At 47.2% G+C, this 285,785-nt stretch overlaps 5 protein-coding genes and 1 non-coding gene across 11 annotated transcripts in view; 2 read left to right on the top strand and 4 right to left on the bottom strand.

Moving 5' to 3' along the window:
• The window catches only part of NDE1 (nudE neurodevelopment protein 1), a 24,657-nt gene extending 7,177 nt beyond the window's left edge, over positions 1–17,480 (top strand). For 2 of the 3 annotated variants that reach the window (XM_035132127.2, XM_060282547.1), the window contains exons 2-9: positions 797–907; positions 1,581–1,734; positions 5,374–5,522; positions 6,545–6,681; positions 9,427–9,603; positions 12,219–12,310; positions 12,946–13,073; positions 16,738–17,480. In XM_035132127.2, coding sequence (XP_034988018.2) covers positions 822–907; positions 1,581–1,734; positions 5,374–5,522; positions 6,545–6,681; positions 9,427–9,603; positions 12,219–12,310; positions 12,946–13,073; positions 16,738–16,780 — 966 coding nt within the window. In that variant the 5' untranslated portion in view covers positions 797–821 and the 3' untranslated portion in view covers positions 16,781–17,480. Of the gene's footprint in view, positions 1–796; positions 908–1,580; positions 1,735–5,373; positions 5,523–6,544; positions 6,682–9,426; positions 9,604–12,218; positions 12,311–12,945; positions 13,074–16,472 lie in introns of all 3 variants that reach the window. The other variant, XM_060282548.1, reaches the window with a different exon arrangement.
• Positions 17,481–18,188: 708 nt separating this feature from the next.
• MYH11 (myosin heavy chain 11) lies at positions 18,189–100,849 on the bottom strand. 3 transcript variants are annotated; one of them, XM_035132126.2, is made up of 42 exons: positions 100,762–100,849; positions 95,010–95,371; positions 89,714–89,870; positions 80,076–80,103; positions 73,175–73,277; positions 71,904–71,924; positions 68,611–68,703; positions 67,475–67,538; positions 62,518–62,616; positions 61,343–61,486; positions 57,804–57,899; positions 56,817–56,935; positions 56,496–56,648; positions 54,488–54,661; positions 53,184–53,357; positions 51,562–51,676; positions 51,247–51,440; positions 49,798–49,919; positions 48,325–48,394; positions 47,665–47,825; positions 47,144–47,252; positions 46,780–46,911; positions 43,137–43,343; positions 41,362–41,499; positions 40,208–40,503; positions 38,754–38,966; positions 37,541–37,685; positions 35,748–35,954; positions 34,199–34,303; positions 33,954–34,106; positions 33,183–33,431; positions 32,393–32,605; positions 31,928–32,140; positions 30,808–30,969; positions 29,691–29,819; positions 28,396–28,484; positions 27,742–27,865; positions 25,292–25,500; positions 24,334–24,442; positions 23,338–23,510; positions 21,830–21,862; positions 18,719–18,937 (listed from the first exon to the last, which is right to left on the bottom strand). In XM_035132126.2, the coding sequence occupies exons 2-41, from the start codon at positions 95,352–95,354 to the stop codon at positions 21,838–21,840; spliced, it is 5,832 nt and encodes a 1,943-aa protein (XP_034988017.1). In that variant the 5' UTR covers positions 95,355–95,371; positions 100,762–100,849; the 3' UTR covers positions 18,719–18,937; positions 21,830–21,837. The 3 variants fall into 3 exon arrangements, with proteins under 3 accessions (XP_034988015.1, XP_034988016.1, XP_034988017.1); XM_035132124.2 differs by lacking the exon at positions 21,830–21,862 and having other exon boundaries at positions 18,189–18,937; XM_035132125.2 differs by lacking the exons at positions 21,830–21,862; positions 71,904–71,924 and having other exon boundaries at positions 18,189–18,937.
• Positions 100,850–109,586: 8,737 nt separating this feature from the next.
• On the bottom strand, positions 109,587–109,660 carry TRNAI-GAU (transfer RNA isoleucine (anticodon GAU)). Its single transcript has one exon. It is a non-coding gene; the product is annotated as a tRNA-Ile (tRNA).
• A 9,835-nt stretch (positions 109,661–119,495) lies between these two features.
• Positions 119,496–123,845, bottom strand: CEP20 (centrosomal protein 20). The gene is made up of 5 exons (XM_035132130.2): positions 123,797–123,845; positions 123,104–123,301; positions 122,703–122,787; positions 122,119–122,239; positions 119,496–120,914 (listed from the first exon to the last, which is right to left on the bottom strand). Exons 1-5 carry the CDS (start codon positions 123,822–123,824, stop codon positions 120,888–120,890), a joined length of 459 nt encoding a protein of 152 aa, XP_034988021.1. The 5' UTR covers positions 123,825–123,845; the 3' UTR covers positions 119,496–120,887.
• A 19,256-nt stretch (positions 123,846–143,101) lies between these two features.
• LOC118092540 (multidrug resistance-associated protein 1) lies at positions 143,102–217,413 on the top strand. Its single transcript, XM_035130680.2, has 31 exons — positions 143,102–143,246; positions 161,989–162,165; positions 162,608–162,733; positions 163,811–163,948; positions 165,211–165,336; positions 170,847–170,908; positions 172,323–172,454; positions 173,723–173,950; positions 176,926–177,103; positions 178,307–178,468; positions 179,556–179,648; positions 180,564–180,767; positions 184,637–184,783; positions 185,952–186,039; positions 186,719–186,791; positions 187,152–187,278; positions 188,285–188,461; positions 188,821–188,988; positions 189,514–189,691; positions 194,768–194,852; positions 196,671–196,809; positions 200,114–200,321; positions 202,717–203,027; positions 205,311–205,510; positions 207,120–207,246; positions 208,811–208,912; positions 210,477–210,623; positions 211,792–211,950; positions 213,335–213,501; positions 214,711–214,905; positions 216,102–217,413. Exons 1-31 carry the CDS (start codon positions 143,193–143,195, stop codon positions 216,208–216,210), a joined length of 4,587 nt encoding a protein of 1,528 aa, XP_034986571.2. The 5' UTR covers positions 143,102–143,192; the 3' UTR covers positions 216,211–217,413.
• A 2,516-nt stretch (positions 217,414–219,929) lies between these two features.
• On the bottom strand, positions 219,930–259,509 carry LITAF (lipopolysaccharide induced TNF factor). Of its 2 annotated transcripts, none has more exons than XM_035131771.2 (4): positions 259,376–259,509; positions 225,887–226,080; positions 224,150–224,306; positions 219,930–221,208 (listed from the first exon to the last, which is right to left on the bottom strand). In XM_035131771.2, exons 2-4 carry the CDS (start codon positions 226,074–226,076, stop codon positions 221,100–221,102), a joined length of 456 nt encoding a protein of 151 aa, XP_034987662.1. In that variant the 5' UTR covers positions 226,077–226,080; positions 259,376–259,509; the 3' UTR covers positions 219,930–221,099. The 2 variants fall into 2 exon arrangements, with proteins under 2 accessions (XP_034987662.1, XP_034987661.1); XM_035131770.2 differs by lacking the exon at positions 259,376–259,509 and adding an exon at positions 241,074–241,225.
• Between the last annotated feature and the right edge of the window lie 26,276 nt (positions 259,510–285,785).

The following is a 285,785-nucleotide window of genomic DNA, read 5'->3' as shown; positions in this document are numbered from 1 at the left end:
TTCTTGCCTTTTTATGCTGCGATCCTCAGGATATAAATTTAGTAAATAAAATAAACACATAGATAAGGTTAAATGGCCAAAAATGAATTTAGGTTTTTTTTAATATGCTTTTTAAAATTAGTTTTCTTACTTAACAAACACATACAAGAAATTAACAAAAACAGCAGAAGAAAACATAACATGCATCCATAAATCCCTAAGTTGAATGGCCAAAAATGAATTTAGCTTAGTGGCTTTTTTCCACTCTGAAGTTTATTTGGAAATAACATATACAGGGGCAGCTCAGTCGGTAAAGCATGAGACTCTTAATCTCAGGATCATGGGTTCAAGCCCCACATTGGGCGAAAGATTCCTGTATTGCATTGGGGTTGGACTAGATGACCCTCGGGGCTCCCTCCCAATGCTACTAGTCTGTGATTTTATAGCAACAGAGGAAGCTGCTTTATATAGAGATCAGCTCACTGGGGTTTCAGACTGAAGTCTCTCCCAGCCCAACTTTGAGATGCCAGGGATTTGAACCTGGGGCCTTGGGCATGCAAGGCAGATTCTCTGCCCCTGAGCTACGGACCTCCCCTAAGAAGTCTCATTCAGTTCAGTAGGTCTTGCTCCTTTTGGGATTGCTGCTCCTTTTGGGATTGCTGTTATCTAAATAAATAAAAGGCCAGCATTCTTCGTTTATGCCGGCAACTGGACATTGCATGAAGATTCAGTCGGCTATAGAAAAGTCTTTCGGTGGGGGGAAATTCTCATTCCTGTCTTCTACCCCTGCACCCACCCCACCCCACCCCCTTTGTAGGAAACGATGCTAGAGTGACTCTACAATGAACGACGCTGAAAGGAAACAGTTTGGCTCAGTGGAAGAAGAAAGGAACTACTGGAAGGAGCTGGCTGTGAAATACAAGCAGTGGTAAAACATTCAGATGTCCTTCTGTGATATGGGCAGGGTGGGGGACTTTGCAGGCCTGAAATGCTCACTTCTGTGCCATTGCTGAGATTGTAAGCCCCTCAGGGCAGGGACCAGTTTCATTATTATCACCCGATTCCCTAACCATAGCCGCTTAGGCCCTGTCTGCATTATACCTTTATTATACTGCTTTAAGCAATCATGGCTTCCCGCATAGAATTCTGGGAACTGTAGTTTGCTCAGGGTGCAAAGAATTGCTAGGAGAATCCCTCTTTCTCCTCAAAGTGCTACAGTTCCCAGAGTGGTTAGCAATCAATCCCTCTTTTCCAGGCCAATGGCTGGAACCAAACTGAACTTTGGCCTACCTGTACGCCAGGAACCCAGAGGGGAAGTGAAGAACCCATTAAATTTGAAATTAGAAAGTTCTATGGCTGTGGAGATGTGTTTTGAATGCAGTGTGAGGAGCTCTCCTCGAACTCTCCAGAGCCAAGCAAGATTCGCGGCGGTTATGGGTGGGGACCACCGGCACCCGGAAAGCATTTTGCGAAACACAGCTGGGCTCCTCGATTTCGCCGGTTGCGGAATCCATCTTCTCTCGGGGCGCGGAATCTGGTTGCGGAATTTGTAACGGCCAGGAGGGCGCTGACTCTGAGCCTGGCTTTGTCCCCCCCTCCAGCGCGGAGAACGCCCAGGAGGAGCTTCGCGAGTTTCAGGAAGGGAGCCGCGAGTATGAGGCGGAGCTCGAGGCGCAGCTGCAGCAGGTGGAGTCGCGGAACAAAGACCTCCTCTCGGAGAACAGCAGGCTGAGGATGGAGATCGAGTCGGTCAAGGTGAGGCATCGGAGCCTCCAGGCCGAGCAGCAGTATACCCCTGCGTACCGGTTTTCTGGTCGGCAGAAACAACGAGGGGTGGGTGGGTGGGTGTAGATTGCTGCCTTCCTGTGGATGTCCGGGTGGCATCAGATTTTGTTTTCTAGTGGGAAGCATGATGCTGGTCTAGCCAGACCTTCAGTCTGAGCATGTTGCTGATAATGCCAAGGTTGCAGGTTCGATCCCTACACGGGGCAGCTGCATATTCCTGTATTGTGGGGGGTGATGATCCACAGGGTCCCTTTCAACGCTAGAAGTCCATGAGTGTATGACCCTGCAGAGCACTTCTTTCTGTTATTCTTTCAGGGGGAAGAAATTGGGCAATGCCCAGTTTGGTAAGGTAAAGGTAAAGGGACCCCTGACCGTTAGGTCCAGTCGCGGAAGACTCTGGGGTTGTGGCGCTCATCTCGCTTTACTGGCTGAGGGAGCCGGCGTACGGCTTCCGGGTCATGTGGCCAGCATGACTAAACCGCTTCTGTAACAGATTGAGGTTGAATCCTTACAAGACTGAAGTACTGTTTTGGGGGGACAGGGGGCAGGCAGGTGTGGATGACTCCCTGGTCCTGAATGGGGTAACTGTGCCCCTGAGGGACCAGGTGCGCAGCCTGGGAGTCATTTTGGACTCACAACTGTCCATGGAGGCGCAGGTTAATTCTGTGTCCAGGGCGGCTGTCTACCAGCTCCATCTGGTACGCAGGCTGAGACCCTACCTGCCCGCAGACTGTGTCACCAGAGTAGTGCATGCTCTGGTTATCTCCCGCTTGGACTACTGCAATGTGCTCTACATGGGGCTACCTTTGAAGGTGACCCGGAAACTGCAATTAATCCAGAATGCGGCAGCCAGACTGGGGACTGGGAGTGGCCGCCGAGACCATATAACACTGGTCCTGAAAGATCTCTATTGGCTCCCAGTACATTTCCGAGCAAAATTCCAAGTGTTGGTGCTGACCTTTAAAGCTCTAAACGGCCTCAGCCCAGTATACCTGAAGGAGCATCTCCACCCCCATTGTTCTGCCCGGACACTGAGGTCCAGCTCAAAGGGCCTTCTGGCGGTCCCCTCGCTGCGAGAAGCAAAGCTACAGGGAACCAGGCAGAGGGCCTTCTTGGTAGTGGCACCCGCCCTGTGGAATGCCCTCCCATCAGAGGTCAGAGAGATAAACAACTACCTGACATTTAGAAAATACCTAACGGCAGCCCTGTTTAGGGAAGTTTTTAGTCTGTGGTATTTTAATGTATTTTGTTTGATGTGTGTTGGAAGCCGCCCAGAGTGGCGGGGGAGACCCGGCCAGATGGGCGGGGTATAAATAATAAATTATTATTATTTAATAAAGAGGGGGGGGGGACAGATCTTTCCTTCAAGATCTGTCTGCAAGCTTCCCAAAGACACTTGTGCTTTTCACTGCGGCTCACGCTATCGTGAACAAGAGCCTGCTTTGGCACGTGTGAAATAGCTTGCATGGGACCTCTGGATGTGCATACGCACATGAATGCTGAAGGAAGAAGTGCAGGGAAGTGGGGAGATGCCTTTACAGAGGGATGCTTTCGTAGAGGTCTGCCGGGGGTTGGACTGGATTACCTTTGGGGGTCCCTTCCTGCTCTAGCAATCTGGTTGGCTGCTTTTGATAATGGGGTTCGTGGGCTGTTGTTAACCTTTCAGACTGGTCCAGGAGAACCCCGAGACATTTCTTGCAGGCAGGCCAGTAGGCAGCTACAAACCATCGCTGTGAGGAATGGAACTTCCTTGTCCAGTGGCAGTCTACCACCTGAGCGCCAGTTTCCAGAGGACAAACAGTGGGATGGGGGCAGAAGGGGTTCTGCTGTCTTCCAGCCCTGTTTGTGGAGTTCCCATTGGAGACCTTCTTAGGAGAGAGATAATATGGGCGAGAATAGTGAATGCAGATTATTTTTTAGAGGGGCTGAGCTCTGTGTGGGATTCAGAGTGTGGGTTCGGTCCAGCCAGGTCCCTGACCCTCCTGCTTTGCGGCTGGCAGTCCGACCTGCTATAAAAAGAGACAGGCAGTATGGCGTAGTGGTTAGAGTGTTGGACTAGGACCCAGGAGAGACCAGGGTTCAAGTTCTCTCTTAGCCGTGGGCCATTCACTGCCTCTCAGCCTGACCTTCCTCGCAGGGTTGCTCTTTGGGTAAATCCTGCACACCCCCTTGAGCTCCTTGGAGAAAAACAGTGGGGCAGGAACGCAATAAATAAACGAAAGCCCAGGGTGGGGGAATGGATGTGGTTTATCCCCGCCTTGCCCCAAGGCCTTTTGGCAGAAATGCTTTTCCGCGGGAGGCAAAACTCTCCTGACAGTTGGCTCATTCATCCATCCGAGGCAAAGAACAGCATCATCGCCCAGGAAGGGAAAGGACAGAGGGGCTATTGATGCTCCGACCAGCTGGTGGCCGGTTCCAGCTGGGTGGCAGAGCAGGCCAGGTGCCGGGTGCGAATGCCGAGGTCAAGGGTCGGCCTTCTCCAGCAACGGGCTCCGAGGATGCGAGCCAGAATGTGGGTAGCCACCCGAGAGGCTGCCAGGCCACCCAAGTGTGTGTGCTTCTCAGGGCCGACCGCAGAGTTTGTGACCTCGTAAGAATAGCAGCAAGAGGAGTGTGGGGCAAAGCAGCCTTTTTTTCCTGCCGAATTCCTCTTGTAGGGACTCGCTGTTGGGCAGGGCTAAGCCAACCCTCCAAAAACTGCATCAGTGGGGCCCAAAACAGAGATCCTTCCCTACTTTGTTTTTCTCTCTGTTTCTGTGAGGCTGAGGGTTTGGGGGTTTTTTTGACTTGGAAGAGACTGTAAATTCCTTTTTGGCGATCAAATTAATTTGCCCATTGCTCCTTACCTTACATAGAATCATAGAGTTGGAAGAGACCACAAGGGCCATCCAGTCCAACCCCCTGCCAAGCAGGAAACACCATCAAAGCATTCTTGACATATGCCTGTCAAGCCTCTGCTTAAAGACCTCCAAAGAAGGAGACTCCACCACACTCCTTGGTAGCAAATTCCACTGCCGAACAGCTCTTACTGTCAGGAAGTTCTTCCTAATGTTTAGGTGGAATCTTCTTTCTTGTAGTTTGAATCCATTGCTCCGTGTCCGCTTCTCTGGAGCAGCAGAAAACAACCTTTCTCCCTCCTCTATATGACATCCTTTCATATATTACTAACAGTTTGAATCCATTGCTCCGTGTCTGCTTCTCTGGAGCATTTCGTACTGGTATTGCAAAACCGAGGTGCCGCTGTATGCAGGGATTTTATGATACGTAAAATGAACCATGGAACGAGAAGAAGGGAAGTCACTGATGTATAAAGGAGTACTTTAATCTTCCATTGCTCTCAGCAGCTCCAGGGGTTGCTGCGATTCTTTTCAGAACGCCCTTCCCTCTGCATTTCCCTGCAGAGGACTTTCTGGGAGCTGGCGCTGGAGGCCAGGTTCCCACAGTGCGCGGGATGCTCTTTCTTACATTTGCTCAAGCTAAGCAGGGTCCGGCGTGGTTTCCGATTGGAAGGGTGACCCGCGCGTTGAGATTCCTGCATCGCAGGGGGGTTGGGCTAGATGATCCCTCGGCTCCCTCCCAACTGTGCCAATTCTGTGATTCTGCAATTAGGAAAAGATCACGACCCAGCACTCCGAAGGCTACCAGCAGATCTCCACCCTGGAGGAAGAGCTCGCCCAGACCAGGGCTGTCAAAGAACAGCTGCAGAAGTACATCCGGGAGCTGGAGCAAGCTAATGACGACCTGGAGAGAGCCAAGAGGTACTAACCCAAAGGGGGGGGTCCCTTTGTGGTGGGTGGAGAAGCCCAGCCCCCCAGGGTTTGGACTGGTGTGGGGCTAGGGATCCTATGGGGGCCGGATGCGAGGTGGTTCAAAGTGAAAGCTGGCGTTCTTAAAAGTTGCAAAGGAGAGGAGGAAGAAGGCTGGCAAAATGCCCCACAAGTGGGAGATGTGGGACAGATTCTGGATCTGAAAAAAGAACTCCTCAAGGGAGAACCAGAGGGGACTCTTGCACACCCAGTGAGAGAGGGAGTGCAAGGAAATCTCTGGGAAAATGGGAAGGAAGAAGGAGGGTGTTGGGAAGTAGCAAGAAAAGTGTGGAAACAGCAGAGTGGGTCTAAAAAAGGCTGGCGGAAGTCTTCCGAAAGGGTGGGAGTGGGATAAAAAGATTAACCATGTGATTTTAGGCTGGATTGATTGAAAAAGTCCGACACTGGTATGAAATATGGAATTTGCTGAGATAGCTGGGAAATCTGGGCCCAGGGGATGGGGGGATGAATGAAGTATTAAATTGGAGTTCATTGCTGGTAAAATTTTAAGCTAAGGGGAGATATAATCAATAGAATATAGGTATATAAAAATTGAGTTTATAGATAAATTGAATGGTGATAATTAGAGAGGAAATTTTAATTAAAAAATAATTTGTATATTGTGAAAACTGCTTTACGATCAATTGAAATAGGGAATCAATGAGGGGGGAGCCGGGGAAGTCTATAATGTTATGAAGATGATATAAGATTATTAGATTTTTTTTCTTTCTTTTTTCTGTTGCCATTTTTGCTATTTTTGCTTTTTTTCCCTGTGCTCTTTTTTTCTTTTTTCTATTAGTATTTTGTACTTCTAATGTATTGTTTTTCATATGTGTAAAATGAATAAAGATGACTTAAAAAAAAACAAAGTGCAAGCTGGCGGCTTGCCAGATTGGAATTTGAACCCGAGTCTACTCAGCCTGTTACGTTGTCAAGTTTGCCCATTCCAGCGCAGTCTTTCTCCTCCTCTGCAGAGCCACAATCATGTCCCTGGAAGACTTTGAGCAGCGCATGAACCAGGCCATTGAACGCAACGCCTTCCTGGAGAGCGAGCTGGACGAGAAGGAAAACCTCTTGGAGTCAGTGCAGCGACTGAAAGATGAAGCTAGAGGTTAGGAAAGGGACGAGTGGTCTTTCGCCTCCTCTCCTTTCTTTATTATTTTATTTTTTTAAAAATTATTTATTTTTTCAGATTGAAATTTTACAATCACAAGGTGGTGGTGTGGGTTAAACCACAGAGTCTAGGGCAGCGACCCCCAACCTAAGGCCCGGGGGCCGGATGCGGCCCAATCGTCTTCTAAATCCGGGCCGTGGACGGTCCTGGAATCAGCATGTTTTTACATGAGTAGAATGTTTAGAATGCATCTCTGGGTTATTTGTGGGGCCTGCCTGGTGTTTTTACATGAGTAGAATGTGTCCTTTTTATTTAAAATGTGTCTCTGGGTTATTTGTGGGGCATAGGAATTCATTCATATATTTTTTTCAAAATATAGTCTGCCCCCCCCACAAGCTCTGAGGGGCAGTGGACCGGCCCACTGCTGAAAAAGTTTGCTGACCCCTGGTCTAGGGCTTGCTGATCAGACTCTTGCTGTCCGACTCTGGGGTTGCGGCGCTCATCTCGCTCTATAGGCCGAGGGAGCCGGCGTTTGTCCGCAGACAGCTTCCAGGTCATGTGGCCAGCATGACAAAGCCGCTTCTGGGGAACCAGAGCAGCGCACGGAAACGCCGTTTACCTTCCCGCCGGAGCAGTCCCTATTTATCTACTTGCACTTTGATGTGCTTTCGAACTGCTAGGTTGGCAGGAGCTGGGACCGAGCAACGGGAGCTCACCCCATTGCAGGGATTCGAACCACCGACCTTCTGATCAGCAAGCCCTACACTCTGTGGTTTAACCCACAGCGCCACCTGGGTCCCTTTCCGCCATTACAAGACAGAAAAGGGAAGATGCGTCTCCCCTCACTCGCCTTCAGGTACAACCATCAGATTTGTGATTTAGTGGCGTCTCCCTTTTTAAATTAAATTTACACCAATTTACACATATACATTAAACACAAGCATCACACATTCAAATTACAGTGGTGCCTCGCTTAACGAATGCCCTGCTTAACGAAATTTCCGCTTAACGAAAGGATTTTTCGAGCGGAGCTTGCCTCACTAGACGAATGCGTTTTATGAAAAATTTGTCTAGCGAATCGCGGTTTCCCATAGGAATGCATTGAAATTCAATTAATGCGTTCCTATGGGCAACAAAAAATTCAAAAAAAATTCAATGCATTCCTATGGGATTCGCTAGACGAATTTTTCGCTATAAGAAAAGACCCGTGGAGCGAATTAATTTCGTCTAGCGAGGCACCACTGTAATTTCATACATATATTCGAACTTAATACTACAACCCATAACTGCATCCCATTTTACCCCCCTCTCCCTGTCACTCCCTCCCACCCATGGATGATCTCTCTCAATTTCTTAATTCTTCTCATTGTTGTGTTATTTCCCTTTATCAATTCATCCTCTTATTCCATTATTCATTTCTTATTTATCCCTACGCGCTTCACATAAATCAATTCCAGAACCATGTTTTTTTCATGTATTCCTTCACTCCCAATCTTTTATTATACTCTGGTTTGAATTACCTCTGATAATTGCCGTCATTTTTGCCATTTCTAAGAATTCGCAGAGCTTTTTTTTGCCAGAAAGCTATCAGTGGAATTCTATCACCTTTCCAATTTTTTTGCAATCAATATTCTGGCCGCTGCTGTCGCATATAGGAATACATTTCTTTTATCTTTGGGAATGTCTCGGGATAACAGACCTACCAAAAAGGCCACTGGCTTTTTATTAAACGAGATCTTAAATAATTTTTTTCAATTCTTCATATACCTCATTCCAAAATTGTTTTATCGGTTTTACATCCCCACCAAGTGTGATGAAAGGTTCCTACTTCCTTCTTGCATCTCCAGCATAATTTAGATCAGGTGTCAGCAACATTTTTTCAGCCTTGGGCTGGTCCACTGTCCCTCAGACCATGTGGTGGGCCGGACTATATTTTGGAGAGAGAAAATGAACCAATTCCTATGCCCCACAAATAACCCAGAGATGCATTTTAAATAAAAGCACATTGATTCCTGGACCATCCGCGGGCCGGATTGAGAAGGCGATTGGGCCGCATCTGGCCCACGGGCCTTAGGTTGCCTACCCTGATTTAGATTGATTTTTGTATATCTTAGCCAGTTTTTCTGGGGTTATATACCAGCGATAGAACGTTTTCAGCATATTCTCCTTTATTCATCTAAAGGTAAAGGGACCCCTGACCATTAGGTCCAGTTGTGACCGACTCTGGGGTTGCGGCGCTCATCTCGCATTATGGGCCGAGGGAGCCGACATACAACTTCCAGGTCATGTGGCCAGCATGACAAAGCCGCTTCTGGCAAACCAGAGCAGCACATGGAAACGCCGTTTACCTTAGCGCTGTAGCGGTTTCTATTTATCTACTTGCATTTTGACGTGCTTTCGAACTGCTAGGTTGGCAGGAGCTGGGACCGAGCAACGGGAGCTCACCCTGTCACAGGGATTCGAACCGCCGACCTTCTGATCAGCAAGCCCTAGGCTCAGTGGTTTAACCCACAGCGCCATTCGTCTTAACAAGCCGTAAAATTCCATTCAACCTTCCACAACCTTTCCCAGCTTTCTAATTGAACTGAATGTCCAAAATATCTTGCCCGTTTTATCATTACTTCCTTTGTTGTTTCATCTTTTGGTTCCCACTGTCCCTTTTTAAACTTAACTGTGCCGAACGAATGGAAAGGGAACAGCGGCTATCGCTGTCCTTCATGCCCCTCTCCCCTTCCTGTCCAGATTTACGCCAAGAGCTGGCTGTGCAGCAGAAGGAGAAACCTCGGGCTGCCGTAGAAGATTCGCTGGAAGTAGATCGGATGGACACAGCTGTCCAGGCCACTTCCTCTGTGCCTTCAACCCCTGTAAGCTATCGGGGCCTTAGCACTGGACTGAGCACCCCAGGAACACCCAGAAGAGGTATGTTTTTATTTATTCATTCATTTTATTAAAATTATATACCCAGTTTTAAGCATAGCTGCCAAGTCTCCCGTTTCCCCCGGGAAAACCCCTTTTTTCTTACCTTTTCCCGGTGGTCACCCGTATCACTTAGTCTCCCGTTTTTCTCCATTATTTTCTCCTGCCGGTGGCCATTTTTTTTCTTTCCGATTTGCCCGCCAGCTTCAAAAGTCGCATCTGCGCATGTCCGGAAGTGCATAGACGTGACTTACGGTGTTGGCGGTGGCCATTTTGGTGCCCATAGATGGGCGAAGCGACACCGGAAGTTGCGTTGGCACACTTCCTGACATGCGTACAAGCGACTTTTGAAGCCGGCGGCGGCCATTTTGGGTGCCCATAGAAGGGCAAAGCAACACCGGAAGTTACATCGACGCAACTTCTAGTGTAAAATGGCTGCCGGTCCCGGATTCTGCAGTCCGGAACTTGGAAGGTAAGGTTTTAAGACGTAATTCCCCTTTTAGCCATCGGTTCTTCTAATATCAGGGCCGAATTGTGCAACAGCTCCCCCTTGTGGGCAGTTGAAGAAGCAGCCGCGCACAGTGCGCTTCAGTATACTTTAATGTCGCCCAATTAACTCCTCAAGTCGTACCATGGACGTCGAACGGAATCCATTCCGGAAGTCCGTTCGACTTCCAAAACGTTCGGAAACCAAAGCGCGGCTTCCGATTGGCTGCGGGAAGCTCCTGCAGCCAACCGGAACCCGCGCCGGACATTCGGCTTCCGGAAATTGTTCAGAAACCGGAACGCTCACTTCTGGGTTTCGATTGTTTGGGAGCCCAAGGAGTTTGAGATCCAAGGTACGACTGTAATAAGACTGGGAATTAGGTCAGGGTGTAAACGCTTGCTGAAAAGGCACTGCAGGTTGGGGAGTGGAAAGGAAGCAAGATTTCACCTGGATCCGTTCCTTCAGCGCCTTCTAAGCCACGGATAAGGATGCTGTGGCCCTCCAGATTCTGCTGGAGGCCCAATGGTGCTTTAACATCTTCTGAAAAGAGGATTCTGGGTGTGTTAGCGGTCAGCAAGAGGAGAATGGCTTCTGAACCTTCTTGCACTTGAAAACCTATACCTGTACACCCTTGTGCAAATTAACTGAAACAAACAATGTATTTTATTGTACAAAACTCACATATATGTATATTACAGGTAGGTAGCCGTGTTGGTCTGAGTCGAAGCAAAATAAAAAAATTCCTTCAGTAGCACCTTAAAGACCAACTAAGTTTTTATTTTGGTATGAGCTTTCGTGTGCATGCACACTTCTTCAGATACACTTGAAACAGAAGGGCCAGACCCTTATGTATATACAGAGGGTGGGTGGTGGGTGGGTGGGAATGGGTGATGGGCTGATAGGAGTGGTAAACCTGTTGATGGCTGTTAACGACTGCTGATGACTGCAATTGGTCCTGCGGGGGGAAAGCAAGGGCTGAGGCGCTAAAGAAAGCTTGATCATGCATAATGAGATAAGAATCCTATGTCTTTGTTCATCCCAGGTGGTTCCATGGTTTTAAGCTTGGTAATGAGTTCCAATTCAGCAACTTCTCTTTCCTGTCTGTTTCTGAAATTTTTCTGTAATAAAACAGCTGCTTTGAGATCTTGTATAGAATGTCCTGGGAGATTGAAGTGTTCTCCTACTGGTTTCTCTGTCTTGTGGTTCCTGATGTCAGATTTATGTCCATTTATCCTTTGGCGTAGGGTTTGGCCTGTTTGTCCAATATAGGGAGCTGAAGGGCACTGTTGGCATTTGATGGCATACACAATGTTAGAAGATGGGTAGGTAGGAGAACACTTCAATCTCCCAGGACATTCCCACCCACCCACCACCCACCCTCTGTATATACATAAGGGTCTGGCCCTTCTGTTTCAAGTGTATCTGAAGACGTGTGCATGCACACGAAAGCTCATACCAAAATAAAAACTTAGTTGGTCTTTAAGGTGCTACTGAAGGAATTTTTTTATATATGTATATTAGTAACGGATATGACCTCCGCTATTTTTAAGCAGCATTTGAACACGGTTTGGCATGGAGTCTACTAGTTTCGAACAGCCACTGTTGGTTTTTGGATCCCTGCGCCAGCGGCTGAACGAGCTTCTCCATAGTTGTACAGTCTACAGCACAGAGGCGACTTTTGCATATAGCCCACAAATTCTCAATGGGATTTACGTCTGGGGAATTCCCTGGCCAATCAAGTACCTGAATTTGCTGCTCTGTCCTGAATTTCTTCACCACTTTCGATGTGTGACAGGGGGCTAGGTCCTGCTGCAATATCCCAGTACCGTCAGGATAGCTCTTTTCCAGCTCTGGAATAACTCTCTTTCGTAGAACCTCAATATATTGTGGCGAGCGCATCATTCCTTCTGTTGGCTGCAGGCTTCCGACACCATAACGATCAACTGACTTTTCGTGTTTGTTTTGAGTACAGGATTACGAGTAAGATAGAAAACATGCTTCATTTCAATTAATTTGCACAAGGGTGTAGCATTGAGGGCTAGTCACTTGCTGAGTAACTTACGTTCCAAGGGTGCGGAGTTTCTGCCTGCTGCTATTTGTACTGTGTGAATAAAGATATCCTCTCCTAAAGGTCTTGAGGACAGCTACAGTGCAACTCCGCTTACACCAGCGGCCCGAATATCTGTGCTAAACATTGTGGGAGATCTCCTTCGGAAAGTTGGGGTGAGTAGATGGGCCCTGTTTGCCCTGGCCCCGTGTGGAATACAGGGCCAAGTGAAAGTTGCAGGACGAAGGACATGCTAAGAAATCAACTCGGCCCTTCCAAGATCACTATATATCTATTTTTGGCAATTATATCCCATCTTTTATGCCCTCCAGGGAGCTCAAGGTAGCACACTTCTTTTTCTTCCTTCCCTCTACAGCCCTGGTCAGCAACTAGATTTGAATCAACAGCTTTTTTTGCCTTTTTTAAAAATAAGAATGTTGCTGGGACAGCCACGGGTCTGTTTTGTGGGGCGAAAGCTGGCAGATTCCCTCCCCCCAGGTGTGAGTTGCCAATGTACTCTCCTTCCATGTACCTCCACCCCAAAACCCCAGTGTGTTCAGATAGCTCAGTCCAGGGTCAAGGGTTCGAGTCCCACTTTGGGCAAAAGATTCCTTCATTGTCAGGGGTTGGACTAGATGATGCTCAGGGTCCCTTCCAACTCTGTGAAAACTGATTTGCTCATGAGCCATTCAGACCTGTAACCCTGTTTCCCCACCTGACCTGGTCCATGCCAGATAACGGATATGCTCCCTGTCGTCCCCCTTCTTTCATTGGGCTTCCGAACTGAAACTAACTTTGCATTTCCTTCTAGGCCCTGGAATCTAAGCTGGCTTCATGTCAGAACTTGGTGTTCGACCGGGCTCCATACCGAAGCCCCGCACCACCCCAGGTCCACATGGTACATGATAGGCGGCTGAGTGGCCCCTACGGCCCCCCAGGGTGAGTGTTTGCTTTCATGTCTTCGGAGAGTCTCAAGTCAGGGCTTGACCGGGGGGGGGGCAGGTTCGAGAGAGATGCTCAACGTGATTTGTCCGGTTGTGGCGTCAAGGAAACGGCCGAGAGCTCGATGAGCTGGGAGGGGAAGACCTTGGAAGGTTCAAGACAGGCAGAAGGAAGTCGTCCGTGCAGCGTGGAGTTAAGCTGCGGAACTCCCTGCCGCAATGGCCACCAACCTAGATGGCTTGAGAAGAGGATTAGACAGAAGGCTGTCAGTTACTACTGGGCACAGAGACTCTGTTGCTGGAGGCAGCAGTAGTCCTGAATATCAGTTGCTAGAAGCCACAGGAGCAGGAGAGAGCTCTTGTGTTCAAATCCTGCTTGCCTGTATCCCACAAGCGTCTGGCTGGCCGCTGTGAGAGCAGCATGTCGGGACTAGATGGGTGGGATCCAGCAGGCTCTTTTTAAGTTCCTAGGGTTTAGCAGAGCATCTGTGGGTTCACGAGTGGAGGCTGGCACCCATTAGGGACCAGTAAAGTGGCAGGCAGGGATGCCTTGGTCTCCCAGTTCTCCCAGTACATGGCAACCACACTGGTGCTCACGCAGGGGAGAGAGAAAAAGGAAGACTCTGTTTTCAGCCAGTTTGCACACAGGCTATCTAAAGCCCTTTTAAATGTGTTGTGCATAGCTGCCAAGTTCTCCCTTTTTTAAGGGAAATTCCCTTATGCTGAATAGGCCTCCTCATGAGAAAAGGGAAAACTTGGCAGCTATGGTGTTGTGGAAGGGAAAATTAATTGGGTTGGTTTTATTTTCATTCTGTCTTTTGTATATTCTCATTTTATGTTGTGAACTGCCCTGCGATTTACGAGTATAGGGCAGTATACAAAATATAATAATAATAATAATAATAATAATAATAATAATAATAATAATATGCTGTGGAAGTCCCAAGTATGGTAGCTGGTGAGATTAATCTGCACCTTGCCGTGGCACCTTATTCCTAGATTTACCTCTACAGAGGGGCACGGGCCATCTGGTGTTTGAGCTTTAGCCAGCAATAGTTTAGCATTTTAACTTGCTTTCGGTTGAGCTGCGGTTTACAGCTGCAGCCCCCTCGGCTCAGGTGGGGAGGCGAATATACCATGCAGAGGATTCTGGGACTGTTTGCCTTTCCTTCTCCGCAGCTGGAATTTGGAAGTGGTAAACCAAAAAACTTGCTTGCTTGCCTTTGCATAAGGACCCAGGTGGCGCTGTGGGTTAAACCACTGAGCCTAGAGCTTGCTGATCAGAAGGTCGGCGGTTCAAATCCCTGTGATGGGGTGAGCCCCCGTTGCTTGGTCCTAGCTCCTGCCAACCTAGCAGTTCGAAAGCACATCAAAATGCAAGTAGATAAATAGGAACCGCTAGAGCAGGAAGGCAAACGGCGTTTCCATGTGCTGCTCTGGTTTGCCAGAAGCGGCTTTGTCATGCTGGCCACATGACCTGGAAGCTATACGCCGGCTCCCTCGGCCAATAATGCGAGATGAGTGCGCAACCCCAGAGTCGGTCACGACTGGACCTAATGGTCAGGGGTCCCTTTACCTTTACCTTTAAACCAAAAAGCTTTAAACTTGCTTGCTTGCCTTTGCATAATTTTCACTCTTTCCAGCACAAGCTTTGGGCCTGGATCTGTCCAGCAGAGGGTGTTGCAGGCACCGTCCGGGTGATGCAGGCTGAGAGTTGCTTATTTTGCTCGCTTGCTCGTTATGTCAGCAGAAGAGAAGGCAGTGTTATGTAAACTGGGCTGGGCCCGTTTTTAAACGTTTTTAGCGCATTATATAACCGAAATTGCCCAAGCTTCCTCTCCAGTTCATCTGAAATCTCCCAGCACATCTATCTGCCTGAATACTTTAATTTAGGCAAGGGGGTCGGGTGGCACCTGTGGGTGCAACGCCGCCTTTGAGGTCTTCCTCTGGTACCCATAACACATTTGGGGCACCTGCCCCTTTGGCCACGGGGTGGCAAGGCTGTGAGGACCCCTCTTCTCCCTTGGAAAGGACATAGAGCCAAAGGAGGAAGTTAGAAGAGGGACGCTCTTTCCCACTTCCTTTTTCAGCTCTTATGTCCTTGTCGAGATAGTTTGCTTCCCCTGGATTCAACTTTCCCCAGATTCCTTGGGGAAGCCGAGTGTGCGCACGCATGTTTTTCTCTCTTTCTGATTCTTGGGGAGAGAGGAAAGTGATCCGAGACAGCCCACAGCACTCACTCAAAAATCCAAATGCGCCCATGGACCTTGGTGGTGACCCCTGACCTGGGCAATTCCAACATTTAATATTAGCTAATTGGAGCCTCCATGTTGGGGTGCAGTCTACCAGCAAAAGAGCAAACCTGTTGGGACACAGCAGAGGTGGGACTCTTTCATTCAGGTTCTGGCTGGTGGTGGTTGGAAATGGGATGCTAGATTAGATGAGACCTCCGATGAAGCTGAGCCTCTCCTAGGCTCTGTTCCCCTCCAAATATTTGGTGGGCAGCACTTCCCACCATCGCTGACCACTGGCCATGCAGGCTGCCGTTTCTGGGAGTTGGAAGTCCAAAATATCTGGAGGTCCACGGGTTGGGAAGAGTTGCTGGGCTGCTTTAGTACTGTGTGTGTTTGTGAAGCAAGCCACTAGAAGCATGGCTAAAACCCATTCCTGCTTAATGAGTCACTATTGCCATCAAAACAATGAGATACAGTGGAAACTGGAGTTCTTGGGAAAGTCCAGAAATAAACGATAAATTGCAAGAACTCAGGCCAAAAGAAGATGGATTTCAAAAAAGTCTTCACAAGGTTTTATTGATGTGAAGCGGAGTTTAAATGGGAATCAATCCCAATGTTGAAGGCACATAAAGATAAATTCCAGTAAAAATCAGGACAAGGCCCTGTTTCGACTATTCTTCGTCAGCTGGAATATTAAGAAAGTTAAAATAAATCTTAGGATAATTCCCCTTGTAATGAAAATTCATTCAACTCTCTAAACATAAAGTTTTCTCATATATAAAGGACAGAGACTATATTTAAATGAACATAACTGGTATATCTGTGAGTGACTGACCTTACATCAAACTTACATTCTGTTTTCTAAATAAGGGGTTAAATTGCTTATAATGTACAAAGAAAGCTTGTCTGTGCTTTAAATAATAAATCCTCTTAAAAAAATAATAATCCTTATTTCAGGAATACATGTAATTTGGCCTGAGTTCTTTCTATCAAAACAATGAGGACTAGCAGCTTGGCTGTTGAAACCTAGTATTTCCTCCTACCCTTCACAAATTCTGGTGCTCCCTTACTGTGTTTTCCCTGGCTGCCGTAAGTCATAACCTCTCTTGCGTTTCCATGCTTAACGCCTTTTCCTTCCCTCCACCCCACCTCTGTTTCAACAGGATGGTTAAGAGGCTGGGTTTAGGGACGCGGCCAGCAACTCTCGCAAGGCCAATAGGCCTTCCTCCGCAAGGAGTGTTTCAGATGCTTCTCTGAGGAGCCACCAGCCCAGAGTGCCCTAATCCTGCAGGGTGGAATCCTTGGTTTCTTTTCCTTGTGTTTAATGGGGATACTAACACTCGCTTTTGGCCACTGACTTGAAATAGAAAGTGACTTGTAGAAACACAGGTGTGCCCAGAGACCATTAACTGCATCTTGTTCCACCAGACTGGGGCTCGTCCCCACCCCACAAGCCTGGCGGTTTCTGTGATGCAGTAGATCCATAGATCCACACACAGAAGACTTCCCTGGAGGATCCATCCTTGGAGGCCCTGGCTGGGACGAATGACACCAGGAACTGTAATTCCCAGAACGTTGGATGGAGCCGCGTCCCATTGCACCGATGGAAAGATGAACTGAACTTCTTCAATCTAGCACATCATGCCGTGTCTTCTGCTAAAAGATGATGGATGGCATCCGTGTCGCATCAGAGCCAATCTTCCACCGGAACGCAGCGTTGCTGGGCTGTAAATCTTAATAACAAAATCCAGCTGGTGAAGGAAAACGGCTGCTTAGGAGGAGATTTCTGAAGGGGGGCAAGATGTTTCCATCCCTTTTTGTCTGCCCTTACTTGCTCCTGGCGTAATGTGAGGCTGTACTTAGCTGGGAGAGCCCCACCAGGAATCATTTTCCTTGACTAGAGGATTTTAAATTTGGTTTGACAGCTGAGCCATCTCAGCTCGTCAAATGCCTTTTGTTAAGTGCTTTCTGCAATTGGAGCAAAGTCACACCACCTCTTACTTTGCCAGTGGTGGTTGGGGGACGATGGTATTTTTTAAAACACACACCCACACACAGCCCTTAAAGCCAGCTGCACGTTTGGAAGAGGAAATAAGAGGTGGAGAACGTGCTTAAGAATTTGAAATCTGATACATTGATGTTGCATTGTTGCATAAAGTTTTGAAATTCAAGGTCTCAATTGTGTTTGTAAAGAAGCAGTGTTTGCATTGTGCATTGCATGGAATCCGGGGGGGGGGGGGGGGCGACGTTGTTGGGTTACAATTTCCTATTAGTCTTTGATCCAGTAACTGAACTTGTCGACAGATGTGCAACTCACATCTTTTCAGGAGCCTTGGGATTTGGGGCTATGGAGAGAAATCTCAGATCCCACCCTTGAAATATGCAATATCGTTGACTCCAGAAATTTAAACATGTTGGAAAGTCCTTTGGGTGATGGGAACTGGCTGTATGAGGAGGGTGGCGTTTTATGCCATTGGAGAGGTGAAAATTTAACAATTTATTGTTCCTTTTCATTTTGCCCCCCTGTGTGTTCCCAGCCCTCCCCTGCTATAATGGCATTCCACCACCAGTTAGATCCTCTTAAATCTTTTGGAAACTGTTATTTTTGTTCTTTTGAAGGAGATTGAGTACACATTTTACAGTTTAGTGTTCAGTAGGCAACATTGCGCTGTCAGAAGCACCAGTCAGAATTGGACTCCATATTGGGAGCACGCTTGCCCCTTGGGGTTTCCTGTGACTGTTTTAAAAACAGAGCAAGTCTCTAGTCCTCTTTGCAGGCAGGCTAAAGTCTCCTGCCTGAAGCTGGGAAACTCTGTATAAACCTAGTACACCTTTCCCTTTGCTCAGATCAGGCCGGCAAAACTCAAGAGCAGCCCCAGTGATTTTATAAACCTTTATTAGTGTGTATTTAAGCACAAAATTCATCTAGAACAATAACAGTTGGTTTAGTACTCTTCATTCCCCCCCCCCAAAAAAAGTGATGAAGAAAGGCACTTTGATCTTGTGAACTGGGTGGAGGGAGTTGGAAGGGGGGGGGGGAGTGCACAATCTGAGTGGGGAAAATAGTACCTGAAACTTTACGAAGGAAGTTCATAAAGGGAAGGGCAGCGAGATTAGGGAAGAGGCCAGAAGCCCAATAGATTTTGTCTTGCTGTTGGTCTGTAATAAAGAGGGGGGGCGTTTTTGGTCACCCCACCCTGTTGCATTAGTCCCTCGGTGAAGTACATTCGCTCTGGAATGATGCCCGGCAGCGGGCAAAAAAACAGCAATTCTGCAACAGCTAGGAGGGTTGGTGTATACATTGGAGTAAAAGGCAGCTGTGCTCTCATCAAGGCCTCGAGGGAGGTGTCAATATGTCTTTGGGATCAAGAAAGCAGCATACAGTGCTACAATTACCCCTCTTTTATACCCCCCCTTTTTTTGGTGCAGAGTTAAAATCAGCAAGCGTGTCTTTTAAAACAAATTTTAAAAAATTCATTATTATTCACTGGCTTTTGTTCCGTTGAAATCCCCATCCCGGGCATCCGCTTCATCCTCCGACCCTTCGGCATTTTCGATCACACGCCGGCCGCCGCCGCCACCCCCAGATCGGCGCGAGGGGCCAAAGGAGGACGGCTCGTTTCCACGCCTGCGGTTAAAGGAATACGAAATAAGAAGGGAGGAAGAAATGGGAACCCGGCAGCTCGTTGAACTTTTCCACCACCCCTGGCCCTCAGAAGCAGGGAAAGGTTGAAGGTATAAGCCAGGGGTTGCCAACATAGTGGCTGTGTGCGAACAACATGTCTGCAAGGAAGCCCTCCCTCGCCCCCCCCTGCTTTATTGATGTTTGAAAGCGGCAGTCTGTGATGGTGTGTCCCCCCCCCCCCGCGGTTTGCAAATGCACCCCAAAAGGTTGGCAACCCCTGCTTTTAGCAGGCTATAGTTAGCAAGGCAGCTCTACCGACTAGGTAGGTCTGCTCCCGTGGCGGGGTGTGTGGATGGTTAGTTGGTTGGCTGCAAAGAGGATTAAAAAGCATCATTCTTGGATTAGGTGTGGGACTACGTGCTCATCTTTTATTCTGACATAGAGGGGTGGGCTGGAGCTACAAGTGATGCAGGTAAAGAACGTTATAAAAGACCATGAGGTCTAGCAACCTTCTGCCTGGAGTGATGATGCCAGATGAATAAGCGAAGCTGAGAACGGGGTGGGGGTGGGGTGGGGCTGAAGGCAAGACTATACCTTCGCTTTCTGATGGCAGACCACCTCCTCTGACTCCAGAGGCTCGTCTAACCCAGGCATCCCCAAACTGCGGCCCTCCAGGTGTTTTGGCTTACAAATTCCCATGATCCCTAGCTAACAGGACCAGTGGTCAGGGATGATGGGAATTGTAGTCCAAAACATCTGGAGGGCCGAAGTTTGGGGGTGCCTGGTCTAACCTTTCTCAGCTTCAAAACAAAGCTGCCCCCAACAGTGGTTGGACGGCCATTTGTCATGAGTGCTTTAGTTAAGATTCCTGCATTGCAGGGGCTTGGAAAGGACCCCCCCTTTCAATTCTGCCATCTTGCAGCAGACAGTTCCATAAATTCATTACGTGTTATGTGAATCTACCGCAAGCCAGTTTAATTTAGCTGACCCACACTGTTCTAGCATTGCTCTTTTATCTGCTTTCTCCTAGATATTCCTCATTCTTTAAAACTGAGTCACCCCTTTGTCAACCTCTCCCCACTGCAAAACAAAAACCACAACCCTACAGAACTCCAAATATTACATAGCCTGTTCTTAGGTTGGGGCAAGTTTTCCAATGCCCTGGTCATTTTGGTTACATTTTGCCCCAGCCCTGCAAGATATACAGGAAGGGCGGCATGGGTGTGAATGAATGGTTATGTCCACACCCCTGTGCCTATCGGGAAGAGGACGGGGACCAGAATCTGTGTAGCAACAGCCCAGCAAAGCACAATTTGTTTCCTTGCAAAAAGAGAACCTCTGCAAATATTACAGAATGCAAGCGGAGCAGCCGCTTGGGGCAAGTGGTTTTCCCGGGCTGTCCGTCAATGACTGGCATCAGAAGGCGCTCAGCACACCTGAGCAAGTTCCAATATTGAGCAATTGAGCGGATCAATACTGCTAAGACGGTCCCTAGCTGTGGGTTGGGGGTGTGCATATCCCTAGCTCAGTGCTTCGCCGTTTTCTGTGCAGAAAGGGTGCAGGTGACACAAAACTCAGCGGCGAGTTTCTGGCCTTGAAGGCGGGACAGTGCATTTTGTTTTGGTGCCAAGCGAATGCACACACGGTGGTCAGTTAACTGTACTGCACCCCCGAATTCTCGGGCAACCAAATTCCTACAGAAAAGCAGCCCAGAGGCAGGATACTCTGGCATCGTGATACAGGTGAAACTCAGAAAATTAGACTTATCGTTGAAAAGTGCATTTATTTCAGTAATGCAACTTAAAAAGTGAAACCAATATATGAGATAGATGCATGACATGCAAAGCAAGATATGTCAAGCCATTATTTGTTGTAATTGTAATTATTTGCCGTTAGGCAGGTCAATTATAGAGGGACACGGGTGGCTCTGTGGGGTAAACCACAGAGCCTAGGGCTTGCCGATCAGAAGGTCGGCGGTTCGAATCCCCGCGACGGGGTGAGCTCCCGTTGCTCGGTCCCAGCTCCTGCCAACCTAGCAGTTTGAAAGCACGTCAAAGTGCAAGTAGATAAATAGGTACTGCTCCAAGCAGGAAGGTAAACGGTGTTTCCGTGTGCTGCTCTGGTTCGCCAGAAGCGGCTTTGTCATGCTGGCCACATGACCTGGAAGCTGTACGCCGGCTCCCTTGGCCAATAACGCGAGATGAGCGCCGCAACCCCAGAGTCGGTCACGACTGGACCAAATGGTCAGGGGTCCCTTTACCTTTACCTTTAGGTCAATTATAAATGGAATGTAATTAATGAAATGTAATAGCGATGCTTATTTTTGTTTATTTTTGTATTATTGTAACTATTTGTTTTATTACTGTGGAATTTCCGAAAGAAAGCATTTGTAAAAATTAAAAATGTAATAAAAAATAATAAGTTGCATTACTGAAATATATGCACTTTTCAACAATGTTCTAATTTTCCGAGTTTCACCTGTACATGACTATTGCCTGGAATGCAGTGCGCCATTCTGCTCACACCCGGCAGACGGCTGGTGCATGCGGTTTTGCAAAGGCAGCGAGGATTAAACGTGATTGTCAGAGAGGAGAAAGTAGGGAAGGAAGGCTATGCCAAACTCTAGCATTTTGTGAAACGGAGCACAGATCTGCAGATGTTAACGAAAGGAGGGAGGCAGGCAGGCAACAAAGCAAAAATCTGTAATATTTGTCTCTTTTGCTACAAGACATTGACATCTAGATATCCAAGCCTTCAGAGTTTGCAGAAATCTCACATGGGTTTTATTCAGGACAAAAAGAAAAGAGGGTGGGGGACTGGGATTTGATTTGGTTTGGTTTGATTTTTTTTTTTTTTACAAAACACAAGGGGACTGCAAAGATGAAGGCATGGTACCTGCTCAGTCACTGCGAAGGTTCTGGGTTCCCTCTGAAAGAGAGATAAGGCATCTCAAGCAGTTAGCTGAAGGAGACACTCAACATCTGTTTGCAGGAAGGGTTACTTTCAAGTCATTTATTGGTTTTGGTTTTTTTAAAAAAATCACACTGTTTATGCTCTGCCGGAACTGCAGTCGGGAGCCTCTGGTCCACAGGCCGAGACAGGTGCAAAGGAGCAAGCAGGGGTCTTAAAAGGCACTCCCAGTTTGTCCTTGGAAAGTGGGGTTTCTATACGGGGCCATTTAAATGGGAATTTGCTCCTGTGTGGAGCTAATCCCTGCTGATATTGAGCCCAGCTGATCGGTGCTAACCTCTGAGCCCCGCTCAGAGCAGCCGAGATCTTCCTTTGCACCAAGGCCTAAGCTCAAGCGAGGCTACTATGGAGAAGAAGTTCACCTGGAGTCAAGGGGATTGGCAGGGGCTGGTCCCGCAGCCACATTAAAGTGACTTGCTGGGAGAGCTTAAGGGTCTAGCCTGCTGCCTGGAAAAGGTTTCTCCATCCCAGTGCTAGAGGGTAAACCTTTCTCTGTGTGTGTTTGTGTGCTGCTCTTTTAATTGCAGGAGGGGGGAAGGATCTACCCATTTTGGTTCTCCCACTTTCTCATTTTTCTCCGATCTTAAACTCGGTGCTGCACATTTTGCAGCAATTTCCATTAAAAAAAACAACCCTCGTGAAAACTCATCAGCGTTCAAGCGCAAATTTCTCCTAAGAAACGCATTTTAAATATGAAATTTTGACAAGTTTAATATAATACATTTCCCCTGATATCTTCCGTTTTTACGCACGCTTCCCCCTAATAGATGCATTTGGGGTAAATGTTGCATTGCAAAAATTGGGATACGTGCAAATTTTGAAGGCTAGCTGTGTTTCGGTTTGCATGCTGCTTCAGAAAATGCGGACTGGGTAGATTCAGCTTTGAATGTACATAGAATCGGATTTCTCCTCGCTAAATGCAAGAGAAAACAGGCAGCGGAGAGGAAGAAGGTAGCTGGGGCCCTAGGACGCTGCCTTCTACCGAATCAGACGACTGGTTTGCAGAGGCTCACCAAGCTCACAGGTTTATGTTTTTCGCAGCCTTGGCTGAAGATGCTCAGGACTGAACCTATGACTTTTTGTGTGCAAAACAGGCCTGACCCTTGAGCTATGGCCCTTCATAAATGACCCCCATCCCCTCCCACAGCCAGGGCAGAGAGGAGCCGCAGGCTGTGACAGCGATGGCATCCTAACTGAGCCTTACAGACCAGCTCTCTCATACGTGCCAAGCTCCATCTGTGGGCAGGGAACAGAACACACAAATGAGAGTTGGTGAACTCTTAAGTGGGCGATTCCACTTCATACACCAGAGTCGACACCCATCAGAGAGGAAGGACCTTTTTCGGGCAGAGGGCCACGTTCCCACATGGGCAACCTTTTGCTCTATGGCTCTACCGCAAACGGGAGGAGGTTGTGGCGGAGAGAGCACTCACCTGAGTTTGCTCTTCAAGGCGGTCACCTCCCGCCCCATGGCCTCGTTGCTCTCGGTGGCTTCGTCCAGCTCCCGCTGCAGCTTCCTGCGGTTTGCATTGATGCGCTGGGACTCCTCCTCTGCCTCCTCCAGCTGCCTTTTCAGCTGCTTGACGCGAGAGCTGGCCTTGTCGGCCTAAAGGAAGACGGAAAGGCAAGGAGCCCAGAGTTGGTGGCGCCCCCAGCCAGCCTTTTGGCTGCTCAAGCTTTCCTGTGTACCTGAAGCCCTATTTACCTGAAGAAGCATCTCCACCCCTATCGGGAGTGTGAGGTTACAGGGAACCAGGCAGAGGGCCTTCTTGGTGGTGGCGCCCGCCTTGTGGAATGCCCTCCCGTCAGATGTCAAACAGATAAACAACTATATGACTTTCAGAAGACATCTGAAAGCAGCCTTGTATCAGGAAGTTTTTAAGGGTTGGTCTTTTACCGTGTTTTTTTATATTCTGCTGGAAGCTGCCCAAAGTGGCTGGGGCCACACAGTCAGATGGGTAGGGTACAAATAATAACATTATCATCATCACCATATTTACTGTAATGTAATGTGCACCTTTTTTGGGACAAATTACGTCATGAAAATTAGGGCGCATTTACACTCGCCAGAAAATACTGTTTTTTGGTTTCAGGGTTTAGAAAATTGAGATGCGCTTGGATTAATATAAAAGATGCAGGAGGGAAAGGTTAATTTATAAGGACCCACAAAGGGGAGGAGGGAAGTTCAGGAGATTCCTTGGAATCTTGTTTTTATAGTGGTTGTTGGATAATTGATTGTAAAATTTTAAAGCCTGAAAAACTAAATTTTCAAAATAAATAAATAAATTGAGATGTGCATGATGGCGCATTAGATCCGCAAAAATGTGGTATTGTTCCCTTTCAACTTTCCAGCAAATCCTTCAAACCAAGCCCTCTTCCCACACTGCCTTCTAGTTTGGCTTCTCAGCTAGCCCATGCCATCAACACACCTGGTCTTTGTACTGTTCTGCTTGCTTCCTTTCATCCTCAACCTGCAGCAGGACTTCCTTGAGCTTCTTGTCTTTCTGGCGGAGGGTCTTTGCTGCTGTTTGCTTTTCTCTGTGGAGCAACGGAATTGAACGGGAAGGTTAAAGGTACTAGTCCCCATGGAGGAAAGTTGTGGCTGGGAAGAGGGGAACTGAGCAGGATTCAAGGGCAGAAAATGCAGTTCTCTGTTAAAATCTTTTCAGCTTCCCTAAGGGATGAAATTGCTTTGGATTTCAGCTTGGACTGCGGAATATCGGTAACTGATTCTGCAAATGAGCCCTCCCAATGATGTCTAAAAGGAAAGGGGGAAAGGCACACCACAATTTGCACTCCTGCAGGAATATTTTTTAAAAATAAAAATAATAATAAATGGTGAAAAAAACCCACAAAGTTTGTTTATGTATATGTGCACACACATATATGGTAATGCACAAAGAATTTCTTTTTTAACCTTTTCGGATATATTTATAAAATCGTTCAAAAGTATTTCCCAGAAGTTCGTGTTGTTTAAAAGCACGCTGCTTATATTTGCATAGAACTGTTTCTTTTCAATTTCATGCAGACATTCACAAGCACACCTCCTGAGCAATAACAGATTATGACATATTTACGTCCAATTCCAGCACGCACCGCTCCTTTCAGCAACTTCCTGCTGGGAACTTTTGTCCCTCTACAATGGGGAAGGGGGAGCTTAGTTGTACCTAAGACTACAACTCCCCTCGTCCTGGACTATTGGGCCAAGCTGGCTGGGGCTGATGGGAGTTGGAGTCCAACGAACCTCAACTGCTTGTGTCCAAATCAAAATCCTCAGCCCGGAAACCTGTATTCTCCAGTATGTGGCTGAGCCTATTACTTTTGAGCATACGCTCTAGGGCGGGATTTGGGACGCAGAAGCATGTGGATACCCCCAGCTGCCAGTACCTGGATTCCTGTTCCAGCTGTTCTTCCAGCTGCCCAATCTTGGCTTCCAGGGCTGTGATCGTGGCCTTGAACTTGGATTTGACGGCTCCCTCCATCTCCTGCAGTTTGGACTTCAGCTCCTTGTTCTGCCTCTCCAGCTGCTGCCGGGCGCTTTCGTTCTTCTGCGCTGCGGTGCGCTCGGAGGTCAGCTCGTTGTTCAGCTGTTCTGACTGGAACCAATCGAAGGGACAGATCAATCAAAGTGGGGCGGGGAAAACAAGTCCGATTAGGGATGGCCAAGCCTGTCCTGTTCAGTTGCTCTCTGGCCCCGTCTGCACTAAACATTTGAAGCAGTATCACGCCACTTTAAGCAGCCATCAAAGAACCCTGGGAACTGTAGTTTGTTAAGGGTGCTGAGAGCCACTAGGAGACGCTCCCAGAGCTACAGTTCCCAAACTTCCCAGGGAAAAGTTACAGGTAGGTAGCCGTGTTGGTCTGAGTCAAAGCAAAAATAAAAAAATTCTTTCAGTAGCACCTTAAAGACCAACAAAGTTTTTATTTTGGTATGAGCTTTCGTGTGCATGCACACTTCCTCAGATACTCTTGAAACAGAAGTCAGACCCTTATGTATATACAGGGGGGTGGTGGGAATGGGTGATGGGCTGATGGGAGTGGTAAACCTGTAGATGGCTGTTAACGACTGCTGATGACTGCAATTGGTCCTGCGGGGGAAAAGCAAGGGCTGAGGCGCTAAAGAAAGCTTGATCATGCATAATGAGATAAGAATCCAATGTCTTTGTTCATCCCAGGTGGCTCCATGGTTTTAAGCTTGGTAATGAGTTCCAATTCAGCAACTTCTCTTTCCAGTCTGTTCCTGAAATTTTTCTGTAATAAAACAGCTGCTTTGAGATCTTGTATAGAATGTTCTGGGAGATTGAAGTGTTCTCCTACTGGTTTCTCTGTCTTGTTGTTCCTGATGTCAGATTTATGTCCATTTATCCTTTGGCGTAGGGTCTGAGAACCGTAACTCTGTGATGAGAATAAAGGGGACTCCTAACAACTCTCGGCACCCTTCAAAAAACTACATCTCCCAGGATTCTTAGAGGGGAAACCATGGCTGCTTTAAAGTAGTATGATTCAGCTTTAAATGTATAGTGCAGGTGAGAACTCGGTTTCCCATTTTCCCAATCTTTTGCTCCATTTCCAAAATCAGATTGCTTTCTCTTTTTTTCATAAGAGGCCGCATGAAATTTCTTAGCAATCTTTGCGTGCATTTCTCCAAACACACCTGCTTTTGCAAGCAAGGGAGCAAAACTGCATGCGTTTGGATAAGTGCACACACCAAAAGGCTTACAAATCTTCAGGGGGCCTCCCTTATATCATTAACCCCAGCTAGTGCGTGTACAGGCATCCCCTGGGAGATCACTGTGGGTTCGGTTCCAGACCGCTGCAATAAAGCAAACAATGCAATAAACCGAGTAACATAATTCTTTTGCTTTCCCTGTGCATAATCAAAGTTTGCGCTATACTAAAGCCTGTTAACCCAGGCCCCCCTTGGCTGCAGGGGCAGGAGGGGGGGGGAACCCAACTCCAACACAGCCCGCTCCGCTTCTGTGGCCAGAAGCAGGATGGCAGTGGAGGGCTACTTTCCCCTGGAAGTGGCCATGCTGCCTGCAGCTGCACCCATGTCCTCACAAGGAGCAGTATCTGTGGGGTGCAATAAAGCCAAGCGGAATAAAACAGGGTATGCCTGTATTGGATTTGAACTAGGTTTTATCTACATCGGGGGTCAGCAAACTTTTTCAGCAGGGGGCTGTTCCACTGTCCCTCGGACCTTGTGGGGGGCCGGACGATATTTTGAAAAGGGGAAAACAAATGAACGAATTCCCATGCCCCACAAATAACCCAGAGGTGCATTTTAAATAAAAGCACACATTCTACTCATGTAAAAACATGCTGATTCCCGGACCATCTGCAGGTCAGATTTAGAAGGCAGTTGGGCCGGATCCGGCCCCTGGGCCTTAGTTTGCCTATCCATGATCTACATAATCATTTTAACTGTCTATATGTTTGCAATATTCATATGTATGTTTTTTATTGAGATGTGAAATCACTTTTGAGAGGCTTCACAGGAAGCGGTTCACAAATTAATATATAATCTATAGACATTTGTTTTAAGACTTTTTTGGGTACTTTTTTTCACCGATCCGCACATATTTGTGCATGCTTTCCTATGGGCTTTATTATAGTGTGCATGCTTTTGGTTTGAGAAACGCATTGCAAAAAATTGGGGAGAAGCGTGGATTTTGAAGGATAGCTGCATTTTGGTTTAGGAAGTTGCTGAGTGGGGAATCTCTTCTATTTGTCATTTGAAGGAGCTGCGAATAGCAAGCGAAATTATTGCTAGTTTTTGCTTTACTTTTTTTGCAACTCCCATCCTCCTTACAGAAATCAAGGTGCCTGCAACGTACCTGCTGGACAGCCTTGCGGAAGCGGTCGCTCATAGCTTCCATGTTGCTCTGCTCCTCTTCCAGCTCCTCCTCCAGCTGGGAGATCCTTGCTTCAAGGCGCCGCTTATCATCCTGGAGGCTGGTCCTACAATCATACCGTGTCAAGGGCTGGTCAGAATCGGACGCCAGAGACAGCTCTGACTCCGAAGATAGGGGAATGCAGACACAGACAGAGCAGCCTCTAACAGAGGAAGAATTGGAGAATTTGCCCCCCTTCCTTCAACGTTCCCAGCAGCCGATTCAGAGGCAGGCAGCACAGTTGGGGGAAGAGTTGGACAGCTTTGAGATAGTAGCTAGGCAACCAGGAGGGAGGGAGCGTTTGGGAGACTCTTCATTCGAGAGCGGCAGGGAATTCCTTCCCTCCCCTCGAACTGAAAGGGTTAAGGAACAACGGAAGCACAGGGGAGGGAGAGCTGGTCATTGGTGCACTTCTTGCTGCGGAAGGGGAAGGGATTCAGAGTGAACAACTGATATCCTGATGGAGGGTGGCCCAATGCTGGAGAGGGTACTGTGTAAGGCACCTGTTTATACTTCTTGTTTGGACAAAATGGCAGCAGTGAGTGGAATTAGGCACGCAGTTCTAGTAGCCTCCGAATCCCGGCTGGGAACTCTTACCTCCCAGAAGCAGAACTTGCCAGCTCTTCAGCCAGATCGTCCTTCTCCTGCTCAGCTTGTTTCCGTGCCCGTTCCGCAGCTGCCAAATCCTGCCAAAGGAGGCAAAATTGAGCCCCTCACTCGACAAAGCAAACATGGCTACTCCAGATCCAAGGCTGGGTGGAAGTTAGATCTACTCATATACCTCTGGGAGATTTGCAGTAGATCGGCAAGAGTTTCCAACTTGCAAATAGCAACTAGCAATAGCAAGAACTAAAATAAGTTCTACCCATCTTAGATTAAAGGGTAAAGGGACCCCTGACCATTAGGTCCAGTCGCGGACGACTCTGGGGTTGCAGCACTCATCTCGCTTTATTGGTTGAGGGAGCCGGCGTACAGCTTCCGGGTCATGTGGCCAGCAAGACTAAGCCGCTTCTGGCGAACCAGAGCGGCACACAGAAATGCCATTTACTTTCCCACCGGAGTGGTACCTATTTATCTACTTGCGCTTTGACGTGTTTTCAAACTGCTAGGTTGGCAGGAGCTGGGACCGAGCAACAGGAGCTCACCACGTCGCGGGGATTCAAACCGCCGACCTTCTGATCAGCAAGCCCTAGGCTCTGTGGTTTAGACCACAGAGCCACCCGTGTCCCTTCCATCTCAGATTAGGTTGCTGAAAGAACACTTGGCGGGGGACAGAAACCAGGAGTGGCTTTTTATCTTGGTACAGGTCACAAATTCCCTGGCTGAACAAGTGCTCCCCTGTTCCTTAGAGCAGGAGAGGTCACACGTGTAACAATCATAGCTGCCAAGTTATCCCTTTTTTAAAGGGATTTTCCCTTATGCTGAATAGGCTTCCTCGTGAGAAAAGGGAAAACCTGGCAGCTATGGTAACAATTGGTTGACCTCATAATTTGGGTTTGTTTTTTTTAATGTGGTGAACTCTGGCTGAACGCATGAAACACAGTTCCTTGAGCCGCATCGAATGTTCTCTGCCCACTAGCTCAAGGGCCCGTCTACTAGTGGATGGCAGTGCTTAAACGTGTGCAACAAAGAGATCCAGCGCAACAGTTGTGTTAGTGGAAGTCTGCTGGTTCCTGTTGTGCAATTTGTTGCACAACCTTTCGGTAAGGCACTTGTGTTTTCCCTTGTGCAACAACCTTCCGCAAGTGCAAGGTTAAAGGGCCTTTAACTTAGCAGCGCTACACTGGATACACCCCATGTTTTGAGAGTATACCCTTAACTGTAGCCCTCGGGCAGACGCTGAGCTACGCCGTCCCCCGAGGGCTAGCCGGGATCCAGATTCTCCAATTTACCTCTTGAACCTGCATCAGCTCAGCCTCCAGATTTTTGGCTTTCTTCTCGTTTTCTCGGGCTGTTGCAAAGACTTCTTCCCGGGCAGCCCGGGCATCGTCCAGTTCACGCTGGAAGTCCTTCATCTGAGCCTGGGTGAGAAGAGACACTGAGTTAGGATGGAGCCTCATCTGCATTCAGGTTCAAATCTTTCTCCGCATCGCCCTCCACCTGATGGGATGTTTCAAGGGTCAAAGAAGAGTGTCTGAAGTTTAAGAAAAAGGTGACGAGGGCGTGGGAGGTGGGGCATGATAATGGTTTATAAAGGGATGTGCGGTGTTAATAGGGATCACACCGATCTATCCAGTTCCCTCAATTTCTGCAGAAATGTGCAATTTTTTAAAAAGTCCTCATGAGAATTCAGCATTTTGGATACGATTTCTTTTAAAATATGCATTTGTGTGCTATTTCCCCTCCAGATCTACACATTTTTTTGCAAAGGGGTCTAATATAACACTTTTTTAGCACAGTCGTACCTCGGATCCTGAACGCCTTGACTCTTGAACAAATCAGCTCCCAAACGGTTGAAACCCAGAAGTGAGTGTTCCGGTTTTTGAATGGTTTTTGGAAGCTGAGCGTCCGGCGTGGCTTCTGATTGCTACCAGAAGCCGCGCTTTGGTTTCCAAACGTTTTGGAAGTCAAACGGACTTCCGGAACGGATTCCGTTCGACTTCCAAGGAACGACTGTGTATTATTTCTACTAATATGTGCATTTTGATGCACACTTCATCCTAGCACATGCATTTGTGGCACACATTAATTACTTGGCTGAAGAACTGCATTGCAAAAATTTTTTGGTGAAATGAGAATTTCAAAGGGTGGCTGTGTTTCAGTCCATGCATCATTTCAGAAAGCAAGAATTAGACAGGCTCGATTTTAAAGGCGAACCGAACTGAATTTCTCCCCCATCTCACTAGGTTTGGAGGGCCCTTGGGCAAGACACCCTCCAGCCGCCCGCCCCCCCCCACCTCAGAGAATCTCTCCCTCCTCACTCCAGTGGATCTAGGAGGCTCTTGTCCTTTGGGCCCCTGGAAGATGCCCAACCCTCCTGGGTGAAGAAAGCAAGTGGGGTGCCCTGACCTGGAGCTTCCGCAGCTGCTTGATGGCTTCGTCCCGGGACTTGTTGGCAAAGTCCAGCTGGCCCTCCGTGTCCTTGATGTCCACCTCCAGTTTTTTCTTGGCGGCGGCGGCCAAGCCCCGTTGCTTGCGCTCGTCTTCCAGTTCCACTTCCATCTCGTGGAGCTAAGTAGCAGCAGGGAAGCAATTGGGAAAGTTTCAGACGTGCGCAGCGGGTTGGGCTAGATGACCCTCGGGGTCCCTTCCAACTCTGCAGTTCTACGATTCTGTGAAAGGCATTGCTCGGTGACTCGCGGCTAAATGTGTGGAAGGCTCGCAGCGCTTCCTCAAACGGTAAACACGCTGGGGGGGGGGGGGAAGCAGGGCAGTCTTTGACAAGGTCCTATTCTTTGACTACTTTTGGGGAATATCTATTTATTTAAGAGCTGGACAAGGGACAGGCGGTTGTGAGCGATTCGGTTTCCCCAAAAGGCCTTTGGGTTGGAGTTGCTGTCCAGCTAAGTTTGTTCGTTCATTCTTTCAAAGCATTTATAACATGCTCTTTTGCTGGAAAAGCTCAAAAACAGTTTACAGATCAAGAGAAAATAACATGGTACTTGCCCTCAGGTTTACATCCGAAAAAGGAGATGGCACAAAAGGAAACAAGTATGGGGAGGGAAGAGGAAACAAGCACAGACAGGGCCCAAATATCTTAATATTTAAGTGGCTTTTATAATGCTGAGCTTGGATGAAAACCATTTTTTTTAAAAAGCAGTTCACAGGAGCTGCAAAACTGCAGCCACCTGTTCGTTTTGCTGGTTAAATCCATGCCGCAAAACTATGTTGTCCTCCTCTGTCCACAAACACTTCCATATTGAGTTCTGCTCAATAGCTATCAGAAGCCATTCGTGTTCGGATATCTTCCTGCCATCAACTGGAGGAGGTGTGCTTAGGTATTGGATAGCCCAACGCCGAGATTCTATGCTGGTCTTCCTCAAGCTGGTGCCCTCCAGCTCTGGTCCAAAACAGCTGGAGGGGACCAGGTTGGGGGAAGGCTGTTCTAGAACACCCCTGGCCCTGTGGGGGAAAGTCTCCTTACTCTCTGCGGCTACGAGAAGATAGGAGGTAAAATGGAAGCTCATACCTGCTTCTGCAGCTGCCTCCTCTTCTCTTCGTTCTGCTCATCCCTGGCTTGCAGGTCTCTTTCGAACTGTCCTTTCAGTGCCTGCATGTTCACCTCCAGCCTCAGCTTTGCGTCCTCCGTCGCCTGGAGCTCGTCTTCCAGCTCCTCCAACTGGGTCTTCATCTCTTCCACCTGCTGCTCCAAGGCCCGTTTGGATTTCTCCAGGTCATGGACCTGTTCGGAGCGGGAGACAAAAAGGCAGCCCGAGTGACGAGAGAGGATCGAAGGGGGGGGGGGGAAATCACCAGCGTTGAATTAATAAATAAGGCAAAAGCAAAACCTGGAAATGCGATTGCTGGGCTCACTTGGAAAGTAAAGTCACTGCAATCTGATAATCAACTGGCAAATATACCGTACGCACGTGTGTTTTTACAAGATGCATGTAAACGTTTCAGGCAGATCAGGAGACCCTTCGAGGGAACTTACGTTCTTGCCGACGTCATCTTTGGAGCTCACGAGATCTTCCATCTCTGCTTTCAACAGCTTGTTGGTTCGCTCAAGTTCATCCTTTGCTTCCAGGGCCTCCTCCAGAGCCCGGGAGAGAGACAGAGCCTTCGTCTCCTTCTCCCGAGCTTCAGCCTCTGCGCGGTCTCTTTCTTCGGCATATTTGGAAGAGATGGTCTTCTCCTCTGCTAGCATCTGCCAATGAACAAGATGCTGGTGAGCTTTGGGTCTCAGCAAGAAGGCCATTGCTTCGAATCAGTGGCAAGAGGGGTTTCCAACAGCAAAACAGCTCAGAGAAGCTGACTGCTTAAGGGGTAATATAAAGAAGGAAATCATCATCAAAGCCCAAGCTGCACTGGACAGGAAGCAATAAAGGAAAGCTGCAAGGAGGAAGCATTTAATTAACATTGCAGAGGGGGGGGGGATTTCCTAAACAGGACATACTTGTTAAGTGAATAACATGGAAGGGTTTGTTGTCTTGGGAACAGGCATTGCTGGCTAAGATAGCACTATAGTAAGTGCTGTGCAAAACCTCAGTAAGCAATAAAGGAAACAAAAGCTGCGAGGAGGAAGCATTTAATTAACATTGCAGGGGTCCCTTTCCTAAACAGGACCCGTTTGTGAGTGAACAATATGGGAGGGATTTTGCCGTGGAGAAGGTTATTGCTGGATAAGGGGCACTCCAATGGCAACCCAATCCTTTTAATGTTTTGGTCACGCTTGGCACAGTAGACAACGTAGAAAGAGAGCATGCAGGGAACTGGACTCTTGCCTGGTCGAACTTCTTCTGCTTCTTCTCCAAGTTGGAGACCATCTGGCGCTGGTTGTCCAAGTCGACCACCAGGTCATCCAGCTCCTGCTGAAGCCGGTTCTTCGTTTTTTCCAGTTTGTCGTAGGAAGCTGCTTTCTCCTCGAACTGCTGCGTCAGGCCTTCGATTTCCTTCTGCAGCTTCTTCTTCCCTTCCTCCATGCCCTCGATGGTGCTGACGTACTCCTGGAGCTTCCGCTTGGAGTCGGAGAGCTGCAGTTTGGGGTTCAGAGAAAGGTAAGCCCTTGTGACACCCAGCGCCCCAACCAACGCAGGTGCAAGCACCTTCCCCATGAAGGTGCGTAATCAGCTGATCCAACAGTATTGTGGGAATGTAGAGATGGGTCCATGTACCCATCCAGCTCCCTCCTAGTGGCCCTTTGTTTGGGGTTTCTAACAAAGATGGGGAAGCTGTGGCTCTCCAGAAGTTGTTGGACTACAATTCCCATCATCCCTGATCACCATTATCCCTGAGAGCATGATAAAAGTCATGGATCCTGGGAGTTGTCATCAGGGGCGTACCTAGAGGTTAGGCAGTGGGCAACGTGAATGTGAGCCCAACCTTGCCTTGGGTTTTCTGGGCAGTGAGCCACAATATTTCAGTCTGGAAAATGGGAATTTTAAACAGCCTGCCTCACAGCGGGTGTGCATGGTAAGAAACCAAAGGGGTTCTGCTTTGCTTTTTAACACCCAAAGTGGATAAATTCAGTCGCAGTTATCAGTGATTGTCAGAACCTGCACGGTCAACGTTGAAATGTGCCTCTCCAGGTTCTGCTTCGCTTCCATCTCTTCCTCCAGCTGGTCCTGGATGCTGTTCTTTTCGTCCTCCATCTGGCGAAGCTTTGTAGACAAGTTGAGCTTCTGGCGGGTTTCCTCCTGGAGCAGCTCCTGGGGGGCGGCAAGAAAGCAGAAGCTTTTGCTGGTGAGTCTTCCCCAAGAACCTCCCTGAAAGTCTCAGTTCAGCGTGCGGTGGTACTTACCTGAGTGTCCTGCAGCTGAGATCCCAGAGTCGCCACATCCTTCGTCAGCTTGATGGTCTTGCCCTCTGCTTCATTCAGCAGCCCCGTCACGTTCTCAACCTCCACCTGGAAGGGAGAGGAAGAGCAAAACAAAGCAGCGCTTGGATTAGCATAATCCGCAGTCTTCTCACAGGAAATTAATAATAATAATAATCTCTCTCTCTCTCTCTCTCTCTCTCTATATATATATATATATATAAATGTATGCATTGCGCGCACAGAGGTCGCAGCCTTTCTCCGTAACCGCTGAACCGAATTGCATCAAATTAGGGCAAAGCGTGCCTTGCCCACCAGGGAGGGATCTGGTGTAAAAATTATTTCAAAAAACCACACCTTTCACACCTAAAATAATGATTAAACGCAAAAAAATGTGGCGCGCAAATTAGACACCACCAGCTGACGCTCTGAAGACTTCAGCAGCATCCAATAGAAAGGCAGATCGCGCTCTGTCACCAGCAGAATCTCTGAAGGGCGGCACCAAATAATGACATCATCAACCGAGCAACTGAAACCACCAAGGCGGCCATTACCAGACAACCCACAGGCCAAGGAATGGAGACACAGGGCGGAGGCCTCGGCTCGCATTTAAATACTAGCCCAAGCCAAAGCCGACAGACTAGGCATCGCCTCCCGGCGGCTGCATTAATAGACGCCTGGCAGCATTAGGCAGTCATTCATCATTTCCCCTAACACGCATTTCGGGGCACGGCAAGGGGTTTTTGCTTTTTAAATTAGCGGGTGTTGTGACACATGCAAGGCTCTGGTGGCCATTTTAAGTCCTCGGATATTTGCAGTGGCCAATCCCCCCCCCCCCCGGCCGATTTAAATGACAACCCCAAATAGAGAAATAAAACATCGCAAACAGCACAATAAAAAAAAACCCAACACCACATCCTACATTCAAAACACCTACTCCAAAATTAGAAAATCCAAATAACAAAATAAATAACAAAAAAACCCACCACAAAACCCACAACGCCCAAATCATACAATACCCACCCAAATAAATGACAACCCCAAAAACAAAATTAAACAATAATAACTTCTGCTTCTCATGTTCTTATTTTTTTAAAAAATTAATCTAAATATATAAAAATGTTCACGATGTGTGCGCAGGGGCCAATGTATGGAGATATAGGGGGGTGGGGCCAACACTCCCCAGGGACAACAGAGGGCTCAGACAAAAGTGCATGCTGGGAAATAGAACCCAGAACCTAACAGTTCCTTCCCCAAGGGTGGGGGCCAAGGTATGGAGATACGGGGGAGGAGCCAACACTCCCTGGGGACAACGGAGGGAAGGGTATCCTACCGAAACACAGGGATGAGCCGAGGGGGTGGAGGGAGGAGGGGCGGGATACGTCATGGATCGGGACAGGGTGGGGGGAATCACAGGGGTGACACAGGGCGTTGCCAGGCCAGCTAGTAATAATAATAAATTTGCTAGGCTCCTGCATCCTTTTTTATTTTTTAAAAAAACTGCAGAAATGAAAAAGGGTCACTGCATCGTTACCTGCAGCTTGTGGACTTTTTCGTTCAGCTCTGTCCGGACGCGCTCCCCGTCTGTAAACTTGGACTGCAGCTCCTGCAGCTGAACTTCCAGCTTCTTCTTCTTGTTCTCCACCTCCTGCTTGGCCTGGTTGAGCAACCGGACCTCGCTGCTCAGGTCGGCATTGTCCTTCTCCAGAGTCTGCTTGGTCTTGTCCAGGTTGGCTTTGGCCTGAAAGCACAGAGGACATTCGGCATTTACGTACGCAAGAAGGGACCCAGAGTTGACAAGTCTTCCAGCAGTGTGGCGGCCATTGTTCTCTTGTATACGTCAATTTCACCACCACTTGATCACACTTCTTTAATCTGAACTTTGACACACTGGGTCAGTGCGCCAGGAGTCTTGCAGGGGTCCCTTCAAACGCTACAATTCTATGATTCTATGATTTTTATTAATGTTTTGAAGACCCGCCCTATTCTTGTGACCAGGATTTGTTTTAAATACAGTCGTATCTTGGTTCTGGAAGGCATTGTGGCTCAAACGTTTTGGCTCCCAAACACCACAAACCCGGAAGTAAGTGTTCTGGTTTGCAAACGTTTTCTGGAAGCCGAATGTCTGACGTGGCTTCCGCAGCTTCTGCTTGAGTGCAGGAAGCTCCTGCAGCCAATCGGAAGCCACGCCTTGGTTTTCGAACGTTTTCAGAAGTCGAACAGACTTCCAGAATGGATACCGTTCAAGAACCAAGGTACGACTGTATTGTGTTTTAAATTGTTCAAACCTTCCTGGGGATTATATGGTGCAGAAAGGGTATGGAATACTATATCAGCATCAGCTTTTTATTATTTTTTACTATTTGACATCCAATATCATTAACTCTCACACCTGAGACAAAAATGTGCAGGGTAAGGTAAACTAAAGCATGCATAGATTATGTTGTTATCAAACCTGTGACCAGAAACGCTTAGGATTTATGTCTGCCTATTCGTTCTGCCTGTCCTGAATTTTGCAACATCCAGGCCACTTCTGCATTTAAAACACTACGCCCAGAATGCCTAGATTGTTGCGGGTGCTGAGAGTTGTTAGGAGACACACGCCCACACCCTTCACAGAACTACAATTCCCAGAGTTCCATGGGAAGAAGGGTTGATTGCTAAACCACTCTGGTATAAAGGGTGCTTTGACAGAGAGAAATTGCTGGGGGGTGGTGTGGGATGGGGAAGGGGGTGAGACGTCACTGGAAAAAGGACCGTTACCTGCCTGCTACACCTCGGCACTCCTGGTGGCAGTGGGAGCCGCGGGGAGGTGGGGGATGGAAGGGGTGGACAGAAGGAGCAAAGGAGGAATATAATTGAAAAAGATTGAAATATGATTTCTTTAAAGTGATATTGGGGTTGAATATGATAGAGGAAAAATTGCTAAAGAAGGAGGGGGAAATGAAAATCAGTAGGGGGGGAGGGGAAGTCCAGACGACAATGTTTAGTAAAAAGGATATGAGAATATAGCTTTTATTATTATTGTTGTTTTATAGGTATGTGTTTTTTTGTTTTTGTTTTTTTCTTGTTGTTTTTTTTTCCTTTTTTTGTATGTCTGTTTTAGTTGTTGCTTATTGTGTGTCTATCACAAAATGAATAAAAATTATTTTGGGGAAAAAATAAAAGGGTGCTTTGAAATGCACAACATGAGTGTGGCCTCCATTGCATTGGGTGGCCCCGAATTCGTAGGAGTCCCAGCAGTTCGCAAATTCTGGCTCTGAAAGGGCACAGCCGCCCCCCAAAGCAATGCCCTGGCATTTGTTTATTCGCCCGCTGGCTTGTTACCCGTTTGAATTGTTCCAGCTGTTCCGTGAGCTCTTCCACAGCCTGCGTGTGCTTCTGCCTCATCTCCTGGACCTGAGCCTCGTGGGTGCGGGTCTCCTCATCCAGAGCTCTCTTCAAGATGGTGACCTCCTGCTCACGCTTTGCTCTGAAAACAACAGCACAGGCGTGGTTTTTTTTGGGGGGGGGGTCCTTGTGTTCGTCTTTTGCCATCCCAAACCACATTATTTGGGGATACAGCCAGCTCTGCCGTCGCCACCAGGCTGGGAGGGTTGCAAATGCACTCCAGGAAATTTAAAGAGGATTTGAAGTGCTCTTGCGCCCTACTGCAAGAAGAACCATACGCGGCCCTCAAGTCCTTTCTATGTGGCCCTCGGAACCTCCCCCTGGCTACACACGTCGCTGGCCTCACTTTGCACCTAGAATGGTGAGTCATTTCGGACTCACAGCTGTCCATGGAGGTCAATTCTGTATCCCGGGCAGCTGTCTACCAGCTCCATCTGGTACGCAGGCTGAGACCCTGCCTGCCTGCAGACTGCCTCACCAGAGTAGTGCATGCTCTGGTTATCTCCAGCTTGGACTGTTGCAACACGCTCTACGTGGGGCTACTTTTGAAGGTGACCCGGAAACTACAACTAATCCAGAAAGTGGCAGCTAGACTGGTGATTGGGAGTGGCCGCCGTCGAGACCATATAACAACTGGTCCTGAGAGACCTACATTGGCTCCCAGTACGTTTCCGAGCACAATATACAAAGTGTTGGTGCTGACCTTTAAAGCCCTAAACAGCCTTGGCCCTGTATACCTGAAGGAGCATCTCCACCCCCATCGTTCAGCCCGGACACCGAGGTCCACCTCCGAGGGCGTTCTGGCGGTCCCCTCCCTGTGAGAAGTGAGGTTCCAGGGAACCAGGCAGAGGGCCTTCTCGGTGGTGGCGCCCTTCCATCAGATGTCAAGGAAATAAACAACTACCTGACTTTTAGAAGACACCTGAAGGCAGCCCTGTTTGATATTTTTTTGTGTTTTTAATATTCTGTTGGGAGCCGCCCAGAGTGGCTGGAGAAACCCGCCAGATGGGCGGAGTATAGATAATATATGATTATGATTAGCTGGCAGAAGGCAGACTGAACTTGGCGGGACAGCACCCCAGTTGCCCTGTCATGCACCAGCCTCCCCCACATGGATGGTGTCCACTTTCCGCTCCTCTCCCGCCCGAACCTGAGCTCCTGCTGGGTGGCAGTGCTGTCCAGGGTGTCTTCCAGCTCTGTCTTGAGAGCCTCCAGCTCCTCGCCCAAGTCCCGCTTCTGCTTCTCAGCTTTGTTCCTTGCGGCTCGCTCGGAATCCAGGTCCTCCTGGAGGTCGGAGATGTGCCCTTCCAGCTCGCGGATTTTCTTCAGGGCGTTGTTTTTCTGGCCCGTTTCGTCTTCAAGCCTGGGAGGATAGGATTTTTAGAAGACTTTTTCAAAACAAAAAAATTAAAGGAACCAACTTACTTAGCGGTAGATATAGTTTGTCATTAAGGCACAGATTGCTCAATCCGGTCACTACAAACTCCCCCCTCCCCATGTGTCTCCCAGAACCAAAAGAGGCATGAAAAGGGCAGAGAAGAGGTTGGCAATGTGCAGGCCCAGTCTCCAATTGCTGGGGGGGGGGGTTTGAGCGTGGAGGGGAGGGAACAGGTAGCTGTGGGGAGGCAGGGACTTTCAGTCTCGGCAACTGACTAATGGGGTAAGACCTACCAGAGATGAGTTGCTGTGCTCATTAGGCCCGACACTCCTGTACAGAACATGTTTTTGCTAATACAGTGGCACCTTGGTTCTCAAATGCCTTGGTACTCAAACAACTTGGAACCCAAACACTGCAAAACTGGAAGTAAGTGTTCCAGTTTGCGAACTTTTTTCGGAAGCTGAATGTGCTCCATTTTGAGTGTTATGCATCCGATTTGAGTGTTACGCTGTAGTATGTCTGTTTTTGTTATTTATTTTGCGTTTTGGTTTTTGCGGCTCTTTTTGTTTTGTTTTTTGTGACTGTGTGGAACCCAGTTCAGCTACTGATTGAATGAATGTGTGACTGCAGTACATTGTTTATTGTTTTCATTTTATGGATCAATGGTCTCGTTAGATAGTAAAATTCATGTTAAATTGCTGTTTTAGGGGTTGTTTTCAAAAGTCTGGAACGGATGAATCCATTTTGCATTACTTTGTATGGGAAAGCGCGGCTTGGTTTTGGAACGCTTTGGTTTTGGAAGGGATTTCCGGAAGGGACTTCCGGAAGGAATTAAGTTTGAGAACCAAGGTACCACTGTAAAGAGTTAACTCCAACTTGCACGGTGTGGTTTACTGTTGGCTTGCTCCTGACAATGTGGCCTTCGGGAAGAATAAAAGATTTCCCACCCCAGGTTTAACCACAGACACCAGTGGTCTATCTTGGGACTTTCTAGGTACAAAGGAGATGCTCCGCTACCCCTGTGCTATTGCAGGAGTGTGAATCACACTCCTGGGGGCTCATTTTGGCTTTCCCCAGGAGGGCAACAGAAGCATGCAGTGGTTTCCGCAGATAGGATAGTGTGTCCCACCAGCAACACTGCCAACCCTTTAGCAAATCCTTTGTCATGCAACCACAGTCCGAAATTACCAGCCATCAGCTGGGGTGCCTCAGGGACTTGTCCCCACCTGGCCAGGGCTGCCTGGAGCTCCTCTTCCTTTTTGGCCAGCTGCAACTTCAGCTCTGCAATCTGGGCTTGGAGGTCGGCAATCTGCTCGTGGAGGTCGCTCGAGTCGCCCTCCAGCTTCCTTTTCATCTTCTCCAGTTCTTGCCGGCACTTCTCTTCTTTCTTCAGGCGGACTTCCAGTTCCGAGATCATGGACTCGTGCTTGTTCTTCAGCTTGGTCAGGTTCTTGGCTTTCTCCTCCTCTTCTGCAAGGTTGGTGGTCAAGTCGCTTATCCTCTCCTCGAGAAGTTTCCTTTCCTATGGAGAAGAAGAGAGGGAGGCACACAAAAAAACCAACAATCTGGAATTGCATTTAGTTTGCATGAACTTACTAAGGAAAAAAAAACTGGCTTTGCTAAATGTGCCGCATATAATACTCGTTCTGCATTTGTGAGACACTGTGGAACTCGTTGCCTATTAACATCAGGTAGCCACTTCTGCTGTATTCTTTCAGCACCTGCTTGAAACCATTTTGTTTAGGCAAGTCTATCCAGACATGGATGCCTCTATCCAGCCATTAGTCCTTTATTTAAGATATTGCCTTCATCGCAAGATCCCAGGGTGGGTTGCAGCCAGAGATATCGCACAATATTAAAAACCCCATTTCAGTCAAACTAAATAACATTGTGTCAGACAGCAGGGGTGCGCTCACAGAAACGACACGCAAATCTTAATCGTCAAAGGCCAAAGAGGAGCTTCTTCAGCAAAGGGAGGGAACTATGGGCGGTATTCAACGAATCTGTACTTCTGGCTGTGCGACAGAACATCACCGCCTTCTCCTCCCCTAAATCTTCTCTCAAAGGTTGTGGGGGGGGGAACCGTCTACAAATTTAGGAGGTGCACAGTGAGGGGAAGTACTGCTGGGGGCAGCCCAGAGTGCTTGCACTTCTTTGTATTGAAGGTGTCTGGCGAGCCTCTGCGGGGAGGGAGTTCCACATTTTGGGAGCTGCCACAGAGAATGCCCTCTCCCAGTCTGCCAGCCCCCATGTTTCTGTGCCTGGCAGAACCACCAAGAGGGCACCCTCGGGTGCTGAGAGGGGTTGCTTAGGATTTCCCTGACTGCTACCTTTGCACTGGCTCTGAAGAACAGGGCATGGTTTGCTCAGCAGCACGGACCTTTGTGAGTTTGTTGTTCTGATCGTCCATCACCAAGATGTCGTCTTCCATCTTTTTGATCTTGGCCTCCGCAGTTACTTTCTCCAGCTGCAGCTTCTGTCTGGCGGCTTCCTCTTCTTCCAGCTGATCCTCTAGTTCCTTTTGGGGGGTTCATGGGAGGTGGAAGGTTAAAAAAAAGGGGGGATGTGAAGTTTATTTATTCATTTGCTTCTTCAGATATTTTAAGCACCATCTGTTATGCAAGCATTTGAACTGTATAGCAATTGGGGCTGGATTAAGACCTTTGCATTGAAAATAGTATGGTGCCCCCCTCAATGTGTAATCCTCTCTCTCTCTCTCTCTCTCTCTCTATATATATATATATATATGGTGAGTCTTTTAAAAGAGGCCCCGTGGAACATGTGTACTCTGTATCCACAGGGCCTCTTTTAAAGGACTCACCGTGTGTGTGTGTGTGTTCAAAATGACACAAAACCTACGTGTAGGCTGAAATTAAAAGTAGCTTCTTTCTAGATTCCCTAGATGACTACAGTGGTGCCTTGCAAGACGAATTTAATTCGTTCTGTGAGTCAATTCGTTTTGCGAAAAATTTGTCTTGCGAATCCCATAGGAATGCATTGAATTTTTTTTAAAAAAAATGGCCCATAGGAACGCATTAATTGAATTTCAATGCATTTCTATGGGAAACCGCAATTCGCTAGACAAATTTTTCACAAAATGAATTCGTCTTGCGAGGCAACCTCCGATTGCAAAACCCATTTGTCTAGCGAAAAATTCGTCTAGCAGGGCATTTGTCTAGCGAGGTACCACTGTACTTTGATGGGTTGGGTTTTTATTTGAAATATCAAAGTCTTTTTATAATTTTTTTTTTTCGTTTGTCCCTGCTTTACTAGAGCTTAGTCTGCCTGTTGGGTCATCCAGTGCTGAAAGTACTATCATAAACTCCAACACACACACACAATATATATACAAACAGAATTAGAATCCAGCCCAGTTAGTAGTTGTCCAATCAAGGACTTGGCACAGCGTTGAGGGGAAAGCAAGCTTCTAGCCCTCATTGGTGTGAAAATAAATTTGTAAGTGTACCTTCACTGTATGCAGAAGGGACTCTCTCAGAGCCACCCTCCCACTCAGTGGGTAGAGAGCATGAGACTCTTAATCTCAAGGTTGTGGCTTTCAGCCCCACTTTGGGCAAAAAGACTCCTGCGTCAGAGGGGGTTGGACTAGGTGACCCTCGTGTTCCCTTCCAATGCTACAATTCATCCATTCTGAGTTTCTACATCTCTCCCTTCCTTGCCTCTCAGCAGCCCACTCTTCCTCTCCATTCTCCAGCCAAGCCCATTTCTTTGGAGCAATGCTTTTAAGTCTCCCTCTGATCTCCCAGCATAAGAACCCAGTGGCGGTGTAATGGTTAAGAGTGCCAGACTAGGATCTGGGAGAGACCAGGGTTCAAATCCCTGCTCAATCCGGTCACTACAAACTCACCCCTCCCCACATGTCTCCCAGAACCAGAAGAGGCGTGAAAAGGGCAGAGGTTGGCAATGAGCAGGCCCAGTCTCCAATTGCATGGGGGGGGGGAACGTGGAGAGGAGGGGACTTAGGTAGCTGTGGAGAGGCTGCCTCTCAACCTAACCTTCCTCACAGGGTTGTTGTGGGGGATTAAATAAGAAGAGGAGGTCCATGTATACCAACTCTTGAGCTCCTTGGAAAGGGGAAAAGGTGTGATATAAATAAATATATAAATGATGATGATAATAAATTTAAAGCTCGGGTACCAGCATTTGCTGCTGCATCTTCTTCTTCTCGGCCTGCAGCTGCTGCCCGCGTTCTTCCTCCTCCTCGATCCTGGCCTCCATCTCATGGAGAATCTCCTCCAGCTCCTGCTTCTTGGCAGCCAGCCGGATACGCATCTCCTCTGCTTCTGCGTAGAGCTCCGTCTCGGCTTGGAGCTGCTCCTGAAGTTGGTTCTTTTCTTCAGACAGCTGGCAAAGGACAACAGCAAATGTTAAAATTCGGGGAAAGTGGTTTTACTTACCCGAGGGCAAACTCGTTTGATCCCAAACTGGCAGTCATGCACCCAGCGCTGCTCAGGAATTCGAAGGGGAAGAAAAATTATGGGGAGTTTTGAAATAAGTGGTTAAAATCAGAGCAGTTTTTAAAGCCTCAGGCCACTATCGTGCTTCAAAATGGCTATCCAGGAATAGCCAAAAATGGTTCCTTGATCTCAGAAACCATCACAAACAATTGGGCTGAAATCAGGGCAGGTGTGAAAGGTTCAATTCATCGTCTTGATTAGAACATCTGCTTGAATTTGCCTGTCCTGGAGTAGCACTAGTTCTGGGCACCACAATTTAAGAAGGATATTGATAAGCTGGAATGGGTGCAGAGGAGGGAGGCCAAGAAAATCAAAGATCTGCAAACCAAGCTTTATGATGGACAGCCTAGGAAGTCGGGTTTGTTTAGCGTGGATAAGAGGAGACAGAGCAGGTATGTCAGCCATCTTCAAATATCTAAAGGGCTGTCACAAGGAAGATGGAGCAAGCTTGTTTTCTCCTGCTCTGGAGGGTAGGATCAGAACCAGCGACTTCCAGTTACAAGAAAGGAGATTCTGACTAAATATCTGGAACAGGCATCCCCAAACTTCGGCCCTCCAGATGTTTTGGACTACAATTCCCACTTTCCCGACCACTGGTCCTGTTAGCTCAGGATCATGGAAGTTGTAGGCCAAAACATCTGGAGGGCCTCAGTTTGGGGATGCCTGATCTGGAAGAACTTTATGATGGTAGGGGCTGTTTGACAGTGGCATTGTCTCCCTCGGGAGGTGGTGGGCTCTCCTTCCCTGGAGGCTTTTAATTTTTTTTTTTTAAATACATTTTATTCCAATTTTCCAAATTCAACAAATTAACAAAACCAATCTTTTATACAAAATCTTATATTCACAACTTTTACCTTGCTCCGCCGAGCTATGACTTCCCCCCCTCCCTTCATGCGGGTTTCTTATTAATTCCTTTTTTTTGCAGTTCCTTTTTTAACATATTGGTCAATTCGTAAAGTTTATTTTAATCCTGCGAGAGTTTTTAATGATCTACAGTTTTTCTCCATATAGTCCACATATTTACTCCAGTCCTTTTGAAACCTTGTCTCCCCCTGGTCACGAATCTTGCATGTCAATCTAGCAAGTTCAGCATAGTCCATCATTTTTATCTGCCACTCCACAATTGTAGGTAATTCCTGTAATTTCCATTTTTGGGCTAACAAAGTCCTAGCCGCGGTTGTTGCATACATAAACAGTGTTTGATCTTCTTTTCTAATCTCTCCTCCTATTATTCCTAACAAAAATGCTTCTGGTTTTTTTGGAAAGGTATATCTAAACATCTTTTTCAATTCATTATATAAACTTTCCCAAAATCTTTTAACTTTTTCGCATGTCCACCACATATGATAAAATTCACCATCTTTCTCTTTACATTTCCAGCAACTTTTATCACTCATTCTATACATTTTAGCTAACTTAACTGGAGTTAAATACCATCTGTACATCATCTTATATACATTTTCTTTCAAGGCAGTACATGCTGTAAATCTTAAAGTTTGATTCCATAGTTTCAACCACGCATCATATTCAATATTATGCCCCAAATCTTTTGCCCATTTAATCATCACTTCTTTTGTCAACTCATCTTTTGTATACCACTCCAACAACAGATCATACATCTTTGCCAAAAGCTTTGTTTTGCCTTCTAGCACTTCTATTTGAAATTTGGATCTTTTATCCTCAAAACCTATTTTTCTATCTTCTTTAAGCACATCATTTATTTGATGGTATTCTATCCATCCTGTTAACACTCCTTTAATGTCCTCAAAAGGTTTTAAACTCCATCCTTTTTCAGTTTTCGTCAAGATTTCCTCATACGTGGCCCGCCTCTTTTCCATATTTACTTTCTTAACTGTTAATATCTCTGCTGGTGAGACCCACCAGGGTGTTTTAGTCTCTAACAGCCTTTTATTTCTTTCCCACACCTCGTACAGAGATCTTCTTATCACATGATTCGTAAACCCGGTATGTGATTTCTTTTTATCATAACATAAATATGCATGCCATCCAAATCTATTGTTAAAACCTTCCAAATCTAACAAGTCCGTATTCTCTAGAGTTATCCATTCTTTTATCCAACAGATACAGGACGCTTCATAATAAAGCCTCAAGTCTGGCAGGGCGAATCCACCTCTTTCTTTCTTATCTACCAAAATCTTATGTTTTATTCTAGGTTTTCTCCCCTGCCAGACAAATCTTGATAAAATCTTTTGCCACTCTTGGAATTGCCTCGTACCTTTAACCACAGGTATAGTTTGAAATAGGAATAACATCTTAGGTAATACATTCATCTTTATTGTTGCAATTCTTCCTAAGAATGACATTTTCATATTAGTCCATCTTTCCAGGTCTTTCTTTATTTCCTTCCATACTTGTTCGTAATTATCACTGTAAAGATTAATATTCTTTGCTGTCATCCATATTCCCAAATATTTTACCTTTTTAGCCACGTCGAGTCCATGTTTTAACTGTAATTCCTGTTTTTCTTCTTTCGTCATATTCATTGCCATAACCTTGGTTTTTTGTCTATTTAATTTGAATCCTGCCAATTGACCAAATTTCTCCATTACTTCTATAGCTTCTGCAACACTTTCCTTTGGATTTTCCAATGTTAAAACTAAATCATCTGCGAAGGCTTTCACTTTAAATTGCTTTGCACCTACCTTAATACCTCTAATTGTAGATAGGTCTCTTAATCTGATCAATAATATTTCCAGGACCATGATGAACAATAACGGTGATAAAGGGCAACCCTGTCTAGTTCTCCCTGGAGGCTTTTAAGCAGAGGTTGGATGGATGCTTTGGCTGAGATTCCTGCATTGTAGGGGGTTGGACTAGATGACACTCGGGGTCCCTGCCAACACTATTATTATGCGAGCACCTTGTTGGTATGTTAGCCATCTTCCAATATATATGCACACTAATCTTCTAGCTTAACACAGCAAGAAGAGTGAGACATCGTAGTTCTAATCTACTATTTATTTACACACTATGTACAGACAAAAGCATAATGGCATCCGTTCTCCCCAGCTCCAAGAGAACAAACAGAACAAGTGAAAGTGAAAGTACATTAGGTAAAGGTAAAGGTACCCCTGACCATTAGGTCCAGTCGCAGACGACTCTGGGGTTGCGGCGCTCATCTCGTTCTATAGGCCGAGGGAGCCGGCGTTTGTCCGCAGACAGCTTCCGGGTCATGTGGCCAACATGACTAAGCCCTTTTTGGCAAACCAGAGCAGCGCACGGAAATGCTGTTTACCTTCCTGCCGGAGCAGTACCTGTTTATCTACTTGCACTTTGACGTTCAAGGCACCCTGCAAACTCACCTGGCTGTGCTTTTGTTCCAGTTCTTTCAATTCACTCTCGGCCTTGATCTGCCTTTCCTTCACCGACTTGAGCTCTTCATCTTTCGCCTGCATCTCTTCCTCTTGGCGGGTGACCTGTAGCAGCGGCTTCACCTGAAAGCCGAGAATTTCTATGGTTACTTCAGGAAACACCCTGCCTGACCCCTCCACACACACACCCAAAAAGGAACATAGCCTGCCTTTCCTAGCCTCCCCCACAGGGAACCTTTCAAGGAGAGCAGGCTGGGAGCTATAGTTCCCCAGAGAGCAGCCTTTTGGAGGAAGGCTGTTCTAGGGCACCTGGCCAGGGCAGCCCCAGGAAGGGGCAGCTGAGGAAGGCACCTACTTTGGTGAAGAGTCTCCACCACTGCCAGTTTCTCAGCTTCAGGTAGGCAGCGCAATTCCTTTGGATGACCTTCATAGCGGTTAACTGCTGCTGCCTCTTGGCAAAGGCCCTGATCAGAAAGAGAAATATACAGTCAAACCTCAGTTTTCGAACTCATCCATTGACATACATAGTCTGCCCTGGAGCAGCAGCTGAAGTGGGAGGAGCCTGGTAGTTTTGCAGACTCTCCCTTCTGACAATGCTGTGCTCCATGCAGACTGGCTTGCTTGCATAATAAGAATAATAATAATTTATTATTTATACCCTAGCCACTCTGGATGGCTTCCAACAGAAGAAGAAAAACAGCATGAGCTGTTCAAAAGCTCTCTGTCCTTTTGGCAGGCCCATTACACAGGGGATCTGGTCCAGCAAAATCACACCACTTGTAGGAGTGACCATGCTTGATGCTTCTGATTCCGCACCTCCCACCCATCTTAAGCTCCCCCCCTTTTTGGGGGGTGCTCATTGGGAAACAACCGTACTTTCTTGCCAGGTAGCCTCGGGATTGAGCCTGGAAAGTAATGATGACGTCTGTGATCTTCAGGTCCCTCTCCTCCTCCAAATGAGCCAAGACGCCCGTTCTGAAGAAGATCTTGCTCTGCCCGATCCTGTACAGGTTGGGGTCAAGTTCCAAGGCTTTGATCTATAGGGGTGGGAGGAGACACCAACTTGTAGTGTTCGATAAAAACCAGATACAGTATACGCTAACCCTCCGTGTAAGCTTTGTGCAAGCGAATTGGGACAAATGCTCAATAAACGGATCATCTGGTGGAGCCTGCAGTGTGTGTGTGTTTTAAATGGCATGTATTTATTTCTACAGCATTAGAGCAAAACTGTATAAATGAATTCTGGAATACGGGGTGTATTTAAAAGATACATCCCAAAACACAGAGTTGGTCTGGAGTAATTTCGTTGTTCCCGCAAGGGGACAATGACAATAAAGATATCTTATGAGTGGAGAAAATAAAACATCTTAAGGGAAACCCTGGAAAGCAGAGAAAAAGAAGGAAGAAAACTAAGGAGAAGAGGTGAAAAGAAGTCTGGTCATGTTGGAATGTGGAAGAGGAAAGTAACAGAAAACAAGAGTCAGGCAAACAGTGCAAAGAGGGACATATAGCAAAGGGTGAAAAGGCTTTGCTCACCATAAGTATACATGCTTGCTTTCCATCCATAAATCCTTTCGGAATGGCATTTGCAGCAAGAATTTCATAGCTATGGGCAAAGCATATTGAAAATAGCATTGAATTCTGCAACATCTGAATATAGGCGTGATCCAAATCATATCAATCCTTGGGTAAGTAACACGTGCCATCGAATAAAATGTATAGTCTCTCTCACTTCTGAGTTACAATTTATCCATGAATCTATTAATGTCCATATTTTGATATTTATTTATTTATTTATCTATTGGCACATTTTTTGGGAAGAATACCTACTAATTGACTTCTTCCATCAGTTTGTGATTTATCAAAGTTGGGTTTTGCAACTCCATTCATATATCCAGCCAATATAAGAGGAATACAGATTAAGTAAAAAGTTAATCAAAGTATATTAGACAAAAATGGGTAAATTGGGGGGAAAGCATACTAAAATGCTGATGAAAAATCTAATAAAATAAAAAAAGTAAAAACGTGGAGAACTGAAGACTGGGAAAAGGAGAAATTGAGGGAAACAAAAACTGATGGATTTGCCTGTTACTATTTAAACCCTTCGATAACAATCCTGAGCTCCGATCCACGGAGCAAACTGATAGCAACAGTGCTCTTGCACAATTCCCATTCCTTTCAAAAGAGATGATCTTGGTGAATTGGAGCCAGTTTCATTTCGAGACTGTTCATACTCCTGTAGCTTTGCAATGCTACAGGAAGCCTAGCTATTTGCTCCTGCTCAGGACCATTTAATTGCTCATCTTCTAACATTGTGTATGCCATCAAATGCCAACAGTGCCCTTCAGCTCTCTATATTGGACAAACAGGCCAAACCCTACGCCAAAGGATAAATGGACATAAATCTGACATCAGGAACCACAAGACAGAGAAACCAGTAGGAGAACACTTCAGTCTCCCATGACATTCTATACAAGATCTCAAAGCAGCTGTTTTATTACAGAAAATTTTCAGGAACAGACTGGAAAGAGAAGTTGCTGAATTGGAACTCATTACCAAGCTTAAAACCATGGAGCCACCTGGGATGAACAATGACATAGGATTCTTATCTCATTATGCATGATCAAGCTTTCTTTAGCGCCTCAGCCCTTGCTTTTTCCCCGCAGGACCAATTGCAGTCATCAGCAGTCGTTAACAGCCATCTACAGGTTTACCACTCCCGTCAGCCCATCACCCATTCCCACCCCCCACCCTCTGTATATACATAAGGGTCTGGCCCTTCTGTTTCTAGTGTATCTGAAGAAGTGTGCATGCACACGAAAGCTCATACCAAAATAAAAACTTAGTTGGTCTTTAAGGTGCTACTGAAGGATTTTTTTTATTTTGCTCCTGCTCATGTTCAAGTCATGCAGCCCAGTCACTGAGATTCCTAGACCCAGGTCTGATTTGGGGGAGTCTTGCACAACACCCCCCCAAAAAAATCCTTATCACTCCTTGCAAGCCTCTTACCGCTGGCGGAATTCCTGGAAGACAATTCTGTTAGGGAAACCCTGGCGACAGATTCGGATCCCTTCCAAAACACCGTTGCACCTCAGTTGCTCCAGGACCAAGTGAGCATCTAGCTTCCCGGACTGTAAAACAGGGAGACGTTCTTTTATAATTCTATCACCCAACGTAGGAAAGGGGGTAGGAGGGGTTTGCAAAATGCCCGTTTTTACACTTCTGCAATATATAAGTGAATAAGCTTCAAAACCAGAGCAGAGAATTCTGTCTAGAGGCTTCTCTACACTAAAAACTAGTGGTTCTGAAGGAGCAATTCTGTGAACCATAGTTTGGTAAAATGATGGGATTCCTCCATTAAAGATTCTCAACTTCACATACACAGTGGAAACTAGTCCATTAGGGCAGGGGTGGGGAATGTCTGGCCACAAGGCTGTTCTCCCTAAACCGCACACTTGTTCCACACCTGGCATCATATGTGGCATCGAGTGCATGAGCTCCTGGCTGTTCCTTTCTAGGGCAAGGCATGCTTGCTGATGGGCAAGCATTGCTTTGTTCAAATAGCAACAATTGGTTTCCAACTGAAACTGCTGTGGAAGAGTTACTCCCCAGGGCTCTCCCCAGACAAGTTTCCTGACTCCAAAGGCCACATCCTCTCACTGGCCCTAATCTGTAGCCTCCCTTCAAGTGGGAAAACCCAGCCAGATGGACGGAGTATTATTATTATTACCATATTATTATTATTATTATTATTATTATTATTATTATTATTAGGCTTCAAGTTTCATTTTTATTTTGGCGGATTACATGGCTGATTTCTATTTGCTGTCTTTTCCATTTTGATAACCGTTTGGTTTGATATGATTGTTGTGGTTTGAGTTTCTTCAAATTGCTCTGGGAGCTTTTCTGAAGCATAAACAAATACAGTGTTACTGTTTTCGAATGTCTCCGTTGACAAACATTTCGGTTTTTGAATGCCGTAAGCCCGGAAGTAAATTCTTCGGTTTCTGTCATACCTCCGAAGTCGAACATGTCACGCGGCTTCTGCTGAGTGCAAGATCCTGAGGCCCAGCTGTTGGCTATTACGTTTTCGGTTTTCAAATGTTTCAGAACTCCAATGGTCTTCCGATACGGATTACAATGGTACCTTGGTTCTCGAACTTAATCTGTTCCAGGAGTCTGTCCGACTCCCAAAACCGTTCGAAAACCAAGGCACGGCTTCCGATTGGCTGCAGGGGCTTCCTGCACTCAAGCGGAAGCCATGTCGGACGTTCGGCTTCCGAGAAACGTTTGTAAAGCGGAACACTCACTTCTGGGTTTGTGGTGTTCAGGAGCTGATTTGTTCGGGAACCAAGCCGTTCGAGTACCAAGGTACCACTGTACGTTCGAAAACCCAGGTACCACTGTGCTTGGAAAAGGAGTGGATGTGCTCACTCTCGGTGCCAGCAGAGTACTGACCCTTTTTTCGTGATTCGGGATGATGCATCGGACAAAGTTGGGACTCGTGTTCCTTAGGGTGGTCATGAGCTTCGTCAGCTGCTCCTTGTACAGCTGCCCAACTGTTCGGAACATGCCCTTCTTCGTCTTGGAAGCGCTCGGGAGGGAGCTCTCCGTCATCTTGGCCATCTGGTCCAGCCCCACGATGCGGTCCACTGAAACACAGCCAAGACTATAAAGTCAGCCTTTAGGGGAAGCCTTTAGGGGCAGAGCAGCTGCTTGGCATGGAGAAGGGCCTACGCTCAATGGACGGCGTCACATGCTTCATGTCCTTACCATCTTTCCAGAGATCTGCCACAAACTTCTCGGAGGACTGGTTTAGTAAGGACGTCACGTTGTCATTCAAGGGATCCATGTTCTTGGTCAGCCAGGCGGTGGCATTGTAGTTAACCTTCCAGGAACAACAAAAACCAAGTATGTGTGAGTCACTGCAAGTTGTCACTTGGCAACTTCCAGCAGGGGCAGATCTGGGTAATATGGCACCCTGACTGGACCTAATGGTCAGGGGAACCTTTACCTTTACAAGGCAAAAATGTGATGCTTCCCCCAGCCCTCCCTCTATGAGTCTACCACAGAGGTTGGCAACCTAAGGTGCATGGGCTGGAAGCGGCCTATGAGGGTCACTTAACCAGCCCATGAGCCACCCCCGAACTGAGCCGCCCACTCGGCGAATCCCCGCGCGCTGTGCTAAACCAACGCAGCGTGGTGTAGGGACTCTCTTCCGTGGCGCTGGAAATCACTTCTGCACATGCCCAGACGCCGGAAATTGCTTCTGCGCAGGCACGATTTTTGGCATCTGGGCATGTGCAGAAGCAATTTCCGGAGCCGTGGACATGTGCAGACGTGATTTCCGGCGTTGCACTGCGCCGGTTCAACCCACGGAGGATCTCCGCGGGAGTGATCCGGCCCATGCCCAGTAAGCCTTGCCAACCCCTGGTCTACCCCCTCTCTGCCACTGTTGCCAACTGCTGATGCTCCTCTGCCCCATCACTGCTACCATACAGTAATTGAGCAAGGAGGCAGCAGGAGCTGACTCTTCCGCCTTCTCACCTCTGCCGTTATTTGCTTGCTCATTACCCTCCAGGCCAGAGCAAGAGGTAGGTGAATAAGCAAGTTGCAACAGTGAAGGGGAAGAGCAGGTGTAGGGGAATCGTGGGGGGGGGGCACAGCAATGACCTGCCCGTGCCAACCCTATGCACTGTCCCCGAGTGCTTCAGCCTGCAGGCAGGGAGAGGGTAGCATGTGTAGGGCTGCCGTATGTCTGTGTTTTCCCTGACACATCCGGGAAACGCTTAGCAAAATGAAGTCCAGGCGGATTTTTGCCGAATTAGCAAAATGTCCGGGGAAACCCAGATGTATGGCAAGTAGGGCTATTTTTTACAAAAACAAAAGCAAAGGAAAGCAACTCTAAGCATGTGCACTATTAAGAAATTGTCACAAAAGATGATTTGATATGTAAATTAAGCGAATTAGCAAGGTTAACAGCAGCCATAAGACTTCAGACAAATCAAAAATTAAGATCAGAATGGCAATGTTTCGAGGAATATATGGGAAAACACTGCTCTAAAAGGAATGTGTTGATATGCATGGATTAAGTATGTAAAGTATAAATGAGAACAATAATTTGAAAGGGTTATAAGAGATGCATTATCCAAAAAAATGCAATGACAATATTCAAATTTGAACCAAAGGAAGTCGAGTAGTTGTGGAGGGAAGCCACGGGGGTATGTAGGGTTTGTGTTTGTAGTATAGGGGGTATATGTATTTTTTCTTTTTGGATCAGTATAGATTAGTTTATTTAATTTTCATTTTTGTATCCTTTATTAAGATTAAATAAAAAAATATTTAAAAAGAAAGAAAGAAATTGTCTATTCGGATGCCCCTGTCCTGCTCCTTACCTTTCCTGCGTAATGAATGATAGAGAACTCTGTTTTGTCCTTGAGTTGCTTCTGCTTTTGGAACTTGGGGTGGTTGCCTTGTTCGTTACCCAGTTTCTCCACAAAGGAGGTGTCCGTAGCCTTGGGGAACCAGCACTCCTCATCCAGCAAGGCCAGGACGCCAGGGGGGTTATTCTGAAATGGAGAAGAACAGAACGCAATCAGATCACCTCTCGGAAGAGACCTTTCCAACCTACTGGGTTTTGACTGCTGGAATTTACTGTCGTGCTGGTGTCCATTTGGTAAAGAGCTGGGAAGAAAATGGTGTTCATTTGTTTAGAGGAGGAGTGGGGAGTCTTGGGGGGGGGAGGGAGAGAGATGATTGTCTCCTCAAGCCCTAGCAGGTCAAATTTGACAGGTGGGCAGGGTGGCCATCTATCATTAATGATATCAGGTGATGCTGTGCTTCGAAGCCCCGATTGTTGAGACCTCAAAGTGCAACACAGGGCTGTTTGAAAGCCCTTTTGCACAGTCCTGCACTGCTCTTTGAACCTCCTAAACCAGCTGGTTTTAGGATGGTTAAAGAGCAGCATGGGGTTGTTTGCAAAAGGGCTTTCAAACGGGCCCACAGTGGGCCTAGAAACTCCAGTTTTAGAGGTTCAAAGAGCAGCACAGGGCTGTTAAAAAGTCCTTTTGCAAACAGCCCTGTGCTGCTCTTTAAACTCGTGTTCTGTTAATTCATGGCCACAGAGATAAAAATTAATGTAGGAAATTAAGAGCAGCCCTCGTGGGTCAGGCGAAAGGCCCATCTAGTCCAACATTCTGTTCTCATCCCTGCCAAACAAATGACTCTGGAAAATTTGCCATAACTGATTAAAATTAGCCTCTGGTTGCCAAATGCTTCCATTGATCAATTGATGGATTATACCTGGGGTAGCCAATCCTCTGTGATACAATGCTAAGGTGTCAGTGTGGTGTAGTGGTTAGAGGGGTGGAATAGTGCCTGGAGAGCAGCACTATTCCTTAGCCCAAGCTACCTCAAAGGGCTGTTGTGAGGACAAAATGGGGAGAGGGGAAGAACCTTGTATCCCACCTTAAGCACCTTGAAGGAAACTATATACATTTTGTGTGTGTGTGTTAAAAATAAGAAATCAGAATTTAATACTGAGAAATTTAGCAAGTCACACTTGATGCAATAGTTTAAATTTAATGAATTGCTTAATTTAATTTAGACCTGACCAGAAGCCTGACCAGACTTTAAGAAATTCTGAAGGTGGTTGTAATGGGTGACTGGCCAACCAGATGTTTAGACAAAGCAATCTTACTGGTCTTTCGATCAGCTCAATGCAGGGCTGCAGGTCCAGTCCAAAATCAATGAAGTTCCACTCGATGCCCTCCCTCTGGTACTCTTCTTGCTCAAGGATGAACATTGTGTGGTTGAAGAGCTGCTGGAGCTTTTCGTTGGTGTAATTGATGCACAGCTGCTCAAAAGAATTGACCTGCGGGAAGCAGGGGGGTGAGAGAGAGAAAGCAGGGGTGAAGCAGCGGCCATATATAGGGTTAATCTCCTTAAATCAAGGTAAGATTTAATTGGGGCTTTAAGGTTTAAAAAAATTTAAAGGTTGATTTTTTTAACCTTAATAAGAGGGACCCGGGTGGCGCTGTGGGTTAAACCACTGAGCCTATGGCTTGCCGATCAGAAGGTTGGCGGTTCGAATCCCCGAGATGGGGTGAGCTCCCGTTGCTCAGTCCCTGCTCCTGCCAACCTAGCAGTTTGAAAGCACGTCAAAGTACAAGTAGATAAATAGGTACCGCTACAGCGGGAAGGTAAACGGCAGGGCCGTCTTAAGCGCCGCTGGTGCCGTGGAGCGACAGATCCCTCCGGCGCCCCCCCTGCCCCGTTTCCCAGCGTGGCTGCCATAGGCGCGGCGGGCGGGCAGGCACAGCATGGTTGCCATGGGCGCAGCTGCGCGTCAGACCGGCGGACCGGCCGGCCAGCGGGTGGGCGCAGCTCGCGGCGCCCTCCTGGCGGGCCAGCGCCATGGTGCCCTGCGCCACCGGGGGTCTACCTACAAGTTCATAAAGTTTATAAAACCAACAAGCTTATAAACCTACAAACGGTATGGAAGGGACCAGCCCTATCATTAGGCGGAGTGAGGTGCGTGCCTCAGGGTTGCTGGGGGACGGCAGTGAAGTGTTGGAGGGCAGAGCGGTGTGTGTCGAACGGTCTGCCTGCCCCCTCTGAGTGAAGCCCACCACCACCACCACCTACTCCAGAGGATGATGCCCCATTGGACCAGCATCGAACAAGATTCAACTCCAGTACAGTTGGCTTCTGTACAGGGAACTGGGGACAATCCACCATGCCCTTCACCTCAGGCAGCAAAATGCCTTGGACCACGGACAGGACCGGATTTAGGTTTGATGAGACCCTAAGCAACTGAAGGTAACGGGGCCCTCTATATGTCCAGCTGTCCTTTTTTAGTCGATTGTAATATGTCGTATATTTCATGTTATTTTTTATTTCATTTGTTTTTTATTGTATTGTTTTTGTTTTGTATGATTTGTTATTTATTTATTTATTTATGTATATATGTTTGTATGCGAAATTAATAAAGATTTATTAAACAAAAAAACAAAAAAACACTGTCACTGTATGTCGGTTTTATTTTACCGCATTTTTCGCTCCATAAGACACACTTTTTCCCTCGTAAAAAGTAAGGAGAAATGTCTGTGTGGCTTATGGAGCGAATGCGTGGTCCCTGGAGCCGAATTGCCCAGGGGCGAAAGGCAGATCGTGCTTTTATATATATATAAAAAAAAGAGCTAAAGGCTAATAAGAGGGAAAGGGGAAGCAGCTCAGCAGCTGATTGCAAGAGATCTGGGAGGGAGATAAGGGAAGCTAGCTCCCTTCCACCCCGCCCCCTTGCCCAGGCCTCCATTGTTGAATGTTCTGCAGAGGGAGGCTGTTTGTTTCCCCAGCAACATGTGACTGGCTGATTGGATTATCAGAAGCTGCAGAACTGTGAGTTGAACAGGATTTTTTCCCTTTGCAAAGTAAACTCAACAACTTTGAGCTGATCCTTTAAAAAACAGGGCTTTCCCCCTTTCCTCCTCAGAAAACTAAGTGCGTCTTATGATCGAGTGCGTCTTATGGGGCGAAAAATACAGCATTTGTTTTTTACCTTATATTTGGGAAACGTATACCCAGTTGTTTTTTCCCTTTAAATTTTTTTGGGGCCCCCAAGAGAGTGAGGCCTAAGCTATAGCTTGTTTAGCTTATATGTAAGGTCAGCTGCTCCAGTTACCTTGGGCTGAATAATGGGGGCATACCTCAAAAATCTCAAACCCAGCAATGTCGAGGATTCCCAGGAAGGATGCTCCTTGTCTCTTGGTCTTGTCCAGCGCTTTGTTCACCCGGCTCAGAATCCAAAGGAAGAGGCGTTCATACGTTGCTTTGGCTAAGGCCTCTATTGCAAAATCAGCCTGTTGAAAAAGTTAAACGGGAGCAAGACCAAAATCAACGAAGGAACCACAGCCAGCTTTTATTGCATGGCAATCATTGGTGTCTGGGGGAAATTCCCATTGTCTGGTTGTCGAATCTTTTGAAGACCATGACCAGAACTGAGGAAACAAGGGAAAGAAGGCCATTACCTGTTCCTTGGTCTGAGCTTTCTGAACAACATCTCGGCCAACCTTGATTCTTGGGGTGAGTATTGCCCGGGTGAAATCTGTCACATTAATACCCATAAGGTGGCACACTTTTTGTGCAGCTGGAATAGAAGAGATTTGAAATGTCGTTTTATACTAGGGATCATGGAGAAATTCAATTTTGGTTGCATTTCAACCTAATTTGCAGTTTTCGAACCAACATGGGGATGAAAAAATGAGTATCCTTCAAAATCCACTGTCCCCTGAATTTTGGAATGCAGTCCCTCCAACCAACATGTACAAAAAAATGAAGATATTGGTGAAAACAACATACCAAGATGCATTATATTTGGAAAACCTGTTTGTGAAAATGTGTAGGTCGGTCAAAAGTCCATACAAAAATGTGTTTATTAGGGAAAGTTCTCACCCAAATGCTGGTGAATTTTCAGGAGGGTCCCTTAAAAACAGAACCCCACACCAAAACCGCTGCAGAAATGTGGAGAAAGGAATTTAAGACTGGGGGAGAAGTGGGAAATGTGGAGAAACCAAAACTGACTAATTTGTGCACCATTTCATAGAGCATCTTCCCCCCTGTTTGAGTCGCAAGTAAGAGATGTCAGAAGCTCCATCAGAAAGGCAGAGTTTCATTTTCCATGAGCAGCTACTGCTGAATATTGATATATAAGTTTCTGCTGTTGGATATTGTATATTGATATACAATATTCTGCTGTTGGATAATGGCCATGTGTGCATGACTGCTAGTAAGCCAGGCATCCCCAACCTTCGGCCCTCCAGATGTTTTGGCCTACAACTCCCATGATTCCTAGCTAACAGGACCAGTGGTCAGGGATGATGGGAATTGTAGTCCAAAACATCTGGAGGGCCGAAGGTTGGGGATGCCTGTAGTAAGCTATACATGGTCCATTTCTGCAGTGGGGGGAACTCACAAAGAGGGCAGAAATCTGAATCCTGCACCGTTCTCTGTCATACCTGTGTTGTCTGGCATTGAAGCTTGGTCTGTGTTCCTCTCTTTCTTGAAGACGATATTACCAAGCTGGAGAACGGATGAGACAACTCTCAGCATCGCTGTGCGGGTGTAAAGGAGAGATCTTTAAGAAGCTTGAACATACATACAGATTCATACTCCGCTCAGTCAACAAGGGGGCTCAGAAAAGAGTTTTAGCCCCACCACAGTCTGATGGAAAGGTCCGTTTTACATTTTGTACCCAGGATGAATCCCTAAGCTTCCAAGTCCCAAAGATGAGGGAGAGCCAATTTGGTACATCTCTCATACTCAGAAGTCCAGGTTACAACCCTATGGCCTGTTAAATGCTGTGCATTATGTTTTTATTATTATACTGCGTAGATGATGTTCATAGTGTTGTACACCACCCTGGGATCTTTGGATAAAGGGTGGTGTATAAACTGAATAAATAATAATAATACTAATAATATGTTTACACGTAAAATTAGTTTATGTTAGGGTTGCTACATTTCAAAAAGTAAAAACCAAAAGTTGTTGAACTTTTTTTAGACAACCCCCAAATTTGTTGAGCTTACCCAGAGTTTTCCCCGCCCACAATTTATTTCTGAGTTGTTTACTCTTGCATCTTTTATCTCAAGACCGGTTACACACACTTTAAAGTCTGTCTGGAGGATACCGCAGGCAGCAGTAAAATTTCTGGGCCAGTAGGTGTCACCAGACTGAAAAACTACAGACACCCTCTTCCCTTAGACACCAAATGCAGTCAGAGACCCTTAAAGAAAAGAGGAGCATTTGGAAAACAACCACGGCAAACAATTCATCTGACTGATGTGTCCTCTTCTTCCAGTCATGAAACATTTCCAACACAGCTGCCACTTCTCTTTATTTACAAAAATAAAAAAATAAATCCCAATCCGAAACTTCCATGTCCCGATCTCCTTGCAGCTCTCTGCTTGGACGTCAGTGCTAGGAGGACCCCTAAATCCTAGCTTTAAATGGTCATCTGTCTGGTTCTTCCTGGCTGAAGTTCAAATCCCTTCTGCTGAGTTTGTGCAGAGTCCTGTCACAGGAATGCTTTAAAAGTTTATCTTTCCCTCGCTGCATCTCAAACATTCAGAGCCCAGGTTTCCAGCTACTGCTCTGTGCTGAAAAAGTTACCAACGGCATTGAATCTGCAGAAACACTGCCTTTAAAAAACAACAATTCTAATTCATTCTTGATGGTGATCGTACATGATCCAGGTAGGGCTGGGAGAGGTCCCAAACCTGGCAGAGCTGCTGCCAGTCTGTGTAGACAGTACCAAGTTAGATAGATCAACAATCCGACATGTTCTGTGGCAGCGTCCTAAGTTCAAAAAACTCATTCATTCGGCACAAGTTACCGGCCAGAGCTGTGCAAATGATCAGCGGTAGACGAGAAATCAATGGCAATCGAATTTGTTTCTCGTTTGCAATCTAAAGCGCAGATGCAGATCATAAGTTTCTGATGTGACTGAGTGGTAATGAAAACAGTTTCTGAGTTCTAGACATTTGAAGCTGCCTTATAACAGGTCAGGGCATCAGTTCATCTAGCGCAGGGATAGGGAATGGGGTAGTTGTCTAGACCAGTGTTTCCCAACCTTGGGTCTTCAGCTGTTTTCAGACTACAATTCCCATCATCCCTGACCTCTGGTCTTGCTAGCTAGGGATGATGGGAGTTGTAGTGCAAAAACAGTTGGAGACCCATGGTTGGGAAACACTGGTCTAGACCAGTGGCGTAGCATGGGGGAGAAGGGGCGGTTGCCCAGGGCACAAAATTTCAATGCCCGGTGCTGCCTCAATACAGCTGCGTGCTCCATTGAAAATGGCTTCTCCATGCAAACCAGGAAATGACCTCTCCAGACAACGGAACAACTCTTACTTTCTTACTTCTGTGGCTGCGATCTCTTGGGTGATGCAGGCGCCATTAAGCAGTTGAATGCACATGCGTACTCTGTCCGTTTCCCTCCCACATGGCCCCGGGTGCTGGCAACCCATGCTATGACACTGCTCCAGATATTGTTGACCTTCAGCTCCCATCAACCCCAGCCAGTGTCGTTGATGGACAGGGATGATGGGAGTTGGTGCCTGATAACATCTTGAGAGCCACGTACTTCCCATCCCTGATCTAACCTAGAATTTTCTGTGCCAGATATAGCCAACCTGGTGCCCTCCCAATGGTAATGGACCACAAGTCCTATCCCCGCCCCCTCCCGGCCTTTGGTCATGCTCGCGGGAGCTGTAGTTCAACAATGTTTAAGCAGAGGCTTGACAGCCATATGTCAAGAATGCTTTGATGGTGTTTCCTGCTTGGCAGGGGGTTGGACTGGATGGCCCTCGTGGTCTCTTCCAACTCTATGATTCTATGAATGTCTGAAAGGCACTATGTCCTTGGTCCTCAACCTTCAACTGATATGAGCTGGGTTGTGACAGCGGCACTATCACCAAGCGAATAGATGGTAACATATAGAGAAGCTGATTTCCAAATCTGGGTTAAAGCTGGGTCCCATATCTGAAAAGGACGAAGACTGGTCTAGGCTGACTAGTAGCACCGCTTCAGGAGAAGTCTTTAAAATCACTACAGTACTTAAAACTTTTTCAGCTTTTGCAAGGAGCATGTTTATGCTCACACAACATCTATGCCCTTTTCCCTTCCTTATAAATAGCTGATAATCAGGAAGAAGAAACCCAGAGGCCCCGTAGAATCTAGTTGCAGACCCAGCCCAGCTATGGGTTGGTGGTTCCTCCCCACCCCAGTGTAGGCCTCCATTAACAAAATAATCTCCCATATTGCACACACCATGCAATACCCCACTACCCACAAACCATCCAACATTTCACAGGTGAAAACAAGGACATGGTCATAATAGAGAAGGCAGTAAATTGCAAGCATAATTCTGGTGAACAAAAATCCCCCCAACAGTTATTACAGGCATCCCCAAACTGCGGCCCTCCAGATGTTTTGGCCTACAACTCCCATGATCCCTAGCTAAGAGGACCAGTGGTCAGGGATGGTGGGAATTGTAGTCCAAAACATCTGGAGGGCCGAAGTTTGGGGATGCCTGAGTTACTAGAACTGTTGCTAAAAGAAACACTCTCAGGCGTTGAAGAAGTGCGGAGGAAGCTTGAGAAAGTAAAAATAAATACTACAAACCTAACGTTGGAAATTCACAATCCTTTCTCTTCAATTTTGCTTCAAGGTATCTGAAACTAATCTTACATCAAAGCTAATTTAAGCCTGGAAGCTCAATGCATATAACTGGACCACTCTCAATACCAGCTTTGCTAGAAGACGCTTTTCAAATACCTTCATGCAAAACCTGGATCCAAATGCCACTATTCCTATGAAATACAAGACCAAAAAAAAAAGGAGATGCAGTTCACCAGACTAAATCAGGATAGTTTTAAACATCCATCAGCACTCACTTAAATCCTGCACTGGGTGACAGATTGTTGTTGTTTTCGGGATACAGAAAGAAAAGAAAAGAAATGGATAAAGCACATTTGCTTTTTGCGTTTTCCCTTACCAACTTGCTCTTCCTCATTGAAGCCCATAATACCCATAGCTTCCAGGGTCTCCTGGAACATCTCATCGTCTTGCTGAGAGGGAATGGGCACGTAGCCATTAGACAGGAAAGTGTAGTTGTTGAAGCCTTCGAGCAGCAGGTCATCTAGAGAGTGAACAGTAGCAGAATTGAGACGAGCCAGTGCTATAAAAGAAAACTGCAGGTTTTTATACCTCTTATAACAAATTATGTGTGCTTTAATGTAATTTATGTCCTCCTTGTCCTACTGCAAGTGGCTTTGTGTGGGTTATAACCTCAAAAGACAGCCCATGAAGTAGATTCAGAAAGGAAGGGCTGTAGCCAACTTAGTCCTGCTCAGAGCCATTGAAATGAGTGAACTGAACATGGTCCCTTCGGCCCTATATATGCTCCTGTAACGTTTACCCTGGGTGGCAGGTGGCGCCGTGGGTTAAACCACTAAGCCTAGGGCTTGCTGATCAGGTCGGCGGTTTGAATCCCCGCAACGGGGTGAGCTCCCACAACAGAGTGAGCTCCCGTTGCTCGGTCCCAGCTCCTGCCAACCTAGCAGTTCGAAAGCACGAAGTGCAATTAGATAAATAGGTATCGCTCCGGCGGGAAGGTAAACAGCGTTTCCGTGCACTGCTCTGGTTTGCCAGAAGCAGCTTAGTCATGCTGGCCACATGACCCGGAAGCTGTATGCCGGCTCCCTCTGCCAGTAAAGCGAGATGAGCACCACAACCGCAGTGTCGTCCGCGACTAGACCTAATGGTCAGGGGTCCCTTTACCTTTAACATTCACCCTGTAGCCCAACCTATCCCAACCAGGTAGCCCCCACCCCAAAGCCCGCCCTGCCCCCATTATGCCCTTGCCCTGCCCCCTTTCCCGGCCACTTCTGGGTTGCCGTGATGCGCGTATGTGCAGTTTCACGTCAATTGGATGTGCGTTAATCAGTCGTTGCCTGCACTAAGTCAGAACCAATCTTCCACCCAGCTCAGTATTTTCTGCACTGACTGGCAGAGGCTCCCCAGGGGTTCAGGCAGGGAATTTCCCCCCGTCTTGCTTATGGATGCCACTGGGAAGTTCTGCATGGAAAGGAGAAGTTCTACCACCAAACTACAGCCCCTGCCTTGCTCCCCGACGGTTCAAAACAGAAGCTGTCACTGCCAGGGCCTTACTCTTCATATGTTCCGTGGCTCCAGCAAGCAGATAATAAAATATGTGGAAGGTCCTTTCATCTCGGGCTTGCCGGATAGCCCGGGACTTTTCCAACAAATCTGTCGGCAAATGTTAAGAAAGAAAGAAAGAAAGCGAAACTTTGGGTGCTTTTAAATATTGGCTCTGATGTTTTCACTACTTACCGTAGTATCTCTTGCATAGGTTCTAAATGATTTTAATGATTGGCTCTGATGTTTTCACTACTTACCGTAGTATCTCTTGCATAGGTTCTAAATGATTTTAATTGTGCACAATTGCTTTGTTATTGTTGTTGTTGTCATCAGATATCCACCTTAAGTGCTAATTTAATACAGTGGTAACCTTGGTTCTCAAACTTAATCCGTTCCGGAAGTCCGTTCCAAAACCAAAGCATTCCAAAACCATGGCGCGCTTTCCCATAGAAAGTAATGCAAAATGGACTAATCTGTTCCAGAATTTTGAAAACAACCCTTAAAACAGCAATTTAACATGAATTTTACTATCAGTGACCCATAAAATGAAAGCAATAAACAATGTACTGCAGTCACACAATCAATCAATCAGTAGCTGCTGAACTGGGTACCCCACAGTCACATAAACAAAACAAAAGAGCCGCAAAAATAAAAACGCAAAATAAATAAATAAAAACAGACAGACCTCAGCGTAACACTCAAACCGGAAGTGTGGCACTCAAAATGGAGCATGTTCGGCTTCCGAAAAAAAGTTCGCAAACCGGAACACTTACTTCTGGGTTTGCAGTGTTCGGGTTCCAAGTTATTTGAGTACCAAGGCATTTGAGGAACCAAGGTACCACTGTAGTGGAAAGCTGGGATATAAGTTACTGTTATGTACTAAGTTGTTTTAATAAAGAGCACCATGGTAGGTTAGCTGCATCTGGCCTCCTCTCCCCCCAACTGTCAACTGGGGGCAGCCATTCCATCAGACCATCTCAGTGGGAGAGATAGGAAGCAGAAGACTCACTCCATCACTTTCCCCAAAAAAGCCAATCTCCACCTGGCACCTCCCAGTCCCTGAACCGTGACAGCTGTGTCATTATAAGAACAACTGCTTTAAGAATTGCTGCCTGAGTTTGATTTCTCCACCTCCTATTTCCTCCCCGACCCTTTTCCTTGTGTGTCATGTTTATTTAGACCAGGGTTTCCCCAAACTTGGGTCTCCAGCTGTTTGGGGACTACAACTCCCATCATCCCTGGGCAGCAGGACCAGTGGTCAGGGATGATGGGAACTGTAGTCCAAAAACAGTTGGGGACCCAAGTTTGGGAAACCCTGGTCTAGACTGTGGGCAAGGACTGTATTAATGGGTTGTATGTGGGAGCTCTATAAATGCTCTATCTATATATATAAAAATGTAGGCATTGCGTGCGCAGAGGTCACAGCCTTTCTCCGTAACTGCTGAACTGTAATGTAACAAATTTGGCCACAATGTTCCATGCTCATCAGTGAGGGATCTGGCATAATTTTTTTCCCCAAAAAGCAAACCTTTCATACCTAAAATAATGATTGAACACACAAAAATGTGGCGCCCAAATTAGACATCATCAGCAGAAGCTCTGAAGACTCCAGCAGCATCCAATAGAAAGGCAGATTGCCCACTGCTGCCTCCAAAGCCGCGCCACCAGATGACATCACAAAATTCCACAGTAACCAACCGAAAACAGGCCTTTTGCAGCAACAAGGCACAACCAACTGAAAACAGGCCTTTTGCAGCAACAAAGCCCAACATTGCCAAGTGGAGGTAGGGGCCTGCCTGGGGGGGATGTGGGGCCAAATAGAGGGCAGGGATAGGTAATGGGTCAGAACAGGGGGGGGGGAGACATAGGGATGAAACCTGCCCTCTCCACAGTATCTCGCCTCGACTTTGCAGACTAGGCTGAGTGGATTTAGGGGCCTGCCTGGGTGGGGGATGGGGGCCCCGAATAGGCCGCAGCATAGAATCAACTGAAAATGGGCCTTTTACAGGGCCATGCCTTTGGGTAGAATAAATGTTATTTCACATAACACATGTGGGTAAGAGAGTCAGGGTTGGAATAGGGCAAAATTTTACAGAACACACACATTGGGGGAATGATTGTGTGCAAAATGAATGGGTCACAGGGATAACCGGGGGGGGGAGGAAGAGGGGGCATAATAGGTCATGGATCAGGACAAAGTTGGGGGATTCACAGGGATGAGGGGGGAATCACAGGGATAAGCCGGGGGGGGGGTGAGGGGAAGAGTGGGGGAATCACAAGGATGATCGGCACTGGGTAGGGGAAATCACACAAATAACCCATAGCAACGTGTGGCAGAGCCAGCTAGTAATATAAATTATAGCAGCATCTTTCAGAATCTAAGCCAGAGAGAGAGATTTCCCATTCGTGCCAACTTGAATTTATTTTAACTGAATGTCCCAGGGGCTGAACACAGGACCATCCATATGGGAAGAGGGAGCCTTTCCCCTGTGACATTACCCCTCCTCTTCCGAACACATATCCTGCATGGATTGAGCAAGACCACTTTCTGGGAACTTTACCAAAGCCATATCCCTCATCAACTCTGCTCCACACCCTCCTGAAACACTTTTGCCTTGCAGGGTTGTGCCTCTTTCTTGCCAGGATCGTGGACGGAGAGGGTGGGGGTGAGCTTATCTGGTTTTTACATGGCTGGCGTCTCATCCACTGACCTCCTACATTTGTCTCTGGACATGCCCAGCACCCATAAGTTTCCCTGTGACAGAATGCAGCCCTCAGGTTCCCTGGTCTATGGCAACATCTTGTAGCAATGAGTTCCGCAGGTGAGATGTTGGTCCCGCTTCTGGCTTTTTGCTTCGCTTCAGTTGCTAATGAAGTTAATGAGTTTCTCCCTGATGTTCCTCCTTTTCTTCCCTCTTCCCCCTGCAGATATTTAAGCCTTCTTGTATAAGGGAGATGCTCCTTTCCTGCGCCTTCTCCAGCTCTACAGAGGTTTCGGCTTTGCCAACGACTTCACTCATTTGCTTTCGATATTTACGCAGAGGATGACTACGGGGATCAATCTGCTCATTTGTTTGTTTCTCTGTCTAAACAAAGCCCTTTTGCACAAACACCGCCCCAAGGGAAAAAGCTGCTGGCAGCCACTCCTGCACGAAAAGCAAATTCTTACTGGAAATGTTGACATTTCAGCTTGGTGACTGGGAGCAACCGTCGAGACCACATAACGCAGGTCCTGAAAGACCTACATTGGCTCCCAGTACATTTCCAAGCCAATTCAAAGCCCTAAACGGCCTCGGCCCAGTATACCTGAAGGAGCGCCTCCACCTCCATCGCTCTGCCCGGACACTTAGGTCCAGTGCCGAGGGCCTTCTGGCGGTTCCCTCACTGCGAGAAGCAAAGCTACAGGGAACCAGGCAGAGGGCCTTCTCGGTGGTGACGCCCGCCCTGTGAAACGCCCTCCCATCAGTTGTCAAAGAGAAAAACATCTGCCAGACAACTATCTGACGTTTAGATGACATCTGAAGGCAGCCCTGTTTAGGGAAGTTTTTTTTTTAATGACTGATGTTTTAATATATTTTTAATCTCCTGTTGGAAGCTGGGGGAACCCAGCCAGATGGGTGAGGTATAAGGAATAAATATTTTTATTATTATTCGGTTTGAAAGGTTGGGACATCCTGCAAAACGCAGGCTGGCGCTGCTGCGCTCCAGGGCCTCCCGAAACAGGAACATTGAAAGTCCCTGCGAGGCAGAGGTCGGAAACCTTTTACGGCCTGAGGGCCACATCGCATCATGAGGAATGTTCCAGGGGGCGCATGTCGGTGGCGGGCATGGCCAGAGGCAAATGTGGATGTGACCCTTACCTTTTTGTACTGTAGTCTCTGTGGGATGTAACACTACTGCAGCAGTCAAATACAACATTTCTTGTTTGCCCAGAGTGGACACACGGGGATATTACTCCAGCCAGGAGGACTTCCTGTCACACCTGGTCTGGAGCATCCTCCCCCTCCGTGTGACCAGGTAGATGGGCGTGACCCTGGGAGACCCCATAAAAGGGCTGATCATGCAGCCATCTTCCTTTCTCTCTTGAGACTCTCTTGATTCCATTCCTACTCTTGATGTTTTTTGCTGTCTGCTGGCTCTCAGCCAGCAGCACATGGACTTATCCCTTACACGGCGCCTCCTCCCTCCCTCCTCCTGGCTTCTCCCCGCCCTGCCTAGAGGAGGAAGGGGGGTGGGCTTTGTTGGTGCCAGCAGCAGCAGCGCTCAAGCGGCCGCCATTTTAAGCAGCCCCTCTCTGGAGCCCTTTCGCACGCCACTCATTGTCCCTCCGCCGCCGCCAGCCCCTGCCACTCGCAAGATACAGGTAAGCAGCCATCGGGGCTCGTGGTGCTCTTGCATCATTCCCCCCCCCCCAAAAAATATAGTCCAGCCCCCCACAAGGTCTGAGGGACAGTGGATGGGCCCCCTGCTGAAAAAGTTTGCTAACTCCTGTCCTAGCCTATTCTCTCCTGTGGCTTAGTGCCCCCACTCTGGGTGGCCAGAAGGAACTACTGCTATTGCTGCTCTCCCCACTCCTCTGGAAGCAGCTGACCTGAGGAACCATGCTGGGTCCAACACCTGGGCCTATAAATCTGCTGCTTCTGCAGTGCCTCCTTCTTCCTGATCTTGGGATGAGGAAGAAATTAGGTGTTTCAATTCACACTTTAATGAGAACCTAGCTAATTCTCGCTCTGCCCAAAGCTACGCACAAACCCAAGCAGCAGCCATTCAAGATCTGCACCACGAACAAACGAAGGCAGCAAAGCTTCCGAGAACAGCCCAAAACAGAGACACCCACATCAGCCTCCTGCCTCCTCTCGCCACGCGGCCTTGGAACCGTTCGCCTTTCTCAGGCCCAACTCTGAGCTCCGAGTACTACTTTCTCGTACTGCTCCAAGTTCCATCCCACGTGCCAAAAAAAGGATACAGGTTTCTATGTTTGCTCCCACGATGTAGCCAGTTACGTCAAAGTTGATGCGGATGAATTTGCCCTGTCGGTGATAAGAGAAGACAGCTTTTGATACTTTGCTAGCACATCGTGAGAATTACAGGCTTCCCCAGTCTAACTTAACCAGAATGGAATTGGGAAGGGGTTAGTTGGAAGGGATTCTGCGCAAAGTTGGATCCAGTGGAACTGAGCCTCGAAAAGAGCATAGAGCTGAAAGAGGAAGCGGGAAAAAGCGTCACTCTCCCGACTTCCTCCTCCAGCTCTATGTACTTCCCAGGCGAGAAATGGGAAACTCTCACCACCTCGTGACCAAGAGGGTAGTGAAGGGGGCCCACTGGTTTCGTGGGTACCAAAGGAAGACCTTAAGGGGGAGCATTGCACTGAGGGGGGGGGCACACTGGGAACCCCTCCCGTGGCTGATGAGAATTGTGGTTGCAGTTGTTTTCTGAATTCAAGCAGGGATCTCCTGCTCCAATTCTGCCTATTTTCCAGAGGCTGTCCCAGATTTACAGAAGCCATCCCGATTTCTGAATTGAGACAGGAATGTCCAGCTTTTCCTGAAAGGTAAAGGGACTCCTGAAAATTAGGTCCAGTCGTGACCGACTCTGGGGTTGCAGTGCTCATCTCGCGTTATTGGCCGTACAGCTTCCAGGTCATGTGGCCAGCATGACAAAGCCGCTTCTGGTGAACCAGAACAGCACATGGAAATGCCGTTTACCTTCCCGCTTGGAGCGGTACCTATTTATCTACTTGCACTTTGACGTGCTTTCAAACTGCTAGGTTGGCAGGAGCTGAGATTGAGCAACGGGAGCTCACCCCGTTGCAGGGATTCGAACCGCCAACCTTCTGATCAGCAAGCCCTAGGCTCTGTGGTTTAACCCACAGCGTCACCTGCGTCCCTCCCTTAGGACATCCCTCTTTTCATTGGATGGTATGTGACAATGGGTATTCTTTAAAAATGCATGGTGCCATTAAGATCCAGCCACCTTTTAGCTTAATTCCCCAGAGGCAAATGAATGCACTGGGCCCAGAAAATCCTGTTGGCACCCCATAGCTCATAATAAGGTCCCACCGTATTATACATTTAAAGCAGTATTATACCACTTTCAACTTACGAATCGGGAAGAGTTGTCATTTTTCACGGTTTTGGCATTCCCAAAAGCTTCGAGGATGGGGTTTGCCTGCAGCAGCTGTTTTTCCAGCTCACCCTAAAACGGATTCAAACGCCATTATCCCCAGGAAGCGGACAAGTCTCTCTGCCGTAAACAGTCACACGCAAGATGCATACAGAGGCTTCGGCCAAGGCAGGTCCAGCCTTGATTCCCTCCCCTGCAGATAAATAATCTCTGTGTTTTTTTAAAAAAATGTATGTATATTGTAATGCACGCTGGGCAGGGCTTTCTTTTGCTATGGGCACCGCAATCTGGATTCTACTACAATGCACACAGCGTAAGAGGGTGGGAACCGCAGCACTGGGTATTTTAAACCAGTCTAGCCCTCCACACATTGCTGAACCGAAACAATGGGCCAATGCTGCCAAAACGTGCAGAGTTCCAATGTGATACAACACAGGTAGAACACGAAGGCACAGAAATAACCAAAGTCTTACTGTATTAATAGGAAATAAGGTAAACGCAAAGTACAGGCGATACACGGTGGATCAGCAACAACGCGACAGACAGGTTGCTGGCGTTTAAGACCTGTTTCGCCCAATATTGGGCTTCTTCAGTGGTATCTTCTTTAGTGAAAGTACAGTTTCTTATTTAGGCTTAGGCCACAGTGTTTTCTTGTTAATTTTGCAAATTCAACATATTGTATTCTTTATATTCTTAGTTAGAATATAATATAACATTCTCCTCTAACTAAGAATATAAAGAATACAATATGTTGAATTTGCAAAATTAACAAGAAAACACTGTGGCCTAAGCCTAAATAAGAAACTGTACTTTCACTAAAGAAGATACCACTGAAGAAGCCCAATATTGGGCGAAACAGGTCTTAAACGCCAGCAACCTGTCTGTCGCGTTGTTGCTGATCCACCGTGTATCGCCTGTACTTTGCGTTTACCTTATTTCCTATTAATACAGTAAGACTTTGGTTATTTCTGTGCCTTCGTGTTCTGCCTGTGTTGTATCACATTGGAACTCCCCACATTGCTGGCTATTGAGGCTGATGGGAGTTGGGAGTCCAAGAACATTTGGGGCCCCACAAGTGTCCCATCACCCGTGCTTTGCACATTCCAGTCTACATGCATTTTTAGAGATTATCTCTGCAAGGGATGGAAATGAGAAGCCTGAAGCGGCCCACTGTAAATGTTGAGCTCTCTGTTTCTTCCTGCCGCTTGTTTAGCCCGGTGCTGTCCATCGACCGTCCTTTGGACGGACAAGGCAGCCGGTTGCAGCAAATGAAATCATTTCTTCGGATGGCCGCAACAGAGGGCAACGCATCTCTTTTCACTGTGCGTCCACTGCTCCATCAAAGGCTGGTGGTGATTTTTATGGAACTACCTGCTAAGAACTCCTCCCTCCCCCCCTCAAACCCCGGACCTAGAGCGTTGAAGCGTTTACTCAGCAAGGGGAAAACGCTGCAAATTAGGCAAGGGAAAGAAATGCCCAAAAAATAAAGAATAAAAATCTGTAAGGTAATGCAGCACAAAGCAGATTACGCCACATCTATTAATCATGTTAAATGCAGGGCTTTTTGAAAAGGTTGAATATGACAATGCATTATTTTGAGGTTTTTTCATATCCAGATTCCCCACCCCACCCTGTGCAAATGCATGCATGCAGTTACACACGGATGATGATGATGAACACACACACACACACACACAAGCAAGCTATGCAATGCATCTAGGCAGACACTAACTAATTAAGCACATTTCAAAAGCAATGACAACAGGCCAGTAAACGGATTTAGGTCAAAGAAAGAGGAAGGTGGAATATCGGAGACGAATATCTTTCCACAAGAGGAATCCTTTGCTTTGGGCTTCTAAACGGTCTCCTCCACTGATCACCTGTGATGATTATGAATCAGCTCCAGGTGACTAGATAGCAAAAAAACTTCTGTGAACTGTAAGAGAACGGTTTCCTTTTTTCCTTTCAAGCTGTCAATATGGGAGAATAACTACGTTTCATTTCTTCATCACTAAGCCAGTTGTTTGGGGAGGAGTGGACAGAGGGACTAGCAACATCTGTAGACTTAGCTGCCAAGCTATGCTGTGCGTAACAGCTGTTCAATTGGCACTTCGCTTCTGGAGTTTTATTCAAGTCATTCTCTGCCAAGAGCTGAAGGAATACTGGATCCTTTTTGAAACCAGAACTGAACTTTCAAAATTACTGATGGACAAGGAGCCCTACACGTAAGATTTCCATTGTCCTTTGGGGGGGGGTGCTTTGTGGAAGCATCAATCAACATATCTACAAAAAAAAAAGGGGAGAAAAGGCCTCTGAAACCTTGGAACTAGAGCTGTGTCCACACCATACATTTAAAGCACGCACACGCCCCCCAAAAAGAATTCAGGGAACTGTAGTTTGCTGATGGTGCAAAGAGCTTCCATTGCCAGAACCCTTAAGAGACTCCCATTCTCAGGGTTCTTTTGCAGGAGAGGGAATGCGCTTCAAATGCGCCTTAAATGTATGGTTTGTACGCAAGCTATAGATCTCTGCCATGTCTCACTCAGCTACCCTTTCCTGCATAACTGGTGCCTATCGCTGCTGCAAAACTGCCAAGTCTGTATTAAATAAATCCCCAAAGTTTAAAGCTTAATTCTTTTGCATGGCGATGGTTATAACCTGGCCACTCTGAAGGCATGCATAAGGAGGTTTGTTGCAGGTGTGTAGCACAGGGCAGGCAGCAAGCAATGTCAAAAAACAAGCAGCGTGCAAGAAGACCGGGATGATGTCAACCAGCTACACCACACTGTGATCCTTAGGGAGAGTAAGGCACTCTTTCAAAGGCGGTCCAGTTTGGAAGTGCATCACTGCTCGGGGCTACTTCCTCTCGAAACGCCACAAGTTTGCTCTTCCGAGATGCGTTGGAAAGAGGAAATTATTCCAGTGTGCGAAATGGAGCAGTGCTACTGGGAGAAGCAACTCTGGTGGCCTCAGTTCTCATGAAGACCGTGATCCCAAGCACACTTTTTCTGGGAGCAAGACATGCTGAAATCTGGACCGCTGACTCCGTCAGTGGTGCATTTGAGATTAGGGAATTGGGAGAACATACACAGGAACACTGGGTGCTATCGTTGCCCTGGGCCATGTGATAGTAGGGATCCAGTCACATCGAACCATTGGGTGATTTCTTCTAGAAGGTGGAGTGCAACAACACCATGCAGATCTACACTCTGTGCCTTTGTATATATATATATATACACACACACACACACCAAATAATCCAGGTTACTCACGTAAGCAAAAGATGGACCTTGCTGCAGTCAGATAACACGGCATAAAACAGTTGTCAGTATCATTCCCAAAGTACTTTTTTTTATTTTTTTTAAAAAAGGTGTTTCCACTTGAATTCACAATCCACGGCGGCAGATGCTTATATGTATGTATGCATGTATATTATACATGCAAATAGACACACAACACACCTAGGATCATATAATCATAGAGTTGGAAGAGACCACAAGGGCCATCCAGTCCAACCCCCTGCCAAGCAGGAAACACCATCAAAGCATTCCTGACAGATGGCTGTCAAGCCATCCTCAAGGAAAACCAAGGCAGAAGGACCAACCTGTGGATCTGCACTGGTAGGTTTAGATATGACCTAAATCCAAACAAATAAATGTTTTGCTTGGGGGGGGGGGGGAGAGAGAGGTGATGGGTTAGTCTTAAATTGAGTTCTCCACTTTCCCATATCAATCTGCCACTTTTAAGCCCTCATGAAAATTCATCAGAAAATGAGTGTGGATTTCTTCTAACAGGTGCATTTTAAAAAAACAAAAAAACCACTTCTGCCAAATACAATGTATGCTGGGATCTTACTGTCACTAATATAGGCATATATTGCACGTTTATAGAATGCATTGCTGCACACAGGAGTTGGCTAGAGAGCTGCACTGCAAAAATTTGGGGAAGTGCGGATTTCGGAAGGCGTCTGGTTCGCATCTTGTTTCGGAAAGTGAAGATTGGGCAGGTCCACGTTAAAATGCAAGCTGAATTGAATTTCTACCCCATCCCTAACTCCAACTCCCATCTCCCCTGACCATTGACCATATTGGCTGGGGGATGATGGGAGATGGAATCCTGCATCATCCGGAGAGCACACAGGTTCCCCCGCAGGCCTGAGGTAAGGAAAGGATCCAGCCCAGTCTCACCCATAGGCTTTAAAGATGGGGAGTGGACTTCTAGATTTGCCCAGCATCAGCAACTCCCCAGAGGAGGAGCCACATATGGAAAGCTATGCGCTCTTCTGCCTGTGTTTAAGGAGGGGATGTCAAACAAAGAGCCCTTTTCCCATAAACACACAGGGGTTGTGACATAACTGCGTCCTCTCAGTAATATGTCAGCAACTTGGCAACGAAAGGGATGGAGAAAACGGCCTGAGCTGCAAAGCGGCCGGCCTGGTCCAGGTACCATCGTTCGCTAAAGACTATCCCTGTGCTCCCCTAGGAGACATCTGCGTTGTTTTTTGTTTGTCGAGATAGAAGAGGGGGCTCCAGAAAATGCTTACCGTGATGCTGGTGTCCTTCTTGCCCTTGTGAGAGGAGGCCACGACAGCCAGGTACTGAATGACTTTCTTAGTGTTTTCCGTTTTGCCAGCACCAGATTCCCCTCTAAGGAGGAAAGGAGAAGAGAGGGGGAAGATAGCATTGCTTTTCTCTCCCACCACTTAGCAATCAGGGAAAGGGAAAAGGGAAAGGACCCCAGGGTGGTTAAGTCCAGTCAAAGGCGACTATGGGGTTGCGACGCTCATCTCACTTTCAGGCCGAGGGAGCTGGTGTTTGTCCACAGACAGCTTTCCGGGTCATGTGGCCAGCAGGACTAAACTGCTTCTGGTGCAATGGAACACTGTGACGGAAGCCAGAGCGCACGGAAACACCATTTACCTTCCCGCCACGGTGGTACCTATTTATCTACTCGCACTGGCGTGCTTTTGAACTGCTAGGTTGGCTGGAGCTGGGATAGAGCAACAGGAGCTCACCGCATCACAGCGATTCAAACCGCCGACCTTCTGATCGGCAAGCACAAGAGGCTCAGTGGTTTAGACCACAGCGCCACAAGCTGAGTGTTATTCTGCTTCCACTAGGGGAGAGGGAGGGAGGGAGGGACCCAGCCAAGACAAAGTCCATTCATTCTGACCTCTGTTGGCCTCCGGAGAAATACTAGATTAAACTTCCTACAATATACTCCACAAATTTGCACAGCAATGGACCTATTGCCTTTCTGCTCTGCCTCTGAGAACTCATGCGACACCATGCACACCAAACTGTGAGACCTAGCAACAAATCGTTCCAGGTCCCTTGCAACATGTGTGTGGGACCTCAGGCCCTTGTGCAGAAACTGCCTTCTTGACCATTGGACCCACTCTTGGTCTCGTTCGCTCACTCTGCCAGAGTCTGTCTTTGCATGCAGGGGAGGTCCCTAACTCATTGAGGGTTTGAGACCCATCGGCTACTCTCACCTGGTTCAGCCGGCCAGTCGAAGCCGTTTCCTGGGATTGTGGCTGCTGTCGCCCGCTGACAGCCTCTAGGAGCCACAGGTGAGAGCTGAGTGTTGCATTTCCCTCCACCTTTTGTCTAAGGAGCCCAAGCAACACTTTTGCTGCTCTCCATTTTATCCTCTCAACAACCCTGCGAGGTGGGCTAGACTGAGAGACAGCAGCTGCCCCAAAGTCACCCAGTGGACTTTGTGGCTAAGCAGGGATTTGAACTCCTTTTCTCCCAGGACCTAGTTTAGCACTCTAACCATTATTCCACATGGGCTTCCATACTGCTTGCCACTTATCCAATATTAAACTGAGAGGAGTCAGGAGTCCTAAGGGCTGGAGAGCTTTTTGCCTTGATTCCAAGTTCCTTCAGTCTTGAATGCACATCTTTAAAAAGAAATATTGGAGGAAGGATGTGGAAACAGCACAAAGAGATAGATGGCTATCGCAGGAGTGCATAAACAAGCCTTAAAACTTACTCATTTGTCTGGGATGTTGTCCAGGGGTTTGGGAATATCCATAGCTGGGTGTTTGGGCTTTAAACTTACAAATATTATTTCACATTATCTCCAACCTGGCCCTCAGTCCCTGTCTGGCCCTTGATTCTCTCCCTAGGGCTAGATACCCTTCACCGGCCCTGCTTTGCACCTTCCTTGAAGGTTTTTGCCTGACTGGAATGTGCCCTTGAACTCTGAAAATGTCTCTTGCTTGCCTGGACGGAGGACCGAGGGGCGGAGTGTATAGAAAGTAGCCAACTGTACAAAGGCAACATTTACATCTGTTGCTCTCCTTGCTCCTGCCTCTGACCCCGCCCACCATTGCCATGTGGCCCCCCAGAAACTTTCCCAGAAGGGGACGTGGCCCTCAGGCTGGAAAAAAGTTCCCCGTTCCTGTCGTAAAAGTAACTAAAAGCAGGGACAAGATGGTTGCATCCGAGATAACGGTCCCCAGTTAATTTGCCTCCTAAACACCCTCTTGTATTCCTGAAGTGAAGACAAAAACACATCAAGGAAGCAAGTCCTTGAGGTGTAGGGTGGCAGGGAGAGAATTGATGTATTATTATTATTATTATTATTATTATTATTATTATTATTAAGGAAGGACATTTGCAGAGGAGTTAAGAGTGGATCTGCCTGAGGTTCCTTTGATCTTGGAGCTGTTCCACCAACTTTGCTCTGCTCAGTTCCTTTTCCTAATTAGGAGGCGGCTCTTCTCAAACGCCAGCCCACAGATAAATGTCCATGCGACAGCCCCCCCCCCACGCACCCGAGAGGAGGAAGGCGGGAGGGTGCTTTGCGTTGGCACCATGCCTTAAGAAGACTAGACGCTGTTTCTTCCTAGGGTGGGAAGCCACGACCGTTCAAAGTGCTACGAGACTGCTTTAAGAGCAGTTTGTTAAGGGGGCTGAGAGTTCTCAGGAGACAACTTCACGGAGCTACAATTCCCAGAGCTCCCAAGGAAGGAGGGCTGACTGTTAAACCACTGTGGGAATTGTAGTTCTGTAGCAAACTACAGCCCCTAGTAGGAAAGCTGTGACTTCTAAATATAGGGTGAGTATGTTGCTTAACTAAAAGGGTGGCGCTGTGGTCTAAACCACTGAGCCTAGGGCTTGCCGGTCAGAAGGTTGGCAGTTTGAATCCCTGCAACGGGGTGAGCTCCCGTTGCTCAGTCCCAGCTCCTGCCAACCTAGCAGTTCGAAAGCACGTCAAGTGCAAGTAGATAAATAGGTACCGCTCCGGCGGACAGGTAAACAGCGTTTCCGTGTGCTGCTCTGGTTCGCCAGAAGCGGCTCAGTCATGCTGGCCACATGACCCGGAAGCTGTCTGCGGACAAACGCCGGCTCCCTCGGCCTATAGAGCGAGATGAGCGCACAACGCCCGAGTCATCCGCGACTGGACCTAATGGTCAGGGGTACCTTTACCTTTACCTGTGTTGCTTAACTGGTGCCTGGCTACAGCATACCCATTCCTCCCAGACAAGCTAAGGAAAATCCCCACAACACTAAACAGGTTCACACAGACCATGCTTAAAGCGTGGAAAGGAGAAGTAGGTAAACTATCCCCGACCCGATCCCCACTAATTCCCCTGGCACACCACCCACTATTCCACCACGCAGCACAAAACCTCCAGATAAAAAACCTGGCAAGCCAAAGGCTTATTATACCACTTAGCAGACTTCTACAAAAATAACAAAGCCATATCAACACAAAGAAATAGAAGACAAACTAGGGGGCACCACTACCAACTGGTGCCTGGCTGTCGCTGGTAATGAGGCCAGAAGGCCCATCGGTCAGATCCGGCAAGGCAATGCTCCTGTGTTCTTAAGGGAGGGGCGTGTGAGCTCTCTGTCCAAGCCCCTCTGAAGCTCTGCTGCAGGATAAACTCTGCCTAAGGACCCAGCCTCTTTCTTCAAATGGATTCTTTGGGCGGAATGATGAACCCTGATCTCGCACAGTTTCAAGTCTTCCTGCAGCTTCACATGGGGCCCGAGGCTGAAATATGTGCATGTTTTATTGGTAAAAATTAAGTGTTCTGGGAACGGCTCCAGACTAAACATGCCAGTTTGAAGACATTTGCGTAAAAGGCTTTCACATAAATCTACTTTACATCCTTGCTTTTGGGAAGACCAAAAGCATGCTTTTAAAAAAAACTAACAAACATTAACTTCACTTATTATACTTTAGCCATCCTTCCTCTTCCACTTAATTTCCTTTGCCCGAGGACAGGGATGGTTTGCCGGAGACCCTATTCCCCCCCACTCCCCAGTTTTGAAATCAGAAATCTGCTGGGCAGGCTGAACTGCCTACCCTGCCGCATCACAGCAAGGATCCCCTTGTTGGATCCCCCCCTGCAAGGGCCCATCTAATCCAGTATCCTGTTTCTTAAGGGGGGGGGTGGACAACAACTGGCTACTTCTAGCAAAACCAATAAGCCTGGCATGAGAGCATGCATTTTAATATTCTGCTGGAAGCCACTCAGAATGGCTGGGGGAACCCAGCCAGATGGGCAGGGTATAAATATATTATTATTATTATTATTATTATTATTATTATTATTATTATTATTATTGGCAGCCAAGCAACTGCTGCTCAGATATACACTGCCTTTAAACATGGAGGCTCCATAGTCAATCCTTTCTGCTGTGTCATGGGGGAGGGGGGTGTCTTGGCTGTCTGACCTCGCAGACTACGCAGTTTGGAAGGGCGTCAAATGTGGGCGCTTACAGACCGTTGCTATTTCCGAGTGACAGTTAGTCGCATAATGGCCTATTCAAATTGCATAATTATGGTTGATAAGCCAACATTTCCCACTCCCTCCCAACCCCTCCCCTGACTTTTTGCAGTAAGGAAAGTGATGCAGAAAATGCACTAGAAGGGGTCAGCAAACTTTTTCAGCAGGGGGCCGGTCCACTGTCCCTCAGACCTTGTGGGGAGCCGGACTATATTTTGAAAAATAATATGAACAAATTCCTATGCCCCACAAATAACCCAGAGATGGATTTTAAATAAAAGGACACATTTTACTCATATAAAAACACCAGGCAGGCCCCACAAATAACCCAGAGATGCATTTTAAATAAAAGGACACATTCTACTCATGTAAAAACATGCTGATTCCCGGACTGTCCGCGGGCCGGATTTAGAAGGCGATTGGGCCGCATCCGGCCCCCGGGCCTTAGTTTGGGGACCCCTACACTAGAATGTGTGGAATGAGGCTTACTTTGCACAGCGCCCTCCAGCCTCCCAGCAAACAAATCAAGGTGAATGCTTAGCAAACAGGTAATCTGGAAGAGGCTGGTATCTTAAAATCTCCATGCGGTTAGCCCCTCCTCCATCACCACCACCACTACCCAAGGGCTGCCAATAATATTTAAATATTGCATCATTAATGCTACAGTTCTGTGCCCAGACTTTGCATGAAAAAGATATCCGGTTTGATCCTCGGCATCTGCATTGAAAAGGGCAGGTAGAAGTTGATGCTACCGGAGAGCTGGGGAGATCTGCTGCCCATCAGTCAGCAGTACTGGACTCAACGGACAACTAGCCTGCTCTAAAGCAACTTCCTCCATTCCTAAGTAAATTAACCAAAGTGAGCCCAAAGTAGCCACTTGCTAGAGAGGTTGGCCACTGTCCCTCTGAGTGAGTCAGTACTCTGGCCTATCCAAAAGCACACCCAGACTCAGTGCTTCTTTTCGGGGGGTACGCAGGGGTACACATACCCCTAAACATTCTGTGAATCTTTGTACAGTGGTACCTCGGGTTAAGAACTTAATTCGTTCTGGAGGTCTGTTCTTAACCTGAAACTGTTCTTAACCTGAGATACCACTTTAGCTAATGGGGCCTCCTGCTGCCGCTGCTGCCGCCACGCAATTTCTGTTCTCATCCTGAAGCAAAGTTCTTAATCCGAGGTACTATTTCTGGGTTAGCGGAGTCTGTAACCTGAAGCGTCTGTAACCTGAAGCGTCTGTAACCCGAGGTACCACTGTACTTTTGTCCATTTACTGTATTTATTTTTCCCAATTTGCACTATAAAATGGTGATTTTATAGAGTACCTCTAAACATTTTTTTCTAGAAAGAAAGATAAAAGCACTGCCCAGACTGGAGACTCACAGAGAAAACGCTCCATTGAAACCGGATGTTTCCTTTAAAACAAAAACAAAAAAACAACCTACTACTACTACCGAATCTACTTTTAGCTGCAAGAGTGAGGAGGTGGAGGTGTCTCCCATTTTAGATCCCAAACATCAAAGCGCCTTGGAGTTTGGAGCAGCTGGCGCTGAAAATTTCTGGCAAGCTATACCTGGAGCTTGTGGTCAACTGCTTGGCAGCAAAGGGTTTGCTATCCAACATGTAATAAAATCTTTCCTGGCTCACTGATCATGCCCCAGACCACAGCGTCGCCCTGCACACCTCCCGTTTGCAGTCCATTAAAATGGAAGGTAAACACAGGGCATAGGTGAATCTGTCAATACTGGTTTCTCAATTTTTCAGTCTTAAATTCAGTTCTCCATGTTTCCACATCAGCTTGCATTTTTTTAAAAAAGGACCATGAAAATCCATCAGCGTCTTAGTGTGATTTTTCTCCTCATATCTATCCTATAGACATAAAAGCGTAATGCTGTCATCAGACAGCCTGCCCTGGAGGATGTGTAGTGCCGCACCACCGTCTTGGATTAGCAAGAAGTCAGAGCACAGCCCCCACTGGAGGATTTGTAACGCAGAGTGGTTAAACAGTCAATCCCTCTCCCCATGGAACTCTGGGAATTGTAGTTCAGTGATGGGGAATAGGGGCCTCCTGACCACCCTCAGCACCCTGAAAAAACTACAGCTCCCAAAACCCTTTGGGAGAAGCCACAGCTGCCTAAAGTAGCCTGATACTTTGAACATATAGTGCAAATACACACACCGGGCATATATTTCGATCATCCATCCAGGCAAGCAGGGGGCAATATCACAGTTCAATGACAAATTCCAGACAGGGGGAAAGTATTCAAGGATGGTAAGAAGGGCCTGGGAGAGGTTGTAGCCTGGGGAGCATCCTGACGGCGAGTCAGAGAAGACGAGGGGACAATGTTTGGTAACTGACCTGCAGTTCCCCGCCCGTTTCAGTGCCATCAGAGTGCCACACACATAGCAGCTATACAAAAAAGGAAGGAATTTTTCAAAAGCGGGGGCAGGGGGGATTAACAAGCTCCCACAAAATGGAGCTTAAAATGGGAAAGACAACAAGGGGAGGGGAGTTGGGTAGACAGACAGTCCAAGGCTGCCTTTAAAAACAATTTCGAACCTACAGGATTTTGTCCGGAACATGCTATTCAGTCTGAGAGCTACACATATGTCAACTGATAATATCAGTTCCACTCTCCGCAAGTGAAAATGTGAGCAGAAATAGAGAGGTGTGCATGATCAAACTGGTTCTACTTACGTGCAAAGAATGGACTGGTCTTCTCGATCTGTAGATAAAGAGAAAACCCGTATTAAGTTTGGGATATTCAAGAATATGGTGAGTTATTTGGGCTTGGTGTATATATGGTACCCACCATTTCATACAGAAACGAGATCTGAATCACAGTAATGCAGGAATCTTCAAAAGAGTTTATTAAACATATACTAGCAACTTCATACTGGGCATTGCTTAGGCATTCAAAGGAACTTCAAAAAAAAAGTGCATTTTTGAAAGGTTCAGCCCACCATCTTCATTCAAAATGGCATCCCACTGTATCCAAGCACAGGCCAAATCCTGCTCCTTGATCTCAAGAGCCATCACACCAAACTTGAGGGCAATGTCTTAAGAGGTGCCAAAATGCATAGCGAGCGAACACCTTTCCAAAATATACCGTTGGTTATTTATTACACAGAAGCAGGAAGAAAGCCATTTTGGCCAAACCATGCCCACGTGCCCTATATGCAACATCACATACAATGTGAGGTGTGGTGCAGGTAAAGAGACGCCTGGGCTAAAGGGATTTACAGGCACACCGATCAGCTGGTTTCTGGCACTTTAAAAAAATCTCTCTGCGCTGCGCTTTGTAAGCAACAATCAACTGAGTGGCCCTGCGGGGGCACCTGATGTCATTGTGGCATCTGGTGATTGGCATGTGGGCAGCCACGCCCACCTGTCCATCTTGGCCCAAGGGGGACGGATGGGAGAGATAAGGATTCTGATGCAATCCCCCACCCCTGTGCTAAGTGGAGAGGCCAGCAGCGGAACTAAAGCCTTCTGGCACTTATTGGGGCTGTTAGGACAAAAAGCAGGGAGGTCAACAGTAGGTGGCACCAGAGAGCCCATGACAAGCAGAGCAGTCTGATTCTAGTTCTGTTCCCATCCTCCTCTCTGCTGAGTTCTACAAGTGGTACTGAGACCAAAGAGGAGGAGGAGGAGGAAGAAGAAGCTGACAAGCAGGGACACTCCCTGGACCAGTTGGAAGTCAGGTGGCAGGCAAGAGGGAGCTTTTGGTGGGGCAGTGACACATTTGTCCTGATGGACCAACCACCACGGGCAAAGCCAGTGACGTAGCACTGAGTTTCTGCTTCTCATGACTTCTGAGCATCTGGACAAGTCTCTGTGTCACTTGCCAATCGTGTGCATCGAGGGATCAGCAGAAAACCGGAGGGGCCCCCAATGGACGCACAATACTTTTATTTTTATCACACTCCCTAGGTTAGCAACAATGGACATTTTTATTTTTGTCCTCCGGGACAACATTGAAGACAAAAGGTTAAAGATTCAAGTTGTTTCTATTTCAAAAATAGAAACGGACAAGTTCCCAATAGAACGGTGGTTCTTTAAACCGGGGTCCACAACGGATGTGATGTTTTTGGACAGTTCCCGGGGGCTGCCACAAAAAGCAAGAGGGAGGAAACTTAACGTAACAGCGATGTAGGCCAGACTGCAATCACTCTCTCCTTCTACACTCTGGGGCTGCATATACACCTTACATTTAAAGCACATTCTCCCCTGCCCCCAAGGATCCTGGGCACTGTAGTTTACCTCTCACACAATCCACAGCATCTTCATTTTTTAAAAAAACCTACAGTTCCCAGGATTCTTTGCAGGTGAGCGGGTGTGTTCTAAAAGTATACAGCTGGAATGCCAGGCACGGAACAGAGAGCAAAAAGGGAAGCGTTGTTTTGTAGCAGAAAGGTGTTTGCCGCATCTATCAACTGTCAAACCTCATAGGAGCATGGAGTACTACACACAGATCTGGTTATATATCTTCAGGACGCATCCGAAGCTCTGTATGCTTCTGGAAGGAAATCTCTGTGATCAAACTACAGTCGTACCTTGGTTTTCGAACAGCTTAGTTCTCAAACGTTTTGGCTCCCGAACGCCACAAACAAAGTGACTGCGAACTATTTTTGGAAGCCAAACATCTGACGGGGCTTCTGCGGCTTCCTATTGGCTGCAGGAAGCTCCTGCAGCCTATTCGAAGCCGCACTTTGGTTTCTGAATGTTTTAGAAGTCGAACGGACTTCCAGAACAGATTCCGTTCAACTTCCAAGGTATAAGTTTTTGCACACACTTGAATTTACCCCAGCTGACAGCCTTGGAGAGCGTCCTCATTAGACTTTTCCTCAGCTCCAGGCTCAAAGTTCTTCTCCCTCCTTTTAATCCTGCTAATCACCCCCGCTGACAAATTTAATTGGGTGCACTTAGCAGAGAATGAATTCCACTCGGGCTGAGATACGCCAGTGGTCAACGCTAGAAAGGAGAACAGCCCGGGAAATTAAACAGGGGCATGTCAAAAGTTCCGACAACACGGTTGGGGGATGGAGACAAAAGCCATGGCAGTCCCTTCTCCTCCACAGTCTTGTTCCCGGGTGCCCCCCCAAGTGTTTTATGCACCCCAGGATCCAGGATCTGCTTCCATCATGTGACATTCTTGGGTGGACATTTTTTTGGGGGGGGTGTGAGGTTTCCTGGGCTGGATCTCAGCCCGAAATGACTATCTATACAGCAGAGTAGACATTCAACGCAGCCTCTTTTTCCTCCCCAGGTGAAGGCTGGGCTAAATGGTACCGCTTTGAAAGCACAAGCTTTCCCCCAGCATCCCACGCTTCCTTCTTCGAAAACAACATCGTTCTTTTGGACCAACCCCCCCCTTCCTCCTCCTCCAGCCTCTGTTTGCGCCCCCGCTTCCCTCCCGGAGGACCAGCTTGCTCTGCTTAATCGCAGCCTTGAATCGGATGGTTTATCACAAGGAAGCGACTCTGAGCTGGCAGCTTGACCATAAAAGGAGAAAGCAACAGAATCGGGCATCCTGGCCTGCAGCTTCTTGACATTTTATTATGGGCTGGTCTCCCTGAAGAGTTTGTGCATGTTTCTTTCCAGCACAGTCGGGGAGAGGGAGAGGACGGCAGGAAGGAAGAAGACCTCTTACGGCTGCTGCCATTTGACTACCAACCAGGGGTAGATGAACCCGTCCATTTCGCTCCCTACCAGCCTATCCGATCTTAAGTTTGGTTCTCCACCTTTCCCCAGTTAGCAGCTTTTGCATTTTGTGAAAAGTCGTTACAGAAATTCATGAACATTCAGTCAAATTTATCCAAATGTACAGACGTTTGTAAGCAACTTTGTCTCGTATACAAATGCATGCAATTTTACCAGCCCCAATGCATTTTTTTGTACGTTACGTTCGCTAATATATGCATTTTTAGGCACACTGCGGGATGTGCACTTTTACACCCCCTACTTGGCCGGAGAGCCACATTAGAGCGTTCAGAAAAGTGTCCATTTCAAAGGATGGCTGTTTCTTGACTTCACATATTGTTTTGTGAAGTGCAATTAGGTCAGGTTCACCCTTAAATTGAATTTCTGACGCATCCCAACTTACCATGTCAACAGTGGGATGGAGAGGGAAGAAGGAAAGGGACAGGAGCACAAGGGAGTTTTCCAGGCTCTTTCTCTTTTCAGGTGGGATTCAATCACACAGCAGAATTTCAGGTTGCCCAATAAAAGCTGAGCAAAATTTCCACTTCCCCTCTCCACCCTCTCCCAAAAATCATTCCCCCCCCCCCCCCCCCGAAAAAGAAAGTGATGGGAAAATGCACTAGGAAGCAGGTGGTCACAACTGCATGGCACAATGTCATATAATTTTCCCGCAAACAAATCATATTGAATGCTCCACAGATAACCAAAGTTGCCTAATCTCCCAACAAACTCTGGGCAAATGAATCAGGATTAGCAAATGAGCACACCAGTCTGATATTTTTATGGGAGGGAATTGCATCTATAAATAAATACATCTGGAAGGTCATCTGAAATGGTCCTAAAAGCATCGGGCAGTTGCTGCGGAGGCGGGTTCAAGGGCATATCATAAATTTTGGGTTGGGCAAATGAAGCCTGTGTTCTTTTGAGCCTGTATCCACTTTAAAAAGGAAACTGATTTGTTGTGGTTTTGAAAGTGACAGGTAAAGGCATTGCAAAGCATGGCATGGACTAACGATTAACAGAAAGACATATAAACTCTGTGCAAGCAATTCAGGATGAATGTTTGTTGTTACATGGCCTCCCCGGAAAGAAATCTGAATGAATAAAGGCCATAGTCTAACCTCTGCGTAAGCTTTGTGCAGGCGAATCGGCATGAACCCTCAATAAACAATCTGCCTGGAGAAAGACAGCCTTATCCTCCTCTATAAATTTGTCTAATCCCCTCTTAAAGCCATTTGAATTGTTGGCATTCAAAACATTTTGTGAGAGCAAATCCCATAGTTTAACTACATACTGGGTGAAGACGTCTGTCCCAAGTCTCCCATCATTCCGCTCTCACTGGATGGTCCCACTGGATACTGGGATTACGAGAGAGGGAGTTTCTGGAGGTGGTTGGAGGATGGATGGAGACTAACAGATTGAGGTTGAATCCTGACAAGGCAGAAGTACGGTTCTTGGGGAACAGGGGACAGGCGGGTGTGGGGGACTCCCTGGTCCTGAATGGGATAACTGTGCCCCTGAAGGACCAGGTGTGCAGCCCGGGAGTCATTTTGGACTCACAGCTGTCCATGGAGGCGCAGGTCAATTCTGCAACCAGGGCAGCTGTCTACTAGCTCCATCTGGTGTGCAGGCTGAGACCCTACCTGCCCATGGACTGTCTCGCCAGAGTGGTGCATGCTCTGGTTATCTCCTGCTTGGATTACTGCAATGTGCTCTACATGGGGCTACCTTTGAAGGTGACCTGGAAATTGCAACTAATCCAGAATGTGGCAGGTAGACTGGTGACTGGGAGTGGACACTGAGACCATATAAAACTGGTCCGAAAATATCTACATTGGCTCCCAATACATTTCTGAGTACAATTCAAAGTGCTGGTGCTGACCTTTAAAACCCTAAACAGCCTCAGTCCAGTATACCTGAAGGAGTGTCTCCACCCCCATCGTTCAGCCCAGACACTGAGATCCAGCTCCAAGGGCCTTCTGGCGGTTCCCTCACCATGAGAACCGAGGTTACACGGAACCAGGCAGAGGGCCTTCTCGGTAGTGCTGCCCTCCCTTCAGATGTCAAGGTGATAAAGAACTATGCAACTTTTAGAAGACATCTGAAGGCAGCCCTGTATTGGGAGGTTTTCAACATGATGTTTTTATTATGTTGTAAGCTGCCCAGAGTGGCTGGGGAAACCCAACCAGATGGGTGGGATATAATTATCATCATCATCAATATCATTCCCCTTTCCCTGTCCCCTTTCTCCACACCTAAGATGATTTTAGGCACCTCTACCATGTCCATCCCCATTGCTCACTTCCTCCCCCCAACTAACCCCCGCCAAGTGATTTCCTCAGTGGCATAGCGGGGGGGGGGTCACAGACCACGCTACGCCACTTCTCCAGACCCCTGATCCTTTGGATCTAAGGATTTCCTGTATTCTACAGCATACTTTTCTGAGCAGAACTGTACCCAGTATTCCAAATGTGGTCACATCATATAGGTAAAAAGGTAAAGGACCCCTGGACGTTGAAGTCCAGTCAAAGGCGACTATGGGGTTGCAGCGCTCATCTTGCTTTCAGGCCGAGGGAGCCAGTGTTTGTCCACAGACAGCTTTCCAGGTTGTGGGCAGTATGACTAAACCGCTTCTGGCACAATGGAGCACCGTGACGGAAACCAGAGCACACAGAAACGCCATTTACCTCCCGCCGCAGCAGTACCTATTTATCTACTTGCACTGGCGTGCTTTTGAACTGCTAGGCTGGCAGGAGCTGGGACAGAGCAACAGGAGCTCACTCCGTCGGGGGGGGATTCGAACCGCCAACCTTCTGATTGGCAAGCCCAAGAGCAGGCATCCCCAAACTTCAGCCCTCCAGATGTTTTGGACTACAATTCCCATCTTCCCCGACCACTGGTCCTGTTAGCTAGGGATCATGGGAGTTGTAGGCCAAAATATCTAGAGGGCCGCAGTTTGGGGATGCCTGCCCAAGAGGCTCAGTGGTTTAGACCACAGCGCCACCTGCATCCCATCATATATTACATCCAGGGCAATAGTTCCCATTTGCCTGGATCCCTCCCTTCCTGCACTTCCATATTAAGAACATGCAGATATAGAAAGCTGCCTTATGCTTGGCCAGGCCATTGGTCAATTTAGCTCAGTACTGTTTACACTGACTGGCAGCAATGGCTACCCAGGGTTTCAGGCAATCCTAACTGGAGATGTTGGGGATTGAACCTGGGACATGCAAGGAAGATGATATTTTGTTAAGCTACACGCCTTCCCCAACTATTCTCCAGGGGCAAAGAGGCTGGGGCAAAGAGGCTGGGGCAAAGAGGCCAGGGGCAAAGACACAAACTCCAGAGACCACTTTAACCAGGAGGAAGTTGCATGTTTACTCACGGAGCAGCTACATTTGCTGCGTCTGAACTTTAAGCAATGTTTCTGAGCATCGTGCTGGAGACTCACACAGCTGTATATTTTAGCTGTTTAATTAGACTTCTGTGTTTTACACTCATTCGGATCCTTTAAAACCTTCCAGTTGTATATAGGAATTGTTAGTATATCTTGGCAGTAAGTCTATGTGAATGATAGCGGCCGAAACAAACAAAAAATTAAACGGAGTGAAAATTACAACCATAATTCAGACACTCAAAGGAGGGAGCTGGACAGAGGACGCAAAACAGCCCCAGTTCGGAAGCTCTAATGTGCTCAACCTGTTTGTCCGTTTTGAAGCGCCCGAATGCTGACAAATGATGAAACAATCCAGATGTAGGCAGGGGGAAAAGGGACAAAGCAGAGAGGGAAGGGGGGGAGGGGGGAGATGGATAGGCAGAAGCAAAACAGAGACTGCCCATTTTTTTGGCAAGCTTATTTCCTCTTGGCCAAATCAAGACCCATTCTATAGGAGCAAGTTTCCCAAACATCCAAAAGATGAAATGCATTTGCTATTGTGAAAGTTGCCTGCACTTGGAGGTGGGGTTGGGGGAGAAATTTGGTTTCGATTGCATTTTAACAAGAAACAGCCTAATTTGCACTTCTTGAACCAATACGTGAACTGAAACACAGCTCTCCTTTGACATTCACAATTCTCCAGCCAAACAATGTGGATTATATCATGGGTTAGTGAAGGTGACACAGAGATGCATTAGGGGAAATTCGCTGCAAACAAAACCCCAGTTAAAATTGTATGCAATGTCTTTATCGGGAGAAACTTGGGAGAAAACTCTGGCAATTTTTCATGAGGATGTTTTTGATTTCTAAAAACAAATTGTACGCTGCTGCAGAAATGTGGAGAACTAGATTTTAGGGCGGAGGGGGGGGTGGAAATGAGAGAAACTGAAATGAGCAACTTCATCCGTCCCCAGTTGGAGGGGGAATTACTTGCAGAAATATGTACATTAGTCAAAATGGCATAGGAGAAATTTGCCATTTTTCTAAACTGAAAAAGCCCCGTCTGCTGTAGCACAGGGGTAGGCAACCTAAGGCTGTGGGCCGGGTGCAGCCCAACAACTGTATAGCAAGTCTCACTGAAAGCCTTTCCAGCTAAAGGGCGGGGGTGTAAATGCAGTAAATAAATAAAATAACTTTTGCAATTCATCAGGGAGTCACATAAGGAGTAAACACATGCTTGGGAAGCTCAGCAGCAACCCGGGCGCCAGATGCAACAGTCCCGATGGCTCAAGTTCTGGACTTTGTCACCCCTTCAGCCCAGCACTGGCAGCTCTGACTGGCAGCAGCTGCCTTATATGTTGGGCAGGAATCTAGAAAGATGAAATTCACAAATGCACCAGAGGAGAGGCCGGCAAATGTGAGTATCCTGCAGACTTTTAGCCACTGGGAAAGGCCAGTTCAGTGGCAGAGCATCTGGCTTGCATGCGGAAGTTCACAGGTTCGGAACCCGACACCTCTGGTCTGAAACCCCAGATAATTGCTGCCAGTCAGAGTGGACAATATGGAGCTTGAATGGCCAATGGTCTTGACTCAGTATAAGGCAGCGTCTGATACTCCCATGTTCCCAGACGGCAGAGTGGCAGCCTCCACCAGTCCACAGGGAGCACCTCTCCATGTCCCTATTTGCCAAAACTATTTGCAACGCATTTGACCCTGCCCACACGCCTGGCCCAGATGGGCAAAGGGAGAGGAGCGTTCCCTTTTTGAGTCAGATTGTGGATGGCAGACAGTGCCAAAGGATTCTTAGGAATGTTTCTGCAAGCCCGCATAGCCCCCAAGTCATGAAGCAAAGACAGGAGCTAGGGCTGGCCCGTTACGATGCTCTGGGTGGAAAAGGCAAACCTCGGGAATTGGAACAAGGACTAGGAATAGACGGGTCTGGCAATTTCAGTTTCTCATTTTCCAGTCCTAAATTCAGTTCTTCACATTGCTATACCTGCTTCGTTTCTTTTAATAATAATAAAAAAACCCTCAGGAAAATTTTTCAGCATTCACATTTTCTCTAATATTCACATTTTTGCAAGCAATTTCTGCTAATATAGTGCATTTCCTGTGTTACTATCAATAATACACGCACTTTCCAAGAATACACACATTTTGCTCACTTTACCAGTACAGTCATAGCTTGGAAGTCAAACAGAATCCGTTCTGGAAGTCCATTTGACTTGCAAAACGTTTGAAAACAAAATTGTGGCTTCTGATTGGCTGCAGGAAGCTCCTGCAGCCAATCAGAAGCCCCGGAAGCCCCGCCGGAGTTCGGGTTCCAAAAGAACGTTTGCAAACCAGAACAATCACTTCCAGATTTGCAGCATTCGGGAGCCAAAAGGTCCGAGTTCCAGGGCGCTCGGGGTCCAAGGTACGACTGTATTGTTTACTCCAATTGGCAACAAGCTGAGAGAGATCCTTTCCAACTCTGCTACCTCCTGAGATTCCTTTCAATGTGATCATCATCAGAGGCCGTTCCCCATGTGCTACCTCCAAGGGAAGTCTGGAGGGTGGAAATTTGTGCATGGGCTTTTTGGTGGTGGCTCCCCATTTGTGGCTTGCTGTTCCCAGGGAAGCACACCATCATAGTCAGCTTTTAGGGATGAAACTAAGACATTTTTGTCTGTCCAGGCTTTTGCTCCTTACCTTGGGCCACACTGTAGTGTGATTCCTGGCCTGTTTTGTGGCAGTTATCTTTACCTGAGCGCAGGATTTGTCCTTGTTATTGTTGGACGAGCGCTTTCCAGGAATTTTGCTCTGCTGTATTTCCCCCGATGTATTTCGGGCTTCTTTTTTTATGACTGGCAAGCTGTTCCGTATTTCATGGGCTCGTAAGTCCCTTTGAGCCATCATCTTGCAGAAAGCGAGGAATAAATGCAAATAATCATGGAACCCGGGACCTTCTGAATGTAAGGCATGCTCCCTACCACTGTGCTAGGGGTCCTTCGGTGTAAGAGACTTTACACCACAGCCAGACCACTGCTCCATGTAGCCCAGTGCTGTCTGCTCTGACTGGCAACATCTCCCCTAGAGAGAAGGACCTCTGGCGGATGCCAAAAACCGAACCCAAGACCCTCACTGCAGCACCAAAGTGCTATATCGCCCATCACTTTCTGTGGCCTACTTTTGGCCAGAGAAAACCGACACAACATTTTCCACGTGATTTTTTGTGTGTGTGTGTGACGCTTAGAAGCAAGTTACCCAGCCTTACCTTGCATCATACTCCTGTAGGCTGTGTCGGCGATGGCATAAATATGTGGGGGCATCTCGTGACGTTTCTTCCCTTTGTACATATCGATAATCTTCTCTGAATAGATCGGCAGTTGCTTGTACGGGTTTACCACCACGCAGAAGAGACCTGAGTAAGTCTGTAAAGGGGGATAAACATTACCAGCAATGTGATGTGGGGTTTTGTTTTTTAGAAGCCCTCTACATTCCCTTAATAGTCCTTTCCTCCCCCCCCCCCAGCAGAGTTAAAGTTCTGTGAGGGGAGGTAAAGAATCGCTAGCAACATTCTCAACCAAATTACAGTACCCAGAATCCTTTGGGGGGAAGCCATGACAGTTCAGGGGATATGAAACTGGTCTAAGTTAAGAGTGTGTGGGGTCAACCAAAATGATCAAGAGGATGGAACAATGGCTCCCCTACAAACGAAGGTTGCAACATTGGGGACGTTTTAGTTTAGAGGGAAAGTGTGTAACATGACAGCAGACCCTCCAAGTGTCCCTATTTTCCAGGGACAGTCCTGGATTGACAGAAGCCGCCCCAGTTTCTGATTTGATCCCGGAATGTCCCGCTTTTCCTTAGGACAGGGGTGGCCACCTCCCAAGAGACTCTGATCTACTCACAGAGTTAAAAACTGGGAGTGATCTACCCCCTTTTGAGGGGTTCAGGTCAAAGCTGTTGAGTTTTTTTTAAGGAAAGGAAGCCCTGTTTTGGGGGGTTTAGGTCAAACTTGTTGAGCTTCTTTTAGGAGGGAGGGAGGCCCATTTTTGTTTAGGGCTTCAGGTCATAATTCAGCTTTTTTTAGGGAGGAGGAAAATTCTGGGTGAGCTTTCTTTAGGGGTGCCAGTGATCTAGCAGTGATCTACCACAGACATCCAGTGATCTACTGGTAGATCGCAATCTACCTGTTGGACGTGCCTGCCTTAGGACGTCCCTATTTTCATCGGAGAAATGTTGAAGAGTGTGGAGTTATGCAACCCCCGAGCCAAGGAGATAAGTAACTCTACAACCACCAAAGGCAGCCCTGTATAGGGAAGTCTCCTAATGCTTAATGCTTTATTGTGTTTTTATATACGTTGAAAGCCGCCCAGAGTGGCTGCAGTAATCCAGTCAGATGGGAGGGGAAGAAGGAAGAAGGAGAAGGAGAAGAGGAAGAGGAGGAGGAGGAGGAGGGGGGTGTCCCTATTTTCATCGGAGAAACGTTAGAGGAAACGTTATAGAAATTTATAAAATTATGCATGATGCAAAGAAAAGAAAATTTTCCTCCTCTCTCATAACACTACAACTCAGGGGCATCCAATAAAGCAGAATGTTGGAAGATTTGGGACAGACAAAAAGTGCTTTTTCACACACTGCATAGTTAAACGATGATGGGGTTGCCATATGTCCAGGAAAACCTGATCATGTCCTCTTTTGGGGAGGCAACATGCCCACTCAGGCAGATTTTTACATTTTAAATGACATGTCCGTTTTGGGGGGCTCAGGCTTGGCCTGCGCAGCCACACCTGGATCCACACGCCTTTTCCCACAGCTCAAGCTAGCAGCGGCTCGGGCTGTCCTATTTTTTGCTCTTCAAGATAGGGCAACCCTATTTATGGAACTCCCACCTGCAGGAGGCAACAAGGGCCACGAACCTGGCTGACTTTTAAAAAGGACTGGACAAATTCGTGGAGAATAAGCAATCGGTGGCTAGTAGCCAGGATGGCTAAACTCTGCCTCTGCCATCAGAGGTGTGATGCTTCTGAATAGCAGTTGTTGGAAACTGAAGGAGGGGAGACTTCCTCTTGTGTTCGGATCCTGCTTGTGGGTTTCTCATGGGCATCTGCTTGGCCACTGTGGGAACAGGATGCTGGACCAGATGGGCCATTGGCCTGATCCAGCAAACCTCTTCATGTGTGTGTATTTGATTGAGTTGACAATCGCATTGTCGCCCACTTCCTGCAGTTCAGTCAGCAAAGGACTCTTGCAGAAGGAGACTGAATAAACCTCTTTCATTTTTTTTCAAATCGCAGCAATTATGCACAGTGGCAAACAAGTTGATTCCTGCACCTGCAAGACATAGGGGTAGCCAAGCAGAGGCCCCTCCAAAGGTTCTTGGGCTCAAACTCCCAGCAGCCCCAGCCATCACGGTCAATGGTCAGGGATGGTGGGAACTGTAGCCTAACTATATCTAGAGGGCACAGGTTAGCCAACAATGCTTAAGAACAGGCATCCCCAAACTTCGGCCCTCCAGATGTTTTGGACTACAATTCCCATCATCCCTGACCACTGGTCCTGTTAGCTAGGGATCATGGGAGTTGTAGGCCAAAACATCTGGAGGGCCGCAGTTTGGGGGTGCCTGCTGAAGAAGATAACAAAGGCCTGCCCCGTTCGTCTCGACGGCCAACCGTTCAAGCAGAATGTGAGGGCTACAGTTCTCTTTTCCCATGGCTCCATTTAGGCTAGCCTTGCCCTCTGTGAATTTGTCTGATCCCCCGACTAAAAATGGGCTGCCGCCATCACTATTTCTTGTGGCAGTGAGTTCCATAGTTCAACTACATGAACCAGTGTCTGTCCTGAATTTCCTATCGTTCAGTTTTGTTGGAGGACCCCAGTGGGTTCCAGGGAGGGAGTTCTACCATGTCTTTCTCCCACAATAGAATTTTTATCATCGCACAGGTCAGGAATAACACAGGCCTGTGTCTCAACGTGGGACACTTAAGATCATTGCCAAGAGTAAGAGCATGGACACCGTTCTAGGATAACCACGCAGGTTTTTTATTGTGCACTACTTCACACATTTTTTTCAGGGGTGACCCTTCTCTCTCTCCCCCCCCCCATCTTCCTCCCTTCTCCCTCTCTTTTTCCCCAAGCATCTGTGCAAAATTTGGGCTGAAGGCACCTGGTCCATGCACCCACCGAGGGCATTACTGCAACAACTCCAATTCTCTCCACCACCACCCCAGTTTTCTAATCTCTTATTAAAGCTCCCAAGTATGTAATTATACAAAAACCATCCGAGGCTGACCTTTTAAATCAACTCACTATGTCCTTGAGCGCAGATTTGAAGCCTGGGGTTTCCCTTTCTTGACCATATTAGGAGACGGCCCAAACTTTTCACACAAACTAAACACTTTATATGGCATGAAAGCAAATGCAGAAATATCTGTTGGCAGCGCTGAGGACCAGAACAGCTCAGATGCCCTGGGCTGAACTGCATAGGTTCAATAAGTCCGTAGCAACTCATTCTTCAGGGCTCTGTTTTGGCACTGAAGGGGGGGGTTGCTTTTCTCTCTCTCCAGAGGATCAGAGCACATCCCCCCCCCACCAGGGTTGTCAGCTTACCCTGGGCTGCACAGCCTGTTTACAGAATCAATCCGGCCTGGGCAATTGTCACAGTTAAATCCACAATGGCAGGTGATGAGGGCTTTAGCTCGCGTTCCTTGCAAGCATCCAGAAATATCTTGCTGGCTGCTCCGACTACACTAGACAAACCTCTTGGTCCAATCCACAGGGGGTTGGACTAGATGATCCTCAGGTCCCTTCCAACTCTACAATTCTATGATGGTTGGATACTCCCATTCTGTGTGTATATAATAAGTTATTAGGCAGCATCTTAAAAAGCAGAGACATCACCTTGCCAACAAAGGTCCGTATAGTTAAAGCTATGGTTTTCCCAGTAGTGATGTATGGAAGTGAGAGCTGGACCATAAAGAAGGCTGATCGCTGAAGAATTGATGCTTTTGAATCATGGTCCCATGGACTGCAAGAAGATCATGGACTGCAAGAAGATCAAACCTATCCATTCTGAAGGAAATCAGCCCTGAGTGCTCACTGGAAGGACAGATCCTGAAGCTGAGGCTCCAATACTTTGGACACCTCATGAGAAGAGAAGACTCCCTGGAAAAGACCTTGATGTTGGGAAAGATGGAGGGCACTAGGAGAAGGGGACGACAGAGGACGAGATGGCTGGACAGTGTTCTCGAAGCTACAAACATGAGTCTGACCAAACTGCGAGAGGCAGTGGAAGACAGGAGTGCCTGGCGTGCTCTGGTCCATGGGGTCATGAAGAGTCGGACACAACTAAACGACTCAACAACAACAAATTGTTATTTTTATTGCACAGCCTCAGTCTGGCCTCAGGCACAGTTTTGGCACTGAAATGCCAAGCAGGTTGCCCTGCTTGGTGACCTTAACAGGGAGAGAGACAGGGTTGCACAGTGGCTTTTAACACCATTGAACATTGCAGGTTTTGAATGCTTTCAGTGTGGTGTGTGTGTGTGTGTGTGTGTGTGTGTGATTTTTACTGCTTTTCTGTTTGCCGTCCGGAGGATAGTTGCCAAGTTCTCCCTTTTTTAAAGGGAAATCCCCTTATGCTGAATAGGCTTCCTCGTGAGAAAAGGGAAAACTAGGCAGCTATGGTCCGGAGGAAGGGCATGATAGGTGTTTAATAAATAAATAAAACAAAACCCAGCAGCTCCCAGTCACCAACTGAAAGGCAAAAGCCTTTGGATGCAATTCAAGGTGCTCACTTTAGTATTTAGAGCCCTATACGACTCAGGCACCAAATATGTAAAATAGCACTCCCTTCCCTATAAGACCCTCTTGGTTGCTAATGCTGGTGGAGTGGTACTTCCACCGGCCTCCGAAGCTCAGAGTCGGGTGACCTGGGAAAAGTTAATTCTTTGTGGCAGCCCCTAAGATATGACAGCCATCTTCAAATATCTCAAGAGCCGTCACATGGAAGAGGGGGAAAGTTTTGTTTTCTCCTTCTCTGAAGGGTAGGACTCGAACCAATGACTTCAAGTTACGAGAAAGGAGGTTCCGACTCAACGTCAGGAAGAACGTTCTGACAGTAAGAACTGTCCGACAGTGGAACTATCTCCCTCAGGAGGTGGTGGGCTCTCCTTCCTTGGAGGACTTCAAGCAGGGGTTGGCTGGCCATCTGACATGGATGCTTTGGTTGAAATTCCTGCATTGCAGGGGGTTGGACTGAATGACCCTTGGGTTCCCGTCAAATTCTACGATTCTACGATTCTATTATTGTAAGTTGTGGAACTCCCTCCCCAGAGAGGGCCTCCTGGCACCTTCACTACACAGCTTCTGGCGACTGGGTGAAGACACACCTCTTTTTGACACTGGAGACCTGTATTTTGCGGACGCACCTTACCGTTACTATCTAAAGCTGCTTTAAACTGTTTTAGATACTGTGTTGTGGTGTTGTAACCCACCTCAGGGCGAAGGATAAATCGCCACCACGATGAGTGCGCATGCAACAGCCCACAGACCAACCTCAGACTTACGTAAATGAGGCCGGAGAAGTATCTCTCTCTGAGGTTGTGCAGGACGGAGGCTTCGTTGAGGCAGGTCAGCTCGGCCATGTCTTCCACCTTGGAGAACTTGGGGGGGTTCATCTTCTGGATGTCATCCTTGCTGCAAGTCACCTTCTTCCCGTTCTCCGCTAGCTCCACCAGCACCTCGTCCCCTTTCTCCTCCTTGATGCTCGCCGCCTCGAACCCATGCTTTTCCGAAGGGATCCACACAAGCTTTTTGGCCGACCAGTCCGCCTGGGCCACCGTGCTGTTGAGGACGTTCTTGTCCACAAAGAGGAACTTCTCGTCATCGCTCAGCTGGCCTTTCTGTGCCATTTTGACTTAATGGGCACCTGAGAGAAAGAGGTTTTTTAAAAAAGTTTTACAATTATTATTATTATTATTATTATTATTATTATTATTGAAGAATTTATATAGTGTCCCATATCTGGGGGTCTCAGGGCAGTTCACAGAATAAAATCAAGATATAAAACCACAAAACACATAATAAAAATAAAAACGACAACCCAATAGCCCCCCCCCCCAAAAAAAGAAAACCATCTTTTAAAAGGGCATAGGATGTAAATCGGATCAACCAAAGGCCTGGTTAAAAAGGAACGTTTTTGCCTGGCGCCTAAAGGTGTATAATGAAGGTGCCAGGCGAACTTCCACAGATGGGGAGCCACTACAGAGAAGGCCCGTTCTCGTGTTGCCACCCTCCGAACCTCTTGAGGAGGAGGCACACAAAGGAGGGCCTCAGAAGATGATCTCAAGGGCCGGGTAGGTTCATACGGGAAGAGGCGGTCCTTGAGGTATTGCGGTCCTGAACCGTTTAAGCGTTTATAGGTCAAAACCAGCACTTTGAATTGGGCCCGGAAACTAATTGGTAGCCAGTGCAGTCGGACCAGGATCGGTGTAATAGGCTCAAACTGTCTTGCTGTGGCAACAAAAAATAATTTTGCACAACTTAGTTCACCAACCTGCTGCACCCTCCAGGTGCTTATGACTACAACTCCCATTACTGTAGCTGGGATGGATCAATCAGCAGAGCATGAGTCTCTCAATCTCAGGGTCGTGGGTTTGAGCCCCGTGTTGGGCAAAAGATTCCTGCATTACAGTGGGGGTTGGTCTAGATGACCCTAATGGTCCCTTCCAATTCTATGATATTCTTCTTTTATGTTTATTAAGTGTTTGGAGAAAAAAACCTGATAAACTTGTCAGTCCATCGGGACTGAAAACAATCACAGTGAACTACGGAGGAGCATTAAGAAATTTAACACGGAAGAGCCTGCCTACTTCAATCCATCTCTCCAAAGGTTTCTCTGTATTTGTGAGTTTGGTGAACTCCCTGTCCAAGAGGAAAAGGTTGCCAAGAGGCAACAGAAGGATAATGGGTCGAATTTCTCTTTGGCGGCACGTAATTGAGAAGTCTGTTTTTTCTGCTAGTCCAACAGTTCAAACACCAGCATGCCCATCTTAAGTCTTTATGAGATACCTGCTTCTTTTTGAGATAGCAACACATTGTTGAGAGGGAGGGTGTCTTATGTGATGTGGCCTTCGCAGCCACGAGCGCCGCTTCAGTATATTTTGAAATTTATTTGCTTTATTAGTTAAATCTGCAGCCTGCGCTTGGGCTTTCCTCTTTTGAAAGTAGGACCTACACCACACAAACTGTCGCCGAATGAAGTGGGGGGGGGGTTTGGTGGCCGAAAGAGATCGCCCAACCTCCTTCCTTTTAAACTGACCGAGCTTCAAAGGCGAACCCAGATCCCCGTAACTAAACAAGTCAAGTCGTTTGCAAATGCTCCCTGTTTGCAAGAGGTCCACGTAGGCTACCATATATGGGCATGTTCTGCTCATTACCAGCCGATCGGCCAAAAAAGAGAAAAAGGAAAAAGGAAATCCAACGATAACAAGTTCAAAACAGATACCTTTTAGGGAATAACGAAGTCCTTTGCCATGTCGGACAGTTTAAAAAATGGTACCGTTCGTGTCTGAGACAGCGTGGCTACGGCAACAGCATCCGAGCCAGCTGATGAGTCTAATCAGACAAGTCGATATTTTGAGGAGGACAGGACCTGAGGGGGCCACCGCCAAGAAGACACTGGGAATTAACGCGCTTCTCAAAACCTCGACTTGCATGTTTGGTGCCGAGTTAGTGAAATAGAGGCATCTTTCGGACTGGTGGTTTTTGCCCTCTTCCCACAGTTTTTTGAGATCTGTCCTCCCTTGCAGGGTGGGTGTTGCTAGCCGCTTCAAGCAAGCAGCCATGGGTGGGGGGGTTGTGCTCCTGAGGCAAATTTGCATATGCTAAGGTATGCTAATTCGCCTCTGGGCAAATGAAGATGGCGGGCAGCTGGGGTCTCGCCAGCACGGGGCTTTGCAAATGCACCCAGCTGCCCTGTAAACAAAGTAATAAAAAAGAGAGAGAGCTTTTACAAAGGAGAGGGGAAAGAGAAGGAGAACAGCCATGGCCCTCTGAGGTACTCCTTGACAATGCTCCTGCGCTGAGGCGCTGTTTAATAAAGGGCCCATCGGCCATTATGCAAAGTATTTAAAGGAACATCCTAGCATTTAAATAGTTATGGTTTCTGCAGCCCAAAGGATCCTGGGAACTGTAGTTTGTTGTGGGTGCTGAGAGTTGATCGGAGGCCCCTGTTCCATACATATCCCAGGTTCAAATCCCACAGCGTTTTCACAATTAATCCCTCTTCGAGGGGAACTTCAAGGGGAACCTGGGGAGCTGTAGCACTGTGGGAGGAATAGGAATCTCCCGACAATTCTCAGCGCCCTTAACAAACTACAGCTCCCAGGTTCCTTTGTGGGAAGCCATGACGGTTAAAGTGGCTCCACAGAGCTTCAGGCGTTTAGTGTGGATGGGGCGGAGGATTACACAAAATGAATCTTTTTAGGTGTGCTTCAGGTGCTACACTTTTCAGGTGTTCAACCTAAAAAGAATTTAAGGAGAAACACACACCAGTTTGTTTCCAGGCCCAATCCAAGGTGCTCACATTAGCATTTAAAACCCCAAACAGCTCAGGCCCTGAATATTTGAAAGACATACCCTCCAACATTTCTCTGATGAAAATAGGGATGTCTCATTTCCTAATGATAATTTATACCCCGCACATCTTACTGGGTTGCCCCAAGCCACTCTGGGCAGCTTCCAACATATATAAAAGCATGAAACAATAATAATAATAATAATAATAATAATAATAATAACTTCCCTAAACAGGGCTGCCTTCAGACAACTCGGGGGTTGGATAACACCACACCCTCCAACATTTCTCCAATGAAAAGAGGGACTCCCTAAGGGAAAGCGGGACATTCTGGGATCAAATCAGAAACCAGGACAGCTTCTCTAAATCAGGGACGCCCCTGGAAAATAGGAATACTTGGAGGGTTCTGTCTGAAAGGCCAACTCCTTCCCTGCAGACCCTCTTGGGTATTAAGATTGGCAGATCTGGGTAGTTCAGGAGGGGTAGCAGTATCCAGCACCATTAGACAGCTTTCAACATAGTAAGCTGAAGATGAAACTCTGGCCTTTGGCACCTGAAATGTATATTTTTAGGGCCTAACCCCTAGTCCGATTGCAAATGGCTTTATCTGATTTTAATCTCGCATTTTCACATTGCTGTAACCTGATTGTGGAGGAGGAGGAGGACAATGACGATGGTGATAAGATAAGATAGGATAGATAGATACTTTATTGTCGTTGTACATAGTACAACGGAATTGAATGCCATCCCATAAAAACAAAACAAAAACAACAATTAGAGCCACACACACACACACACCCATCACAACTCCCTAAGATCATATTATTTAGTTACAGCATTTAAGATGGTTATAGCTCTTGGATAGAAACTGTTTTTTAATTGATTCGTTCTTGATTTAATTGTTCTGTATCTCTTGCCCGAAGGCAATGGTGCAAAAAGAGTATCTCCAGGGTGAGATGAATCCTGCAAAATATTATTTGCTTTTTTTAAGGCAGCGGGAACTGTATAGTTCTTCCAGGGATGGGAGAGGATGACCGATAATCTTTCGGGCTGTGGTTATGACCTTCTGGAGCAGTATTAAGGACCAGATTATTATCTCCACACCAAACAGAGCTAAGAGACCCTGAGAGACCAGGGTTCAAATCCCCGCTCAGCCATGAAGCTCCCGGGGTGACCAGTAACTGTGCCTCTCAGCCTGCCCTGCCTCACAGGGTTGTTGTGGGGGTTATATGAGGAGGGGGAGAACCACATAGGCCACCTTGAGTGCATCTTTGAGCAAAAGGAGGGCTATCAATGGAGTAAATATATAGCAAAGAATGGCTGCAGCTTCTTGTAAATGGGGAACTCGGCTGCAAGCCCCGCTGTGGCCATGTAACAGCATGTCGAGCACATAGAAGGCTTGTGAGCATCATCTGCTACGACCCCCAATGCTGTTGCTTTCCTTTACTGCCATCTACTGACTTTCCCCTTACAGTACTTTGATTTGAAGCTTTAAGACTTTCCTTTGCCTTATTTGTCCTTCTGAGGATGAAACAAAACAAACCAGTAACTAAATGTCACTATTAAAAAAAAAGGACGTCCTTGGAGCTGCCTCAGCTCCTTCTGGACAGATCTGACTTTTTAAAGAAAAAGAAAAAAACCCGATTTTTGCTTGACTATGATCACCTCTCCTGTAAGGTATGACAACGAAGGGGTGGGGGGGGGAGAGAAAGCCGATTCAGTTTACATTTAGAGGCAACCTTAACAAATGCACATTTTCCTAAACCAAATGCAGACAGAGGGACAGCCAGCCAACGATCAAAGCCCTCACGCTTCTGAGTTTTGCAGTGCAGTCTTCCAACCAAGTAGTGTTAGGATAAAGTATGCATATAATAGTGAATATTATGTCGGAAATGTGTATATTTGTCAACGCTGCACGCAAGAAATGGGTTTATTCTGAAAAATCAGCACTGAAAGGCTGAGGGTTTTTTTTTTTAAGGCTGTAAATTGTTGCAGAGGCACAGAGAACTGAATTTAGGGGGGAAATGAGAAACGAAGAAAACTGAAAATGGATAGATACTCTCATGCCTGCTGAGAGCCTTCCCCAACTTGTTGCCTGCCAGATTTTATTGGACTCCAACTCCCACCGGTCCCAGCCGTCATGTCCGATGGTTAAGGAGGCTGGGAGTTGTAGTCCAACAACCTCTGGAGAGCGACAGGTCAAGGAAAAGCTGGTATTTATGCCACAATCCAAGATCTCCAATTCATATGGGGAATTGAACCATCCGTGGGGACTCATTCATCACTGAAATAACTGGCAACAAATCTTTTCTCATGTCAGTAGCTTGTTAAAAGGCAATTTGCCAAGATGAAAAATGTCAAAATTCAGTTACCTGCCATGAATGATTTCTCAGCATATCTTTTCTTTTTAAGAAAGCTGCAGCTGAATCTCTGCTTCTTAAAGCCTCGTATAACTTAATTAACTCTGCAAAGGCTTTCATTCTTAACCTTGTTCCTATACATGAAAGGCACACTTTACACCCCTTGTAGGAAGCTCAGCACACTGGGAATCCCACCTGCCTGCTAAAGAAGGTTCTATATGCCAAGCAATGGCGGTTTCTACATCTGCCCCAAAGGAAACTTCCTAACTGCATTTTACAAAGACGAGCAATTAATTTCAGACTGATAGCAGAGCTCACTCTGAACTCACAGCAGCACTGGCTTAAGCAGGAGAATTCCTTTGCTGTCAAAAGAGTACTTACAGGGGTCCAATTGGGAAAGCAGAAAATGTCTTGGGAGAGTCCGGAATTGATGCTGCTAGCAGCTTGGGCAGACCAAGGCTGCTCTCCCTTTGCAACCTCCCTATATAGAGGTGGACTGGCTCCCATGGGGAGGGTCCCCAGAGACCGCCCCCTGCTGGAAAACCCTTGCACTACCTGGGGGGGCTAACAAATAAAGAAACTCTCTTGTACATTCTTAGGTTCAGTTTGAAGCTGTGGCTAAAACAGACCTCACTACCACCTCCCGATAAACTGGGGTTTCTGCCTTTTGTTCGTAATGGCTTGCGGGAGAAATTTGTGTGATATCTCAGAAATCATCAGACTCCTCTTTCACGCTCACTTTTTAATAAGCCATTTCCCAGAAATGGAGGGGCTTTACTTGGTCTGCAAAGCAGCAATGTGACCCTTCTTAACCCCTTCCTGATTTCTCATGTCTCTGGGTTTACAGCAAGAGAGAGAGAGAGAGAAGCATCAGTTAGGAAGGATTAAGAGTAAAAACTCCCAAATTTTCTCCCTTGCCATAAAAACAGTGTTATCTCTCATCGGTCTTTTGATGTCCGGCTCAAAACATCAGAGCAAAGTATGTTCATTTCCATGAGAAGGGTCTCTTCCTTGGAAGTGGGAGGGGGAGACGAAAGGTCCCTCTTCCCAAGCCAAGCCGAGCCCTGGAAGGAGAGGTCCCCCCACATCCCCCCACGTGTTTATGTAACATTTTGGAACCTTGGGCCGTTTTAAGCCCGGCCTGTCTCTGGGGAGCGAAAGGGTCGTTTTTTTCCCAGCTCCTGCCCCAACCAACTCTCCACAGAAGCGGCTGTTTTGCAGGGAATCCCAGCCTCCTGAGAAAGTACTGCACATAATTTATATATATAAATACCTCCCTCTGTCCTTAAATGGGAAAAGATAACTGTTAAATGGCTTGTGGCATTGGAGCGCGCGGGGGGGGGGGGAGCGAGCAGGGGGGAAAGAGGGAGGGAGGGAGGGAGGATGGAATGGGTGCCTCCGGTGTGGTGGAAAAAAAGAGGCAGGCAGTACCAGCTGGCAGAAAGTGAACGAAGGACAGAGGTGCCTGCAGCCAGCTTTGGGGAGGAATCTGGTCCTCATCAAGGCCGGCAGAAGTTTCAAAAACAAAACAAAATTCTATGCATTCAGACTTCCATACTCTCTCTCTCTCTCCCTCTCCCTCTCTCTCTCTCTCTCTCTGCATCTCCCTTGCCTAGGCCTGGGCTTCTCAGACATCCCAAAAAGGGAACGCGAGGATCCTGCAGGAATTCCCATCAACATACCGGATACGAAATGCCCCACATGCAGCAGCTGCAGCAGCCTAAATATGGAGCCCCATGTCAAAAGCAGAGGACCGATGGACCGGAGGGGAGGGGGGGCAGGCAAAGAGACGCAAAGAGTTTCGCAGGAACCAAAGGTGGAGGAGTTCTTGAGACGCAGCAACGCTTGCTAACTTAACACAGGAAGTTGCCGTGGACCACCAGGCCAGGGCTGCGTCTACACTGGGCAGAAGCGGTTCCTGAGTTTCACAGCAAAGGATCTTTCCAAAGTCCTACCTGTAGGCAATTCCTTGGTCCATCTGGGACAAGTCACTTGATCTACACTCACCTGGGCCCAAAGAAACATAACCATCACCCTTCTCCTCCCCATTTGACCCTGAACTTCTTCTCAATGTCACCACAGCGATCCTCATCCTTTATTTACACAGCAATGTTATCAATAAACGTCATGGCCCTATGCCTTTGCTTTTCTGTTAATGCCTTTGCAAAATGTTTGTTTTGAAACTCTTCACAAAAAGTATTTTCGAAAGAGTCCATCTAGCTCAGTACTGTTCACACGGACTGGCAGCAGCTCTCCAGGCAGAGAATCTTAGCCTCAGTTGGAGAGATCAGGGAACGAAGTTGGTACCTTTGGCATGCAGAACAGGGGCTCTGCCACTCCCTCCCAAAATAAAGGAATAAATAGGAATATAGGAAGAGCTATATTTCACCAAGTTGGAACATAGAATAATAGAGTTGTAGAGTTGGAAGGGACCCCGAGGGTCATCTAGTCCAACCCCCTGCAATGCAGGAATCACAACTAAAGAATCCATGGCAGATGGCCACCCAACCTCTGCTTAAAAACCGCCAAGGAAGGAGTCTACCACCTCCTGAGGGACTCTGTTCCACTGTCAAACGGATCTTAGTGCCAGAAAGATGTTTAGTCGGAACCTCCTTTCTTGTAACTTGAATCCATTGTTTTTTGGGTCCTACCCTGGTCCAGAGAGACCAGGGTTACGTAGACCTGGATTGGCAGCATGGTGCCTAGAGACACCACAAGGTGTTCCCAGGGCCCCTTCCCCTCTACACATACCCACGCTGAAATTAGGCATGGGATAAAAGCCTTCTATTGTCTCCAGCTCAAGGCTTTTCTCAAGCCTAACAGATGCAGAGGGGGGACTGGCCTTCCTGCAATTCTTGCCTTTCCCCTACACTTTCCAAGTAGATCATTCCCCCTCCCAACCTTAGGGATTTGAAAACTTAAACACTTTTTTCAAACTCAATAGCTGGCCAGGGATGGAGTGTGAGCATGTACATGAACGATGCCCAGAACACTCCCTTTGTTGGGTTTTCATGTGTGTTCACGGGCCCCACAAAAGGTTGAAGACCCCTAGTCCACCCTGACCCACTTCAACCCTCCGGGTTTTCAGACTGAGGTTTTCCCCTGGAGATGCCAGGGCTCTGGATCCAATGTTTTCTACTACTGAGCTATGGGCCATTGTGTTCCGTGGGGCTACCCTCAACGGTGGCTAATGGAAAGTCCTTCCCAAGGCCAGAGAGCTCTGCTGTCCTAGACTTCTCTTCCTAAAAGATGTCAGGTGTTTGGAGGTTGTGAGGGACAGGGGATATCGCGAAGTCCCTCCCCTCCTGAGTTCAAGCCCGTCCCCGAGCAAAGGGGAAAGCAGGGAGAGTTCCGATTCCAGTGGGGAAGCAGGAAGTCGTGTCCGAGGCTCAGGCAAGGTAGAGGAGCCAGGGTCCCAGGTGGGACAGGAAGGGGCAAGCAAGGGGGGAAGACCCATCCCCCCAACTCCAGAATTACGCAGGAAGAGGAGGGGCAAGAGGATGGGTCTGCCAAAGCTTTTATGTTGGAGAAAGACGCGCCAAAAGCCATTAGGAGGTTCTGAAACCGACTGACCACATCACTCCGTGTAAATAGCAATGACTTGAGCACTGTAAATACGCAGCACCAATAAAAGAATAAAATGCAGAGCTGCGTGGCGTCGTTACTCTGAAGTAGTCCACTCCGGCCACCGTGACAGCAACCTCCTAATCATTTTTGGGCTACTTTGGAGTTGCCGGGATGAGCGTGTCAGAGGCGGAGAAGTGGCGGCAGATCGCGGAGCAAGCCCAGCTAGAACTGCAGCAGCTGTCGCTGCAGGCGCAGGGAGAATTGAAGGCAGCTAAAGAGGAGACTAAGAAGGTCCAGGACGACCGGCTACAACTTGCGGAACAGGTGAGAGAGCTTCAGGAAAAAGAGCAGCAATTAAGGGCGGTGGCGGTAGACCTCCAAAACAAGCTGGATGCAGAGAAAAACAAGGCGGGAGGGGCACCCCAAGTCCAAGTGCTGCCAGGAAGGAGAGCTGGGACCCTAGTTAGCAAGTTCAATGGAGACCCGAAGGAATTTCAAGGCTTTGAGACTGAGATTGTGTATGCTCTTGAGCTGCACCACGATGAGTTCCCTGATGATGAGCACAGAGTAGCGTTTATTGTGGAGCACCTTACCGGGGCAGCCAGGGAGTGGCTAAGACCGTTAATTGCAACAAGGAATCCTTGCATGAAGAATGTCAAACTATTTCTAGAAGGTTTGAAAACGATGTATTCGTCCGATAGTCATATGGACCAGACTAAGGAGGAACTTCATAATTTACGCCAAGGAAATATGACAGTTCGCGCGTATTGGGCGAAATTCACCATGCTGGTGCACAGATTGGGGTGGGAACTGGGGTCCCCCCCAATGCAAGCGGCGTTCTACTTGGGGTTGCATGAGGAGGTGAAGGATGAGCTCTCGAGAGGTCCAAAGCCCAGTGATATGGATCAGCTGAGCAAAGCGGCTCTGGCGGTGGGGGTGAGACAGGAATCCCGGTGGAGCGACAAACAAGCAACGCGCGCAAAGCGGGCTTGGTTCCCACGGTCGCAGGAGAAACCACTCCCCCAACAACCCTTTCAAGCCACGCCTGGGGCCAGCCAGGACCAGGAACCCATGCAGATTGATAGCGCGCGCGCGCGGGCTTTTCAAACCCCAGCGGCGCCAAGACGCAAGGAGGGAAAGGGCGGGAATTGCTTTCTCTGCAACTCCCCCCAGCATCTCGTCAGAGACTGCCCACATCGCAGGGAGTGGCAAGGAAGGGCGGGGACGGTGGTGCCCTCCCCCACTGACGCAGCACCACAGCAGGGAAACGGGAAAGCCTGGCTGCAGGAGACAAGGGGCAGCAGCCAGGCACAGTCAGCAGACAACAGCCCCAGCCCACCCACCCGCACAGAGAGGAGCAGAGCCAGCCCACCCCTCCCAGAGCAGGAGTGGTTCTAGAAGTCACGCTAACGCTCCCAAATGGCTATCCCCTGACAGTCCTTGCCTTAATTGACAGTGGTGCCTCAGCGAACTTCTTCTCGAGAAACTTTGCAGAAGAGCACCAGATCCAGCTTCTGCAGCTGGATTTTCCCCTTCACGTGGCAACCATTGACGGCAGAGAGCTGCTGGGGGGGGCCATCACTCATCAAACCCCCCCCATGAGAATGACGGTGGGAAGGCACTCAGAGACACTGGCATTCAACGTCACCACCATCTCAGACCCCCCCATCGTCTTGGGCATGAGCTGGCTGGCGCGCCACGACCCCTCCATCAGTTGGCACCAGAGATGCATCACTTTTGGATCGGACTTTTGCCTGGAACATTGCATGCAGCACCAACCAGGGGAGGGGCCTCCGATAGCCACGGTGGCCACCATGCACGTCAAAGGGGGTGAGGCGATACCCAAGCCGTACTGGGACCTGCAGGAGGTCTTCAGCGAAGCGGAGTCCGACCACCTACCCCCACACAGGCCTTTTGACTGCCAGATCAACCTGGTGCCAGGGGCAACTATACCCCCAGCCAAGCTGTACGCCATGTCAGACCAGGAACTGGAGGATCTGCGCGCTTTCATCGACAAGAACCTCAAGCGGGGGTTCATCAGAGAAAGCAAGGCAGCAGGGGGCAGCCCGGTCTTCTGGGTGGACAAGAAAGACACGCAACAGCGCCGCCTGGTGGTGGATTTTAGACGGCTGAATTCGGTGACAGAGCCAGTGGCTTTCCCCATGCCCAGAGTGGATGATCTCCTGACAGCAGCACGCAGGGGCAAGATTTTCACCAAGCTAGACCTGAGGGGGGCGTACAACTTGATCAGGATCCGGGAAGGCGATGAATGGAAGACCACGATGTTCACGCCTCTGGGCTCTTTTGAATATCTGGTGATGCCCTTCGGGTTGCAAGGGGGCTCAGCCTGCTTCCAGGCCTTCATGCACCACGTCCTGGGGTCCCTCCTCTTCAAGAACTGCCTGGTCTTTCTGGATGACATCCTTATCTATTCCAATGACCCAGTGCAGCATGTGAAAGATGTCAGGGAAGTGTTACAGCGCCTGAAGGAGAACCACCTGTATGTGAAGCTGGAGAAGTGCAAGTTTCACACCAAGGAGGTGGACTTCCTGGGCTACAAGCTATCAGACAAGGGGCTGGCGATGGACAAGGACAAGGTGCAGGCCATCCTGGACTGGCACAGCCCCAGGACGCGCAAAGATGCCCAACGCCTACTAGGCTTCGCCAACTTCTACAGGAAGTTCATCAAGAACTTCTCTCGCGTTACGGCTCCCATCACTGACTGCCTGAGAGGCAGGCAGAAGTTCAGGTGGACACCAGAGGCGCAAGCAGCGTTCGAAAGCCTCAAGAGGGTGTTCGCCTCGGACCAGAACCTGTTCCACGTGGTCCAGGACGCGCCCCTACGCATTGAGACAGATGCTTCTGAGAAAGCTGTGGGCGCCATTTTGTTGCAACTGGACGCCAACAGGGAGTGGAGACCCTGTGCCTTCTTCTCCAGGAAGTTGACACAGCCCGAGCGCAACTACACCGTGTTTGACAAAGAACTTCTTGCGATCCACGCTGCGTTCAAACATTGGAGACACTTCCTGGTGGGCGCCAAGCACCCCATCCAGGTGTGCACAGACCACAAGAACCTGGAGTTCTGGAGAACTGCCAGGGTGCTCAACCAGCGGCAGATACGGTGGGCAGAGTTCTTCTCGAACTTCAACTTCTCCATACACTACATCCCGGGAGAGCAGAACGTCAGGGCGGATGCCCTCTCCCGCAAGCCAGAGTACATGGAGGAGGAGGAGCCACCAGCCCCAAGGCACATTTTCCCCCCGTCGGCATGGTCCTGCGGAGCAGCAGTGGTGAGCGAGGCAGAACTCACAGCACTGACGGCAGCGGATGACTTCGCCAACCGCATCTTCAGAGAACTGAGAGGGGGGAGGGAGCAGGCAAAAGACTTTGCAGAACGCAGAGGGCTGCTTTTCTACAAGGGGGCACTGTACCTGCCCACCACCCAGCTCAGACGTAAGGTCCTCAAACAGATGCACGACAACCCAACGGCGGGGCATTTTGGAAGGGACAAGACCACTCACCTAGTCATGAGACACTTCTGGTGGCCAGGGGTGAGGGAAGATGTTCGAGACTATGTACGGGGCTGTGACACCTGCCAGCGGGCAAAGGTGGTCAGAGCAGCGCCACCAGGGTTGCTGGAGCCCTTAGCCACGCCACACAGGCCGTGGGAAGTGCTGTCCATGGACTTCATCACAGATCTGCCTTCTTCCCGGGGTAAGACCGCAGTGTTGGTGGTGGTGGACCTCATGTCCAAAATGTGCCACTTTATACCGTGTGCCAGGGCAGTCTCTGCAGAAGAGACAGCCAAACTGTTTGTTGATCACGTTTTCAGACTGCATGGATTACCTTTAAGGGTTATATCGGATCGTGGCCGCCAATTTGTTTCCAGGTTCTGGCGGCGGCTCATGAACCTCCTGCAGGTGGAGGTCAGCTTGTCGACGGCTAGACACCCGCAGACCAACGGACAAGCGGAGAGGGTCAACGCCATTCTGCAGCAGTACCTGAGATGCTACGTCAGCCAGAGGCAAACGGACTGGGTGGATCGCCTGCCACTAGCAGAATTTGCCTACAACAATGCAGTGCACGTCTCCACAGGGGTGTCGCCCTTTAAGGCCAATTACGGGCGCGACCTCAGATCTTTCCCAGAGAGGGAGGGGGAGGAGGAGGAGGAGGGCCCACAGGCTGAGGATTGGGCAGAGGAACTGGAGACGGTGCACCAGCAGCTCAGAGAACACTTGGAGAGGGCCAAGGAAGCGTACAAAAAGGGGGCAGATCGCCACAGGCGACTAGGGGAGGTCATCAGGGTGGGGGACAAGGTGTGGTTGTCCTCGGAGGGCCTTCCCACCAGAGGGAGGTGCAAAAAGCTGGCACCCAAAAGGCTGGGCCCCTTCACGGTCACGCAACAGGTCAACCCGGTGGCATACAGGCTGGCACTGCCAGAGGACATGAGGGTGCATCCAGTGTTTCATAGATCGCTGCTGTCGCCGTACAGGGAAAGCAGCAGGCTCCGAGACAGCGAACAAACCCCCGAGGGAGGGGGGGAGAGGGAAGGCAGGGAGCACCTCAATGAGGCCACGGCCATCCTGGATTCAAGGTGGGGGGTGGGGGGACTGGAGTACCTCATGGCATGGGAGGATGCTCCACCGTCCCAGAATGAATGGGTCCCAGCCACTCAGATACAGGAGGAATTCTTGGTGGAAGAATTTCACGCCCTCTTTCCCCACAGACCCAAGCCCTGGCACATGGAAAGGGAGGGGGAGGAGGAGGAGGCACGGGAGAGCAGCTCACCATGGCGCTGGGAAGCGGAGTTTGAGGAACCAGAGGATGAGGTATGGGTGTCACCGAGATCCACCCAGTCAGAGGAAGGAGCAGATTGGCAGAACGTTTTTACCCCCACCAGCTCTGACGCCACGGACTTTTTGGGATTCCCGTCCGCCCAGGCGGAAGGGGGGGGCTCGCAGGACTGGGGGGAGGTATTCACACCAACGGGCTCGGAGAGCACTGAGTTCTTAGGCTTCCAGTCGTCACCGACACATGGGGGGGGCCTGGGGAGGGGTGAAGGAGAGCTTGGGAGGGGGGTGGATGTGAGGGACAGGGGATATCGCGAAGTCCCTCCCCTCCTGAGTTCAAGCCCGTCCCCGAGCAAAGGGGAAAGCAGGGAGAGTTCCGATTCCAGTGGGGAAGCAGGAAGTCGTGTCCGAGGCTCAGGCAAGGTAGAGGAGCCAGGGTCCCAGGTGGGACAGGAAGGGGCAAGCAAGGGGGGAAGACCCATCCCCCCAACTCCAGAATTACGCAGGAAGAGGAGGGGCAAGAGGATGGGTCTGCCAAAGCTTTTATGTTGGAGAAAGACGCGCCAAAAGCCATTAGGAGGTTCTGAAACCGACTGACCACATCACTCCGTGTAAATAGCAATGACTTGAGCACTGTAAATACGCAGCACCAATAAAAGAATAAAATGCAGAGCTGCGTGGCGTCGTTACTCTGAAGTAGTCCACTCCGGCCACCGTGACAGAGGTGATGGACATCACTGCTGAGACACACTGCCAGGAAGGATGTACAAAACTGGGCTGGGTGGAATCATAGAATTGTAGAGTTGGAAGGGACCCCAAGGGTCACCCTACAATGCAGGAATATGCAGGTGGCCCATATGGGAATCGAACCCATGACCTTGGGGTTATCAGCACCACACTTTCACCAACTGAGCTAACTGGCTCCACACTGCATCTTCTGAAGCAGTTCTGGATGTTGCAAAAGTCCCGAACTGCAAAGAGAAATGAGGGATCCCCCCAAAAGAACACCCCTCCATTTATGCAAACTAGGAGAAAGCACCTTATAGCCAAGTTTTCAAGTTATTGCTTTGTAAAGCTGAACGCCGCCTTTGAAAAAGCACGCAGCCCGACTGCAGCAACCACCTACAAAACGAAAACAAAAAAGGCTGTGTGGTGCTCCCTCTGGAAGTTATAAAGCTTGTTTCGTAACGATCTGCACCTCTCAATGGCCGTAGCTTAAAAAGGAGTGGAAATTCTTTCCCATTCTTTGCGTTCACGTACATCCAGAGGCTGCTGGCAGACAAGTGCGCCTAACAGAACAAAGAGTGGCAGATGATTTATAGGGCGATACGGAGCTGAGCTGGAAAGCTTGAGGACGATTCATTGCAGGACAGGGGCTGAGGGCATGCAGGTCCACGATGAAAGAGAAGCCGAACGCAATTGCGCTAAATAAAAAACAACGCATCCAGCTGTGGGCTGGAAGCTGAGCTCACTTACCTGCGTGTGGACCGTCTAGTTGATGCTGGAGTCTATGGGACTAGGGCGGCTTCAAGTTTAAGTCGGGCACTTTAGGGAGATGGCGAGCTGTGCCACCAGAGTAGAACACCAAGCAGAGCCGAGTAGCAATTGCCAAGGTCAAGCGATTCCGCCCTCAGATGCCAGCTCTGTTCTGATGGGCAGCTGAAAAGTGCGGCTGGCTGATTTGAAAGCATCATGTGTCAATGCTTTGCTGAGGCTTGCTGCTGCTAACAAGATCAGAAATCTCTCAGAAGAGGGCCTCTCGCTGCTGGCATCAGAGGGGAACCCCCTTGCCCGGTTCTACAGACAAGATGGTGCAGAGAACAGGCAGGGGCCGTTCCTCCTCACCATGTCTGCACAGATCCTAGACGGTGGGTGGGCAGTACAAGGGGCTTCTGTAGACCAGTGTTCTTCAGCAGATGCTGTTGGACTAAACCAGGCATCCCCAAACCTCGGCCCTCCAGATGTTTTGGACTACAATTCCCATATTCCCCAAACATGGGTCCTGTTAGCCAGGGATCATGGGAGTTGTAGGCCAAAACATCTGGAGGGCCGCAGTTTGGGGATGCCTGGACTAAACCAAAAGTATTGTTCTGCTTCCCTTTGGGCCACACCAGTGAGGCAGCCCAGGACCTCCAGACACACTGCCCAGGCTTGCGCCCTGGGGAGGTCACTTCAGTGCTGCTAACACAGCGGTTTGACGTCACCCCCGGAGGTGCACTCCGCTGTCTCTCAAGACAGACAGATGCCAACAGCAATTCCCATCAGCCCCAGCCAGCTTAGCCGTTGATCAGGGATGATGGGAGTTGTAGTCCAACAGCATCTGACTGCAGACCCAGGGTTGAGGAACTCTTAAAACCTAAAACCCCAACTACTCGTGACATCAGCTACTGCAGCATGGGATGGCTCCTCCTGAACAATCCCCTCCTGGCAATTATAATAATTATAATATAATAATCATTTATTATTTGTACCCCGCCCATCTGGCTGAGTCTCCCCAGCCACTCTGGGCGGCTCCCAATCGAATATTAAAATAATACAGCATTAAATATTAAAAACTTCCCTAAACAGGGCTGCCTTCAGATGTCTTAATAATGTGACATTTATATCACAAGGAGCCAAGGCTGTCACACGTGGTCTTTGTCCTCCCACCTGGTTTTATCCTTGCAACAAACCAGGGGGAGGGCAAGATACAGGGGAGCCTCCTGGAGAGCTTCAGGGCTGAGTGAGGATTTGAATCCAGATCTCCCGGTTTTGCAACGTGAGGCGAAAGACAAGGTGGCCCTCCTTCCTAATTCAATGTACAGAAGCCAGCTTGACTGGCAGCTGAAACTTAACTTTTAACGCTGGCAATAGGACAGTGTCCTACATTGCATCGGAGGGCCGAAGGCTAGCTTAGGGGGCAAGGGGCAAGCACTGCAAGATGCACAGAGTTTCCCTTTGGCAGACAGGCTCCACAAGGCCTCCTTTCCCTCCACAGCCATTCCTTCAGACTGCCGGGGTGGGGGGGGGAGAGAGAGGAGAGAGAGAGAGAGAGAGAGAGAGAGAGAGAGAGAGAGAGAGAGAGAGAGAGAGAGAGAGAGAGAGAGAGAGAGATGGGAAGCAGAAGGCTCCGCCAAGCATCTCCTACCCCTGCACTATGCAAGTTGGTTGTTATAGGAACAACTGCTTAAGAATTGGTGCCCAGGTTTGCATTCCCCTCCCCTCCTCTTCCCTCCCCGTCCCTTTCACCTTGTGTGCCATGGGTTGTTGTTGTTGTTGTTTAGATTGGAAGCCTGTATGCTGCAGGCATCCACGAGATCAGAGCAAAGTGGAGCAGTCTCAAAGGAGGATTCCTAACGAAATGGAACAACATCCTGAGCAGCTGGCTGAACTGGGGACAAACACATAGCAGTCTTGTTGCAGCTGGTAAAACACCTTGGCAGAAGACCGATCCAAGGAAGAAGGACTGGGGGGGGGGGGTAGGGGTGTCCAGTTATAGGAAAGAATATTCCCGATGAGTATTAGCTCTGACACCAAGGGGGTGTGTCTGTGCTCTCTTTAAAGAAAGGGCTGGGCAGAAGGAACAGTAACACATTAATTCAAGTAGCAAGTTGTTACACACATATCAATGCAAGTTTCCTGCCAGAGAGTGGCAGGGAGGTCACGAGCTGTTTCTGGAAAATCAGGACTTGCCGCCAGGTGACTAAGGTGTTCCTCCTAGGGAAAGATGGAGAGGTTTCTCAGGAAATGAACGTTAATCCAATTCCTCAGGGGAGATGCTTGCTGGAGGCTGCCTCCACCCCTGTCTCACGTTCATTAATGCTAAATAAGGTTGTCTGCTTGCATTAGATGTGGTTGGGAGTTCTGGAGACCAATTAGGCTTGCACTTATCAATCTGCATAATAGGGTCATATTACTGTGAGGACATTCCCCTGAACCGCAGCTACTATGGGAGAGGACGATATCTGGCACGAACCAGTGAGGTTTCCTCTTTCACTTAGGTTGAACTAGTACTGTAGCTTTCTCCAATTCCTTGCAATAGTGCTGCCCTCACTGCTTGAAGAAAAGCAAAAGCAAAATATCTTGGGGCATATGCAGAGTGCCAGTTGAAACAGAGATTCTTGGTAACGCAAAGGGGGGCTGGTGTTACCCACAACATAGAGACACGATACCATTGCTAGCTGAGACTTGCAGCAATGCTTACACAAAAAATAGTACTTTCCAGGCTCAAAGTGTAGAATCTAACCAGAGTTTCTGTGCCGGGCCCGGCCTCCCAGAAAATGCAGCAGTGTCAAGTGGAATGCCCGCTTCATCTGTTCTGCAGAACAGACATCATAACTTTGTTGCAGGCTCAAGTTTCTATCTAGCCAGTGAACTCCAACCATCTGAGCACTGAAGGTCAGTTTCCCCAGCCATTCAGACCCAAAAGCTCATCTCATGAAAGGGGCTTTTGTAAAGCAATAAATGATATCGGGGGACAATCATCCTTCAGCCAGGCAAGCAGAAAAAAAGAAGAAGGAAGAAAGATTACTACATGTTCAGTGTTATTGCTTAAAAGCATACTGGTGCAAAATGAAATACAGTATGCCAACTTCCTAGCCTCTAAGGGGAAAAAAGTGTGTGTGTAAGAAAAAGAAACTATTGTGCCTAAAACTGCACAGATGCTCGTGGGGCCAGGGAGGGGGCACCCTTTCCTAGAAAGTAAGTGACAACATAGCTTTGGGCCTCAATCCTAGACAGCCATAGCCTGGGTGGGAGGAAAAACATGTATGTGGGCAGAAGTTTTTTGAAAGTTCCAGCTTCATGGGAATGGCAAGCTGCTTTTCCATTTTGAAGCGGGTCAGCTTGATGATGATAAAATAAAATTATTATTATTATTATTTATCTGTACCCTGCCCATCTGACTGGGTTGCCCCAGCCACTCCAGCTTCAGCAAAAACCCATGAGATGCCCTGTGAGGGACAGGGGATATCGCGAAGTCCCTCCCCTCCTGAGTTCAAGCCAATCCCCGAGCACAGGGGAAAGCAGAGAGAGTTCCGATTCCAGTGGGGAAGCAGGAAGTCGTGTCCGAGGCTCAGGCAAGGTAGAGGAGCCAGGGTCCCAGGTGGGACAGGAAGGGGCGAATAAGGGGGGGAGACCCATCCCCCCAACTCCGGAATTACGCAGAAAGAGGAGGGGAAAGAGGATGGGTCTGCCAAAGCTTTTGTGTTGGAGAAAGACGCGCCAAAAGCCATTAGGAGGTTCTGAAACCGACTGACCACATCACTCCGTGTAAATAGCAATGACTTCAGCACTGTAAATACGCAGCACCAATAAAAGAATAAAATGCAGAGCTGCGTAGCGTCGTTACTCTGAAGTAGTCCCTCCGGCCACTGTGACAGCAACCTCCTAATCCTTTTTGGGCTACTTTGGAGTGCCGGGATGAGCGTGTCAGAGGCGGAGAGATGGCGGCAGATCGCGGAGCAAGCCCAGCAAGAACTGCAGCAGCTGTCGCTGCAGGCGCAGGGGGAATTGAAGGCAGCTAAAGAAGAGACTAAGAAGGTCCAGGACGACCGGCTACAACTTGCGGAACAGGTGAGAGCGCTACAGGAAAGAGAGCAGGAATTAAGGGCGGTGGCGGTAGACCTCCAAAACAAGCTGGATGCAGAGAAGAACAAGGCGGGAGGGGCACCCCAAGTCCAAGTGCTGCCAGGAAGGAGAGCCGGGACGCTAGTAAGCAAGTTCAATGGAGACCCGAGGGAATATCAGGGCTTTGAGACTGAGATTGTGTACGCTCTTGAGCTGCACCACGATGAGTTCCCTGATGATGAGCACAGGGTAGCGTTTATTGTGGAGCACCTTACCGGGGCAGCCAGGGAGTGGCTAAGACCGTTAATCGCAACAAAGAATCCTTGCATGAAGAATGTCAAACTATTTCTAGAAGGTTTGAAAACGATGTATTCGTCCGATAGTCATATGGACCAGACTAAGGAGGAACTTCATAATTTACGCCAAGGAAATATGACAGTTCGCGCGTATTGGGCGAAATTCACCATGCTGGTGCACAGATTGGGGTGGGAACTAGAGTCACCCCCAATGCAAGCGGCGTTCTACTTGGGGTTGCATGAGGAGGTGAAGGATGAGCTCTCGAGAGGTCCAAAGCCCAGTAATATGGATCAGCTGAGCAAAGCGGCTCTGGCGGTGGGGGTGAGACAGGAATCCCGGTGGAGCGACAAGCAAGCAACGCGCGCAAAGCGGGCTTGGTTCCCACGGTCGCAGGAGAAGCCACTCCCCCAACAACCCTTTCAAGCCACGCCTGGGGCCAGTCAGGACCAGGAACCCATGCAGATTGATAGCGCGCGCGCGCGGGCTTTTCAGACCCCAGCGGCGCCAAGACGCAAGGAGGGAAGGGGTGGGAATTGCTTTCTCTGCAACTCCCCCCAGCATCTCGTCAGAGACTGCCCACATCGCAGGGAGTGGCAAGGAAAGGCGGGAACGGTTGTGCCCTCCCCCACTGACGCAGCACCACAGCAGGGAAACGGGAAAGCCTGGCTGCAGGAGACAAGGGGCAGCAGCCAGGCACAGTCCGCAGACAACAGCCCCAGCCCACCCACCCGCACAGAGAGGAGCAGAGCCAGCCCACCCCTCCCAGAGCAGGAGTGGTTCTAGAAGTGACGCTCACGCTCCCAAATGGCTATCCCCTGACGGTCCTCGCCCTAATTGACAGTGGTGCCTCAGCCAACTTCTTCTCGAGAAACTTTGCAGAAGAACACCAGATCCAGCTTCTGCAGCTGGATTTTCCCCTGCACGTGGCAACCATTGACGGCAGAGAGCTGCTGGGAGGGGCCATCACTCATCAAACCCCCCCCATGAGAATGACGGTGGGAAGGCACTCAGAGACACTGGCATTCAACGTCACAACCATCTCAGACCCCCCCCATCGTCTTGGGCATGAGCTGGCTGGCGCGCCATGACCCCTCCATCAGTTGGCACCAGAGATGCATCACTTTTGGATCGGACTTTTGCCTGGAACATTGCATGCAGCACCAACCAGGGGAGGGGCCTCCGATAGCCACGGTGGCCACCATGCACATCAAAGGGGGTGAGGCGATACCCAAGCCGTACTGGGACTTGCAGGAGGTCTTCAGCGAAGCGGAGTCCGACCACCTACCCCCACACAGGCCTTTTGACTGCCAGATCAACCTGGTGCCGGGGGCAACTATACCCCCAGCCAAGCTGTACGCCATGTCAGACCAGGAACTGGAGGATCTGCGCGCTTTCATCGACAAGAACCTCAAGCGGGGGTTCATCAGAGAAAGCAAGGCAGCAGGGGGCAGCCCGGTCTTTTGGGTGGACAAGAAAGACACGCAACAGCGCCGTCTTGTGGTGGATTTTAGACGGCTGAATTCAGTGACAGAGCCAGTGGCCTTCCCCATGCCCAGAGTGGATGATCTCCTGACAGCGGCACGCAGGGGCAAGATTTTCACCAAGCTAGACCTGAGGGGGGCGTACAACTTGATCAGGATCCGGGAAGGCGATGAATGGAAAACCACGATGTTCACGCCTCTGGGCTCTTTTGAATATCTGGTGATGCCCTTCGGGTTGCAAGGGGGCTCAGCATGCTTCCAGGCCTTCATGCACCACGTCCTGGGGTCCCTCCTCTTCAGGAAATGCTTGGTCTTCCTGGATGACATCCTTATCTATTCCGATGACCCAGTGCAGCATGTGAAAGATGTCAGGGAGGTGTTGCAGCGCCTGAAGGAGAACCACCTGTATGTGAAGCTGGAGAAGTGCAAGTTTCACACCAAGGAGGTGGACTTCCTGGGCTACAAGCTGTCAGACAAGGGGCTGGCGATGGACAAGGACAAGGTGCAGGCCATCCTGGACTGGCACAGCCCCAGGACGCGCAAAGATGCCCAACGCCTACTAGGCTTCGCCAACTTCTACAGGAAGTTCATCAAGAACTTCTCTCGCGTTACGGCTCCCATCACTGACTGCCTGAGAGGCAAGCAGAAGTTCCGGTGGACACCAGAGGCGCAAGCAGCGTTTGAAAGCCTCAAGAGGGTGTTCGCCTCAGACCAGAACCTGTTCCACGTGGTTCAGGACGCGCCCCTACGCGTGGAGACAGATGCTTCTGATAAAGCTGTGGGCGCCATTTTGTTGCAACTGGACGCCAACAGAGAGTGGAGACCCTGTGCCTTCTTCTCCAGGAAGTTGACCCAGCCAGAGCGAAACTACACGGTGTTTGATCGGGAACTTCTTGCGATCCACGCTGCGTTCCAGCACTGGAGACACTTCCTGGTGGGCGCCAAGCACCCCATCCAGGTGTGCACAGACCACAAGAACCTGGAGTTCTGGAGAACTGCCAGGGTGCTCAACCAGCAGCAGATACGGTGGGCAGAGTTCTTCTCGAACTTCAACTTCTCCATACACTACATCCCGGGAGAGCAGAATGTCAGGGCGGATGCCCTCTCCCGCAAGCCAGAGTACATGGAGGAGGAGGCGCCACCGGCACCCAGGCACATTTTCCCCCCGTCAGCTTGGTCCTGCGGAGCAGCAGTGGTGAGCGAGGCAGAACTCACAGCACTGACGGCAGCGGATGAATTTGCCAACCGCATCTTCAGAGAACTGAGAGGGGGGGGAGCAGGCAAAAGACTTTGCAGAACGCAGGGGGCTGCTTTTCTACAAGGGTGCACTGTACCTGCCCACCACCCAGCTTAGACGTACGGTCCTCAAGCAGATGCACGACAACCCAACGGCGGGTCATTTTGGGAGGGACAAAACCACTCACCTAGTCATGAGACACTTCTGGTGGCCAGGGGTGCGGGAAGATGTTCGAGACTATGTACGGGGCTGCGACACCTGCCAGCGGGCAAAGGTGGTCAGAGCAGCGCCACCGGGATTGCTGGAGCCCTTAGCCACGCCACACAGGCCGTGGGAAGTGGTGTCCATGGACTTCATCACAGATCTGCCTTCTTCCAGGGGCAAGACCGCAGTGTTGGTGGTGGTGGACCTCATGTCCAAAATGTGCCACTTTATACCGTGTGCCAGGGCGGTCTCTGCAGAAGAGACAGCCAAACTGTTTGTGGATCACGTATTCAGACTGCATGGATTACCTTTAAGGGTTATTTCGGATCGTGGCCGCCAATTTGTTTCCAGGTTCTGGCGGCGGCTCATGAACCTCCTGCAGGTGGAGGTCAGCTTGTCGACGGCTAGACACCCGCAGACCAATGGACAGGCGGAGAGGGTCAACGCCATTCTGCAGCAGTACCTGAGATGCTACGTCAGCCAGCGGCAAACGGACTGGGTGGATCGCCTGCCACTGGCAGAATTTGCCTACAACAATGCGGTGCACGTCTCCACAGGGGTGTCGCCCTTTAAGGCCAATTACGGGCGTGACCTCAGATCTTTCCCAGAGAGGGAGGGGGAGGAGGAGGAGGAGGGCCCACAGGCTGAGGATTGGGCAGAGGAACTGGAGACGGTGCACCAGCAGCTCAGAGAACACTTGGAGAGAGCCAAGGAAGCGTACAAGAAGGGGGCAGATCGCCACAGGCGACCGGGGGAGGTCATTAGGGTGGGGGACAAAGTTTGGTTGTCCTCGGAGGGCCTTCCCATCAGAGGGCGATGCAAAAAGCTGGCGCCCAGAAGGTTGGGCCCCTTCACGGTCACGCAACAGGTCAACCCGGTGGCATACAGGCTGGCACTGCCAGAGGACATGAGGGTGCACCCAGTGTTTCATAGATCGCTGCTGTCGCCGTACAGGGAAAGCAGCAGGCTCCGAGACAGCGAACAAACCCCTGAGGGAGGGGGGGAGAGGGAAGGCAGGGAGCAACTCAATGAGGCCACGGCCATCCTGGATTCAAGGTGGGGGGTGGGGGGACTGGAGTACCTCATGGCATGGGAGGACGCTCCACCGTCCCAGAATGAATGGGTCCCAGCCACTCAGATACAGGAGGAATTCCTGGTAGAAGAATTTCACGCCCTCTTTCCCCATAGACCCAAGCACTGGCACATGGAAAGGGAAGGGGAGGGGGAGGAAGCACGGGAGAGCAGTTCACCATGGCGCTGGGAAGCGGAGTTTGAGGAACCAGAGGATGAGGTATGGGTGTCACCGAGATCCACCCAGTCAGAGGAAGGAGCAGATTGGCAGAACATTTTTACCCCCACCAGCTCTGACGCCACGGACTTTTTGGGATTCCCATCCTCCCAGGCGGAAGGGGGGGGCTTGCCGGACTGGGGGGAGGTGTTCACACCAACGGGCTCGGAAAGCACTGAGTTCTTAGGCTTCCAGTCGTCACCGACACCTGGGGGGGACCTGGGGAGGGGTGAAGGAGAGCTTGGGAGGGGGGTGGATGTGAGGGACAGGGGATATCGCGAAGTCCCTCCCCTCCTGAGTTCAAGCCAATCCCCGAGCACAGGGGAAAGCAGAGAGAGTTCCGATTCCAGTGGGGAAGCAGGAAGTCGTGTCCGAGGCTCAGGCAAGGTAGAGGAGCCAGGGTCCCAGGTGGGACAGGAAGGGGCGAATAAGGGGGGGAGACCCATCCCCCCAACTCCGGAATTACGCAGAAAGAGGAGGGGAAAGAGGATGGGTCTGCCAAAGCTTTTGTGTTGGAGAAAGACGCGCCAAAAGCCATTAGGAGGTTCTGAAACCGACTGACCACATCACTCCGTGTAAATAGCAATGACTTCAGCACTGTAAATACGCAGCACCAATAAAAGAATAAAATGCAGAGCTGCGTAGCGTCGTTACTCTGAAGTAGTCCCTCCGGCCACTGTGACATGCCCCTTCCGTTGTGTACAGAAAACTTCCCCTTGTCCAGAACTAGTCTGATACAGGTTTCCTTTGCTTGTGTCTCTTAAAATTATTCCTATCAGCATGCTAGATCAGATAGCTAAGCTAAGTACTTCACTAAAGCATAGGCAGCTGCAGCTACTGTAATTCACAATAGAACAGAAGCAATGTTATATATGGCTTGGATTTTATCTGGTTAGCCATAATTAATCTACACCCGGTCTGAGGGCATTTCCTAACCCAACCTTACATTTTACTCCCTTCTAAGAAGTGACAAATCCCTCCCAAAGAGGCCTGAATGTTTGTGAGTGTTCCATGACATCGCAGCATTTGCTCAGCCAAGGGTGGCTCAGGAGAGCTGTTAGCTGAACACTGTATTCTTCCCATTTTACATACAGTTCTTAATTTTTATCCTCATTTCTGATTGCTAATTTTGTCAAATGAGAGACCAGGGAGAGGAACCTGCCCTCAAGCATAACACTGCAGTGCTGCTCCAATGAGGAGAAGCAGCTAGGAGCACAAGTCTTTTGTCCTACTGCACCCAAAATTTCAATCTTGGCTTGTAGGCAGTGCTTAAACCAGAGTTTCCTAGTTTGGATGTCACAGGAAACTGTGGTTAGGAAATCAGGAAGTCTCTAGTCAATCAGGGCATGTGAGAAGAGGAAGGAAAGGCAGGGCACAAAAGCTCAACAGCATTACATCTGCACCATACCCATAACTTGGTCCTAAATCTATATAATATCCTTAGCTGAGGCTTAACACTGTCCTTTGCTGAACACTGGAAAACACTTCAGGATTGCAGGGAAGGCCGAAACATTTACTAAAATAACATCCCATTCCTGTAATTGTTAACATCAATTATTGTGGAAAGTCCCTATCGTTGTGAAAAGTCTGTTTCCACCACATAAGGATTCAATTATCGGACACCCTCGCAAGTCAAAGTTTAAGGCAAATTATCTTTTATTCATGTACAAAGAACCAAAAATAGAATTCAGTATGACACTGAGCTGAAACACTGGACGCTTTTAATTTTTAGACCTATAGGCCAAACCTGCTCCTCCCCCCTTTTGTTTACCATTTATCATACCGTGAAAATAAATGGATTCTGACCCACCAAGAGATTGATGCTGTAAAACTGTCACAGTTTCTTATGTTTCCACACTAACATATCCCTCCTTTTACCAACAATATACCTTGGACTAGAACTGTAGAGGAAACCACAGCACAAAGATGATTAGAAATGCCACATCTACAAAATTGCCCTTACCCATTTTACCAATCAGTCTTGAGAACTTTGCACAGTAACAAATAAACACCTGCTCTGCACGAAGGGACACGTGATGGTTTATTTCATCTGTTTAGGCCCCGTGAACTCAACATATCTTCAAGCTTTGGGCCAGCTATGCATCCTGGCTCCGCAGCAGCCCCTGAGAATTAAAACAAAGACGACGTGTTGCATTTCAACATGGTAAGTAATGCCAACTCTTGAGTAATCATATTTTCTTATGAGATCTACTTGGGATGAGCTGAACCTACAGATCACATCACTGGCCAACTAGTTTTCCTGCATGGAGGCCAAAAATCTGCTTGGAAAATTGATTTCAAGTTGCAGAAGAGTCATACTATGGTCTTGCACAACTCCTGCTCATTTAAGCTAGGCTTATGCAAGTTATCTTTCCAGTGAATGGCACCTCTCATCCACTTTTCCAGACAGGATAAAGGCAAGTCTTGTGCCTTTGCTTCTGCAGTTCTGTGCACACTTACTTGAATACAAGTCCCACTGAATTCAGGAGGATTCACTTTTGAGTATAGATCACGCTGCCAGCAGCTCTTGCAATAATAAGTTGGGTGAGCCGCGTAGCAGATCTCCTCTGTGACCAATGTTACCCAAACATCCCAATCAATAATATGCCGCTCTTCAATACAGATTCTCAGAACAGTTTCCAATATAAACGAAACAAGTAACTACAGCAGCAAGACACAACAGCAACTTGCACAGGTTAAAACCCAAAGTAAGAGAAGAAATCCAGAATGCACTTAAAAGCTAATAAACTCGGCACCAAGCAAACCACTCTAGGGAGGAAGTTGCAATGCCCAGAAGGCACCACAATGAAAGCGCTCTCTCCAGCCGCCATCGACATTGACTCCAACAATGATGGGACCCAGCTGAGAAACTCCATAACAAATCTTAACAACATGGCTAATTCATGTAGGACTGGGGCGTTTACGTTCCTCCATACATTGCTGGACTACAACTCCCATTGTCCTTTGCTGGCTGGGGCTGATGGGAGTTAAAATCCAACAACATCTGGAGAGCATCAGATTCTCCATCTTAATGCAGGAGGAAGGTGGCCAGGTTTTATGTTTGGTTATGTCTCAGTACCAATGATGATGTGTGCCAGTGTCAGAACAGTAACTTCTCTTTTCCTTGAAAGTAAAGTTTATTTGCAAGCCCCTCTCAGGGGTGGCAAACCTGTGGTTCAGATTTTTTTTGGTCTTCCAACTCCAATCAGACTTTGCTGGCACAGCCCAGGGATTATGGGAGTTGTAGTCCCAACAACATTTAGAGGACAATAGGTTAAACACTTCTGCATTATTTATACACTCCCACACACCCTAACCAAAGCATACCCATTTGACTCCTTTCGTTGGTTGGTTTGAAACCTGTAACAAAGGTGCTCTGGGGAATGTATTGCAGACCTTTTCTTCATTACCATGTAACAGCTGGTTTATAATTCCATACAGAAGTGGCCTGTTAAAAAATGGGGAAAATTGTTGAGTGGAGAGAGCTGAAGAAACAAGGGGCAAAGGATCATTAGCCACTCCCATTTACTTTAGTGGAACTTGCACAGAGGGAATCTTTGGTGGACTATGCTTGCAGATTTTCAGCAAAGAACAATTGCCATATGATCGTAACTCAGAAGCAAGGCCCTCTGGGTCCAAGGAAATGGACTTCTTTGTAAGCACTCTTTAGAGGCACACTTACAGCATAATCTTATCTACTCAGAAGTTTAGGACTTTATTCCTAAGTAAGTATGTATAAGATTATAGCTTTAGAAATTTACCACAGAGCCCCTGAAGTGTGGGGAAAACATTATATGTGTCATCCTGCACATATATGATTAAGAATGTATTCATCATATATCAACACTTTAAGGCATTCAAAATCCAGAGGGAGCTTATAGAACCAGAATATATGGACTATGTCATCTTACACTGATCTGCTGTTTGGATCTTCAACTATATTTAGTTCATTAACAAGAAATTCTCTGTCCAATGGAACTTCAGGTTGGCCAGATTCTGAAAAACAGAACATGTGAACATTAATCCTTTCTGAACTCGGATTCATAGAATCATAGAATTGTGAAAGTTAAAAGGGACCCCAAGGGTCATCTAGTCCAACCCCCTGCAATGCAGGAATTGTATGTACCTAGCTATTTTAGTAACCCCATTCACGCATGGCTCGCAAACAAATCACTATTCACCAGCCACCAGCCACAAATCTCCAGAGACACATTTCTGTAGGACTGTAACTTCTGTGATTTCCATTTCCATATTCATTATTTATTGGATAGTATCCATGCAACAGAGAAAAGGAAATAGGAAAAAGGCTCACCTGCTGTTAGAACAGATGAAGCATATTTGTATTTGTTGAACTCCAAGTATTCACGGATCAGTTCGTTGATTAAAAGGTTCTCATGGGACAACGATGGCCGTGGCTCGCTTTGGTCATCCAGCGCGTTGAAAACTTCAGCTCTGATCCTTGCTTTGATCTGTCCCAGCGTACCTCTCTTCTCCAGCGTGTCTGTTAAAACTAGGGAGTACAAAACCAGGCAGCTTTTCTATTAACAAGAAACCCAGCTGTAGCTGTTCCAAGTGCGAAAACAAACAAACACATTCCCCCCCCAAAAAAAGAACAACCAAAAAAAACTAAGCCTTTAGTTCTCATGAGCTGCTTTGGACAGAAGCTAAGTTTCATTAGACATGCTGGACATTAAAAAAAATTGCAAATTAACAAAGTAGAATGAGATTGTCGCAGACAGAATTAAATATGCTTCCTTGTTGGCATGATAAAACGTATCCCGATCAAGTCCATGACAGGCAGCTAGGCAACAGGTACAGCACCCCACAACAGAATAGCAGCTGCCCCAGGTGAACTTCCACCTGCTATGCAGCTCTTAAAGGCTTAGGAGCAGAGCTGGGGGAGGGCAGACACACACCCCAGTGAAAAATAAGTTTAAAACAAGTAACCCCGCCCCCCCTCCTCGCACCAGGACAAAGGAAAGAGAACATTCCCGCTTCCCTTTACCTGCTTTCAACTCTGTTATGGTCGCCATCTTGGAAGGGGCAACCGGAGGCGGAAGTGGGAAGGGAAAAATAACCGAAAATTCCCGGATATAAACAAACAGGCTTCTCGGTCTCTAGGGCAACCGCAGGGGCAAAGCACGCGTGCGCATTAGGGACGGAGGAGCCTCCCTCCACCCGGCGGCGGTATCTGCTCTCTACTGGCTGCGCGCTCAGCCAATAAGCTTATCTGGAACCGTTAACCCTTTCCTTTCCTCGGGCTTGGACTTTTTCATTGGCGGGGGGGGGGGAGATTGCTGGCTTACTAGTGAATGCTAATTTAGATTTATTTATGTGGGGTTATTTATACACGAGTAGATTCTCCCCTCCTTGCCCAACAGCATCCGTTGCTGCATGGAAGGCAGATACTCAACAGGTGATGCGGTGCCCACCTTCCTTGTAGTTCCACGCTGGAAATAAATTCTCTACCTGTTGGATTTCTTACTTGTCCTGCAACCATGAAGGCTTAGATGCCCCATTAAGAAGGGGGTGAGAAGGGTCTACAAATTGCTTTTCTTCTCCCTTTTTTGTTCAGTGAAACCTCAGGACTGCTGAAGATGCTTTACAATCCTAGAATCATAGAGTTGGAAGAGACCACAAGGGCCATCCAATCCAACCCCCTGCCAAGCAGGAAACACCATCAAAGCATTCTTGACATATGGTTGTCAAGCCTCTGCTTAAAGACCTCCAAAGAAGGAGACTCCACGACACTTCTTGGCAGCAAATTCCACTGTCGAACAGCTCTTACTGTCAGGAAGTTCTTCCTAATGTTTAGGTGGAATCTTCTTTCTTGTAGTTTGAATCCATTGCCTCGTGTCCGCTTCTCTGGAGCAGCAGAAAACAACCTTTCACCCTCCTCTATATGGCATCCTTTCATATATTTGAACATGGCTATCATATCACCCCTTAACCTTCTCTTCTCCAGGCTAAACATACCCAGCTCCCTAAGCCGTTCCTCATAAGGCATTGTTTCCAGGCCTTTGACCATTTTGGTTGCCCTCCTCTGGACACGTTCCAGCTTGTCAGTATCCTTCTTGAACTGTGGTGCCCAGAACTGGACACAGTACTCCAGGTGAGGTCTGACCAGAGCAGAATACAGTGGTACTATTACTTCCCTTGATCTAGACGCTATACTCCTATTGATGCAGCCCAGAATTGTATCCTGTTTGGTATACATTCAAAATGAAATAAATAAATAGTCCAGTAGCACCTTAGAGACCAACTAAGTTACCGTAGTTCTGCTTATAAGCTTTTGTGTGCATGCACACTTCTTCAGATAGTATCTGAAGAAGTGTGGTATCTTGGTATCTGAAGAAGTGTGCATGCACACGAAAGCTTATACCCAGAACTAACTTAGTTGGTCTCTAAGGTGCTACTGGACTATTTATTTATTTCATTTTGACTGCGTCAGACCAACACAGCTACCTACCTGAATCTGGTATACGGTACATTCAGTGAGCCAAAATTGCATATACAAAGAAGCATATGTTTCGTTTATAAATTATTTGTTGCTTGTATTTTTTTCTTCGGGTGGGCTGTCCAGATCACACTGAACTTGGTTACAGTGGTACCTCGGGTTACAAATGCTTCAGGTTACAGACGCTTCAGGTTACAGACTCTGCTAACCCAGAAATAGTACCTTGGTTAAGAACATTGTTTTAGGATGAGAACAGAAATCGCGCGGCAGAGGCATGCTGGCAGTGGGAGGCCCCATTAGCTAAAGTGGTACCTCAGGTTAAGAACAGTTTCAGGTTAAGAACGGACATCCGGAACGAATTAAGTTCTTAACCCGAGATACTACTGTATATGGATTAATAGTTGTCATAGATTTGTATAATTTTTACCCTGCCTTTAATTATCCATGCCCTCCAGGCATAATACATTGAGGAAATGGGAAGCTAATTTACGATACACTTAGGTCAAACCCACTGATCTCAGAATTGCCTCCACTGGCTGGAAGAGACTCTCCTGGGATTCAGGCAACAAATGTCCCCAGACCTATCCTAAGATGCTGAGGGATTGAACTTGCAACCTTGTGCCTATCCTTTCAGAGGATTAATACCCTGCCTTTTTATATGAATGCCCTCCAGGTGCAAGTGGCCTGTGAGCACTCTATTTTAAAAGAATAAAATGGAACCTCAAAGAAAAATACACCACAAAAAGCGGCTAAGAATCAAACAAAGGTTTTCAGACATCATGAAAAGTCCTGAATGCATTTGAACAGAGAATTCCTTTTTGGAATTATAGGGACAGAACTACCCAAACTGTGTAGGAATTTATTCATGTATGCGACTACAACGGCAAGAATGTTATTCGCCCAAAAATGAAAAGAAGGAAGTCCTGACGAAAGAAGAATGGATACAGAAACATACTGTATGGAATACGCAGAAATGGCTAAACTTCCCGGAAAAATAAGAAATCAATATAACAAACTTTTTATAAAAGAATGGAAATGGTTTATGGAATATTTACAAACAAACTGTAAACAGATAAGAGCATTGGCAGGATTATTGTAATAACCTGCAGTTTTATAAGAGTATACATTTAAAGTAGATGAATAAATGATTAAGTTAATTTGGAATATGCAGAAGATATAAAAAATAAATTTAAGAAAGAGTGGGAAGGAAGTCGAGTTTTGAAATTTTAAAATGATTGTAAAATTATTGAAATGTATAAAATTGAAAATTATAAATGATTTTTTTTATAAAAAAGAATGCCACTGTTAGGGGACACCACCAAAAAGGCCTTCCATCAGGTAGCTGCTTGAGTGTCCTCAGAGGTACACAGGTAAGGGAAGATTTTGTTTCTGGCAGGGCTGGAAAAGTACGAAGTGCAACTGGTGCAGATTCTTCCACCCCGAACCCAGCATGGAAATGCCAATAGGAGCTGCTGCCCAATGTATGTGGTAGAGCAGAAGGCATGGAACCCAAACAATAAGTTACAGGCCAGCAGTAAGACTAGAAAACACATGTTTCATCCAAAAAGTTGTTCTGGAACACATACTTCTCTGCCTACATGTTCAGAAGCACTTGATGCGGAGCTGAACAGCAGTCTTCACCTGCCTTTCCAAACTGAAAACACCTTTAGCCCACAAACATGCAGCCCTTAATTTTTTTTGTCACCTTATGTTGCATGGTGGGTTGTGCTGCTGTTGTGACCTGCCTTAGGTCAGGCTGTGACCCAGTACAGTGGTACCTTGGTTTGCATATGTCTTGGTTTGCATACATTTTGGATTACAAACACGTCAAACCTGGAAGTGCATGTCCCGTTTTTGGATTACAACCCATTTTTATTTGGATTATGAACAAATTGGATTACGAAAGCGCGCCTTGGGTTACAAACTGTTTTGGTTTACAAACGGACCTCTGGAACGGATTATGATTGTAAACCAAGGTACCACTGTAGTGGGTCAAGACCTGCCAGTTGAATGCTGACGAGTTTAATTATTAACTTTTTACAGTTCCCAGTTCACATCTACGTTAGATAGCCATAGGCCAGTGGTTTTCAACCAGTGCACCATGGCACCCTGGGGTGCCTTACATGATAGTCAGGGGTGCTGCAGGCAACACTGCTCTCGGTCCCTCTTTCCTTCCCTCCCTCCTTGTGCTTGCTTCACGTTCACATTTGGGCAGTCGGGCCACTAAGTCTGGGGGCATCCTTTTTCCAGGTCCCTGTGGGGTGATGTGAGAAAGCACTTCTCTTTGAGGTGGCTGTGGGTGGGGCAGTGGATCAGAGACTGTGTTGTCGGCAGCTGTTGCCTGGAGAGCACCCAAGGAGAGGGGGTAGAGGAGAGGAGGCTGTGGGAACACTCCACAAGGGAGGGTGTTCTGTAGGCAAGGGGTGACATAACTGGGATTCTGAGGGTCAGAGCACATTTCCCCACAGGGGAGCCCCAGAACCAATGTACCGTAGTTGGTCAAGGGAGCCGTGCACTCAAAGAGGTTGAAAACCTCTGCCCTAGGCAGCTGTTTTCTATGTTGTACACTAGAGGGCAATGCATGTGTTTATTATTGGCATGTTTTTATTGTTGGCTATAGTCTTGAACATCCCATCTTCTACCTGTAAACTATATCTTCTTCTTCTTCTTCTTCTTCTTCTTCTTCTTCTTCTTCTTCTTCTTCTTCTTCTTCTTCTTCTTCTTCTTCTTCTTCTTCTTCTGTAAATACTCCATTTATTCTATGTCAGGCAGGGGAATTACAATTACAAGAGCTCGGGACCAAAAAACGAGCATTTAGATCAGCAGGATGTTGGCAGGTATGCACTACGACAGTGATGGCGAACCTATGACACGCGTGTCAGACGTGACACGCAGAGCCCTCACTGCTGGCACGCGCCCCATCAGCCCATTCACGCTGCTGTTGGTCCCCCCCCCCATTTGTTCTCCCACTCCTCCTACAGCTTGTCTCTGCTACAGCTTGTCTCCGCTGTTAAAACCCGGATCCTTTGTTGTTGTTGCTGGTAGCCAGAGATTGGTTTTTTAACCCTTTCTGTGCTGTTTTTCTGGTGCTTTGGCAGACTATGATTGGGTGTAACAGCGTTCGTTTTTCAACCCGTTCTCTGCTGGTTTTTTTGTCGCTTTGGCAGACTATGTCGGTGCTGTGTGTTAGTTCCAGCGAAGGTATTATTCGTCATTTATTTCTGTTCTCTCCCCCCCCCCAAAAAAAACGCAGCAGCTTTGGGGCATCCCCTCCAAAAAAGCAAAGCAACTTTTGCACCCCCCAAAAAAACCTCCAAAACTTTGGTCAGCAGCTCCCCCCAAAAAGCTCAACAACTCTGGGCACTTTGTGATGAATAAGGGTTTTTTGGTTTGGTTTGGTTAAATCATTAGTTTTTGGTTTATTAAATACAGTTATATATTACAATTATACATTTTTGTTATTTAAACTATAAATATCGCAAAATTATGGTTTTTTCTGGAAGTGACACACCACCCGAGTTATGCTCAGTTTTTTGGCGAATTTTGACACACCAAGCTCAAAAGGTTGCCCATCACGGCACTACGATGTGATCCTAGGTAATGACCAAAAGCCTGGACAAACAGGAATGTCTTAGTCTCATGCCTAAAAGCTGACTATGATGGTGCCAGGTGCGCTTCCCTGGGGAAAGCATTCCACAAATGGGGAGTACGATCTCTGAGTCAGGACCTGACAGCCCTGCTGAAGGGATGCAAATGGTCAATTTGAGTGTAATCTTAAAGGTGTGCCAATTTTTTTAAAAAACATCCCTTTTAAAGCTTATGGAGCTGCTGCATTTTTTTTTTATTTATTGTGCCAATTTAGCAGGGGCAGCTTTTCCTACTTTTTCCTGCAGGCATCCCTGCATTAATAATGCTTGCTTGGGTTTGATGGGAGTTGGAGTTCTGGAGGGCCATGGGTTGCCTGTCTCTGCCCTATACCAAGAAACCTAGCAATTTGTCCTAGTTGAAGCAGGAGAGCTTCAGCTGTTTTCCTCTACTCATAGAATCATAGAATTGAAGAGTTGGAAGGGACCCCAAGGGTCATCTAGTCCAATGCAGGAAACTATAGCATCATAACTATCAACTTTTCCCTTTTTAAAAGGGAAATTCCCTTATTCCGAATAGGATTCCTCACGAGAAAAGGGAAAAGCTGACAGCTATGCAGCATCCATGACAGGTGGCCAGACAACCCCTGCTTAAAATCCTCCAAGGAAGGAGAGCCCACAACCTCCCAAGGGAGACGGTTCCACTATCAAACAGCTCTTACTGTCAGAAAGTTCTTCCTGATGTGTAGTCGGAATCTCCTTTCTTGTAACTTTGGTTTGAGTCCTCTCCAGAGCAGAAGAAAACAAGCTTGTTCCATGTGACAGCTCTAAAGATATTTGAAGATGGCTATCCTATCTCCTCTCAGTCTCCTTTTTTCCAGGCTAAACATACCCATCTCCTTCAACCGTTCCTCATGAGGCTTGGTTTCCAGATCCTTGATCATCTTGGTTGCCCTCCTCTGCACACGTTCCAGCTTGTCAACATCCTTCTTAAATTGTGGCGCCCAGGATTGGACACAGTATTCCAGCAAATTTGGACTCGCCACGTCCAAATTTGCAGCGGGTGTATCTTTAAATGAAAAAGAAGGAAGTGATCATCTTGCATATGTCGAAGAGAGTGAAAGTTGCTGATTAACCACAAATGCAAATCTGGTTTGTCAGAAGCTGCCTTAATATCCGGGTTCAGATATGTAACATCTGTTACTAAGTACAGGTAGGTAGCTGTGTTGGTCTGAGTCAAAGCAAAATAAAAAAATTCTTTCAGTAGCACCTTAAAGACCAACTAAGTTTTTATTTTGGTATGAGCTTCCGTGTGCATGCACACTTCTTCAGATACACTTGAAACAGAAGAGTCAGACCCTTATGTATATACAGAGGGTGGTGGGGTGGGTGATGGGCTGATAGGAATGGTAAACCTGTTGATGGCTGTTAACGACTGCTGATGACTGCAGTAGGTCCCGCGGGCGGGCGGGGGGGGGGAAGCAAGGGCTGAGGCGCTAAAGAAAGCTTGATCATGCATAATGAGATAAGAATCCTATGTCTTTGTTCATCCCAGGTGGCTCCACCATGGTTTTAAGCTTGGTAATGAGTTCCAATGAGTTCCAATTCAGCAACTTCTCTTTCCAGTCTGTTTCTGAAAATTTTCTGTAATAAAACAGCTGCTTTGAGATCTTGTATAGAATGTCCTGGGAGATTACTAAGGCGTTTCTAAGGTGGTGGTGGTGGGAGATATTAATATATGATACTGTTCCAAATCTGGGGTAGCAGAGTTTGCGGGGTACAAGGGCACCCATCACTGCAAGAGTTAGCGAAAGTTATAAATTAATACATGATAGAGTTTAGATAATATGTGGGGTAATGAAGGGAAGTTGCTGGGCCAGTGAAAAATACAGGATGAACTGGTTCTCCTGTTCAGGAGATCGCTGATCATGATGCAATTAAAAGCACAAGGAGAAACAAGTATTGGGTCATTAAAGAACAATTGACCATGCAAAATGCTGCCCTTCCCTCCAGCCAGCTCAGGGTTAGTTAGCAGAAGACAACAGCAGAATTGAGGACAAATGAGGATGACTGGATGAGCTGCTGTGAAGGCCAGAACCATCTTGAAAGGCTAGGACAGTGGGATGGAAATAGTGTGCAGTTTGCCCTGGACTCCAGTGCTCCCCTGCTGTGGGGAACAAGCCCCTCTTAACAGGGGTGCCAACTTTAATACAATATGGGGGGGTCCAAGTAAGCTCTGCACAGGCACCATTTGAATGGCGATGCCCATCAACTCCTCAAATATTTCATGGGGGGGGGACTGAACCCCCTCCCTCCATTGGCTCCTAAGCATCTTAAGATGCCATGCTCTGAACTCTCTCTAAAGTTAGACCCAGGTGTAAATATGGGTACAATAAACTGTATTTCTTAAAGACACTTGTCTCCGCAGTGCCTTGATTTCCCAATGGAAACTCAACCTTTGGTGAGCACCTGGAACCCCCTGGAATCCTGCTACTCCTAGGCAGAGACTGGGGTGTCGTGCAACCACTGTAACAAAACTTAGTGAGCACGGAAACATGGTAGGGAAAATATTAGCATTCCTTGTAAATTAATGGTGGACCAGCAGCCAGATGAATCCATCCAGGTGTCTCCCTCCCTCCCTCCAAAATCTCTCCAAGCCACACATACCTGCTAGTCCTACTTCACATCTCTTTTTTTTTTCTTGGCTGAAATGTGTCTTTGAGCACTGCCGATGCCTCTTGCTTGCCTGGAAAGAGAGGGGTAGTAGAGTGTAGAAATGAGCCTACTGTACAAAGATAACTATCTGAAGAAGTGTCCATGCACACGAAAGCTCATACCTTTTTAGAAGACATCTGAAGGCAGCCCGGTTTAGGGAGGCTTTTAATGTTTAATAGATTATTTTATTTCATTTTTCTGTTATAAACCGCCCAGAGTGGCTGGGGAAACCCAGCCAGATGGGCGGGGTATAAATAATAAATTATTTATGATGATGATGATGATGATGACAAACTTAGTTGGTTTCTAAGGTGCTACTGGAAGGATTTTTTTATTTTGTTTTGACTGCGTCAGACCAACACGGCTACCTACCTGTAATCTGCATTCATTGTATCGCCCACTTTTGCCTCTGGCCCTTGGGCCCCAGAAGATTGCCAGAGCAGGAGAAAACAAGCTTGCTTCCTCTTCCATGTGACAGCCCTTGAGATATCTAGTAGATGGCTATCATTTCTCCTGTTCCCTCGTTTCCAGGCTAAACATACCCAACTCCCTCAAGCGTTCTTCATAAGGCTTGGTTTCCAGGCCCTTGATCATCTTAGCCGTCCTCCTCTGCACATCTTTCGACTTGTCAATATCCTCCTTAAATTGTGGCGCCCAGAACTGGACACCACATCCCCACAGTATTCCTGATGAGCCACAACCATTCCCCATTACTATTACTATCCATTTTAATTTGCTTAATCTCTTTTTAAAGCCATTGAAGCTAGTGGCCATCAACAGATAAGATGTTCCATAGAGTAAACTTATGCCATGTCAAATGCTGTCTGCCCTGAATCTGTTGCCAAATTATTTCACTAAAGGATCCTAAGTTAGCATAGGGCAGAATGCTTTTCACACACATTTGTGTCTACACTGATCTCCTCAGCATATGTTGCCTAATAATAGGGTTGGCCAGTGCCTTTTTTTGGTAAAAAATGTAGTGCTGGTACTCATATCTTGATAAAAGATATTGCCCAAATGGCTGCCATGGGCAACAAAAAAAGAGAGGGCAGTACTTTGTACTGGTGAGTACCATAGAGGAAAAGAAACACGAGGGGTGGCTCGGTATATTTTAATGGCTTGATACGAATTAAAAAGTCTGTCTTATTTTACTGGTATGCTGGAAATTGCTTTGTGATGAAAAGCTGTCAGAAAAATAAAACAATCCACTCAAATCTCAAGAATTATTTTCTGAGAACTTGCTGCTGGGGTGACACTTAGGAAATGTGTTGAGGATTGAGGTGACACCTAAAAAGCTCTTTTGTGTCCACCTCAGGCACCCAAATCCAAAGCAGCGTATGAACGCCAGCCTGTGGAAAATTTATTTTCCCGTAAATGGTGCCCCGTGGAAGCTCCGTGAGCCATGTTTGTCGGAAAATGTCAGAGAATGGATGGCTTTGTTTAGGAGTCTTGATCCGTTTGATGTTAATCGCACTTGATCCATTCCCGCCGCTCTGACTCTGTTCCTCAGCTTTCCCTTGGAAAAGCCGTTATTGTTCGTCAAGTTTATTGTTGAATTGGCAGCTGGCCTCTTTGGCGTAATGGTTTCCTTGTAAAACTCAATTGCCTTACTGACAATTTCATTTCTCAGAAGGTGGAAGAAGCAACAAGGGGATGGATCATCTATCTTGGACCTGGTCCTCACCAACAGGAAGGAACTGATAGACAAAGTGGAAGTACTCTGAAACTTGGGAGGAAGTGATTGTGTCTTCCTGGGTTTCATGATAGTGTAGTCGGACATGATAGTGTAGTCGGACATGCACTCTGGACTTTAAGAAGGGCAATTTGAAAAAGTTTAAGGAGCTACTGGGAGAGATCCCATGGTCAGAAGTGTTGTGTATTGAGTCAAAGGATTTTATATCTGTATTATTATTGTCTGTATTTGCATTAGGATAAAGTAACTGCCTTTTGGTTCCAGAGGGTACAGCTACTATTGGTTCATTTAAGCTGCTGTATTTGGATCCTCTGTCTTATTGGTTTCCTCCAAAAGGCAGCACTGTGATTGCTTGATATTGTTCCCTCCAAAATGTATCCCTTCCTAGCTAGTCCCCTGTCCCTATAAATGTAGCTTTCCTCTCCTCAGTCTTCAGTCTTGTTCACTTTAATAAAGAGCTGTTACTAGAGAACTGTCTCCAGCATGTTTTGTCAAGAGAGCTGAAATCACAAACCCCACGTCACAACAACTGGCGACGAAGGTGGGATCCGGAATGCTGAGGAGCGGTTAAACACAACCCTGCCTCAGAGTCCGGATTGCAGCTGAGAACAAGACTCACTGGCTAGCTGAGAAGACGACCCTGCCCGCTAGGACAATGGAGAGTCCAAGGGTATTGGAGCCCTTCCAGCCATCAGAGCCCCACACCTGGGAAGACTACGTCGAACGCTTCGAGTTCTTTGCAGTGGCTCAAGGGATCACCGATGCCAGCAAAAGAAGGGCCACATTCCTGAGCTACTGTGGGCCCGAGACCTTCAAGCTGGCCAAGGCATTACTTGCTCCAGCGAAGCTGAGTGAGACATCTCTCAAAGATATTCTTGCCTGCCTAACAAGCCACTTGGCGCCTACTGAGACCAAGATGGCCCGGCGGATGGAGTTCCATAAGAGGCAGCAGCATGCTGGGGAGTCTGTATCCACATTTCTGGCTGAACTCCGGAAGCTCGCTCAGCACTGCGGCTTCCAAAATCTGGAAGAGACTCTCCTGGATCGGTTTATTGGTGGTCTGAGCAGCAAGAAAGCCAGAAGACGCATCGTGGCTAAAGAAGAGGTTACCCTTGCTTCAGCCTTGAAAGAGGCCACCGCCACGGAGAATTATGAAAGAGAGGAGCTTGATGCCAGTCGCAAGGCCACTAAGCCACAGATAGAAGTTGCGCATGCCATGGACGAGCTAGAGGCTACTCCGAGCCAGAGCCCAGTCCGTGGGGTCGAGTCGGTGCGTCAGGCCTGCACAGTGCACAGAGATCGCCGAGGCAGTTGCCCAGGTTGTGGCGGAAACCATGAAAGGAAGAGTTGTCGTTTCAGGGATGCTATCTGCCGGACGTGCGGAAAGACGGGTCACATCGCCAGGGTCTGTAGATCGGCGGCGTCGGGAGCGACAGGAGCACCTAGACTGGAGCATCGCAGACCGCCCACAGCAACTCGTTTTCTAAAGGACTGCCACTACGTAACGGAGATCAACGGGAGGGCCGTGCAGTTTCCAGCGCAAGGCAAGGCACACGTCAAGGTGAAGATTGAGGGTCAGCAGTGCGACATGGAGGTGGACTCCGGATCCGCATTCACCATCGTGTCGGACCAGACCGCGAAGACATTCTTCCCCAGGGGTAAGTTGCCCCCTCTGGAGCCCTTTCCGGCAACCTTGCAGTCGTACTCAGCAGGCCGCATCCATGTTATGGGAATGTGTGCCGTGAGAGTACAGTTCCGGGACAAACAGGCTGTACTCAAACTGGTGATTGCGAAGGGCAGTCGCCCCAGTCTCCTGGGCACTGACTGGTTCCCTGCCCTGGGACTGAGTATCTCAGGGCTTAATTCAATCCAAACCTGCCTGAGATGAGCGAGGTATTATGCAAGGAATTTGCTGGTCTCTTTAATGGAAAACTGGGTTGTTATAAAGGGCCCCCAGTTGACTTCGAGTTGGACCCCGGGGTGGCTCCAATCCGACTCAAACCAAGGCGAGTGCCATTTGCACTGCAACCCAAGATCGAGGCAGAGCTGGATAAATTGGTCAAGCAGGGAGTTCTCTCACCCGTGGACTCTGCTAAGTGGGAGACTCCAATCGTCACACCCCTTAAAGCAAATGGGGAAGTCAGGATATGTGCAGATTACAAATGTACTATCAATAAGGCACTCAGGGGAAACTCATACCCCATTCCAGTCGTATCACATCTGTTGGCTAAACTGGCTGGGGGCAAGGTGTTCGCCAAAATTGACCTGGCACAAGCTTACCAACAGCTGCCAGTAACCCCACAATCAGCGGAAGCACAGACTATTGTCACACATAAAGGGGCGTTCAGAGTTAACAGATTACAGTTCAGAGTTTGTGTGGCCCCAGGGATTTTTCAAGGGCTCATGGAACGCCTGTTAAGAGGTCTGCCGGGGGTCTTGCCATTTTTTGATGATGTTTTGATTGCTGGAAAAGACCCACAGGAACTGGTTGCGCGTGTCCGTGCAGTGTTGCTCAAGTTCAAGGAGGTGGGGTTGCAACTGAAAAAAGAAAAATGCAGTTTTGGGGTGCCAACTGTGGATTTCTTGGGGTTTAAAATTGATGCACCAGGCATCCACCCCACAGATGCTAAGATTAAGGCCATCATCGAGGCACCACGACCACAGAACAAGACGGAGTTGCAGTCATTCCTGGGACTTATTAACTTTTATCATTCGTTCTTACCCCAGAAAGCTTCGGTAGCTGAACCATTACATAGACTATTGCAGAAAAAGAATGTGTGGCGATGGGGGCGGGAGCAGCAGAAGGCTTTTGACTCCTTGCGAGGAATGCTGAGTAGCAGGAGCGTCCTTGCTCATTATGATGAGTCAAAGCCGCTGGTCCTGGCATGTGATGCCTCTCAATACGGTCTGGGGGCTGTGCTGAGTCATAGGGAACCGGATGGGTCGGAAAAGCCCATCTCTTTCTATTCCCGTACGTTGTCGCCCACAGAGCGCAACTATGCTCAAATTGATAAAGAGGCACTGGCTATTGTGTCCGGAATCAAAAGGTTCTATGATTATTTGTACGGTCGCCATTTCTCCATTGAAACGGACCACAAACCACTGTTAGGGTTGTTCAACCCAAACAAACAAACGCCACAAATTCTCTCCCCCAGAATGTTGCGTTGGTCAATATTCCTGAATGGGTTCCAGTACACCTTGACCCATGTGCCGGGGAAACAGTTGTGCCATGCTGATGCGCTGAGTCGATTGCCCCTTCCTGGCGGGAGCAATGAGGATCCTGCTCCGGCGGAGCACATTATGATGCTAGAAACACTTCCGGGGGCTCCTGTAACAGCTACGGATATAGCTGAGAAAACTAGGAAAGATGCTGTTCTCTCTCGTGTGCTCACTTGGGTGGGGAGGGGGTGGCCAGGTGGTCCGCATGAAGAAAAATTCAGGCCTTATGCGACAAGGCAGCACGAATTGTCCATGCATAAGGGTTGTCTCCTATGGGGAGATAGGGTGATCATCCCAGCACCACTGAGAAACAGGGTTCTTGAGACGCTTCACATGGGACACCCGGGAATGGTCAGGATGAAGTCGCTAGCCCGATGTTATGTGTGGTGGCCTGGAATGGACCAGAACATAGAACAATGGGTACGAACATGCAAGGCATGCCAAGAGGTGCGGCCAGAAGTGGCCAGAGCACCAGTCCACTGGTGGGAGCAGTCCAAGACTCCCTGGAGCCGGCTGCACATAGATTTTGCTGGGCCATTCCAAGGGAAGGTCTTTTTGGTTATCGTTGATGCATATTCCAAATGGTTAGAAGTGGCGATGGTCCCTAGCATGGCATCAGCTGCCGTAATCAAGGTGTTGAGGCAGCTGTTTGCTACCCACGGGTTACCTGAGACCATTGTATCAGATAATGGGGCAGCTTTTGTATCCCAAGAATTCAGGGCATTCTTGGCTGATAACTTTATAAGAGGGGTCACATCCGCGCCCTTTCACCCATCCTCCAATGGGCAGGCTGAGCGCATGGTAAGAACAGCCAAAGAATCCATTGCGCGCTTAATGGAGGGTAACTGGTCGGCTCGCATTGCGCGAATGTTATTTTTGCAGCATGCGACGCCGTGTACTGCGACGGGCAAGTCGCCAGCCGAGCTGCTCTTAGGTAGAAGACTGGTAACGGTGCTGGATTATGTCCACCCAGATAAAATGCCAAACCGTAATTCAAGAGCAACCCCCCAGGCTGAGACTGACACAACAAGGTATCTCGCCCCTGAAGATCTGGTCTGGGTGAGGAACTATTCACGAGGTCCGCGGTGGGTGGCCGGTGTGATCACCCGGGCTAGTGGACCTGTGTCCTATTATGTGACCTTGGAAAATGGGCAAGTTTGGAAGAGACATATAGATCAGCTGAGGCGCCGGGCGCTCAGCAGGGAGGAGTCAGATAATTCATCCCTGGCTAATGACCCACAGCTGCAAGACCAGAGTGAAAATGGTCCAGAGGTACAGTCACCAGGGGCTTCAGCAAATGAACCAGGGTCTGCTAGTCCTCATGATGACGAGGTACAGGTCGGGGACCCTGAGATGTCTGGGACTCCATCTGTTCCTGATGAAACCCCTATAGCAGCCCCTCCACCACAGGTAACACCCAATCCAGAACCTGCAACACCTGTTGTCAGGAGATCAGGTAGAAGTTGTAGGACCCCACAGTACCTGAGGGATTACGTCTGCTGTGCTCACTAGGGGGGGAGGGGTGTTGTGTATTGAGTCAAAGGATTTTATATCTGTATTATTATTGTCTGTATTTGCATTAGGATAAAGTAACTGCCTTTTGGTTCCAGAGGGTACAGCTACTATTGGTTCATTTAAGCTGCTGTATTTGGATCCTCTGTCTTATTGGTTTCCTCCAAAAGGCAGCACTGTGATTGCTTGGTATTGTTCCCTCCAAAATGTATCCCTTCCTAGCTAGTCCCCTGCCCCTATAAATGTAGCTTTCCTCTCCTCAGTCTTCAGTCTTGTTCACTTTAATAAAGAGCTGTTACTAGAGAACTGTCTCCAGCATGTTTTGTCAAGAGAGCTGAAATCACAAACCCCACGTCACAACAAGAAATACTCAGAGAGAAGAGTCCAAAATGGATGAGAGTTTCTTAAAGGTGAAATATTGAAGGCACAAATGCAGACATTTCCAACAAGAAGGGGGTGGCATCTAAAGGAAGCAGTGTGGCTGCATAAGGAGCTTACAGATGAGCTGAGATTTAAGAAGGGAGTGTATAAGAAATGGAAGAAAGGAGAAATCACACAGAAGGAGTATACACAAGTAGCCAACAGTTGCGAGGAGGTCAGGAGGGTTAAAGCTCGGAATGGGCTCGGGTTTGAAAGAGAGGTTAAAAATAAAAATAGAAATATTTATTTGGCTATGTTCGAAGCAAGAACAAGCAAGTAGTAGGTCCTCTGCGTGGAGAAGTTGGATAAATGCTATTGAGTGACACAGAGAAGGCAGAACTACTCAACACCTACTTTGTCTTTGTCCAAAAAGAAAGCAGTGGTGAACCGGGTGATAACAAAATAAACCATGCAATGAGGGAGCTGCAGCCCAAGATAGGAAAAGAGGTGATAAGGGAACACCTAGCTACTTTAAATTAATATATATCTCCAGGGCCTGGTGAGCTACCCCCAAGGGTACCAAGGATCTTCCTGATGTAATCTATTTTTATTTAATCCCTCGCACCCCAAGAATAACATTCAGTGCCACAAGATGCAGGGGATATTTGGTTGAAACTTGGTCTTCTAAGCACTCTTATTCAAGCAAGACCCAATAATTTCAATGACGCTTTCAAATCAGTGCTATTTTTCTAGGAAAAGGGGTGTTAGAACTCACCATAAACACCCCCCTTGTTTTCTTATAATAGCAATGGCATCCACCTGAGAGGTCCTGGAATTGAGTTCCGGTGAGCTCCGGCTGAAAAAAGCCCTGCTTTCAAAGATTATTATTAGTAGCAGCAGCAGCAGTAATAATAGTGGTAGTGATAGTAGCATTTTCATGCTACTTTTCCCAGATGCATCTGAAACAGCTCAGACAACACAAGGGTAGCAATGCACTCTCAAGTCGTATGCATACTTGGGAATAAGCCCTGTTGAACAAGGTTTTGTGTTTTTTTTTAAAAAAAAACTATTCTATTTCAGTATAAACAGACATATCTGAGTAAAAATGCAAAGAATGGACCAAAACATGTATAAAAGAGGGGTTGGAAATTAATGCTACTGTAGAAAGCAGAACAACGATAAGGAAAGGAAGTGCAACCATTATTGGCAATTGACATGTGGGGGTATGTGAGCAATGTAATGGTGCCATAAACCAATAAAATAAGTTCTTTATTACTCTGTGCCTGTTAACTCAGAAAGCCCAATGGTGTCAGTGGAAGTCATAGCTGCCAAGTTATCCCTTTTTAAAAGGGATTTTCCTTATGCTGAATAGGCTTCCTCACGAGAAAAGGGAAAACTTGGCAGCTATGGTGGAAGTTACTTATCCCAAGCCAGTGTGGGTGGAATTGCTGCTTTAAAACGCAAATCTCTCAGCACCATTCCTCAGAAGTCTAGCTCTGCATTCATTGCGGCTGCCTGCAGAAAAATGTATTTAGGGTTGCAGCCTGAAACTGTTTTAATACATTAATGAATTTCAAAGCATTTATATACTGTATCTCCTTTCAGAACAGTTTGCCAACCTCCTATTACTGTGTTTATTGAGTTGTAATCTTCAAGGGCGTAGCCAGGATCAAAACTAGGGGGGGGGCAAGCCATGATCATTCAGGGGCGGGGCCACAAAGTGGGAACGTGGGCGGGGCTACAGGGCCAGCTGGCCTGGCGACATTGTGGTGGCGGCAGCGGCCACCTTGTGCTTCTGGGGCTGGCAACGGCGGCGGCTACCCTGCTTGGCTGGAGAGGACGGGAGGGTCGGGCAGGCAAGAGGGGGTGACAGGGTGGGCGAGGGCAAGGCAAGGCACGGCCGCAGTCACGACGGCTCCGAGGCGTTGCTGCATATCAGCATAATATTTCAACCATGTTGTGGGTTCAAGCCCCACCTTGGGGGGAAAATCCTGCATTGCAGGGGGTTGGACTAGATGACCCTTGTGGTCCCTTCCGACTACAATTCTATGATTCCATTGATATATTACCATAGCATATGCATCATTCTGCTTTCTTGAATTGTCCTACTCCTAGGCATAGCAGCCAACTCCTAGAGGCCTAGGTGCCTCCCCCCCCCAATTACTAGTAAATACCGTATGTGAAAGAGTCATCCCCCCCATGTTGATGGGCTTTCTATGTGGGGCTAATCTGCCCCCCCATATTTTATTAAGAATGGAAGAGGGAGGGAAGGAAGGAAGAAATAGAGAGAGGGATAACTCATATTTGTGGGTGCCTCTGGGTGACGCTGTGATGCTGGAACTCTGCAGCAAGAGGACGGGAGGGTCGGGCAGGCGAGAGGGGGTGGAAGGGCGGGTGAGGGCGAGGGAAGGCACGGCCGCAGTCACGACAGCTCCGAGGCGTTGCTGCATATCAGCATAATATTTCAACCATGTTGTGGGTTCAAGCCCCACATTGGGGAAAAATTCCTGCATTGCAGGGGGTTGGACTAGATGACCCTTGTGGTCCCTTCCGACTACAATTCCATGATTCTATTGATATATTACCATAGCATATGCATGATTCTGCTTTCTTGAATTGTCCTAGGCATAGCAGCCAACTCCTAGAGGCCTAGGTGCCTCCCCCCCCCAAAAAAGAAATTACTGGTAAATACTGTATTTTAAAGAGTCCTCCCCCCCCATGTTGATGGGCTTTCTATGTGGGGCTTATCTGCCCCCCCCCCAGTATTTTATTGAGGATGGAAGAGGGAGGAAAGGAAGAAATAGAGAGAGGGATAACTCACATTTGTGGGTGCCTCTGGGTGACGCTGTGATGCTAGAACTCTGCAGCAAGAGGAAGATACCGGTACACCTGTACAGGAGCCTTGTAAGCAGCTTTCTCTCTGCTTGATTTACAGCAGGCACGTCCAACAGGTAGATTGTGATCTACCAGTAGATCACTGGATGTCTGTGGTAGATCACTGCTAGATCACTGGCACCCCTAAAAAAAGCTCACCCAAATTTTTCCTCCTCCCTAAAAAAAGCTGAACTATGACCTGAAGCCCTAAACAAAAATGGGCCTCCCTCCCTCCTAAAAGAAGCTCAACAAGTTTGACCTAAACCCCCCAAAACAGGGCTTCCCTTCCTTAAAAAAACTCAACAGCTTTGACCTGAACCCCCCAAAAGGGGGTAGATCACTCCCAGTTTTTAACTCTGTGAGTAGATCAGAGTCTCTTGGGAGGTGGCCACCCCTGATTTACAGTATACAGATGCAGGAGGAGGGGCAGACTGGAACACCAATGCTTTTTATAAACATCACTGTGTCTATCAAAGCTACAGCCCCCCCCTTCTTATTCACTTCCTTTTAGCCTTGCAGGGCCACCTTAGTCAAATTGAATCCTCTGCACCCTCATTAAATCGCCAATAGAACTGTTAATGCGATCCCTGAATGCCCATTAACAACTCCCACTGAATAACAATAGGGTGAATAGGGTGGACCTTGCCTGAAGGGATATTCTGCTCCATTGTCTTAACTGCTTAAGTACTGGTAGCCACTTTGCTTTATTTATTTGATGTGTTTTTGTTACAGCTGTGTTCCCGCCCCCAGCAAGTGGAGAGCTGCTCTTGCTAAAGCAAAGCCCTTTCCACTTCAGTTTTTGGAGGGGCAAAGTATTGGTTATGGTCTGTAAAATACAATAATTTTTTGCTTCTAGGGGGGGGCAGCTGCCCCCTCCTGCCCCCCCCCTGTCTACACCCATGGTAATCTTAAAAGATTACAAAAGGGGTGGAGATAGGGAAGTGATGATCATAATGATGCTGTGGCTTGGCCAGTATTAACCTTATTATTTAGACAAGCTTTTGGTGCAGTGACTTAATTTCTTCTTTCCACCCTGCGGTGCATTTGGGGTTGTTTCCCACTACAGATCCTGTTCCTCTGAGGTTATATTTACCTAATTCTAAGACCTGCTAAGCAACAGATGGTTGTTATTACGTCCTCAGTATGTAAAACCACAGAATTCAAAGAGGGAGTACTTTCTCTTTACCGTGACATATGTATATGTATGTATGCATGGTTTCGATCCATGTCTCAGAAGACAATGGAGGAGTGTGATCCTGGGGGAGAAGTCAAACTTTTTGGAAGGATGCAGTGCCTGCTGAGGCTGTACACACTGATATATGTGGCTGATAAATGTATGTATCATGTGCATATATATGTTTGTGTAGGGTTGCCATATTTCAAAAAGTTACATTTCTGACACCTGCAAAGTAGCTGAGCTTTTTTGGGGGGGGACAATCCCAAATATATGTAATATATAATATATATGCTGCTGCTGTAGAGACTGAAATATGCAGCTGATAATTGTATATATTTCGTGTGTGCGCGCGCGTGTGTGTACACACACACACACACATCATGATCATCATCATCTGAAGAATCTTTATTTGCATCAGCCAATAAACAATAAAGAGCAGACCAAGGGGGCCTGCTGCAGCCCAGAGGGGCCTACTCCGAGCAAGGCGCCCGTGGACCGCTACGCGGCCTCCTCCCCCGGCCCTCGCCGTCTGTCAGAGGCCCCCACCGGGGCCTTCGCCTCACGGGCAGAGAGAGGCGGGCGAGGGCCAGGGAGGAGGAGGGCGCGCCTAGGCCGGCGCTCTGAGGCGGCCTCTCCCTCGCCGCCCCCGACCGCTCCGCCCAATCAGCGCTGGCCCGGCTCGGCCGGCGGCTCCTCCTCCTCCCCGGCAGACTCTTCCTTTCCCTCGAAGCCGGAGCTGCCGCCGCCGCCGCCGAGCCAGGCAGAGCTTTCGCCGGCCAGGCTGGGCAAGCCCCGACGCCGACGCCCGCCATGGACGTCCTCCAGCGGCTCTGCAGGGGCCCGGCCGGCTCCGAGCCCTTCTGGGTGAGAGTGTGGGGTGGGATAGAGAGAGAGATGGGGCAGCATCCCTGGACCCAGAGGCCGGGCTTTGTGGGGCGCTCGGGGGCGGCGAAGCCCCTTTGTGTGCGCCGCCTCCACCCTCAGCAACTGGGATTCAGTGGGGAAACTGGGAGGGGGGGACGACGACAAAGACACCCGCCCCCTATATTTTCCCTTTCCTCCCCTTTCGAGGTGCATCTCTCCCTCCCCCGGTTTTGTTTCTCATTTGGTTTATTACAGAGCTTGGAAAAGGTGCAAGCATATTTTTGGGTGTGTGTGTGTGTGTGTCTTTTTTTCCTGATAAATTTTTATTTTATTGGTGGGTGGGTGTTTAAAGGCAAGCGGCAGCGAGGAGGGAAAGCGACAATGTTTGGGGCATTTTTAGCCTTCATCCCAAAGAGTTGAGGAGAGGTGGTTGTTTTCTGTGTGAACTCTGTGCATGGTCTGGGGAAAGGGAGGTCTTTCTCCTGGCAGCTGTGAACTGCTGCCCCCAAGACCTACAGAGGAAAGGCGGTATGCAGATTGAACAGGCCAATAAAGAATTGGGGAGGTCCACTTCTTTTGCCAGGCTGCGCAGTTAAACTATGGAACTCGCTGCCACAAGCTGTGGCAAATGGGGATTGGAAAAATTTGCAGGGGGTCAAGCCGGCAATAGCTGCTAGCCATAATGGTGGCTGGTGCTGCTTCAAGGCTCGGAGGCGCCATGCGACTGAATATTGCTCCCTTGGGTTACAGAAGGCCAGTTGCAATTATGTCCTGCTTGTGGGCTGTTGGGTTTTCTGGTTGATCCCTGTGGTAAATGGGATGCTGGACTTCGTATATTCTTAACCTGACTAGAGGAGTAACTCCCCATTGAGCACACAGCAGGGCCTGCTTATGAGTAAGCATATTTAGGATTTGCGCTGCTAGGCAGCCACCCTTCACACTCCTTAACCCGGGAGTAAGCACAGTTGCATATGCTTCTGAGTCATGTGTGTGCATTTTGGGCTCCGTTACTGTTTTTCTGCTGTCTGCTCTAGTCTGTAATTTACACACAGAGTATGTCTGCACAGTGGAATGGTAAGCATGTTTACAGTACTTTGAAGCAAGTCCCATGGAGCTCAATGGGGCATACTCCCAGGTGAGTGTGCATGGGATCAAATAAGTGGGCTTAACAAATTACGTTTAAAGTTGCATTAGAACAGCCAGCAGTCCCCCAGCTCCCTTCATTGCCATTAATAGACTCCGTTAAACTCATTCGAAGATCCCTCTATTGCAGGGGGTTGGACTACATGACCCACATGGCCCCTTCCAACTCTACAATTCTATCATGTTGCCAACTGCCCACTGAATGCAACCAGGAGCAAAGAAATTAGGTTTGCACCTGTGCTCTGCTTTTGCCTGCACACATTCAGGATCCTCAGGTGTTCCCCTGGCCTGCTTCTAAACGTGGAACGGTTTTCATAAAGCAGAAAAAGGGAGAAGGCTTTGCAACATGTCTGTTTTTTAAAATATCTGTTGGATCTGCTTTCCTGGGACTGGCCGCCTGGCAGTTGCTATTGTGGCTGATCTCTCGTTCATCTTTTGTAGAAGTGTTTGCTTTTGTGCTGGTGTCATGTTTAACATGTCACATGGAAGCTGTACATTTCAGACAACATGTTTTTACCCTCTTGCAAAACTTCAGAAGACGCCCTGAACTTCTTTTGCATTCCAATTTCTTTTTCTTGTTCTGAAGTGGCTTCTATCTTTAATGTGGTTAGGGTTGTGTTTGTTACGAATATGTTACACACACACACACACAAACTGTGCACACCAACAGCTTATATAACAGGCCCACACCTAAGAGATTGTAATGTTGGAGCACAGGGCAAGGAAGTGGTAAATGCTGCTGTCTTAACTGCTGTTGCTTTTCTAAAAACAAAAACGTGTTTTTGCTGACTTCTGTATCTGTTCATTTGGATTTAATTTCTGTTTGTAGAAGCTACCGTACTTAGGCTGCAATCTTGTGTACATTTAAGAAGAAATAAGCTACAGTACATTGAACTCCATGAACTCAGACTTTCTTCTGAGTAGACTTGTAGGTTTGCATTGCAAGTGGAAGTTGCTTTGTTTCTGACATATATTTGTTGGCACACGACACTTGGGGGCAAATACTTTTACTTTTCTGCTCTGTACTGCAATAATGAGCCTTAATGCGAGTGATGCAGGTATGTGAAGTGGCATGACTCCAGTGCGGTGAAAGTTTGCATGGAGAAATTATGTCTCATCATGACTTTCTCTTTAGAATTTCGTAACCAGTGAAAGCTGGAGGTAGTTGGTTTTACCTGGTTCTTGTCATTCGTGTATTGGACATTAATAAAGTGGCTTTATTATTAAATAAAGGGGGCCTTATTTGCTTAAAAGTATTTATGCTGCATAATTTTTGTAAGCTGCTTTGAGGATTTTTTTTTAAAAAAACAAGCAAGCAGCGGTATATAAATTGCATGAAAAAAATGAGTAAAAAAAGAATTTTCAGAAACCTCTAAGCAGTCTAAAATAAAAAAACTCTTTAATTAAAACAAAAAATTGCAACCTAAAACCAGTAAGTAGCAGTATGAAAAGGAAATACAGTAAAACAGAAATTCAGAAGATTCAAACACTTGAAACAGAGTCCTGTCTTTTTGAAAAATTAATTTATTAAACACATTACAGTACAAACATAACATACAAAAAAGCAAAAAAACAAACTAATCATACTTTAGATACTTCTTACAGTATACATAATTGAATTGTCAAGAATCTAAACTAAATGTGTATTATATGTTGTTGTTGTTGTTCAGTCGTTTAGTCGTGTCCGACTCTTCGTGACCCCATGGACCAGAGCACACCAGGCACTCCTGTCTTCCACTGCCTCCCGCAGTTTGGTCAGACTCATATTGGTAGCTTCGAGAACACTGTCCAGCCATCTCGTCCTCTGTCGTCCCCTTCTCCTAGTGCCCTCAATCTTTCCCAACATCAGGGTCTTTTCCAAGGAGTCTTCTCTTCCCATGAGGTGGCCTCTTCTCATGAGTATTGGAGCCTCAACTTCAGGATCTGATCTTCCAGTGAGCACTCAGGGCTGATTTCCTTCAGAATGGATAGGTTTGATCTTCTTGCAGTCTATGGGACTCTCAAGAGTCTCCTCCAGCACCATAATTCAAAAGCATCAATTCTTCGGCGATCAGCCTTCTTTATGGTCCAGCTCTCACTTCCATACATCACTACTGGGAAAACCATAGCTTTAACTATACGGACCTTTGTCGGCAAGGTGATGTCTCTGCTTTTTACGATGCTGTCTAGGTTTGTCATTGCTTTTCTCCCAAGAAGCAGGCGCCTTTTAATTTCATGACTGCTGTCACCATCTGCAGTGATCAAGGAGCCCAAGAAAATAAAATCTCTCACTGCCTCCATTTCTTCCCCTTCTATTTGCCAGGAGGTGATGGGACCAGTGGCCACGATCTTATTATTTTTTTTTTATGTTGAGCTTCAGACCATATTTTGTGCTCTCCTCTTTCACCCTCATTAAAAGGTTCCTTAATTCCTCCTCACTTTCTGCCGTCAAAGTTGTGTCATCAGCATAGCTGAGGTTGTTGATATGTCTTCCGGCAATCTTAATTCCTGCTTGGGATTCATCCAGTCCAGCCTTTCGCATGATGAATTCTGCATATAAGTTAAATAAGCAGGGAGACAATCAGGGTGGATAAAAATCAATGATTTTTTTATTTAAATCGTTTTTTTTAAATAAAATGCTTTTTGAGGAAAATATATTACCATCCAAAGGTTATTCCATCATGAAATAAAGATTAGTTTTTTAATTATGTAGAATAAGGTTGTATATGTTTTGGGTGCATCCCTGCCCTGAGGTGCTTACAATCGCTAAGCCAATAAATAGGTTCTTGCTCTCCTGACTGGGTAAAGAACCAGCAGCTTTGAAGTCTCCCTTAGCTGCCCTTGTAAAGTCAGGATAAGTTGTAGCTTGCTATTTTTGCCAAAGGTTTGTGACTAATGAAGGACTACTGAAGGTTGGAACGCCTTGGTGGAGCCTTGGTAACTGGACCCACTGGCTGGGAAATAGTTATTGCACAAGCCCGAAGTAGCAGTGGAGACTTGCTGAAAGGGAGGTTCCCTGTGGAGACTTAGATTTTCCTAGAGGGCTCTTCTTGTGTGTTCTACCTTGCTTGCTATGGCAGTGTTGGTATTACTGGAGGGAAGCATGTCTTAAATCAAATTCCAGATGTGAGCGGCTAAACAAAATTGGTAAGGGGTGTGCGTGCAATGCTAGAAATTAGCCAGGCACCAGGTGCATTTTGCGCCAGGAGTGGGTCCAATTGCGACCACGCGGAGATCTCTGGGTGCCAGGTTGGCGGCTGACATCTCCATCTGGCTGGCCCCTCCAGCCTTCTTAAGCAGGTCAGCAGAAGAGCTTATTTATTGACTTTATATCCCACCTTTTTCTCCAAGGAGTATATGGTTCACACACACATCCCTCAGTTAATCCCTCCAACAGCCCGGTGAGGTAGGTCAAGAGCAGGCTTCCTCAAACTCTGACCTCCAGATGTTTTTTTGGCCTACAACTCCCATGATCCCTAGCTACCAGGACAAGTGGTCAGGGATGATGGGAATTGTAGTCCCCAAACAGCTGGAGGGCCAAGTTTGGCCATCACTGCTCTAACCACTGCACCACACTGGCTTCCTAGAATACTTCTGCTATGAGGCAGCTCTATAAATAAAGTAGGTAAATAGATATGGGGGAAACAAAATGTCACTTAGAGAAGGATCTGAAATATTTTCCTTGAAGCTTGAATTTGTTTTGCAGTCGTACCTTGGTTGCCGAACGCCTTGGAACTCGTACGTTTCGGCTCCCAGACAATCGAAAACCAGAAGTAAGTGTTCTGGTTTTTGAACGATTTTCGGAAGCCGAACGTCCGGCGCAGCTTCTGATTGGCTGCAGGGAGCTCCCCCTCAGCTAATCGGAAGCCGTGCCTTGGTTTTCGAATGGACTCCCGGAACGGATTCTGTTCGAGAACCAAGGTATGACCTTTGATGTTTTAACATGTTGTAAACCGCTTTGGGACTTTTTTCTTTAAAATATAAAGCAGAATAGAAATGAAATGAATAAGAATAAGAAATTTCATTGAGGGGGAAACAGTGCCTATACATTCCATTGCGGCACCAGTAACCCAGGTTTAATTTGGCCTGGCACCTGGGGAATTTCTAACACTGCTTCCCACTAGTAATCTGCTGTTTGCATTCTTGTACCTGCTGTGATTTTGGTGGGGATTTGTGGGTTCCTAGTTCCAATGTAAGGTAAAGATAAAGGGACCCCTGACCGTTAGGTCCAGTCGCAGATGACTCTGGGATTGCAGCGCTCATCTCGCTTTACTGGCTGAGGGAGCTGGCGTACAGCTTCTGGGTCATGTGGCCAGAATGACTAAGCCGCTTCTGGCGAACCAGAGCAGTGCACGGAAACGCCATTTACCTTCCTGCCGGAGCGGTACCTATTTATCTACTTGCACTTCATGCTTTTGAACTGCTAGGTTGGCAGGAGCAGGGACTGAACAACGGGAGCTCACCCCGTCGTGGGGATTCGAACCAGCAACCTTCTGATCGGCAAGCCCTAGGCTCTGTGGTTTAACCCACAGCTCCACCCACATCCCAATGTAGTTCCAATGTAGAGCTGCAGTATTATGTACTCTAGACTAGAAAATATAGGCCTGCTTAAGCCAGTTAGATGAGCATGTTGTGGCACAAGTTGTGTCATTCTGCTCAGCCTCACGGTGAGTGCTTTTTCCCCTTTTATAAATGCTGCCCCTCAACGAGGCCAAACTTAGATTCACAAAATGTTTAGGGGTATGTGTACCCCTGTGTCCCCCCAGAAGAAAGCACTGCTCAGGGTAACTATTAGTGTGCCAAGGGCCCAAAGCATTCATAGACAGAGGGGGCTGCCTGTTGTGCCTCTGTGTGACTCCCTACTCTGGTCTTCCTTTCTGTGTGCCTCCATTTGGGACAGGTAATTCTGCCTCCAGCTTACATCCCGTGTGTTTGGATAATTCAGTCACTGCTGTTGCAGACAGCGAAACGATCTGTTCTCTGTGGAGGCTACCTGTTGCCTCTCTGTAGCAATTGCTGGTTTCAGATTGCCTCCATCTGGTTAGAAGGCATCCTTCAGACGGGTGACTCTTGCAGAGAGAGGGAAGGTGGGCCTATCTGCAGGTGGAGATTTCGTAGTCTTCTACACAAGTTAATTGTTTCAGGTGTAAGAAGAGCATGTCTCTAACACTGATTCGCAAAACACATAGACGCCTTGAAGTTTCAAGAATGCAGTCATTGGAAGAAGCCTTTCAACACTGAGTTGACTGTGGGCAGAAAGAAAGGGAGTTTATTGTTTGTTGAAGGTCATGCTAACTCCCTGCTAAGTTTCCTTTCTCTTAGTTTTTAGCAAAAGTTTTCATCAGTGCAGTATGCAAAGTCCAGTGTATCTAGTTTTCAATATGTGTAATGTCCCTTTCCTTATACTATAGTAACTGATTGAACATCATGCGCTCTCCGTCTCGCTTCTGCTTTTGGCTTTTTTCCAGAGTTTGACAAGAAAGCCGAAACCTTTACCCCATTCCATTTAAGTCCTGCCTTGGTGGCCTTAATTAGAAGAGCAATTACTGTTTTCTGATCCTGCTGTTTTGCCACCTAACTTGTAGTCGTTCTAGTAATGGTTGAAAAGAGAATGGCTTTGTCCTGTTTCTCTTTAGGAATGGAGCTGTGTGGCTGATTGTAACAGCCTGAGTTTCCAGCGCAAACGGATAATTCACCTAAACAGGCTCAATTGAAACAAATCTGAGCTGCAAAAGAGCAAAACTCAAACCTCTTAGTGTTCTTCCCTTCCTACCAGATTATCTCCCCACGTATCACGGCTTGTCATCACAGTTTTGGAAATTATAGCTGAACTGCTGGGATTGCGAATAGGGCCAATGGTTAAATCAATAAACACCTCTTCTTTAATAACAGTGAAAGTTAATATACATATGGGGATATGTGCCAGACATGTAGGATTATTATAAGTTATGTAAGTATATTGGAGGCTGAAGAGTAGTTATGACTGGTGTTTATTTATGGTGAGAAAGATGATTAATTGGAGCGAATGTGTCATTTCTCTAGAACAGGGCAGTCCAACTTGTCATACCAAGTGGGCCGCAAGAGTTACTCAACACAGAACTCTCAGGCCACACGCTGAATTTAATTTCCCCATCGTAAATTAAAAGTGTTCACAATATATTTGATATATACAATTAATATATTTAAATATATGATTTTTTAAAATATTAAACAGAATTAATACACAAACAGATGGTAAGGGGAGAGAGGTGTTATGCTGGCCATATAGCCGGGATAGCTCAGTTTGTTAGAGCGTGGTGCTGATAACACCGGGGTGGCAGGTTCAATCCCCGCATGGGACAGCTGCATATTTCTGCATTGCGTGGGGTTGAACTAGATGATCCTCAGGGTCCCTTCCAATTCTACAATTCTGTTATTCAGGCAATGGTTTTTTCCACTTGCCTTGCCCCACCCTCTAGCCCTAGGAGCCTGCAGAAGGGAACTGCTGCTGCAGGCATTAGGTATATGTGTTGTTGATTTTTTGAAGAACTGAATAGTGTGGAAGATTATGAGTCATGAGGATGGCGAGCGTGTTTGTATTAATTCTTCCTTAACTTTCGGTTGCTGTTTGTTAAAGCTGTTAATGCTGCTTTATAGATTATGAATGCTATGAATCTTATAATATGAATTTTATTGTAATTGTGGCATTCAGCTTTTTTGCTAGTTGTTTTGTAAATAGTGTTTTATAGATGGTAATCGTTTTACTGGTGATTTCTTAATTATTCTATATGGTTTATGTTGTATTTGTGATGTTATATTAGGTTATTGTTGTTTATTGTTTGTAAGCTGGTTTGTGATTCACGTGAATGAAAAGTGACATGGAAATAAAATCAATCAATTACGCACACACACACACAAATATAATTTTAAAACTTTAAGATGTTTTTCCCTGAATGTTGCCAAGGGCCCGCCAAACAGGCCTTGCGGGCTGGACCACCCATCTCTAGAGCTTTTGCTTTTGTTGAAACTGCCAAATTCCATTTAACGGATTGACTTCTGTCCGTCTCTGCTAGAGAATATTTTTACTCCTCAAGATACCCTCTTCACTTCTCCCTGGTATTGTTAGTTATATTTATGTTGCCCTTCCTTCAAGGAGCTCATAGGGATGCATAAGAAAACTCCTCTGCATTTTATCTTTATTTGCACCCTGCTCAGGTAGGACTAAGAGACAAGAGATTGGTCCAAGGTCACCTGGTGCGTTTCATGGCTGAGTGGAGATTTGAACCGGGTTCTCCCTGGTTGTACTCTTAATACTCTAACCACTATCCCTTCTCTGGTAAGCCTTGCAAGCTTCAGTGGTTGAACAGGTTTCTCATAGGCAGAGAGCCCTGGTTGCATTTGAACCTTCTTTTCCCCAAAGTGGGAGCACGAGGCACATATTGCTTGTGGGACTCCCAGAGGCATCTAATCGGCCACTTTAGGAATGGGATGTAGGCCTTGGTTCAATCCAGAACAGCTCTTTTTATGGATTTAGCACCCTCTTTACAACCTTTGCAGCCATTCTCCTGCATTTTACCTTGTATTCAGATAAGGTGCTGAATTTTTGTATGCTTTTCTGCCTCCGCCCCACAGGGAGATCGGAAGCTTTTGCTTCCATTTTCAGTAAGCAGCAGTTTAGTATTTTGTCTGAACCCTAAACTGTGGTTAATCTTAACTATGGTTTGCTGTTAGCTGGTTTCAATAAAACATACCGGTACTAAAGAATTGCCACATTTGTCTGGGTTTGGATATACAGTGTAGTGGTATACTTCAGTTAATTTAAAGATAGAAGCGAGTTGTTTTTTTATGATCTTCCCATGACTCCTCCTTTCATGCAGCACCAGACTTTCTACCCAACTCATCTTATTTTTGTTTTGTTTCCATGGCTTAGTCAGTGCTTTTTTCTGCAGATATTCATAACTCATGATTATGATGAACGCTATGCAAGGAGAACTCAAGTTTGGAACTGTTATTGCACAGTACTTGATTTTTATTTTATTTTATTTTTTACTGTGGCATAAAAATGCTTGGGCTGTGTTTAGGACAAGACTGTTCTGCTTTTTTTGAAGTCGTGCAGGAAACATCTCTTCCTGCCGCGAGAAACTGCGCATAGCAAAATTCTACCTTTTGCACAGCTGTTGGAAGGAAAACGAGGCCCTCCTGTCTTGCTTGACATCCCTGAAAAGAGACTGCTGTTTAAAGGGCTGCAGTTTGTTCCAGTAACCTGCTGAAATAAAACGGGAGAGAAAAACTGTTTACTCTGCATTTGTGTGACCGACGCTGCAGCAATCCGTTTGAGGACCTGCTGCTTCTCTTTGGGCTTTAAATGCTGAGAGGGTGCCTTCCATGCTCGCTGGTGGGCCCTGTAGCCTTCTGACTCTGGCTAATCAATAGCACCGCTGTCAAAGCTGATCTGGACATTTCTCGTGTGTTTTTGGGCTGCTGATCTGGTGCTCTCCCCATGAATGCCATTTGCAGGAGGGGAAACGAGAGAGGGGGGGGAGGCATTGTTTGAAAAAGGCCAGTGCTTTTAATATGTGGCACTACACACAGTACGTAGAGGCAACTCTGCTGTAAGTTACATTTGAGGAAAGCTTATTGTCCGCATTCTCCTTGCAACGTACAGTTTTTGTTTTGTGGGGTTTCCCCCGCCCACCCCCCCCCCCCCGTGCCTTTCATACACCCAGTAAATCTTGCCCTTAAAACAAGCTGTTGTTTCATCAGTTGCTTGGCTTTTACAACTAAGTCGCTCTTGGGTTCACAACTCCAGTACACCATGACCCTTTCTCTAGGTATTTCCCTTTTTTCCTGTCCCAAAAGGTGCCATAAATCAGGACACTTCATGGAATTTCCATTCTGCTCAGAAGAGAGGAACTGTGTCCACTGTGTAAAGTGAACTGGGTCCACTGTACACTGTACAGCCAATGTGTCAGTATCTTTATTTTCACAATGTCTTTTACTTGTTTTCTCCAGTAAACGAATTCCCTTGTGCTTCTGAATTGGGCAGGCTGATTTCAAATCTGTTTTATAATATAACTGCAGGGCTTAATGATGCATGACGCGGATAACAGTGTGATTGCTCGTATTTTGAGATAAGTGAGTTGCTCTGTTAATATGTCCTAATAACCTTGCAGAAACAGATCTGGCCGGATCAGATCAGATAATAATGTTTGCCGACGTAGTCGATGGTTGCTGCAAAGTACATACATGCAGACTTTCTGATAGTGACTTTTCTGTGTCCAGTGTCTGATTATGGAAAAAAAAATGTAGCTTACTAATTCAGGTTATATTTGTCTTCAAAGGATTAAAATTCTAGAAATACCTGTTGCGGTCTCCAGTGGTGTACACTTCTGTGGGCGGGTGAACAGTAATATTAATTGACTGTTAAGTGTTTTGAACTCTGAACGGGCTGCTTTGCTTTGTCCTCCTTTTTGGCCTGCCGTTTTCACCCGACATTGCTCATCTTTTCGAGCCTCTTTGTAGCAACTTGCTTGCTCTTTTCTCTTTCCTTTAGTTAAAACTGCGGGATCTTTCAATTTGGTGCTAGGAACACAGCAAAGTAAAAGCAAAGGAACAGTGACAAAGGTTGTTTTGAGTTGCTGTTTGGGGTAAAATGCATGCAGCAGGTGTTCATTGATTTGCAGAGATAGATTTTTCAGGTGTTTTCTTCCCAGAAGACCTGGTTGAATTGCCAGTGGCTGTAATTACCTGCAGGGTTTTTGCAGGGAGGGACAGCAGTGTTTGGCATAGGGATGGCACAGCCAGCCGTGAAGTAGCAGCATATTATAGTAATTTCATTTTTGATGCGTTGCATCTCGTTGCACAGTTAAGTCATAGAAAATACCTGTAGAAGAAGTTGGTGGGAAGGTGTGTATGGTTTTCTCAAGATGATCAAGGTTTTTTGGATATGCCCTCAGATGACCTTTAAGATGACTCTGTTCAGCTGAGGATTCCTCCTTGGGGAACCTTTCCACAAGTCACCCACCTGTTACTTGTTGCTTCTGCTCCCCCCAAATATAACGGGGGTCAGAAGGGACCTGCTTTAAGAGTCGGTGTTTGTTTAGCTCTCGGGGTCCATCCCAGGTCATGGTATTTTAATAGTTCACAATGTCAGAGGTGGAGAAATATACCAAGCTCATCCCACTTGAATAATCTGCTTTGTATCCTTTGCCAAATAAAAACATTAGTGCCTAGCAAAGCACCGGCACTAGCTAATTAAGGCCACGCTTGCACAAGCAGCAGATAAGGTGGCAAGTCTGTTTCTGGGCAGTTATCCCTTCAGGCTGCAAGTGGGAGTTTATGGCTGGATGTTTCCATGTGAAGAAAATTCCCTTTATGTAGATAATCAGCTTGTTAAGAAAGCTAATCTAGAACTGTCCTCTCCATGAAATTCTTATTTTCTCTCTCTGGGATTTTTCTTTTTTCTTTTTAAATACTGTATATATTTCCCTTCCACCCAAATTTTGGATGAAGCAACATTGCTATGTGATTTCTGCAGCAGAACAGAGAAATGGGCTTCCCAGGTTGATGAGCTCCATGTACCCCTCACTTCCCACTAGATCAGGCATCCCCAAACTGCGGTCCTTCAGATGTTTTGATCTACAACTCCCATGATCCCTAGCTAACAGGACCAGTGGTCAGGGATGATGGGAATTGTAGTCCAAAACATCTGGAGACGAAGTTTGGGGATGCCTGCACTAGATCATGTGCAGAAGCTGCCTTCTTGACCGTTGGCACCGCTATTGGTCTTGTCTGCTCAATCCGCTGGAGCCTGTCTTTGCATGCAGGGGAAGTCCCTAACTCACTGAGGATTTGAGACCCATTGGGAACCTTCCCCTGGTTTAGCCGGCCAATCAAAGCCATTTCCTGGAACATGGCTGCTGTTGCCTGCTGACAGCTTCTATGAGCCACAGCTGAGAGCTGAGTGCAGGGTGGGGACCAAAGGTGGACAAACTACACAACAAAGAGCACATGTCCCCCCCCACCTGAGGTACTACCCCTCCCCTAACACCCCATACACAAAATGTTCATGGACTGAGGCTCTAGTCTACTTCAACTCTCATCAACCCAGCCAACATGGCCAATAGTCCTGGACCATGGGTAGCCAATGTGCCCTCTAGATGTTGCTGAACTTCAACTCCCATCAGCCCCAGCCAGCTTTAGCCAATGGCCAGTGATGATGGGAGCTGCGGTCCAGCAACACTTTGCAGGGCCCATCCTTGAAAGCTTCTGCCATAATGAGTCTGTTGCAACCAGACTGCTGCTGTTTTTGATGTCTTTCCAAGGGATGGAAAAGCAGGTGTTGACCCTAAGCTCATCCTTTAAATGTGTGAGTTTATTGTATCCCGGATTATTGCGGGATTGACGGTGCGTGCAACTGCCCTAGAAGGCTGGAGTACTGATAATGCTAGCGGAAGTGGTGTGAAAGCTTCAATATCTCTGGAGGGCACAGGAAAAGGCAGGAAGGGCGTCTGCCTCGTCTTACGTTAATTTTTAAAGTAAGATCTGGTGATGGGGGGGGGGGACACACACACACATCCTTTTGCACCCTCAATAAGCTTCCCAGATTGAAAAGGCAGGTGCTCAAGCGTCAGGCATAGGCTGGGGTTGAAAGATGCCTTGCTATATTCAGCCCCTGGAAAGGTTATTCGAGGCTTCACTCAGTGCCGGGTTCACCCAGGGTCACCCACCACCAAAAAAAGTGAGCTGTCATGCCTTCACCCCTCCTCTACTTTCCAGAGGCTCCTGTTAACATCTGCAGAGCTGTCAACAAAGGAGTGCAGATTCAGGTCATGCAAAAACGGCTTCTTTCTATTGCCCCATTGTGCAAATATAGTCCCTTGCATTTGGCCTGCATTTGACTTTTTTTTAGCTCTGAGCATTCCCGTCTTTAAAAATATTCCCCCGCTTCTTCATTTAACAAAGTATTTGGTTTTCCCCTCCCCTTTTATATAATTGCTGCAATCACATAAGCTTGAGCGTGCTTATTCTGTGAGAAGGAAGCTAACATTCTGGCTTAATCCCCCCACCCCCCGGGATGAATTCTGAGCAGGTTGCTGGGTGGCAGAGTGGGGTATAAACTTTTTTTAATGGGTTGTATCCTATCTTAGTCCTACTTAGTGGACCTGTTGAACATGGCTAACTTAGGTCTGTTGACCTCAGTGAATCTGAGTTGAACTTGGCTGGACAAACTGGTTTTATTCTCTACTTGATCTCTGGAGTTTTTGTTCAGACCAGGATTTCCTTTTCCCAACAGGGCAAAGGGGGGGGGGGAGCTTGATGGCAAGAGGGTGAATTGGTACACAACAGAACCAACTGTCTTAAAGCTAAGTGTTGATACGCTCTGTAATGTAACCTCTGTGTTACATCACAAATCCTGCAAGGAATGCTGTAGGCGTGGGATAGCAATAGCCAAGCAGCCTTCGCTGCAAAAGACATGCGGTTAGGGGAGTGAAATTCTATACATGCTTGTAAGTCCTGTTGAACATGATGGGATTTATTTCAATGTATGCGTTCTTGGGATCAGGCTGGAAAGCATGTGAGCACAGCACCAACCATGCAGTGCAGACTTAACAAAAGCCGCAAGGTACTTTGTAGTCCTCGTCCGATGACTGAACTACAACTCTCCACTTAAACCAAAAGCAGAGCTGTCACCCAAAACCTGTGTGTTTGTATAGAGATTATGAAAGCTGTCAGGCTGTATGAGTCACTGAAAAGGTGGAGATATGAGCCCTGATTTCCGAGAAGAATAAACTCTGTCCTAATTGCACAGAGGTGGATCCTTAAATGCCTTTTGCTAGATGTGCTACGAAACTCTGAAATTGTTTTAGAGTTGTTGTGTATGTTTTGTGATGGTGCTGAAATAGCACACTGCTATTTTGCGTCATTTATATACTCCCCTCCTCAGGTTCCCCAAGAATTTGGAATTTCTAAGCAGAGAACAGGAGAATGAGGGAGCTAGGTGGGCTGAAGTGTTGGGAACTTGCAGAATATGTACCTCTTCATCCAGGCTTTTCAGGGTGGCTGATTTTGTTTTGACCACCTGGAATTGATGAATTGCCACCCCCTGTGCTGTCCTTTGGTCTGATTTTAATTTTTAATTTTTCAGACATTGTTTTAAACCCTGGGATTGCACACACACACACACACACACCCCAAATAGATATGGACAGCCATGAGTAAAGGGCAAGGAGTTGCATCGGGCACTGAATCCCTTGCCTTCTGCCAGTACATCTCAGTCCCCATCTTTGGGCACCAAATTCCATGCATGGGGACAAGGCAGGAGACCATTCTACACTGCAGACACAGACATCATGTCCGGAACCCTTGTCTTTTTTCATTCGGGAAGGTTTCGTGTACCTTCTTTACCCTGGCTTATAGACGCCTCAGAAGGTGTTTCCATGAAAAACAGGAGTGTGTGTCGTGAACTGCTCTTTGATCTTCGGATGATGGGTGGTATACAAATTAAATTTTTGATCTAACTTCCCATTTCCCTTGGAAGGTACTTCCTCTATTCTCACCGTCCCTCCTTCAGTTACTGTTGGCTTGCTGCTCAGTTGGGTGGGAGCCTTTTAATCTTTTGTTTTTACCATTAAAATAGCTTTCCCTTTGCCCACGCTCTGCTCATAATTAAAAATAGCCAGCAAATCTCTCTCACAGGGTTTTGGAGGGGCTACTGGGAGAGCTAAGCTAATCTCGTTAGGGCATTTCTGGCATTGCTGTGAAGTAATCGGATGCTGTGTCATTACATGTGCCAAAAACTCAGTGGGTGCAATCTGGAAGGCGCTTTTTTTTTGCTGGGCGTCCTCCCCTTGCTGAAATGAGGCTGGTGCTGTGAAATTCCTTGCAGCCTCTCAGAATGCTGGAAGGACCCGCAATATTGAATTTGATAGGCTTCATAGAGAGCAGAGCTGCTTACAGGTGAAATCTTGCAGGGTAGGAAGCAGTTGTATTATTACAGGGTTGCTGAACTGAGTTGGCTAGAATCTTGATAATATCTGTTACTGCCAATTTGATTAGCACTCTGAAGCGGCTTCTAGGTGTGCTTTTGAAGACGCCAGTGTACATTTGAAGATGGGACGTGGGTGGCACCGTGGTCTAAACCACTGAGCCTCTTGGGCTTGCCAATCAGAAGGTCGGCAGTTCGAATCCCTGCGACAAGGTGAGCTCCTGTTGCTCTGTCACAGCTCCTGCCAACCTAGCAGTTCGAAAGCCAGTGCAAGTAGATGAATAGGTACCACTGCGGTGGGAAGGTAAACGACGTTTTCGTGTGCTCTGGCTTCCGTCACGGTGTCCCGTTGCACCAGAAGCAGTTTAGTCATGCTGGCCACATGACCCGGAAAGCTCTCTGCGGACAAACGCCAGCTCCCTCAGCCTGAAAGCGAGATGAGCGCCGCAACCCCATAGTCGCCTTTGACTGGACTTAACTGTCCAGGGGTCCTTTACCTTTTTGGGGGGGAAGATGCAGGATGGTTTTCCCCATGGAATGCACAAACGCCAACACCACCCTTCCCCAACTTGGTGACCTCTGGATGTGTTGAGATTACAATTCCCTGCAACCTTGACCATTTATTGGCTAGGGAAATTGGGTGTTGGGCCCAAACATCTGAAGGGAACAGGTTAGGGAAGGCTGGTCTAAGCTTTGGCATCCAGGTACATACATCCATAAGAACATAAAAAGTGCCTGCTGGATCGGGCCAATGGCCCATCTGTTCCCACATTTGGGTAGTCATCATGGCTACACAGATGCTAATGGATCCGGACACAGGAACATTCTTCCCCTCCTGTGGTTTCCAGCAAGGGGTATTCAGAAGCGTCTTGTTTCTGGCCTTGGAGGCAGAGCATCGCCATCATAGCTCCTCCTCATGTTTGTCCAGTACTCTTTTAAAGTCATCCAAATTGGGGGCCATCACTGCCTCCTGCGAGTGAGAGCTCCATAGTTTATGCATTGCCTAAAGAAGTATTTTCTTTTATCCCTTTCGACTCACCCAGTGTTCAGCTTCGTTGCATGTCCACGAGTTCTAGCGTTATGAGAGAGGAAGAGGGGACAGACTTCTTTTCTGTCTGCTACTGTTCTATGCTATGCACAATTTAATCCACCTCTGTTGTGTCTCCTCTTATTCACATCTGCAACCATTCCTCGGAGGGGAGCCGCTCCATCCCCTTGATCACTTTCCCTTGATCACTTTGGTTGCCCTTCTCTGAACCTTTCCCAACTCTTACAAATATCCCTTTTGAGGCGAGGCAACCAGGGAAATGGTGTGAATTGCCATTTGCCCGAGTGGCTGCGACAAGTCAGGATCATTCTGTAGATTACCCAGGAGGAAAGCTTTGCAAAACTCTTTCTTTTACCTTTTTTTGGAGAACAGCTGTAGATCAACAACAGAGCACCTGCTTTGCCTGCAGAACAGCACAGGTTTGTTTCCTGGCAACCCTACGTAGGGCTGGGAGAGATTGCTGCCTGAAACCCTGGGGAGATGCTGCCAGTCAGTGTTGACTGTACTGAGCTAGATGGGCCAATAAGCCCACTTGTGTTGTTGATTGTTGTTGCTGTTTTTAAGCGACAAAATAACTCACTTTGTGAGTGGAGCAGTGAACTTTTAGGTCAGTGTTTGGAGACTTGACTTGCACGTGACTGGAGGAGCATGATGTTTCTGAGTTGGCATGAGCCAGCCAGACAGGAAAACCACCAAGCAAAGGGCTTGGTACAAGCACCGTCTCAACAATACAGCAGGTGACCCTGTTGCACCCAGTTTGTCTGGCCTCAGGCTAATGAGACTGAGGAACAGGAAGTGAGCAGAGGAGCCTCCCTTACAGGTTTTCTTGCCCAAAGACCGTGTCTGGTCTCAGTAACTTCGCCTCGATGCTCCTTGCCTGTTACATCAGAAACGCGAGAGTTAAAAACTGGCTTTCAGAAACGGAAAACAAGCCTGGCTTCCAAATTCTTCCTCTGTTTCCCGAGCAGCAGTGATAGCATCAGTCCTGAGTAAAGTTACAGCATCTCAGTAAAATCTAATCTCTTTGGTGGGGGGGGGGGATCTTGTCATTTGTTGACAAGAGTATTGCAGGCAATACAAAGCAGCAAACAGCATAAATAGATGAGCATTGGTACAGCAGTATCAGTAAACAGTAAGCAATATAAATTTGTCAATCGATAGAAGCAAAAGCCGTAGCAGACAAAACTAGCCATGTGTAACAATAACAGTAAAGGTATAAACAGCACATGAAATACAGTTATATAATATGTAGTTTCAAGTATAAATAGAGCCAGAGCGAGCTTAAATAAAGCAACAGAAAAGCAGTAAACACCTCCCCAGAAACACACAACCACCCACTTGCAAGGAAATGTAGTCCCATGTCTCCAGCAAAGGTCCAGGCAAGGAAATAAAAACCTCCCCTCCGATTGAAATAGAAAGGAGAATTGAAAAGAAACATAGGAAGCTGGCTTGTAAGAGCTCATTGGTTCATTTAGCTTATCTCTACACTGACAGGCAGGGGCTCTCTGGGGGTTCAGACAGGGAGGAAGCAGGCCAATGCTAACTTAATTACATAAATATATCTGCTAACAAGGAGATTCACCTTCTCCTGACAGCACCTTTTTTTACCTTGATCACCTACAAGGAAGGCAGCTATTCACTGGTTCAGCTCTTTCACTTCCTCGCGTTCCCATGCTGGAAAGAAAATCTTCAGTGCTTTTTGGGCTTCCTCTTTGCCCTTCAGCCGTTAAAGGCATACATACCCTACTAAGTAACATTGCTTATCAGCACAACCGAATCCTCAATGTATTTACTTTCATTGACCTTTCAATGTCACTGCACGGGAATAACGCTACTGATTTGTATTACTGTTGTTGTTTATTTGGCGGCAATCAATCGGTCGATTCATAAAACTTTTGCCCAAATGGCATTCCTGAGATAGCGCAGTCGGTAGAGCGTGAGGCTCTTGATCTCAGGGTTGTGGGTTCGAGTCCCACTTTGGGCAAAAGATTCCTGCATTTCACGGGGTTGGACCAGATGAGCTTCATGGTCCCTTCCAACTATGATTCTATCCTGCCTTTTGATGTGAAGGCCCTCCAGGTGGCCTGCAAGAAGCAGGAACAGAGGAGACTGCCTTATGCAGAGGCAAACCATAGTCCCATGTAGCTTAGTATTGTCTGCACTGACTGGCAGCAGCTCTCCAGGGTTACAGGCAGGGAACATTTACAGCCCCACCTGGAGATGCTGAGGATTAAACCTGGGGCCTGCTGCATACGCTTCAGGTTAAGTACAGACTTCCGGAACCAATTGTGTTTGTAAACCAAGGTACCACTGTACTCTACAGCAGGGCTGGCCAACTCCCAAGAGACTGCGATCTACTCACAGAGCTAAAGACTGCCAGTGATCTACCCTATTTTGGGGGGTTCAGGTCAAAGTTGTTGGGCTTTTTAAATGAAGGTTAGCCCTGTTTCTTGGGGTTCAGGTAAAGGTTGTTGAGCTTCTTTGGGGGGAGCCAGTGATCTGCCAGTGATCTACCACAGACGCCCAGTGATCTACCGATAGATCACGATCTACCTGTTGGACATGCCTGCTCTACAGCGTTCCAACCCTTTCCCTTCTTTTCTCAGGACTTGAATGTAACATGGCACACCGAGAACCCAGACTTCACCAAGTGCTTTCAGAAAACCGTCCTCACCTGGATCCCTTGCATTTACCTCTGGGCTTGCTTCCCAATCTACTTCGTGTACCTCCACCGCCATGACAGGGGATACATCCAAATGTCGCATCTCAACAAAGCCAAAACAGTAAGTGGCGCATGCATGCTCTGATGAAAATAGGGACGTCCCATTCCATAATGATAATTTTACTAGCTATACCCCACTCATCTTACTGGGTTGCAGCAGCTGCTCTGGGCATCGTCCAACATATATAAAAGCATAATAAAACATTGAACATTTAAAAAAAACGTCCCTATACAGGAATGTTTTCAGATGGCTGGGGTGTGTGTGGATAACTTCATACCCTCCAACATTTATCCAATGAAAATAGGGGCATCCTAAGGAAAAGCAGGACATTCCGGGATCAAATCAGAAACTGGGATGGCTTCTCTTAAGTCCCTGGAAAATAGGGACACTTGGAGGGTCTGCATGATATATATGAAAGCTAAAGTCTTCAGAATCAACCAGCCCAGTCCATGTTTCATGAGCACTATTTATCTGAAAACAATCTTTTTTTTTCCTGTTTCAGGCCTTGGGCCTCTTATTGTGGATAGTCTGCTGGGCAGATCTTTTCTACTCTTTCTGGGAAAGAAGTCACAACATTTTCCGAGCTCCTGTTTTTTTAGTCAGCCCTACAATTTTGGGCATAACAATGGTGAGTGAAAATGATGTTTTATTCTTCTGCAGCTTCATTTTAGCAGCAGAACTTGTTTTGTTTGTAACCAAGGACAATGGGGATAGCTAAAACGAGCCGTTTCCACCAATAGGAAATCTCATTATGCTTGTGTCCTGATTGTAAATCCCAGCACTAGCTTGTTGCTGCCTTGGTGCAGCCTTACCAGATCGGATTCCTGCACAACTCCTGATCAGAGAACCAAGGAGGAATGGCTTCAAAAGTTAATGGACTATGTGGAAATGGCAAAATCTAATGAACTACAGCAGAAATAGTGAAATCTACAGTGATAAAAGAGACCAACTGTTTATGGAAGAGTGGATACCCTTTTTGGACTACTGTATTTGAAATACTGTTATAATCAAATGAAAACATAGGCAGGGTTCAAATCACGAGCAAAGAATGAAAACAATGATAAGTGAAATAGAGGATAATTGTATTAGATTAAAGTATGTCATATAAAGCGGTAGGTATAAGGTGGAAATAAAAACATCACGGGAGTAAGGGTGGGAAGTCAAAATTTTCAGAGAAACGTTGAAATATAAGTACATTTTTAAAACCTGTGAAAATCAATAAAATGTATGTCTTAAAAAAAGAAAAATACAGTCGTACCTTGGAAGTCAAACGGAATCCATTCAACTTCCAAAACATTTGGAAACCAAAGCAGGCTTCTGATTGGCTGCAGGAAGCTCCTGCAGCCAATCGGAAGCCGTGGAAGCCACGTCGGACGTTCGGCTTCCAAAAATAGTTCACAAAGCAGAACAGTCACTTCCGGGTTTGCGGCGTTTGGGAGCCAAAATGTTCAGGAACTAAGCTGTTCGAAAACCAAGGTACGACTGTAAATCAATAAATACCATAAAGTTGGAAGGTACCCTTGCAATGCAAGACTATACGGCTGTCTCATATGGGGCTCGAACCTGCAACCTTGACATTATCAGCCCCATGCTCTAACCAACTGAGCTGTTTCCAAGGGGAGGATTTGTAGCCTTGTTCTCGTTTTGCTTTGCCATCATCAGTTCTGATGGAACAGTAATCTCCTGCCCTTTGATTTCTCCACAGCTGCTTGCCACATTTTTGATACAGTACGAGAGGGTGAAAGGAGCCCAGTCTTCAGGAGTCATGTTGCTCTTCTGGCTTATTGCGCTCCTGTGCGCCACCGTAACTTTTAGATCCAAAATTATGCACGCCTCGAGCACGGTAAGCAGCCTCCGCTAAACACAGATGACTCTTTGGAATCGCGAAGGGAATCGGTTGCTTGTTTAATGATTGAACTCGGGATTCTTCTTGGCAATCTCTGTGCAGCCACACAAGTGAGTTAATGGCCCATTAAACTTCATTCTGAAGCGTTAAAGGTCGCTAAAGTGTGTTCACTTTCCTTTTTTCCTTTTTGTTTGAAACTCAAATCAAAGCCTGGATGAGCTTGTCAAGGGACTATCAAAACAGCCCTGCAGTCTCCTTGGAAATGCAGTTCAGAGATATCCCCCCCCCCCCCCCAAGAACAAAGCTGTGGGCGGCTGCTGTTGAAAGAGCTGGGAAAATGTTTTGTTCTTTCCCCTGATCATTATGCAGATAATTTTCTGCATTTTTCTTTTTTTAAAGATGTGCTAACTAGTGTGTGCATGCACATGTACATTCTAGCATGCTGTAAAATGCAAACACTTCCATTTGCTACAGATTTCTTACATTATTATTATTATTATTATTATTATTATTATTATTATTATTATTACAATTTCTATACCACCCTTCATCATAAGCTCACAGAATAAAATGCAAGATAAAAACAAGAACTAAATAATTAAAAACAAAACAACCCTTGAGGAAATGGTTCGTTCTCAGGTGTGTGCAGGTGTGCAGGTGTGTGCCTCTGAACATGGCAAGTCTGTAGATCAGGGGTCAGCAAACTTTTTCAGCAGGGGGCCAGCCCCCTGTCCTTCAGACCTTGGGGGCGGACGCGGACTATATTTTGAATAAATAAATAAAAAACGAATTCCTATGCCCCACAAATAACCCAGAGGTGCATTTTAAATAAAAGCACACATTCTACTCATGTAAAAACATGCTCATTCCTGGACCGTCCGTGGGCTGGATTTAGAAGGCGATTGGGCCGGATCCAGCCCCTGGGCACTTAGTTTGTCTACCTATGTATAGATTGTTATGGAATATTAGCCGCTGGAATCCCCTTCTCTTCCTCCTGCTTGGACTTCTCTAACCCCCCCTTTAAAACCTTTTAAAACTCCGTCTATCAGCACTTTTTATGGCATACCATATTCCATAAATTAGTTACTCCCTGTGTGAAGACGCGCTTGTTTCTCTGCCCTGAATCTCCTGCTGATCAATTTCGTTGGATACGCCCAAGTATTGATGAAAGAGTTTCTCCATCTCCTTTCTCTACGACACACGTTATTTTGCTGGTTTCTGTCAGTACGCTAACCACAGCATCCCATGTCTTCTTCTAGGGTTCTGAAGTCGATGTTTTTCGTTACATTACATTCTACATCTATTTCACTTTGGTGCTAATCCAGCTGATACTATCCTGTTTCCCTGAGAGGCCGCCTTTGTTTTCGGAAACAATTCATGTCCCTGTAAGTAATTTTGCCGTGGGAGGTGCCTCTCTGAGGGACGCCTGGGAATTTGTAGCTCTTGCTTAAGTAGATTGCTTATAATAATTTTGTGATTGATTGATTTTCAGTTTTATACATTTCAATAATTTTATACTCATTTTAACATTTGAAAACTTGACTTCCTTCCCCTTTTTTCTGCGGTTCCTTAAATGTATTTTAAAAATATATTCTGCATATCCAATTTAGCTTAATTTGCTTATTTATTCATCCACTTTAAATATATACTCCTCTAAAACTGCAGGTTATTACAGTACTCCTGCCAATGTTCTTAGCTGTTTGCTTCTAATAATTTTGTTTGACCATATTATATGCAAACAAATTCTTAAAATAAGAATTCTTGAACTCTCAGAGTTTCCAGAAAGAAGCAAGTTTCTTAGCCAAATTGTTGGTGGTGGTTTTGTTTCTTAAAGGTCATTTTCTTCCTATTTTTCTGGTCCTATAAATACTGCAGTGTGGAAACGTGTGTGTGTATCCTAAGCTGTTGTTCAAAAATCTCCACAAAGAGCCTCACAAACCAGGGAGGGGTCATTTCTGGTATCTTGTTTGTGCACAGGCCTTCTCTCTGTTTTGTGGGATTAAGCATCATTTCCCTGGCTTGACGGTTGTGATTTAGCTCTTAATTAGGTCCATGGTTGTGAGTTCTTATTTTTAGACAGTGATGTAGTTCATGCACTTAAATGGCCTCTGGCGGTTTATGTATTTGCTCAGCCAGAAAACAATACTGATTTTAGTGAACAGGTGAGCTGGTTTGGGAGTTTGAGCTGGGACCGAGCGGCGGGATAAAACTGGAAAAAGAGGAGCAATCAGCAATATTCAGCTTACTTTTCCCGATAGTAGACCAGCTGAAATCAATGTACTACTCTACTAGGGCCAGGGCCTTTTCAGTATTGGCCCCAACTTGGTGGAACGCTCTTTCACAGGAGACCAGGGTCCTGCGGGATTTGTCATCTTTCCTCAGGGCCTGCAAGACAGAGCTGTTCCGCCTGGCCTTTGGGTTGGACTTAGTCTGACCCCTGTGTTTTCCTCCCTCATGGTTTGGATTTATGGACTACTTAAAATGAGGCTGCATTTTAAATTTTAATACTGTATTTTTATTGTAATTTTATTGGTGTGAGCCCGGTTTTGACTGGGGAGGGCGGGGTATAAATAAAAATTTATATTATTATTATTATTATTATTATTATTATTACCTAACTTAGTCACTGTCACTAATTTCAACAGGTATACTTTGAATGAAAGTTACTTGCATTCTGCCCATAAGAATCTGATTTATACCAAGTCAGGGCCATTGGTCCATCTAGTTCAGAATTCTCTACACTGACTGGCAGCAGCAGCTCTTCGGGGTTTGAGGAAGGAATTATTTACCAGCCCAACAGGAGATGCCATTGAGGGTTGAAGCTGGGACCTTCAGCATACAAAACAAATGCTCTGCCTCTGAGCTGCAGCCAGCAGGGGCATTCAGACACACATGAGAACGAACTTTTAGCTTGCATGCACTCCTCCTTCCTTGCATGCAGTGGCTCAGTTCAGACAATAATTCTCTTTCCCACTGCATGCTGGTTTCAGCACACTGTCACTGGGTAGCTAGGTCGGTTAGAGTGTGGTGCTCATAACGTCAAGGTTGGAGGTTTGATCCCCATATGGGACAGCTGCATATTCCTGCATTGCAGGGATTGGACTAGAGGACCCTTGAGGTCCCTTCCAACTCTACAATTCTCTGGTTCTATGATCCTGGCTTTTATTAAGCCAGAGTTCCCTGTTACATTTGAAAAAGGGGAACTGTGGATTAATGTGGCACCCGCCCTGTGGAACGTCCTCCCACCAGATGTCAAAGAGAAAAACAACTACCAGACTTTTAGAGGACATCTGAAGGCAGCCCTGTTTAGGGAAGCTTTTAGTGTTTAATAAATTATTGTATTTTAATCCTTCTGTCGGAAGCCGCCCAGAGTGGCTGAGGAAACCCAGTTTGATGGGCGGGGTATAAATAAATTATTAATTAATTAATTAATGTCAACAGGTTAATGAATTAGGAGAAATAAGCCAGGATACCCTGGAATGATTGCCCAACCCTGCCACTGACCGATGACTTCCTGGTTCTGTAGCAATTTATACTTTCCCAGTTCTTTCAATTAGTAAACTATGAAACCAGGTCTGAGAAGTTGCTAATCTCGGGGTGCCACGGGAGAACAGAATATGTGAGCCCAAGATTCCTTTGGTCTTATTTTTGTTAACGCCCAACCACCACTTGATGTAGTGCTTGAACAACCCCTGTAATGGGTGTGAATTCTTAACGGTAGTCTTGTCCCTGTAGCGCTGCTGGCTGATTGCACACTGTGGTAGAACACTCTTCCTAAATGGAAACTATGGCAAACGATACTCTTAATAGGTAAATAGAACATGTTAGCAGTTATTCCGGTTAAAAACTGGATATGACTTCTAGGTTAGAAATGTTGTTCAGAAGGAGAGGCCTGTGTTCAAATCTTACCCACTCTAGGGACTTGCTTTCAGTTCCCTGTTTGTGAGTAGAGAGCTACTCACCCGAGTGGTTGGAAACCTGAAGAGATGATGGTACCTGCTGCTGCTGCCGCCCCCCATTTAGAGTTCTATTGTTTGAGTAATTTATCTTAATGAAGACTCTAATGAATGGTAATGTAATCCAAGGCAGAATTTGCTTGGAACCTGAACTTGGGTATTTTTGGTTACAGCGACTGTTTTGCCGTGAATTGATTCATTTCAAAGGAGGCATTTCTTCCTAATAGGAATGCAATCAATCAGAAAGAGCAGTCAAAGCCCTTCATCGTGTTTGACCTGTTGCCACTGACTTCTGCCAACATAAATATTTGTCTTCAGCCTATTCTCTGCCTCTTTTGATCCCTGGGGCAGATAAAATCTTGCTCTTTGGCTCTTGCTAGTAGTTTAGTTTTGATAGCTAGCAAAATGCTGGTGAGGCTGGCGAGCAGGTGGCCTAGGCTCCCCTTCCCGTTGTGCACTAGCCTGTTCATTCTTTCCCCAGATCCAGGACTGAGAACCTCACTGCCTTTAAGCCATATCCATCAATGGCTACTGGCTGTTCCGGTAGTTCAGAGGGGTTTCCATGCAGATCTGCTTTCTATTATTTTTGGGAGTTGTCCGTATGGTGTGCTTCCATGGAAAACTTGAGCACGCGAAGGAATGCGATAATGCGGGAAGTGCTTGGCTTCTATACTTCATGACAACGCTCTCTGTAACCAAGAGGTGGTTGCGTTGGCTGTGCCAAAGTTAGGAGTGGAATCGGGGAGATCCTTACCCCGCCCCCTTGCCATTCCTTTGGAAATATAATTATGGTAGGGTAGCGGCTGTTGTTTCCCCTCGCTTTTAAATCAAAGCATAACTTGTGCCTGGTTCAATTCGTCTGAGATGATACATAAGAGCATATTGGCTTTTGTTTTTTTAGCTGCTGCTTTCCCCCTTAACCAAAGGGTGGGGACCACCATGCCTCGATGTGTTGTTTGTGACCTCATAAGCCCTGCCATATGTAAACAGACTTCCAGACGCAGATGATTAATAGGGCAGTTGGGGCTCCAGCAGCTGTTTGATAAGTTAGGGACACTCTGGACTGTTCAGCGGAAAGCAAGGACAGAGGGTGCCTGTCTCCGGCCTGGAGAAATAACTTTATAATGTGTTGTGTCGCTGGGCCAGGAGCAGCGAGTTCTCGCTCGGCTTGGCTCTGTGTGGCCAAAGCAGCCCTCTTCCCTTTCCCGGACCCAGCTGAATTCGTGCAGGTGGTGGTGGTGATAACAGGCCAAGTGAGGTAGTCGTGAAGCCAAGAAGCCGAGACAGGTTCATGGTTGCTGGGATTGGGGTGTTGGTGGAAGCTGGCAGGGCTAGAGACCAGCAGGTTGGCAAAAGCTGGCATAAGCAGGGAGCTTTTGCAGAACAAAAAGTATAAGCTTTCTCATTCCCGGGGAAAGGAACTCGAGCAGTGCCACCGTGGGCTTTCGTGCTCACCACTCCAGGAAGGGAGTGCCAACCAGGGTTGGTGCAAGGGGCTCTCCTCCTTGGCAATGTGCTCTTTGTTGAAGTTGGTGGCTGCTTTTCAGCTCTGCGGTTGGGCGTTGAGCTAGAATGGAAGTGAGGGACTGAGCGATGTCTCACCACCCGGGAGACTGCCCTTTTTGTAACCCTGACTGCATGTTGTATAATTGGCCTGGCCTTTAATCTGTTGGGAGGGACTGAGACGCCAAATATTTTCTAGTTTGGCTGCGGGTTTCTGGCGCTGGGGAAGGGAAAGTTTCCCCTGATATCTCTAATAAAAACCGCTGACGCTCTTGCCATATGTGTGCTAAGGTGCTTTTGGAGCCAAGCAGCACTGGTTGACGGGAATATTTTTCAGTTTGTGGCAGGAAGATTTAAGTGAAGGGCAGTATAGCTCAGCGACAGAGCAGCTGCATTGCATGTAGAAGATCTCAAGTTCGGCCTCTGGCCTCTCGAGCTAAAGGCCCCTCCCTGAAAATCTGGAGGAGTCTTACCTGTCGGCATAAATAATACTAGCATTATTCAGGATTTCAATCGGGGGCCTTTAGCTGGAGATGTCCGGGTCAGCCTTGGGACATGGCACAGGCAAAGAAGGTGCTCTGACTTGCTCTGAGGCAGCTTCCTGTGTTCTCGAACATTTTGTTTAAAACTTAAGAGTCTAATTGCAGAGGCAGGGATTGGGGCCTTGCAGCTGAGAATTAGCTAGCGGCTTCAATTTGGGGTTTCAGCATGATAAAACCTCCCCTCCCCCCCAAAAAAAATCTGGTACTTCTCCCCATTGCTGTTAGAGAGCTCCATTTGAAAATGTTTCTCGTGTTACAGGTGAAACTCGAAAAATTAGAATATCGTCGAAAAGTGCATTTATATCAGTAATGCAACTTATTATTTATTATTTTTCTTTAAATTTTTACAAATGCTTTCTTTTGGAAATTCCACAGTAATAAAACAAATAGTTACAATAATACAAAAATAAACATTGCTATTACATTTCATTAATTACATTCCCATTTATAATTGACCCGCCTAACGACAAATAATTGCAATTACAACAAATAAAGGCTTGACATATCTTGCTTTGCATTTCATGCATCTATCTCATATATTGGTTTCACCTTTTAAGTTGCATTACTGAAATAAATGCACTTTTTGACGATATTCTAATTTTCCGAATTTCACCTGTATATACAAACACACTGGGGTTTTGTGGGATGTGCCATCTACGTGCTTGGTTTTAATTTGGCATGTGTTATTGATCTGAATTCATAATGTTAAATGGGAATCGTTAGTTTTTGTGTGCAAGTTAGTGTGTATAATAAGACTAAAATTCAGAATGGAAATGAAAGTAGGTTTGGCATGCTTTGTTGGGATTTTGAAAAAGCACTTGGGTGTTACATTCTGCAGAAAAGCAGAAATACTAAATCAGATTTGTAACAGGTTGAATATTTTTCACTCCTTAGAATCCCTGCCCGGAATCCAGCGCTCCTTTTCTGTCCAGGATCACATTCTGGTGGATCACTGGGTAAGAGGACAAATGGTTCACAGCAGAGCTCCACCAACCTACTTTCCCTATGCCTGTTTAAGGTTTGCTCGAGGCTCTGTTATCCTTGGCAGTTTGACATATAAGTCATATTGGGAGCTGGCTCCTCCTTAGAAAGAAATGAGAAACAAAAATGGTTGTGTATCAAGCATTCCAAGTGAAATAAACCAATGACCATATGAATAACAGCATATTTGAGGAGTGAAGCATTGAAATTCTGAAAGACAGTGGGTTGGCTGTTTTCTTTCTCTCTTTCTCTTTCTCTTTCATTCTCTCTCGGTTTTCCTTCCTTCCTTCCTCTTTTCTTATCTAAGGCAGGGATGGGGATGTCCTTGACCACTCCCATCAGCCTCAGCCACGATGGCCAATGATCCGGGATGATGGGAATTGTAGTCCAGCACCCAGCTAGTGGAGCTTAAGTTCCCTGCTGCTGGTCTAAGGCATGTACCTATGTTTGCATTTCATATGTGCTGCGCTTGTGTGCCTAGTGGCTTATTAGTCCCATGTTTCTGCTACAGAAATACTGATTATATATACTTGCAGTTCTCTGTAAGTGGTTTTGCCACTGGACGTTGCCTAAAGCAATGTGCAATATTATTATTATTATTATTATTATTATTATTATTATTATTATTATTATTAAAAAGCAGCATAAAAACAAATACAGTGGTGACTCTAGTTGCGTTCACCTCCCGTTATGTATCTTTCAGGATGTGTATGCAGCAAACCCAAAAGTATTTTTCCGAGTTTCGCTGAGCGTGCATGCACAGAAGTGCTGAACTGTGCCATGTGCAGAAGTGGCACCTCTGGTTGCAAATTTCTTGGGATCTGACCGGAGCTCCGGAACGGATCCCGTGCGCAACCGGCGGTGCCCCTGTACTTAAAAAACAACAGCAGCATAAATAGAATAGAATTTGATATAAACACAGTTGTGTAAAACAGCAGTAACCAGGTAAAAAGAGTTCAACTGAAAACAGCAAAGAAAGCTTTTTTTATTTTTGTAAAATAGACGCAAGCAGCAAAAAAGTTCCACTCTGAGGCCAAGCAGATCTTGTTTCAAGGATAGAAGGGACCCTGAGCCATAAGCCACCCATGACGGGAGAAGAATGGAGAGCTTTTGGGGGAGGCCATATTGTTTTAGGATTATATCACACTATAAAACTATGATGCCAACTGGTGTGCTATTCAGTAGAGGGGAAATTGCAGCTGTTTCCATAACTTTTGACTGGGGGGTGGTCCTGAGTGCTCTGAATTTCTATGCACTGTTTGACTAACTGCTGCATTTTACAGACACCTGAATTGTTCCAGGTGAAACCTTGACAGCAGCTGTATACACCTACCTCTGAGATGTGCTTCATTATTCAATCACCTGAGAGTTGTGCCTTTTCTAACGTAGGTTGATGGTTCATGGATATCGGCAGCCATTGGAAGCGAAAGACTTGTGGTCGTTAAACAAGGAGGATACGTCTGAAGAAGTGGTGCCGGGTATGGTTCAGAACTGGACGAAGGAGTATGCGAAGGCAAAAACGTAAGTTTTTTTCAGTTTACCGTCAGCATTAAACTACTAAGAATACAAAAGTGGGGAGCCTGTGGCTGCCAGGTGTTGCTTGATATCATTCCTTGTGCTGGCTAGGGCTTGTAGGGGGTATTGCAGATCATTCTCGGTAACTCCACTGAGGTTTCACCTTTCATTTTCTCTGTAGACTTTCTTTCTAAAACAAAGTCTGTAAAACAGAAAGAATGAAGAAGGTGGGGGGGGGGTGGAGCTCCTCAACCGTTTCTGTCATGGTTCTGCAAAATGTGGGAAGCGCTTGGTGAGTCCAGGAGAGGGGAGAAGGCAAAAAAGTCAATGAATAGCTGAATTGCAAGCCCTGCCTTGCAGCTATTCAAAGCCTCAGTCTCTGAAACACAGTTGCACGCAGGCAATTCCAAAATCAACGGATGGTTTACAGCAGGGGTCAGCAAAGTTTTTGTGGCTTGGGCTGGTTCATGGTCCCGCAGATGCTGGGGTGGGCCGGAGCTTCCTGCAGCCAATGGGAAACCAGCCAGCGTCGTGGAAAGTGGTCCCCGCTCTGCTCTGCGCCAGTTTAGTGCAGGGCCGGTTAAATGACCCCCATGGGCCGCTTGTGGCCCATGGGCTTTAGGTTGCCGACCCCTGATTTACAGCATATTTGCAAGGAACGCAGGCCTGCTTCTCTGCCGAGGCATTTCCCGCCTCTTCTTCGACTTTCTTGCAGATGCAAGACTTTGCATAACTTCGAAACCCATTTCCCTATCATTTAAAGCAGCCTGATGCAAAAGAAGCCAGGGTGTGTGCACCTTTAACAGATTATTTATTTATTTATTTATTTATTTATTGAATTTATATACCGCCCTATACCCAGGGGGACTCAAGAGTATTTCAGCCTGTCACACAAGGTAAACCTGCTGCAATTCTCTCTTCTATATGGCTACTAAACATGCAGGCAACTTGGCTCCTTTTGCATGTGGCCACCGCCCTCGTCTCTCCCTCCGCCCTTCACAAAAAGCAGCATCTAATGACCAGGAGGAGAACCGCACCTGACCTGCCACCTGCACCTGGGGTTAGAAACTTGCTCACCAGGTGATGTTGGGCTGCCAATTCCTGGCCAGCGTTCAAGGGATGTTAGGAGCTGTAATCCAGCAATATCTGGAGTGGGTGGCGGCGGCAATGAGTTCTACACCATTTTTTCATATTTGCAATAAAGAAATATGAAAATATGTGCGAATGAAGTATGCGAGTGAATACAGAATCTCTGGACGCTTCTTTTTCGATAGGCTCTCGACTCCAATGATGTACTCGCCCAAGAAACCCACAAAAACCAGTGGCTCGAACGGGGATGTGACGGAAGAAGTTGAAGCTCTGATCATTAAACCGTCTCAAAGGGACAAGGAGCCGTCTCTTGCTAAGGTGTTATACAAGTCGTTTGGGCCGTACTTCCTCATGAGCTTCCTGTTCAAGGCCTTCCATGACCTTATGATGTTTGCAGGACCTGAAATATTAAAGTAAGCATAGCGCTGTCTTGCTCCCATCACTGTAGAGTGCATGGATAGTTGCTGGTATCAAACTTTTCCATGGGTGGTTGTAGATTGCTTTTGATCCTCCTCATTCCTTTATGAAGCAGAGAGTGGTTTACTTGGGTCTCCCAGCCATTTCCTACTTTCACACTCATCAGGACCAGAAGTGGATGTCCTCAGACTAGGGTTGCCGTATTTCTTTTTTTAAAAAAAATATTTTTTGTTGTTTTTTCTGACATACACATAACCATAAATTTATAAGATGCAAATTAAGCCAAATAAAATACATAAGCCATCACCAAACAAATGTTTACATGCTCCCATTCCCCCCTACCTTCATACCCAATTTTAGTTCTGCCGAACCCAGCTTCCCTTTCGCTTCACATTTAGTTTTACAGTTTATCTCTTACATTTTGCGCTTTTCTTTTATCTTATTTTCATCAGTCCCCTTCTTTATCCATATTTTATATTTAACAGGGTTGCCGTATTTCATACAGTGAAAATCCAGACACTAAAAGGTGTTTTGTTTTGTTTTTGTAAAGTTTCCTCAAAGTTGTTGAGCTTTTTTGGCAAATTTACACATACAAAAACTGACATCTTAGTGATCCCCCCCCCCCGACACTGCTTCCGACTGCGGTATTCTGGATATGTCTGGGAAATTCCAGGATATATGAAAACCCTACCCCAGACCATTCACCACCCAGAGAAGTGCAGTGACCTGGGGCCTCCAGAGGTATGAGAAATGGTTCAAACAGGTCCTGACTTGGAACAGGTGGTTGACTAACTTGCATCAGTGCTGGAATGGTGACAACACTTTGCAGGCACTTCTAGGATGGAATAGTTGAGATGGCTTTAGACAACTAGTTGGGGTATTTTTTTGCAACACCGAGTGGTGATAATCCAGTGCGACTAGATTGAGAAGATCCAAAGCTGGTGAGCTCTGGGGCACCAAGCATAATTCCATCCCTGCATTCCAGGGGGTTGCACTAGATGACTTTTTGAGTCCCTTCCAGCTTTACCATTTTATAATCCCTAGACCAGTGATGGCCAAACTTGGCCCTCCAGCTGGTTTTTTGGGGACTACAATTCCCATCATCCCTGACCACTGGTCCTGTTAGCTAGGGATGATGGGAGTTGTAGTCCCAAGACAGCTGGAGGGCCAAGTTTGGCCCATCACTGCCCTAGACGATAAATTACGAATACTGTTGAAAAGAAACCCTGGAGCTAGCTGGGGACAAGTTTCATGCAATATGGTGGGATTTTATTTCCTATGTGAACTAACCCTCAATTACAAGAAGGGCTGCCGCCTGCCTCTCTGGAAATCTGGAACTTGTAAATGCGGGCTGGTTCTCTGCAAAGTTATAGGACCTGGGCTAACATTTGCTGCGAACCGTGATATGTTCTTCTTTCTTCAACACCATCTGTATCTTGAACTTGGGCCATTCTTTAAGATACTTTGGAACTCCATGCCATCATTTCTCTTCTCCTTTTAACTTTCAGGATTTCGGTTGGTTTGCTTTGTTTATGGTCTGCAAAACCAATAAAAAAAATTATTTCGAAAAAAGAACATCAGTACATCAGCACAGATGTGGGCAGGGAGGATGGTTTAGTTTCTGTGTTTTTTGGTTTAGCTGAAATAAAATGCGCAAGGCAAGGGTGATGACCGGCTCGATTAAAGGAATAGCAAGATCCGTTCTCTCCCTCGCAAGTCTGGCACGCTTAGGTAAACTGCTGTCTAGGAGTTTACTTGGTGTTTCTGTTCCTCCACTTACGACGGGTTTTCACAGCATTTGGAGGCACTCTTGGCAATCCCCTTGGAAGATTTTCAAACATTCCTTGGTGAGAAGGTACAGAACCTCTTCCCTGAAGATGGCTTGCTAACCCTCTCCTGACCTTCCTGTCCACTGCAGGGCAATGTGGCTCTGTTTGAGCAGGAACACTTTGTTCACATAAAACTGCGATTGAACTCTAGTACATTTGCTCAGCAATCCATGCAAATGGCCTGTGCCTCATATGAAAGCCAAGCGATTTGTTCATCTTGTTCAAAATGAACTTCTCTGGAGTGTAATAGCACTCCAGGGTCTTCAGCAGAGAGATGCCTTTTGTATTGCCTGCCACCTTCTACTTTTAGCCAGAGCTGTCTGGAATTGACCCTTATAAATGCAAAAAAAAAGCTCTTTCATAAAACGCCAGTGCTTCTCTCTTAACACCGCACCCTGGAGTTTTAGATAGAGAACACGGGCAATGTGATTTTTAAGGAAATATTTGGGAAGGAGGTGCTGAAATCTCAGTGGCAAGCCCACCCCGTACTTACTTTGGAACAAACATTGTTTTAACCGATTCTCATTTTTATATAGTTGTAACCCCTGGAATCTTATGGTGGTGGAGGGAGGGGTAAGAAAGCCAAAGAAACAAACCCACAAAAACCTCCCTTATGCATGACATGCTTGGAAGTCTGTCCGGTCTAGTAAGTTATGCATCTTTCCCACTTTATTGCTTTACAAAGGCAGCACTCTGAAATAATCAAGCGTCGCCAATGGCCTCTTTAGTGGTGGCTCTGCAGAACGCTTTTCCCAGGCTGCTTGCCTGGTCCATACCATTAAGTATGGCAAGGATTTTTTTTAAAATGCTTTTAATTTCCCCATGTGCTGAAGTATATTTTTAAGCAGCTATTTAATTGGATTTTAGGAGACCTTACAGCTGTTAAATTGAATTGTCCTCTTTTTCTTTCATTAGCCACTTCAAAAATGTTTGCATTTAAGAGCTGGTTGGAATTAACACACACACCCCTCTTTAATTGACCTGTTTCACGGCCAGAGTGTTTTCAGTCTTGTTTCCTTGCAGGCACACGCTGTCTTTGGGCCTGTAGGGAACTGGAGATGGTGAACTTCCCTCGCTCACTGGCCAACCAGGGCTTTTTGCTGGCTTCCTTTCAAATGTCCCATGGCTTGCTTCGTTTGCAGGTTGCTCATCAACTTTGTGAATGACAAGGACGCCCCCAATTGGCAAGGCTACCTGTACACAGTTCTCCTCTTTGTCTCTGCCGGCCTGCAGACTCTGGTCCTCCACCAGTACTTCCACATCTGCTTTGTGACGGGGATGAGGCTTAAAACAGCTGTGATCGGTGCAGTCTATCGGAAGGTAGAGACCTGCAAATGTATAATACCCTAACTCCGTCTGACATCACTTTATCTACAGGGATTGGCACCCGCAGTGAACTAGACTAAATGTCTCTCTCAGTAAGCTTTCATCCTAAACCTCCATGGTTGGCTTTAACTTTAGGCTGGGGTAGCATTGCTGCATTGCTCCGCAGCTGCATAGGGAGCCGCGACGGTCCTCGCCCACATCTCGAGGCCCTGCCCTGGTTGCAGCCGCTTACAAATGACTTCCACCCTAGAAGCGTAGCTAAGCAATGCCACTCCTTATCCTTTGGGGAATGGCTTACTCCAGATGGCAAATGAAGCCGATGTGCTCTAATTACTCACTTGGAAGAAGGGCGGTGGCTTCTTTGCGTAAACCAGAACATTCCCTGTCTGAGAGCGGCAGTCAGTCAGTGTGGACAATACTGAGCTCAATGGATAGATAGTCTGGCTCCATATTAAGCCAGCTTCCTATGCTCCCAGTGGCATTTTCATTCCTTTCTCCTTGGTGATGTTTGTTTTGAAAGGGATCCAAATTCACCTTAGAGACACTGCCTGCTTCTATCAGAAACGATGACAGGACAGTCTTACACCAGTTCACGCCAGCTGTTCATCTCACCCAGTATCGCCTGTCCTGATTCGTAGTAGTTCCTCAGGGTCCGTGGCTAAAAGAGATCTTCCCAGTCACCTGCTTTCTGATTCTTATTAGTAGGAGATACCAGGGGTTGGTAGTGGGAGCTCCTCTTTGCAAAAGAATGTGCTCTACCACCAAATACCGGCCCCTCCACAAAGCCTTGTCTGAATACCATCTAGCAAATTAATAAACTCAACTTGTTTGATGATATATGCTTATTTAGTTAACCTTTCACTATTTAATTGATGTTTCTGGCTCATTGGTATGACCTATCTCAAACCTTTGGAGGTTATTTTTTTTAAAAAGAGAGAAAGAAAAATGCTTTTGATTTCTAAAGCTCTAGGCATGACGGGTTTTCCATTTGAGAGCATTCTGTCCCAAACTTTAAGCCCATGCTTGCCTTCCCTTTAGTTCATGTGTTTATATGTGTGTGTGTTTATCCAGCACCTTCGCTGCCAAACTCCTGCATCTAAAGAAGTAGGATTTTGCCAATCAAAATTCTTTATGCCCCAGCAAACCTTCCAGCCTCTGGACTTTTCATTTTGTCTTCCTCTCCTCTACCCTGCCAAGGCCTTGGTCATCACAAATTCAGCAAGGAAGACTTCTACAGTTGGAGAAATTGTCAACCTGATGTCGGTGGATGCCCAGAGGTTCATGGACTTGGCTACCTACATCAACATGGTCTGGTCTGCACCTCTTCAAGTCATACTGGCTCTCTATTTGCTGTGGGAGGTAAAAGTTCTGTGTGTCCATTGTTTCCTTTACTGTAGCTAAACAATGGTGCTTATTTTACTCAAGGGAAAGCCAGAATCCTGTCATTAAAGAATTAGGGCTTTAGAATCCAGGATGGGATAGCAGGGAAGGGAAGCAAGTGCAGACAGCTCTCTGTCTTGGACTGGTAGGATGCAGAGGAATGGGGGAAGGAACCAGCTGGGGAACCATCAAGGGAAGAAGCCTCAGAGCCCAGGGAGTGATGGTGGGACAACGATGAGTGGTCACAGGGAGAAGACTGGGGGGGGGAGGTGTCAGAAGCCGAAGGCTTTAGTGAGCAGGGAGAATCTGTGGCAGAGAGAAGTCCAGAATCAGAGGCAGAAACTGAAGCAGGAGAGGAGGGAGGCCAAGAAGCAGAGATGAGTCAGACTTGACGCAGAGTCATGGGTGTCTCCCCCTCCTCCTGTGTTAAGCTCCCCTCCCCGCTGGTCTCCCAGAATCAGAAGAGAGCTGAAATGGGCAGAGCAGTGGCAGGCTGCACGCAGGCACAGTCTCTAATTGTTTGGGAAAAGCCCTGGGGAGGCAGGGACTTTTAGTCTTGGCAATTGATTCATGGGGTCAGACTTTCTGGGGATGGGCTGCTGTGCTCATTAGGCCTGACAATCAACCGTTAATAAAGAGCTAGCTCCGACTTTGAATGGTATGATTTACTTCCAACTTGCTCTTTGACACTCTTACGCTGTAACCCTCAACTAATGACTGGAATCTGAGTATGCCAAGCTGTGAATCAAACTCCTGGTCCATGCAGCCCAGTGGTGTCTCCTCTGACTGGCAGTGGCTCGCCAGGTTCTCAGGAAGAGAAATGTTTCTCCCACCCTCTGTTACTTGACCCTCTTAACGGGAAATGGCAGGGGTTGAATCGGGGGACTCTGTGCCTTGAAGGCATGTGCTCTCCCACTCAGCACTCTTCCTCAGTTTCCTCTGGCTAGAAGGCAGGAAATGTTGCAGTACCTGCTCATTCCTGCAACGGTTCACCTTCAAGGTTACTGTTTGGACCGCGGGGGTTTTGTGCTTCCGTTATGCCGCATTCTAAATATGCTCTCTTTAGAATTTAGGTGCCTCGGTGTTGGCCGGTGTGGCTGTCATGCTGCTCCTGGTTCCAGTCAATGCTGTGATAGCAATGAAGACAAAGACCTATCAGGTAAGAGAGCCAGTGTGGTGTAGTGGTTAAGAGTGGTAGACTCTTAATCTGGGGTAGCGTCTCCGCTCCTCCACATGCAGCTGCTGGGTGACCTTGGGCTAGTCACACTTCTCTGAAGTCTCTCAGCCCCACTTCCCTCACAGAGTGTTTGTTGTGGGTGAGGAAGGGAAAGGAGAATGTTAGCCGCTTTGAGACTCCTTCGGGTAGTGATAAAGCGGGATATCAAATCCAAACTCTTCTTCTTCTTAAGAGACTTCCTTTCTGCAAAAGAACGATAGATTCCGTCTCTAAGGCACGTGTTGAGACTTCCTGTCTATCGTGCCTCACGGAAGAATGTTGCAAATTACCATACCAGCCAGTAATAGCAAGATCAGTATCTTGTGGTCTGATGTGACAGTCAACCATGCTTGTAAATCGCTCTGCACCTCTGGTGGGAAAGAACCTTCTCTAAGTGATCTTGCAAAAGATCCCCCATTTTCCTTTCTGCTTAAACCACAGACAACTAAGCATGTATGTTTAGTGTACTCAAGGGCTAATGACTCCTCTGGACCTGTTTTGCAAGGTTGGGCAAATCACATCGTTAACTAAGATGCTGCTACAAAACTAAGATGCTGCTAAAACATCTGTCAGTGGTGTTTTCAACCTTCCTGTCTTGTGAAGCCAGTCTAACGCTTTCACCTGCAGCTATCTCTTTGTTCCTTTCCTATTGATGGCTTGGCAGCACATGTCAGTTGTAAGTTTTACAAAACACAGTTTCCGTTTCTTAAAGCCACCTCATTTTATAGCTCAGAGCTACAAAGAAACCCAACAACAACATTTTTAAATGACGGGCTACTGTTCAAAAGTTTTATCGCAGGCCGACTTGGGAGAGAGAGCTGCCTCGACTTGCTTTTGTTGCGATTGGGTTCGTTTCAGGTTGCTCACATGAATTGCAAGGACAACAGGATTAAGCTGATGAATGAAATTCTCAATGGGATCAAAGTGCTAAAACTTTATGCCTGGGAATTAGCCTTCAAAGAGAAAGTCCTGGGGATCAGACAGGAAGAGCTGAAGGTGCTCAAAAAGTCCGCTTACCTCGGCGCAGTGGGGACGTTCACATGGGTGTGTGCCCCATTCTTGGTGAGTAAAACAATGCTTTCAAAAAGCTGCTAGTAGATGGTATTCTTACACACTGCTGTTTTCTGTGCATAGAACTCTGCTTGTTGCTTGCCACACATCTGGGCGTTCATTCAAAGAGGGAATGCTACAAGAATATTAACATACATTGTACTTTTGACATGCTGTCGTCATTCAAGCTAGGAGATTCTTGTTGCCCAGTGTTTATTTCATTTTATGCAGCACACAGTCCTGTGGCCTGGGGAATCCCTGTCCACTGTGGGAAACTTCAGACACCTTTGCCCAATTGATGTCAGTAGGACCAAAAAAAGGTTGCATGCTGGGGGAGGGGGCTGGGACATAGTTCTCCAAAGTTATCCTGGTCCCCCGGAACATCACCAAACCAGAGAGAGACTTAGACCAGCTTAGAAGCTAGCCCAAATCTTTCCCATGGATTTTCCTTCCCCTTTTCCTGCTGTCAAAAACAGAAAAGGCGAAAGCAGAGCATACAAGGGGCACAATTGCTGCCTTCTGACCTTACTTCCTCCCTGCTTCCTTCTTTTTGTAAACTGCTTTGAGGTTTTATTACAACCAAGCGATATATAAGTCTTGTGAAATACATAACGGCCCAGCAAGGGCGTTGGATGGGTGTTCAGAACAGAACACCAACTTTCCCAGCCCTTCCCCCACCAACCTTGGGATTGCAGCCATGGTACATTTTTTTGCCATCCTTCAGCTTAAACAAATCCTAGAGCAACTGCTACCAAAAAATGAAAGAAGAATGTAAAATAATCCAATAGCAAGAAGAAGAAACCATTAATGCTGCAGGAGCAGCAAAATAACAAACAAACAAACAAACAAACAAACAAACATGGAGCAATAAAACCAACAGAATTTTTATAAAACTGCTCTTGTCTGAAAGGCTTGGACTGTTTCAGAAGGTCTTTCATTGAAAAGGAAGTGTTTTAGGTTTAGTGCCAGGCAAGCCTCCCTGGGGAGGACATTCCATGTGACCACCACCACCAAGAAAACATCCCCCTCCCTGGTCATCACCCACCTAACTTCTTGACAGCATCCGTCCTGGGGCAGGGTGTTGGCAAAAAAACACCTTATGGTCTTTTCCAGCCTTATCTGTTGCTCAGAGCCGATTTGAGTCTGGCACCATCTTTGCCAACCTGCTCAGGGCAGCACAGGAACCTCCTATATGAAGCCATGTTCTGTAATGCTTACTTTCACCAGCTGGATTGGGTTCTGATTGCATGAAAATGGTTTGCTGCGCTGGGCTCAAACAAAGGGCGCAGCTTGCCTGCCTGGAGGTGGCAAACAAATAAGCCACAGCTACATATTAGGATAAAATGTGTGCTGTTCAGAGGTGTCAAGTGTTCTCTCCACTCAAGGATTCCTTTCCTTGAGTTGCTGCTTATGTTTACATTGCAGCAAGCTAGGAGGACCGGCAGAAGCACATCGCTCAGCCTTGACTTCAAAGGCGTGTCCAGAAATATTTTTACATGAATAGCAACATTAAAATAGTTGGAGCTGAACTTGGGACTGTCCCATCTCATGAAAGTCTCTGGGAGGTCGCTTAATTTCCCCATGGGGCTTGAAAGCAACTGGTAATTTAAAAGGGCTGCAGAAATTGGCATTTTCTTACACCTGATTTTGTGCTTTGATGACTGCGGTTCATTGAATTGTCCGTGGAGCATCCAGGGAGTCAGGCTGCTCAAATGTCATTTTGGTAATCCACTAGGATTTGTGTTTGTGTTTTGTGCTTAGGGTTAAGAAGAACCTAAAATTGCCTTAGAATCATAGAATCGTAGAGTTGGAAGGGACCACGAGGGTCATCTAGTGCAACCCCCTGCAGTGCAGGAATCTTTTGCCCAATGTGGGGCTTGAACCCTGAGATTAAGAGTCTCATTCTCTACTAGCTGAGCTATCCTTATTAGATAAGAGTAATCTAAACCAGGAGTGGCCAAGCTAATGCGTGGTTCATCATCATGCCGGCACAAAAGGCAATCGCTTTCACAGTGCTTGATGCTCAAATTAACTTTCATTTGGAGGAAATTATTTTTTCTAGTCCTCGTTGTTAGTACAGAGGAGCTTTTAGAAGTTTGGGCAAATGGCTGCAAGTTGATAGGGCGTTGGCTTTCCTAGTGGATGCATCATCTTTATCCTCTCATGCCTCTCCCCCCAAATACTGCCAAGATTTGGGTAGCTTGAACTGTGTGCTGGATTTGTGTTTCTTCAAGAACTTTGATCCTGTTGCCATCTTCCCACCCATCTGGTGTTGTTGCAGGGGCATGGAACAGAGCAGAGTGACTAAATCCGTTTACATCAGGCGTGTTGTTGGTCGATGGTGTTTTTGTGTGTCTTTGTAGATGCTGGGAGTAGAACAGGAAGAGTGGCATTGAATGAGGAATGGGTATTTAATGATTCGCATTTATGCAGCAAGGTGAGCGCAGCCTTATTGTAAGCCAGCATGCGCCTTGGCGAGAGGGGAGCTGAAGAGGGGAGGAATCCTTAAGTCTTAACACGTTTTCAAAATGAGCTTATTGCTTGATTTGTAGTTTTCCCACTGTCATTGCTTGTGGGTTGTTCCTTGCTTTTGCAAACTGCTTAGAGACTGTCCTGGTATTGAGTGTTCTGTATAAGTATGTGGGCCGTTTGATTATGGTGAGCCGTTTAATTAAAAGAGAAGAGGGAGAGGTTGTAAGTGGATCACCTGTTTTGCTTGCAAAGGGACCCAGGGTCAGTCCCAGTTTAAAAACAGAAGAAGCAGATGACACGGAATTCCCTCTTCTTGAGAAAATGGAGAGCTCCTGCCAATCCAAGTAGAAGGCCTGGAGTGGAGAACATTTAGCCCGCGAAATGTTGCTGGACTACAACTCCCGTCATCCTGGGCCATTGGCCACATTTGCTAGGGCTGATGGGAGTTGTGGTTCAGCGGTGTCTGGAGGACCAGAGTTTCCCCATTCCTGCAGTAGGTGACACTGGGCTGGAGAGGCAAATAGACCAGGTCAGACTAAGGCAGCTTTCTGAAATCTTTGAAAACCGGCAGCTCCGCTTAAGCTGGACTCCAGTCATGGTTCACTGTTTGCAATGTGAAACGCCCTTCTGCACGTTCTTTACACAATGCTAATATTTGCACAGTCCTGAGGACAATGAGTGACCCAGCCACGGCCATGTACAGGAAGCCTGTTAAGTCCACCTGGGTGTTCTTAAGGACAGCAAAATAATCAAGAGCTGTTTTGAAAAGGAACCCTTTGATTTAAGTGCTTTGTTGCTGAAAGGTCCTCCTAAGATGTAGGCCGAAAGCATCTTCTCGAGAGCACAAAGGAGCAGGGCAGAGAGCCCATTGCATGTGTCTCCATCCTGTAGCTTTTCAAAAGACTTTATTCCAAATATTTATACCTGCTTATCCACCTGCATTGTCAACACCATGGGGCTGTCATGCCCCAGCTGAGGGCTCTTACCCACACTTTCTCTTGCCTATGCAAGGGGTCTGGCCTCATGGAGATATGGCAGAAGAAACATGTCTCGTGGATAGTCTCTTCCCTGGGACTCAACGTTTTTTCTGAAGACACTGGTTCTGAATACCAAAGTGTCATCTCTCTCCACCCCCCCAAAACCCCACACATTTCTTTTTACTGAAAAAGTACAGCCTTCCCAAACATGGCACTCTCCAAGATGCTTTGGACTACAACTCCCATAAGCCATGGGTCTGATGGGAGTTGTAGTCCAAAACATAGAGGATATCAAGTTGGACAAAGGCTGCAATAAACAGGCAATGTGTAATCACTCTTTCTCCCTCCTTTTTATAAAGATGCACACACACACACACACACACACACACACACACACCAGGACAACATGTCATTGATTTCTTTTTTTTCCAGGTTGCTCTGTCAACATTTGCTGTTTTTGTGACAGTTTCTGACAAGAATGTCCTGGATGCTCAGAAAGCCTTTGTGTCGCTGGCGTTGTTTAACATCCTCCGGTTCCCCCTGAACATCCTTCCAATGGTCATCAGCAGCATTGTGCAAGTAAGGGTCTCTTTGCAGGCAGTTGCCTTGGGCCGGAGGTGGGCAGGGGGGGGGGAGAGAACTCCAACCAACTGTACACAGTTAAGAGTCTCACGCATATTCTTTTGCTCCTGTCCCTGCTCACTACTGGAATGTGGCCCCGGGTAGACTGGCCACAAGGAAACACAGCTCCTCAGCTGGAAAGCAAGCGAAAGCACTCAGGGTGCAGAACAAGCCAGCAAGCATTGTAGCCTTGGTGGGGATTCCTAAAGGCCAAATAAGGAGGCCGGGGCGGGGGGCGGGCCTGTGTTTTCCACATTGGCCAACCAGTTGCTTCTGGGCAGCCCTTAAGCAGGACAGGAAAGCAACAGCTGCCTCCCATGGTTGGCCCAGAGCAGCTGGGATTTGGTGGCCTGGAGGTTCCGCTTGTTTATCACAGTTATTAGTGTTTGATAGATCACACCACAGATTTGAATTGTACTGCTTGGCATCTGTCTGTCTCAGAAGAGTGCGCCTTCGAGGGTGAAGTCAAACTGTTGGAGAGTTACAGCGCCTGCTGTGGCCGTAGAGACCGATAACAGGAGGGCTATAATTTGTTCCAGCTGGGGCAGATGAAGGCGTCTGGTGGTTGTGCTGCTGCAGATGCACCATGGCGTTTCTTCTCTCTGGTCATTCCTCCTCTGGTTGCGGCTATGGATGCACGACCTGTCTGTCTCCAAGCGCTGCAGTCATCTGCAAGGGATTCCCCACAGGCCAGGGTTGATGTTGCCAGTCTTCACGTCCTGTTTGCTTGTTTTGTGCTATTGCTTTAGCTATTAATGTATTGAGAGACGGGGGTTGTACAATGCCTGGAGAATTTATTTCATAAGGCATCACGTAAGTGCAAATGAGAAACTTAATAATCTCTTCGCCCCGTGCTGAAATGACAAATAAGATTGTTGCCAGGTGGGTCCTTGTGGGGAAAAAGCAATTCCACAAAAGGAGGGGGGAATTCCTACAGAATACACCTAATCCGCTTCTTAAAGCCACCTAAACTAGTGGCAGCAAGCACATCCTGTGCCAGCAGATTCCCTGTGTTTGTTTTGCGTCGTCTGGCCAAAATTTTGTGAGAGCAAAAATTGGCAGACACCCGAAAACGAAATGCAAGAGGTATGCTTCATTCGAGCAACCTCTCGGCTTTGTTGCCTAGGCCAGCGTGTCTCTGAAGCGCCTCCGAGTCTTCCTGTCTCATGAGGAGTTGGATCCAGACAGCATCACCAGAAGTTCCATCAAAGACTGTAAGTTCAAGGTTTATTAGGGGCCAGGGGTGGAGTTTCCCACTTCATTTGCCTCTGCCACTTCCCACCACCAGATTATCCAGTCAGCATTGCTCAGGCTTCAAGGTGGCTTCTTCTAAGGCAGGGCTGGCCAACTCTCAAGAGACTGCGATCTGCTCACAGAATTAAAAACTGGCAGTGATCTAGGGGGATTCAGGTCAAAGTTGAGCTTTTTTTAGAGAGGAGAAAAGCCCTGTTTAAGAGGAATAGTGTTTACCCTCCCTTGCCCGGCTCAGCTCTTTGATGCTGAATGAGCTTGTGACAATGTCTAATTTGCATCCAGGTACAGATGGACCACAAAGTTCTCCAAGTCTTCCTTTCCCTGCCCTATGCAGAGTAGTAGTTTTAAGCCTTGCACTATGACCTGGGAGGTGAAGGTGCATATTCCCCCAACACAGCCAAGAAGCTCACTGGAAGACTCCTAGGAACACAGGAACCTGCCTTACATGGAGTCAGACTCAGTATTGTCCACCCTGACAGGTTGGAGGTCTCTGGGGCTTCAGGCAGGAGTCTCTCCAAGCCCTCTATGGAGATTCCAGGGATTAAATCTCCCTCAATTGCTTTTGTAAGCATGTAACCTATTTTCGGTTGTGTTGGTGTTTTGACCTGAATGAAAACAACCTCTTTCATTGTTTGCTAGCTGATGGAAACAGCATTATTGTGAAGAGCGCCACCTTCAGCTGGTCAAGAAGTGATCCTCCATCTTTGAACAAGTAAGAGTGGCGGCTTTCTTCCCCCTCCTCTCCCATTAAATAGTTTTCATTGCACTAATGCCAGGATGGGGAGCCTGTGACCCTCCAGCTTCTGTCGGACTACAACTCCCATCATTTCCTGACCACTGTTTGTGCAGACTGGGGATGATGGGATGACAGGTCTGCACTGGCACCCATCCCTTTGGCCGCTCCCAGATACAGACTTTTTTCAGTGATTGTCTTCCCTTTCGGTTGGATTTCCAATGCCCTTTGCTCAACCCAAATGCATTTTCTATCACTGCCTCTTCACTGTTGCATCTCAGTCCAGTGGAGCTGAAGCTGTGTGCTCTTCCCACCCCCCACCCCCACCCCTCATTCCAGCATCAGTCTTGCGATCCCAGAACACCGCTTGGTTGCCGTTGTTGGTCAGGTCGGTTGCGGCAAATCCTCGCTGTTGTCTGCTCTACTGGGGGAAATGGAAAAGAGAGAAGGGCACGTCTCTCTCAAGGTACGACAACTCCCCTGCAAAACATAAAGCTAAAGGGACCCCTGACCGTTAGGTCCAGTCATGGATGACTCTGGGGTTGCGGCGCTCATCTCGCTTTACTGGCCGAGGGAGCCGGTGTACAGCTTCCGGGTCATGTGGTCAGCATGACTAAGCCGCTTCTGGCGAACCAGAGCAGCGCACGGAAACGCCGTTTACCTTCCCACTGGAGTGGTACCTATTTATCTACTTGCACTTTGGTGTGCTTTCGAACTGCTAGGTTGGCAGGAGCTGGGACCAAGCAATGGGAGCTCACCCCGTCGCGGGGATTTGAACCGCCAACCTTCTGATCAGCACGCCCTAGGCTCTGTGGTTTAACCCACAGCACCACCCGCATCCCAAAACATACGAGATGTAAAATTATAAGAAGAGAATATGCCTGCCCTCAATGAAATCTGTAAAGAAACATGTGTGGGCTGTTGTGTGGTACGGCCAGGAAATAGACACTCTTTTTTTAAAGTTCAGCAGCACATATCTTCGAGACAGCTGGTGGCAGAGTACTGCTGCTTGCTCAGGGGTCACCCTGGCTGGAATTAGGAAGGAATTTTCTCCTGGTTGACTAGTGACCCCACAGGTTTCCTGCTTTCCCTGTGAGCATGTGATACTGCCTGAGCTCTCTGGATGGTTATACCAATCTGTTCTGTACACAATATCACTGCATCCAGGGTGGGCCACCTTACTGGCTCCTGTTCGCTCCTTGCAGCGTGGGGTTGTTTGTTAGGGGCCTAATGTGTCAGGTGAATGTGGTGTCGTCCCAAAGAAGATTAGGGTAGTTTGGGATGAGCCGGCCAGCTAACCGAATGAGCTAGCATTGCGAGATGTCAGAATTGACTTGGGAGAGTGATGGGGAACAGAGAAAAACATGGAGAGGCAGTTCTAGGGGTTGATGTATCCTACAGGGTTTTGTTTTGTTTTAAAACCTCTCAACGTGGACCAGAATCTTGCACCACTCAACCTCTCTTCTCTGCAGGGGTCCATCGCCTACGTCCCTCAGCAAGCTTGGATCCAAAACGCGACTCTGAAGGAAAACATCATATTTGGAAGAGAAGTGAAGGAGAGCCACTACAAGCATGTGATTGAGGCGTGTGCCCTTTTGCCGGATCTGGAGATCTTCCCATCAGGAGACCAGACCGAAATTGGAGAAAAGGTATTTAACGTGTCATAGCGGTCATGGGCTCCAAAATTTGTTTTCCCGCATTTGCTCCTGGGGTGTGAGAACAGATCCTGAATATGTGTAGGACCGCAAGTATAACTCCCAGGGCTCATCTGTCCCGTTTTCTGCTCAAGCAAGGATGGATCTTTGTGCCTGCCTCTTAGGTGAGTGCTGCAGAGACCAAGCCCTGTGTATGCGTGCGCATCTTTATTCCATTTCTTTCCTTCCCCTGTGAAACTGCTGCTTTGTAACAGAATCCTTGTGGAAATGGAAATCAAGCCTTTCACAAAGCAGAAGCCCTTTCCGGTGGACAGTTGCAGGGTCTCATTTCCACCCCCTCTTCTCTTCCCCAGGGTGTAAACCTGTCTGGTGGCCAGAAGCAAAGGGTCAGCCTGGCCCGAGCCGTCTACTGTAACGCTGATGTCTACTTGCTGGACGACCCCTTGTCAGCTGTCGATGCTCATGTTGGGAAGCACATCTTTGAAAAAGTCATTGGACCAAAGGGAATCCTCAAAAACAAAGTATGCTTGGAGTGCAGGTGGCTTCGTTCTGTTCAGTGCGGGGAGATGCTTTGCAAAGTTCAGGAAAGCTGTTTGGAAATGTTTCCATGCCAGTCATAGAATCAAAGAATTGTAGAGTTGGAATGGACCGCAAGGGTCATCTATTTCAACCTCCTGCAATGAAGGAATCTTCTGCCCAACTTGGGGCTCAAACCCACAACCCTGAGATTAAGAGTCTCGTGCTCTACTGACTGAGCCACTCTGAACATATAGTTAGACCAGGGTTTCCCAAACTGTTTTTGGACTACAGTTCCCATCATCCCTGTCCACTGGTCCTGCTAGCTAGGGATGATGGGAGTTGTAGTCCAACAACAGCTGGAGAAACCTTGAGTTAGACAATCTAAGCCAGTTTGGGAAACCTTGAGTTAGACAATCTAAGCCATAAACGGAGGAGCAGCCGGAGTGTAGCATGTTCAACAAATGTGCAAGTTTCCAGATCCCCACCACGGCTTTCTTAACTGTTTTTTCTTTTCTTTGGGCACCTAGACTCGAGTGTTGGTAACCCACGGTGTTGGCTATCTGCCCTTTATGGATACAATCGTAGTAATGACAGAAGGAAAAATTTCCGAGATGGGATCGTACCAAGAGCTGCTAAAGGAAGACAGGGCCTTTGCAGAGTTCCTGCGCACGTACGCCAGTGCAGAACAGAATGTGGACAAGGAAGGTAAGGGTCTCTCTCTGTATGTGTGCTTGAAGCTAAATGGGCTGCATGGGGAGACCGTGGGAACTTACCCAGTATGCCTTGCTCCCTAGAGGATGCTGATCAAAGAATGGTAGAATTGTAGGGTTGGGAGTGACCCTGGGGGCTTGCGATGCACAATGGGGATGATGATATGGAAAACAGCAACAAGGTTAACCTCTTCCATATCCGGAGGAGGAGGAGGCTGTTGTAGTTGTTGTTTTTGTTGTTGACTTGTTCCTTGCTTACTACCCTAAGGTAAAACACATTTAAAGGCTCAATGGCAAATCTGCTCATAGGTTGGTGAACACGTTAATTTTGGAGCAGATTAACTTTCAGACTGATGTAACCGCGTGAAGTAATTTGCCCTGGTTGGGAACAGGACTTGTTCAGTTTCATAACTTCCTCTCATGCAATCGGCACCCACCCCTGTTTCTTTCTGCCTCAGCTTTGACTGAAATAGGGTTTGCTGTGGCCGCCGTTCTGAGTGTTAAGCTCTGTGGGATGGTTTTGGGTGACAGGGTAAACCTCGTAACGCTCTAGATAAGTTTAGAACCCATTGTTATCACTCCAGTCCAGGCCTTCAGCTGTTTCTTAATAAAACAACCAGGATTTGCTTTTTTTCTTCCATTTGGGGAGGGGGCATGGCTCAGTGGTAGAGCATCTGCTTTGCATGTGCAGCGTTTCTCAAAATCAGGTCCCCCCGCTGTCGTTGGGACTACAACTCCCATCATCCCTGACCACTGGCTCTGCTAGCTAGGGATGATGGGAGTTGTAGTCCAATGACAACTGGGGACCCAAAGTTGAGAAACACTGATGTATAAAGGTCCCAGGTTCAATCCCTGGCAACCCCAGGTTGGGCAGAGAGAGAGAGAGAGAGAGAGAGAGAGAGAGAGAGAGAGAGAGAGAGAGAGAGAGAGAGCGCTATGTCTGAAATCCTGGAGAGCCACTGCCAGTCGATCTAGATCAAGGATGGGGAACCTCAGATCTGATGAAAGAATGCAGACCTCCAGGTCTCTGTCTGGCCCCTCAAAACTCTCCCCAGGCCACACCCCTCCCTGGCACTGCTCCATACCAAATGTCTTTGCCTGGCTGGAATATGTTACTGAACTCCTGACAGTGCCTCTTCCTTCTCCAGATGGAGAATAGAGACGTGAATATGTGTAGTAGAAGCTAGTTTACAACTGCAAAATCTGCATGAATTGCTCTGCCCCCTTTTGCCTCTGCCCCAGCCCTCCACTGGCAAGCAGCCCTCGGATGATTGCCCAGTGGTTGATGTGGCCCTTGGGCAGAAAATGGCTCCCCACCACTGAGCTAGGTGGGTGGACCAGTGGCCTGGGGGCTCGGTGTGCTGCGCCGTGTTTCTGCAGTGACTTTGGTGCGGTATTCTTTTGAACAGCAAAGCTTAGGCCTCGTTCATTTCAGCGGTGCTTGTGCAGCAGAACTACCTGATGCCTTGGTAAACTTCCATAACAAGTACTTGCCATCCAAAAGCTATAATTTGCTTTCCCAATCTCCCTCTCTCTCTCTTTTTCTTCTTTATGCTCACTGTTGCAAAACCACACAGACTCAGGGAGAGAAGGTTTGTCTCTCTTTACCATAACAGAACAGTTTTCTCTTGAATTCACTTTGCGTTCGTTTTTATTATTGCTAATTTCTCCTTCTGACATGAATCTCCAGGTACCAGGTCAGATGAGGACGAAGGTTTGTGGTACTGGAAAGGTTTCTGTGCATGTTGTTAGAAGCTGTATAGTTCTTTAAAAACCTGCTTCGTCTGAAATGAAAGCAAGCATGTTTTGGCAAATCCAATATGCGTGAATGATGAAGTGGTTCTTTTTGGAACTGGCTATTCTTCCTTTGCCAACTCCTACTACCTAATTCTTTGGTGTTGTCAAGTTTCAACCACTTAGGGTCACTTAAGAATTTGGGCGCACCCTCTGAGACTTCAGACTTTTTTGCATTTGGAGATCGGCCCTGCCAGGTCATATCACAGTTTGTTTTTGGAAAGTCCCCTCAGCCCCGACCACGGCTTGCCACGTGACATGGGGATGTTGCTGTTTGAGAGCAACGTTGTGTGTTCCTTTGGATCCTGGCCATCTTCTCTCAGCTGTGAATTCCACAAGGGACTCGAATGCTATTAACAGAAACCTTGCACGCTTGGAAGAATGGCTCCCCTGCTTGCTGGCTTAGTAGAAGTAGGCAGTGAGTTTGCTTCTTGCTGGTCTGACATCTACTGAACTGGCCGTTTGTGAAGCTAATTTTTTATTTTTAAAAAAATTGGCAAATGAGATGCATGAAAAGTGATAGGATGACCTCAGCAGTTTTAAACTGTTTCCTATCCCCACAGGGTTTGTGACTGTGTTGGTGAGCTTTATAAGAGAGAAATCTCTGCACTCTGAACCTCCGTTCCCCCCCAAAAATCCCACATGGGAGATTCCTGGCAGTGTGAATGGTTCAAATCTGTCTTAAGTGGGCTCTGTAATTAGACCTCGATCTCTTGTCTTAATCACGAAAGGTTCAGTTTTAGATCTCGCATTCATGGAAGAAACAAAATTTTAAAAATCCTTCCAGTAGCACCTTAGAGACCAACTAAGTTTGTCATTGGTATGAGCTTTCGTGTGCATGCACACTTCTTCAGATACCAATGACTTAGTTGGTCTCTAAGGTGCTACTGGAAGGATTTTTTTTTATTTTTTTTCGACTTCGGCAGACCAACACGGCTACCTACCTGTAACTATTCATGGAAGAGTTATAGGCTTCATCTTGTGAGTCAGTGTCTTAACTACTCAGATGAAATGTAGTCAGTTGAGAAGTTTGAGTTTTATAGAGGCTTGCTTTTGAAGACGTACTTCCTTCACGTGCAGCTCTGGAAAGCTATTGCTTACAGTGCAACTGGTTCTGATTTAGGCAACGTTCATCCTCCTTTCCTGAAATTCCCTGTTTAACTTTTCCATTACTTCCATTGCCATCTTGATTCTGGAGGCGTTAGAGACACTTGGAGTTTGAGATGAAACCAATGTCCGTTTAGTACAGGCACCCCCAAACTTCGGCCCTCCAGATGTTTAGGACTACAATTCCCATCTTCCCCGACCACTGGTCCTGTTAGCGAGGGATCATGGGAGTTGTAGGCCAAAACATCTGGAGGGCCGCAGTTTGGGGATGCCTGGTTTAGTAGGTTCCGAGTTTTTATAGAGGTGGGGGAAATGGTCGTTGGGAATTCCTAAGCAGAACCCCTACTTTTTGTGTTTGTTTGCTTGTTGAGAAGAGTACCCCAGATTCTGCCACTTGCATTCCTTCGCAGGGATGGTACTCAACTGTACAGAAGTCTAAATGCGTGTTCATTGATTAGGTTGAGATTGGCATCTATGGTGGGGAACCCCTGGCCCCTCAAATGTTGTTTGGGCTCAAACTCCCATCAGCCCCATACAGTGTGGCAAATAATGGCCAGGTAAGATGTGAGTACTTGAAGCATAGCCATTATCTTCTGCATAGGTATGCAGGTGCAGCCTTAAATAACAGGCATTTATATGTGTAGAGGTTGTTGCATAAGTACAGTGGTGCCTTGCTTAACGAATGCCCTGCTTAACGAAATTTCCGCTTAACGAAAGGTTTTTTTCTAGTGGAGGTTGCCTCGCTAGACGAATTCATTTTATGAAAAATTCGTCTAGCGAATCGCGGTTTCCCATAGGAATGCATTGAAATTCAATTAATGCGTTCCTATGGGCAAAAAAAATTCAGTGCATTCCTATGGGATTCGCTAGACGAATTTTTCGTTATAAGAAAAGACTCGTGGAACAAATTAAATTCGTCTAGCGAGGCACCACTGTATCTGCTGGGTTGGGGCATGATATCACCATTTATGAGTTTGACCAAACTGCGGGAGGCAGTGGAAGATGGGAGTGCCTGGCCTGCTCTGGTCCATGGGGTCACGAAGAGTCAGACACGACTAAACAACAACAACAATCACCATTTATTCCCTCATGGACTCTACAGCATAGTTATCTGTACATGTGAAAAGGTTCTTAAAGGACCACAAGCTTTTATTCCTGTTTCACAATAAAGTCTTCATCAGCGAATAATTATCAATGAAATATTCATACTAGTGGGATCATGCTAGTGGATCAGTGCTCACTGGATAGTGTAGCTGCTGATGCTTGCAACACAAATGCACAGGACCTATGAATATTTAATTGATAATGATTCACTGATGAAGACTTTATTCCAAAACAGTTGAACTATTCTAGATATACTGTTCTTTTGAGACTTCAAAGAGACGTCTTCCTTTGGAGACTTTAATGAGACATCTTCCTTTGAGAGACGGCTTGACGTTCCTTGCTATTCATTGATTTGTTTGATTCTTTGTTTGACTCTGATACATATAACAACTTGTATTTTCTTGTATATTTTGTTAGATGTGTTGTATGATATATACATCATTTTGAAGTGGCTTATTTGTATATTTTGGATGACATCATAACCGATTATATATTCACTAACAGTTATTAGCCAGAGTGTTGCGTTCGCATTTTTGTAGATTGTTACATTTTGCAATACAGGGTTTTGTGTTTGTTAAGATCAGAAATAGGCACTTCTGCTCACTCAAGGAAAGGATACGCCTCCCCCCCAATTGGCTTTAATAATGTTTGAAAAGTGTCCGCTGCGCCCAGCATGCTTTTAAGGAGAAAGCAATGTGTTCGACATTCCTCTCCGTCAGCTTTCTGCAGTTGAATTAAAACACTTTGTAGACTGGGTGGTCTCGTGGATTTCCTCACTCACTTCTAACAAAAACAGACATTTTCTGGATGAATCAAAATGCTAGCCATGAGAGCTAACCTGGACTTTGGCTGGCTACGGAGCAAACGTTCTCTGTTCCATGCATCTCATATCAGGGCCAGGTAGTTGATGGACCTACTTGTGATGCTTAAACCAAATGCATGTGTTTAGTTTATATGCTGATCCTGGTTGGGGGCAGCAGGTTTAATTTGGGGGTAGCCTTCTGGCACCGGGAACTAGGAATTTGCTCTCACCCTTTTCATGCTGTTATTCATCTCGCTTCTGCAGATGCAAACAGCCCAACCGCAAAGGAAGGGAAGCACATGGAAAATGGTGCTCTTGTGAACGAAGCCTCAGAAAAAGAAGTCATGAGGTATGGAAGCTTCTCGGATCTTCATTGAATGAAGTTGCTTTGACATGGTCTTCCTGGTGGCTTTGTGGGGAAAGAAACCTCTGCTGAAAAAAGAACCCTTCCCAGTCCACTACTGTCGTCAAAAGAAGCCCTCTTGGCTGTGATGTGACCTACAAGAATCCATCTCATGACCACCTTGTGGGATGGCCTCTCTCCACCACCACCCCGAATATTTAGCAGGCGCCAACAGTACTGATGTTTTGTCAGCTAGTAAAAACACATCCGTTCACTCAGGGTTCCAGAATGGCACAAAGAGGTTAATAATGTCTTATCTCAGTGTTACTCAGACTCGGGTCTCCAGCTGTTTTTTGGACTACAAATCCCATCATCCCTGACCACTGGTCCTGTTAGCTAGGGGTGATGGGAGTTGTAGTCCCAAAACAGCTGGAGACCCAAGTCTGGGAAACACTGCTTTAAATGAATAGTGTGCTATGAAAATGTTTCTGATCTGAAACAGGAAAGGCCCAACACCTGCTTTCTTGGGAGCTGCTCTGTTCTTTAAGCAGTGACCGGAGGACCGGAAGTGTGTGGCCTCTGCAGACTGACACCTCATGAGCCCTTAAGTCTCCTTGCTAAAGTTGTCATTGCCTGGCAGAAAGAGGCTTTGCGTCAATGTAGCACATGCTCTCAGGCTCACATGTGGCATTGCAGTTCCTTACAACTTGAAAACAACTTGGAGGTTTTATTCCTTACTAGTGGAATGGTGGGCAAACTGTTTTAAAATCAATGGGGGTATGGTTATCAGAAAGCCAGATGAAATTGCCAGGGTGGTCAGTTGAACACCCTCAGTCTAAAACTGAAAACGCTAAACTAGCAGGTCAAGGTTCTCTCCCTCTCCTTAATCCCTCTTTAATCCTCCACTCTGAGCAACGCTACTAAGGTTTCTCTGCATGGCAGGTGGGGAAGAATGGTGCTCTGTTCTTACTTTCTGGTGCAAAGTCTGCCATTTCTCCTCCCTACCCCAGGGAGATTTCTTTACCGGCTTAAGTGGCGATATGGTACACATTTTGCATAGCCTGGACAGAAGGAGTACATCTGAGAAAGTAGAGTTTAGCATATGTTGCCTTCCCTGTCGTAAGTTTTCACTTTGTGGTCTAAATTTGGGAAACTGATTGCCAGATGTTCACCCACCTCCAAATGACATGTGAGAAGTGTGTTAGAACCGCACTCATGGTTCAGGCCTAAGAAGAAACACTTCAAGACCTCAGTTAAGCTCTGGATAAGCTTTGTGAAAGGCTTCAAATATATTGGACCCAGAGCAGGCTTTCGTTCTTTACAGGACACTGGAGAGATGAAAGTGGCTGTTTCTAAAATTGCAAATTCTTGACTCCCAGATTTTGCAGGGGGTGCTGTGGATTTTCCCAGCCTTGACACTGATTTTATTAAAAATATTTATATAATTCGTTTCAGCCCTCAAAAGGGGACCCCGAGACCACAAACAGGCGTCTTAATACAATGAAACTACGTAATGAAACCACCAGCAGTTTACAACGGTTAATTGTCCAGAAATATATCAGTACAGTACAGCCAAGTCTTAAACGCTGGTGTGGTTGTGGTTGTTTTAAAAAGTTATAGAATCATGGAATTGTAGAGTTGGAAGGGACCGTGAGAGTCATCTAGTCCCAACCCCTTGCAATTCAGGAATATTTTGTCCAATGTGGGGCTCGAACCTGCAACCCTGATATTAAGGGTTCTCATGCTCACAGGCAGCATCTTGAGCTTGTGCATAAAAGTAACTGGCATGCCTTGATTTCTAAACCGTCACACATTTTCTAACAGGCAGCTCAGCAACTCTTCCATGCACAGCGGGGAAAATGGGAAGTCCTTGAAACAGAACAGCACAGCTGAGCTTCAGAAGACGCCGGCAGAAAAAGGTGCCTGGAAATTAACAGAAGCGGACACTGCCAAGACTGGGAAGGTGAGAGGTGAATTGATTATTTTCCTCATTTGTGGAAAATCTCTTGGTTTCCAGGAACATACGATGTTGGCTTGTCACCGGGCCACACCTTGGCTGTGTATTGTCTACACCAGGCACGTCCAACAGGTAGATTGTGATCTACTGGTAGATCACTGGACGTCTGTAGTACTGGTAGATCACTGGCTCCCCCCCCCCAAAGAAGCTCAACAACTATGGCTCCCCTAAAAAAAGCTCAACATTTTCGCCCTGCAGCCCATCAAAACGGCACTTTCCTCCTCCCTAAGAAAAACTCAGAAACTTTGACCTAAGCCCCCCAAAAGCAAGTAGATCACTGCCAGTTTTAAACTCTGTGAGTAGATTGCAGTCTCTCGGGAGTTGGCCACCCCTGGTCTACACCAAGAGTAGCGCTGCTGCTCCCTCCAGCCACCCAGCTTCCTTCAGCTCAAGCCAGTGGCAGCCCAGGGATGATGTGGGTTGGTTGGCACCACACTGGCTGCCCCCTGGCCTACACTGCTCTGCAGCGGCTCTTGAGGGCTTCAGCCAGGGGTTGAGCCTGGGACAATTGGAATGCAGAGCGTGTTTTCTGCTGTGGCGTGTCCAGCTCTTCCCCCAAAGGGAACAACAACCTTTCAATCAAGCAAGTTGGTTTACACACACACAAACTAATGATGAGAGTAGCTTCAATTCAATTTATAAAAAAAAGCCCTCCTCCATTGTTTTGTGGTAGGAGACAACCTGGTTCTGAAGTCAAGCGTCAGAGTTTGGAGTCTCTGTTTGGGGGACCGTTTTTAAAGCTCCTAGCATCTGCTCATCCCGTTTTCAAGCCGTTGAGTTGCACCAGCTAAGTTATACTGAGAGTAGACCCACTGGTATTAATGAACCTAAATTACCGGTAGTCGTGCCCAATGATTTCTGTGGGTCTGCTCTGAGTAGGGCTAGCATTGGACGCCCGTGGGAGGGGTGGGAGGGAGGGGAAGAAGTGCTGCCCAGCTCATCTGTGGCACCCTTCTAATTAAAGAGACTTTTCAGCAAACCAATTAATCAATCGAACAGTGCAGCCTTCATTATATGAGCACAACTACTTTGAAGCCGAGAGTTGCCCGACCCCAGAAATGTTTTAACTCTCCGGGTTGGTTTTGTGTTTTGTTTCATTTCTTTAAAAGATGCCACGAGCTTCTAGCTTGGCTCCTGGAGCCTGGAAGACCTGGAATCCAGACATCTGGCCCCACTCCAAGTTTCCACTGTCAAACGCAGGTCCTTAATTCCTGCGGGCCAAGGGCATGTGTATGTTTGTCTTTCCCCGATGGGAGGCCTGTGATCCAGGCGGCTGCAGCTGCTGCTGCTGCTTCGAAAGAAAGACTCTTCTTCAGCAGCCTAAATTTTTACAGTGGTACCTTGGTTTTCAAACAGAATGCGTTCCAGGAGTCTGTTCGACTCCCAGAACCATTCAAAAACCAAAGTGTGCCTTCCTGCAGCCAGTGGGAAGCCGCACTGGACGTTCAGCTTCCGAAAATCATTTGAAAACCAGAACACTCACTTCCAGGTTTCGATTGTTCGGGAGCCGATTTGTTTGGGAGCCAAGGCATTTGGCTTCCAAGTACGACTATACATTTAATTGCACCTCAGCTCTGGAGCTGCAGCCCAGTTCTGGAACACGGTGCAGTCTCACTTTGTTGGATCAACGGCAAATTATTATTATTATTATTATTATTATTATTATTATTATTATTATTAATATCCTGCCCATCTGGCTGGGTTTCCCCAGCCATTCTGGGCGGCTCCCAACAAAATATTAAAATACAATAGTCTGTCAAACATTAAAAGCTTCCCTAAACAGGGCTGCCTTCAAAGTCTGTTATAGAACAGGGGCAGACAACCTGTTGCCCTCCAGAGTAGCCTTCTTTAATTGTGGGTCCACAGATGTTGCTGGACCATATATCCCACCATCCCTGGTCCTTTGGCCATGCTAGCCGGGGCTGATGGGAGTTTGTAGTCCAGCAACATCTGGAGGGCAACAGGTTGCCCATCCTTGCTCTCCTTGTGTGTTTGGGTCCTGGAGGCAGGAAAATGCCTGCAGAACGTGCATAGTAATATAGTAATATAGGATATAATCTGGTGCTGGAGGGAAAGCTTTCCAGTTCAAGCCCCGTTGGAATAAACAGGTGCTATCTGCTTGCGCAGCTTCTGTTTACTTAAACGGGGATAGCGCTGAAATATTTATTTTTATTATTAGTTTGTATACTGCCCTTCGTCCTTAGATCTCAGGGCAGTTCACAATATTCTCCCCCTACCATATCCCATTTGTTAGGCGAGTCTTGCCACCTTTAACAACACCTCTCACAGCTTTATGATTGAACCACCCCCAGTGAGATATTTTCAAGGCAAAGACTTGTGGCCCTTGCACTCGTCCTACTAGTCTTTTAAAGTTACTTCTGAGGAGTTCTTAGCGGGTGGTGGAAGCCAAAGCGGCCGGTTGATATGATTTGTCCCTGAGAAATTTAATTATGATTGTCAGGTTTGATTTTTACATGGTTTTTAGACATTAGGGTAAAAAGAAATGGCACATAGACATACTTTAGTTATTAACTTTGTAAATAAGATTGATTAATTTGAAGCTCACATGATTTTATACCAAGCCAAAGAACTACAAAATAAGTGATTGGTTAGTATCATAGCTGCCAAGTTTTCCCTTTTCTCACGAGGAAGCCTATTCAGCATAAGAGAATTTCCCTTTAAAAAAGGGGAGAACTTGGCAGCTATGGTTAGTATATGTTTTGCCGCCTCTCCCCACCCCCCCTTACACATATGAAGTTGTGTGCTTTTGCTTTTTGTTGTTGTTCCGCACATTAATAAAACTGCCTCTGCGGCGCCGCCACCCCCAAAAAGCACTCTTCTCCCTGGAAGCAGGCCTTAGTGACACTTGGAGTGTGCTCTTCCTCCTTTTCTGGGTGTTGGAAATCGTAGCTCCAGGACCTTCTCGGCAGCTCTTCATGGGCTAGCACAAGCACTGACTCGGTTCCCCCCTCGAACCTTGAGCCCGTCAGGGATTTGCACATGGGTTCCACCTGTGGGCTTCCCACAGCACCTGTCTGGACAGCTGATGGCTTGACAGCACCCAGAGGGGTCGTGTCAGGATAAAGAAACCAAGTGAGACGAGAGGGGGGAGCCGTGGAGGGTTTTGAAGACTAAGAAGCCTATGCAGAGCAAGAGGGGCGAAGGATTTTGGCAGGATGGGAGCAAATTAAGAGAGTGGGGAGTTGCATCCCGAGAGCGGTGTGCTAAGTCCGTTCCTTTCTGTGTTTAGGTGAAGCCGGCTGTCTACTGGGAGTACATGAAAGCCATTGGGCTCTCCATCACCTTCATAAGCGTCTTCCTCTTTCTCTGCAACCACGTGGCCTCTCTGGCTTCCAACTACTGGCTAAGCCTATGGACGGACGATCCTGTTATCAATGGGACGCAGCAGCACACAGACCTCCGGCTGGGAGTGTACGGAGCGCTGGGAATGTCTCAAGGTCCGCTTGCAATCTCTCTCAGCACTTGACACCCTACTCAGATTATCCAACTCCAGTTCCTCCACCTCCGGCCTTTCCTTTCACCTTCTCTTCATCACTTCCCATCGAGGTGCACTAGCGTTTCTGCTGCGGCACCGTTCATTTCTTCCCATGTCTAGCGTAGCTGCGGCAAATATACTAATGGCCGTGCAGCCGTAGGGTTTAGCTGCTGAAGGCTTCCGAATGTTGAAAGGGAGGGACTTGAGGTGTTAATTGGGTAGGGAGTAGAATAATTCTGCGTTAATTCTGTGCTGCTGTTCTGGCCCAGAATCCAGCATGCCAAGAATCTCCACTTCTTAACAATTTTTTTTGAAAAAGGAGTTTCTAGTCTTCCTGGCTGAAAAAAAGTTTGAAAATGCATGGAATTTAAGACACTGCATGAAAGCTAAGCAGCGATTTCCGCTTCTGTGCTCTCTCTGAAATAGAACTAATGGTAGGAAATCAGCAAATTTCTTTATTCTGGCCTTCCTCTAAGGAGCACATGGCTCCCCACTCCATCAATGTCCTCACAACGACCCTGCAATGTAGATTAGGCTAAGAGTGTGTGGCCCAGGGCTTACCCCCTGAGCTTCATTGGCAAAGTGGGAATTTGAACCCGGGCCACCTAGAGTTGGTCTAGCGCTTTAAAACATTCCACCACCTTTGAGGGAGTCACAGCCCTCAATATGCTCAAACTGTTTTCCTGCTTCTAATTGCAACAAAATGCAATATTTGCAGGCAGGGATTGGCTAGCTTCGGAAAAGGGATTTTGAGAATTTGGGGGGGGGGAGTCATAGAATTGTAGAGTTGGAAAGGGACCTCAAGGGTCCTCTAGTCTAACCTCCTGGAATGCAGGAATATCAGCTAAAGCACCCATGACAGATGGCCATCCAAATCTCTGCTTAGAAACCTCCAAGGAAGGAGATACCACCGCCTCCCGAGGGAGACCATTCCACTGTCAGACAACTCTTATTGTCAGGGAGTTCTTCCTGATGTTGTCAGAATCTCCTTTCTTGGAAGTCCCGGGATCCTTGTTCTGGAGATGAAGCGGGCAGAGAGAAAGGGGACCTGAAATCTTTCCACCTCCACCTGCCCTTTCATCCAGAGGCAGGATCTCTCCATCGTCTCAGCTGCACATAAACACACTACGCGATTTCCCTACTTGCACGTCAAAAACCACCCTGCGGACAAAGCCATGTTGCAAAGCCTGTGACTCGCGCTGAGTGCTGGCACACACACCCCAGACCCTCTGTTTTCTGAGCCTGCCTCTTCCGGCTCTGCTTCCCGAGTCCCTCCTCTTCAAGGCTGAGTTTGGGCCCGGCTTGCAGTCCTGCTTTGGGGATTCTCATAGGTGTAGGGATGCAGGAAGCTGCCTTAAGACAAGCAGACCATTGGTCCATCGAGCTCAGTTCAATACTGACTGGCAGCTGCATTCTAGGGACCTCCTGCTACCAATCGGATGCTCTACCCCTTAACTTCGGCCGTTCCCTTTTCTTGCTGGCCACGGTGAGAACCGGCGGCAGGGCTGGATGGCCTGATCCAGAAGGGCTCCTGTTAGGTGCTAATGTTCACTGTCTGCAGTAGTAACCCTGCCGGTTTCCTCCTTCTCCCCTTGTTTGTGGGGCGTGGAATACTGAGTGGCTGGGGGCCTTTGCACGTAAGTCAGCAGCCTCGATTAAGCGTCAAGGGAGTTGCCCTGGGCCTCCTGGCAGGAGCACCCTTTGCTTGAGGACACGGTGACACTTGATTCTGTCTGGCAACATTTCTCCAAGCTTCTCCAAGAGCTCAGTGGCTGGGAAGGGTTCAGTCCAGGTCATGGCTCCGAAAGATCACAGGCAGGAGGAGGAAGCTGGGGTCGGGCTGCTTCCTGGCTTTCTTCTGCAGAGAATGGCAAACCCTTTAGAAATAAGTGCATTCTGGGTTGGGGATTCCACTGGTCTGGGAGGCGGAAGGGCTTAGCTGAAGTTCTAGCTCCTCCTCAGGGCACAACTGATTAGCTGGCACTGGGCGCTCAGCCGAGGGGCACCACAACAATAACAGGACGGAAGGCAACAGATGGGCCTGCGCCTCTCTCCTCTCCCCACCCCCCTCACACATGCACCCCTTAAACCTTAGACCGCCCCACAGTCTCTCAGGACACCCCCGTCTTTATTCAGCTCCTTGCAGAAAAGAAATTTAAGGCAAACACAAAATATGAAACCCTGCAGAAGAAAATCCTTCATCAGAATTGTAGAGCTGTGCAAGTAGTCTTCGACAGCGGTAGGCTCCATTCGCGAGCCCGCTGTGTTAATAAGGTCTTCAGTCCATTCGTTCATAAGCGAAGTTGAAGGGAAGGGCGCCGTCACTTAGGGGTGTTTTTGTGCCTGTCTCCCCGAAGGTATTGCTGTGTTTGGCTACTCCATGGCTGTTTCGATTGGAGGAATATTTGCTTCCCGCCGCCTCCACGTCAACTTGCTCCACAACGTTCTGCGGTGCCCCATGAGCTTCTTTGAGCGGACGCCCAGCGGGAATTTGGTGAACCGGTTTTCCAAAGAAATCGACACCATCGACTCCACCATCCCCCAGATCATCAAGATGTTCATGGGCTCCATGTTTAACGTCATCGGGGCCTGCATCATTATCCTGTTGGCCACGCCAGTGGCTGCTGTGGTCATTCCTCCGCTGGGATTCGTCTACTTCTTTGTACAGGTACGCAAAGCTCTTGTCCCTGGTTCCAGCTCTGCCTCAGACACTTCCCCTTAGCCAGCCTGGTTCCTGGTGTTAGCAAACTCCACAATTGGCTGCCGCTTCAAGCGGGCATCTTCATTCAGTCCTTTAAGCCAGTGTTTTTGAAATGTGGGTCCCCACCAGTCATCGCTGGACTACAACCCCCAGCAACCCTGACCCCCGGTCCTGCTAGCTAGGGATGATGGGAGTTGTAGTCCAGAGCATCATGAAGGTACCAGGTTGGGGAAGGCTGCGTGGCATAGCAGTGGGTGCTACTCCTTCTAATAAAATCACAACACCTCTTGTGTGCTATAGCCTTTTCCGTCAAAGAATAAGCTGGCCACACTTAGTCCAGACATTCGCCATGTGTCTTCCTCTTCACTCCTTTTAGGAGGTTTGCTGCTCATTAGCCAAATAACCAAAGTTTCTCAGATTGCTTCTTTGGTTATGGAACCAAATAAGAGTCTGCTGAGCAGGCACAGAGTACTTCTTGGCAGCACCAATCTTGGATCACTAACTGCTCAACATAAATATACGAAGCAGGATATACCTCTTCAAAAATAGATTGACTGATGTCAAAGTGCTGCAAGCAAATAAACAAAATTAACTACAGTGATACCTCGGTTTTCGAATGTAATCCGTTCTGGGAGACCGTTCAAGTTCTGAAACGTTAAAAAACCGAAAACTCAATACAGAAGCCGCATGGCATGTTTGACTTCCGAAGCATTTACTTCTGGGTTTACAGCGTTCAAAAACCGAAATGCTCGTCAGCGGAGACGTTCAAAAACTGAGGTACCACTTTATAATAAAATGCATAGTTCCCAGAGTCAATTTAATTATGATGATGATGTTCTTGCATAATCAACCGATGCTTTTTTTCTTTAAAAAAATGTTTAGGGGTAACTCTCATTTTGACTCAAGAAGATCACCATTTTATAGTTCAAATCAGGAAAAATAAATACAGTAAATGGACAAAAGTACAAAGATTCACAAAATGTTTAGGGGTATGCACTGCATATAACTAATATAACCTCATTGCCCTTCCTCGGGGGTGCATTTGTTAGGACATTTAAAGCTCTAAACAGCCTCGGCCCTGTAGACCTGAAGGAGCGTCTCCACCCCATCATCCAGCCCAGACACTGAGGTCCAGCTCCAAGGGCCTTCTGGCGGTTCCCTCATAACGAGAAGTGAAGTTACAGGGAACCAGGCAGAGGGCCTTCTCAGTTCAGTAGCCACACCTGCCCTGTGGAATGCCCTCTCGTCAGATGTCAATGAAATAAACAACTATCTGACTTTTAGAAGACGTCTGAAGGCAGCTCTGTATAGGGACATTTTTAAATGTTTCATGTTTTATTATGTTTTTATATTTGTTGGAAGCCACCCAGTGCGGCTGGGGCAACCCATTCAGATGGGCAGAAGATAACTCCTACTATTAGTTCATTTGCTGGAGGCCTCCATATTTCTCTTTTCTCACTTGGCCAGTTCATTGTGCCTGCATCTCCATCATGGAGGAGTTCCAGCTCTGTCTTGGAAGCACGACGTCTGGCTTCTAGGGTGAAAATAATTTATGTAGAGGTCCTTTTCCAAAAGGCGGCAAGCATCCTTCATATTTATCGATGCCAGAGATATGAAGTCACCATTCTGCATCCCCATGCACAGAGACAGCAGGAAATTTAATCCTCACTTAAACGGCAGGGTGAACGGGTGCAGAATTGAAGCGGGTTTCCTGTTGTGGTTGTGAAGCGGTGCGTGTTTGTTGCATGCAGCACAGTTTCCAGTCCGCTGCAGCTCAGCTTCTGACAACATAATGCATCTTTGTGTCCTCTGCAGCAAAATTCACATCATTGACTATGCCATAAATTACACATTTCATTGCAGCATTACATTATTCCACACCCAATCATTTCAGGGCATGAATCATTCATGTCAATGCAGGGGAAACGCAGTGCGAATGTGTGAGGTCGGGAGAATCAGCGTTTTATATATACCGGTAGTTTATGGATTGAAAAGCAGCAGCAGCGACTAACAGGGATCATATTCCCTGGATTGATTTCCATCCCAGACACAGGACAATTTCCACTCCTGTTTCCGTCAGGGTTCCCTGACAACCCCAGCTACGCTCCCAGTCATCCCTGAGCATTGGCCACACCGCGAGGGGCTGATGGGAGTTGTAGTTCGCATTGGCTATCCCTGGACTAGAAGCAAAGTGGGTGCGAGGCGGCCTCTTACCCATCGCCTTGATTTCTCTGACCTGGCCCTTTTCAGCGCTTCTACGTAGCCACTTCCCGCCAGCTGAAGCGCCTCGAGTCGGTCAGCCGCTCCCCGGTCTACTCCCACTTCAACGAAACGCTGCTGGGGGTCAGCGTCATCCGAGCCTTCGAAGAGCAGAAGCGGTTCATAAAGCAGAGCGACATGAAGGTGGACGAAAACCAAAAAGCTTACTACCCAAGCATTGTTGCCAACAGGTAGGTGGACGACCCAAGGAGCGTTGGGTTTGAGTTACAGAAATCTTTTCCCTGCTTCCAGTCTGTTTGAGTACCTGGGGGATTTCATACACATTGGTCCTTCAGCTCCAACAACATTCCAGTGGATTTGGTTCAGAATTGGAGGCCCTCTGCTGGACATTTGTGGAGGCGAGCAGAATCGTTCCTGAGTCCCAGACTCTAATCCCTAGTTAAACTTGGGCATGTCAGCTGGTCCTAAGGATCTGTTTCCTAAGTTTCAACCAGCTTTTAATTTCCTGTGTAAACTTTTCATGATCAGCTACCGGCCCATATACACTAGTGGCCAAAATTATGGAAACCTTTTGGAAAAAGTGTATTTCCAAGGTTTGATGGCTCGTAACACAACTTTTTTTGGAGTAATACCATAAAATTATATATCAATGGAAAGATAATTCAATGAAGAATGTAATGCAGGCTTGGATCAAGCATTTCCTGGTGGTCATTCAGCAGATGAGGGCAGAATTTTAAAGCCCATCAATGGCCTTGGGAATTGATCATTCTGCAAATGGAGCCATATTAGTTCTTCTGCTTTAAAGAGACCAGGGGGTTTACAGTGGGATGAGCTCCTGCAGGCAAAAACCTGCTTTATTTGGTGCATCAAACGAAGACAGGGCAGTGGTCTTCAGATGATGGGTGTCAGGAGCCAACCAGCAGTAAAACAAAGTGAAGGCAAAGTGAAGTTTAAAAAGTGGTGTTACGAGCCATCGTTGCCAGAACAAGATGACATCTGATAAGCTCTCTAAACACTCCTTTTTCTGGTTATTTGGCTATAACGTTTGATAGAATACAGATAATTGAACAAACATTCTTGCATTACATTGTTTGTTCAATTATCTGTATTCTATCAAACGTTATAGCCAAATAACCAGAAAAAGGAGTGTTTAGAGAGCTTATCAGATGTCATCTTGTTCTGGCAACGATGGCTCGTAACACCACTTTTTAAACTTCACTTTGCCTTCACTTTGTTTTACTGCTGGTTGGCTCCTGACACCCATCATCTGAAGACCACTGCCCTGTCTTCGTTTGATGCACCAAATAAAGCAGGTTTTTGCCTGCAGGAGCTCATCCCACTGTAAACCCCCTGGTCTCTTTAAAGCAGAAGAACTAATATGGCTCCATTTGCAGAATGATCAATTCCCAAGGCCATTGATGGGCTTTAAAATTCTGCCCTCATCTGCTGAATGACCACCAGGAAATGCTTGATCCAAGCCTGCATTACATTCTTCATTAAATTATCTTTCCATTGATATATAATTTTATGGTATTACTAAACAAAAGTGGTGTTGTTATTATTTATTTATTTATTTATTTACACATACCCCACCCATCTGGCTGGGTTTCCCCCACCACTCTGGGCGGCTTCCAACAAATACCAAAATACATTAAAATATCACAGAGCCACCAAACCTCGGAAATACACTTTCCCCAAATGTTTTCCACAATTTTGACCACCAGTGTATACTGTTTCCCCTGTTTCTCTCCCTGCAAGGCTCACTCTCCCCGCTTTCCTCACGCAGGTGGCCTGCAAGGGCCTGGTGGGTATTAAAAGAAGCCCCCTCTTTCCTTCCAGGTGGCTCGCAGTCCGGCTGGAGTACGTTGGGAACTTCATCGTCCTCTTCGCCGCTCTCTTTGCAGTCATCGCCCGCAATAGCCTGAGCCCAGGGCTGGTTGGGCTCTCCATCTCCTATTCGCTGCAGGTAGCTCACGGAAAACAGGCTGGGTTTGCTTTTGGAGCAGAAGCCTAATAATCTTTTTAAGATAAAAGGGTGCAGTTCTTCGTCTTTGGTGGCTAAGCGTTTTACAAAGCTATATAGATAATTCAGCAAGGAGAGAATTGTGATTTTTAGGTAGCGTTTAGCGAAAGGTTAGGAGGTATTTAGGGAGCAATCCTGTTGCTCTCTGGGAAGGCGACTGAGGGTGCTGTAGGCTCCCCTCTTCTCCTGCAAGGTCAATCGCTAGATTCAGTCTCAGTGTGATGGAGGCAGGGTGTATACAAAGAGGCAGTGGACCCATAGATTCTATGCAGTCTTGTTCCCCTGGTCCTAGTACAGGAATTGGCGCTCCAGATGTTGCTAGGACTACAACTCCCATCACCCCCCACCAGCACGGTCAGGGATGATGGATGCTGTAGTCCATAACATCTGAAGGTTCTCCACCCCTGTTCTAAAACCATGCCACTCATTGAGCTGGCATGGTTAATCTGTGGGCAGGGGTGAGGAAAAATAAACCACCAGATTCCCACCCCCCAACCTGGCAGGGGGCTTTGGATGCAACAGTAGCTCCACTGTGGAACTTCTCTCCTTCATCCCCAACCCTCAGCTGCCCAGGTAAGATACTTGTGTTAAAAAGAAAGTACTTGCAATAAAACAATTCCAGCCCCCAAACGATGAGCTGCTCTGTCTATGCTTTGAGTCTTGGAATTAACATTCAGACGTGAGGTCCTTCCTCTTGCAATTCTGAAATTCTGCTTGATCCAAGCCTTTCCCTCTTGCTTTTTCTGCATGTGCAAATTGGCTCTTAACTCTATAAACAAGACACCTCAGCCCTCCTTGTGCTTCATGAAGATGTAGACCAGGGGTTGGCAAACTAAGGCCTGCAGGCCAGATCCGGCCCAATTGCCCTCTGGATCTGGCCCGCGAACAGTTCTGCAATTGCCGTTTGGATTGGTGCGATCGCCATCCCCCCCCCCAAAAAAATTTCGGATGCCTTTTTTTTGCACTTCCCCCTCCCCTCCCTCACCGCAGTGGAGTCTCCTCCCTCCTCCCTCCTTCTTCCTGGCTTCTCCCCGCCGTGTGGAGGAAGGGGCTGGGCTTTGATAGGAAGCCTCCCCGCCCTCCCGCCTCTCCCCATGGCCACGTTGTGGGCTGGAGCTTTTCGTGCCTACTGGCCCCGCGCCTGGTGCCCAGGAAAGCTGGCCCGAAAAGGAGATGCGCTGGCTCCCAAACGCAGGCAGAGCGGGAGAGGAGGAAGGCAGGGGGAGGGGATGGGTTGGGGGGAAGAGAGAAGCCCCTTCCGCCGTGTGGGCGCAGCCTGGCCCGTTACTAGGTCGGGGGCCGGTTCAAAAAAAAAGTTTGATGACCCCTGATGTAGAACTTTTGAATGGTTTGCCAAAACCTTCAGAATTTTCGCCCGGAGATAGAGAAGGAGATAACGTCCGAAACAATACACGAGTCCCCAAGCGTGTTCAGCAGGCAGAACTTGGAACTGTCAGCTTGCTGGGATGTATGCAAAACACATATTTGGGGCCTTTGTTTTTGTTAGATTACCACTTACTTGAACTGGTTGGTTCGCATGTCGTCCGAGATGGAAACAAACATTGTTGCTGTGGAAAGAGTCAAAGAATACTCTGAGAAGGAGAAAGAGGTAAGTTTAAGACCGCTCCTCTAGCTGCAGTTTTGAGGGCACATTGTAAGCCTGAAGGTTACCAAGATATAAGGGATCTGCATTTCCTGCTGGTCACCCAGCAGATGAGGGCAGAATTTTAAAGCCCATCAATGCCCTTTGGAATTGATCTCATTCTGCAAATGCAGCCATATTAGTCTTTCTGGTTTAAAGAGGCCAGGGGGTTTACAGTGGCATGACCTGCAGGTAAACACCTGCTTTATTTGGTGCATCAAGTGGGGACCGGGCAGTGGTCTTCCGATGATGGGTGTCAAGAGCCAGCCAGCAGTAAATCACACGGACAAAGTGAAGTTAACTCTTTATTGGAAAAACAGGATCTGCACAGGGGTGGCCTTTAGAAAGCACCTGAAGGCAACCCTGTACAGGGAAGATATTAATGGTTAATGCTTTATTGTGTTTTTAAATATTTTGTTTGGAGCTGGCCAGAGTGGCTGGGGCAACCCAGTCTGATGAGCAGCATATAAATAATAAAAAAATTTATTATTGTTGTTATTACTACTGCTATTATTACTATGCACAGCAACTCTGTTTCTGAGGCCAAGAATGTAGCCTTTGGCTCCAAGGTTGCTGTGCCGGAGGACTGGGGGTGATATGGTGGTATAAAATACTGGTAAATTGGTTGGGGATAATTCAAATGGAAATTCCCAGGTGTCCAAAAGAAAAAAGAAAAAGGCTATTTATGTATGCCACTACTGCAGCCCATGTTTCGTTAGCCCCAAAATGGAAAACGAGCGAGGTCCCAACTAAAAAAGAACAGCAACTTAAGCTGATGGAATATGCGCAGCTTGCAGACAATATATAGAAGAAGAAAACAAGAAGATTGTGTGTTTAGAGAAGATTGGAAAATGTTTATTGGCTATATGGGGGCGGAATGGTGTACACTTGAAAACGTTGGCAGCATTAAGATCAATTCAACAGTGTAAATAAGTTTTGATGGATGTAATAATGGAATACTGAATGGTTTGGTTCCTGTAAAATATGCAGGGATTTATGATATGCAAAATGAACCATGGAAAGAGAAGAAGGGAAGTCACTGAATAGTGGAATAGCGGCCCTGCTAAGTCAAACCAGAGGTCCATCTTGAGTAGCATCCTGGTTTTCTGCCGTGGCTCTGGGAAGCTCACAAGCAGAACAGGAAGCTTGAGACTCTGAATCTCAGGGTCACAGGTTCAAGCCCCACATTGGGCAAAAGATTCCTGCATTGGAGGGGTTTGATGGCCTTCGTGGTCCCTTCCGACTGCATTCTATGGTCATGGGCAGGCATCCCCAAACTTCGGCCCTCCAGATGTTTTGGACTACAATTCCCATCTTCCCTGACCACTGGTCCTGTTAGCTAGGGATCATGGGAGTTGTAGGCCAAAACATCTGGAGGGCTGCAGTTTGGGGATGCCTGGTCATGGGTGATGGGAGGTGGTGTCCTCCCACATCTGGAGGACCACAGATTTCTCCCCCGTGCTATTGGGGTCTGCTAGGTGGCACATCAGAGGCTAATAATGGAAGCTTCTGCCTTTTTTCTTTCTCTCAGGCAGAGTGGACCATTAAGCAAACGGCCCCACCAAGCAACTGGCCCCATGAAGGCAAGGTGGAGTTCAAAGGCTATGGCCTTCGCTACAGGGACAACATGGATTTGGTCCTGAGGGACATCAACATCACCATAGACGGAGGAGAAAAAGTGAGTGCCAGGACCCATTAATGGACACTGAAGCAGGGGGGGAAATTAAGAAGGCAGAGAAGGTGCTCTTGTAGGAAAGGGGAGGAGGGAGGGAAGTGGAACAGCTACAAAGCCTTAAATGGCTGAGGGCCACAGAATCTCAAGGACCACCTCTCCGCATATGGGCAGCCCCTGACTCTGCATTCATCATCTAAGGCCCTTCTTCCTGCGCCTCCTCACGTGATGTGTGGAGAATGGCAACATGAGAACAGGGCCTTCTCTGTAGTGGCTCTCCATCTTGGAATGCTCTCCCCAGGGAAGTTTACCTGGCACCTTCGTTGCAAATCTTTAGGTGCCAGGCAAAAACAGTTCCTCTTCAACCAGGCCTTGGTCTGATTTAAAAATCTATGGCCTTTCAAAGGTGTTTGCGGGAGGGTTTTGTATTACTGTAAATGTTTTTGTGTTTCCATTCTGCATTTAATGTGGTAAACTGCCCTGTGATCTCTGGGCAATGTATATAAATTTAATAAATAAAGGAAGAGCTGAGGTGGGAAAGGAGCTGTGTGGAAGGGAAAGCTGGAAAGGCAGAATTTGTGGGAGGTGAGAGGCGACAATAAAGGAGCCTTTATCAAGAAGAGTATCCAAGAGAGAGGGTTTTTTTTAGGGCTGCCTGGCATGATACTTTTTGAAGACATGAAGGGGACACACAGACACCCCTCGCCCATTGCCTTTCTGTGTCTTCGGGCAGCTTGAAACTTAAAACAGCAGTTTCAAGGGTGGGCGTTCTGTTTTCCAAGACTCCTGTGTGCCAAGACTGACTGCTTTGTCCATAAAGCAGGGCTGGGGAACCTGTGGTCTTCCAGCTGTTGTGTGACACTCCCATTGGCAGGGATGATTCAAACTGCATTTCAGCATCCGGCTCGGCCACAGGTGTTCCCTGGCCGTGTCATAACAAAGGCAGCGTCTTTTCCGCTTTGCAGAGCTGCAGAGTTTCTACCCAAGCGGAGCTGCTAGTCCAGCTTTCTTAAAATAAGTCTCTTCCTTCCTCAGTCTGGAGGGCAGTGGGGCAGGAAGATTCCCCTTCAGATACTGCTTGCATCCTTCGTCCTCTTGGCTCCAGCCTTGCTTTCCAGAACTAAGTGAATCACGGCTCCTCCCCCCCCCACCCCCCTTCTGCCCTTCTCAATAGGTGGGCATCGTTGGAAGAACGGGAGCTGGAAAGTCATCTCTCACTCTCGGCTTGTTCCGCATCAACGAGGCAGCCGAAGGGGAGATTCTCATTGATGGGATTAACATTGCAAAGATTGGGCTCCACGACCTTCGCTTCAAGGTCACGATTATCCCCCAGGTAAGCGGGAATCTCTGCTCAGCCCACGCTTGGACTATTTCGTCATGAGCCGTGCTTTCTATGGCCATATTCACTGCTGATGCCGCCTCGTTACAGGCTGAGTCCGTGGATCTTATTGGGTGCCTGGTTTTATTTGCTTCCTACATACACATGCAGCTTCTATGCCCAAAGCATTTCAGGCAGTGCTTAATAATGGCCAAGAGAGAGAGAGAATGAAAATGCAGAGAGGAAGCGAACATTTGCAAGGCCGTGTCAGATGGCTGATCAGGGCAGTTTCAGGAGGGAGTTGGTCTTTGCTGGCATAAGCAAACTTTTGTGTTGGCTCAGATACATTTGTGATGGATTTACTTTCAAGTGGTCTTTGAAGTTGCTCGGTAGATGGAGGGTGGAGCCCCATCTTTTTTGCACACACGTAAGGGGCAGGCGGGCCTCATCCACCTGGGAAGGAAGCCCATCTAGGAGAAGGGAAACTCTGTTCCTAAACCCCTGCTGCTTTGCAGGATATCTTTGGGGAAGAGCAGGCTAAGGAGTAAACCCTACACAAATCTGGAGTTGGTTGGACGGCGCCTTGTACGCCTCCTTCTGGCAACTCCTGGATCCATGCTGGTGCCAAACGTCTTGCTCTACTTTCCTTTCGACTGAGAGGGGAGTCTTGTTATCTGGGCAGCCCAGGACCCCCATGGACACTGCCCAGGCTTGCATCATGGGGAGGTCACTTCGGTGCTGCAAGCGCAGCAGTTTGACTTCACTCCCAGAGGCACGCTCCACTGTCTTATCGAGACAGACGGATGCCAACAGGATATATGTATGAACCTAAGAGGAGATTAAACTTGTGCCTACAAAGGCCTGCTCTAGCATCCACTTGCTCACCTTGTTTCTTTTTAACGTGCAATTGTGCACGGGCTTGGCAATTGCACATTAATTTCTGAAAGGATTTGGACGCACAACCAGTGGCCTCTGGTTCCTACAGTACACCCATGTTGCATTCTTGTTAGTGTGTAACCCACTGCTCCCATGGACATGACCTCTGCTGAGATCTGCCCAGTCCTGCTACTGAGACTGGTTTCTAGATACCCAGGCAGGAAGGAGGCCTCTTGGAGGGCACTTCGCTCATGGCTCAAGCATTTCATGTTTCCTGCATCGGAAGCAGTTCCGTGCAGGTAGAGAGAGGAAATGGGCCCTCTGGGTGCTGTGGGGTTCTGACTCCCATCAGCCCCTCTCCGCATGACCAGCGGTCAGAGAGCATGGGAGTTGTAGGCCAGCAGCGCTTTGAGGGCACCATGTTGTCTACCTCTGTTGTAGACTATTGCACACACCTACCTTAGCAGAAATTTCTGAAAGGTGCAATGCAGACCTGATTGATGGCTTTCGGTTCTCTAAACAGGACCCCATCTTGTTTTCTGGCACCCTGCGCATGAATCTGGACCCTTTCGACCAATACTCTGATGAAGACGTCTGGACGTCTTTGGAACTCGCTCACTTGAAAAACTTTGTCTCAGCACTCCCTGATAAACTCAACCACGAGTGTTCGGAAGGAGGAGAGAACCTCAGGTATCGTACAGTTTCTTTCCCTTTTTATTTTCCTTTCAAATCCCGTTACCTTAAGTTTTCCCCAGCTGTTCGTTGGACTACAACTCCCATCATCCCTAGCTAGCAGGACCAGTGGTCAGGGATGATGGCAGTTGTAGTCCAACAGCTGGGGACCCAAGATTGAGAAACACTGAGCTACGACATTAACCTCTTTGTGCCATTCTGGAACCCTGAGCAAGTCTTTGGGCAAGTCTGGCTGAGGGTAGCAACATTTCAATACCCTTTTCACTCTCACTTCTTTTAAAACCAAGTCCCACACTGTAAAAAACAAACAAACCCTAACCTCTCAGTGCAAAACCCACATTTTGTCCACATAATATGTTGTAGGGGCACACTCCCTTGGGCTGTAAAAGAGTCCTCACTTTAGGAGCATTGGGTGAGGACACGTAATTGCACAAAAAGCAATATTAGAAACAGAAACTCAAGCTGCCTTAGTGAGTCACATGGAACCCTGTATGTGAGAGCTGACTCCTCATTTTGTGTGTCTGTGCTTAAGTCTAGTACCTCGGCTCCAAAATGCCTTAGGAGTCAAACATTTCAGCTCCCGAGTGATAGATAACCGGAAGTGATTGTTCCAGTTTTCGAATGTTCTTTAGGAAGCTGAACGTCCGATGGGGCTTCCGCGGCTTCCGATTGGCTGCAGGAGCTTCCTACAGCTAATCAGAAGCCATGCTTTGGTTTCCGAACGTTTCGGAAGTCCCGAACGGATTCTGTTCAGCTTCCAAGGTATGACTGTAGTGGAATCCAAATCAAAGCGAAATCATGCAAAATCTGGTTCTTAAGGTTTTGCTCTGCTTTTTAACATAGGATCTATTTGGTCGTTTTCCTCATGATCACAGAATGCATGTTTCTGCCTCCTCTTGACATAGAATAGTAAGGAATGATGTTAGATATTTTTCGAAAGAGGCTGTTGAATTGAGTTGTGCAGTAGCTTTTAAACAAGCTGTTTAGATTTTGTTTTGTTTTTTAAAGGTTGGCTTTTTCTGGGTCCCAGATCACGGGTGCACATTTGCAGCTGCCTTTTCTTTTCAAAATAAAAGTGAAAGTGGCTAATTCAAGTATGATCTTTAAAAACACTATTAATTAGCTAGTTGGCCCTGAAATGGACTGTTGTTAGAGATTCATTTTTTAAAGTTTTGGGGTTGTTTCCCCCCCCCTTTCTATCTCAAGTGTTGGGCAGCGACAGCTGGTGTGCCTCGCTCGAGCCTTGCTTCGGAAATCTAAAATCCTGGTTTTAGATGAAGCTACAGCGGCCGTGGATCTTGAAACAGATGACCTCATACAGTCAACAATCCGGACGCAGTTTGAGGGCTGCACAGTCCTAACGATAGCACACCGGTTGAACACGATTATGGACTATACACGGTAAAAGTGGATGCTTCTGTTTTGTACACATCTCTCTTTCTCCTTTTTAAAACAAAAAACCAACCCATTGTCTTCTTTCATCCTTGCTATTCTGAAACCTCTGCTGTTGTTTAAAACTGCCATTTTTCTCCCAGTGTGCCTCCAGGCTTGCTTTACTCAAAACTATTTATGTTGTTTTAAACCAGGCATCCCCAAACTTCGGCCCTCCAGATGTTTTGGACTACAATTCCCATCTTCCCCGACCACTGGTCCTGCTAGCTAGGGATCATGGGAGTTGTAGGCCAAAACATCTGGAGGGCCGCAGTTTGGGGATGCCTGTTTTAAACAGTCACTATTTTCCTCTGAGTGTTCTTCCCTTCCAGCTATACTCAAACTTCTCCCTTTTTCGTTCCTCAGCTGCCTCGTGTGAGAGGATATAAATGAAATAATAATAATTTATTTATTTATTTATATCCCATCCATCTGGCTGGGTTTCCTCAGCCACTCTGGGTGGCTCCCAATCAAATATTAAAAACACAATAAAACATCAAACATTAAAGACTTCCCTTTACAGGGTTGCCTTCAGATGTCTTCTAAATGTCAGATAGTTCCCTGTAACCTCACTTCTCGCAGTGAATGGGGTGGAGGTGAAAACGGGGGGCAAACAGGGCTGCAGAACAGAAGTGGCGGCTTAAGAAACAGGCTGGGGAAGGTGAAAAGTGAGCTCCATAGTTGCATAGGGCGGCAAGCGGAAGCTCTGCAGGGTTAATGTGAGGAGGGGAAACAGCAGGGAAGTCGGTGTGTGGAGTGATCTGGGGCACAGCTCTGTGGAATCGAGCCTGTGGCCCATCTAGTCCGGCATGGTGCCCTCGCAGCGGCCAGCCAGATGCCTGTGGGAAGCCTGCAAGCCGGGACCAGAGGGCTCCCCAATTGTGATTCCCTTATACTACCTCTGACAGTAGAGGGAGGAGAACACAGCCATTGTCGCCGGCCGTCAGGGATAGCCTGACCCACTATGATTTGTACTTGTATTTGCAGGTTATCCCTGTGTGTGGCTAGCAGTGTCAAGTGAGGGTTTAGCCTCTGCCCCCTATTTTGCCCTTGGCTCCCATTGATGGACTTCCAGCAGAGAATCAAAACAGACCCTGCGCCTCTGAATTCTGACCCCACCCCCCTGGAACTGCAAATGTGCTGACTACATTTCTGTTTTCTTTTAGGGTGATTGTCCTTGACAAGGGTGAAATTGTGGAATATGGCTCCCCTGGAAGCCTAATCCAGAAGAGAGGCATTTTCTACAGCATGGCCAAAGACTCTGGCTTGGTTTAATGCCCGGTTTGTGGCAGCTCTCGCCGGGGGGTGCAGCTCAGAAGGGGACTGGTGAACCAAACACGGACGAAGACGGCAGCATCTGCCGAAATCCATCAAGCCAAACAATTCCACTCCTTGCAACGTAATGGAGACACAACAGGCACAAAATTACTTCTCTCCTCTACACTTTCCTGACCTTTTAAAGGGTTAGTTTTCAAGCATAGGGATAGCGATGGACAGGTTGTATCTTTGAGCCCCAATCCCATCTATTTACTTAGAGCAGGGGTGGCTATATTTTGGCCCTTCGGATGCTGCTGGTCTGAGTTCCCTCTGACCCCATTGGCCATGACCAAATTGAGTCCCTGGAGAAGGCTTGATTGAATTTGTGCTTAAAACATGGCTTAGCCATCCTTGTTTTTGTGGCAAGGAGCTCTTGGAGACACTGGATAATTTCCTTTTGAAAACCCAACATCTCAATGGGAGAATCCTTTAGGATGGCTGCTAGAGAGGATAGGAATAGCACAGTCCGAAACTTTAACACCACAAGCAGAAATGCCACATGCTGGCACGGGCGGAGGAGCGAGGGATTCCCCTTCTATTCTGATAAAACATGCTTATTGCATACATCTATCTAGAGCAATCCTGGCTTGTTTTGAGGATGGAGGAAAAAACGAAAATGGAAGACAGGTGATTTTTGTTCTTGGCCATAGGAAGATGGGGATTTGTTTTATTATTCCCAAGAACTTTACCCTGTACCATAAGATACATATATATTTAACCCTGTGGATGAAAGAATCACTCCCAGTTGTAGGCAAAATGCTTTTTTGTTGTGGTTCCAAAAAGCAAAATTCAGCCTAATAGTTTCTGTCTAAGGTCCTTTCTCCTCTCCCCCCCCCCCAAAAGCCGTTGTGTTCTTTTAATTGGAAAGGATCTGCAACAAAACCCACAATTTTTGTGTTCTTCACAGTCATTTTACCAAAGCGAAGCTGGAAGGAAAATCAAACTTATCAGTGCATCTAAATGCTCACTCCAGGATCTTGGAACAGCAGACTTTGAATTATGTTGCTGACTTTTTTTTTAAGACACTTCTTTTCTTAGAATAAAGTTATTTATTTTTTTGTAAATACAATTCTCTAAAGTTAAATAGATCGAAATTTACTTTGGTATTTTTGTAATGACTCATGGAAAGAGCTTTCAGTAAAAACCTTTTTGTTTGGAGAACTGTCCTCGTTCTTACGAGTTATTTGTAAACCTGCAGGGTTGTGTATACAGAGGTGGAAGGTTTTGTCTCCCCAACATGGGAATACTGGACTTATTGTAACACTTTGGGTGTGTGGTTTAATTTGGGTTTTGCAAGGTGAAATATGTGGGTTTTGTGGACAATTGTAAGCTTTTCTATGGTCTTCTGACAAAGGTAGCGAAGATAATTTGTTTTGAACCGAAGCTCTGAACTTTTTAGTGTCATGTGAGGAACAGTCCCATGAAAGCTGGAACAAACAAACAAAGCAAGCTAGGGAATCCTCTTCTGTGGCAACCCCGCGGTCAAACGTCACATGATTTCAAGAGCATGTGATCAGCATGGAAGATTCTAATCAAAGGGGAAACCCATTCTTAAAAGGGAAACTGTTGGAAGGGGCTCTAACTCAGCAGGTCACATGCTGCTCGTCCAAACCTGTTTGGGCCTGTATGAAACTTAAGGCCAAGGCTGGAGACACAGGGATGCAAATTGCAGCATCCCAAGTGAGAAGGCGCATGAGTCACCGGTTTAATGTGTGGGAAGGAGAATGCTCCTACTTTAACCTCCATTGTTCTAGGTTGAAGGCTCCCAGTACCTTTCTGAGCACAATTCAAATTGTTGGTGCTGACCTTTAAAGCCCTAAACGGCCTTGGCCCTGTAAACCTGAAGGAGCGTCTCCACCCCCATCGTTCAGCCCGGACACTGAAATCCAGCTTCGAGGGCCTTCTTGGTGGTTGCACCCTCCCATCAGATGTCAAGGAAATAAACAACTATCTGACTTTTAGAAGGCATCTGAAGGCAGCCCTGTTTAGGGAAATTTTTAATGTTTAATAAATTATTGTATTTTAATACTTCTGTTGAAAGCCGCCCAGAGTGGCTGGGTAAACCCAACCAGATGGGTGGGGTATAAATAAATTATTATTACTGCATTAAGACATGATAAGGGGGGGGGGAGGTGGACAGATGGAGAGGAGAGCCTTCCCAATCCTCTGTACGAATGTGGCAAAATAGCTTATTTTCAGCAGCAGCAGAGAGGACCACCTGCCTTGCTGCATCAGACCAAAGCCATCTGTTCCAGCATCACACACACCCATCCTTTCCATGCCAGTTCCTCTAGGACAGGGGTAGAGAAGCTTTTTGGCTCCGGTGATCAGATCTTTATCCTGGTCCCAGCCCAGGTCCAGCTTTGACAGATGGGTGGGGCAACACACCTGTCAGTCACATGACATCACAATAAAACCACATGTCTGACAGGCGGGTTGTCCTGCCTGCCAAAATCCCTTTGCCCCCCCCCAAGTGCCAGGTGCAGGGGAAAAACACATTTCTCCCTATCGACTGCATTTTGCAAGCACCAGCTGCTTGAGGGCAAAGTCCCTCTCATAGTAGACGTCTCCCACCCACCCCCGGCCGCCCCAAAAAACAGGACTGCTTGGCTTTGGCTGTGAGAGAGATCGCTGTAGAGCTGCCTTACTTAAGAGGAGATGGCAGAAAAAGTTTGCCACCTGCAGATCTCAAAAGCACACCGCATCCCCAATTCAGAAAGTGAAATCTAAAGTAGGAAGAGCCTGCTGGATGAGGAAATCAGTCAGGCATCTGTGAAAAGTTTCCACGTCAGGGTGGGTGGGAGACCTCAGGCAGGGCGGGGGGGTCAGGAGTGGCTTTCGAGGCTGGCTGATTGAGGTCTTGGGGCTCTGGAAGGCCACAAACCCTTCCTTCTAGAACTGCAATAATGCCAGAACACAATACCGTGGTACCTCGGGTTAAGAACTTAATTCGTTCTGGAGGTCCGTTCTTAACCTGAAACTGTTCTTAACCTGAGGTACCACTTTAGCTAATGGGGCCTCCTGCTGAAGCCGCGCCACTGGCGCCCGATTTCTGTTCTCATCCTAAAGCAAAGTTCTTAACCCGAGGTACTACTTCTGGGTTAGCAGAGTCTGTAACCTGAAGCGTTTGTAACCCAAGGTACCACTGTAACAGAAAGCTGCTGGATTAGGCCAATGGCCCATCTCCTGCAGCAACCTGTTTTCCCAGCGGCCAAGTGGGAGCCTGCAAGGGGGACTGCAGCGCAATAGCGCTTTCTCCCCTCCTGCAAGTTGCAGCAACTCGTCCACCAAAGCATGCCACCTCTCTGCAACACAATCATCGGGGTTAGGAGCCACAGATAGCTTCATCCTGCACAGAACCAGCATTAACAGCCAATTTACAAGATGCACCGTTTTATTTAGAGGACGAAACCGTTGTTTAATTCAAACTAGATTACGTGTGTATAGACTCTGCAAAAAAACCACACCAAAAAAACAATGTATTTAAAAATCTCCAGCGGTCTGCTTTCCTTTCAGGCTTAGGTGGGGCAAATCTGGTGTAGATAAATGTGCCCAGATCCGCAGCGGCAGAGCTAAGAGTCTTTTGCAAGCTGCATCCTGCTTGTTAAAAAAGAAATAAAAGCATATATTCAATGCTACTACCCACAATTCCTGCAGGCAAGTCTTCAGCTCTCTGCTGCGTTGTACTTTTAGTTCAGAATAGAAGTAGGTTTCAAGTATCTCCATCATTGTTGCAACTGCTTCCAAAGGGCGCTTGCGATGAACTCGTTTGGCAGCTGCTCACCTGGCCTGCAACTTGCCCGTGGGGATGAAAGGAAAGCAGAGGTTTTTTCCTGTCGCGTCACTGGGGCAGGAAATTTGCGATAGCTACCCCAACAGAATCTAGCCTCAACATTCACAGTACTGGTTTATCTAAATAATCTATTTGGACATTATTTTCCTTAGAATTTGCTCTACACTCTATGGATACATCAGAAACTGGTCCTGTTCTAGCCAAACATGTAAAGAGGAGGGAAGGATCTGAGGCACTCAGCCCTCTGAGATCTTTGATTTGTAGCAGAAAGATGATCATTTTGGTCAGAAAGGCAAAATTCTAGGCCTGGAACCCATTTCCTCACATTTACTTCTCGGCAGTAATTTAAAAATTCTTCGGAAATCTCTTGCCAATGTTCTTGGTGAAGGACTTATATAAAGCTCCAAATGAATACAAAAACAGATTTTGGAGACCCAGGTTCAGGTAGCAAACAAGGGACCTACCAGGCGGTCTCTGAAGTTGAAGAGGCAACCTGAGGTTCTGAGGACCCCTGCAAAATAAAATTTAAAAAACCTGGCCACCAACTTGAAATCAGTTGCTGCAGAAGCCCTGAAGTGCCTCATTTTGTTAGAAGCAACCTTTTAAAAACGGGATTTTTAAACAGGGATCTCATCAACATCCCACAGGGAGAGAGAATTTTGGAACCAAGTGTCTCTTCGGGCTGCATAAAAAGGCCTTAGCAATTTGCACACACAAACAGAGAAATATCATTGAGGTTTCCAATTGCAACGCTTCCTCTCAATGTCAAAAAAGGAGGAGAATGGGGGACAGTGCCAAAGCGCAAAGATGCATTAAGACTCTGCACCAGTTCGGCACTTTTCCGTGGACGGTGCAAGGCATGCTTTTTGCAGGAAAGCACATGCACATGTTGGACGTGAGGCTGGAAAGGTGCATCTCACTTCTTGGCCAAAGGTTGGTCTTCTTGCACCCAAATATTCAGAGGCAAAAAAAAGGCACAGCGAAAAAAATCATTTCCATGAACTCCGGAAAAGAAAAAAAGTATATATTTAAAAAAGCACGGGGCTAACGTTGCTCAGAGACGCCTGTAGGTGCCGACGAGAGCATTGCAGCTGGGACAGTAGTGGTCGACGTCTTGAAGCGAATCCACGCAAAAGGGGATGAGGCAGCAGCCGAAGACACACCTGTCAAGAGAAAGCAGGCAGCCTTCAGAACACAGACTCTTGCCCCAGGTAGTAAAGGTAAAGGGACCCCTGACCATTAGGTCCAGTCGTGACCGACTCTGGGGTTGCGCGCTCATCTCGCATTATTGGCTGAGGGAGCCGGCGTATAGCCTCCAGGTCATGTGGCCAGCATGACAAAACCGCTTCTGGCAAACCAGAGCAGCACATGGAAACGCCATTTACCTTCCCGCTGTAGCGGTTCCTATTTATCTACTTGCATTTTGACATGCTTTTGAACTGCTAGGTTGGCAGGAGCTGGGACCAAGCAACGGAAGCTCACCCCGCCACAGGGATTCGAACCGCTGACCTTCTGATTGGCAAGCCCTATGCTCAGTGGTTTAACCACAGCGCCACCTGGGTCCCCCAGGTAGTAGTAGTAGTAGTAGTAGTAGTAGTAGTAGTAATAATAATAATAATTATTTATTTATTTATACCCCGCCCTCCCCAGTCAAAACCGGGCTCAGGGCGGCTGACACCAGTAAAATTACAATAAGACGTAAAAGAAAAAAAATACTGGTTAAAATACAGATTAAATTTTAAATTTTAAAATGCAGCCTCATTCTAAAGTAGCCCAAATCAAAGCCATAAGGGAGGAAAATATAGGGCAGGCATCCCCAAACTTCGGCCCTCCAGATGTTTTGGACTACAATTCCCATCTTCCCCGACCACTGGTCCTGTTAGCTAGGGATCATGGGAGTTGTAGGCCAAAACATCTGGAGTGCCGCAGTTTGGGGATGCCTGACATAGGGGTTAGACAGTCCAGCCCAAAGGCCAGGTGGAACAGCTCCGTCTTGCAGGCCCTGCGGAAAGATGTCACATCCCGCAGGGCCCTGGTCTGTGAGAGAGCATTCCACCAAGTCGGGGCCAGTACTTAAAAGGCCCTGGCCCTAGTTGAGACCAATCTAGCCACCTTATGGCTCGGGATCTCCAAAATGGTTTTATTTGTGGTACTCCGTGACTGCTGTTTCTGGCTAAGATCAGTAACACGGCTACAGGTGTTAACAATACTGAGCAAGGGAGATGGACCTTCTGGCTCAGCGCAAGGCAGTTTCCTAATGCAATACAGCCCCATCGCATCTTCCTCCTGTTATGTGCATGGAGCATATATGCAAACTTCCGTGCGCACGAGCATCCCTGGTCTTATGCACCTCTGGTGTCAAAAGGGCCTTATCCCTTGCTCGCCAAGCAAAGCAGAGTGCTTAAGAACCCAATAAGAGGTCTGCTGGATCAGGCCAGTAGCCCATCTAGTCCAGCATCCTGTTCTCGCAGCGGCCAAACAGGTGCCTGCCGTGGTCTCCAGCCACTGTTATTTGGAAGCATTGATGCCTTCAGCTGTGGAGGAAGGGCAGAAGAGCTATCATGGCTGGGAGCCACAGATATGCTTTTCCTCAATGAATTTGTCTAACCCTCTTAAGTGGTTAGTGTGTCCGACTAGGACCTTGGAGTTCAAATCCCCGCTCGGCCATGATTCCTGCATTGCAAGGGGTTGGACAGGATAACTCTCTGGGACCTCCCCCCCCCCTTTTAATTCATTCTCTTATTTATATTTTATACCTTTATTTACAAATTTTTAATTTTTGACAAAGTAATAATCATAAATAAATAAGAATAAAAATGTGCACCCCACCATCAAGACCGTTCCATTGTAACTATCCAACCTCCCAAAATTTCAACACCTCTTGCGATGGTTTTGACCCCTTTCCGTTTTAACAGTACAAATTCTACAAATGCCCTCCCTATCTCCTTAAAATCATTCCTCCTGCATTATTGCCCGTCTTACCTTAATGGCACACGTTAATTTGTCGTTAATAACTATATTCCACACCTCTTTATATTATATACCATTATTCCATTTTATATTCTTCTTGCCCCTTCTACTTCCTAGCTATCATAATTCAGGCAGCTGTCAATAAATTTGTGAGCGAGGCCTTCATAGCCTGCAAACCTTCCGCCCCATTATAAATGCAAACTTCTGATAATACTGTAGTGCTACCTCTGGACTTTCGGCCAGTTTTAACCCAGTGATTTCTGTTATCTCCTTAAACACCCTTTGCCACCAAAATTGTACATATTTACACACACACACCCCGGTGACCCAGGTGGTGCTGTGGGTTAAACCACTGAGCCTAGGGCTTGCTGATCAGAAGGTCGGCGGTTCGAATCCCTGCGACGGGGTGAGCTCCCGTTGCTTGGTCCCAGCTCCTGCCAATCTAGCAGTTCGAAAGCACGTCAAAATGCAAGTAGATAAATAGGAACTGCTACAGCAGGAAGGTAAACAGCGTTTCCATGTGCTGCTCTGGTTCGCCAGAAGTGGCTTAGTCATGCTGGCCACATAACCTGGAAGCTGTACGCCGGCTCCCTTGGCCAATAATGCGAGATGAGCGCACAACCCCAGAGTCGGTCACGACTGGACCTAATGGTCAGGGGCCCCTTTACCTTTACAACCCCCCCCCACATGTGAACTTAATTCCCTGTTTCCTGACATCCCCTCAGATAGGACCCCTTCTACCTCGACAACTCCAAAATTATGTGAAGCTCACTGGGTGACCCTGAGCGAGGAACTGCCTCCGGGCCTAACCTACTTTTCAGGGTTGTTATGGACATTACATGAGGAGCAAGAGAACCCACTTACACCACTTCACGCTCCTTGGAAAGGTGGTTGACAAATGCAACAAAATAATAATAATAATAATAATAATAATAATAATAATAATAATATTGGTCATGGACATTCCCCTGATGTAATGTGGGAGCAGCCAACCTGCGGCTGTTCGAGAAATTGCAAGGCTCCTATCTCCCATCAGCCGCAGCCAGCATGCCCAGTGGTCACAGCTCAGCAGCCCCTGGCTTAATGCATACAAGAGAGCAGCATACAAAGGAAGCTGACAAAGGACCTACTTACCCCACCAGGAAGAGGCCACCACAAGCCAGCCAGGTCAGCGCCCCAGAGTTGTGCGAGAGGCGCGTCAAAATGGTTTTTTGACACGCAGGGCAGATCATCTGGACGGGACGGTCGTGGAAGACCAGTGGTGCCTGGACGTAAACCGTCTGAACAGCAACTGGGGCAGCAGAGGAGGCAAAGAGACAAGGGCGATAGGGTCAGACTCCCTTCCTGCTCAACATCGGACTCCCTCTTCCTCTTCCTCCTCCTCCTCAACCCCCGGGCGAAAGTGCCTTGCAAAACGCCTTCCGGCTCACCAGAAGCTCAGATCCGCCGGGAGAAAAGCCAGCTTGGACAACGGTCAGAGACCATGATGGGAGCTGCAGTCTAACTCTGTCTGGAGGGTTATGGGGCTCAGTCCGAGGGGCATATGCTGATGCTATAAAGGCCTGGGGTCCTGTTTGCACTGTGCGTTTAAAGCGCTACGCTACTGTCAGGACTCAAGGTATCCAATCCCTCCCACGGTGGCAGCCAAGAAGTAGATAAACAAGAAGAGTTCTTGCCGAGTCTTTTACGGCTTGGCTCCCAAACAAATCGGCTCCCAAACGCCGCAAACTCGGAAGTAAGTGTTCCGGTTTTCGAACGTTTTTTGGAAGCCGAACATTTGACGTGGCTCCTACAGCCAATCAGAAGCTGTGCCTTGGTTTTCGAACGGTTTCGGGAGTTGAACAGACTCCCAGATCAGATTAAGTTAGAGAACCAGAGTTCCACTGTATTCAATACTCACACAGAGAGACGTAGAAATGTCATCTCTCTTAGAAAATGGCGTTGCTCCAAGTAAAGTCCCGCTCCCTCCGTCTCTCCTATTCTACATCACCCCTGTGCCAGCTGAACTGTGCTTTCTGCCTCTGAGCTTTCTGTTCTCCTACTCTCAATGCCCGCCGGGTCCTGGGAGGTGGGGTCTGGAATGCTGTCTAAAGACACTGAGTCTTGTCTGTCAGCTGCTTCTCCCCTGGTGCTTATTCCTCCTCCTGCCCCTCTCCCAATATTTCCCAGCTTCTCCCCTCTGCAGCCTCTGAGCTTTGACCTTCTGCAAACCACTGTTGTAAATCTATGCTGTCCTCCTCTTCTCGGGAAGGTTCAGGAGGGGAGGGCCGTCTCCACCATTCCTCCTCAGTCCAGTCCTTGACAGCTACCTCTTTAAACAGCCAAGACTCCCCCCAAGGAATCCTGGGAAGTATAGTTTGTTGAGGCTGCTGGGAGATGTTCAGAGGCCCTTGTTCCCCTCACGGAGCTACAGTTCCCAGAGTGCTTTAAACACCAATCCCCCTCAGGGCTGTCTTAAGCATATCGGGCGCCTGGGCGCCGTGGTACGAAGATCGCTCCGGCCCCCCACCCGTTTCCCACCGCGGCTGGCGGGCGGGCACAGGGCGCAGCGCTGCTGCAGCGGGCGCAGCGCCACCCAGCCTTGCCTTAGAGCCGGCCCTGATCCCCCTTCCCAGGGAACCGTAGCTCCGTGAGGGGAACGAGGGCCTCCGAACAACTCCCAGCAGCCTCACCAAACTACACTTCCCAGGATTCCTTGGGGGGAGCCGTGGCTGTTTAAAGAGGTATCGTAGCGCTGTAGATTCAGAGCGCTGGTGGGCTCCAGTTCTGCTCTGAGGGCACCAGGGGGGCCTCATGTTTATAGCCTTCAATCTCCCAGACGGAAGGAAAGTGGGGTGTAAGTGGACCAAAATGGTACAATTGAAGGTTTACCTGGCGGGTGACCTCCTATGACTCCAGGTTGCATGCCATATGGTGGCGCTTGTTGGCCTTTCATAGTTGGTCCAGGTCTAGGCCCCGGGATGGGATAGGGCTGGGGGTATGGAGCAGAAGAATGGAAGCCGGTTGTCTCGGAGTAAGGAGGAGGCTGGGCCCCCTGAAAGCCAGGAGCGGATGGATTCATTTTTCTGGGAAACAGAAAATGAAAAAGTGTGCATGTTATTATTTCCTCAATACCATCTCACCCTTCGTCCCAAAGGACCCAAAGGTTGCAAATGCATCAAAAACACACCTTTTTTTTAAAAAAAATCTAAATGTAAGCTAGTGCTAAAAGCTTGTATCGTTCATATATAGATATCAATATCAATCAATAAGCTTTATTTGCATAGCTGACAGCCATAGCAACAGAATACACGCAATATACAATTAAAAACAACATAGATAAAAGGATCAGTCATAAGACTATGATTATCGTTTACAGTGGTCCTCAACCTTGGGCCTCCAGATGTTTTTGGCCTACAACTCCCATGATCCCTAGCTAGCAGGACCAGTGGTCAGGGATGATGGGAATTGTAGTCTCAAAACATCTGGAGGCCCAAGGTTGAGGACCACAGGTTTAAAAGATAGCCCTTAGTCTCATTGCACCCTCAATGAATCTGGCAACTTGTGTTGTTCTCAGGTCATTTTGATCTGATAGAACAATGTGGCCTCAGTTGGGCGGCCTGGGATAGTTAGAAGTAGTGGTGTAATGAGATCGAGCTGCAAGTCTTTATAGAGGGGACATGACAGAAGGATGTGAGCCACTGTTTCCGTGTTGCCAATTCCACAGGGGCAGAGTCGTTTTTCCGCTGGAATCTTTTGAAATCTACCCTCGAGTACGGCGGAGGGCAGCACATTCAATCTGGCTAAAGTAAAAGCACGTCTCAATTTAGAGATGGTTAATTTATACAGATAGCGTGACAGGGGTTCTAGCTGGAAGGGGGAAAAGGCGGCAAACCAAGGGCAGGATTTCTTTGTGATGGCCAGATTGTTCTGTTGCTCAAGGTCCTTGAGGCGCTGTCCAATTAGCCTTTTTGCATTTATACGGCCCATCATAAGGAGCTGATGTGGATGGAGTCCGCAGGAAAAGAGTTTTTGGTGCGCTAGTTTGGACCACACACTTTTATGAGGGTCCTGTAGGACTAGGGGCAGTAGGCCGGACGGATTTAAATTCATGCGGAGCCAGTAATTCAGTGTTCTTTGCCAGGATCGGGTTTTTTTTACAGAGGGCAGACTTGCTTCCAGACATAATGCAGCATTTGGGACACGGTGGGACTGCAAAAATCTGTCTTAGGAATTTAGCTTGACCAGTTTCAAGAATTCTGCAGTGATTACCCGTCCAGATTTGGGCCCCGTAGAGAATCTGGGCCAGCGGTTTGGCTTGGAAGACTTTGAGGGCTGCTGGAATGTATTTGCAGCCCTTCGTGTGAAAAAAGCGGGATAACATCTTTACGCTTTGGGCTGCTTTTTCTTTGACCCATTTTTGGTGTACGTCCCAAAGCCCTGATGCCTGAAAGACTATGCCCAGATATTTAAAGGCTTTAACTTGCTCAATTAGGTGATTGTCCACTCTATGTTTCCTTGCGAAGACCAAAACTTTGGTTTTCTGGTAGTTTACCACCAATATGCTCTCTTGCAATATGCTGAGAATTCTCCTATCAGCCTTTTGAGGCCTATTTTTGTTCTGAACAGGAGGACTGCATCGTCAGCATATAGAAGCAGTGAAATTGGTTTGGTGGCCAGCTTGGGGGCATGGAATTCCGGCGCTGTTAAGCTTTTGACCATATCGTTGATATATAAATTGAATAAGGCTGGGGCCAGAATACATCCTTGCTTTACTCCTCTAGAGGCTGATATAGGTCCTATAAGTTGGCCATTTGTGGAGGATCTAACATACAACGCGGTTTCTTTATACAGGCCATTGATCAAGAAAAGTAGTCTTTTATCTATAGTGGTGGTATTCAATTTGACCCAGAGTCTGACTCGAGAAATGGAGTCAAAGGCAGCCTTAAGATCTATAAAGGCTGCGTATAAAACCCCCACGGTTTTTTTAGCGTATTTATCAATGAGGTGGGCTTCATATATAGAGATATTATTAAATAAAATGAAGAGCATAAAGAAATGTTTTTACAGCAGGTTGAAAGCAGCAGAAAGTATTCGTTCATTTATTCATCCGCCCGTTCTCCAACTTGTTCCCTGATGGGATTCAAGGCAGCATGCAGATAAAACCAGAATCACTGCAGAATTGTTGGATATTGATAAAGCTATCACTGATCTCCTTGTTCCAAAACATTACAAAAAATATCAGTTTTTTCCATAAACCTTAGAGTGGTTTATATGTATTCTTTTAGTTCAATCACCATTACTATGGACCACATTTCCTCAATCCATTCAGATACCGGTACAATCGCAGATATGCTTCACCCCAATTTTTAAAGTTTTTTTTTAAAATCCTAGCAAGTTGAACACTATTTCTTGATCATTTCCATAATGACATCTTTTAGATAACTAAGCAGAAATATTTTCAGTTCCAAGGATATATGCTATCCTAAAAACAGGATATCTCAAAAGGTTCTAAAACATTTGAAAAGCCAGTATTTCAGAGTTGCCCGGGAACAGTGTCTGTCAGCCATCCAATTCCTGGAGTAAACAGGAAAGTTTTCAAATTCCTCCTGAAAGTCAATAGCAAGGGGGAGCACCTCACGAAGAGGGAGCCACCACCCAAAAGGCCCTGTTCTGCATCAGCACCAATGAGGTGGGCATAGAATGCAGGTATCTTGCTTAGCAGCCATTTGTCTAACCCTCCACTGATTGTCTTAATTGAAAGAAGGGACTTCAAAATTAAAGGGAGATACAGATGGAGGAAGAAGGTGATCTTAAGAACATAAAGCAGGCATAGGCAAACTCGGCCCTCCAGATGTTTTGAGACTACAATTCCCATCATCCCTGACCACTGGTCCTGTTAGCTAGGGGTGATGGGAGTTGTAGTCGCAAAACATCTGGAGGGCCGAGTTTCCCTATGCCTGCTTTATGTGAACAGCCAGGCTGGACCAGGCCAAAGGCCTACCTGCTGTCACAATGGCCAAAAAGATGCCCCAATGGGAATCCTGCAAGCGGGATCTTAGCACAACCACAGTCTCCCCAATTGCGAGTCCCAGGAACTGGGTGTTCAGAGGTCTCCGTCCTCCAACAAGGCTCTGATTAATCAAAAGGGAACAAAGGCAGCAGGATTCAGTTTAAGGCCAGCTAAAAATAGGCATGTTCTTAACTGGCTCTTGACATCATTGTTAATGCTGCTTGCCTTTGTTAATTCTGATAAACTAAACAGAGCTGTACTTTGTACAGCGGCTCTGCAGAAAAAGCCATAAACAAAGATGTTGGGTTTTTTTTTATTTTAACCGCATTCAAAAAGCCACAGCCTAGAAACTGTGGGTGCCAACTTAAAGGAAGGAGACGGGCTCACCGGGTGACCAGTCACAGCCTCCCAGCCTAATCTACCTCGCAGGGTTGTTTTGAGGATAAAAGGGGGAAAGGGATGGGGAGAGAATTCACCTTGATCTGCCTGCTGGAAAGGCAATGTGTGAATGTACTACTAATCATAGTGAAAAGGATCCCAAAAGGAATAGAAGAGATTTCTCCTGCTCTGCTCAGAGTGGCTGGGGAAACCCAGCCAGATGGCGGGGTATAAATTATTTATTATTATTATTATTATTATTATTATTATTATTATTATTATTATTATTATTTGTTGTGGTGGTTGTTGTTGTTGTTTAGTCGTTTAGTCATGTCCGACTCTTCAGACACGAATAATAGTAATAGTAATAATAATAATAATAATGACAAGACTCTTAAAAGCGAATGCATTACTGGCCTACTAGACCCAGGAAAGGGACCCTGTGGCTCTCCAGATGTTGCCCCATCATCTCTGGCCACTGGCCATGCTGACTGGGGCCGATGGGAGTTGGAGTCCAACAACATCTGGAGGGACACAACCAGGGCTAGAAAGTCATACGCTAGAAAGTCATACATCAGGGCTAGTACTTCCTGATGTTCTGGGACTACAACTCCCATCATCCCTAGCTAACAGGACCAGTTGTCAGGGATGATGGGAATTGTAGTCCCAAAACATCTGAAGGGCTGGGTTTGGGGGTGCCTGGTCATATGTTTAAGCTAATCGCCAAATGCCACCTTAAACCTAGGTTGTGCTCACCACAACGGAACGTCCAGACACCATGTTTTCCTCCACTGGTGTTGTTGTTGTTGATTTCATTTCTACACCGCTTTATATTTTAAAGGGAAAGAAAATCTCAAAGCGCTTTATAACACATTAAAACATCAAAGGAAATAATCCAGAATAAAACCAATTCAAGCTTCCAGGAAAATGTTTCAGAGCCTTCTCTGAGTGACATTTGGCTTTCCCTATTTACCTACTTAATTTATAGAGCTGCCCCATAGCAGAAGGTCTCTAGGGAGCCCGTGTGGTACAGTGGTTAGAGCAGGCACCCCCAAACTTCGGCCCTCCCAGATGTTTTGGACTACAATTCCCATCTTCCCCGATCACTGGTCCTGTTAGCTAGGAATCATGGGAGTTGTAGGCCAAAACATCTGGAGGGCCGCAGGTTGGGGATGCCTGGTTAAAGTGTCAGACCAGGACCTGGGAGATCGGGGTTCAAATCCCCACTCAGTCCTGAAGCTCACTGGGTGACCTTGGGCCAGTCACAGCCTCTTAACCTACCTCACAGGGTTGTTGTAGGAGGGGAAGGTTGGGATCGAAATGCAATAAATAGCAGACACTCGCTTTTGAGATGTTGAACATCCAGCTAGCTGTCTATGGAAAATTCAAAGGCTGAGGCACCTCCTAGCTGCTTCAACATCCAGTGGTTAACCCAGACAAAAATATGACTTTCCGCTTCCAGCTAGTAGCCAACCACAACCTTTGCGTGCCCCGCATCCTGCATCAACGCCAATCTTTCTCCAGAAAGACCAAGTGGCTGCGTAAGCAAACTTGCGGCAACGAATTTCCCCATCCAGTTGTGCAAAGCACAGAGCTGTCATTTGGATCAGCGGGTTGTTTTATTGCTCATTGGTTCACTGATATTTTGTCTGCAAGTATATCTTACCATCACTAGCCAACAGCTGCATGTGCAATGCCAACCAAAAACCCACGTAGAAAAAAACCACAACCGCTGCAAGATGGAGTGGGCTGGAGCCACCAGCCTTCAAGAGATCAGATCACACATGCAGGCCAAAAGACTCCACGGTGCCATAAGCAGAGTGAAAATGTGTTGCAGGAAGAACTGCGAGGGAGCGAATAAGGATCTCCTTACGGAAAAACCCTGTGTCAACAGCACTAGAGTGACGTCCCTGGGGCACAAAGCTGGCCAATGCGTATGGAGGTCCTATGCTAACCAGCAGTATTAGTAAACCAAAATGGGTCTCTTCCCACCAACCAAAGGACCCCACAGTCAAATCAAGCAGCAGGTGCATTTTTAACAATTGAATCTTTTAAATACAAAAATGTAAAGGGTGCCGTTCCCTTCAGAACCATCAGTCTGAACCAAAATGAACACTGAATGTTTCCTTATCTGGGAAGCAGGCTCAGTCGTTTCTGGGAAGTGGAACAAAAAGAACCAGTTGGGGCAAGTGTGTCTCACTGTTTGGCCTGGCAAGCCGCCTGCAGTGGATTAAGTCCTCGCCCGTTCTGGCTTCCAAATGTGAAAAGTGGGTTTGCAGAGCACAGCCATGTGGAGCGAGGAATAAATAATGCAGACTGCACCCAGATGCTTTCAGCAATGCTAAGTACACAGTTTGATAAGAGGATGCAGGCTTCCTGTCCAAGCTGGTGTGTTTGCTCAGGGAACAGCTCTATTATCTTTACAAAGATACTTCTCCGCCTACCTGGCCTGCAGTGAAGCATTAACTTCCGTGTTGTAGAGATTGCATATATATAATTTATACATGGAGAAATGGAGGCAGTGAGAGATTTTACTTTCTTGGGCTCCTTGATCACTGCAGATGGTGACAGCAGTCACGAAATTAAAAGGCGCCTGCCTCTTGGGAGAAAAGCAATGACAAACCTAGACAGCATCTTAAAAAGCAGAGAAATCACCTTGCCAACAAAGGTCTGTATAGTTAAAGCTATGGTTTTCCCAGTAGTGATGTATGGAAGTGAGAGCTGGACCATAAAGAAGGCTGATGGCCGAAGAATTGAGACTTTTGAATTATGGTGCTGGAGGAGACTCTTGAGAGTCCCATGGACTGCAAGAAGATCAAACCTATCCATTCTGAAGGAAATCAGCCCTGAGTGCTCACTGGAAGGACAGATCCTGAAGCTGAGGCTCCAATACTTTGGCCATCTCATGAGAAGAGAAGACTCCCTGGAAAAGACCCTTATGTTGAGAAAGATTGAGGGCACAAGGAGAAGGGGACAACAGAGGATGAGATGGAACTGCGGGAGGCAGTGGAAGACAGGAGTGCCTGGCGTGCTCTGGTCCATAAGGTCACAAAGAGTCGGACACGACTAAACGACTAAACAACAACAATAATTTATACATGCAGGCTGAAAAGGCCTTTTTTTCTTTTTACAGTACGCATTTACCATCTCTCTAAGAAATTCCCAGTGTAATCAAAGTGCTTGATGGCACAAATGCAGTCACCATTTTATTAAAAAGCATATGTCAGAGATACCAGCCTCACTTCTCTAGGTTTTTTAAAATATATTTTCTTCCTCCAAACCTTTATCAGGCATTACAGATGTAGGCCCTCTTAAAACATCCATATGCAACATTTTAAAATATATATACAAAGAAGCAGCCATATAAGACATATACGGTAGTAACAGAAATTGTCATGGGCGTGTCTTCCCGGCTAAACGGTGCCATTTGCCACTGTAGGAGATACTATTGACAGAAACTCAGCCCCCCCTTGCAGTTACCTATGGGTTAATAGCCAGTGTGGGTTAAGAGCCAGTGTGGTGTAGTGGTTAAGAGCAGCTGACTCGTAATCTGGTGAACTGGGTTCGCTTCCCTGCTCCTCCACATGCAGCTGCTGGGTGACCTTGGGCTAGTCACACTTCTTTGAAGTCCCTCAACCCCACTCACATCACAGAGTGTTTGTTGTGGGGGACGAAGGGAAAGGAGAATGTTAGCCGCTTTGAGACTCCTTAAGGGTAGTGATAAAGCGAGATATCAAATCCAAACTCTTCTTCTTCTTCTTCTTCTTCTTCTTCTTCTTCTTCTTCTTCTTCTTCTTCTTCTTCTTCTTCTTCTTCTTCTTCTTCTTCTTCTTCTTCTTCTTCTTCTTAATATCAGACAGGTAGAATTTGATATTTTCATTGTGCCATGATGCTAAACTACCCCAAAAGGGGGATAACACGTGTTTACGTATCTGGTTGTACAGTGGACAGTAGAAAAGAGTGTGCTCTACAGTGTCCTGCACATTCAAATAACTTCCATTTCTAGGGATGTTTAAATATCTGCCCCTTAACAAAAGCTGAGGGGAAAACATTCAGTCGGGCTAACATAAATGCCCTGTGTTGGACTAGAATTACCGTACTTTTCTCTATATAAGACTAGGTTTTTTTATTTAAAAATTACGTTCAAAATTGTGGGTCATCTTATACACGGATACAATCACCCCCCAATTTCTCAATTTGGAGTCCCCCCAAAATAGAGGACGTCTTATACATGGGGGCGTCTTATACACAGAAAAATACGGTATTAACTTTGAGATATATGTTGTCCTGTTATCGGTTGTATTAAAACCATAGAACTTAGAGGAGCAGGTTTTATTTACAGCTGACTCAATGTTTTGTTTTTCAATATCCCTTAATCTAATTTGGATATTGCAGAAAATGTATTGCTCACTAGAATTACACAATAACTCCAAGTCAATACCAATAAATTGAATTTTGCTCTGTATGAGTTGGAGCCATCTGGATTTATAGGAGTCCTTAAGTCAGTCAGAAAGCAGACTCGAAGGTTGGGAACGGAAATGGCAACGCGGTCAGTATTTTATAGTGCTAGTCCACACCCAGTACACACTGTCTCATGCTTGATTGAATTTGTGAGCCCCAGGACAGGTCTCAATAAACTTGAGTGTATCTTATCTAAATCCCTATTATATGCCCCCATCCATATTGGGATCCCAGAAAGTAGCTGGGACGACACGTTAGCTTGAAAAATCTGAATGGCAGCTGGTATAAATCATTACATTTCTGAAAATAAAAGTGGGCTACTGCTTTGCCTGTTTTATAGCACTTGTGTGATGCGTTGACCCACCGGAGTTGCTCTGGAATAAAATTCCGATATATATATATATATATATATATATATATATATATATATATATATATATGCATCTTTACTTGCTGGATTTCTTGTCCTCTTATTTTCAATTTCTCTAGTTTCCGGAATTTAGAGAAGACCAAATTTATTTATTTTTGTCTTCTCATAACCAAGGAGAGTAAAAGACGGTTCAAACCTATCCTCGTCAGTGATAATAAGGTCACATCATTTGCATACAGTAAAAGTGGGACTGGGTTTTGGTTGATTTTGGGGGCAGCTGATTCTATTTTTTGGGGTGTGCTCTGGAAGACCTGATGGAAAAAAATTAAAGAGAAAAGGGGCAAGAATACACCCTTGTTTTACACCTTTCGTGCTAGGGATATCAGAGGAGAGGTGACCTTTGATACTGAGTTTGAATTGGCAGGTGTTAAAAGGAAACTCTCTAGGTACCTGTGATTATTTACTTTTCTCCTGTCACCAATTCACTCAGAATACTTTCAAAACTACCACGGTTAGTAGGCCCTGGAGTGAAATGGACACCAATGTTAGAGAGGCAGGATGCACTTCAAATTAAGCTCCTTGGTTTATCAAAAGGATATTATCAATACTTTTTTCTGTTGCTTTTGCTCTTATCTTGAAAATATGTCTACCCCCATTCTGCAAATAAAACTAAAACGATTGAAAAATGTTTCCTTTTTTATGTATGCTACGACGGCAGCGAGACTTCTGATTGCTAAGAACTGGAAATTACAAACACTACCAACGATCGATGACTGGCAGATGAAGATGATGGAGTTTATGGAACTGGCTGAGATGACCGGAAGAATCCGCAACCAGGGAGAGGAAGCGATGGAAGAAGAATGGAAAGATTTTAAATTATATCTTTAAAAACATGCTAAAGTAACATATTAGAATAGAAATTAAGTTGTAAATAAACTGTGGAAATTAGTAATATGTGAAATGACAGTTAGAAAATAAGATTTATACAAGGTGATTAAAATGAGATAGAATTTGCTAATTATAAATGTGCTAAAGAACCACAGGGAGGGAAGCCCGAGGGGGTCCCTAGAGACAATGTGAAGGGAAAAAGGAATAAGTAATTTGATTTTGTGTGACTATATTTTTCTTCTTCTTTTGTAGTGTTATTATTGTTTCGTTTTTTCTTTTATGTCCTTTTCTTTGTATTTTGAAAATGCAAATAAAAATTATTATAAAAAATAAAATAAAACTAAAACGATTGATACTATACTACACTGCACACTGAAATGTTTAAATGTTTCTTTGGCTGTCCTTGAATCTTCCTGCCACACTTATCATCCTCTCCTGCCACACCCTTTGAGAACCACTGGAATAGGGACCTGGGAGCTCGGCTTGAAGTGGGGGTGTGTGTGACCTCACCTTTCCACCCCAAATTTCAGGCACTTTGGAAAGGGAAGCGGAGATGCCAGCTCTCCTCTCTTACCTTCCTGTGGAGCGGAGAACCTTGGTGTGGGCTGGGGAGGGCTTTGATCAGCTTGTGTGGGGAGAATGCTGAATAAGAGGCAGCAGCGGCTGAGCAGGACCCTGAACAGGAAGGTGTAACCTTTCCGCCCAGTCCAGATAGGCGCCCAGAACTCACCTCGACCAACCGTGCTGTCTCGACATTCCTGCAAGGCAAGAGTGCCTCGCAAGCGAGCTCACCAGTCCTCGTCTTAAAAAGCTTGGCGGGACGAGCAAGGGAACTCGTTGGGACGTCCTTGCCACTTCGGAACTCCTTATTCTGCTCCTAATTCCTGAGTCGTGACTCCTGGGCCCTGCTATGCTGCTGCCCAGTCTGCCTAAAGGTCTCTTCCTTACTCCTGAGTAAGAGTCTACGGCCAAAACCTAACCTAACTGCCACAATGACAGTTAACTCATAACTGAGCGGAACTTCCAGCCAATCGGAACTTGCTCTCACCCAGACCAATCGGGCTGAATTTACCTGGTCCAGGCCCTGCCTTATAACATTGTAAAGTAACAGAAGGGAGAGAAAGAGAGAGACCCTCAGAACCTTCACCAAGGACCTGGCTCTATGTAGCTTTCCAGCCTCGCAAAAGTGCAAAGCAAGAGAGCAGATGGGTGGGGTATAAATAATAAAATTATTATTAGTATTATTATTCAGACCTTTACAGTCACAGAAAATTCCTTAACCTCAAAGCATGAGCAGAAAGTAAGAGCTTTTTTTCCACAGGGAGGGAAGAATAGCTAACTCAAGCACAAGCTTATGAGTGCAGATATATAGTGCTCTCGACTGCAAGAAGATCAAACCTATCCATTCTTAAGGGAATCAGCCCTGAGTGCTCACTGGAAGGACAGATCCTGAAGCTGAGGCTCCAAGACTTTGGCCACCTCATGAGAAGAGAAGACTCCCTGGAAAAGACCCTGATGTTGGGAAAGATGGAGGGCACAAGGAGAAGGGGACGACAGAGGACGAGATGGTTGGACAGTGTTCTCGAAGCTACGAACATGAGTTTGACCAAACTGCGGAAGGCAGTGGAAGACAGGAGTGCCTGGTGTGCTCTGGTCCATGGGGTCATGAAGAGTTGGACACGACTAAATGACTGAACAACAACATAGGTCATAAATCATCTGCTTTGCATGCAGAGAGTCCCAGTTCAGTCTCAGCAGCATCTCCAGGTAAGGCAAGGAAAAGGCCATGTCACCATTAAGAAAAAGAGTTAGGAACAGGTCCATATATATGTGGACTATCCCTGGATCAAGTGACTTTTGTTCTTTAAGTTCTCAGAGTTCTTAACCAAGCTCGAGGTTGTCATATGAACTAGCCAGATATTTAACTCATCACCCATCACAGTCAGTCTATCATTTGAACAATAAGACTTGAGAGCCGTCCTGCCCAAACATGGCAACTAGACATTCCGTTTTGGCGACTGCAGCCCTGGTTGAAGAAGGCATTTGGTGCCTGGCCTATATAGTGGTACTGTATATTCCTGCGTATAAGACTACTTTTTAACCCAGGAAAATCTTCTCAAAAGTCGGGGGTCGTCTTATACGCTGGGTCGTATTTCTTATACAGCGAGTATATCCCAAACTCTATATTTTAACTGGAAAAGTTGGGGGTCATCTTATACGCCCAGTCATCTTATACGCCGGAATATACGGTACCTTGGTTTTCGAAAGCAATCCGTTCCGGAAGACTGTTAGACTTCCGAAAGATTAGAAAACCGGAGCATTTACTTCCGGAAAACTCAATACAGAAGCCGCGTGCCACGTTCGACTTCCAAAAAGCATTTAAAACCGAAGCAGTTACTTCTGGATTTTCAGTGTTCGAAAACCGAAACGCTTGACTTTCGAGACGTTCGAAAACCAAGGTACCACTGGATCTGAGTTTCTAACACTGACCAGGAGCAGTGCAAACTGCAACTTTTTTTTTTGCCAGCCTCACTTGTCAGGGATTCTGAACCCAAAGATCTAAAATGAGCCTGCAGAATTTCACAGAGCAGCCCTCAAATGCAACCACTGAATAGAGATGTTTTGCCAGGAGAGGCCAGATAAGCGATTAGCATCTAGCCAGCTGTGGCATATGTGCACGCAATGATTTACTTGCAGTTTTATTCTTAGAACTGATGGAAGCCAGAAAACTCTCCATTCTAATGAGTCTGCCTGCATCAGATTTTACAGTTATCTACACTGCTTCCTTTTCCCCCGCTCTTCCTTTGTTTGCCAAAAATTAGGCAAGAAGAAACAAGGCCACAAACCCAACACTCCCCCCAGTGTTAAGCAACTTGACATGCTCACATCTGATCTGACGCTCAATTATTTTTTAAATATATGTTTACAGATTTTTTTGAAAATGTGGGTGCAAAAAGTCAGTGAGATGTATAGCTCACTAAAAAGAAAAGAGTTAACTATAACTGTGACCAAGCAACGTCTTCAGTACAGTTGTACCTTGGAAGTCGAATGGAATCTGTTCCAGAAGTTCGTTTGACTTCCAAAACATTTGGAAACCAAAGTGTGACTTCCAATTGGCTGCAGGAAGCTCCAGGACAACTTTTCGGGGGCCACATGCCAGATAGTAGTGGGTGAGGCAGAGGCGAGACCAGCTGGAGGAATGGATAAGAAGTTGGCCATTGTAGTTTCTGAACCCAGCTCTCTCTGTCCTCCACCCAAGCAGGCAAAAGCCATTGTCAAGAGTTCCAGCCAGAAAGAAACACTCGAGTGTTATAGGAATTCTAAGGTCTTATGGGGTGCAGGTGGCGCTGTGGGTTAAACTACAGAGCCTAGGGCTTGCCGATTAGAAGGTCGGCGGTTCGAATCCCTGTGACGGGGTGAGCTCCCGTTGCTCAGTCCCAGCTCCTGCCAACCTAGCAGTTCGAAAGCGCGTCAAAGTGCAAGTAGATAAATAGGTACCGCTACAGCGGGAAGGTAAATGGCGTTTCCATGTGCTGCTCTGGTTCGCCAGAAGCGGCTTTGTCATGCTGGCCACATGACCTGGAAGCTATACGCTGGCTCCCTCGGCCAATAATGCGAGATGAGCGCCGCAACCCCAGAGTCGGTCACGACTGGACCTAATGGTCAGGGCTCCCTTTACCATTATATATATAAAATAAATCTTCATAAATGTACAAGACAAACACGTATATAAACCACATGTCTGAAATAGTACAGGAGAACAATCCTGAAGCCATTTTGACTCCCAAATTGACCTCAAATATTTCTCTGCAAGGAGGAAGGAAATGGGGAAAGTCTTTGGACTGTAAATACAGCCTGGCAAGTATCTGTTAAGCCAGACATCCCCAAACTTCAGCCCTCCAGATGTTTTGGACTACAATTCCCATCATCCCTGATCACTGATCCTGATAGCTAGGGATCATGGGAGTTGTAGGCCAAAACATCTGGAGGGCCGCAGTGTGGGGATGCCTGTGTTAAGCTGAGCACACTATCCATATGCCAAGAGATTCAGGAACTAAGTACTTACCATCTCAAAGGAATGGCCAGGCTACCCAGAAAAGGCAATCAAATAAGGCATTATTAGGTGTCCTGGCAGACAGGAGAGAAGCAACACACTCAAATTTCTGCTGTAAACCACCTCCTTCTGTGATGTATGTATGATGCTTTATGGGGAGGGGGTGGTCTTGGGCTACAGGGGGGCAATTTCAAAAGTCTATACTGTATAAGGGCTTGCGTACCATTGTTCTGGGTTCTCTCCTCCCTCCTGCATGTGGTGAGCGAGGACCCTGTTGCAACAGTTTAATAAAGATCATGCTTACTAGCTGCTTTGCTTCTCAATATTCTCTGGTTGGCCTCTGTTATTTTCTCCTACCGATAGGGAACCCACTTAAGGCTCTTAGATACCCCACAAGGGAAAGGGAGCAGTTTTTTTCTTATAACACGAGGAAGGTGCAAGAGAGGAACTGAAAAGAGTTCCTTCCACTTTGCCAATGTAATCGGGTAGACTAGAAAGTGGACATGGGAAGAAGGAGGGAGCTGAGGCATCAAGCTTTCAAGTTCCTCTCCATCAGTTTCTGGCTAGCGGTTCCTCTTTGGGGACAGGCAGCCATTCATAATCCTGCCGAGTCCACGGCCGAGGCACAGCCCTTGCTCAGAGATGCAGAGAGAGGCTCAAAAGGCAAAGCTCATTGGGGGAGAAAAGTCTGCCTCTGGATGCCAGTTGTTCGAAGCCACGGGAGGGGAGAGGGCTCTTGAGCTCAGGCCCTGCTTGTGGGCGTACAGAATCATTGAACCGTAGAGTTGGGTGGGACTAGGGTTGTGGGTTCAAGCCCCACGTTGGGCAAAAGATTCCTGCATTTCAAGGGGGTTCGACTAGATGACCGTGATGGCTCCTTCCAACTCTACAATTCTGCGATTCCACAATTCTGCGATTCTAACCCCCTGCAATGCTGGAATCGCAGCTGAAGTATCCTTGACAGATGGCGATCCAACCTAGAATTAAAATCCTCCAAGGAAGGAGAATCCGCCACCTTTCGAGGGAGCCCATTCCTCATCTGGAAGGGAAGGTTGCCCAAGGGGAGAAAAAAAGCTTTCCCCGTCCTGCTTTTGGCAGCTCTGATAAAGCAATATATAAGGAACTTTAGTTAGTTAAAGCTATGGTTTTCCCAGTAGTGATGTATGGAAGTGAGAGTTGGACCATAAAGAAGGCTGGTGGCCGAAGAATTCAGGCTTTTGAATTATGGTGCTGGAGGAGACTCTTGAGAGTCCCACGGACTGCAAGAAGGTCAAACCTATCCATTCTGAAGGAAATGAGCCCTGAGTGCTCACTGGAAGGACAGATCGTGAAGCTGAGGCTCCAATTCTTTGGCCACCTCATGAGAAGAGAAGACTCCCTGGAAAAGACCCTGATGTTGGGAAAGATGGAGGGCACAAGGAGAAGGGGACGACAGAGGACGAGATGGTTGAACAGTGTTCTGAAAGCTACTAACGTGAGTTTGACCAAACTTCGGGAGGCAGTGGAAGACAGGAGTGCCTGGCGTGCTCTGGTCCATGGGGTCACAAAGAGTCGGACATGACTAAACAACAACAACAACATGGAACTTTGCTTTGGCAAAGCAAGGCCAGGCAATCATATTATTCCATCATCATCACCATCACCATCACCATCACCATCATCATAATGGCCTGCCTATCTGGCTCTGGTTTCCCCAGCCACTCTGGGAAGCTCCCAACAGAATATTAAAAACACAATAAAACATCAAACATTAAAAGCTTCCCTAAATAGGGGGTTGGACTACATGACCCATGGCTACATCCAAACTCGACAATTCTATGATTCTATACTAAGCACACCTGTCCTAGAAGCTGCCTGGTTATTGGCAAGGCAATTGCTGCAGGAGACAAGTTCTTAGAAGCCTTCAAGCACTTACCTTAAGGGTCTTCTTAAAGCAGAGCTGCTACGCCTCTGTCTAGCGACCGTCCTGTGCTCAGGGAAGGCAGTTTAATTGAGTTAAGGGACAAAGGTTTCTTCTGCTAATCGCAGCCAGTATCGTGCCATCTAAGCAACGCATGTGATTCGTCAAAAGGGCTCTCTGGCTGCTCCGGAGCTCGAGTATAGCCTCAAGCCCCAAAGGATGGGTCACGGGGTGCAAAATGCAGGTGCCACAATGATTCACAGAGAGTGGGGAATTGTGGGAAGCATCTGCCTTGCGAAAGGCAGGCACCGGCACCTGCAGACAAAAGGTCGCTGCTTCCATCCCCAGCATTTCCAGGAAGAGTTGGGAAGCGCTTGGGCCTGGAGCTCTGCAGACCAGCTGCCAAGTCAGCCTAGGTCAGCCTTTCTCAATCTTGGATTCCCAAACATTCTCAAACTACAACTCCCATCATCCCCCACTGCTGGGCATGTTATTTCCACTGCATGCCCAGCAGTGGGGGATCATGGGAGTGGTAGGCCAAAACATCTGGAGGGCCACAGTTTAGGGATGCCTGGCTTAGATACTACGGTAAAACCATCTTGGCTGTGAGTCCTGGGGGACCTGCTCCCTTCCTTGCAGGTCTTTTTCCACCTGGCCTGGGAGGGCGGGGCCTGGACTGACTCCAGCTACAAAGCTGAAGCCCATCTTTGCTGATATTTAGTGCAGACCCGAGTCACCAAGCCTGAGCTTCCACTGCGGCCACCCAGCATGAACCGTCCTGGGCAGCAGCAGATATGCTCTCTGCTTATGATAATATTTATTATCTTTTTATGCTGTTTTAAATGTGCATTTTTAAATTTTGCTTCCTTTATTAATGTTGCAATGATTTCCCCCCCCCAACAGAAGCCACTGCCTGTCAAGACTAGACAAAAGAATGGAGACTAAGGGGCAGGACAAGGAAAATGGATTTTAAGTCTGGAAGGACAAATAACCTCTGTCTACTATGCAACAAAATCAATACATTAATGCCCTTGTTATATTTGAACCCATTTTCTATAAACACCAACTTTGTTTGGATACTGATTAGGATGGTGCAGATTAATCTGTATGTTTAAATTAAGATGGATGCAGTTTTTTTGTACTCTGATGTTTCATTTGTCTTTCTTTCTTTCTTTCTTTCTTTCTTTCTTTCTTTCTTTCTTTCTTTCTTTCTTTCCTCGATAAATTTGCAAAAAGAAAGAAATATGTAAATGAAAAGCTAGCCTAGCCCAGGGCAGTTTTGTGCAACTTGACCTACCTTTCCAGCTTTCTGGTGACGTCACATTCTGCAATTTAAAGTCAGTCGGTCACACCTACACCAACCAGACCTCATGGAACATTTGAGTGAGCAGGCAAGTTTCCTACAGCCCTGCTTCTGAGGTTTTTATTAGCATGAAACCAGCCTCCACCTAGGAAACTGTCCTTCCAAGGAAATAAGTGCAGAACTCTTAGACAAGGCGGGTCGTGTATGATGCAATTCTGGAGCACCCAGCTTCCTGAATACCTCACCTTTCATTAAGTTGCTAGCTCTCGCGGAAGTGTCAGAAGCCCAGCGCAGTGGCTGGAAGACATTTCCGGCAATCGAGAGGGAGAGGGAATTCCATGTTCCAGCTGAACCAGAATGAAACACATCTTCACTCGACTCGCAACGGACGAGCAAAAGCTGTAGAATAGCCTATGCCAACGTGGTGCACACCAGACATTTTGGACGACAAATCCCACCAGCCTGATGGGAGTTGTAGTCCAAAACATCTGCAAAGGCTGCTGCAGGATTCCCAAGCGTGCACACAGGCCAAGCAACACCCAGGAGCGATTGCAGCCAACCCTCAAGTTCATACAAGAGTAAGGGCCAAACTAGAGAATTGAGATTAGTTGTGGGAATGCAATCATGTTGGGTAGAAGACATTATCGTCATAGTTGACATGTGGTTGGGGGGAAAGAGAGGGGAGAGGGAGAGAGGCGGGGGTAATGTTCTTTTGTTCTATTGCAGAGTGTTTGTGTAGGGTTTTGTGTCAGCATTACATGGGTAGGTCCTCTATTTATAGATAATATTTATTTGTATTGGCCTCGTGAGAGATTGGAGGGTCCAGATCTTGGTTGGTTGCATTCGTTTGGTTGCAGTATGGTTTGTTTGTTTGTTTGTTTGTTTGTATGGGGGGTTGTTGGGTCAGATTAGTTATATTGATTCGTATGCTGTTGGGGGGTATAGGTCATTGTCTGGTTGTGCTGTACGTATGTGATAAAGGGGAGCCACACTGAGGCAAAGGCATTCTCTTTCGCTTGCCCCTGTGCTAGTTTAAAAACTTCGGCCCTCCAGATGTTTTGGACTACAATTCCCATCTTCCCCAACCACTGGTCCTGTTAGCTAGGGATCATGGGAGTTGTAGGCCAAAACATCTGGAGGGCCGCAGTTTGGGGGTGCCTGTTCTTGGTTAACTTTTCTAGTATGATGGTTTCCCATACATCATGGTACCAGTGGAAAAGACTATGAATTGAAAATGGAGATGCCATATGTACTTTTCCTTGTTTATTTGCTTGCTTGCAACATTAGAAAATCTTTAATAAAAACTAGGTGTTATGTATTCAGTGATCTGTGTTTGCCTGAGCTTGAGTCGGGACTAAGAATTCTGAGCTCATGTGTTCTGATTCAATATATGATGCCCAATCACAGAACATTTCAGGATTTGGGCCTCTGTCCTTGGCCCTTGAGCTCTGAGTTGTGATTCGCAGCTTGGAAGTTTAGAAAGCCAATCATGTTGGGAGTGGGAGTGGCCCAGGCTTTCAGGAATGTATATAAGCAGTTGCTTTGCCCCCGTTTCCCAGTTATGTACAGTGGTACCTCGACTTACGAATGACTCGACATCCGAATTTTTCGACTTATGAATGGGGCAAATGGCCGCACACTTACGAATTTCTCGACATCCGAACGGAAACTGCAGCAGTTTTAGACTTACGAATTTTTAGATGGGGTTGCTTCGACTTACAAATTTTTCCATTTCCAATGCATTCCTATGGGAAATCGCGTTTCCAATGGCGCTTTTCGACTTACGAATTTTTCGACCTACGAAGGTGCCTTCGGAATGGATTAAATTTGTAAGTCGAGGCACCACTGTAGTTCAATAAAGGTTCTTGCTGTTATCACTGTGTCTTGCCTCATAGGAACCCACCTATACTTCAATTAGTTCCTGGTTTTTTTGTAATGTCAAAAATCATCTAGGGGCGTCTCTGTGTTTGATTCTCTCCTTCCCGCAGTCCCCAACAAAAAGCAGTCCTATCTCATCACAAGTCCCTGAATCAGGAAGTGCTAACTACGAGTATCAGCAATAGCCACCATGACTCAGACCCAAAGCGGAAGGAGAAGTAGCAGGAAGGTGTGGTTCGTTGCACCTTCACCAAACTTTGCAAAGCATGAGAACAGAGTTCACACCAGGACAGCCTTGTGAAAATTCTCATGCAGGGGTGGGGGACAGGATCAAGCCGGATTGATTACTGTAGGTAGGGTTACCAGACATCCCCGGTTCCCGAGGACAGTCCCCAGATTTGCAAATCTGTCCCCGGGAAACGTGGCAGCGGCAGCCTCAGCAGCCTAGAGCCACCCTGGTAGCGCAGTTGGCTCTGGCTGGCTTCAGGAGCTGCTCGCTGCTCGCTGCTGCTGCCACTGCTGAAGGGGAACCGGGGACATCCGGCGGTACAGATCTCCTCTGTGATCACTAAATGTCAGCATGGGTTTCTGAAAAAAGGTTGTTTTCTGCTGCTCCAGAGAAGCGGACACGGAGCAATGGATTCAAACTACAAGAAAGAAGTTTACACCTAAACATTAGGAAGAACTTCCTGACAGTAAGAGCTGTTCGGCAGTGGAATTTGCTGCCAAGGAGTGTGGTGGAGTCTCCTTCTTTGGAGGTCTTTAAGCAGAGGCTTGACAGGCATATGTCAAGAATGCTTTGATGGTGTTTCCTGCTCGGCAGGGGGTTGGACTGGATGGCCCTTGTGGTCTCTTCCAACTCTAGGATTCTATGATTCTATGATCCTGCCCCCTCCCCCCTTTGTTTTGACAGATCGGGGGAGTCTCAGGCAGGCAGGCGTTGCACAGTTTTAAAAAAAATTCTGTGAATTTATGTTTCACAGGGTGCAAAAGAAGGGCTTTGCACCTTGAGTGGGAGAGAAACCATGCGCCTTGCGCCCCTCCTGGGCAACAGCCGCCCGCCCGCGATTCCCGAGCCTCCCCCGATCTGTCAAAACAAAGGGGGAAGGAGGCAGGAGATTGAGGAAGGCTTGGGAGTTACAGGCGGGCGGGCGGCGCACCATTGCCCAGTTTTTTTAAAAACTGTGCATTTATGTTTCACAGGGTGGAAGGGCTTTGCACCTTTATACAATATGCATGTGTGCTTGGGCCCAGGGTCTTTTGCCTCACCATCCCTGTTGCTACTCAGCTTCAAAAAGAAAAAAAGTGTCCCCGGATACATTGGAAAAAAATCTGGTGACCATAGGTTATTGCCCTCCCCTCAGCTTGTGGATCAAATCTGACAAGCGAACAGAGCTGTCAGTCACCTGACATCACGATGACACCAGGCGACGTTTCTTTGCAAGACCTTTGCGGTTAAAGTGCCGTGCTAAGCGCTCCAGAAAGCACTTGGCATAAGATTTTGCTGTCTTGGCCGAACCACACCTTCCTTTGGCTGAGCCAAATTTTCAGCCAGGCATCAACTATGACATCAGGTGTTGGGCAAACAGGCGTGGCTCAGGTGAAAAGGTGTCATACACGGAATGCAGTTTGGTTATCAATGCGGTACAGAAGAAGAAGGAAGCCAAAGAGAAAAGCGTCTTTCATAAAGTGGTGGGCATTTGCATGGTTATCTTAAAAGGAGAAACATTTCTGCTGGAGATCAATCCATAGCCAGGCACAATTGTTTTCAGGTTCCCACATAGGTAAAGGAGCCTCCCAGGGGCAGCGTGTCCCAACAAGGAAAACAGAGAGGGAATCGGCAACGAGATCTTGCCGGATCCCTCAAGGATGCAATCCATTTGGCATGCAAACCCAACTAGGATTGACAGGAACCCAACAGGGGGGAAATGGTCAGACATCTCCACTGCTTATTCCCTCTCTGAAGCGATTTGTCGAGAAGCTGTAAAAGAATCACTTCTCCCAGTAAGTTACAAGGCAGAAGATTCGAGAAGGAAGCTGGAATTCCCCGAAGAATGGGCCAAAGAAACAAGCCACAAACCCAAGCCCAAATGAGCAACCCACCCCAGAAATAAAAAACTGCCCCAGCCTCTCCTCGCCACCTGTTCCGCAAAGTGAAAATTGTGGGTTTCGTTTTTGCTCTTGGACACATTTTCCCTCCAAATCAGGCTCTCACCAAGACAATCGTTTCATTCAGGCAGGGGCCGATCACCCCCCACAGTAACTGCAAGGGCGAAATCTATTTTCTGTACAGTTCACACATTGCTACTTGCAGTTTCTGTTGCTCCATCTGCCTGCTTACGGCGGAAAGTCCCTACGCCTGTCCTCACTAACTTAAGAACATAAGAAGAGTGTGTTGGAGCCACCCAATGGCTACTTTAGTTCAGCATCCTCTTCTTGATGCGGCCAATCAGATGCCTCAATGGGAAGCCCAGGATCAGGACCCAAGCACAAGAGCTCTCTCCCCTCCTCTGGTTTCCTGCAATTGGTATTCAGAAGTATTGCTGCCTTTAGCTGTGTAAAATAAAAAAATTCATTCAGTAGCACCTTAAAGACCAACTAAGTTTTTATTTTGGTATGAGCTTTCGTGTGCATGCACACTTCTTCAGATACAGTGAAATAGAAGTCCCCAGGCACTTATGTAGAGAAGGGGTGGGGAGGGGTGGGGATGGGGAGGGGAGGGGGGATCACTCAGAAGGGTGGTGGAAATGGGTGATTGACTGACTGATAGCTGTTGATGACCGAAAACGACTCATCAACAGCTATCAGTCAAACAGCTATCCCCACCCCTCCCCACCCCTTCTCTACATAAGTGCCTGGGGACTTCTATTTCACTGTATCTGAAGAAGTGTGCATGCACACGAAAGCTCATACCAAAATAAAAACTTAGTTGGTCTTTAAGGTGCTACTGAAGGAATTTTTTTATTTTACTTCAACCCAGACCAACACGGCTACCTACCTGTAATCTTTAGCTGTGTAGGCAGAGCTTAGCCATCCTGGATAGTTTTCTCCTCCATGAAACTGCCCAATCATCTTTCGAAGCCATCCAAATTGGTGACCATCCCCATTTCTTTCTTTTTTAAAAAATAATAATCAGTTTTTATTAAATTTTCACTTACAAATCAATCATATCAAACCAATTATTCCAAATTATACAAATATGTATCTATTAAACCAAATATTATGCCAAATTATAAAATTTTTGCTTCCCCATGCTTCAAATTCTGAGGGTTCTGAATATCGATAATTGCTGCCATTCTAATCAAAGACCATCCCCATTTCTTCTTGGAGTGAGGAGGAAAGGTGGGATATAAAGGAGAGCCAGCTGGACTAGCTCAGCTGAGAGAGAGAGCATGAGACTCTAAATCGCGGAGTCCTGGGTTTGAGCCACGCCTTGGGCCAAAATATTCCTGCGTTGCAGGGGAGGTTGGGCTAGATGACCCTCAGGGTCCCTTCCAACTGAATGATTATGTGATTCATAAGCAGATAATAACATACAAAAATGGTGCTCTGGAGGCTAGATGGGTGTCCAAAGCAGAGGCGCCTTTTCCTCATCTTACATACCTGCCAAACTCTTAGAATTTTGAAGTGTCAGGCATAGCTCTAGTGGCTTTAGCCCAAACGTAGCAGAGTTTTCCTGCACAGCGCAGAAGCTAGTTGAGGTGGAAATGACTAGTTGGCTAGACACAGAATAACTATTTACAGGATTTATTAAAAGAAAATAAAAGCAGCAAAGTTTCTGCATACAAAGCAAAGCAAAATAAATCCTCTCTGTCTCTCTCTCCCCAACCATACGCAGCACTCCTACTCCTAACACCCAACAAGAAACAACTGTGCTAGCATTCCCAGATAACAGAGTTCAGTGCTGGTCATTAACCAAACAGAGAGTAGTTTCCAGGCCAGGCAGACCTTGGCTTTCTGCCAAGAGTAAATTGACACTGCCTTGAGTTAATTGTATGAAGCAAGAATCTGTAAGTTTCCCATGAGAACCAATTAACAGAAACTGAACACCAAGGACCTCAACAGGAAAGCAGCTCACATGGAAGAGGCAACCATAGTTCCAAACCATGTTACTCATCATTTAATAATAATAATAATAATAATAATAATAATAATAATAATAATAATAATTTATTATTTATACCCCACCCATCTGGCTGGGTTTCCCCAGCCACTCTGGGTGGCTTCCAACAGAAAAATAAAATAATCGATTAAACATTAAAAGCCTCCCTAAACAGGGCTGCCTTCAGATGTCTTCTAAAAATCTGGTACAGTAGTTGTTTATTTCCTTGACATCTGATGGGAGGGTGCCACCACCGAGAAGGCCCTCTGCCTGGTTCCCTGTAACCTTGCATCTTGCAAGGGAGGGAACTGCCAGAAGGCCCTCAAAGCTGGATTTCAGTGTCCGGGCAGAACGATGGGGGTGGAGACGCTCCTTCAGGTCTACTGGGCCGAGGCCATTTAGGGCTCTAAAGGTCAGCACCAACACTTTGAATTGTCCTTGGAAACGTACTGGGAGCCAATGTAGATCTTTCAAGACCGGTGTTATGTGGTCTCGGTGGCACATAATTTATTTGTTGTATCTATTAGGTACCTCTTAATTAAGCAAGTCCTCTCTGGGATCTCACAAATCTGTTAAAATGCAATAGATTTAAAAAACCAATCCTTCAAACCCTAACAAACGCAGGAGTGAAAGCACAAGGGAATAGCCTGTAGCTCACAGGCAGAGCAACTGCCCTGCGTCCAGAAGGTCCCGGGTTCAATCCCCACAGCAATCATGAGTTGGGGCTCAGAGATGCCCTTATCTAAACCCCTGGAGAGCCGCTAGCAAGTCAGCGTAGAAAGGGCTGGTATAAATGGATAAAGTGTTTGACGTAGCAAAGTCAACTTCCTGAATACAGTGGTACCTCTGGTTAAGAACTTAATTCGTTCCGGAGGTCCGTTCTTAACCTGAAACTGTTCTTAACCTGAGGTACCACCTTAGCTAATGAGGCCTTCCACACCACCATCATTCGATTTCTGTTCTTATCCTGAAACAAAGTTCTTAACCTGAAGTACTATTAGCGGAGTCTGTAACCTGAAGCGTCTGTACCACTGTGTAATCATACAGTATTTAGATATCCTGCCCTTCTGTTTAACTGGAAATTACTGAAACAGCCCAAGTGTCAACAGGCCTAGAAGAATAAGTAAGGAAAATAATTTCCTCACAACTGAGATTAGACAAGCCACCTCCCTGATGGACTTTCCTCCAGGCATTTTAAAAGCAGCAGCGTTCAGGCTTCCGTTGGGTTTTATGGAGATTTTTTTAATTGCTTTGTTCCCAGCATGGTTTATTGGCATGTAGGCCACCAGAGTATATAAATGTCTTAAATATCGGAGGATATGGGGAGAGGGGCTTTGCACGGCATTGAAAGAGAATTCGACACCAAGCGAGAAATGAGGAGCCACCACTAAAAAGCCCCCTGTGCTCAACACCCAACTCATCTCTGAAAGACTCGCCCAAAGGAGGACTTGGAAAGAAGCCGCTCAATGATTGGGGGATGTGATAACACACCCACCTGCCCATCAGCCAATGGAGTGGGTTTAATCCTGCTGGGTGCTGTTCTGCCAGCATGCTCCGTGTGTGGAATCTGCTGGCAACGCAAATCACTGCAGGGATCGGGACTGGAGGTTCCCTTCATCAGCTTGTGAGCAGAGTCCAAACCTGCTTGGTGTTGCTTCCCCACCCCACCCCCCAGATACCCCATGGATCAACTTCTAATAGGTGGGTGGGATCACCCACCTATCAGTCACCTGACATCATGGATGACAACCAGGTGATTGGCCGGTAGGTGACTCATCCCACCTGTCAAAGTTTGGCCTGTGGGTGGGGGAAAGCTAAAGGTCTGCCCGGACGGGCCAAAAACATTTCCCCACCCCTGAGAAACTCTTTTGACACAGAGCTGTTCCTTCACCCTCGTCATGAGCAAAAGTTATGAGGACGTCATATGATAACTTTGGCCAAGGTGAGCCACACCCAGGCCAGTAGCAAGATGCAGGATCTGCCCCGTTGATAAGGCGATTGATCATTAACCCATGCAGCTTTGCCCCAGCCTTGACAGCTGCGAAGGAGGAGGTTAACGGAGAGCAAAGTTCATCTCCCAGAGCTGCTTAGATACCTTTAAGTGCCAGGCAAAAAATGTTTCTCTATAACCCAAGCTTGAGGTGACTAACACCCTATGCCCTTTTAAATGTGTTTGTGGGAGGGGGGGTTATTGGTTTGCTTTTATTTTATTACGTATTTTGTGTTCTCATTTTGCATTTTTATGTTGTGATCTTTAGATCAAGGGTGGTATACAAATTTAATAATAATAGCTATTCTAGAAAAAGAGGTGCTGGAACACACCATGAACACTTCCCTTGTTCTCTTATAATGACAATGGTACCCACCTGAGAGGTGACCTTGGCAAATGCTGCTATTTTGACATTTAAATCAGTGTACAGCTCTTATGAGGTGTTAGGGGAGGGGTAGCACCTCTGGTGGGGGACACATTATGCTCCATCTGGAGTAGTCTGTCCACCTTTGGCCCCCACACTGCACTCAGCTCTCACCTGTGGCTCCTGGAAGCTGTCAGCGGCCACACCTTGGGAACAGCTTCAACTAGCTGGCTAAACCAGGTGAGGGGTCCCAATTGGCCTCAAACCCTCAGTGTGTGTTAGGGACTTCCCCTGCATGCGAAGACAGGCTCCAGCAGATTGGGCGGACGAGACCCATAGCAGGTTCGACGGTCAAGGTTGGTGCTGACCTTTAAAGCCCTAAATGGCCTCGGTCCAGTATACCCAAAGGAGCGTCTCCACCTCCATCATTCTGCCCGGACACTGAGGTCCAGCACCGAGGGCCTTCTGGCGGTTCCCTCTGTTATAAAATTGTTATAAAATCATATTGGGGGGGGGGGGTTTGCAGGACACCATTATTAATGAACAGAGAGGGGTGACAGAATTTGACAGCTGCAATACCCAGAATCCTGTTCAATGCCATCTTCCCTGTCTCCCCACCCCTCCAGCTAGGACTCGACCCTGCCTGAAGGAAGGCTTAAGGATCTGCATATGCACAACAGTTAGCATAAACTCACACATTTCCCCTCTCCACCTCCCCTCCGCCCAGAACAAAACAATGTTTCCAGAAGAAGGGGGGGGGAAACCGCCCAAATCCAAAGTTAACCTTTTCTACTCAAGTTAATAATACAGCCTATTATATGTTCTCTTACCATGAAATCTCTATCCGCTGCCTCTGTATTAGAATTGCTGTTTTATATCTTAGAACTGTATATGTCAGGACTGCTACCTTTTAATTAGAAATCCCTGCATTAGGTATGTTTTCCAGGTATATTTTCTGTATGAACCCTGTATGATCCCAACCCACCTGAACCTTGCCCTACTACCACCCTATACCCATTCAAGGACACACGGACAATAGAGGGATTAGCTGGAACAACTTTATTCAAATAAATTGCCATCCTCAACGTAGCCCACCCTTCCATGGCCTGGAGGAAAACACTGCCGGGCGGACTTCCACCCCATGGAAATCGCCAGGAACTGCCCCACCTCTGCACCCATCTCGACTGATTGCCCTTCCTGCCAAACAACAGGGAGCACCATCAACGACAGGAGAAGAGAGATTGACATCTCTCCATCTGAAAGGAGAAGTCATCTCCGCACCCAGCTAATCCGATCTCCCACCCGTCGCCCTTGTCTCCCCCTCCCTCCTAGTCCAGAGATTTCCATGCATGAACAGGAGGGTATATAGGGGGACTTCACCATTTCCCGGGGTTCCTTCCTTCTTTCCAGAGGCAGGGACCCTACAGCTGTAGCTTTGCATTCTGCAATAAAGGGATCAGTTTGTTTTTCCTGACAGCATCGTGTGGTCTCTGTCATTTTCCCGGCGGAGCTGAACTTAGTGCAAATTTTGGAGCTTCCGACCCGCGTCTGTCCTTCTTAAAAGGCAACGCATTTTGGGGTACATTTTTCATAACACCTCGTTGCGAGAAGCCAAGTTGCAGGGAACTAGGCAGAGGGCCTTCTCGGTGGTGGCGCCTGCCCTGTGGAACACCCTCCCAACAGATGTCAAAGAGGAAAACAACTACCAGACTTTTAGAAGACATCTGAAGGCAGCCCTGTTCAGGGAGGCTTTTAATGTTTAATAGATTACTAGGTTTAATAGATTAATAGGTTTTGCTAGAAGATCAAACCTATCCATTCTTAAGGAAATCAGCCCTGAGTGCTCCCTGGAAGGACAGATCGTGAAGCTGAGGCTCCAATACTTTGGCCACCTCATGAGAAGAGAAGAATCCTTGGAAAAGACCCTGATGCTGGGAAAGATTGAGGGCACTAGGAGAAGGGGACGACAGAGGACAAGATGGTTGGACAGTGTTCTCGAAGCTACGAACATGAGTTTGACCAAACTGCGGGAGGCAGTGCAAGACAGGAGTGCCTGGCGTGCTATGGTCCATGGGGTCACGAAGAGTCGGACACGACTAAACGACTAAACAACAACAGATTACTGTGTTTTATTTTTCTGTTGGAAGCCGCCCAGAGTGGCTGGGGAAACCCAGCCAGATGGGTGGGGTATAAATAATAAATTATTATTATTATTATATCAAGGAAGCTGCAAGCTCTTCTGTTGACCTGCTTAAGAAAGCTGAAGGAGCCAGCCAGATGGAGATGAACATTGCCAACCTGGCATTCAGAGATCTCTGCATGGTCACAATTGGTCCCCCGCCAGTCTCAAAACGCACCTGGCACCTGGCTAATTTCTAACACTGCCTGAGATGCCCCAAAAGGGATCACGACTGTGGATGTGAACCCCAGCCCCTACTGATTAGTGGCAATGCCCTCCTAACTGCCTGCTTCACAAACATCCTCAGCATCACTTGCAATTCCAGGAAAGCTCATTTTCAGAAAGTAGATCGGCGGCGGACGGGGTGGGAATCATTCTTGTTTTTAAAACACAGCATTAATATCCCAGGCACCCAGGACACAAAAGGAGCTTTCAGAGCAGCATGAATGCAGGCCTATCAACAAACGCAAAACTGGCACAAGCGCCAGGATAGCCTCCGAGTCTCAGATGACAGGAGATCCACTCGGGGCCAAGCTGGGCACGGACAGAGCTTGCCGTCAACTAGCTATGCCAATCTCAGCTCAGCAGCAAAAAGACAAGCCCAAGGAGGAAGAGGAACAGGTCTCCAGTGCAGGTTTTGTCCAACTGTAAGCCTGCGGAGCATCTGTTTCCGATGAAGAATCATAGAACTGTAGAGTTGGAAGGGCCCCCCGAGGGTCATCTAGTCCAACCCCCTGCAATGCAGGAATCTCAACTGAAGCATCCATGGCAGAAAGTCCTGGGTTTAATCCCTGACATCTCCGGGAAGGGCTTGAAAGAGGCCCCTGCCAAAATCCCTGCACAGCTGCTGCCAGTCAGTGCGGACAATACCAAGCTCTGAGTCAATGGCATGACTCAGTTTCAAGCAACACTCTATGTTCCTACCCACAGATGAGGTATGCCAACCTTACATCCCAATCCCAATCTCCTGCCTCCCCCCCCCCCTCCACCAAGAGCATTATAGAATCTGGCTAACCGGCTAAAGAAATAAAATAGAAATAAAATAAATAAAATAGAAATACTGTAAAATAAAATAGAAATAAAATAGAAACGTTCCTTAGAGACCAACTAAGTTTGTCATTGGTATGAGCTTTCGTGTGCATGCACACTTCTTCAGATATTTTCTTTTTCTATTTTCTTTTTATTTTGTTTCGACGGCAGACCAGCACAGCTACCGACCTGCGGCTAAAGGAAATAATAACAGCTTGAAGGTTGCCCAGTTCAGGGCTCTACAGTATCCAAAATAAAATTGGTTGCATTTTTAACTACTGTTGTAGCTTTCCATAGGCTGTGTTCCGTCCACACTCACTGTACTGGAAAAGTTCCACACAAAAATAAGAGTTTGGAGAAGCAATCCTTTGCTGACAAATACAATCTGGGCACTGGCGTCTCAGCTTTCTCAAACTGTTCTGTGCTTTGCAACACAGAAAATTGCCACATCCTTGAATGTGCAACAGGAAGAATTGAATGTCCTTTTAAAAAAAAAAGCTATTGAGAACAAACAACTTTCATGACTGCTACTCACTAGCAACCAATTCATTTTTCAAAAACCCTCCCTGGAATGTCTTCCAAGCTACCAATTTTGGTGGAGGTGTCCCAATTTTGCATGGCGCCCCCATCAAGTCCTTCCTTCCTTCCTTCTTCTAAGCCAGTGGTTTCCAAACTGGGTAGTACCACCCCTTGGGGGGCAGCGGGAATACTTGTGGGGGGACAGACTAAGAGGCAAGTGGGTGGCGGGGGGGGGCACTGGATGTGCAACTGACTACCAGACTCTGAAAAGCTGGTGTCACTGGATAAAGTTCATTAATTTCATTGAAATAATTACAATAAATAGTTTGGATTTTGAATAAATGTGCCATTTATTTTTACTTCTTTACGTTTTATCGTGTTATTATCTGTCAGGGTGGGCGTCGGAAGCAGGTGAACGGTAACTCACAAAGTGTCGGTGAACTTAATTCTTTTAATTAATTCTTTATTCAAGGAAATAAAACAGCTCAGGCCTAGTAAGCACAGCAACTCTTCCCAGTAAATCTCAGCCTAATGAAACAGACCCTGATGTTGGGAAAGATGGAGGGCACTAGGAGAAGGGGACGACAGAGGACGAGATGGTTGGACAGTGTTCTCGAAGCTACGAACATGAATTTGACCAAACAGCGGGAGGCAGTGCAATACAGGAGTGCCTGGTGTGCTATGGTCCATGGGGTCACGAAGAGTCAGACACGACTAAACGACAACAAACAACAACAATGAAACAGTTGTGAGGACTGAATCTCTCTGCCTTCCTTCCCATTGCTCCCTAAAGATCCTCCTTCTCCAGGGTTTTCCCCAAGCAATCTGAGACTGTGCTAGCATGTCTGTCTTTGCTTCTCCCTCTTCATACCTCCGATGGTACTGGGAGAGCTGGCCACAGCGGGGGGGGGGATTCCATGGCTTCTTCAGCAGCCTGCATCTTCCCAGCCTTTTGCCCGCCCCTCCTCTCCAGCTTCAGCTGCCACAGCCTCTTCCTGCTCACTAAGCCCTGTTACCCTTTTAGGTTCCAACACTTCCTCTCTCCCCCCCCCCCAACACTCCCACCAACACTCCCCGGGCTCTGAGCCTTTTTCCCTTGGGTGTCTTCCCCAGCTGGTGTCTTCCACCCTTCTGCGTCCAACCAGTCCATAACATCACCTTCCTTAATGGGTCATTTTCAATACTGCTTTTTATAGGGTAAGGGGCACTGGGGGTGAGTTTACGGAACCAAGAGAATGGCGGCATGAAAACATTTGGGAGCCACTGTTCTAAGCTGTTCAGCCTGTTTGGTAAACAGAGGCATTCAGATTTTGTTTCACCCTTGAACTGATGAATTTGGACATATCTCAAGTCAAGCCAGAGCTGGACAAAACTATCTTTCAGAACACAAGGCACCTGCTCCCTGCCTTGGTTACAAGAACGGGGTGGACGGAACTGGAATGATTCACAGTAGCACAACCACTAATGCTCGGAAGAGATTATAAGAGGCAGCTCAGCAGAGAAAAGGTTTCTGTTGCACAAGGCTCCTTCAGAAATTACATATGACTCAGCTTCCCTCTGCCCATACTTTTTTGGGGGTTGGTTCTCCAAGGAGCAGGACCCTCCCAGCAGCCCACAAACTGGGGGGAAAACAACAATTACAATGGGGAGGAAGAGTTTGGATTTGATATCCCGCTTTATCACTACCCAAAGGAGTCTCAAAGCGGCTAACATTCTCCTTTCCCTTCCTCCCCCACAACAAACACTCTGTGAGGTGAGTGAGGCTGAGAGACTTCAGAGAAGTGTGACTAGCCCAAGGTCACCCAGCAGCTGCATGTGGAGGAGTGGAGATGCGAACCCGGTTCACCAGATTATGAGTCCACCGCTCTTAACCACTACACCACACTGGCGTAGTGTGCTTAAAGAAAATGGGTCCATTGCTCAGCTTCTGCTCACCAATGTGAATTTCTAAGGCTCAACCATGGGCTAAAGGCCATAGCAGCAGCGTTCGAAATTTGCCAGGCGCATTTTGCCCCTGGCTATCGGCCGCTTACAACCAAGTGGAGATGCCCGAGTGCAAGGATGGTGCCCGACGTCTCCACTGTCTGGAGGCCCCTGCCTGGGGATCCCTGGATCTGGACTATTTTCATACACTAATTCCTCATCCTGTAGAATTCTATAAGTTCTATTTTATCTGCACAATCAGAATGAATTTCAGGAGCCAAAAAGTCGCATTGGCCCCAAAATGGCATCATTCTAGACATTCAGTTTTGGCGACTGTGAACCTGGTTTCAGGAGCCATTTGGCACCTAGGTTATATATCCGAGTTTCTAAGACTGCATAGTACAAAGGTAGGTTTGCACACAGAAGGTCCCAGGTGTGATCACTGGATACCTATGTAAGAAGAGTCTGCTGGATCAGGCCAATGGCTCATCTAGCCCAGCATCCTGTTCTCACAGGGGCCAACTAGATGCCAAGCTTACCTTCCAAGTCCCGGACTGCAGAATCCAGGACCGGCAGCCATGTGACACCGGAAGTTGCGTCGACGTAACTTCCGGTGTCGCTTTGCCCTTCTATGGGCACCAAAAATGGCCACCGCCGGCTTTAAAAGTCGCTTGTATGCATGTCAGGAAGTGCGTCGACGCAACTTCCAGTGTCGCTCTGCCCATCTATGGGCACCAAAAATGGCCGCCGCCGACACTGGAAGTCGCGTCTATGCACTTCCGGACATGTGTAGATGTGACTTTTGAAGCTGGCGGTGGCCATTTTTGGTGCCCATAGAAGGGCAAATCGGAAAGGAAAAAAATGGCCACCGGCAGGAGACAATAACGGAGAAAAACGGGAGACGAAGTGATACGGGGGACCACCGGGAAACGGTAAGTAAAAACGGGGGTTTCCCGGGGAAAACGGGGTACTTGGCAGCTATGATGCCAAGGCAAGATCTGAGCACAAGAGCAACTCTCCCCCCTCCTGTGGTTTCCAGCAGCTAGGATTCAGAAGCACTGCTGCCTTCAAGGTGGAGGCAGAGCACAGGCATCATCATCTTCACCATTTTATTTGTATGCCGCCTTTCCACAGTTAAAACAGGTGGCTTACAATATGAAAAGATTTTCATAGTTACAAACATAGCAAAGTAGTTATAAAAATAAATAAAACACATCAGAAACTACATAACCAAACTGAACAATTTCCACATAAAAATAAAGATACAAAAAAACATTATCAATAACAGCAATAACTCCCGACAAAACTCCCCCCCCCAAATACCCCAGTCCTTGCTGGGCAGCAGCAGTTCTTATGAAGCCTGCCAGCCCCCCCCCAACCCTGGCCAGGTGGAGAGGGGCAGGAATGGGGCCCTCAGGCTCCCAGCGGGTCAGGCATCCTAGCTAGTAGCCACCAACAGCTCTCTCCTCCGTGAATTTGTCTCTTTTTAAAGCCATCTCGTTGGTGGCCATCGCTGCCTCCTGTGGGAGGGAGTTCCACTGGTTAACTCTGCCCATGAATTGCCTTGAAACACCAGGGAGCCACTGTCAGTTGACAGGATGGATCAACAGTCCAATTAGATGGGTCAAGGCGTACATTTCATACATTTAAAGCAGCCCCCTACCCCAAATCTTGGGAACTGTAGCTTACCCCTCCCAGTAGAACTACAACTCCCCATACCTTTAACAAACTACAGTTCCCATGGTTCTTTTCTCGGGTGGGTGGGTGTGCTTTAAATACGTGGTGCGTGGGCAGCCTTGGTTTCTAAAACAGGCAGCTTCCTCTGCTCGGAAACATGAAGAGCATTAGCCAAGAGAAGAGTCACAGCCAAGTGCACTTGGGGCAAGGGCTGCCAAATCCAGCAGAAACCGAGAGCTATTGCACACCAGCGCTTAAGTTTCACAATCCCCCCCCTTCCTTTCCCCTTGTTGTTGGAGAGAAAGAGGAGCGTCTTCCCAAAAGAAAAAGGAGAGGAGTTCACCTGGCAGTCTTCGTTTAACTCCCTCCCCGCCCGCCCCCCAAACCCCTGCTGAAGATCCCAGAGCCTGTTCAAAGGAGAGCCACTACAACAAGTCTAAGGTCAGGCTCTCGTTATTCCCCTTAATGAACTCCTCGCTGCCCTCAGAAGGTACTGGCAATTAAACTGCCTGGCCATCTGGCACATCCATGACCAGATGCAAAATTGGAAGGCGTGGAGAAGAGGCTAGCAGCCTAGAGACACACACACACACACAAACAAGCAAGCAAGCAAGCAAACAAACAAACAAACAAACACGACTGCTGGGCTTGGGAGGAAGCCCCGAAGTCGCCCCCCCCAACCGCCCTCCTAAGTTGGGGGGACGACGACGACAAAATAAATAAATAAATAAATAAAACCCAACCACCTCGAGCTGCCTTTGCCAAACTGGGTCCCCTCCATCCATAATCTTTTGGGCTAAAACCCCCTGCGGCTTTAGCTTGGCAAAGGGGGGCCTTAAACTTCCAGGTGGGTGGGTCCCACTCCTCAGAAAGCTAGGAAAGGATCGAGTTTCTCTGCCGCAAGCCCTGAAAAACTCGACGGGGGATATGCTGCCGCGAGGTACCCAAACGCGGAGTCCCAGGCTGGTTGCCCCGCCCTGGTCCGGGTGCGTGTACTTGTCTCGTGTCCCACATTTAGAGCCCCTCCCCGTCCATCAATTTCATCTCTGCGAGCCTCTTCTCCTCCGCCTCCCACCCGCGCCCCCCTCGCCCCCAAGCCTGGGACTACTCGACGCGCCTTGAGGCTTTGGCGAAGAAGACTCCCTGCCGCAGGTTTCTGCGTGCGGCCACTCCCGTCTAGGGGGCTTTGTCGCTGAGGCTGCTCCGACCCACCTGCCCTAAACCCACGGGACCCCCCAGGGACAGAAATTGGCAGAAAGCGAGCCCAGGTCGGGAGGATCCCGCAGTTTCGTTAGCGAGTGGAGAGAAAGAGGCGCACAGAGCTGCGTTGGCGGCCGCCACGTCTGAACTTACCTGCCTTAGCTGGGTGGAGCTGCTCTGCGGTGTCCGCTGGGCTTGTTGGGCCGTCGAGGAAGCGCCGGGAGGTTTTGGGAGGCTTCGCGGGGGGGGGGGGGACAGCCACACCCGGTGCTGAGACCGCCCCCGGCCCGCCTCTTCGTCGGTGGAGAAATAAAAGCTCTCTGCCTGTAGCCCGACGGATTTCCCCTCGCTAGGCTCCGCGCGGGCGCATCGGCTGCTCGCTGCCTCGCGCAGGATGGCAGCAGCCCGGGGGAGGTGGGTCCTGCAAAGCTTGCCTACTCATGAGTCAGGCCCGGGGAGAGCTTGCTTCTTTCTCGGATTGGGGCTGGCGGAGTCCTCGCGCAATCTGCTGGCCCGGTGGAGGCGCGGCGCCGTCTCCCCGGGGCTCACTTTGGAGCCTGGCGCGCCCCTCGGACCAGGGCGCGTCGCCTCCGAATTCTGACCCGCTGTGGATCAGGGGAATATATACCCAAGCATTGCCGAGGGAAAGGCGCGCAAAGTGAGATGCTGGCGCCCCTGGAACTTTTAATAAGAGACTTGAATTTTAAGAACACAACCACGAGATCAGCCCATGACCCCCGATGGTTTGTGTGCTGGAACACTTGCTTTTAAGACAGGTATCTACACTTCTGTTTCTAGCTGTACAGCTGCGAATAAAACGTTTTAAGTGCATTATACAAAAGTGACACTAGACTGCAGTGGTGAGCTTATGGCAAAAATCAACATATTTTTCAAAACGCTTTTTTAAAAAAAAGCATTTTCACAGCGCTTTTTAAAATTATGTCTCTAGAATCCACATGTGTTTCTTGTATTTCTTATGCTGGTCATTTAAAATAAACCGAGCGGTTTCTACTTTTGTGCTTGCTGTTTTCTATAGAATCCAGTGCCGGATTACTGAGTAGTGGCCCTGCAACAATGGATCTAAATTGATTTATTGCAATTGTTGGCTGGTAAAATAAAAAACGTCTTGGGAGATAATGGGGGGGGGCAAGATTTTGACAGCCATGGGGCCTCCCCAGGGTTCAATCCAGCACTGATAGATTCATAGAATTGTAGAGTTGGAAGGGATCTAGTTCAACCTGTAATGCAGGAATCTTTTGCCCAACTTGGAGCTTGAACCCATGACCCTGAGATTTCAGAGTCTTGTTAGCAATTGGGTGTGGATGTATAAGTAGTTAGCCTTGTCTAGGGTACAAAATCACTAATGAATTGGGGGGGGTGTTTCACAGGTGTCAAAAAAGTTATTTATGTATGCCACTACTGCGGCCTGTGTTTTGTTAGCCCCAAAATGGAAAACGAGTGAGGTCCCAACTTAAGAAGAATGGCAACTTAAACCGATGGAATATGTGCAGTTTGTGGAACTAACATACAGAACAAGAGAACAAGAAGAACAAATGTTTAAAGAAGATTGGAAAATGTTTATTGAATTTATGGGGGTGATTGTGTACATTTCAAAATGTTGGCAGCATTAAGATAAATTCAACAGTGTAAATAAGTTTTGGCTGATGTAAGAATGGAATACAGGGACCCAGGTGGCGCTGTGGTTAAACCACTGAGCCTAGGGCTTGCTGATCAGAAGGTCGGCGGTTCGAATCCCTGTGACGGGGTGAGCTCCCGTTGCTTGGTCCCAGCTCCTGCCAACCTAGCAGTTCGAAAGCACGTCAAAATGCAAGTAGATAAATAGGAACCGCTACAGCGGGAAGGTAAACGGCGTTTCCATGTGCTGCTCTGGTTTGCCAGAAGCGGCTTTGTCCTGCTGGCCACATGACCTGGAAGCTATACGCCGGCTCCCTCGGCCAATAATGCGAGATGAGCGCGCAACCCCAGAGTCGGTCACGACTGGACCTAATGGTCAGGGGTCCCTTTACCTTACCTTTACCTTTAAGAATGGAATATTGAATGGTTTAGTTTATTTAAATTTGCAGGGATTTATGTTATGCAAAATGAACCATGGAAGGAGAAGAAGGGAAGATTTTTGATATTCTAAGGTTGTTTCAACGAATAGTCTAAATTGTAAAACAGAAAATTTAATAAGCATTATAAGAAACTAAACAAAATCGCCAAGCACCAGCTTTGTGTATATGCAGTGTGTACTGCGACAACAAAGGTCTCTGCCTGCAAGGAGCCTACACACCAAACCTTTAAAGCACATGTTTTCTCCCTAAGGGAATCCTAGGCACTTTGGTTCTTCAAGGGCTGCTGGGGTTTGTAATTCTGAGGAGTAAACTGCAAGGTCCAGGATAATTTGAGGAGGTTAGGCTGAGAGGCAGTGACTGGCCCAAGGTCATCACCCTGGCTTCTCTCTCTACAATCTTATCTTTACATTTTTCTCTTGCCCTTCCTCCAAGTTGCTCAGGCAGTCCAAGCGCTCCACTTTTTAAACCTCACAACAACCCTGTGAGGTAGGAGAGGCAAAGAGATAAGTGGTTAAACCCAAAGACAGCCAGTAAGCTTTGTGACTGTGTGGTTTTAGTCAGTTAATTTACATGCCACTTTATACTTCAACAGCTGTTTGCAAATCGCAACAAAAAAGAATCAATATAAGAAAAAACACACAGACTACAAACTTAAAAATGCAACAACACTGCTACTAATATGCTACTACCATTCCAACGTATTTCCACATTTTAAGTACTGTAATTACACATATCTAAACAATGTTACATGAGCAAAAAACATGTAAGAGCCACAAGGAAACAAAGATCCTGGGTAAAATTGCAAAACGTATCATCTGTTTTGCAGGGCAGTGCGTACCCCCACCCAATATTTCATTCAAGTTGGCACCCCTGCCTTCCACTTTGGCTTGGAAATAAGCCCCACTGAGCCCTGTGGGGCTTACATAGGGGTGGGCCGTGGGTCAGTGGTGGAGGGTGGAGACCTGCTCTGCATGCAGACGGTCCCAGGTTCATTCCCCAGTGGCACATCCAGGTTAGAGACCTCTGGCAGAAACCACAGAGAACCACTGCTGGTCACTATAGATGACACTGAGGAGGGTGGACCACTGGTCTGACTTCCTAGGTTTCTATGGGAACAGGTTGAATCGTAGAATGGTAGAGCTGCAAGGGACCCCGAGGGCCATCCAGCCCAGCCCCCTGCAATGCAGGAATCTCAACTGAAGCATCCAAGACAGATGCATGACCCAACCTCTGCTTAAAAACCCGGGCTGCAAAGTGGATTGAAAAGAAGACTGGGGCTGGGATTCTTCTCTATTACTTTCAGAGACCAGCAGAGGTCAGTTCAGCTCCAGAGATGAGGCACAGAGGCCCAGGCCTCATCCTTTGTGGATCCAGCAAAGGACCGGCTTCATTTCAGCTCTAATCGTAACCTTATTTACCTGGGAGCAAATCCCAGTGAGTAGACATGGTTAAGAATGCTCTGCATATGCATTTTATTATTCATTGCATCATTCATTTCTTCCTTTGGTCCTCACTATGACCCTCCTGCTTTGGAGGCAGAAGGGAGGCAGATGGGATGCGGGGTGGCGCTGTGGGTTAAACCACAGAGGCTAGGGCTTGCCGATCAGAAGGTCGGCGGTTCGAATCCCTGCGACAGGGCGAGCTCCCGTTGTTTGGTCCCTGCTCCTGCCAACCTAGCAGTTCGAAAGCACGTCAAAGTGGAAGTAGATAAATAGGTACCGCTCCAGAGGGAAGGTAAACGGCATTTCCGTGCGCTGCTCTGGTTCGCCAGAAGCGGCTTAGTCATGCTGGCCACATGACCCGGAAGCTGTACGCCGGCTCCCTCGGCCAATAAAGCAAGATGAGCACTGCAACCCCAAAGTCGTCTGCGACTGGACCTAATGGTCAGGGGTCCCTTTACCTTTATGACCCTCCTGCTTTGGAGGCAGAAGGTCCTACGGTAGGTTCCCCTCCTGACGGCACCTCCTGGTGGGGCATCCTGCCTGTTGGCAGACCAACTCTGTGCTACAAAGATGTCTGCAAACGTGATATGAAGGCTGACATCCTCAACCCCGCCGTGTGAAAATCCCTTGCTGATGACGACAGCACATGGAGACAGACTCATTGTGCATTCATAGCAGTGACCAGAGGACGAATGACCACTGGGAGGAGCACAGAGAGAAAGAAATGTCAGACCACCAGATGCCTTCATTTTCCCCAGCTGCAACAAAATATGTCTCTCCTGTATCGATCTCTACAGCCACAGCAGGCGCTGTAACTCTCCCAAGACAGACAGATGCCAACAGACTAGCTCAGCAAGGGGTGTATGCTTTGTACGTGGAAAGTCCCAGGTTCAACAGCCCCCAGTGGTGTTTCCAGGTAGGCCTGGGAATGTCTCTAGTCTGAAATCCTGGAAACGGCTGCCAGTCAGTGTGGGAGAAAGATGAACCTCCTATATTCCTGTTTTTTACAGGAAGGGGAGCAGTTCAGTGGTAGAATATCTGCTCTGCATGCAGAAGGTCCCAGGTTCAATCCCCAATGGGATCTCTAAGTAGTGGCTGGGAAAGACTCATAGCTGCCAAGTTCTCCCCTTTTATTTTAAGGGAAATTCTCTTATGCTGAATAGGCTTCCTCGTGAGAAAAGGGAAAACTTGGCAGCTATGGAAAGACTCCTTGCCAAAAACCTGGAGAGCAGCTGCCAGTCAGTGCAGGCAACACTGAGCTCGATAGGCCAAAGGTTTGGCCGCATATAACGCAGCTTCGTAGGTTGCTATGGAGGTTTGGGGAAAACCTGTGCGTCTTTCTTTCCTGCACAGCAAAGCCAATATCCCGAGCAGTGTCAGATTTACGTATAAGCTAAACAAGCTATAGCTTAGGGCCCTACTCTCTCCCCCAAAAAACATTTAAAGGATATATTATAAAATATAAGATAAAAACAAAACAAAATAAAACCTACATACAGCAACAGTGTTTTGTGTTGCGTCGGCTCCTATGATGTAAGTAATGGGCCCCGCCTGCTCCCTAAAATATCACCAGCTTGCTCATTTCTATATACAGGATGCCTACATTCTGCATGGACTGGTTGCAGGGCAACATGTGCAAATGGCTTTAGATACCTATTAGGCCCATAAATTACCATATAGCATATATTCAACATAAAAAAACAGCAGCAATTTGTTGTTGACCAAGGACAGGTGGACATAGAAAGGGCCCTATTACCTTCAGTAGCTTAGGGCCTCATCAAACCGAAATCTGGCCCTGATCCCGAGCTGTTTTTACAGCTGATCCTGTTTGGCTCTTTTTGGCCCTGTGACAACATGAAGTCACCCTGCCCTCTCCACTCTTTCTGGCGCCTCTGTTACCTGCACAAACTGTTAAGTGGAGAGGAGATGCCTGTCTTTGAAAGAGAGAAGATTTCACCGCACACAAAAACAACCTTCCACGCCCACCTCCCTCGCAGTTCATTCACTTAGCAGCCCAGGGGGGCCAACAGCAATTTCGTTTGTTATTGCTGATTGACACTGATGGCATGTTGGAGGGATAAATAAGATGTGTTTGTGCTCCTCGCCTCTCTCCGCCCCCGCCCCCAGCCCAATGTTGCTATAAGTGGAAGCAATTGCAACCGAAAGCCTCACTGTGACTCACATCAAAAATGGAGGTCTGTATGTTAATCAATCTTGGATTTTTATGAATGAAAACAGGGTCAGAGACCTCCAGGTCTCTCTGCCTAGCCCTTCAGGCTCTCACCAGGTGACACTGGGTTTTTTGTTTGCTCTTTTGTTTCCTTGTGGTAGTTTATTTATTTGTTATTTATTTATTTATTGCATTTACAGGCCACTTTTTTTCTCCAAGGGGCCCAAAGTGGCATACAGTACATGGTTCTCCCTCCCCTCATTTCATCCCCACAACAACCCTGTGAGGTAGGTCAGGCTGAGGCAGTGACTGGCCCAAGGTTTCACCCAGCGAGCTTCATGGCGAAGTGGGAGATAAGGAGGGGACCTAGGCATCTGTAGGGGGTAAGGGACCTTCAGTCTTGGAAACTACTTCATGGGGGCAAGACCTGCCAGAGTTGACTTGCTCTGCTCATTAAGCCTGGCACTCCTATGCAGATCCTGTTTTTGCTAAATAATAATAATAATAATAATTTATTATTTATACCCCACCCATCTGGCTGGGCTTCCCCTGCCACTCTGGGCGGCTTCCAGCAAACATTAAAATACATCAAATATCACAGATTAAAAACTTCCCTAAACAGGGCTGCCTTTAGGTATTTTCTAAATGTCAGGTAGTTGTTTATCTCTCTGACCTCTGATGGGAGGGTGTTCCACAGGGCGGGTGCCACTACAGAGAAGGACCTAGGCCTGGTCCCCTGTAGCTTTGCTTCTCGCAGTGAGGGAACTGCCAGAAGGCCCTCGGCGCTGGAGCTCAGTGTCTGGGCAGAACGATGGGGGTGGAGACGCTCCTTCAGGTATACTGGACCGAGGCCGTTTAGGGCTTTAAAGGTCAGCACCAACACTTTGAATTGTGCTCAGAAACGTACTGGGAGCCAATGTAGGTCTTTCAAGACCGGTGTTATGTGGTCTCGGCGGCCGCTCCCAGTCACCAGTCTAGCTGCCGCATTCTGGATTAGTTGTAGTTTCCGGGTCACCTTCAAAGGTAGCCCCACGTAGAGCGCATTGCAGTAATCCAAGCGAGAGATAACCAGAGCATGCACCACTCTGGCGAGACAGTCTGCAGGCAGGTAGGGTCTCAGCCTGCGTACCAGATGGAGCTGATAGACAGTTGCCCTGGACACAGAATTGACCTGCGCCTCCATGGACAGCTGTGAGTCCAAAATGACTCCCAGGCTGCGCACCTGGTCTTTTAGGGGCACAGTTACCCCGTTTAGGACCAGGGAGTCCTCCACACCTTAATAAAGAGTTAATTCCAGCTTGCTTGGTGTGATTTATTGCTGCCTCACTCCTGTCAGCAGCCCAGATCCACACCCTTCTTGAGTGTTTTTGTCTGGCTGGGGATGTGTCCTTGAACTCTTTTCCTTGCATGGCAAAGGATGCAGAGAAGCAATGATTCAGAGCTGTGGACAAGTATCCGACTCGTCCAAGAAGCCAGCCGGCTTCAAGTCACAAAATCGACATGTTTTGCAATAGCCATTGCTGGCCTCGTCTTGGCCCAGAGCAGAATTTTCCCTGGGGAAACAAGTCAGTGACGCAGCAGCCAAGTCCTGGTGTGCATTTGAGGAGTGTTAATCTTCCTCAACACGACTTTCAATTCCAATTCATGCAAAGAGGAGGGCAAACAGAATGAAGACGCTGAAGTAATCCCCAGGCATTCAACTGCATAAAATATTCTGTGGAAGAAATTTGATTTATCCTCTGCGATGCTCGTGGAATCCAAATGATTGCTATGAATATAATTACCTTGATTAATCTAAGTGCCGTAGCTGATTTCTTGGAATCTGTGAGTTTGGAGGGTGTTGGGTAAATAGTATCAACTGTCGTGACATGATTTAACTTATCCCCATCCCCTATCCACCGCTCTCCCTTGCATTTACAGATCATAGATGGGCCCAGGGGCCCAGTCCAAAAACATCTAGAGGGCACCAGGTTGGGGAAACCTGGCCTAACTCACTATAACTACATAATAAACAGCCTGCATAGCTCAGCTGGTTAGAGCAGGCATAGGCAAACTCGGCCCTCCAGATGTTTTGGGACTACAAATCCCATCATCTCTGACCACTGGCATTTGAGCTAGGGATGATGGGAGTTGTAGTCCCAAAACATCTGGAGGGCCAAGTTTGCCCATGCCTGGGTTAGAGGGTGGTGCTGATAAAGCCAAGGTTGCAGGTTCGATCATCACCACCATCATCATCATCATCATACCCCGCCCATCTGGCTGGGTTTCCCCAGCCACTCTTGGCTGCTCCCAACAGAACACTAAAAACAGAATAAAACTTCAAACATAAAAAAACTTTCCTGAACAGGGCTGCCTTCAGATGTCTTCCAAAAGGCAGATAGTTGTTTATTTCCTTGACATCTGATGGGAGGTCGTTCCACAGGGTGGGCACCACCACCAAGAAGGCCCTCTGCCTGGTTCCCTGTAACTTTGCTTTTCGCAGTAAGGGAACCGCCAAAAGGCCCTCGGAGCTGGACCTCAGTGTCCGGGCTGAACAATGGGACAACTGCATATTCCCGCATTGCAGGAGGTTGGACTAGATGATCCTCCTGGTCCCTTCCAACTCTAAAATTCTATGATTCTAATAAGACTGCATAAAAAACGAGCTTGAGATGGCTCTGATTCTGCACTGCTTGATTGGAGAACTGCATTGCAAAATTCAGAGAACTGCAAATCTCAAAACATAGTTATATTTCTATTCACATATTGGTTCAAGAAGTACCAAGTTTTCCATTAAAATATCCCATCCCAAATTGCTTGGTGAAAAGCTCCCATTCACCGGAAGCATGCGCACACGCACACACACACACAAGGGTCATGTAGGGATCCCGCTTATGACGCTTCCTTTGCCCCCTTGAGAAACGCCATTTTTGCTTCTCTCCTCCAGGCACGCCTTTGCAGCAGCTGCATCAGGCAATTAAAATAAAAAATGAAAATTCTATTTACAGCTAAGGTATGTTAGCGTCATCCATGGGCTGGTTTCTGGCTGTTTCAATATGACAGCAGGAGCGTCACAATTAGGTTAGGACTTGCAATGTCTTTCATGCTAAAACATTCAACCTGCAGCCTCCACGCTGGGAGAACGAGGCCACATGCATGGCATGCCCCGACGTGAAGGATTTGCTGCTGACCCGGAAAAGATTCCTTCCATTCCCAGCCAGCCATCACCCCGGAGCCATTGAAACAGCGCCCTGTGCCTCCTCTGTATGCAGAGCTAGCAAGACTGTCCGGGAAAATCCGAGACCAGCGAGACCAACAGTTTGAAAAAGACTGGAGTAAATTTGTTATTTATTTGAAAGGACATTGTAAACACTTAACATCACTAACAGGACTGGCTTAAAGGTTTGTCAGTTAAAATTAGAAACTTGTTTACAATGATAAGGAATTTCAAAGTAAAAGGAAAGGTAGATAAGGGGAATGAGAAATGCGGATGAAATTATAATGGGAAGTTAGAAAGTCAGTTGGGTGGGACGGACGGAAGTCATTGACTCGAGAGAGTCAGAATATAGGTAATATAAAGGTAAAGGGGTAAAGGGGCCCCTGACCATCAGGTCCAGTCGTGTCTGACTCTGGGGTTGCGGCGCTCATCTTGCTCTATAGGCCAAGGGAGCTGGCATTTGTCCGCAGACAGCTTCCGGGTCATGTGGCCAGCATGACAAAGCTGCTTCTGGCGAACCAGAGCAGCGCACGGAAACGCCGTTTACCTTCCCGTCGGAGCGGTCCCTATTTATCTACTTGCACTTTGATGTGCTTTCGAACTGCTAGGTGGGCAGGAGCTGGGACCGAGCAACGGGAGCTCACCCCATTGCGGGGATTCGAACCGCCAACCTTCTGATCAGCAAGCCCTAGACTCTGTGGCTTAACCCACAGCGCCACCTGGGTCCCCTTATAGGCAATGTAAAGTTATGTAAAATCACACGGTGTTTTTTGAAAATGAAAATGCCAATAAGTTGTTGTTGTTGTTGTTGTTGTTGTTAAAAAAAAGAAACAGCTCCCTGTGCCTCATTTGGGCCTCCAAACTTCAGGGTCAAAGCAGCAGCATCTCTTTCGGTCCCATAAAGAGCAGGAAGCTGTGTCCTGTGAAATACGGAGGTGCAGCTGCTGCTTTTAACTGATCTTGCTCAGTGTCCTTAACTGATTTATGCAGACATGTAGCCAGAGAAGTGCTCTGCTCATAGGACAGGGGGACAGAGTAGGGCCAACCCAAGACATTTTGGCACTTGAGGCGAACCACAAACCACACCAGGCACTAAATTTTATTTCATGGTTTTTTTATCAGTTATATTTTGAATTAGATATATATGGGTGCACCAAAATCTTTTCAGGGTTTAGGGCCTTTAATCTGTCCCTGTCTATGGGCTTTATAGGTATGTACACAGCCTTTGTGCCTCAGGATTGTGCCTTTTATGTACTGCTCTATGTCCCTGCCTGGAAGCCCCTGGAGTCTTTGCAACAGGGTATTTGTTCGTGATGTGGGAGTGTTTGTCAGGTGGTGAGATGAGCAAGGAAAATTGGGCTCGCTGTGGAAGACGGCGGAGGGGTGGTGAGCGAGGAATTCGGGAGCCACATGCTGGCTCATGTCACGGCAAATGGAAGGCAAACATGGCTTGGTCTCCGGGGACTGGATTAGGCCGTCCTTAATCCCCTCATTAGCATGGAAGCCATGCGCCTGCCACCAGCCCTGTTCTGTCGTTCTGTCGCCTGACAGAAGGCCTGCAGAAGAAGGAGGCTGCTCCTGCCTTGCCATCTCAGCGGAGGAGCAGATCCAAACCAGACATTCAGAGCACATCCAACGCACATTGAGAGCACATGGCTCTCCTCCCCCGAGAATCCTGGGAAATGTAGTTTGTTAAGGAAATGGTAGCTCTGGGAGGGGGGAAACTGTTATGTATTCAGTGGTCTGCGTTTGCCTGAGCTTGAGTCTGGACTAAGGATTCTGAGCCCCTGTGTTCTGATTCGATACAGGATATCCAATCACAGAACATTTCAGGATTGGGGCACCTGCCATTGGCCCTTTAACTCTGAGTCATGATTCGCAGCTTGGAAGTTTAGACAGCCAATCACGTTGGGAGTGGGAGTGGCCCAGGCCTGTTTGCTTGCCTGCCTCCTTCCCGTCCTCTCCCTGCCTGCCTGGTGTGCTGCCCACCCCAAGCCTCCCCCGAGCTGTCAAAACGAAGGGGGAAGGGGGGAAGGCCGCCGGCAAAACAGTGCAGCTCCCCCCTTCTCCCTGACGGCTCAGGGGAGGCTTGGGAGTCATGGGTGGGTGGCGCACAGAATGCCACCCCCTTCAGCGATGACACCTGGGGTGGTCCGCCCTCCCCTCACCCCCCTTCCTATGCCTCTGTCAACAGGCCATTGGGCTCAGTTTCCCTTTAAAAACTACAGTTCCCAGAATTCTTTGGGGAGAACCACATGCCTTGAATGGGCATTGGGTATGCTTTAGATCAGGCACCCCCAAACTTCGGCCCTCCAGATGCTTTGGACTACAATTCCCCATCTTCCCTGACCACTGGTCCTGTTAGCTAGGGATTATGGGAGTTGTAGGCCAAAACATCTGAAGGGCCCCAGTTTGGGGATGCCTGCTTTAGATGCATAGTGCCGGTCTTCAGGGCCAAAGGGGGCATTGCTCCACCAACCTCCAGCCCCCTAGGAATGTCCCTTTTATTGCGCATCTGTAAAAACCAGCCAATTGCACAGAGGTCCGCCCATTTTTGTCCCTGGCCCCGCCCACCACCGGCTTGACCTGTGTCCCTCCCTCGGGAGGCTCTAAAGCTCTTTCCCTGCCTCAGATCTCCTCTTTCTGTGATAACACCCAGTTATATCAGCACTCCCATCCTTTCTCGCGTGGTAGGGCTGCCATTTTTAGCTCCTCCAGGCTCTCCTCCCCCTGTTCCTTTCACGCCGTCTGCATTTGCTGAGTGTGGCGTCTCAGGGAGGGACAGCTTCCCCAAAAAAGAGCACCCTTCTAATTAAAGCTTGCTGGTTTGGCTCCAGCATCACTCCCTCGGCAGCCGGCATTTTCTGACCCATTTTTCTCCTCTTTTTTTGCAGCATCTCAGAGAAGAAGAAGAAGAAGAGTTTGGATTTGATATCCTGCTTTATCACTACCCAAAGGAGTCTCAAAGCGGCTTACATTCTCCTTTCCCTTCCTCCCCCACAACAAACACTCTGTGAGGTGAGTGGGGCTGAGAGACTTCAGAGAAGTGTGACTAGCCCAAGGTCACCCTCCCCACCCTGCAAGGACGGTTTCGACTGCTTGGTGGAAAGAGATGCGATCTTCCGGCTGCTCTGCGGTGGAGACTGCATGTTGGGGAGGTCAGGTCTTTGGCCTGGCATTCCTTATAAACAGAGGAATTCTGCCTTGTTCTGAGTCAGAACATTGCGACCCTCCAGGGCTTCCCATCTAGCCCTTGAAACTCCCCACCCCACCCCCAGGCCACGGTTTTCAGACACTCCTTTCCCTCCCAAGTGAATTTTCCTGTTAGCAATGTGTGCTTGGACTCTGAAAATGCCCCTTGCATGCCTGGGTGAAGGTCAAAGTTAGAGGTGTAGGTGTATGTGTGTGTGTGTGTGTGTGTGTGTGTGTGTGTGTGTGTGTGTGTAGAAAGTAGCCTACCATACAAAAGTTAAAATTTACATTTCTTGTCTCCACAACTGTCAGGAATAACTCACACGGAGTAAGTGAACGTAACTCTTTCTTAGAAGAGACTAAATATCCCCTCTTCAGGGTTTTCCTCAAGCAATCTGAGACTGTGCCTGTGTGTCAGGGACCGTGCTGAGGAGGGCTGCACTGAGGAGGAATGCTAGGAGCCTCCCCCTCCCCCTGCTCCTGCTCCTGAGTCTTCCCAGGAGCAGGAGAACAGTATAGGAGAACAGTGGTTTGCAGAGGGGCATAGTTCAGAAGGCAGAAGCTAGGAAATACTGGATGGGGAACAGCTAGAACAAGAAGAAACACAGGGGGAGAGAGGGTTAACAGATTCACAGTCGCTGGACAGCATTCCTCCATCGCCCTCCCCAAGGTTGAGAAGAGCTCAGAAAGTCTCAGAATAGAAAGCGCAGAGGGTACAAGCTCAGATTACAAGACGTAGGAGTGATGTAGATTAATAGGGACTGAGGGGGTGTAAGCCTTAATTGGGAGCACTGCCATTCTGGGTTGACACTTTCTTTTTCCCTTTGCTGTGTTTATTAAAGAAACTAACTGGTAAGAATTTCTGTTGTTTGATCTGCTCATTTACGGCCATGGAAGAGGAAGCCGATTCCCTGAAACCTGACACTGCAGGTCTGTCTTTGCTCCTCCCACTTCATGCCTCTTCTGGTTTTGGGAGACCAGGAGGGAGGGGAGCTTGTTGCAGCAAGAGGGGGAGACCCCCGTGCCTCTTCACCAGCCTGACTCATCTCCGCCTCTTTGTCTCCCTCCTCCCCCTCTCTTGTTTCCACCTCTGATTCTGGACTTCTCTCTGCCGCAGACTCGCCCTGCTCACTAACCCCAGATATCACTTCAGCTTCCAGCACCTCCTCTTCCCTGTCTTCTCCCTCTGACCACTCACCATTGTCCCACCACCACTCCCTGGGCTCTGAGCCTTCTACCCTTGGAGGTTCCCCAGCTGGTTCTTTCCACCATTTCCCTGCGTCCAACCAGTACATGCCACCGCATGTACTCATGTGCTCATGTGTTCGAATCCTGCTTTCAGGTTTCCCATAAGGGCATCTGGTTGGCCCTTGTAGGAACAGGATGCTGAACCAGATGTGCCTTGGGCCTGATCCAGACCTCTTTAATGTTCCTATGTTCTTATCCCTGCCTGTGCATTTTGTTCCCTCAATCAGATCCCCTCCAGATGTTTTGGGCAAGAACTCCATGTTGGCTGAGGCTGATGGGGAGTTGTAGATGGAAACAGATGGAGGGCGCCAGGTTGGTGAATGATGCCTTAGTCCAGGGGTGCCCAGCTTCCAAGAGACTGTGATCTACTCATACTCACAGAGTTAAAAACTGATCTACCCCCTTTTGGGGGTTTCAGGTCAAGGTTGTTGAGCTTTTTTTAGGAAGGAAAGCTCTGTTTTGGGGGCTTCAAGGCAAAGATGTAGAGCTTTTTTTAGGGGAGCCAAAGTTGCTGAGCTTCTTTGGGGGGAGCCAGTGATCTACCACAGACGTCCATGTGATCTACCAGCAGATCACGATCTACCTGTTCGACATGCCTGCCTTAGTCCACTCCTGGCTGCATGTATATTGCAATTTCCCATAGAGGTGGTCACGTAAGTGTGGTGTGAGTGTCCAGTGAACTCTCAGCAATGTTAAAAAACAAAAACCCCACAACCAACCCGCAAAAGCTTCCCTCCCTCAAATGTGGGAATTCAACAGAGCCAGCTTCCCGCATAAGCACTGTCAAACTGCCACACTAAATATCCATCATGCAAGTTTAACTTAATGAGTCTATAAGCTCCAAGATGCTCGTGACAAAGGAATACCTTTGGGCAAAGCTGATGAGTTTAGCATCTGTCATGCTTCGGGAGCAAAGCTAATAAGGAGATGGGGACAGGCATCCAATCTGTTTCCGTGTTTCGCTCGCCGCGGTTATTAGAGTCCCCAGATATTCCGAATTGCCGTGATCCGATTTGGCACGGTGCCGACTGCTTCCGCGTAGAAGAGGCCACACTGTGCCAAATGGTGAGACTTGGCTCCAGTTTTCCTGGCTGCTTTTGCTTCCAGCAAAAGTACACTACTGGTACTGTGGCCCTCTGGAAGTTTGCCTGGAGGGCAATGTGGCTCCTACGCTGAAAAAAAGGTTCCCTACCACCCAAGGTATTAGGGCAGTGATGGGCAACCTTTTGAGCTTGGTGTGTCAAAATTTGCCAAAAAACCGAGCATAACTCGGGTGGTGTGTCACTTCAAGAAAAAACCCATAATTTCATGATATTTATAGTTTAAATAACAAAAATTTATAATTGTAATATACCGTATAACTGTATTTAATAAACCAAAAACTAATTATTTAACCAAACTAAACCAAAAAACCCTTATTTATCACAAAGTGCCCAGAGTTGTTGAGCTTTTTTGGGGGAGCTGCTAACCTTTGGAGGTTTCTTGGGTGTGTGTGCAAAAGTTGCCTTGCTTTTTTTTGGGGGGGGAGAAAAATAAATGATGAATAATACCTTCTCTGGAACTAACACGCAGCACCAACATAGTCTGCCAAAGCGCCGAAAAAACCAGCACAGAACGGGTTAAAAACGAACGCTGTTACACCCAATCACAGTCTGCCAAAGCGCCAGAAAAAAACAGCACAGAAAGGGTTAAGAAACCATCTCTGGCTACCAGCAACAACAGAGACAAGCTGAAGGAGGAGCGGGAGAACAACTGGGGAGGGGGACAACAACAACAGCGCGAATGGGCTGATGGGGTTTGTGCCAGCAGTGAGTTCTCTGCGTGTTACGTCTGACACGCATGTCATAGGTTTGACATCACTGTATTAGGGCCTCGTTTTGGCTCCACATTATCTGAAAGCGCACCCTTCTGGAATCACTCAAGTTGGCATCTCCGGGTAAAAGGATCTTGTAGCATTCTGGCAACGGGGTCCTCCATGACGGTGGCATTGTTGTTGTTGGCATCTGTTTGCCTTGAGAGACAATGGAGTGCGCCTCCACGGGTGTAGTCAAACCATTGCGTTAGCAGCACAAAAGTGACCTTCCTATGGCACAAGCTTGGGCAGTGTGTATGGAGGTTGTGGACTGCCCAGATGATAAGACATCCCTCTTAGCCTCACTAAGAGAAAAGCGATGACAAACTTAGACAACATCTTAAAAAGCAGAGACATCACCTTGCCGACAAAGATCCATATTTTCCCCAGCAGTGATGTATGGAAGTGAGAGCTGGACCATAAAGAAGGCTGATGGCCGAAGAATTGATGCTTTTGAATTATGGTGCTGGAGGAGACTCTTGAGAGTCCCATGGACTGCAAGAAGATCAAACCTATCCATCCTGAAGGAAATCAGCCCTGAGTGCTCACTGGAAGGACAGATCCTGAAGCTGAGGCTCCAATACTTTGGCCACCTCATGAGAAGAGAAGACTCCATGGAAAAGACCCTGATGTTGGGAAAGATGGAGGGCACAAGGAGAAGGGGACGACAGAGGATGAGATGGTTTGACCAATGTGCAAGAGGCCGTGGAAGACAGGAGTGCCTGGCGTTCTCTGGTCCATGGGGTCACGAAGAGTCGGACATGACTAAATGACTAAACAACAACTTAGCCTCACTGATGTGGTCCAAAGGAAAGCAGAGCAATACACTTGGCACCAGCCTGGCTGCAGGAGTTGCACGAAGGAGACGCACAAGGCGCCATCCAACCGTCTTAGGCACTTCGCTCTGGATTTGTGTAGAGTTTATTCTCCCGAACACACCCCACGAAGCAGCAGAGGTTTAGGATCAGAGTTTTCCTTCTCCCACATGCATTCATCCGGAGGCAAAAAGGACATGGCTGGGAAACCGTATTGCAAAAATTCAGAGAAGTGTGAACTTCAAAGGAAGGCTTTGTTTCACTTGTGTCTTGCGTCTGAAAGTACAGATTTAAATGCAAACAGATTGGATTTCTCTCTGCACCCCGCCCCATTCCTACTTCTGAGTAGTCGTGGCTCAGGTGGTGTTGTTACAGCAGGGCTGGAGAACCTGTGGGGTGCCAAATGTCACCAAACTACAACTCCCACCAGCCCCAGCAAGCATGGCCAATGCCCAGGGATGATGGGAGTTGTAGTTCAGCCACCACTGGAGGGCCACAGGTCCACCACACCTGTTGTAGATGCACCTGTGGTCTGACTCAGTCTAAGGCATATTGACTATTCTGCATACGTGACAAATTCACCTTTGCACACGGCAGCAGCAGAGAAACAACATTTGTGTGCCCTGCCTTAATGCACATGTAGCCTCGCACCGTTAAACTTTCATGGCATCCGATGATTATTCTTTAATGGGAGTTTAAATTATTTATCTTTTCCCCTCTTGGCAAGCCAGGCTGGGTCTCACTCCCCCTTCGAGTTCATCTGCCTCTCGCTGCTGGCGATGTAAGTTATATAGAGAGGTGCAGGGGGAATCTCTTGTCTGGGAAACCGATAAGCAAGAAAGCTCATGGGGTTTCAGGGGTGGGTGGGGAGATCACAGAAGTTTGAATGGCTCCTTAACCAGAGACAGTCTTCTTCGGAGCTGATCCCCAGATTCGCTTTTCGAAGGCAAAATCCATCTGCTGAGAGCAGATTTCATGCACAGAAATGGGGATTCAGAATATTTTTAGAGCCTATTAATATGTAATGACTCTCACAGCCTAGACAACCTGTCTGAGCTTCTGCAAAGCAGAGCTTTCATTTCCTTTTGATGTGGAAAAAGTCTAGAGCAGGCAATGGCTTCCTTACATGCCTTGGCCTGGTCTGGGAGCTGGAAGGAAGCTTTTGCCTGCCTTTGTTTATTGGGCAAGTGTTTGCGTGGACCAAGGGTGGGAGAATTGGTCCATTTCGGGTTTTCTCTCCGTGGCTCTTTCCCCCAATCTTAAATTCGGTTCTCCACATTTCCATGTCAGCTTGAAAATTTGTTTTTCTAAAAAGCCCCCGTGAAAATCCACCACCGTTTTGGTGCGAATGTCTCCTAAGAAACACGTTTTGGGCACGCGATTTCCCCCTGATGTGCATTTTGAAATTTATTCATCGCTAAGAGATGCAGTTCCCTAGATGCACACTTTAAACAACTTCAGTGCACAGTGCTTGGCTGGAGAACGTCTTTGCAAAATTCAGAGAAGCGTGGGTTTTGAAGGATGGCTACGTTTCAGCTCATCCATTGTTTCTGCAAAGGCAGGTTTGCCTTCAATAACAAACTGACTTGAGTTTCTCCCCCACGCCTAGTATAGTCTTACTGAGCCCCTCCAGGGTGGTGTTTATTTGCGAGTGTATTCTGCCACATGCCACTTACACAATAGAAATGCATTAGTATTGTGCATCCACATATTCTTCCTCTTTACTAGTTTTTCTGTCATGCTTTCCGAGGTTACCATCTTAATGTAACCTGGAGGGGCACCTTTGCACTATAGCACAGCAAAAGAGGGTGGAAATATAGAATCACAGAATCATAGAGTTGGAAGAGACCAATCCCCTGCCAAGCAGGAAACACCATCAAAGCATTCTTGACATATGCCTGTCAAGCCTCTGCTTAAAGACCTCCAAAGAAGGAGACTCCACCACACTCCTTGGTAGCAAATTCCACTGCCAAACAGCTCTTACTGTCAGGAAGTTCTTCCTAATGTTTAGGTGGAATCTTCTTTCTTGTAGTTTGAATCCATTGCTCCGTATATATATATATATATTGCTCAGTATATATATATACTGGAAGATCTGTGTTATAAAAAGTTGAAAGGCTTCAGCAGGAAAGTACAGAACATGCATTAACTGGAAATGAAGCAGAATGGTCTCCTCAGAATTTTTGCCGGTGCTGTCAGGGTTGCGCCAGGCAAGCAGGAGTGGTGGCAAGCCCCCCTAGGCGAAGCGGCAACCACGGAAGAGTCTTGGGAAATGGAGGAATTCATACTTGGAGAAGACTGGTGGCGGCACTCCTCAGAAGAGGAAGAATCAGATAGGGAAGAGGGAAGGCCAGAACAGGAGGAGGAAGGAGTCGAGTCAGAATCAGGCCCTTGTGAGGGGAGGAGCTGGCAGGCCCCCTCCCCTCCTCCCTTCACAGCTGTAGAGTGTAGAGCTGAGAAACGGAGGGAACAGTTGGAGGCAGCTGCAACTCGTAAGAGGCGTGGTGAGGGAGCCGGCTACTTAAGGAAGGCCGGCTGCTCCCTTCGCCAGCATTTGCAACTGCTGTGCCAAAGTGTGTGGTTGTCCTTCCTCGTTCTGACTTCAGCTCCTGACTTCGGCTTCTCCTGACCTTGACTGTGGACCTAGGCTCCCTCTGCATCCGACTGCTACCTTCAGCGCGCCAACCTGTTGGCGCCCTAACAGGTGCGATCAGTATTGAAAGTGGAATGGCATATAAATGGCCCAATAGCAGCCAGAATCTTAGTGGCAAGGAAATGGAAGAGCGAGAACTTGCCCACAGTAACAGAATGGCAAGTACTTGTGCTCGAATATTTGCAGCTGGCAAAATTAACCAACTCAATAAGGGAAGTCCCACCACAAAAGATATCAAAAGAATGGAGCGCTTATAAAAGGTACCTAAACCTATACTATCCAAACAATTGTTTATTAGCAGAAATAGAGTAACGTTTGAAAAACAGAAAGAAGAAAGGAAAAAGGGAAATGGAAATGGAAAAACTAGAACACCAACCCGTAGTACTGAAAAAATATGGTCTGGAAGTAGTTATGAAACAATAGGAAAAGAAATATCAGCTATAAGCTGTTCACGTTGCGAATACAGCTTTTTGTGTTGGATTATGCATTATTTATGTAAATTTTTCTTTTTGTAATTTCTTATGTAATTTTTGTTTTTGCTGTGAATTTGTAGAATGGGAAATCATTTCATACAATGCAAATCGAAGACATATTTGTACAGATTTGTTTTTAAACAATAAAGTTTATTTTAAAAAATTTAAAAAAATAAATAAATGCCCCAATAGTCATCCCAATTGCACCATAGAAAGGATGTCTGGAGGGGCCCATGACACTTCTCTGTTTACCTAACAACAGGGCTTTCAGGAGATCTACTCTAACTTAGACCACTAATAATAATACTGTAATAATAATAATAATAATAATAATAATAATATTTTATTTATACCCCGCCCATCTGGCTGGGTTTCCCCAGTCAGTCTGGGCGGCTTCCAACAGAAAAATGAAATAAAATAATCTATTAAACATTAAAAGCCTCCCTAAACAGGGCTGCCTTTGCCTTCCCCCAAAGCACCCTGGGAACTGCAGTTAAGAGTGCTGGGAATTGTAGGTCTATAAGGGGAAAGCTACAGCTCCCAGAATTCCTTGGGAGAAACCATGTGCTTTCAGCATGTGGTGCAGGTGTGATGGACATTGACCGTTGTCTATTGTGTATTAGGGTCACCGTGTACACCAGAAAGTGCTGCGAGTGCAAATCACGTACCTGAAATACTCTGTTTCCACAGTCGATAATTTGCCTTTCTGAACCAGACACAGGGAAATCTGAAAACAGAGGGAGTGTTTTGAACCCCTTTTTTGTCTTTGGTGTTCTCAGGTTGCCAACGACATCCTTCCTGAACCTTGGTTCCGAGATCGAAACGCACTCCAAGCTGCACCGATGGCAGAGCATCTGTCTTGAATGCAGAAGGTCTCCGGTTCAGTACGTGGCAGCGTCTCCAGGCAGGATGGGGAAAACCTATGTCTGAAAACTTTGACTCGGTATAACCCTGCATTCCTATGTCTTGCAAGCTCTGGGCAGACAGGAGAATGATCAGACTTCCCTAAGTTACTTATTGGCTTTTGGGGAGAGAGAAAAAATTCCGACAGAACATTTCAGCTTTAAAAATAAAAACGTCTGCACACCTAAGTTTGGAAGATGCTTCTTACTGAGTCACCCTGCAACAGAAATCTGTAACTCAACGGGGACCGATTAACGTCACTGCTTTTGGCTGGCAGCGAGTCGCGCATCTGTCAGAGTATTGGAAAGCAATTGATTTTGCAATGTTAGAGGCCTGGAGGGACCAAAAGACTGTTATGTGATTGCGAAGCAAAAGTCAGCAGACGCCTTTGTGGAAGGAGGCGATGGATTTTTACCATGTTCAAAAGAGGGCATGTAGGACATGTTGCTGTAAGGGACATTGGTTTAATTATTAGCTCTCTTCCCCCTGCCTAGGATCAGGGGGGATAAGGGCTCTGTGCAGGTGGGACTCCTTGAGACATTGAAATGGAGCTGGCTCTTGGTGGCAAGCTAGGGGATTGCCAATGGGCATACCCAGTTATTTCAATAAAAGAGGGGTGAGAATCCTCAGTCCTGTGGACAAAATGCAGCCCTTGATCCCTTTCCATGCAGCCCAGGTGTCAGACGCAGGTCAGCACAAAAGACACAGGGCTCTGTTGTCAGTAAACAGGTAGGTAGCCGTGTTGGTCTGAGTCGAAGCAAAATAAAAAAATAGGCCAAACCCTACGCCAAAGGATAAATGGACATAAATCTGACATCAGGAACCACAAGACAGAGAAACCAGTAGGAGAACACTTCAATCTCCCAGGACATTCTATACAAGATCTCAAAGCAGCTGTTTTATTACAGAAAAATTTCAGAAACAGACTGGAAAGAGAAGTTGCTGAATTGGAACTCATTACCAAGCTTAAAACCATGGAGCCACCTGGGATGAACAAAGACATTGGATTCTTATCTCATTATGCATGATCAAGCTTTCTTTAGCACCTCAGCCCTTGTTTTTTCCCCGCAGGACCAATTGCAGTCATCATCAGTCGTTAACAGCCATCAACAGGTTTACCACTCCTATCAGCCCATCACCCATTCCCACCACCCACCACCCTCTGTATATACATAAGGGTCTGGCTCTTCTGTTTCAAGTGTATCTGAAGAAGTGTGCATGCACACGAAAGCTCATACCAAAATAAAAACTTAGTTGGTCTTTAAGGTGCTACTGAAGGAATTTTTTTATGTTGTCAGTAAAGTTAGTGCTGTGTTCAAGGACAGTAAAAGTAAAGATAAAGGCCCGCTGGGTGGTTAAGCCCAGTTGAAACCGACTATGGGGTGCAGCGCTCATCTCCGCTTTCAGGCCAAGGGAGCCGGTGTTTGTCCGCAGACAGCTTTCCGGGTTATGTGGCTGGCTTGTCTAAACCGCTTCTGGCACAATGGGACACCATGACGGAAACCAGAGTGCATGGAAACACAATTACCTTCCTGCCGCCGCCGTACCTATTTATCTACTTGCGCTGATATGCTTTGAAACTGCTAGGTTGGCAGGAGCTGGGACGGTGCAACGGGAGCTCACCCCGTGGCAGGGATTCGAACCGCTGACCTTCCGATTGGCAAGCCCAAGAGGCTCAGTGGTTTAGACCACAGCACCACCTGCGTCCCTGTTAAAGGAAACAGCATAGAACTAAGCAATACTCCCCAGCTGGTCATGTCCCTGTAGAGCAGATTAGGAGAAGCACCTGACCTCCGTCTGCCTTACCTCTTCTCCTTTCTCTCCCAGGAACCCCCAGTAGCCCACCTGCTGGTAAGCTAGCCTAGGGGCCCCAACCTATTTGGCGAGCTACTTATGATTCCATGGGAGCAGGTGGGTGCCATTTGGGTTCTGTGCCAGGACCCCGAACGAAACCTCTGGCATGACCTTCCCACAAAGTTCTCCCTCAACTCCATCCACTGTGGGAGTTTTCCCTGAGCCCAGGCATGATCTTCGTCCCTTATTATGGATTCCGAGGACGTCCCTCCTGCAGCTCCTTTTCTGCTAACTCACCCAAAGCAGCCGAGCTCAGGAACCTGAAGTGACCCCTCTCTCAAAACAAAAAGCTCCTCTGAGCAACTGTGGGCATCTGAAGAGCAGCCTTTCAACAAGGAACCAGATTCTTTTGGAAATTGCTCTCTGCCAAAGTCATCCTCTTCTGTTCCCTCTCCAGCCGCGTTTGCGTGTTAATTTATAAAGTGCAAAGGGAGTTCATCGTAACAAAAGCCCTCCCAAGTTTCCAGAACACAATCGTGCTTTTATAGCGGCGGCGCCTCTTCTTCTGGCGGGAGAGTGACGCCTTTTCCTCCCGTAGGAGTTTAAAATGGTGTCCTCGACCTTCATTCCTTCCCTTTCTCTGTGAGGTTTCCCCTCACGGTCTTCTTCAGAGGATCATAGAATCATAGAATTGTAGAGTTGGAAGAGACCACAAGGGCCATCCAGTCCAACCCCCTGCCGAGCAGGAAACACCACCAAAGCATTCTTGACATATGCCTGTCAAGCCTCTGCTTAAAGACCTCCAAAGAAGGAGACTCCACCACACTCCTTGGTAGCAAATTCCACTGCCGAACAGCTCTTACTGTCAGGAAGTTCTTCCTAATGTTTAGGTGGAATCTTCTTTCTTGTAGTTTGAATCCATTGCTCCATGTCCGCTTCTCTGGAGCAGCAGAAAACAACCTTTCTCCCTCCTCTATATGACATCCTTTTATATATTTGAACATGGCTATCATATCACCCCTTAACCTTCTCTTCTCCAGGCTAAACATACCCAGCTCCCTAAGTCGTTCCTCATAAGGCATTGTTTCCAGGCCCTTGACCATTTTCGTTGCCCTCTTCTGGACACGTTCCAGCTTGTCAGTATCCTTCTTGAACTGTGGTGCCCAGAACTGGACACAGTACTCCAGGTGAGGTCTGACCAGAGCAGAATACAGTGGTACTTTTACTTCCCTAGATCTCCTATTGATGCAGCCCAGAATTGCATTGGCTTTTTTAGCTGCTGCATCACACTGCTGACTCATGTCAAGTTTGTGGTCTACCAGATCAAGGATTCTGAGTCAGAAGGAGAATTGAACTCAAGGCCAGCTCTGGATGTACTTCCACAGGCCAAGTCCATGGTAGTGGCGCCCCTTCAGCCTGAAGGTGTCAAACTGCCATGTTCTGACTCCAAGGACTCCATGGCAGAAGCAACACAACAAGTCTCTCCCACACTCCATTGGAGAAAAAGATGGCTGGAGCCCTTTGACTAAAAAGGCACCTTTCAGCTTGCAATTGGGACAGAGGAAGGAAGGAAGGAAGGAAGGAAGGAAGGAAGGAAGGAAGGAAGGAAGGAAGGAAGGAAGGAAGGAAGGAAGGAAGGAAGGAAGGAAGGAAGGAAGGAAGACTGTTGCTGAAGCAACGTCAGCACTCTGCTCACATTTAGTATTCAGCCTGAGTCAGGCACAAGGATGCTTTTTGAAATATACTCGGAGTCGAGAGTGAATTTCATGCTCTTTATTCAGCTTGTGGTAGCAATAGAGGAAGAAGAGAAGAATGACTCTTTCCCAAAAAACGTCTGCTTATATACATTATTTACACAAGGGGCCTTGCCTGATTGGCTACTTCAGGGCTGCTCCTGTAGGCCAATCAGGTCACGGATTGACTTCTGTCAGCAGCCTGATTGGCTGCTCCTGCAGGCCAATCAGGTTGCTGATTCACTTCCACCTGGAGCTGGATTGGGTGGCTCCTGCGGACCAATCAGACTGCTGCATTCTGGATCCTATTGTTCTAGGATTCAGTTCAGTACATAACACTTTTCCTCAGAGGAAGGCTCCAGAAGGACTGAGTTCAAGGCTCTCTGCAGCTACATAATTTCATGTGCTGCATGTTGGTGTAATGTGAACAGTGCTTGGCTCATGTTTGAGCCAGCAACCCCCCACCCTCCCATGGAAGACCTCTGCAGGCGATTGCGTGATCACGCTGGCAAACGAGGGCACACACTACGGTACATCTCATGTGCGCATGTGGTTGTTGGAAGGTCAGACAAAAGAGCGCATGCACCTCAAGAGTCCTGCAGGGCGAGTGGGCAAGCTCAGCGGCGAAGCCTCTTGTCCCCGGGCCCAGCCCCCAAGCCAGCACCATCAGATCATGAGGACAGTTGCCTTCAGCTGAGATTTTCCTAAGCGTATCTGCATGCATCCATTTCGCAGAGGAGCAGAAATCCTCTGGCTGTCGCCTCCGTCAATCCTGTTCTGTTTGTAAAAGCAATACTCTTCAATGAGTGAGCTCCAGGCCTTTGATTGGCCTGCGGGAGACCACCGACTTTAGCAAAAGGGAAATGAGAATGGAGAGGAGCAACCTACTTCTAAATGTGACTTCAAGCCCCAAGGGAAACATTATGAACGCTCCAGTGAGAGGGCAATGCGGGGGCATCTTCTCCCCCCTCCCCCTCCTGCTCCCATTCCTGATTTTTCATCTCAATTACGGCAGCCACAGAAAATCACCGGAGGTTGCATCTCTAAGGACCAAAAGCAGACGACAGTTTTTTAAAGCTGCAAAATGGTGCTTGGCGTGATGTGAATGTTCTCTTCCAAGAAAGATTTGAGGCTCAGAATAAAAGAGACCTGTTTTTAGGAATGGGTTGGGGAAACAGTCGGTTTCTTTTAATTTCTCATTTTCCCACTGTAAAGTTCAGTCTGCTACATCTCTGCAACAGTTTGTGAATTCTTATCTTTTTTTTAATGTCCTCACAAAGGTTTGTCAACATCTTAGTGCAATTTTCTCCCAATAGACACATTTTCGTAAGCAGTTTTACCTATTGTACACATTTCCCCAAATATAATGATATTTTTGTGCATTGTTTTTCACTATTACCATATATGCACTCCTATGCACAGACTACCCTAGTGTATGCACATTGTGTGAAATTATGTGGCTGGAGATATACATTGCAAAATTCAGAGAAGTGTGGATTTCAAAGGATAGCTTTGTTTCAGTTTCCATGACGTTTCAGAAAGTGCCAGTAGATAAGTCTGCCTTTAAATGAAAATAGAATCGAATTTCTCCTCCATCCCTAATTTGCTGCCTTACTCTGGTCTCTCCAACTGAGAAAAAACTAACTAAAAACACGTCCTGAACTTTTCTCAATAGCCTTGATTCTTCAGGCGGTGAAATTCAGAATGTGAATTGATTTTGTTTTTTTAATAGGACAGCTATTGTGTCACCTTAGAAACATCACATTAATAAAAAAGGCATATCAAAACAGTTGAAGGCATAAAGAGAAAAATAAAATAAACAGATCGATGTTATCGATCCCGGAGAAGGGTGGTTGATGAGATGCTGTGTGTGTATGTTCTTCAAAATGATGACACCAGCATACAACTTTGAAAACGTTTGCCAAGAAAACCTCACCATGATTCTACCTCTCTCATAAACTTTAAAGGCAGGGGTTAGGCTCTCCAAATGAATTTTGTTAAACACTTTGGATTCCGGTTCAGTTCACCCGCATCCAACATGGCTGAGGGTCAGGAATAATGGGATCTGTAGTCGTTGGAGTACATGAACTGGTTGGGTGCAGAGGAACAGTGAGAGGAACCCATTGGGGAGCCCATAAGGGAAGAAGGCTCAGAGCCCAAGGGATGGTGGTGGGATGATAATGACTGGTCAGAGGGAGAAGATTTGGAAGAGGTGTTGGAAACTAAAGAAGTAACAGGGCTTAGTGAGCTGGGAGAGTCTGTGGCAGAGAGAAGAACTCCAGAAACAGAAGCAGGAGAGGGAGGCCAAGAGGCAGAGATGAGTCAGGCTGGTGAAAAGGCATGGGTGTCTCATCCTCCTGCTGTGACAAGCTCCCTTCTCCCTGATCTCCCAGAACCAGAAGAGGCATGAAAAGAGCAGAGTGGAAGTTGGCTGCACACAGGAACAGTCTCAGATTGCTTGGGGAAAGCCTTGGAGAGGAGGGGACCTAGGTGGCTGTGAGGAGGTGAGGACTTTCAGTCTCGGCAACTGACTTTTCATGGAGTTAAGACCACAAGGAATGAGCTGCTCTGCTCCTTAGGCCTGACACTCAACCAAGTCTGCTTTTGCTAATAAAGAGTTAACTCAAACTCTGAACGGTGTGATCACTCCTGTGGCAACAGCCAAATCCAGAGGGTTCCCGGTCCCTGTTTTAAGGAAGTCCCCACACCTAGTTTAGTTGAATAGCGGTGGATTCAGCTCCAGGCTAAGGCATTTGTCCCATCAGCAGAAGCATTTCTCCTTGCCAGATGGAACAATTTCCCTCTCCCTCCACTGTGTTATGGGGGGGTTCTCCTGACAACTCCACCATAACTTTCCTTTGGGGGGGGGGGGTTGTCACGTTGGGGAGGAAGAGGCTTCCACTAGTGCAACAATTTAGATGAATCAGGCCCTAGAGATTTAGTTCCTCTTTGCTTTTAAGGGAAGGAAGGAAGGAAGGAAGGAAGGAAGGAAGGAAGGAAGGAAGGAAGGAAGGAAG

The sequence above is a fragment of the Zootoca vivipara genome, chromosome 14 (genome assembly GCF_963506605.1).
Source record: "Zootoca vivipara chromosome 14, rZooViv1.1, whole genome shotgun sequence".
Lineage (NCBI taxonomy): Eukaryota > Metazoa > Chordata > Lepidosauria > Squamata > Lacertidae > Zootoca > Zootoca vivipara.
The sequence above is the reverse complement of the archived record's forward strand: the minus strand, read 5'-3'. Positions and strand labels throughout refer to the sequence as shown.

Excerpts from the sequence above, each read along its gene's own strand:
- LITAF (XM_035131771.2), bottom strand. The coding sequence starts at position 226,076 with ATGAATCCATCCGCTCCTGGCTTTCAGGGGGCCCAGCCTCCTCCTTAC. Across the intron at positions 224,307-225,886 it reads CATAGGAGGTCACCCGCCAG|TTGCTGTTCAGACGGTTTAC; the intron begins GTAAACCTTCAA and ends CTGCTGCCCCAG. Across the intron at positions 221,209-224,149 it reads GGTGGCCTCTTCCTGGTGGG|GTGTGTCTTCGGCTGCTGCC; the intron begins GTAAGTAGGTCC and ends TTCTCTTGACAG.
- MYH11 (XM_035132124.2), bottom strand. The coding sequence starts at position 95,354 with ATGGCACAGAAAGGCCAGCTGAGCGATGACGAGAAGTTCCTCTTTGTG. Across the intron at positions 40,504-41,361 it reads AGAACAACAAACTCACAAAG|GAAAGGAAACTTCTCGAGGA; the intron begins GTCCGTGCTGCT and ends TCTTCTCCATAG. Across the intron at positions 33,432-33,953 it reads TTTCAACGTTGACCGTGCAG|CTCTCCGACTCCAAGCGGAA; the intron begins GTTCTGACAATC and ends CCCAAACTGCAG.
- LOC118092540 (XM_035130680.2), top strand. The coding sequence starts at position 143,193 with ATGGACGTCCTCCAGCGGCTCTGCAGGGGCCCGGCCGGCTCCGAGCCC. Across the intron at positions 188,989-189,513 it reads AGGGAATCCTCAAAAACAAA|ACTCGAGTGTTGGTAACCCA; the intron begins GTATGCTTGGAG and ends TTGGGCACCTAG. Across the intron at positions 203,028-205,310 it reads TCGTCTACTTCTTTGTACAG|CGCTTCTACGTAGCCACTTC; the intron begins GTACGCAAAGCT and ends GGCCCTTTTCAG.
- CEP20 (XM_035132130.2), bottom strand. The coding sequence starts at position 123,824 with ATGGCGACCATAACAGAGTTGAAAGCAG. Across the intron at positions 123,302-123,796 it reads CATAACAGAGTTGAAAGCAG|TTTTAACAGACACGCTGGAG; the intron begins GTAAAGGGAAGC and ends TGTACTCCCTAG. Across the intron at positions 122,240-122,702 it reads GATCCAAACAGCAGATCAGT|GCCACTTCTGTATGGAATTA; the intron begins GTAAGATGACAT and ends ATTTTTTAACAG.